The 251,361-nt window shown below is 46.0% G+C and overlaps 3 protein-coding genes and 1 long non-coding RNA gene across 34 annotated transcripts; 3 read left to right on the top strand and 1 right to left on the bottom strand.

Annotated features, from left to right (window-relative positions):
• Positions 1-25,277: 25,277 nt before the first annotated feature.
• On the top strand, positions 25,278-123,793 carry SULF2 (sulfatase 2). Of its 9 annotated transcripts, none has more exons than XM_065849654.2 (23): positions 25,305-25,422; positions 46,691-46,755; positions 68,688-68,850; positions 70,466-70,704; positions 77,225-77,464; positions 86,147-86,298; positions 87,947-88,116; positions 90,851-91,001; positions 92,489-92,664; positions 95,923-96,051; positions 97,002-97,058; positions 99,207-99,336; positions 108,576-108,783; positions 112,791-113,022; positions 114,735-114,831; positions 116,471-116,565; positions 117,537-117,596; positions 118,009-118,178; positions 119,476-119,618; positions 119,831-119,954; positions 120,633-120,663; positions 120,961-121,017; positions 122,095-123,793. In XM_065849654.2, exons 4-23 carry the CDS (start codon positions 70,530-70,532, stop codon positions 122,123-122,125), a joined length of 2,628 nt encoding a protein of 875 aa, XP_065705726.2. In that variant the 5' UTR covers positions 25,305-25,422; positions 46,691-46,755; positions 68,688-68,850; positions 70,466-70,529; the 3' UTR covers positions 122,126-123,793. The 9 variants fall into 9 exon arrangements, with proteins under 9 accessions (XP_065705727.2, XP_065705726.2, XP_071671566.1 ...); XM_071815465.1 differs by having other exon boundaries at positions 68,688-68,903; XM_065849655.2 differs by lacking the exon at positions 46,691-46,755 and having other exon boundaries at positions 25,278-25,422.
• A 383-nt stretch (positions 123,794-124,176) lies between these two features.
• NCOA3 (nuclear receptor coactivator 3) lies at positions 124,177-185,777 on the bottom strand. Of its 10 annotated transcripts, none has more exons than XM_065849642.2 (23): positions 185,632-185,777; positions 149,413-149,484; positions 145,862-145,969; positions 143,817-143,989; positions 143,029-143,129; positions 142,052-142,226; positions 141,321-141,509; positions 140,964-141,065; positions 140,023-140,163; positions 138,844-138,991; positions 137,572-137,960; positions 136,430-137,310; positions 135,909-136,044; positions 134,632-134,811; positions 133,866-134,102; positions 132,423-132,549; positions 131,778-131,949; positions 131,074-131,370; positions 129,861-129,965; positions 129,183-129,408; positions 128,795-128,969; positions 128,105-128,243; positions 124,177-127,187 (listed from the first exon to the last, which is right to left on the bottom strand). In XM_065849642.2, the coding sequence occupies exons 3-23, from the start codon at positions 145,957-145,959 to the stop codon at positions 127,173-127,175; spliced, it is 4,206 nt and encodes a 1,401-aa protein (XP_065705714.2). In that variant the 5' UTR covers positions 145,960-145,969; positions 149,413-149,484; positions 185,632-185,777; the 3' UTR covers positions 124,177-127,172. The 10 variants fall into 10 exon arrangements, with proteins under 10 accessions (XP_065705714.2, XP_065705722.2, XP_065705723.2 ...); XM_065849650.2 differs by having other exon boundaries at positions 124,177-127,184; XM_065849651.2 differs by having other exon boundaries at positions 129,183-129,405.
• Positions 161,146-188,770, top strand: LOC136108117 (uncharacterized). The gene is made up of 5 exons (XR_011741538.1): positions 161,146-161,392; positions 168,163-168,271; positions 181,331-181,425; positions 184,969-185,333; positions 186,569-188,770. It is a non-coding gene; the product is annotated as an uncharacterized lncRNA (long non-coding RNA).
• Positions 188,771-190,051: 1,281 nt separating this feature from the next.
• ZMYND8 (zinc finger MYND-type containing 8) lies at positions 190,052-248,179 on the top strand. Of its 14 annotated transcripts, none has more exons than XM_065849962.2 (22): positions 190,052-190,155; positions 190,729-190,870; positions 212,984-213,054; positions 220,508-220,656; positions 224,691-224,909; positions 225,719-225,832; positions 227,671-227,763; positions 228,910-228,997; positions 229,608-229,663; positions 229,894-229,971; positions 230,660-230,775; positions 231,857-232,338; positions 234,393-234,533; positions 235,990-236,142; positions 236,962-237,465; positions 238,581-238,955; positions 239,518-239,708; positions 240,210-240,290; positions 240,604-240,682; positions 241,696-241,935; positions 242,099-242,256; positions 243,670-248,179. In XM_065849962.2, exons 2-22 carry the CDS (start codon positions 190,866-190,868, stop codon positions 244,069-244,071), a joined length of 3,795 nt encoding a protein of 1,264 aa, XP_065706034.2. In that variant the 5' UTR covers positions 190,052-190,155; positions 190,729-190,865; the 3' UTR covers positions 244,072-248,179. The 14 variants fall into 14 exon arrangements, 13 of the variants coding, with proteins under 13 accessions (XP_065706034.2, XP_065706039.2, XP_065706041.2 ...); XR_011741618.1 differs by lacking the exons at positions 190,052-190,155; positions 190,729-190,870 and adding exons at positions 203,335-203,469; positions 242,559-242,722 and having other exon boundaries at positions 243,670-243,758; XM_065849967.2 differs by lacking the exons at positions 190,052-190,155; positions 190,729-190,870 and adding an exon at positions 203,335-203,469 and having other exon boundaries at positions 243,670-243,759; positions 246,772-248,179.
• The last annotated feature ends 3,182 nt before the right edge of the window (positions 248,180-251,361 follow it).

The raw sequence follows: 251,361 nt of genomic DNA, 5'->3' as shown, positions 1-251,361 counted from the left end.
ATCCCCACTGCCTCTAACAGCCCCAAAACCTCAGCTCTAATGAAATAACCACAGACTTGGAGTATGTGGGTATCATGAATACATTAAGCTGTTCAAATGCAATTTCTCTGTGAAAAATTCAAGAAACAGAATCCCAAATGAAAAATCTGGCTCTCCCAAAGAGGTGGTTACATTTCCAGTCCTTTTGCTGTGCTGTATTCCGAGCTGGTTTAAGTACGGCCAGGTTTGTATTAATTCCCTGCACAAAAAGACAGAATCCTCCTCACATAAAAATCAAACCAGATGCAGACAGTGAGGTGTTTGTATATCCCACAACCAGATTTACATTCAATAAATGCAGCACCACATCTGTACACATTAACTTCTGTTACACTGGAAGTTAACACATTATTTAGAAACCACAACTTTCAAAGAAATTCCAAAGGACCTTCTTTGCTTTCACATTACAGATGGAGAAAAAGTTCTACATGCTCGATTCTGTATCTGGTAATAATTCTGTACATGAAATTACTGTCGCACCTAATTACAGAGGCACTCAGAGTGTTGTGCTATGCGTAGCAATGGCAAAGTGCTGCGAGAAAATGCCACCACTTTCCAAAATGATTCCATTTCCTCATGCGATTTCCTCCTGGAACTGAGACCAGAATGGCTGCTGCTGGAAGGGCCGTTGCTGCAGGGATCCTCTCACCCGAGTGCTGGATCCTCTCGCCTAAGTGCCGGATCCTCTCACCTAAGTGCTGGATCCTCCCACCCAAGGGCCGGATCCTCTCGCCCGAGTGCCAGATCCTCTCACCCAAGTGCCGGATCCTCTCGCCTAAGTGCCGGATCCTCTCGCCTAAGTGCCGGATCCTCTCGCCTAAGTGCTGGATCCTCTCACCTAAGTGCCGGATCCTCTCGCCTAAGTGCCAGATCCTCTCGCCTAAGTGCCGGATCCTCTCGCCTAAGTGCTGGATCCTCTCGCCTAAGTGCCGGATCCTCTCGCCTAAGTGCCGGATCCTCTCGCCTAAGTGCCGGATCCTCTCGCCTAAGTGCCGGATCCTCTCGCCTAAGTGCCGGATCCTCTCGCCTAAGTGCCGGATCCTCTCGCCTAAGTGCCGGATCCTCTCGCCTAAGTGCCAGATCCTCTCGCCTAAGTGCCGGATCCTCTCGCCTAAGTGCTGGATCCTCTCACCCAAGTGCCGGATCCTCTCGCCTAAGTGCTGGATCCTCTCACCCAAGTGCCGGATCCTCTCGCCTAAGTGCCAGATCCTCTCGCCTAAGTGCTGGATCCTCTCGCCTAAGTGCTGGATCCTCTCACCTAAGTGCTGGATCCTCCCACCCGAGGGCTGCCCAGCAGCTCAAACGTTGCCCAAACGCCTCTTGAACACCCACAGCGCTGGGGCACCGACCCCCGCTCTGGGACTCTGTTCCAGTGTCTGACCGCCCTCTTGGCAAAGGAATGTTTCTTAATATTTCCCTGGAAAAAGCCTGAATTTTGCAATGGTATTGACATTTCTAGAACTGACGACATCCATTTTATTAGTGCTTAGGAGAAAATTTGCCCTGGTTTTAATTTGTTTCTCAGATCATACAGCTATGCAATTACTCCTACGCTTCTTGGTCTGACATTCAACCTTCTAAGAACAGACAACCAGACTGCTCTAAAAACAGGATGAGAAGAAATCAGTATAGGTAGCATACATTTCATTTGCACAATGTACTGCTTCAAATACGATAATCTCTCTAAAAGAAAAAGACACTCCAAAATGAAATGCAAAAGAGAGAAATATATATATAGCCTCCATTAGAACACGGCTTCCATGTGGATGCCTGCCCGCTGACAGATCAATACAGAATATGGAAACCATTGTAAAAAGGCTTAGGTTTTCATGCTCTCATTAACCATATTGCAACATTGACTATAACACACACACACACACAAAGAATAAGTAATAAATCAATCAATAAATGGGATAGATTTTCTGTGTCAATCTGTGTGACAGATCCGTCCCGGCTCCGGTCCCAGGGGGTTCTGCTGCTTCGCGCTCCAGCACAGATCACCCTGCTCCCAACCCACGTTTACTGCTGAAAAGCCATTAAGATTGCAGGTGAACTTTCTCCTGCAGACGAAGATTGAACCTCTGGTATGACTTTGATCGCAAGTCATACATTTGCTTTCTGTACCCAGTTTTTCCACCTTCAATGCCACAAAACTCTAATTAATTCTGTAGAATTAATTATCTCAGGTAACTCGTAAGCACTGGGTAAGAATTCTGGATGAGCTGCGGCTCTTCCCTGTAACACACGCCACCCACACCCTAATTTTAACTAAAAAAACCAACTTAGTAAACCTAATGAGAAAGGCACAAGAAGTCTGAAGTTCACTGAAGGTGCTCAGTGCTGGTTCTGTACAATCCACACTCCCCCACCAGGAAGGTCGCGGTTACCGCGGGAATCAGTTACTCTCGTCTTCTTCAGGACGAGAAAAGAGTGTTGAGCTGAGCGAAAGAACAATACAGAAGAGGACCAAGATGTACACAAGCAGGCTGAGAAAACCAGGAAAGCAAACTAAGAGACAACAGCATCCCTGGTGCCACTTCAGCAAAGTCAGTGGGTTGACCAGGATCAATTTGAGACTTGCGATGCGCGTACGGAGGGTCGAAAAGGTCCTACAGGAAACGAGAACGGGGTTGCCTGAACCAAACACTCCAAAGTTACGCAACAGGTTTCTGGGCAGTTGGAAGCTGCTTTCTGCTGGTTTCCTGTCTTCATTGACCCTTTCCAAGGGCCGTTCAGGGCCTGTCATTGTCAATGGAAAAAGCAATTATAAGCACAAAGCTTTTCCTATGTGAGCAGATGGTGACCTTATCCCTGAATTTTAGTTCACCAGGCCATATACAGCCGGCTTTCACATTAAAATTTCATCAAGAAGACTGTCCAGATGTAGAACAAAGTCGTTTCAAAGAGGCGCAAAACAAACAAGCAATGTGTCTAAACTGGGCAGGTTCGAATGACTGAAAACAAAGTAGCTTGTGACTTGTTCTTAATAGCGTTGCTCAGTCTTCAGAACCAACAAAAAACTTCCTCCGGCAGTTTAATACATAGAGAACTAGCAACATCATGTTCTTGGTTTATCAAAACATCAATTGTTATTCCCTCTGGCGTTCTTCAGACGATGGTCTTCAGCTGTGTAGTGATACATCCTACACATCCTGAAGACCAGGAAATGTTCACTCTTTAGCCTTTCAGAATTAACCTTTTGACAAAACAACCACAACAAATTTAAGGGAGAAAAATGGCCAGCAGGCCACAGGGTCCGCAGGCAGAGCAGGTTCCAGACGAGCGGGACGGGCGCTCCAGCGCTGGGGACACCAGACCAGCGCCAGTGCCGTCGCCCCATAGCAGCTCTTAGGTGACACAGCGCTGCGTTGCAGATGGCACCCTCTGTGGAAGCTCCATCTTCCAGGAGACAAACTCATCTCCCCCATCGTATACAGCAGAACATACACGTACATGCATGCACGTATTTCCCACCCATGAGCCCCAGCAAAGAGCAGGCGCAATGCCGGGCTCACTGCCTCCCTGCCAGTCACCAGACACAGCAAAGTGGCTATTTCAGGCAAAAGCACTGAATTGTGTACGATTAACCATCAGCAAGTGCCTTCACGTACTGACCATAGAGAGGCTCATAATGTAAAATAATCTTGGAAAACTAGAGAAATAATCAAGAGAAGCAATGAAAACGAAAAGAGACCATAGCTATACATGAGGCTTAGGACAAGTCGACTGTGCAAAGAAAATAAAGGTTAGAAGGCATCCGTTTGCAAAGGACGTGGGGTTTAAAGTGAAACGTCAGCCAATGTACTAAAAATGTCATCGTTTGTTAAGTACAGGTCAAGCAAACTTATTGCAAAGAACAATCGTTCCTGCTCTGGAACTCAGGGAACGTTCTGATGATCTCTCCATGTCCCTTCTGGCCCTACTGGTCCAGGATACAAGCTACAGAGTCACTGGGTACAGTCTGAAATCAATGAAAATCTCATGAATCCATTGCAATGTTACTGACACTGCATCTTTACATGTTTGGTGGGCTTGGTTTGGTTTGGTTTGGTTTGGTCTCTTCCCTCCCTCTTGTTTTTTTAGGCTTGGCTACCTCAGTTTTGGAGTCAGTATAAGGATGTGGTTTAAAGAGTTAGGTTTTTCACTTTAGTTTCTTTAATTTAAATGTGATACTTGCACACTCCCTACCACGAACAGCAACAAACATCCACAGAGATCCAAACCGGTGTCTGGACCTATGGGTGTAAACTGAACATTTCCACAGGCAAACATGCGGTGGCTACAGCTGAAAACTCAACGCAGAGCACTCTGAGCTACAATGTGATGGTGAACTCCTAGCCAGGGTTCGTGGTACAGGGAGATCTTAACACGTGAAGATCTTTCACGTCTGCTCCGGTAGGCAGGCGAAGCTTTTCATGAACACATTTATTTGTTAAACTGGAGTAGGTCAGGTGCAGAGAATCGATACCATTAGACTGCGGAAATACTCCTGAGGCTAGAAATTCTGAACTAAGACAGTTTTTGAAATGTCCTTTATTAACTGCTTTCTCAGAGAAGTCTAAGAAGGCATATTCATTAGCCTCATATCAAATTGACCGTGGTATAATTTGCATCATATAACAACATGACAGTAGCAAAACCCTGAAATGACACCAAAGACTAGAAAAAAAATCCATTTGAAGAATTTTCAATTAAAAGGTAGCCTATAAACCTGTGAAGTCCCATAAACAAGGAGAGGAAGGATTACAGCTGGCAGTGCTCTCAGTGACTTCATTTACATGTGAAAGAGCTCACACTCTCGTTAATTACACTGCAGACACAACCCTGAACATCCAGGGCATGGAGATTCATTTCTCACAGAAAGCTCCAGCTTCTCTCTCCGTTTTCTTTAAAGATTGTTCATCTCGCCGGTGCTCACAAACCTGCAGAAACCAGCCCGCTAAAATATGCCAGCGACAGTGTGACAAATATTGATATCAACATGGCTTTGGTGTGAGTGTTCTATGCATTCCAAGCCTGTTTAGCTAAACATTCTGCTTATCTCTTCTGCTAGATGCTCCTGTGATTCCTCCAAGCATTCTACCTTTAATTCATAATTTACATAGAAATGAATGGGAATTCAAGAAATGTAAGCACATTTTGAGAAAAAAAATCTGTGGTTGTGCACTCCTTTCTTTAAAATTCTTCCCTTCTCCCTCTTCCACCTCTGTTATCGTTCCAGCTACAAACAAACGAGTTAAGCTGCAAGTGAGCTCACACTGGTTGCCCAGAGCAGTGAGGTCCCTCCTGTCCCAGCCTGGGGGGTTGTGGTTTCCAGCAGAGTTCTCTGGAACCACCCACCCGGCTCCAGACAAACCCACAGCAAACCCAGCTGAATGTCACAGCTCTGTGAGAAAGAATGGAACCAGGCAGTACTCACTGCTCTATGTTTCCTGAAGTTATAGATGCATCTGCCACGTGTTCCTCTGGGCTTCACTGCGGCACAGAACCGATCCGTCACATTTCCACCCTGAACCCACCCGCTGACGCAGCGAGCTCGCCCCAGCAGCTCTGCCTGGACAGGGACGCACAGCCAGAGCCACCAGGCGTTTCACACACACACACGCGCGCGCGCACACACACACACATGCACACACACACGCACACACACACACACACGCACACACACGCACACACACGCACGCGCACACACACACACACACACACACGCACACACACGCACGCGCGCACACACACACACGCACACACACACACACATGCACACACGCACACACACACACGCACACACACACACACACACACACACGCACACGCACACGCACACACACACGCACACTCACACGCACACTCACACGCACACTCACAGCCCCGCACTCCTACACCGGTCGTGGGACAATCTGATGGGCTTTCTGGGTGATGCCCGTTTTCAGCAGACATTTCATATACAATTCCATATATGGATCCCACATATATCAAAACATCCAAATCTGCCTGTTCTCTCTTCCACCTTAACAACTTTTGCTATCTCAAAATGAACTTGTGACATTAATTCAAACTCATTAATACAAAGCACGGGGTTGGATGCTTTTCATTGCTCTGTTGCAATCATAGCTGCTGTGGGCTGATGGGACACGTGGATGTGTGTTTACCCTCCACCCGCATGCGAAGGGGAAGGACTCCTGGCACTGCAGGTCAGCTGAAGAGCTATTTAACCTTTCCTGGTATTGACATCGTTTCCCTCGGGAGGGGAGCAGAGCCTGTCCCAGGTTACCGCCTGTATCCAGCACAGCAGAGCCCACCCAGGCTGGCAAAGGTTCTTCTCTGGCAATTAATTCCATGTTTTATTCATCCCAGAATTCTTCAAAGCTGCAAATCAAAATGCCAGTCTGTGCATTGCTAACCACATTACGAACCACCAGTATTGCAAATAAAGGTGCTTTTTGCATAGCAATCAGTTTGCCTCTTTTCAGAGAAAATGAATTTAGCTCTGTATTTATCTCACTAATTGCATTCACAGCACTACAAAGTATCACCCGCCTCAGATTTACATTATGCAAAAGTCAATCTCTAAACCAAAAGTGAGCCATACGTTTCCTCCCGAGACCCCCAAACCAGATTGTTTGAACTGTCGATCTATATGAATTAGATTTATCACATGTAAACTAAGAGGTGAATTTTGGTGGAAGAGTCTGTTATTTTCTCTCCAGAGAAGTAAACTTGGTGTAACAAAATCACTGTGTAGGTCTACATTACAGTTTTACGATGGCAAATGATATGTATAATATAATGGGTCCAGTAGAAGTAAACAGTAGGTATTATGCTGTTATTAAAATAAGAAACTCTGAATTTCTTCAGTATTCAGCAACTACGTTTCAATTCCTTTCACTTTGGATACGAACCCTCCTGGGATAATCGCAGTGACTGGAGGACGGACACGGCACAAAGCAGCCCGAGCAACCGGGGCCTGCAGACACTGGGTTCAGAGCTCGCACGGAGCAGCGGAACCAGTCTCATGGCAATGAAGAGAGGAGAACCAGATGTGGAAGAAACATCTGGATTGCTACGACCCCCTCCCCGGGCCCGCTGCTGCTCTGTGTTCTGTCTTCCCCGTTACTTACTTAGCAACATTTGATTTTCTCCATGCCTCTCCTACCAGGTTTCCAGCTCCAGTCCCTGGTACAACACATGGCACCAGATGCTTATATCACAGCCCTCTTCTCATAGCACACCCTGAGAGCCAGGACTGGCCTCTCTGCTCTGTGAAAACGGTGTTCTGCAGACAGCTGATGGCAGTTCTGCAGCTCACATGGAAGGCATCTTTCCATACTTTTGGGTTTTCCAGACATGACCCTGCTCCTGGAGCCGCAGCCTGTGCTGCCGCCCTGGTGGTGCAGAGCGCTGGAGCCAGCCCCGCCGCCAGCACCGCCACCCTCGTGGTGTAGAGCGCTGGAGCCAGCCCCGCCGCCAGCACCGCCGCCCTCGTGGTGCAGAGCGCTGGAGCCAGCCCCGCCGCCAGCACCGCCGCCCTCGTGGTGCAGAGCGCTGGAGCCAGCCCCGCCGCCAGCACCGCCGCCCTGGTGGTGCAGAGCGCTGGAGCCAGCCCCGCCGCCAGCACCGCCGCCCTCGTGGTGCAGAGTGCTGGAGCCAGCCCCGCCGCCAGCACCGCCGCCCTGGTGGTGCAGAGCGCTGGAGCCAGCCCCGCCGCCAGCACCGCCGCCCTGGTGGTGCAGAGCGCTGGAGCCAGCCCCGCCACCAGCACCGCCGCCCTCGTGGTGCAGAGCGCTGGAGCCAGCCCCGCCGCCAGCACCGCTCATTTCGTTTCCACCGGTAGGTGTGTGCACTGACACACGGGGGTGTTCCATCTCAAATGACGCTTTTGGCTCGAGCGGCCCCTCCAGTACAAACACACGGACTCCCTGACGTTCACGCACGCCCTGGACAGCCCTCCAGCCGTGAGGATGGAATTCTGCCAGCCAAACTTTTCTGTTCCATCCTTAATGCAAACAGTGTCTTTGAAGTGCTCCAGGTTTACTGAATGAACAAATAACTTGTTTATGTAAAATATTCAGGGAAAATTTCCACAGTCCTTCAGTATATAATTCCCGTTTGCCTTCAGATTTATACAGTATATCAACAGGTCTTCTTTCATATGTACAGAGGCTCTCCTCTATGGTCCAACCTTAGAACAATGCCTATTGTGAAAGATAAAGCCGGGTGAGCAGGAAAAGCTGAGGAAAACAAAACAACTGGCTCACGCCAAAATGGTCACATAAATAATCAAACAAATCTCTGCCATTCATCAATCCGAACCGATCCGTTTGGACATGACGGAGCCATGCTGTCTGTAGATGAGGGAAGTGTTGCTTGGCTCTTCCTCCCTGCGATTTATTCCTCAAAATACTTGCTCTTAAACAGGTTAATTGTTTTCCTCTGCCCCCATTGAGTCTGTCAGGAAGGTGAATGCACAGCCAACCTTAACACACACTTTCCCAGGAAAGACAGTAATTTATCATCACAAGAACTATAGTGATCTAGGAGACATTAGGAGCTTGCGAGCCAAGTGACCTACATATGGCAGGGCAAGGCTACAATCAGCACAAGAAATCTCATATACACAAAAGAAGCATGACTCCATCTGGTTCGAGTTGCCATCTTGCTTTTATCTCCTTTTGCTGAAAGTTTTGACTGCTGCTTTGACTGAGCATCTCTTTATGTCAATCCTAACAAGAGAGCAATTGTGTGCAGCAGCCCAGCATTCTCCCGCTGTTATGATTATGTGCTGGTGGGAAGGTCTGGAAAACCACTAAGGGTGTATAAACAGCAATAAATTAGTTCCACCTTCCTCAAGCGGTAAGTGTGAAAGGAACAGCGCAAGCATATTCCAACCTATTCTTGGAAAAAATATAGGGAAGACCTCGGGGTCTTTTCGCACATCCATCAGGCCAATAACCACTGCTCCTGTCGGGTGCCAACCGTCGCACAACGATGGGCTTCCTGACCCGCTCGGGGCACTGCAGCGCTCCAGACAAGGCGCAGGGCTCTGATGGGCGGCTCCGGACCCGTTCCCACTGACAACCCTCCTCCTGGCAACCAGCAGCGCCACCGCGCAGCCTGCCCAGCACCACCGCACAGCCTGCCCAGCGCCACCGCGCAGCCTGCCCAGCGCCACCACACAGCCTGCCCAGCACCACCGCACAGCCCGCCCAGCGCCACCGCGCAGCCTGCCCAGCGCCACCACGCAGCCTGCCCAGCACCACCGCGCAGCCTGCCCAGCACCACTGCACACTGCACAGCCTGCCCAGCGCCACCGCACAGCCTGCCCAGCACCACCGCACAGCCTGCCCAGCGCCACCGCGCAGCCTGCCCAGCACCACCGCGCAGCCTGCCCAGCACCACTGCACACTGCACAGCCTGCCCAGCGCCACCGCACAGCCTGCCCAGCACCACCGCGCAGCCTGCCCAGCGCCACCGCACAGCCTGCCCAGCGCCACCGCGCAGCCTGCCCAGCACCACCTGAAACTTAGAGCTGAGATTGCCCATTGAAAGAGCAGCGCCATACGGTTCCTCTGCGTCTCCTGAACGTTCCCAACTCATAACATGTGCTTATGGAATAAATTGGAATAACTGGTATATTTAAGACAATGAATGAAGTAGTTGTAGTGAATTACCTGCTTATCATTACTTAAGATGTTAATACAAATTAGAATATTTAGAACTCTGATCAAATTCCTTGTGGAACTACAAATACCCGTCACAGCATCCAGGAAAGGATCACACAACGAATCCTTTGCTGGAGGGACAAGGGGGAAATGGTCTCCAGAGGATTCTGCCTGGTTTGCTTCAGAAATCTCCCTGCAATTCCCATCTCTGGAAGACAAAGGGGAAGGAATCTTCCCCTGATGCCAGCGTGAATTTAGCTGTGTCTCTGTGTCTCCATGGAAACAATGCAAACACATCTGTTTTCTTTTTGCACTTGCGATGGCAGCATTCTACACAGAGCTCAGCACCGCGGGGAGCAAATCCAGCCTCCTGGGGCAGGAACGGGGAATTCCTCACCACAGTGACCAAGGCAGACCGGGTTTAATTCACCCCATCAGCGACCGGTGTCACCAGAGGACCAGCGACTGTAAAGTCATGGGTTAAAGCTCAGGGCTCATGTGTCTTGATAATTGCATTTAATGTTTAGTAAAATAATAGATATTAAGCTCTTCTTGCAAGAAAAGGAAATATAAATGCAGGACATTCAAGGCCATGGGGTGAAACGCAGCATTGTACAATTCTGAAACGTCAGTGCGACATCGCAGTGTTGCCACAGCTGTTACACAATCCTGTCCCTTTGTGTAGCCAGCACAAACGAACAAGTCCCAAGACAACAAAGTTTCACTGTAGAAACTATTTCCTATACACGTTATTTATAACTTTATTTTACATTTCCACCAACATTTATTAATTGCCGGTTAATGAAAGAGGAAAACACATTGCATTGCACAAACCCGGAATTCTTCACCATTCCAGCCCAAAGCGCCAGAGCCAGCTGCTGCTGGCTGAGCCGAGAGCCGCAGCAGGCAGGCGCACACCGCGCACCTCGCTGCCCGGAGCAGGGCTCCGCGGGGCGCTCCCAGCGGACACCCCTGGCAGCCCGGGGAAGAACGGACTGGGATTATGAGCTACTTTTCTAATTGCAGTGAAAAATGATGAAACACACATGTGAAGTGTGAAATCCATCATTTCCTAACAGACGTTTGTCACAACAGCTATTCTCCCATACAGAAAGAAAGATTAGGCACACGTTTTTCATCTCCCTCCCTCAAATGCGAGCACTTCAGAACAACAGGATGAGCACATATTTGGGAAGTCAGTTTTCCCTTGACTCACCACAGAAGACGGGCAGCAGAACACAAGAAAACGTTTAGACAGAGACAAAAAGAGCCAGGTATGAACACCGGGTGCCACAGGACAGAAGGGCGAGCTCGGGGACACCAGCAGGGACCAGAGGAGCTGCCGCCGGCCTGGGAGGCGTCAGCCCGCGTCCTGCGCCCAGCGCTGGGGCGTCGGCAGCACACGGGGCTCTGCACACCGCAAACCCTGTTTCTGGTCAAACAAGGACCAACAAAATGTTTGAGCTGTTTATAAGTGTATAACTGTGGAGAAAAATGCGCTCTGTTTCATTGCCAGGATCCACAATACACTCCACCACAAAGATTCAGCATTAGAAAGGTCTTGTATCTTCCTTTTTCCGTGTGACACATCCACCTGTTTCCTTATGGTGTATTTCATCTCTGGGTTTTAATTTTCCGATGTCTTCTAGTGTATCTGTGACACTGAATGATGATACGGCAAAAATAAGATTTTCTAGCATACATAGGAGGCAAATGTTTCTGTGTTCCAAATCAGCACATCACCATCAGTAAATGGTCCTGCTGCCGTGTGTACTATGGGGGCACGGGGGTGAATTGTTAAAAACCAGTCCAAATCTCTGTTCATGACTCTTGTGCCCTTCACCCACCGACTTCTCATTCTGTCCCCTGGGGAAACAACCTGCCGAAAGCTGCAGGAAATCTCGCAGGTGACAGGGGTGACCTTCAGCCTTTCCATTTTCTCTTCAGCAACGATGAAGATATAAATTAACTTTCCTATGTACAAATGTTATTCCTGTGAGTCCCGGGGAGCAGCGCACACAACATCCCTGAAATCCGCACTCCCAACATTCAAGACTCAACTCAACCGCGGGACCGGGCTCCCGAGGCGCTCGGCATTCCCCGGGCTCCGCTGCTGAAGGATCGCTGCTCCTAGAAGAGTTCCGCTCTGTGAGATAAGTGTTAATACATTATTTCTGTAGGTCTCCAGGCGCTGAAGTTTGAATTTAATGTGAACTGAATAAAATCATTTGCTTTTTATCAGCATGGTCCACGAACCATGGTTTGAGGCCAATATGTGACTCCAAGGAAAATGAGTTTAGCTCCAACTCCCTAATCCCTGGATAAGATCGTAAAATCACCGCACATCACTCAGCACTGTTTAGCGAGAAGCGCCTGCCTCTGTAGTAATAATAAACCCCGAATGGAGTCACGGGCTGCTCGAAGACGATGGCGCTCGCAGGTTTGGGTGAAGTGTGCGGTTGTGTGTGGAGCAGAGGGAGCGCGGCCAGGCCTGCACAGGAACCTCCATTTCACGGGGATGTTGTCTCCTGGAGATCGACTCAATCTGCTTTCAAAAAGAGCCATCATCCTGCACGCTCTTCCTCTCTTAAACACGCACATACAGTTATGCATAAGGATTCCAAGTCAAACTCATGCTCTGCTGTAGGTCTAATTGCAGAATAAATGTGGGAGTAACTCCTGACGTACACTGTTGTAATAACACATTTACTTGTGATTTATCCAGTTTATTCACATGCAAACACGGAAACTCAACTGTAGATATTCAAGAGATGCGACTAAGGCTAACGGGCACAGAGGAGCGTGTTTGCAGCACGTCTCGTGCTCGGTGCTGTTTGCGGGAGGCGGTTCACATCCTGTCCCAGCTCTGGCCGCTGCTGAGCTCCGCAGCAGGGGCGCGTGGGCGCACAGCGCAGGCTCGGCAGGACCTGCAGCCGGCGCAAACGTGACATGTCAGCACAGAGCCGAAACCCAGCGGTTTCAATGCGGTTCCACAGCATGGGATACATCTACAATGCATCTCCATACGGGTCCTGTAGCAGTCACGCTATCCAGACTGGTCTGCATCTGGGGCAGATCCTGTCCTGCTCCTGCCCAGCAGGTGAGAAGTCAACTGTGTACAGAACAGAACTGATCCAAGTGCCAAACCCAAACGTATTCAGCTACAGACTGATCCAAGAGCTCCTGAGCTCAGGTCAATCTCATTTTACATCAGTAGCAACCAATGTTTTTTCAACTCCCACTGAATGGACTGAAGGACAAAATGTAGGTGACACTTATAAAATCACTTCCAGCTTGGATGGGATGAAATTAACTCGGGAACTGCAACATCCCCTGTCCACAGGTTTGACGGCTGAGAACTCCACTGCTCCAGAACTGCACGTGGAGAGCAAATTAGGAGAGGTACCACGGAGACAGACATCTGCTCAGCACAGAGGTCACGGTTTGCCAGGGAAAACAGCCCCTTAAAAAGCAGCATTCTTCATGCTGGAAGGCTGAGAACCGCAGCAGCATCGTGCTGCTTTAATCCCCAAATTAGTACACATTTTTGTCATGTCAGGGTTCTACATCTGTTTAAACGTCGCAAACATTTATGAATATTAATTACCATTTGTTCCAGAAAAGCTGCAAATCAGTTAATTAGGAACATGTCATCATGTTTATATTGTCTAAAGGGAAATCTAAACCACAACAGAATACGAAATTAGGCTAGAACGTAGCCTGCAATCACCATTTACAAATACATACATTTGTGCGCTCAGAGCCACCACATAACAGGAGGTGATCTCTTTTTCTTTTCCCCTCTGGTTGTATTTAGATCTAATAAATCAACCCGAAAGCTGAAAGACAGGTTGTGCCAACAGTCCTTTATCAGTTAGGCAGAGCACAGGCCGAATGGGGCACTTTGGGGCTCACAGGGCCAGCAGCTGAGCGCAACAACCTGGGAATCACGGGGAATGAACCCCTAAAATCAGCAATAGAAACGAATTACCCATAAATAAATGATATACCGACAAATAATAAAGGCTCAACTGGCAAATATTTAATATTGGAAATTTCATTCTTAAACACCTTCTTCCGACGCTTCTTCGGCTAATCATTTCAGTGGTGTATGAATGCAAATTGCTGTTTCTCCACACTCCGTTAACTTTGTCTTTAAACAATGAAGTCTCTTCCCTGATCCACATCACCTATATCCTGGATCACTATATACCCCAGCCAGCAACACTTACGGTTTACCTGACTCCCTCACAGTTTGGGGAGAATGTATTGCCGGCGTATAGAAACGGGCAGCACACGTGTCACAGAAAGTCCTTTGACTCTCCTGTGAACACCATGGGTTACAAAGAGGCTCTGCAGAGAGGCTCAGCTATAGCCACATGCTGTCTGTATTAATATCCTCAGTTCTCACTAAAGAAAGCACATCATTTAAGCCCGTTAATCAATGGGTCTGAAGAAAATGAGCAGCGTGCCCTCAGCGAGCAGCAGCCGGACCCTGGGACGCAGGCGCGGTGACGTTGTCCAGTGCACGGGAGACAAGGGTTTGTGCGAGGGACGAACTCGTGTCCACACTCCAAGGCAAACCGCTCCAACACGGGGGGCGGTGAAGGACACAGGCCCGCCACCAAAAGAAATGTATTGCACTGCACAAGCTTCTCGCTGGAGGTGGATTTTTGACTTCAAATGACTTTTGGTGAATACTTATTCACTCCTTTTCTACTCATTTTCAATTAAAATGCATAACCATTACATTTCCACATCATCAGAAAAGCCCGAGAACACTCCCAGCGCTGCCATGCGGCTGACAGTGAACGCTCCAATGCTTGGAATGCCACGCATTGCTTCACAAAGAGCATCTGCATGTAAATTTTACCTCATTTTCTCCTCTTTAATGAAAATGAAATAATGCAGAGCATGTAAGGTAAAAGAAAGGTTAATTCCCTCCCTCACACATTTTACCCCTTTTATTACTATTACCACTTAGGTGCACCAGAAAACAATGTATAGCGTGTTTCCTCGTGAGTTAAAGCCCAGTTGAAGTTAATTACTCCTTTCTCTGGTTTGGGGCCATCAAGTCCCAGCTCAGTGGTCATCAATCCTCAGGAAATGCCTGGCTCCTGAAATCATTATTGCTTAATTGGGAAGATAGCGACCAACACAGCGGAGAACACGCAGCCTTCTGCTGGGGACGCGTGGGGCGCGGGCTCGCACCGCGGAGCCCTTTCCTTCCCGCCCCCGCGACCAGGAGTCGAGAACAACCTGGGACGGGAAATAAATCTGAGGACACAGAGAGCTCCAGCGACGGACCAGCAGGTCATGAACAAAACCCGCGAACGCCAAGCAGTCCTGTTTTTCTTTTCTCTCTCAGTTTTTTGTAATCGTTATTCACCCTGACACGAATCCTAATTAAAATTTTACACAGTGTGTCTTTTAATTAGCCGTGGCTGGAGTGGTGAAAGCTATCAATATTTAGCAGGATAATTGCACGAAATGACTTTTCACAAACGAACAGCAGGCATGAATCCACTCTGCGGCGGGGGCTGCTCAGACACCCGCTGTGCGGGATGGGGCGCCGCAGATCGCGGGGGGGATAATAGCGCGCACGGGGAGCGACACATGCTGCCATATTTTGTGCTTCATTGCCTTTCTGCAAACAGCACTTGGCTCTTGTTGCACGCAGGACACCAGGGTTCACACGAGCTTCAAGCTGGTGATTTTCCTCTTTATGCTGCTGATTTATTTTGTCTTCGATAGAAGGATGTGTTTAATGACAACGCACAAGCAAAAGACTGAGACGCAGCTCCACGTATGGCCTGGTTGGACTGTACTTTGCTAACAGCACAAGACCAAGAGCAGAGGCTTGCTTGCTTGCTTCTTATTTTTTTATCAAAAAGGAAAGAAAAAACCAGAACCTCCTCTGAATTACTGTGTTCCTTTTGTGACAATCTAATCTGAGGCTGCGAAATCTGCGGATAGGAAGGAAAAGAATGCACTGCTTTAACTTTTACTGACTGTTCTAACAATACCTTCACTTGCAAATGTATGTTCTGTATGCAATGCACAGCTGATGGAGCATTGGGTAACACAGCAGATAAGGAACAAAAAAAGGGGTATGCTATGACTGCAGAGGTATCCAGCTGGACAAAGAAGAGAAGCAGCATAGTTGTAATCCATTTCATATATATAAAAATATTCATCCGTTTTATATTGCACAAGGGGAGGGAAATGTGGAAGCAAGAGAAACAGGCTTTCTGATGAATATGATGGATATAATGAATTTATAGAAAGCAGTTTGACATACGATTAATAATGAAAGAGTGTTGGGTGGGGTAACTGCATTGAAATGACAGCATCAACTGTTTTGGCTTTCAAACAACAGTGGAGCACAAGTTTATTTGCAGTAGCTCTCAATGTACCACACAATGGGGTGGGGGAACGGTGACAGGAACTCGCTCCTCGGTCACCACAAACGAGCAGAGGAGCGAAGGCCTGCCCGGCTCTCTCCCGCACCCCGAGGGGCACAGCCCAGCTCCAGCAGAGCTCCTGCGCTCCCGTGCCCCGGCGCTCCTGCCGAGCATCACCCCGGCTCTTCCCACTCCCACACCGACCCATCAGAGAAACAATTACACGCAATAATCTATCTGGAGCCAGCAGCATCTGGATTGGGTGAGTAACCCCAGAGATCTTGTTACACATTCACATCATTCACAATACATTAATCTTGCTGCCAGTAAAAGTAATTGCTTGAGAATTAACTTGGGTATTTTAAAAGGCACCTTACCCTTCCTAAAAACGAGAGCTCTGTCATGTAGTGAGCTTTACAAAAGATACAGGAACTGAAGAGACATTTGGATTAAATGAGAAAATAGTGCTGGACCCTAAGCAAATGAATCTGCCATAAATAAAAAAGAGATCTAAACATAAAGTACTATGGTAATTCCTAAACTGAGTCATTATCTCTCCACACTGTCAATAGGCAATGAACACGCAAATCTCTTGGATGTTTGGAGAAAAAAACCCACGTTACTCAATAACAAGGCCTAGATTTCAGACACATTAAATATGTGGTCCTGGTAATGCGTGCCTGGAACAGGAGGTTTAACAGGCAGAAATACCTCAACAGCAGAATAGCTGAGTCTGTTCTTCTAAGGAGGATAATGTGTGACTAGAGTACTGCAGTTGAAAAGTAATTCAGCTGGGTACAGCAGCTGTCTGAAACCCTGGCGAGTTTGCCATGTGTTATATAAGGCAGGGCTTTCAATTCAGCTTTGCTTCCATCCCAACTGGTGAACGGTGTTGGTGCTATGAATGAAATGCAGAGATTTATTTCTCCTTGTTTTTTTTTTAAATACCAATGTGCGTCATTATCCCTGTCACGACCACAAACATCTTGTGCTGTGGTATTTACCCTTGGTCTTTTATTAAGAAGCAAACGTGCTACAAATATTCCAAGTACAATTCACAGGCCCTCAGCCCAGGGACCAGGAGCGAGGGGGGAAGTGAGCTCGGTGTCTGCCGGTCCCCTCGGCCGCTGGCGCAGGGCTGCACCGGCACGAAAGCCGACACAAGACCGGGATGAGAAAAACACCCACTGGGAGTACACGGGACACGGAGTCACTGACGTGTAAACACCCTGGAGCACCCACTGGGAACCAGGAACCACCACGGGCAAGCTGAAAACTATAAAGAACTGAAGAAAATAGGATAATCCTAACTAAAAAGAAATACAAATTCGAAAAGCTTGGAGAGCTTGGAAAAGCAAACCAGCTGTCCCTGCAGCTTTTGTTGTATCTGAAACAAGTTCAGGAGGTTCTTTTGTTGCGAAGTGAGTGGGCAGAGGAACACTGGAACACCTCTTGTGTTCCAGTTTGAACCCACTACCCCTTGTCCTGTCACTGGTTGTCACCCAGAAGAGCCTGGCTCCATCCTCCTGACACTGCCCCTTTCCATATTGATCCCCAGGAATGAGTCCCCCCTCAGTCTCCTCTTCTCCAGCTCCAGAGCCCCAGCTCCCTCAGCCTTTCCTCACACGGGAGATGCTCCACTCCCTCCAGCATCTTGGTGGCTGCGCTGGACTCTCTCCAGCAGTTCCCTGTCCTTCTGGAGCTGAGGGGCCACAACTGGACACAATATCCCAGGTGTGGTCTCCCCAGGGCAGAGCAGAGGGGCAGGAGAACCTCTCTGACCTACTGACCACCCCCTTCTAACCCACCCCAGGTACCATTGGCTTCCTGGCCACGAGGGCCCAGTGCTGGCTCATGGTCACCCTGCTGTCCCCAGGACCCCCAGGTCCCTTTCCCCTACACTGCTCTCTAATAGGTCATTCCCCAACTTATACTGGAACCTGGGGTTGTTCCTGCCCAGATTCAAGACTCTGCACTTGCCCTGGTTATACTTCATTAAATTTTTCAGTGGCAACGTTCCAAAATGTTCCAGTTCCATTTCTGAGTACTGCACACCTCTGGGAAGATTGCTGGAACACGTTATCATGACTGGGGGATGGGAGATAAAGAGGTTAGCTCTGCGGGATTTGATTTAAAGGCTGGTGAGAAAAAGAGGAGTAAACAACAGATCAAGGATAATAATTCATATTTCTTTGCAATATGGCTTAAACTTTTTATGTTATAAACCGTAATTTTAGTCATAATATTTCTGCTCACGTTAGTAAAGTGTTAAATTATAATCTAATGTTATAAACTGGAGGAATTCAGCTGCCATAAAAGATATCTCTAAAAAATAATGCTACAGAAATTAGATCCTTTGAAATAAATTCCAAAAGTTTCAAGCTCCATAACATCATATCTGGCAATTTCTTTCTAGACATTTAAGCATCTTCCCAATATGATTCAGATCCTAACATTCCTTTTATGTTAGAAAATATGCTTACAGGCTCCTTTTCCCTGGATTAAACTGTCTTTTCTGCATTTTGAAGTTCATTTCAAACCTTAGGTTGATAAATGTCTCTGCACTAAATCAGTAGGATGGTAACAACAAAGCCTCCAATTAAACCATGGTTATTCAGCCTTGAACTGCTCGCAAAAGAGCAAAACTCAGCACAGTTTAAAAAGAAATCTGAGAAAGTCACACATATAATCAAATAAACCTGAAACCTGCTCAGCATTCATCACTTTCTCTCTGCTTTGATGTTTTCATGCGCAGGTACAAAGTCTCATCTCTCGGGCCTGTTCCAGCCCCAGGACGCACCCACCCTCCCGTGGCGCTGGGGCGGCCCGGGCTGCTGCTCAAGCTGGTTCTGAGAGAACGCGCACGCGTGCTGCACGCACAGGACGCCACTGTGCTTCCTATCAGTCCCTTACGGACTTGGTGGATAAATGACAAACAAACGTTATAAATCTAAATATTTGGAGAAACTGAAAACCCATCTTGGACTTGTCTGGGACAAACACTTACATCAAAGTCATTACAAATGTAAATACATATTTGCCCAATAAAAGCTGGTATTTGATCAGCAAATAGCTATTCCAGCACTCTTCCTTACCGAGCATACCAAATACATCTTTTCATTACAGATTTTTTAATACTGAAGTTACGATTCTGCTCAAACATCTACTTTTTTGGAAAGGGGTTCATATTCCAAATGGAAAATCCAATTGGCATATATGTTGTCTGCTCACCAACATCTTGGCCATTGTGAACACTGGAGCTCAGGAAGCTCCAGCTACATCCCTGGCACACTTGTTCTACCCTTCGAAGCAGAACACAAGAAGTGCAGAGGCAGCTCGGTTCAGCTCTTCGATAACAGTCATTTTCCCATTAGCTTGTTTCCCAAAGATCAGCGAATAGGAACAACCTCTGGACACAACCAGCTTGGGTCAGACTGGTTTGATCCTACAGACTCATGTGAACCACTCCTCATCTCATCTCCAACACCTTCACCCACAGATCAGGATTTTAAAAATCCCACACAGACGATCTGTAGCTGCATTTAATCACAAAATCCAATCTCTGCCATTCATTTTCATTTCTTCACAATCAAACAGCTCTGCAAAGGGAACAGAACAGGCTTCTGGCCATGTCATTGCAAAGAGTAATACACAGACTATAAGAACTTGACAAAGATGAAAGGCACAGTGAAGTTACCCTTCTGGGTCCATTAGACAACATTTTAAACTATTTTAATCATAAAGAGGACTATTTGGCCAGAATGTTAATGATAAATGTTTTCATGGATTTGGGCATTTAAAATCACCTTAAAACTACTAAGACACCTTTAATTCAGAAGACTGGCAGGAGATATTACAGAGTAGGTCATGTCTTTATGTGAAAGACAGGAGGCAATATAAAGAAAATCTCACCATTGCCCTCCTTGTTTCTACAGGTTTAGACTGGTTAATTAGAAGAAGTTTATGTCCACAATTAATATGTAATGATTTTTTAAATTTGGACTAGTACAAGAAAAACAATAAAGTACAAACTCTAAGAAGCCTTCCCTTCAGTAGCTGCAATGGGCCGTGTTAACAACATAGATTAAGAAAGGGTACGTTGTATAAAACGGAGCTATGTCAACATTCTGGAGCTGAGCATCTGGCCCAAACATCTCACGGTCTGACATGTCACCTTTCTACCTTTCACACCAGATACAGCTACAGAGCAAATTAGTTTATCCATGTTACAATGTAATAACATCATAAGATATTTATAGAACATAAGACACTAATATGTGAGCCTGGCCAGACTCACCATCAAGGAGCAAGAGATGTAATTAAATGGCTCAGCTGGGGATACTGAAAGATCAGTGGTAAACCACTAACCTACAAGCTAGGAGAGAGTGCAGCAATGGCACGGGCTCAACCCCGAAAGAAAAAGCTGGTAATTCCAAATTAAATTATCTGAACGGAAATTGATCTCTAGCATACCTGCACCGACCAGCTGCCAGCTCTGGTGCTGCTGCACAGCGATGCTGCACCGGCAGGGAAGCTCTGTGTGGGTCTAACAGTGATGCAGAGTCACTGCTGAACAGCTCTGGATGGTCAGTGAAATACGGAGGCTATTTAAAATGGGTATTTTTTAGGAATGTATTTCACAGAATCACATTCATTATATTTCTCCCTGCCCAGCTCTCCAGCCTGTCCAGGTCTCTGATGGCAGCACAGCTTCCAGTGTCACCACTCCTCCCAAACTTGCTGACAGTCACTCTATTCCCTCGTCCAAGTCATTGATGAATATATTGAATAATCCCAGCCCCAGCACTGACCCCCGAGGCACTGCACTGGATCCAGGCCTCAGCTGGACTCTGCCCCATTGACCACGACTCTCTGGCTTCTTCCCTTCAGCCAGTTCCCAGTCACCTCACTGCTGGACCACTGCGTGCTGCTGGTCAAGGGTGAAACTCGGAGATGACTTAAAGTCTTCGAAGGTACCTACCTTTCTGCTCTTCATCTGCAAATTACACAGCCACTGGTCACTTTACAAGTCTACATGTGGTAGCACTATATATGCGAAATACAACTTGCAGACACCGTAAGAGAAAATTCCCAGTGACAACTGTGTTCAATTCCTCAAGCATTTTTTAAAAATGCAGAAATAGTGTTTTTCTAGATTGGTATTACTCCAAAAATATACAAATAATAGGAAAGATCTGTGAACTTGCAACCAGAAAAGATGCCACATGCACATTCAACCCATACCAAATATAAGTATTAGATCTATGCATAAGTCTGTATATGCAAGAGTGAGTAATTCCACAGATTCCCCGTGCTCTCAGTCTCATTTTTAATTTGTCCTGTTCAAAATGAAATCATCAATCATGAGACCTGTAGCCTATTTTATGGAATTATTTGATCTTTCCTATTAAAAATACAATTAAAGCATGTCACTCCTCTACACACATCGCATATGTATGCACAGGCATGATCTATTGGTACAATCACAACTTCCTGACTTTGGTGAAATTGCGAAGCTTCATTAGAAAGGAAGAGACGGAGAGCCCTGGTAGTGTTCAGATCTTTAGGGGGTCATTTATTGTTGTAATAAATTTCATTTTTCCGTCTGAAGGGTAGAGTCTAAACACTGTAACAGAGTAATACTGAGGAATTCGTTTTACCTTGGTTTTTCTTGTGCTGAGATGCTAGTAGGGGAGGTTTTCAGGCTGGCAGGCAGCCATTGCTCAGTGGATAATGTGAGCCCTGTCCTGCGGTGTAAAGCTGTACATCTTCTCAAAATGTTCTGTCCCCTGCTAGATCCCAATGACTCTTTGCTTACAAAGTGTGTCTGCAGAAGCTTCTACAGCAAGGAACTTGGATGAGATTTCTGAACTATATATATATACATATATATATATAAAGTTCTTTCTCCCTCTGCCTCTTTTTGCCCATGAAATGACTTCATGTATTCCTCCTCCTTAAAATGCTGTTCCTCAACATACTGGAAACAGGAAAAAACAATCTTCTGTAGTCTAGCTAAGGTGTCTCAGGCTTTGTCTTCCACCCAAGCCTTGAAAAAATGTGCTCAGTAATGTCTAGTGCCACATTCTCCACTGTGTCAAAGCAGACATGCAAAGTATGCAATTGCTCGGTGTCATTGGCAGGGCTCCATTATAACTATGTCTACTCGAAAAGTACATGATGAGTGTACTATGCATTTCAAATTACGAAATTGGGTTTAGCTGCCAGTAGCTGATGCAGTAAACAGGCTCTATAAAGGGTAACTTTTGGATATGCATCATTTAGACCACTCAGGCCAGCAGCTGACAAGGGCAGTGTTCTTAGACAGAAACTACAGAAGGTACAAAGCCAAAGAGTCCCACTCTTACCTAAAATGCAGGCAGCCAGAGCGAGCGAATGCGTCCAGATGGGTGTATCTTGATGTATGGGACTGAAAAGAGAAAATCCACATTACAAAGGGATTGTAACTAAAATTAAATCCATTTTAGGTTAAATGTAGAAACCAATACAATAAGTTTTGCTTTAGCACCTGTGGAAAGTCAGAAAGGTAACATCTGAGCGTGCGTGGGTAGCAGAAGGAACTTGACGACTGCTGTCCGTGTGTCAGCACAGTAACCTGCTTTCAAGTGTAACTCACCAAAGAGCAAACCTAACTTGTGGAAGGAGATACCGAGGCACTTTTTCTACCTCCCTGTATCACTGGAACCTAAAGGAAGGATTCACAGCTACTGTCCAAGGTGTTCTTGCAGCCCCCGGAGCCGCACGCCTCCAGCAGCCGCCGCTCCGGCGTCCCCGCCGCACGCGCTCACCCGCCCGACCCCACCGCCCAGCTCGGGTTCGGGAGCTGTAACAAAGCCCCACTGTTCGGTGCAAGGATCCCGTGCTTCCAGCACTGAACACAGAACGGATTAATTCATCAATGTTTGCAAAGCCCTTTCAAACTGAAAACCGCTCTAGAAGCTGCAGATTGTTATTGCCGAACACTCCCCTGTTAGCACTGGAGTTATAATCCATTTCCCTTAATGTGTTCTGAATAAGAGGATAGGAAACGTGAGACTGCAGTTACCAATTACCACAGCTATCGAAGAACATGTGAAAACTCACCGTTTTGATAGCTGTCTTTACACAGAAAGACTAATCTTGGAGTCAAATAAACAACTGCCTTATCATCTGAAGTTTAGCCAGCTGTTTCTGTATGTACTTGTATGTGTTGTTGATAGAGTTATTTCCCTTTACAGCCGTTAGTCAGCAGAAGACAGGGCCCCGTGGGCAGGAACACACCATTTCACCATTCCCTGCCATTTCAGTGGTTGGCACTGCCCATTCACGCTTTCGCTTTCTCAGTAGTGTGGGCACCTGAGTGCCGTTCCAGCTGGTTTCAGTTCTGCGCCTTCTGAGACTGATGTGCTTGTTCAGGTAAATATCCTGCACAACCTAAACCTAGGCTAGGTCTTCCAACATTCCAAATAGCACTTTAATTTTCGTAGCAGCTCCTGAGTCATGACTGGCACGTAACCAAAATCAAACAACCCCAGCTTTCGACAGTTTATAGAAAGTGGCAACATTCCCACAAATCTGCTTTGTCTCTGTAACAAAGCAGCTTCTTTATGAGTGAGGCTCTAAGGCATGTTTCTGATTACTTTATTCAGTCCTGAGGTTTTTGGGTTTTCTTCCATTGGGAATTCGATGTATTTCACATGGAAAAAAAAAGGGGGGGGGGGGGGCTTAAAGTTCAGTCTTTGTATTCACACCCCAGGTTCCACTGTCTGGTTTTGGCTGGTTCACTTCAGAGAAGTAAATCAGTGTCCCAAGTTCGCGCTATTTGGATCTTAGGGTTTGTTTTGCATTCATGCTAGTGTTTAATTACTGATGCCATTATGGTAACCTGATATATCTTTATTTGGAAAACGGCAGCTGACAATCACAATCAGATGTGTTGGACTGATTAAGGCTAATGGATCTTTTAGGGCATTAGGGATTTAAAAAATTTGATTATTGCAGCTAATGCATATCAATATTTTAACTCTACTGAAAGCACCAGTCCAATAGATCATATTTTGCCCAACTTCACATATAGAAAAGATATGGGAAGAAAGTTACAGGGTGACTATATGTAACATGCACACACAATCTCTTGTTGGAAGTGACTTGAAAGCACCCAGTAAACCCCAAATTCTTAGTGCAAACACGTAGTGTGGGGTTGGCAAGAGCTGTTGTTTCTGAGCTGACTGCCGTGCTGAACACCTGCTGCACACGCAAACCACACCAAAATGCTTTTTGAATAGTTTTCTTGAGGTACCAGACCCTGGTCCCATTGAACTCTTATAATTAGGCATTGGAATATTTTTTCACGAAGAAAACATAAAGCTCTTCAGGCACACAGTGCTCTTTATCATGAACTCTGTGGAAAATCGTTCATTCTCCTTGTCCTTGGTCTCCTGAACTATAATCACTTGCAGCTTTACCTCTGCGCAGTTACCGCACTGTTTGACCTACTAGGAAAATTGGCTTGTTCTCTAAAATACTTTCACACAGGATCTGTGACGATTTTAAGATGTTTGCTGTGATATTTCACAAAAAATACTGCCTAGTTTTTAACTTCGTTTTAAGGACTATAGACTGCAAAGTCTATGCCACTTAGAATGAGGGAGGAAGAAATACTGTTATGATGGATAACGACTGGACGCCTGTATTCAGAGATGTTATTTACCAGTTTATCTCTATAGCTACATAAATTCACAAACTATTACTACTAATCAAGTGCACTTCTTTAAGCACGACCATCCCGGATCTCACAGATGAAAGAACGATACACAGCCAAGTTCACCAAATTGCCCAAGGTCACATACCAAGCGAGCAGCAAGGCGGGCGGGGGCCGCGGGGCGGGAAGGGGCCGCCAGCCCCGGGGAGGGGCGACACTCGCGAGGTGAGCGGGAGGCGGGCAGCGGCGGGGGCACGGGGCTCCCGGCAGGGGCACGGGGCTTCCTGCCGGCTCCACACCTCCCCGGCGGGCGCTCGGGCGGGAGCCCCGGGAGCCGCGGCAGCGCCGGGAGGAGGCGCCTGGCTCGCAGCAGATGGTTCAACTGCAGCCGCTGCTGCCGCATTGGCCGTCGTGAGCCGGGCGGAGCGGGGCGGGAGGGACGCGGGGGGCGCGAGCGGAGCCCGCCTCGGCTGGCCGTCCCCCCCTGGCCGTCCCCCCCTGGCCGTCCCCCCCTGGGTGTTCCCGGCCGTCCCCGCCGCTCGCCGCCCGGGCGGGGGCGCCTCAGCCGCGGATCGCCGGCGGCTCCGGGCCACCTGTGGGTCTCCGCCGGGCGGGTGCTGTGAGTATCGCCGCCTCCGTGGGGCCGCCGGGAGGGCTCTGGCTGTGGGGGCGGGAGGCGCGGAGGGCTCGGCTCCCCCGGCTGCTCCGTGTGCTTGGGGCGGGCGAGCCGGAGCTGCCGGCTTCTCCTCCGGTTTAACCCGTGCAGTAGGAAAATGGGGAAGGTGTGCGGGGACATCCCCTCCGCGGGCGGGAGGATGAATCAGTGTCGGGGAGATTCTCAGCAGCTGTGAGGAAGCCCCTGCTCCCGCCCCCGCCGCAGCCTCGCTGGCGCGGAGCGGCCTGCGGTGCCACCCAGGAGGTGAATGCCGGCTGTGCGGGGCGGGAGCTGCAGGTGGGACCGCGCCGCGGGGCGGGGAGTGCCCAAGGTCACGCGTGAGGCGGCGGCTGCGCTGCGGTGCCGTGCGCTGGGCCGGTGCTGTGCTGGTCCTGGGCCGGTCCTGTGCTGGGCCGCTCGGCAGCGCTGCGGGCTGGAGCTGTGGAGGGGTAGGTAGGTCTCTAATTAGCTTATTTATCTGTTTCCTGTAAAGCGTTACGTGTGGGTGCAAAGCTGTGCAGAGGTACAGTGCCTGTGTCATCTCTCTTGCTTTCTCCAACCTACAAACACATGAACATGTGCTCTTGCTTTTCTATGACTAACGTGAAGTCCATTAGATTAAAACCAGAAATTGCTGGTTTAAATATGATGTTTTTTCTTCACTTTTACCGTGGCAGTAAGTACTGTCTTTGCTGTTAACAGCCAGTGCCATCAGACAGTAGTTGTGAAAAGCCCCGTAATGGGTTTGGTGTCAGCTGGATTCCAAAATAAATCTGCAGTGCAATAGCTTTTATGCTCAGGGCGTGTGAGATGTGAAGCGTGGCGGGCCGTGCTCTGAGAACTGTTGCGCTAGGGTATGGTGGGATCAAGGGTTCTCCAAAGGATGCAACTGGACTAATTGTTCTAGTGCTAGCTACATGCGTAACAGCGCTCTCTCCTTCCCTCTCTCCTCTCCAAATACAATTTTAATGAGTCTACATAAAGATATTTTTTCTGTAGCTCATCCCTGCTAATGTTCAGTGTTTCTCAAGTTTCTCATTATGTGGAAGTAAACCCAATGTATGTAAGGATGGTGCTTTGATTAAACATGTTACAAGAGTCCCCAGAGTCAATACTCTCTTGAATTTGATTGATTCTTGCATTGAAACGTGAAACTTGAAAGTTTAAGTGTGCTTTTCAAAAACTAAGCTAACCATCTTATCAGCTTTCTCAATTTTACCTTAATTGCTTTGGTTGCTTTTGGGGGCTAGGGAAATGAAATATGAGAGATGTTTAGGAAAACACGCTAAATATTAGTGTAAATAGGACAGCTTTATTTTTAATCTGTTTTATGGAGTATTAGTGAAGGTAATAACTTCATGGTGATGGAGTAACAACTGTAAATATCAATACCACACAAGAAATAACATAAATATTGGATGAAGTCTCACTGCTCTGGAAGGACATGTCCCATTTAGAAATGGGCAGTGCCTTATTTCAAGTTCCTAAAAAGAAGGCAATTGAATTGCCTGCCTTGTTTGAAGGCTTTAGATGGGCAGCAGTCCTTGGGAAAGGCTGGAATTGTTGATCCCTGGGGTAGTGGGTACTCTTAACAATGGTTCAATTGGGGTGTCATTATCGTATGTCAAATTCATAATTATGTGTATGGATCTTCTCTTTCTAAATGTAATGACAAGATCATCTGAATTTAAGTTTGTGGGGAGTGAACAAGGTAGTATTAAATGTCTCTATGTGTCTTGTCCAACAATTGCAAGGAAAAGAAAGTCTGTTCTCTTCTAATAAGTCCTGTATCTGCAGCCCCAGTGACTTTGCAGCGGACCGATGTAAGGAGGATGAATGGGCAGCTTTACTTTTTCCTAGGAGTGTTTAAATGGGTTGTGTATAGTATCTTTTGTCTTCCCTTTTTAGGTAACCTGGGGAATAAATATCTTTAATCCTAAAATCACTTCTGACGAATGCCGTGACATCTAGTTTACATTACTGAACCTGATCCAGAAAATAATATTAGTGTGTTGTGGAAAAACTGCATATTGGTTGGTAAAAAAGTAAAACTTAAAAATGCGTATACTTTGAAAACTCAGGGCTTTGTTCTTGCTTCAGGTTGTTTCCTTTACCCAAATTACCTTATGGACCTGAGGAAATATCTTAAGTATTGGAGGAAGTTGGGCTTGTATATAAGTGTGAAGCAAAGTGAGGTGCAGGCTGTTTCCACGTTGTGCTGTGTCAGAACGGCTTTCTCTTGTGGCGCGGGGGTTTGATGAACTACCGGACAGAATCCAAGTGGATCTGGGATTTTTTGCTGTAGTTTTGCAGAACTAGATGGATTACCTAATGGGCTGTTTGCTTTCTTTGGCTCAGACCTCAGCTTAGGGCGTTCTGGAGGAACTGTTCACATTCTTGTGATCCTGATGTATTTGAGTTAAGTGATTTCCTTGTGGTTTGCATTATAAAAAATAAAGCTATACCAGGTCTAATTAGGTGAGCAAAATGGGCAAAACCTAGTGAGATGGTTCCTGCACTGCTGAGATAGTCAGCTTCATCAGTAAGAGTTCAAACGAGTTTGGTGGGGCAAGTTCGGAGTGCTTGTGGCTGCTCAGTAATGCTGTGGTTCCAGAGCGTTTCTCTGTGGTATTTTCTGTGTGTTTGTGGTTTTGTGTGTGTTTTGGTTTGGTGGTTTTTTCCTCCTTCCCCTAACTTCAGTACGCACTGACTCGAATTCGTCACCGATTTTCACCATCTGTGCGGTCTTGCAGCCAACATGGAGCTTGTGCTGTTGGGGAGGGAAAGAGTGAGGATACGGCTATGTCACTGACTGTAATGTTTAGAATTAGCAACTTGCTTTTTAATAAAAATACACTATATATGCATATCCTACTAATCAGGTTAAAGGAAGTACCCATTACTGATAAATGCCTGAAGATCATGCTGAAGTTACTGGCTCCTGCTGTTGCAAATGAATCACTTTGCAATTGCCTTCCATCACCCTTATTTTTGGGTAAATTCCATGCACATTGGGTTTGTGTGTTATTCTGTTTAAAATACTTTACCCTTTGGTTCTCATCGAGGTTGTTAAATGTTTTTCCTCCCGCTCACTCCCTGCCCCGTGTTGCATTTGAAGGACTTTGTAGAGGATCTGGCTCCTTTATGTCGTCCTTTCTTTGTCAGAGGGAGCATGTAGAACACTTCAAAGGCGTAGAGAAAACTTACATGATTCTGCTCTTAGGTGATACATGCAGAACAAATTACCTTACAAAAAGTGACTTCATTGTGCATGGTGAAAGGTGAAAAGGCGTAATTGCATCTGAAGACAGCACCGCGATGTGTCCTCTGCCGTCTAGTTCATTGGGCAAGTCTTGGGATCTTGCTGTGCATCTAGAAATACGGTGACGCGTTGGTCTCTGTGATCCACTTGGATTCTCTGCTGACTGCTGCCAATCCCAGCACGCTGATGAAAGCGGAGGCAGCTGTAAGAGTGTAGATAAGTGAGTTCCAATTAGCGCCTCTAAATCTTTATCAAATTATCTGTCTTTAGTCACACTTGTCTGGTACAGAATCAAAGCAATCTTTTAAAAATGTTATTGAATTTCGCTGCATGTCATATTTGCATGTGTTATCTTTTCAGTGCCGTCTGCTGGAGAACAGAGCTGCAGCCAGTGGAACTTCGCTATGATACAGACCTTGTAGGTTCTGTAGCTGTTCTCAGTGTGATATTATGGTGTCAAATTAGCAACTTCGGTGATATTAACTAATTTCCTCATTCAGACTGTGACTTCTGTTTGGTAAAAGGATCATTAAACATATGCAAACATCCTATGTGCAGTAAAAGAACTTTGGGCCCTGACAAATGATAAATGAGAAAATTACAGGTTGTAGGAAAATGTAAATATCATTCTTTAGAAATCTGTCCTCTAGCAAGACAAAAATGTTCCCCTCTAAGCAATGAAGGATTCATTATATTCTTTTCACATCCGTAAAGAATGCTGGAGACTCTTTTGCATACTTAATGCATATCTTGATGTCTCTTCGTTTCTTTCAGGCACTGCTGTTGAACTGGGATTTGTCCTGGTTTTGTTAAGCGAGTACTCCAGCAGTGCACTGTGGAAAATGTTGTAGTCTCGATTAACTCCTCCCATAATCTTCCGGATAAAGTCTATTTTATGTTTTTCTTATTAACAGCTTCAGTTTTCTTTAATCAGCTGTTATGCAACAGATTAAAGTAGAGGCTCACGTGTTAAGTCGCTTTCCATCGGATGACTACAGGTAGTAGAAACTTGCATGTTAGCCGATGGATGCATTTACTGTGGCTTTAGAGAAAGGCTTAATCTGGTTTCGGATGGTTCTTGTGACTTTCTCCCTGTCTGTAGCTGTGCAGGGATTTGTGGCGTGAGGTCAAAGTACTCGTGTCACCAGTTTCAGAAGATAAAAGCACCACCAGTATGATGCACTGGCGGTAGCTCACTCCAAGCCTTGCTCCATTTATCAGTTACCTGCGTAACCAAATTTTGTTACAAAGTTCTTATTATATTATTTTGAGTCTTTTGATACATTTTACGTATTTCTGCTCTGTGCTAACGAAACTCCTCTAGCTATGAAAGAGTTATTTTAGGTTTGTGTTTCTGACCGAATTCAGTTAGTTGTGCTTTCTCCATTTTAGGGTATCTCTGGCTGCGCCTTCCTGACGTGGGGTGGAGATAATGCGGCTGTGGGGGCACAGATGGGTGTGGCAGAACCGCCTGATTAGAGTCAACGTCTTTGCTTTATAGTGCTTGCTTATTTTCGGGCTTCTAATAATATCAAGGAAGGTCCGTTTAAGACTAGCCAAGGCCAAAATCAATGTAGTGATAGGAATAGCAGGAACGTAAAAATTAAAGTTGTGGGTAATTTGGTGAGCAGGAACATTGTGGTGTCTTAAATGTTAATTGTAAAGATGCCTTACAAAAGAGGCACTGGTACCATTTACTGGTCTACCAGAGTAGCTTAACCTTTTTTAACCAAGCCCAAACAACAAAACACACTAAAAAAGCCTGAAATAAAAGTCGAAAGCTTCATGGGTAAAGACAGTTAAAAGGCTCTCAAATGTCTGGTCTCTTTTACATACCTTCCAGAAGTCAAAGTATCCACTCTGTGCATTTGTCTTGGTGGTTCAATTCGTCTGGCAGTTGCTCACACTTCTCTTTCACTGGTGAGATCGTCTCGGAATTAGCTAATCCAGTCTGCAGATCAGGATTTATAAATGTGGAACCACAAGATGCCATTTTCTATACTCTTGATTTCTCCTATTCCTTCCTATCCCCTAGGAGAAAATGAGCTGTCTAGTTTTGATTTATTTTGCACAACACAAACTAAGCTTGTTAAGTCCAAGTCCATTATAATGAAATGTTTGAGTGTGTGTCAGCTTCCCAGAACGTTGCATTGTGTAATCCAGCACTTCACTGCTCTGACAAGCTGAGGAAATGTTTCCAGTAGAGGAATCAATCAGAAGAAATGAATCATCATCTCTGGGGAGAAAAAAAAGGGCGAGCAAGAATATTTTCCTGTATGAATTAGACTTCGTTGGCTTCCGAGTGATGTCAGGCTGCCTGCGGAACAGTTCTGACCTGGAGCAGCAGCGTTGCAGTTGTTGGTTGTGTTCGGCTGCCGCAGAAGGGAAGAGCAGCAGCGAGAAGCGATTCGTCTGAACTTTGGCCCAGGTTCGGTCGCTGCTGCTCGGTCTGGGCAGGAGTTATTTCACTTGCTCCTACAGTAACTGTCAGGCTTCTCTTGCTTAAACGTATCTCTAGTGTTGTCGTGTCCTGAAGGAAATGGTCCAAGCTTACTTGTTCCATTACATTATCTCTTGTTGAGGAAAAAACGTTGAATGTGTTCTTATATTATCCTCTTTCCTGTGTCAGAATGTGATCTGTAGAAACCACTGATAGCAAAGTTATTGTACTTGAAGTGGAAACCACTGAAGAAGTCAGCCATTCTTTGTGGTAGGAGCCTTAAATAGAGTTCCAAGGTGAAACTATTTGCTGCATATATGAACTCGTCATTTTATTTCTGAAGTAGGGTTTGATCACTACGTTACAGTAATCCTATCGTTGATGCGCAAGTTGTGGAAAATATAAGGGTGAGATAAAAATCACTTTCAGTACAGTATAGTTCACTGTGAGTTGTTGTGGTATGTCGAGGTGTAGACTTACGCTTGAGTACCTTCATTTGCCTTTTCTTTGGAGTAACTTGTCTGGTGTAACAGCGTTGACGTAGTGGGTCTATGTAAATGATGGTAAAAGAAGAGAGGTAGCTAGGAGAGCAGCTACTGTGCTATGCTGTGCTCATATTGGTGTAGTTGGGGATAGAGAGGAACATTAATCATTTCTGCCTTACTAAATAGGGCAATTATGTTGCATAACTGTTTCAAGACTTCCTATTTTGGAGTGGTTTTATCAGCAGTACTATTGTGTGTATACCGAAGGTGGTCAAACAGAATTTGAACAGAGTAGCTCACTTTGTTTCAACATGTATTAGAAGATAACTTGTCATGTATTTCATTGGTCTACTTTAAAACTTTCTGTTTGGGAATCTCAGAAGTAGAAAAAACACGGGGGACACTGAAGATAAATAACACTCTGGTCCAGTCCAGCGCTGTCATCCTCACAGCAAGGTGTCACAGAATCCCAGGGTGTCAGGGGTTGAAGGGCCCTGGAAAGCTCATCCAGTGCAATCCCCCATGGAGCAGGAACACCCAGCTGAGGTTCCACAGGAAGGGGTCCAGGCGGGTTTGAATGTCTGCACAGAAGGAGACTACAGAACCTCCCTGGGCAGCCTGGGCCAGGCTCTGACACCCTCACCGGGAAGAAGTTTCTTCTCAAATTTAGATGGAACTTCTTGTGTTCCAGTTTGCACCCATTGCCCCTTGTCCTGTCACTGGTTGTCACCGAGAAGAGCCTGGCTCCATCCTCCCGACACTGCCCCTTTGTCTATCGGTAAAGCCCGGTGCCGTATCTCTGCCTGCAGCCAGGGGCGGCCCGCACGGGTGTGAGAACACACATGCAGAGGTTGCTCTTGAGGAGCCCTCTGGCTCAGCGAGTTCTGCAAGTTGTGCTGTGCCTACGCTGTTGCAATTAACAATCCTTAATGGATTTTCTTTGCCTATAAACGTATCTTGTCACTAAATTGAACCTGTTTAGCCATTTTAACAAGTTTTCAGCCCTTGTGTTTGAATGGTGCTTTTCACAAAGGCTCCCGAAACTTTCTTGTGGGTGGTGGTTTGTAGTTGTGAGCTCCTCACTAATGTGAATCAGTAAGGTGATGTGACGAGCAGGGAACTGACTTCAAGGTAGTTGAGTAACTGTGATTAGAATAAGATCATTTACAAAAACAAAACAACAGCTGAGAAAGGGGAAATTCTTTGTTAGTCAGAAATGGCAGGTTGAAAGATAACATTTCTGATGAAGGAAAGATTTTCAGTTAAAATATTGTTAATTTGAAACTTTATTTCAAGTCCCACGTAAAATTTGCATTCAGAAGCAGCAGCAATTAAAATTGCTCATCTGGTGACTTACAAATGTGTTTGGTATATTGTGAAGATGATTTTATTCAAGTTTAAATCTGGTGAGGGTTCCTTGACTCTTAGTAGGCACAGGACTGAAGCAGTTAATAAACTCAATAAACTTAACAAAAAGCCCTTTGTAAACAGTTTCACAGGTTGATTCACTACTCTGTTGTAAAAAGGTGGCTCAGAAACACAATTTAGTTGACTATAAATTTTAGATATTATTGAGCATTCCACATCTATTGAAGGGGTGAAAACAAACCGCAAGCAATGACACTAAAGCAATGACACTAAAGCAAATGGTGTGGAAACCATATTGTGTAGGGTGGTGATTTGGTTAGTGGAACTTGTGGTGTCTAAATGCTATTACATTTCTAATCGTCTGCTCTAGATACCCTGTGCTGGAGAAATTGTATATTCATGTGGTCATGAAGGTAGAATGGATAGTACTCCAGTACTTTAGTTAGTTAAACACTAATTTTATAGTGGTTTTTTTAATTAGGATCTCACTGTGAGTTTCAGCAAGAGAGCTCGTGGGCCTCGTTTCTGTAGCTCTGCAAGAAGTGCAGAAGGGAAGTGTTGGGTGTGGAAGCTCCTGGTGCAGGTGCCACATGCCTCTGGATTCTGGGAAGGCTTCCTGCTTGTAATAAACTTAAACAAAAATACTGCAGATAATTTAGAAGTGTTGAAGTTCCGCCTTTGATTTTATCTATTTCTTCCATCTCTTGGGAGCTTGACAGCTGTTTTGTTAATATATGAGCTGCACAGACATTTTCTGGTGCAAAACATGATTTCACATCCATACGCAGGCAGGTTTTTCTCTAGCAAATCACACCTTTTGCTTTTTGCCTTCCGGTGTATACGTCTCAGTGTTCTATTCATGGCCATACAAAGCTTTAAATAGAACTCGCCGTTTGTGTGTCTCATGAATCATGCATTCGTCAGCGTCGGTGCTACATTATTAATCTTTAATCTGAGGATTCAAGTGTTGTCACTGAAAACATGCATCTTAGCCTATTTTAATATCACCAAGATAGGAAAAAAAATGCCAAAATCATTCATTACGCTTGTTTTTCTTATGAATGATTTAGATGAAAATGGAATTGCTGTGTTTATATTTATGAAAGCTCAGATACTGGGACACATGTGGAAAAATAGTATCTAAGGAGGGAGATGGGGTCCACGGTTGCTTGATTTTAGCATTGTTCTGCCTGTGAGAACCACCTGCTGTTAGATAAAGCTCGTGCGGTCGGACCATGAAGTGCCCCTTTTGTTTCTGTAGGTGTAGTGCAAGCAACGCCAACTGTAGGAGGGAAGGTGGTTCAGAGTCTGGGAAGCTTCAGTAGAATGTGTCATGTGTACTGTGTTATGTTGACACAGCTTGGTGTCACCAGCAAACTTGCTGACAGTCACTCTATTCCCTCGTCCAAGTCATTGATGAGTATATTGAATAATCCCGGCCCCAGCACTGACCCCTGAGGCCCTGCACTGGATCCAGGCCTCAACTGGACTCTGCCCATTGACCACGACTCTCTGGCTTCTTCCCTTCAGCCAGTTCGCAGTCACCTCACTGCCCGCTCATCCAGACCACACTCACCTCACTGCCCGCTCATCCAGACCACACTCGTCAGTTCAGCTGTGAGGATGCTGTGCAGACTGTGTCCAATGCCTCACTCAGGTCAAGGTAGACCACGTCCACCGCTCTGCCATCATCCATCCATCTTGTTGTGTCCTCATAAAAGTCAATGAGGTTGGTCAAGCACGACTTCCCCTTGGTGAAGCCATGTTGACTGCTGACTGGTCTGGAGTTCCCCGGGTCCTCCTTCCTGCCCTTTTTGCAGACTGCAGTGACATTTGCTTTCCTCCAGTCCTCAGGCACCTCTCCCGTTTCCCAAGACTTGGCAAAGATGGTGGAGAGTGGTCCAGCAATGACCTCAGCCAGCTCCCTCAGCACCCGCGGGTGCATCCCATCAGACCCATGGATTTATGGGTGTCCAGATTGCCCAACTGCTCCCTTACCCAGTCCTCATCAACCCAGGCGAACTCCTCCATTGTCCTGACTGCCTCTGGGGCCTCAGCGGTGCGGGATCCTCAGCACAGCCCCGGCAGAGCAGACAGAGAAGCATTTGGTAACTCTGCCTTCTCTGTATCTTCTGTCACCAGGGCACCCACCTCGTTCATCAGTGGGCCTTCGTTGCCTTTGGTGTTAGTTTTATCTGCCACGTATTGGAAAAAGCTCTTCCTGTTGTCCTTGACCCCTCTCGCCAGGTTCAGTTCTAAGGAGGCCTCAGCTTTCCTAGTTGCCGCCCTACACCCTCTGACAACAGCCTGATGTTCTTCCCAAGAGGCCAGCTCTCCTTCCATGACCTGTAAACTCTCCTCTTCGAATCATGTTGTGTGGGAACAATACTGTTTGGGAGAATGGGAGCAGGGAGAATGTCCCCAGCTCAAGCAGAAAAGGTGGCTGCTGGAGGTGGCTGTTCAGGAGTTATAGGGTGATAGGAGGGCTGGGCCACCAAACAGGTTTGTTCCGATGCCTGGCTGGGGTGTGCAGGAATCGTTCCTTTGGCTGCCGGACAGCGAGTGTTCGAAACCTGGGTATTGAAGGTAACAGAGGCTTTCCCCCTCCGCCTTTCGATTGGTTCCTGAATGAGAGATTGTCTTATCTTTATGTACAAAAACACCTTGTTTGAACAGATGGAACTGTTGCTGTTTCATTCTGTGATTCAGGTCTTGATTAATTATATGCACTTTTAAAAACACAATTTAGATGAAGCAACAATATTCAAGCAGAATTGTTGAATTCTCAGAGTCAGTTGTGGTAAAGAAGTAGTTGCCTTGTGCTTTACTGATGTACTTTAAATGATTTGCTGGGTGCTGGGGTCGCCAGATACCTGTGTCAAAATACAGCACCTGTGTTGCTGAAGTTATTCTCCAGTCTAGCATTGATTTAACTTTGAATTATTTTTCGCTTTGACTTTGAATTCTAGACTGAGCAGGAGTTTGGCACTGAATCGCTATACCTGCTTGTTACTTTTATTGGAAAGGTGGTATTTCAGATTAAGATGGTTTCTTTGAAGAAAACAATCAGTTCGTCTATACCTCAGAGTTTTAGTGTCATATGGTGCACCTAGAGGTCTGACCCATGCACTCCCACCATTCAGCTGCTTGTGTTTGTTGTCTATGTATAGCTACTAGTGCACCTCGTCTGCAGTCTTTTCTGATGTGTTTTCTCTTATACAGCAACAAAAAGGAGAAAATGTTAAGAAAGGAGACTGGTTATGAACACGGCAGCAGCCATGGCAATTAAGGCAGTTTTAGTACTCCTGACGGACCAGGGTGATGCTCTCTTAATTAAACCTGATGTAGCCGTGGCTTGCTTGGTAATTCATGCAGTCTTTCTGAACCCTTTTCATTAGCACAGACTTTCCTAAGACGATGCAAATCTATTGGATACAAACCAGTCCTGGATGTTTAATCTGTTCAGTATTGTCAATTCTCGCAATGCTTGGGCTATTAGACTCTTCCCGTTATAGCTCTTGAGGTATTTTGTTCATAAAAGTCTGTATTGAGGCAAATACTTCTGTATGTGTAGGTTAAGTCCTGATCAAACTCTCATTAAAACCCGCTATTTCAGGCTTTTTGTTAAACCATATAACATTTTTTAGACTTGGGTATCAATTACTTCCTTGAATATTTTGCAGTGTGAAACAAAGCAGCCCGTGTAGACTGTATGCAGTGTTAAATATTCTGGATTTGTGTGTGTTTGCCTGTTTGCATTCAGAACCATTTAAACTGCATGCATGTGTGTTTATACACTGTATTTTGTTTCATCAAAATAATGTGAAATTAGTTGAAGTAGTATGAATCATGGTGGCAGACTTGGTGCCTTGGTATCCAAGATACGTTAACGTGCTGATAAGTTACTTGTTTTCCTGCTGTGAGAACTGGTTGCTGTATTTGATTCTTTAGCTGAATACGAACTAAATTAAATCTGCAGTGACCTATATTGTGCTCCAGCTAATGACCCAGTTAACCTCTGGTTAATTTTCTGTCTCTTGGTGTCCTGGGAACAGGGACATGTTTACTTCAGTTGCCACAAACCTTTAGAAATGTGCCACTGGCGTTTATTATTCTGGAGCTGTGTGTTTTAATAGAAATTAGCTAATGGGCCGTGGGGGTCTGCAGAAGTTGTAGAATGCCAATGAGGGGTTTCTTTCATTTTCCTCCACCCTGATTTACATGACTAAGCTTTTAGCTTTCCCTGCTTTTGTTTTTGTTTCTCAGTATTGATCTGTCTCCTGTGGAGGAAACAAACTATTTGCTTAACGTGCAGGGACGTTATTGTTGGCAGCTGCCCAGAGGCTTCCTCTTCTGTGAGCTTTAAATGAACCTGGAACCAGTACAGACACTGGCAGGAAGTCTGCAACTGATGTGGTTTTATTATTGCATGGTTGCGTTATGCAAATAAATCTGAATATAACCGTAAAATAATAATAATGAAGATCTTGTCGAAGGGCGGATCCGAGCACCACTTTTCCCGATGCAAATAGGATCCTCTGGCAGCTGGGTGGGCTTGTCTATGAAATATACATTCTTCTTCAGGAAATGAAGCTACACTGATTCAACAACCAGCAGAGCAAGGTGGACTGATTATCCATACCCATTTGTATTAACAGTCCATAATGTCTGCGTGAAGGGTGTTTTGAGCAATGTGTAGTCCAAAACAACCCCTTTTCTGACATATGGAGCACTTGTGCTTACAGGTTGAGGCCTTGAGAAAAGGCTGTTCTGGAGCCAACTCTCTCTGCTCTGCCTGTTCCTCGGAGATCTGCTATACATTTCCTTTGGGAATGAAATGCTTTCTTATATTTTGTTTGCCCATGAACAAGCGAGCGGGTGCTGGCGGAGCAGGGCGTGCTCAGCCTGGAGCGGTGCTGCAGCCGCCTGGGGGGCAGCGGAGGCGGTTCTGCCACGCTCCGGAGTCCGCGCTGCCCGTGTGAACGCGTGCGGTGGGAGCGGGGCTGGGGAAGCCTGCGCTGTCCTGCTGAGCTGTAGGACGCTTGTTCAGACGCTTGTCAGCTTTATTTAGGGGCTTTTCAGGACCTAAGAATCACTGTGTGAAGATCATGTGTTAAAAATGTGCACCGCTGGGAGGGAGAGGAGAATTTTGTGTGAACAGATCCTTGGGGACTTGCTCTGTAAAGCACCACACGCGATGAGCAGCGTCGGTGCCTTGGGTGCATTCTGCAGTTTTGCTGGAGACAGCTCCTTCCACCAGCTGGGGAAACGGGCGATCTCGGGTTATCTGTCCTCATTTCCCTGTTCCCTGGAAAATAACTTAAACATGAAAAATCCCTTCCCGAGACAAGACTGTACGAGCTTTATCACCTGCTGTGCAACCACAGCCGCCGGAACAGGAGCGTGCACGTATTCTGCCTGCTGGTTAAACCAATTGCTTCCTCTCTTCGAGGAGCCGTGTCCGTAAAGGATCCACCGCAGCGCGTGCTGCTGGGTGTTGGAGCCCGCTCCTCTTGGGGAAGGTGGGGGGAATTGTGAAGGTGCAGTTTATGTTGTTACAGTGTGCCTTTGTGCCTGAACCTCAATGATGAAAAGTGTCCTCTCTTCCCCTGTGGTTGTGGGTTTTTCTGTTGTGCGTGGTGGTGTTTTGGTTTGGTTTGTGGTGGTGTTTTTGGGGGGTGCATGTGGCAAAGAAACAAGGAGAACGTAACCTCTGAGTTGTTTTGCTTTTTATGAAAATGAAGCCCAAACAAAATGAGTGTTGACTCTCTCCTCGTTTACTGACTGGAGCGCTTTGAAAATGCAGACTCTGTCCGCCATCCGAGAGCCCCGGGAGTTCTGCGTGCAAAGGGAGCTGCAGTGCCCCACGGCTTAGTCCCCGTCTCTTCTGCTTACGAGCTTATTCTGTCAGGCTCTGTTAGTTTTGGTATTGTTAGCGGTTTAACAGGATTTCAGACTTGCTGGTGGTCTCCATGGGTCCTTTCCCTGTTTCACCTCTGAGTATTCCTACCGCTAGAGGAAAAAGCAACTGTGACTGAGAAGATTGGAATTACACACAGTGTAATTCCCTTATTCATAAATCTATAGGGGAATTGCTTTTCTTGGTTAGTGGCTGAGAGGGACCAAATCACAAGCTTTTGTAAGAGAGTGAGCATACTTTTCAGCTGTTTCATATCCAAAGCTCAATGGTATCTCTTTATTGTCTTAAGTTTAATAAGAAATCAGTGACAGAAGTGATGCAAAAGCAATACCTTACTCAGAATATTTAGAGACAGAATAGAGCATGACTGTCAAATCTTGTTGAATCTGTTTTCATAGTTTCAGCCCTTGAATATAAATATAGAATAACTTGACTCCTTTCCCCATCCAGCTGACTCGCAGCCTGCAATTGTCACTTTTCCATAATACCTGTCAGAGTAAAACTGTGCAAGTGGAAAAGAAGATATATGGAAAAATGATTGGTTTGGAAGTTGGGGGGAGAGGTAGCGGTTAATTCCAAATTTAATCTCTCTTTTATGCCGTATTCTGTTATTGCCCTGGCGTTAATTTGGAGTCCAGTGACTTCAGTACAGTTGCACAAGGGTGCTTCAATACAAAGAGCAAATGTGCTCGCTCTTACCTCTTTAGACCCTTTCTGAAGATGTGTTGTTTACCATGCAGGAAAAGTCAGCGTTTGGACAGGTACACCTGTTGGTGGTGGTGCTTGTAGCACAAGTAAACCGCTTCAGATCTTTGTGTGCAGGCTCCTGGAGTTTGCATTGAAATGATTTGGTGTGTGCGGATGGGCTGGGCTGAGCGGGCTGGGCCGGACTGGGCGGGACAGGCTGGGCTGTGCCGGGCTGTGCTGGGCGGGCTGGGTGGGACAGGCTGTGCCGGGCCGGGCCGGGCTGTGCCGTGCCGGGTGGGCTGGGCGGGACAGGCTGTGCCGTGCCGGGCTGTGCCGTGCCGGGCTGTGCCGTGCCGGGTGGGCTGGGCGGGACAGGCTGTGCCGTGCCGGGCTGTGCCGTGCCGGGCTGTGCCGTGCCGGGTGGGCTGGGCGGGACAGGCTGTGCCGTGCCGGGCCGTGCCGTGCCGGGCTGTGCCGGGCTGGGCACTGGTCCCTGCTGCTGCGCAGCGCTGGGGCTGCTTTTGCTCTCAGATGCTGTGTTTCACGTGCAGCTGGTGAATCTCGAAGAGCAGGACGGGAGACGCTGTGGTGTGTGATGGGTGTGAGGTCTGGGAAGCCTTCGCTTTTGGCTCAGTAGCCGCTGAGCCGGCTCGCTCGGCGGAGCCGCAGCTGAGTGTGTGTGCTGGCGCTGGCTGCCAGGCTGGCTGTGCGGAGCAGCCTTGTGAGTCTCGGGGTGGCTCTACCTGTGGCCGTTTGTCCAAGGGATCCGTATCTTTCAGTGTGATGAAAGGTGTGTTATGAAAATTTGAATTCATTGCTTTGAATTTAATGTGAAGTGTTATTAAATGAGTGCACAAAACCTATAAACAATTAAAAAGCAAATGCTGACCATTCGCTTGCACACCGAACTTCAAGTTTTTAACTCTGCCTTCTTTCTGCTGCGTCTTTTCCTCATGTTGGCTGCAAATAGAACTCAGGGATTTCCAGAATTTTATTAAAACATGAGATCAGAAACGTTTTAGACTTGTGGCGTTAGGAGCTTTCCCAGTGCTTAGTTCAGACAGGACCTTGCCATGCCCAAGGTATTAGGTACACGCTGATAGAGAGAAGAGAGCTCCGTGTTCAATATAAATGTAAAAAAGCTTTAGACGCTGTTGATTATCTGTCGCTTTGCATGAGTAACTACAGCAGCTTGCAAATACATAGGATTTGGCAAAGAGACCAGAACTGCAAATCCTTTGCAATAGCACTGCACTCAGATTAAGTTCCCATGAAATCTTTCTGGCCTCAATCACTAATTTCACACTCTAGGGATGAAATCATGAAGAGTTTATACCATATAAATCTTATTTTAATAACAGCTTCCTTGAGCTTTAAAATGTTTTTAGGAGTTATTGCCTTTTGATAAGGAAATAGTATATAATGCCAGCCTAGTAAATAGTGTAGGCTGTTAGATGTTTTATTTTATATTTGTAGCATCCTTGACAATTTAGAGAATATTGGGAGAGTGAGGCCCAAAACATCATTCTAACAGTGCAAATTCTATTTACTGTGGTGTTTGTGGGCAGGAATAACTCTTAAAATAACTTATTAACAGATGCTTTAACTATATTTGAAAAATAAAACTTGATTTTGCAACATCTTTTTATATGCAGCAGAAAAAGAATAAAATGAATGAAGCAGTTTGTGAAAACTTTTACGTAATGCTATTATACATCAGATCAGTGTTTGTCATATGAGCCGTCTGCATCGCTTTGCTGGAAAGGGCGGTTCCCCGTGGCAGGACAGCGCAGCCGCCCGGAGCAGGCAGCGGCGGGGCTGGCACGGCAGGACCCGAGCGGGGAGGGGGAAACCCGTGTGTGGTGTGGGCGTTGTCCCTGGGGCAGCTCTGGCCCCGCGGGGAGCGCAGCCTGCGGGGCGGCAGCGCGGCTGTGGGGAGACCCCGCGCTTACAGCTGGGGGTCTTACAGATTATTGCGGTGCTCGTCCAGCAGAGACGGCGTCACCCAGTACAGAGTGCTAGCTGGTACAGAGCTGGGTTCTGGAAGCACTGCCCAGCTCGAAAAGGGAGAGCTAGGTGCAATACAGGATGCCAAACGGGTCCTGCGAGCTCTTTGGTTTGTTGTCCCTGGCTGGTAGCTGTTTACTGTTGAGGGGATCAGACTGAGTCATCCTGTCATCTGTAACTGGAAGGAACATGCCGAAGGTGGTTTTGGCTGTCTGAGTCAATGGTGACGGATGGAACAGGGTCACCCGCAGCCTGCAGATCATTTCATCCGCTTCGTCCTTGCTTGAACTTGAGTGCTGTTTCCTCGATAGCCCCGTTCTCCTGCTCCAGAATTGCTTGAGCGTTTGCTGGGTTCAGTGAGAGCCTCTTCTTGGTGGAACTCTGTTTTGTACTTCACTAATTAAGCCATCGAACATATTTCATCCTGGTGGCTAAAAAAGGGGTCAGAGCTGAACATTGTCAGCAAGGATAGGAGATTAAAGACCAGAGTAGTGTCCTTTCTGTTCAGTTGTTCACATCGAATGAGTGTGGTGACGGGGATGAAGGTGGGGGGGAAGTGTGTGCATTGTATTTTATAGATTATCCCTATTGGTTCTGATATGTAGACCTAGATTATACCTGTGTTCTTGTTTAAATAAACCAGTAATTTTTTGATGGTACCGATGGAAACGAAACACTGCAAACGCTCTGTTCTGCCTGGTATCAGGATCTCTGAGGCCAGAATATTTTTCTGTCATTCTGTTTTGTGTGTTCTCTATCACAGTGTTTTGCTACCACCCTTGGTTTCGAAAGTAGCTGCCTTTCACTGCCAGCTTATTGTGAAGAACGTTGTATTCCAGGTGCTCCCCAAAATACTTATAAAACTGCGATTGATAACACCATTCACTGTCTCATTTCCTTCAAATGTTATATCTTCTAGGCCATAGACCAAGATAGCTATGGTAAGAAGGTAGCATCAAGCTTTTGGGAGCTCTGCGTTGGATCTTAATATAATCACATTCTAGTTTAAATTGAAACTTCGCAATAACAAATTAACAAGAAACAGGAGATAGTGTCCTATAGAAAAATACCTCTAACTGGTCTGATATTTTGGAAGACAAATGTCTGCTTAAGTTGTAGAAAAGCCAATTGTTGTTACAACTTGTGGAAAATGTGGAGGCACCTGTTAATGTCCACAGAATAACGTGGACACTGGAGTTTTTTTCCCCAAATGATCCTTTTTTCTTAAAGGATTTTTCACAATAAAAATACCATACTCCATAATACACGTTTATATCAAAATCAATATGCAAAGCATGTGATTAAAAGACAAGCAGAGTTGGCATTTGAACATCTGTTTTAGTTGAGGTGGCTCCTCTAGTACATTCTGTGCACTGCAAGGAAATCAATGGCAGTCTTGCAGTCCTTCAGGAAAAATGAATTATCCCTGCTGATCCCCAGTTCCTGCGCTTCGTTCTTAACCCCGTGTTCCGGTAGCCCCGCTGGTCTGGAGAGCCGCTCTCTGTGCATACGTGCAGGATATTTCACCGCTTTGAGGGAGGGTGCGGGCACGTCAGAATTCACCGGCGGCTTCAGGTCGTTGCGGCTTGAGCAGCTCTTTCGTACTGAGTGATTTATTAGGTCGGCCTCTCCTTGAGTTGTCAGCGGTTGGGAGAGACTGTAACCATGTGCAGAAAAGATCCCAGTTTGTCAGCTCAGGAGAAGGGGAGGTGTTTGCAGTCAGAGGGAGAGGAGGGAGCACTGGAGGGACCGTGGTGCCAGCTGTCATTGGGTGTGAGTAGCATTTGTTGCACTGGAAACAATTTTTTAGTAGTATGGCTGAACTAAATTTCTTGAAATAGCCAAAATACGATGGATGTAAGCAGCTTTCTTCAGTGTTGCGATGACACACACAGAAACGCCCAGTCCTGTGCGGAGGTTGCCGTTAGCTTTAATGTGGATTCCAGCTCCAAGCTGACTTCAGCCGCAGTTCTATGTTCTCAGCCACTTCCAGGAGTCCCAGTTCAATGCTCCCTTTCCCTGGCCTCTGTAATTAGGAGCGCCCGGTGAGCAGCTGGGTGAATTGGCTCTGCTCGGTTCGGGATGCTGTAGCGCGCTCACCGTGCTTGGTTTCTGGAGCTGGTTTGGCTGCGCAGCGTCGCCATCTAAACACATGAACCCAATCGGACGTAGCACATTGTACCAGCCAAGCAGACATGGCACTTAGCTCCTCCTGACACAGCCTTTGCTGTTGAGAGAGGGGAAAAGGCCCCACGCTGGCTGACGGAACTACTAAGCTGTCACCTTCTGTCAGAACCAGCACTACAGGAGGGTGACGGGCGCGTGTTGCTGCCGAGGAACCGCGGGTCTCAGCAAGCACAGGCTTCTCCTTTGCTTTTCTCTTGGGACAACTCAGCAGCAGATTATCCGAATCTAATGCAGTATTGTGTGTTTGCCTTCTGTGATGATTTACTATAGTAACAGCTGCGTAAAGAATGAAATACATCCCTGCTGGACAAAAATTGTAAATAAAATTTATGGGCTAATCAGTGTATTATATGTCTTAATAGTGCAAGACAATAGCTGGGTACAGTTTACCATATTACTCATCAAAAGCTGTAAGTACACATAATACAACCAAGAGTACGAGCAGTATGAAAATAGAATTTGGCTGTAAACTGTTTACATCTTCCTTTGAAAGTTACTTAGCGCGTTATTTATAGGCTTCAGTTCTGCTGGTTCAGCTTGTGAAGTGGAAGAGAGCCCAGATTCACCAGCGTGGTGCTGAGGTCGGCACTGCAGCAGGAGCGGGTTTGGGAGACAAAGGGCATGTCAGAGGTCTCAGTTATTTAGGCTCCTCTGGTATGTGTCACCAGGATAAGACACATTGCAGCAAAGCTCAACAGAATTGAATGTAAATATGATCTTTTTTCACCCTGAACCAGAAATACTTGGTACTGCCTTCTGCAGGAGTCATCATAGACGTTAGTTTCAGTCCTTACTAAGAGGACACAACTGTAAATTCTTTAGGTTGTTTTAATATCCAAGTTCTTTGTAAATTTTGCTGAGATCTTTCTTCTTTCTGTGGACACATTATCATTAATGACATGATGAGTTAATTGTGGTTTCTCGTTTTGTTAGGGAGCAGGAGTTAGGTTTGAAGATCCGGGCTGAGCAGTTCCCGGGGTACAGGGCTGTGCTGTGGATCCTGGAGCAGCGCCGGCAATGCAGGCGCCATGTAGGGGGGCAGCGTGGCTTAACTGGGGTGAAAAAATACCTTCTATGCAGGAAGCATGCTATTTTTGGATACTTACATTGACACAAATCCCTTGTGAATTAAACCATTTAATATATGAAATGGAAAAAGTCCTTCTAATCTTCCTTTTGAATGAGCCACGAAATAGGATCCATGAACAGCCTCAAGTGTGAAGAGGTCACTATGGCTTGGGTCCAGTATTTTTTATAAGATATTAGAAGAGTTGCACTAGCTGGGAGCTCAAAGGAGAGCTCGTAGCCTTCTGCAAGATCCTGCAGTATGTGTTGGAAAAGATGGCCATTTTCACGGCAAAACCTTTCAGTTCTGTCTGGAAGGGGCGCTGACGCTCCCTGGCAAACACGTAATGCACTCCCCTGCAAAGGGTCGCTCTCGAGAGGGAAGCAGGGAAGTTCACTGTAGTCGCACCCCTTTCGCAGGAGGAGCAACGCTCGCGTTTCTTGTCGGCTGTAATAGACCCTACAGTGACTGTGATCAAGAGATTAATACATACTTAACTTTGTTTTTAAAAATATATTAGATAACTTTTGGTTAAAAGTCCCAAGTTTGACACAAGTTTCAAGACACTTTAATAGCTGGGATTTGTATAATAATAAACTATTTTTGTAAAGCATTGGTTTTTTTTTAACATGGTGCCAATTTTTAAACCTCCTTTCCCTTCAAGCAACATGCTTTGTCTGATGTTAGGCTGTTGCTTCTGCTATGCAAATTAATAACATTGACTGGATGGTAACTTTATAAAGTCTTATAAATTTCAAATCTCTCTCCTCACATGGGTAACCTTTTCTTAAGACCCGATTTAGACTTCAAAGCTAAACCACAGCGGGTGAATAATATGGATCCCAGTTGCTTATTTGAACAGGTTTTTAATGATCAGGGGTTGCTCATGCACGCAACACTACAAGTAGTAGCATCAGAAGTGACTGCCTGTGGTTTTGCTTATAACAGAGCTTGAAAATTCTACATACGTACCAGATCTGGAGGTTGTCCTGATAGGGAAGAGTCATCGGAAATGCAAACCGTCCAGAGCAGACTGGACGTGCGGCAGCGGTGCTCTCGGGCCGTGGCAGTCGCAGCCTGCGGGACCACGCGTGCCCATCGCTGACCGCAGACGGCCTGGCCGAGTCTTTGTTTCTCAGCTTGTATTGGCAATAACAAGTTAAAAAAGGTTTGAATTCTTTCTGGAATGCACAAGTACCATCATTGCTAAATACAACGCCCATTCAGCCTCGGTGACAGAGGAACTTGGAAGTGAGCAGAGTAGCATATCAGTTCTTGTTTAATGCTGGAGGGGCAACTGCACGTGGGAAGTGTGACAGCAGAATAAATGTGTTTTGAAGGAGAAAAGAATGTCTGAGACACCAAAGGTACAAGCAGAGTTTTGTAAAACTAATTCTACAAAGGAGATAAGACTGCTTGTGGCTAGTCTTGTGAAGGGGTTTGGTTCCTTCGGCGGCGATGTTATCATCTTTGTGTGATGCTTCACCCAAAGAACTTGGTCATACTGGTGGGTGTTCACTTGGTGACAGTTAATGGCGGCGTGGCAGCGCTTCCCACAGTGGGGTACACAGCGCTGTACCAGCTCAGTGGCACATTTTGCCATGTCCCGAATAAATCAGTACCTTGAAGTGGGAACACGGTGATGCTCTTCCGCTGTCTCTTTGGAGGAAACTTCAAATTAAGGGATTTGCCTTATGTTCCTGAAGTCTGATTTTAATGAGTGGACTGTTCTAGTTATATGTGCAAATAAAAGCAAAACCGTGTACACTGGTGGCTCACTCACTAATTTGTTCACGGTAATGTTTTACAGCTGCTGGTACTGGAAGCGTGATTGCTCGCCTCAGATTCCCCTATAGCGGACCGATTGCTGACCTCGTGAGTACAAAATCCTCTTGTACTCCGTTAATTGCCAAGTCTCTGTGGCACTTAAAATTCACTCCTGTATTCCGTGAGGAGATTTGTAGGCATGTTCAAGGTTTATTTACTGATAAGTAGTTTTGCCTGGGGAGCAGAGCTCAAAGTTTCCTTTTTGTATGCAAAAAGTAATTTTCTGTTCAGTTTCCAGGAAATCTCTTTTTTCAGATAATGGAAAGCGGGTATTTTCCTGGCGGTTCAAAAGTTTCAAGTATTTTTCTGATGGTTGATCTTTACAGAAAGTGCTCGTTTTCTGAGAAAACTTGAAAAAGAAAGCGTTATTGTAAATCAGTGTAGTTGTATTAAGCTTAATAGACGTATTGACTTCTGACAATTGATGGTCTGGTGTGGACAGGAGGGATTTAAAATTCTGAATGTAGTTCGTTGACACTGTGGCTTCTCAATCAAGCAGTAACAAACACACTCTGGACTCTGTGGAACTATCAGGGTGGTGGTTCCAGTGCTCTAAGTCACTAAGATCATCTGTTAAGATGCAGATTTTTGAATCATGTCACATTTGCATACCCTGAAGAGAGTCTGTCCTGTGCCCGGTATTCTGCGTGGAGTACCGAATCTTTTTCATGTGCTTTGAGACAATTACCAGTTTGAGTTGTGCTCCAGATTTGAAAGCGATGCTGTGGGCGTCTGGTAACACAGCAGCGCAGCGTAATGGAAATACGGTCTGTCCGTCTCCTCCCTGGGGTCCTCACCGTTTGCACGGGTGTTTCTGCCCGTGTGCCTCCCCCTGGTCCTGCTGTTAGACCTCCAGCTCGTGGAAGGACGTTACAGGAATGACCATTATGGGTGAGACGCTGCAGTGCGTTGGTGCTGAATGCTGGTCTTCACAAGATATTCAGGTGACATATCAGTGTGATTAGTACTGTAGGTGAGCTGTGGCCCAGGCTGGAATCTTTAAAGCGTGTCTTATTTAAAGATCAGTCCATTTACCTTTTATTGAAGCGGGGAAGCAAACATCTGTGCTGCTTTTTTGCTAATTACCTCTGTTTCTGTTTAGACAAGCTGTTCGTGTTCCCTCTCTCTTGCATTGGAGACATCTCCTTTCTGTCTGCCATTCCCTTCTCTTGCTCTCTGAGTGCTCTAGCATTCAGTTGGCTGCGTTTCATCGCTCTGCTCTTTGCAGTGACAGTTTTGGGCACGGACCTGCTGCTTTCCCGTGGTGCTGAGGCAGAGGATGGTGCAGGGGACCGCACAGGGGCGGCAGGGGAGGCACCGGTGGGTGGCGGTGCCCGTCCTGGGGATGTGTGGTTTTCAGCCCGTGCATCGGGGCACTCGCTCTCCCGTCTGCGATGGGGAGCCCTCAGCAGGGAGGAGCCCGAGCTGTCCCGTTGAGCGACCCGCGGAACTGCTCTGTGCTTCTCTGTGCCTGCGCTCCCATGGACCCAAAGAGCTGGTGTGGTTTTGTTTGTTCTTAAATATTTCGCTTCACAGTAGCATAAATCTGCCAATCATTAGTATGAAGGAATTTGGACTTTCTTGATCACGAGGTTGGTTTTTATTCCTCCATTGTTGCCTTTATATGTTTTTACCTCTTGTACAGAGGACTTGTGGCCTTGGGAATTTTGTGTTGTGCTTCTGTTTGGAGCGTGACTGAGAAACTGCTTAAATGATTGGTTAATTTGGATTTAATGTTGGTTCCAAGATTCTGTAATCTTGATTTAACTGAATGTGTGATGTTAGCAATGCATCCTTATTTCTCTGCTGTAGAGTGTCTTATGTCATTTTATCAAGAACAAATCTCTTAGCTAACGGTCAGTATCACCGCGTGTGGAGTGTGGTGGTGGTTGCGTTTGTGCTCATGTGTTTTCTTTGGTTAATATTCTTTAACTCATAAATACGCAGCAACCCTTCCGTACTGCACACAGAAAAAACACCCACAAAACCACCCGAACGAGAAGTTCTCCGCTGTGCGGAGTAAAATGGAACGGAATAAAGATGAGCAAACTTCGCCTTTCAAAACTTTCAGGTTTCTCTGTGAATATTTTGCACAGCTTGAGTTACGTTGTAGACCAAGGGGATAATTGCACAGCCTTTGAACCTGATTCTACTTGAGCCTGTGGATAATGAGAAGCACTGCAAAAGTGCTCTAATTAAAGTAAAATTCTTCACAGCGCCAGCAGCTGCCGGTTTCAGTGGCTGCAGACGTCTTCATAGCTGTTCTGCTCTCAGGACTTGGAGCTTTGCTGCGGTTCAGGCTGCTGGCAGTAGTGTGGAGGCTACGCTCAATCCTTCAGAAATCAAAGCACTAGAGCAATAGTCTAATGCTACCTCAGAGGAGTTATTCCTGGATTTCTGAGGACGTCTGCATAGCGGTGTAAGCCTCGCCCTGTTGAGGAAATGCAGAACCACTATCTTCGCTCATTTTAGGCTGTTTTTTCCCTTTCAAAGCGTCTGAGCATCTCCATGAAACACAGTCTGTGAAGCCGTAGTTAGTTGTCGGAGCCCTGCCGGTCATGTCCCTCTGTTCCAGACGCAGAAACGAGCCGTTTGTTACCTGTAATGTCATGACTTGTTTCCTTGAACGGTAATTGATGTCAATTGTAGATGATGTCTATGAACTTGGAATGGTGTTGTTTATCTGCTAGGGACCTTGAGAGTGTGATCTTCTAACTCAGCCACGGCGCTATAGATTCCCTCTGTAGTGCCAGTATTGTCTAGGGACACAAATTACAACAATTAAAATTAGCTAGACGAGAACAAATGATGCATTATTAATTGGCGCAGTCATTAAAGGGCTGCAGAGAACCTGAAAGAGAGACGATGTCGATACCCCAGCGCTGACAGTGACAGGCGGTGTGCAGAGACCAGGGATGGTGTTCAGGGCTTGAGGTCATGGAGACGCGGGAATGATGTGGAGCTCTATGACCGCGGGCCAGGATTGCTGCGGCACACTCGGTGTGTGGAAATGGGAATTCTTTGAGCCTGATAACATTCAGATGACTATTCTGAAGACTGGAATAGTGACATTAATTTCTACCTAAAGATTGTATAGCATTTTATTTTAAGGAAGTTGTAAACAACAGAGAATTTTAAGGAAATCCTGTCGGTAATCTGGTGAATTTAAGCAGAAAATGAACATTTTTCAGCATTAAATATAATAATCTGAGCTCATAAAAAGAGGGGTAAATCTTGGTACCCTGAAGAATGAGGATTTAATTTGGAGTCTGTTGACACTGCAGAAACCAAGTCCTGCCTGTGCCACGCTGGGGAACACGGCGATCTGAGTAAGAGGCTCACGGTAACGCAGCTGCGTATCAGCTGCTTAATTATTCATAAACCCTCTTGTCAGTGAGTGTCAGTGATTTACCTCTCTCAGCTAATTTGCCGTATTGGAAATACTGCTTGTTTTATAGAATTGTTCATTTATATTGCTATTAATGAGAAATGAATGCTGGAAAGGGGGTGTCTTTCATGACAGAGAGGTTTTAATAATTGATTTGCACAGCAAAATAAATACTGAAGGTGTCAGGACAGCGGCGTGTTTGTTCGGACAGCTGATAGAAGAGTGTGTGTCTGCTGGGCAGCGTTTAAACTCTAAAGCAAGTGTCTCAGGTTTTTTCTCATCTAAGGGATCCCAAATGCTGCCCGTGATCAGCCGTGCTGCAGAGCCCAGTCGTGTCAGAGCTCAGCACTGTGCTTTTAGAAGTCTGTCCCTTGCCAAAAAGAGCGTTCTGTTTCCTTTTCCCAAGCTGCACCCAGAGTCTGCACCAGGCGCGACCAAACTCCAGGGAGGTGTGTGCAGGCACTGGAAAAGCAGCACAAACCTGCGCTGCGTCTCAAGGGCAGCGCCCGCGCAGCAGCCGCCCCGTTAGTGAGCGGGCTCTCTGTTCGGCTGTGTCAGACGTGCACCTGTTCGCTCAAATAAATGCTCTTGGCTGGTTAATATTCCTGTGGGCACTGAGAATCAGATGTGCCGTGACTCTGGCTACTCGGTCTTGGAGCTGTGGTTAAAACCTCGCCTGTAGAACAGCCTTTTCCTGCTGTCTCTGCAGCTATCTCTGTGCTCAGAGTAGGAGGAGAGTTCCCTTGTTCCAAATGTAATGATTTAGCACTATCACAGTGGAATGTGTCTGCTTTATTATGTTCAATACTCATTATTTTTGCTTTAGATATTTATGTGTTACATCCTTGAGAGTCTGCCCTGGCGTGAGCCGGCGCGCTGCGCGGTCCGCGCGGGTGCAGGGTGATGCCGAGGGCTTCATCACCCGCGCTGTTCTCTCTGCCGGTTTCTGGGATTCAGTGCACGGTGCCAGCCAGGAACTGTGGAATTCAAGGTCTTTGGGGTCTGAGTAACTAACAAGCTTCCATTATTCTATTCCTGGTTTCCATTAATTTTGCTGCTGCTCTTCTCAGACTTTCAGGCTGTGTGGGGAACCCATTGCTGGGAGCTATAATCAGGGCAATCAGCAGAATTGAACCAGAATGGTGAATATTGGTTTTAAGTCATGCAGGCAAATAGGTTTTGCTCTTGTCCACACCGTGTTTGGTGTTGAATGGAAGAAGTGAAGGCGGTAAGCAGCAGGGTGACACAGAATCAAGTCGACGGCTCTGCAGGGCATCGGCACAGCACCTCCAGAGGCTCCGGGAGCACCGCGTGTGTTCAGCCCTGCGCAGGGTGACCGTACAGGACAACCATGTAACAAGTGGTCATCACAGGTCATTTGTCCTAGGGCAGCAAGCAACAGACCATAAATCTGCAGTTTTGTTTGCTTAAAGCAGCATGTTGCTGTTCCTGTGTGTGAATTTACCACCTTCCCTTTGGTAGGCAGCGGTGAGCCAACCTGGGAAAATCCAGGTGTTGTCCGGGTGTTCAGACGGATATAGGAGCTCGTAAATCTTGTTCGTGTTCAGGGATTAGCAAAACTGTAATTTCATGTTCCTGTGTTATCAAGTTACGTGTTGACGCAGCAGGTTGTGAGAAACTGGCAATGCAGAGAACTCGTAGGTGTAATTGGGCAAGGCTTTGAAAATTGACCAGTAATTTGCATATATGGTGCAGTCTTGAAATACTCGGTTTGCAGTTCCTTCCCAAGGTCCCACTCTGCTGGCCAGGCCAGGTGCCCCGCGCTGTGTGCGCGTATGCAGGCTTGTGTGCTGTGTTTAAAGATTCATCCTTATTGATTTTCCTTTCTTGAGCTTGTGCCATTTATCACATTTTAAAAGATCCACTTCACTTTCATAAACAGTTCATCTGTGATCTCCGTTCAATTAACAAAGCCTGGGAACAGGCGCTCCCCTGCAGTAGCACCATCTTTCAGAGCAGAGCTGCTTCTCGCGGATTCTTTGAGCCAGATTGGAGTCATGCTGTGGATGATACACCTGGTGTGTTCCCGGTTCACACGGCAAGGTAGGTTGTGCTGGAAGGTTTGCAGCGGCCTTTGCCAAAACAGCACTTTGATCCGCAGCTGCAGAGTGGTCACCGGCGCGTGCTCTGCCCTGCCTCCCTCTCTCTCTGTTGTTGCAGTGCTCAGTTTCAAGGCAGTGCCTTGTATAGGCCACGCAGTGCCAAGAACTCGTCTGTTCAACAGTAGTGCCCTCTCTGTTTCAGATGATAACAGAAAATCTGAAAGGCACTGGCCTGACTTTCAGAAGTGCTCAGCATTTATGGTTCCAATGACCTCTCACTGGAGCGCTCGGCACTTCTGACATTCAGTCCATTAGTGCCCCAAACCAAGAGAAGGAATTAGTTCTGAGCTGTGCTTCCAAACAAAGACATTTAACAAAGTTCCTTAATTATTAACACAACTATTCAACTTCTGAAATGTTTAAGTCACAGTATGATATGCTGAGCTTAGTGGAATTGGGGCGACGTAAGTAAGGGCAGGATGATGAGATCAAGGGCCACCAACAAAAGGAAAGATGCTGAGGATCCCAGGGAAGAGGGACAGGAACTTCAGCTCTTGGATTGGTACGTCCACGAGTCCTCTGGGTTTCGGTTCCTCCTTTCTGAAAAGAGAACATACGCGTAAGTGGATTACACAAGAAGCTGATGGCTGTCTTGTGCGTTTTTTACCTCTACAGAATATAAATGCTGTTCATTATGGAGATGATAACTGTACTTACATCTGCTGTTTTTTTGCGTAATTTGCTAGCTATTGTAGCAGAAGTTAAGGGTTTATCTGCAATTGTTTCAAGGTAGGTGTGGAGTTCTTCCAACTTTCTTAAAAAACCTCAGTTTTCTGGGAAGCAGGAAATAAGTCGGCTCTCGGAATCCTACCCACGTTGTTCCTGTTGGGCGCTTGCTGCTGGGGGATTAAGTGGCTCTGAACAAAATGGTTTATAAGCAGCCAAATTACATTATCTAACGCTTCTGTAACCAAACATGGCTTAGCAGTTTTCTTTTTTGTGGGAATTTGAAGTTGCAAACCTTCCTGCTTAATCTCAGCCTCCTCTTTCCCAGGATGGTGTTTTGCTGGGCAGAGGAGCACTTTGTGCTCTGTGGTCCCTGGTGGTGTCCACTTTAATTTCCAGTTTATTTAATTTGCTGTCTTTGAGCTTTCATTTCATTTCATTTCGCCGCACCAGCGCGTTGTTACCTTCTGTTTCCCAGGCTCTGCCGCCCCCTGTCCCGCTCGCCTTTGGCTGAGCGGCCGCAAAGCCCTTTACCCGGCTGCTAAAGGGGAAAAGTCAAAAATCAATAGTGTGCCAATCCTCCCCAAGCGCAGCAGCAGTCAGAGGTAAATGAATGATTAAACATGATGAATAACAGTGTAATGGAAGACACAAAGTAGGGAAAAGTGCTCACTTTAGCCTAAACTCAGAGATTTATTGCTGAGTACTACAAATAATGGCATCATCAATCTTCCAAGGACTAAAAAAGGCACCGCCACGGCCGGTTTAAAATGCAGTGAAGGAAACCTGAGCTCCCCATCGCTGCCTGCTGTGTCCGGGTACTGTGCTGCGGAGGAGGGCGCCGTGCAGCCTTCGCAGTGGAATGGGACGGCTCTTCACAGCTTGGAGTTGTCAAGACTGTTGGGCAGAGAAGAAAGAATCACAAATATCAGTTACTATGAATGTGTGTACGAGGATGCCAATAGTCAGACGTTGAACCAAATGACTGGCATAGATAGCTTTGTAAGGTGGGACTAAGATGGTAATTGTACTCGATAAAACAGGGAGAAAAAAGGAATATTGCTAAAGAGTGAAAAGAGAAGCTTTCCAAGGATATAAGGCAAAGAAGAAAATTTAAAAGTTAGAGCTTCTGTGGGACAATGGGAATAATTTAGTGATAGATGCTCAACAATGCCTAATGTTTCTAAGCTAATTCTTTCCTTGGCTATTGATGAAGGAGAAGACTGGCCAGAGACACCAGTTTTCCTTACCTTTGTTCACCAAAGAGGAGGAAAATATACAGAAATTGCAGTTGGTATTACATAATTAGAAAAGAATCTTCTGGCTGTGTGTAGCTGTAGCCTGTGGAGTTGAAGTGGTCCGTGTCGGAGGAGAAAGCCTTCCAGGGCAGCGGGTCCCGCAGGAAGCAGCACTGTGGGTTTTGCTTGAAATCCCCTATTTTGAGAGTTTTAAGCTGGCAGAGAGTGACGTCTGGGGTGTCTCCGGCCGTCCCTGCCCGCGGGGCCGGTCGGTGCCGCTGGCGCTGTGCGCAGGCTGGCGGTGCGGAGCCCCCTGCCCGCAGCCGGGCCGCGGTCGGTGCTGCAGCGCGGGCAGGTCCCGGTGCTGGGCTGCGGCCGCCGCGGCGCTGAACCCTCTGCTGGCCAGCTCGGGGCTTCCCAACGCTCTTTGTTCAGTAGGAAGAACAGAACAGTGGTGAAGCTGCTGTTTGCTTTCCACCTCCAAATAAACGAGGCGCTAGGCCTTGTTATGTCTGTAGTACGAGGAGTCTTGGGTAACTTCAGCTATTTTGAATTCAAGATCTCATCATTATCTTAGTTTTCAGTAACAACTTCTCGCACATTTACATTCTAGATGCTTAAATTCATCCTGTGGTTTTTAATGGGCACATCATCGCTGTTCCGGGTTGCATTATCGCCGTGACGTCTCTTGTGTATGATTCGTTGTTTCTTTCCTATTAAAAAATCCTTTAACTTAGAGATCTCTTCACTCCTCATGCTTCCCATGACCTATTGGCTCTCCAGATAAATTCCTACTGTGATTTATTACTGTTTTGTACTCTCCTCACCCTAAGCACTCATATGGAATCCGTTTATCTTATACGTATGTATATCTTCCATAAATACATGGCATCAACTGAGATCTCTTCCGGAGATGTCTTCTCTGTGGAACTTGACACGCTGTACATTTAATTTCATCTGGTGGTTCTGACTTCTTCAATGAGCTTCTACCACTCTCCTTCTGAAGCGAAGGGTGCCCAGAGCGCTCCTGCTCCTGCTCCTGCTCGTGGGCGTGTCCCGTGCCGCGCTGCCCAGCACGAGTCAGGGCGCTGAGCACGGTGAAAATACAGCTGGACGCGTGGAATTCCTTGGGTCCTGAGCGCTGCAGCGCCACGTGAAGACCCTCACAGAAAGGAGACTTCCTGAAGCAAAGATAAGTCTTGTGATGTTGGGCCCTGCAAAGACAGACCAGTTCTCCTGAGCTAGCGACCTGAAAGCTGGACAGCGGATTCTGTCTCCCTCTCATGGGAAAGCCTCTGTGGCTTTTCTTTCCCAGCAGCTCTCCCAGAGTTCTGCATGGCTCTGCCACAGAGCTCGCTCGTCACAAGTGCTGAGTGCTTGTGAAAACCGGTGCTGGGATCTGACAGAACATCTGACTGACCCTCTGCACATCCTCACTGCGAGGGTCTGGAGTCTGACCAGGCAAGAGGAATGTGTCTGTCTGTCCTCTCAATGGGCTTGCTCTATGCAAGTATTGTATAAAGACTGCTTCGGGCAATCTGTGACCAAATACAAGGCATATGAACTCCTTGTTCCCTGTGCAGCTGATTCATCGGGGGTTAGACATACAAATAGCAAATCAATTCTCCTGTTTTAAAGCGGCTCTGGCCCCTCGGGCTGGGGTGAACAGCGTGCTCCGGGTCTGGAGGGGGGAGGCCGGGCCGCTGTGCCCCCTGAGGAGCTCCTCAGTACCTACAGCCTTCTCCTTAAGCACTAGAAAAGGAAAAAAGCTTCTTATTCAAACACAATTTGAGGATCTCGCAAGAGCTGAATGAAAACTTAGAGTTTTAAAAAAGCTTTTATAAAAATGTTTTACTTTCCAAGTTTGAGAAACAGGAGAACTGTTTATTTTCTTTTCCCCGAGGTCACCCAGTGATCCTGCACAAACTCATTTCTCACACGGACCCTGACTGAGGGTCAGCAGTCGATGGCTGAGACATCGAGGAAGGGAGCAAGTCGGAGGGCTTGAAGCTTCCAGCTCTCTTCTCCTGCTCTGTGCTGCTGGTACTTCTGTGATTTCAGCCCAAGACCACAGGCTGCCTTCTCTGTTGTGAACCATGGGAGATCGGCAACTGTCTTAGAAACGTGGGCATTGCTGTCCCTTGGGCAAACACACGATTCATCTCAGCTGTTGTGAGCTGAATTGCTTAATCATAGATAAACTATATCAAACTTTGTGATTATCATTACCTGCGAAAGTTGAATTTGGTTCTTTCCGCATGCGCATGAAGTGCATCATGTCTTTTGTCTTCAGCAAAAGTTGCTTGACAGCAATGTTTTCTCTCCTCGAGGCAAGTTCTTTCTGTCTGTACTGGGGAATAGTTGCCATATCATGTTAGAACCCTTACGGCCTGTTTGGAAGAACTGGCTTCATGAAATCGCTAAACAACGTGGTAACCATGCCAGTCATATCCTGTTCATCTCTCGAAATGACTCACAGTCTCCGAATTGCTGCGGGCAGGATATCAAAATCACTCAGCAGTTTGCATGCAGGACGTCCTGGAAACTTCTTGCGAAGTATGAAACAAATTTCCTTCCTCCAAGGCCCCGACTGACGTTCTGGGAAAACGCGAGATGTGCGATAACTTCAAAAGCAAGTTGAGATTTGTGCTGGTGGTGTTTGTGTGAGGAGCTGCTGCTGGGTCCGTTCTGGCGTCATTCTGAACAGTCTGAACTCCTGTTGTATGTGAAAGGCGTTGCTGTGCACAGGAGGACGTTCTAACCGAAAATTTGTTAGATAAGAGATTTCTCAGTCTTTAAACATCGATCAGCTCACCTGGTATAAAGCTTCTGGAACTTGTGATTGACAAAGGGTTGTATTAATGTACTTCTCTGTAGAGCAGAACGAGCGTTGGATCAGTTGATGCTGTTCTGTCCTCCTAGACCACCACATTTTATTTACTCAATAATAATTTCTCTCATCTTACTAGAAGAGTCTCATTATATAATGAACTGAAGTTGACTCATAAGGAGTACACGGAATGGGGCTCTTGTAGTAAAATGTTTTACTCCATCCCAGCTGGATGCATTTGCTGCTGAATGTCGACTGCGTCTTCACGCCCGTTTGTCTCTCAGGAGCCGCTTTGGGAGCTGCTGGTGCTCGGTTGCCTTCTGAAGTGCTGAGCTCAGCTGCCCTAAGGACACCTTGGAACAGCCCCCGTTTCAGAAAGCCCCCGGTGACAGCACTCTTCACCAGCACAGCGCCCGTTCCTCGCGCCGTGGGCGCTATCGCAGCTCCCCAGGCGGGAAGAGGGTGGCCATGCATCTTAATCCTTGCTTATCTGTTAGTGTCGGTGTACAAACATCAACACTTTCTACTCAATATGCAACAGGTTGAATCTGGAGCAGCAGACTGTTCCTAGCAATCTTAGTTATTCTCACGGTTATTCACAAAGGTAGCTTGCCGGGTCTCTTATTTATTTTTTAAAAGACTGTAGATGTCCTTAGTCTTTGAGCATTATTTAGTGAATTCTCAATTCATGTTAAGGTTTTTTTTAATCTTCTGAAGCCTTAAATAATTAAGAAAAATCATTTTAACATGCACCTATTGACTTTCTAGCTACTGCCAGATAACTTCAAATAAATAAATCATGAAAACAGCCTGATAGTTCACAGCCAGGAGTGTGCGTTGATGGGGAATGGAGGAGCACATCAGAACAGACACCGGTCTGTGACCGTGTGTGCATTTGGAAATACACAACCCAAAGTCTGCTGGCGGTAGGAAATGCTCGGAATGACGTTCTTGTACAGCCAGGGTCCTTGGGTGGAATACTGCACTTCCCTAAAGATTTTTGCCTTTTGAAAAATCCATTCAGCTGGAAATTATTAAGCCTGAAGTTTGTCTTGACCTATTTCTTTGCTAGTAAACAAAATTCAACCCATTATGATACTGAGCGGTAAATACTGATCGGCACTTTGCCGTCATTCGCACTTTCTGGTTTTGTTTAGCACTTCCATTGCTCCAGGCCTGTGTGACAACTCGATGGGTGCCTCCAGGAGCTTTGTGCAGATACCGCTTGTTTCTTTTTCCAGAAAAACATATGAGCCCAATCTGCAAAAACAGGTTGTAAGTTTAAAATGTCATTTGAACAAGTTGCTCTGTCCCTGGAGTTTGCATAGCGCTCTTCAGTGCGTGGGGAGAACCTCCTCCAGCTCGGAGCATCCGGCCTCGTCCTGATGGAGTCCCTCAGTTCGGAGGAAACACGCGGGTGTTCTCATGTCAGACGCTGCCGTTTGCCGGGGAGGTGGTTGGCTTCTGTTGGATTTCGGGACTGGCATGTTTCTCGTGTTTCTCTGCCGTCATCGGCGGTGAGAGCGGCGCGGCGCACGGCGACGCAGAGCTAACCGGAGCACGGTGCAAGGCTGCTCTGCCGGGCGTCGGGAGTGCTCAGCCGCAGTGCCAGGGCCTGCGGAAAGCTCCGTCAGTTTTCCAGTCCGTTTCCTGGGGGCACCAACCACTGCTGATCAGTCCGTGCGCTCCGTTGCAGGCTGTGGATGAGTGGCCGCGGGCGGCACCTGCCCCGTACGTGCTGCTCGCCGGAGCGCCGCAGCTTCGCAGCGATAGCAATACAGACTGTGCTTCTGCCGGAGTTCATGATCAAATGCTCTCCGAATTCGGGGTCAGACATCATTTTCAAGGAACTAATGAAATCAGAAAAAAACAAGAAGTATTCTAAGCTGCTGTGATATTTTAAAATAATAATAAAAATTAAGAAATTATGTTTAGATGGATCAATCGGGCTCAGTTTGTTCCTTGCTAAATATAACTGCAGCCAGCAATGCTCCTACAGTGGCGATGAGGTAGGGTTGGTTTAATAAGCTGTAAATAGAGGGGATGCTGTTGTGAATCTAGAGAAAATGACATAGAGCTAAGTATTTTCCTCAAAAGAGAAATCGTGATTACAAATAATAACTCCAAGTGACGGTATTGAATAGCAAAGGGGCTCAGCTGGGTCTTGTGATGTGCTGTACACACAAAGAAAACACAGATACCAGTCCCCTGAAATAGACGTTTATGTGACAGAAATAAAATGAAAGGTTGAAACCAAGGTAGTGAGGTAGAAGAGCAGGGTGCCAGCCAGATGACACGACTGGGACCTTTTCTCTAATTGCCCACGACTCTGAACACAGACAGTGGCTGGGGATTGGTTTTAGTGCTTTAGGCAACTCTGTAATCAGCCTGAAGTTTTCCAAAGGTGATCAGAACTCAGATCTGTCTATAGAGATGTAGGAAACAAAGAACCAAACACAAAAGCTGAGAAGAAGAAACGGGGTTGCAGGGCACGTTCTGGGTGTCGCTGGCTCAGGCGCTGTCAGTTACACTGTGCGTTCAGCCGGTTGTCGTCCTGTTGCTCCACAGCCGGATGTTTGAACACCCAGGTGTGAGAACAGGCGGCAGCCCGAGCACCGCGCTGAAATGTGGTGGAGGCCTGCAAGGGAAAATCAGGTCAGGATGGGAAAAATCCAAATAAATTATTAAATCATTGCGTGCTTACGAGCAGCTGTTGTAAAGGTAATTTACAGATGGGGAAAAGGAGGGCTGCTTTTCTCCCTATTGATCTCTTTTCGTCTCTGCATGGGCTGTGTGACCAGCAGTGATGTGTTGAAGGTGTGTCCTCTGTAGAGATATTCAGATGCATCTGGTGCCTTATTAATAATATGGATGCTTAGAACACCGATATTAATTTTGCGTGTGAACTTCAGTATCGTTCTAAGAGTGTTTTCCTATGAATTGCTGTTTGGCTTTCCAGGGAAGGTTTGCTTTGCGCTTGCTGTCCACATAGCTAAGCTGTCCCCTTATCCGAGCGCTGGGGGGGTACTTTTGTTGCCGTTACAACTTCCCCCTCATCTTCGCCGCTTCGGTATTTGGCCGAGTAACTTGCATCCACTGTTGTGTTACGACGGAAATTCATTTGATTAATCTTAAACTGGAATTATATTGTCTTGACACATCGTACGCTTACAGTTGTAACTGAATTCATATACAGTATGCTTAATCTTTAGTCTCACGCTGAAGAGTATGGTGCGTTTCTTTGCTTGGCATTTGGATCAATTGCGCAAGGTGAATTTTTCCCTTCTCCTTTGTTTGTCTTGGCTGTGTTGCCCTTTTCCGTTTTCATAGCACCTTAAAGCATATAAACAATTTCCCCCATAATGCGATTGTGTGTTTGCAGAAAGTGCAGCTTGACTTCAAAAGATAGGAGCGGAGTGATTGCCCGCGTTGAGCTGGAGTCCGCGCTACGGAACGCGTGCGCTGGAGGGATCGAGCGGAGCACGTTGTGCTGTGTAAGTTTTCCTAGCAGGATTCCGATTCCTTGTTTGAAGCACTATTGCCACATTTTATGCAACTAAATGCAGTTGTTTTAAGAACTAAAAAATGAAATTGTATACTGCCATAAGGGCACCGACCGGGGTTTTAGTGTAACTCTGGACCAATTGCTGTAAGAAATTGCACTGAGGAAAACAAGTGAGATCAGGCTCCTGTTCTGTTCTTGGGTTTATTTCTAGGCCTTGAAAGATGTTTCAGAGCATGTGCGTATACATTAAAAAATACAAAAGCAGAGAGGAGACGTCAAACTGCCTAATGGGTTGAGAGGTTCCCATATGGTGAGTTACTGTAAAGATTAGCAAGTCTGAGGAAGAGTTGGAAGGCGTGGACTGAAGCGTAGCCTCTCCTTTCAGCGCGGTGTGACGCGAGAGCAGGGCGCTGTTGGCGCCCTGAAGCACACCGGAGCTTGCAGCAGTGGGAGGGACGTGCCTCGCTGCAGCATCCTGCCCGTCTGCTGCTTTTGGGGCAGTTTTTTAATGACTTCGCACTCTCTCTGGCTGTCTTGTTTCCCAGTTGTTTCTCTGTATTGCTGACGTGCTGCGCTACTCTCGTGCTCCATTGCGGGGACACGTCCCCACAAGCGCTTGTAAACTCGAGGTGTGTGTGAGCCCCGGAGCTTCAGCTCCCGCCTCAGGACGGGACGGGGGTCGCGGTGTGGGGTCAGACCTGCCGGGGGACCCCGCACAGCCGTCCCGTGGTTAACAGTCCCACACGCGTTGTTCGGTGTACTGTCCTGTGCCACGGTACTTGGGAGTCAGCTGGGCAGGGAAGATGCAGATCAATTGTTTTGAGGGTTTATGTGCCTCATGATGCAAAGAGATGTGCGATGACATTTAAAGAAATGCCTGCATGTCTGTTTTCTACTAATTCAATAGGTATATCCTGAGATTTGTTTAGACAAATTATTTAGATAATAGGCAGCATTTGTTATTTGAGGTACAGCACAATAACTCCGAGCTGTTAAATGGCTTGCTGTGAGAAATATGTGAGGTGTACTGGTGATACCTGCTGAGAAAGCTCTGGCGTGGGAGTGCAAGGGAATGATCTTACATCTCCATTTCCTTTTGCGCTCCTGCTCAGTTGTGACGATCCATATATACCAGTTGTATCCGTTTCCAGATGGCGAATGAAAGGAGTTCCTTCCCCATTGCACCAGCAGGCTTTCAGACCTTCTTGTTCTACTGGTAATTCCACGTGATTTTGCTGCCCTAGACTTCAAATAAACCACAGTGGTTTAGATATGTCTATATCCCTCGAAATGTTGGCAATAGGAAAACTAGCTGAAATCACTGAACTGCTTTAACTCTGGAATCTATTCACCAACTGTGCATAATAGTTGTTATCCGTCCTGTTTTGTAACAGTGCCAGAACAAGTTCTTTTGAAATGCATGAGATGGAAACTCCATTCTGTTCAAGAGGAAGCACCTTTCACTTTGCAGGGTTGTCTCAGACCAGGGGGTATATTATCCTCTTAATGCACTTGCATAACTGCCATTAACATTAATGGAAATTACATGCACTCACTGCGGGGCGAATATAGCCCTTTGTTGGAATGAGCGATCTATTGCGACAGATTTTCCAGTGATGTTACATCAAATCTGGATTGCTGCACTAATGCCGCTAATATTAGTTTTAGTATCTTTGTTGCTCGTAGTTTGTCTTAATGAAAACTTGCCATGTAGCTTTATATTAGGTCACGTGTTTCTTATAATGGAAAATCCTATTTAGTGCGCTAGAAAAATGACATTGTAAACAGGGAGCTTGTCCATTTCCTGCTGCACTGTAAAGTGTGGATCGCTGTATAGCAAACTGTGCTTTCCTTGGGTCTGGCGGTGAGGTTGCAGCCCCGTAGCGTCCGAGGTGGTGCTGAGCTGGTGCTGAGCCGCACGCCGTGGGCTGAGGCCGGGACGCAGGAGCGCTGCTCGGGCTCTGCCGGCCTCCTTGCCGCAGGTCTGCGGTGACTCAGCTGCCTTATCCCACACTAATCCACGTCTGAAATGGGAGCAATCAGACTGCAGCTCACAGGTGTGCTGTAAAAATTAATTGTCTGTAAATTGTTTTATTGTGAGATGAAAGTCACTAGCAAAAGGTCAAATGTTATCTCGGAAGGCAATATAACAATTTTATCAAAATGTTAGCAAGACGTAGCTCCTGTTCTACACATAGCTTTTGTATGAGTGTAAATCCCTGCTAGGGAGCGGTTTATTTATCCCAATACAGTTATACTGTTGCAGCCCCTAGTGTGGGCACAGTTGTACTGACATAAAATGCTTCACTTGTATTGTTTGTTCCAGTCCCTACAGGAGCACACGCGGTACCTTAGCAGTGATATACCTGTATCTGGAGGAATTGTGCCATTTGGGGGTTTTAGGGTCAAATCTACCTGTAGCCAACAGTGCAAAACCGTTCAAGGTGATTAGCCTTCTCCAGCAAAGTCCGAATGAGGTCATTGGAGGCAATGCTTGTTTTAAAGCAAAAGCCCAAATAAATCATAGATGGAACAGAAGGATTTGCATAGGTATAGAAATCTGTCTTGTACTGCTTTTCAGAATATGTACTTCTAGAACTCTGTAGCTCTTCCTGTGAGTCTCTTCTGCTCTGGCTTTTTTTACTTTAAACTACAGCCCATCATTTTCCTGTGGCATTTTGAGGAACCATCATATTTCTTTGCTAGTTCTGCAGCTGTGTAAGTGTGTGTTCGGACTTGGGAAGGGAAAGAATAGTATCTTCTTCTAATCTGTTTCTCACTCCTCCTCTTCCATTGATTGTTGTTCTTGCACAGGAAAATGTGGTTGAAAATGGACAGGATATCCATTTTCACTGTAGCATCACTTTATGATAAAAAATAGTGGCATAAAGTTATTTTTATTCTCTGATTTGTTTTCTAATGCATATTTTAAAGATACAGATTCAAAATAAAAAATAAGGGTTTTTTAAATTATTATTGATGTATCAGTATCTTTCAAAGATATATATTTAAGAGGTCCTTAAAGAATACACTGAAGATAATAGTATTTGGATAGATATCCAACTATGCAATAAGTTCCAGAAGTAGAATGTAACTTGCTCCAAGTGGTGCAGACAGCCCCTGCTCTCAATACCGTCCCCACCTCCAGGAGCTTCTTGAAGCGTTTCTTAGTTACCACTGACTATGGGGTCCTTCAGTTTCAGCTGCACAAGGGGAAGGGGGTCTCGTGTTCCCAGAGCCCTCTCCCCCCGAGGTGTGTGGGTGCAGGTCTGGCAGACCCCGGCCCCTTTGGAGCCTCCACGGTCCGCAGCGCGGGGCCGGGCTGAGCTCGGCAGCCGCCAGCCGTCGGAGACAAGAACAGAATAAAATAGGAAGGGCAATTAATTCAGTCTCCCCACCCCTCGCTGGACCGTTCCTTTGCTCATAACGGCTCTGTGGAGCCAGCGGCCGCCCAGCGCCGGTCCTTCCCCGCCGGGCTGCTGTGCCCGCGGGGCTGCCGCTGGACTTCGAACCCGCCGGGGGCTGGTGGAACAGGTTTCCCCTGTGCGCGCCGCCGGGCATTGCGTCAATCCTGGGAGGAGGATCTTCGAGGTAAATGAACTTTTTAAACGGCAAAAGGAGGAGAAGGGAGAGGAGGAAGAAGAGGGGGGGCAGCACCCGCCCGAGCTCTTCCTCTCAGCGCTCGGTGGTGAAACGGGCTTCGGCCGCTGCCCGGCGCCACGGCCGCAGGATGCGGTTCTCCGCCCCGCCGGGCTCGGCGCTCCGCGGGCGGGCAGGGGGAGCAGCGGGAGCAGCGGCCGTGGCGCGGCGCGGCTGAGCGCCGGCTCCGCGGTGAGTGTGCGGCGCTGCCCGCGCAGGGAGCGCTGGAGGGGCGCCTGGAGCCCGCCCTGCTCCCGGAGGCCGAGCCGGGCTGCACAGCGCGGAGCCCGGGCGGAGGGTCGAATGCAGCCGGCACCGAGCGGCTCTGGCCGCGCTCCTGCGGCATAGGTGACGGGCGGGGCGGGAAGTTGAGTGAGGCGTTACGAGAACGGGGGCTTGGGGCTGGGAGGGTGGGAGCCGCCGGGTACCGGAGCGGCAGAGGCCGCGGAGAGGCGCGGCGGGGCGGTGCTGCCGTCGGGATGGCTGCGGGCCCTGGCCGGCCCCGCCGGCTGCGGTGGGAGCTCCCCCGGAGCGCCGCGGCCCTTCGGCCCCCCGGCCTTGGTGCTGTGCGTGCCCCGGCACGGCGCGGCGGGCGCTGGGTGCCAGCCCGGGAGCCCTTAGCCCTGGCGGGGCCGCACCGTGTCGCGCCCCCTTGCGCGGCGAGGAGCGGGTGCGGGAGTTCCGCCCTCCGCGGGTGTTTCCCCGCGGGTGACGAGCGGCAGCGGCGCCGGCTGTGCTGTGCGGAACGGAGTTTGCACAGGCAGCTGATGCCCTGGCACTTGGCTTCTCATTCAGCAAATACCGTGCGCATCCGGGTAATATGTGCATCTGAATGTCTGTATGTGTTTGCACATGTATATACACACACATATACGTGCATGGCATGATTTTTTTTGTATGCGGCTACAGAAAATTCTGTTTACTTGCTGGAATGTGTTTGTGCAATGGTGAACTGCGCTTGCCTACTTTTTCTATTTCAAAGCACTTGCATTCATTCCCTTCTGGTGTTTTCAGAAGCAAAAGTCTGTGGGTATTACTGTACTTAATACAAATTAATATAATCATCTTAAAGACTGTGTACCTTTGTTATTTATAAATGTATGAAGATAAATATAACCATGAAATAATTCTCTTTCAGGTTATTGGGTTATCATTGCAGAGAAGTGTGTTTATTATTGTGGATTTGAGGGATCCAAATAGCAATTTAACCTATCAGAGGCGTAGGTAATTTTGTTTGTATTGCTGGGTAGCTCTAATAATAACATGCAAGCAGTGAATAGAAGGAACAGTGTGGATTCATGGAGAGTGTATTATGCTGTTTAAAACACTTTTAAAAATATTAAGTTATAGGCAAAATGGTTATTTATAATTGAATTTTATTTAAAATAAAGTTTCAGAATAGGAAGAGATTCTGTAACGCGAGTAAGCTTCCCTGTGATAAATATTTAGGTTGGTATGGAGTTCACCAGCGTAAGGAAAGCGCGCTGGAAGAATGTGTCTGAATAGTAGTGTGAATAATAGTGCTGTGCTGAGACTGCAAGCTCAGCTCCTGACCACAACCAACCAGCCAACAACAAACCACAGCCAACCAACCAACCAACACCAACAACCGGTCAAACCCGAAACAACTTCAGCCGTGTTTTGTGTAGGTAAATAGCACCACAGCGATCTTCAAGAGGCACATTTAGCACTGTAGGTCAGGTTTTGTACGTTCTTTTATATTTTTGACTGCCTGGAGAGACAAAATCAGAAAGTATAGCACTATAAGGAAACACAGCATGTTGTTAGATTGCGGTAGTAACGTTGATACCAGCCTTCCCCTGAAAACCTTGTTTGATTGTAAACAAGATTTTTCCCAGTTCACATATACAAATGTGTTTATCTCTTACAAGCAAAAGATAATGGTTTGAAATGATGGTTGGTAGCCTCACTGAAAAAGGCTTTATTGTAACCAAACCTGGATGAATAGGAGTGACCCAAGAGTTAACAGAACAGCAGCACCGCTGGATCCATTTAACAGCAAAGTGGTTTTAATTGGGTTGGTTGCTAGGGAGTGGATCCAGCACCGGGTGTCTGGGTGAATGTAAGCACTGGGCAAATGGCACACCTGAGTGCGCACAGCGCACCTGTGCTGTCTCCAGGGTGCTCCGAGCAGGTGTGCGCTGCTGCGCGCCGGCCGCTTCCCCTGCGTGCGCGGCTCCTGCACGGGGCGCGTGCTCCGCTCCGCTCCGCCGTGGCTGCGGGGCGGGTTGAACTCGCCGTACCCATTTTCTGTGTTGTGGTTTGCTGTGTGCTTATTTAGAAAAACCAACAGCTTATGTAAAATAATTAGAAACAGCTTTCTAGAAATGAGCTCAAACCAGGATTAGCTTACGTATTTGATAAAGAACCAACTTGTTACATGTTTGTACCTTTTCCATTATAGGAAGAGTCAGATACTACTCCTGGTTATATTGCGCTAACTTAACTATTTGAGTTTGGTGAATTCGCACTGGGCAGTGTGTGGGACAGCAGTGCCAGGACTGGGATCAGCGGGGCCGGGGGCGCGGTGTACAGGCCGCTGTCAGCTGCTGGGTGTGCACTCAGTGGCCGTGCATCTGTGCCAGGCAATACCGGTCAATAGCACGTTAAAAGTACCATCTGGAGCAGAACTGACGCGGGTCATCCCTGTGCATCCTGCTTGTGCTGCAGCAGAACTGACGTTAATTACTCAGGGCGATATTAAAAAGAAGTCTTTCCTTGGTGTAAATGCTACTTAGGAACAGAACTTGGCTCCATTCTGTTATAAATAGAATAAATGTACCGGAGTCTGGCTTTCTGTCTTCCACATTTGTAATGCGACTTAGTGTAATGTTCTGTGTTGCCACACGGGAGAATTGAATTTGGCTCTGTTCTCATTCCCCATGCTAGCGGGAGTTAAGAACAAAAAGCAGCAGCTGTATCTAATTTGGGCTCTGAAGGCAGTCAGAGACTTGTTAAACTCGGCCGTAAACCATAGACAATAAGGGGACCAGACTTTCTGCAAAGCGGCGTGCTAGGAGGTTTCATGGACTTCATAAAGCTCAGCTAGGTGCCCCAGCCGAAGAGCATTTCATGGATTTCTGATAGTACTTTTGTAACGTAACACAGGAGTGACCAGGCGCACCAGGCTCGTGTGTGCGGCCTGGGAGAACACCAGCGGCACACCTCGTTCTCACGGGAGCCGCCGCGGATGGAGCCTCTCTGGAGCCGGAGGCTGGGCTGCAGCGGCGCAGAGCAGCGGACCATCTGTACCCCTCCCGTCAAAGTGCATCGTTGGAGGGGCTGCCGTGTTAAAAGTGGGGGCGGACGGGCACTCCGTGGAATTCTGCTGGCTTTGTCTAGGAGTCACAGGTTAAACTTGCTGACGGAAATGGGGAGAGAACTGTTAACAGAGACTTCATGTCATGTTTCTTCCAGGAGGGTCACTGCAGACTAGGGGTTAAAAAAATCAATCTATATTTGACCACTGGCAATACATGCGAGAGACTCCTCTGCTGCTATTCTGAGAACTACTTAAAGCTGGCTTTTAGATTTTACTGTATATATGCTGTTAGTTGTGGCATATCTGTCTTTTATGAATACATACTTCAGGAAATAGGTTATTTTCTAAAATTGCTTTAATTTTCTTACCTACTTATTGGTATGAGTTTTGTACTTAATTACATACTTCGAGTTGGTTCCCAGCAGTACTTACCCTGATAATAATAGGAACATAACACATCGTAATAGTTGAAAAATCTTCATTGAGGAGGGGGTAGAGGAAGAGATAACAGGTTTGGAAGAAGACGCCTGTTGTTCTTGACATGAAATTCTCTCTTCCACCCACGGTGTCCTCGCAGAGATAACGGATTCTTTTAACCGTAAGCGTGGATAAAGTAGCTGTGGAATAGCGGTTTATATCTGTTCCCAAATGTGTTAAGTATTTTATAGATAGATAAGCAGCTCTCAGAGTTGGGGACAAGTTCTATTTTCAGATACAGTGGGGCGGGAGTGGGGCAACAGGCGGCGAGGAGCAGATGGGCTGGGGGCGGCGCCGGGGGGCACTGCCCCGCGGTTCCAGAGGGGAGAGAACCGCGAGGAGCGCTGGTACGCGCACGGTACCCTGCACGTAGTTGTGAGCAAGCCTAACAGTGCACGTAGTTGTGAGCAAGCCTAACAGTGCACGTAGTTGTGAGCAAGCCTAACAGTGCACGTAGTTGTGAGCAAGCCTAACAAGAACGGACGGCCTTCCGCAGGCTCGGGCTGCAAGAGAAGTCTTAATGATGTTGTTCTGTTACTCTGAGAACAACTGGCTAGCAGAGAGCAGGAAAAAAACCAACCCAAAACACATTAACTTTTAGACCTTCACAAAAATGTGTGTGTGCAACGCCAACGCCTGTGTTGTTGGGTGTGGTTTTTTGTGTGTGTTTTGTTGTTGTTGGGTGGGTTTTGTGAGTTTGTTTTAGCAGAAGGACACATGGAGCCGTTTTTGAAGAGCAGGACGCATTTCTGTAGCCTCTGCCCCGAAAACCTGGTGACCAGGAGTATGTGCCTGCTCAAGTAACGTTTGTTTCCTCCCTTTTTGAAACAGATCCAGATCTGCCTCTCCCGCTGCTTTGGGCTGCTCTGGCGAAGGTGCCCGACCCCCGCGGTCGCCCCGCTGCAGACGGCGCTGAGAGCAGGGGATGAGCAGCGCCAGGGCTCGCCGGCGTCCCTCCTGCCATCGCCCGGCGGATCTCTGAGCAGCAGCAGAGGTACCAGGAAGCTGCGCTTTGCTCTCTTCCTTTCGGTTGGAACAGGTGCTGGGGTATTTAAGATCACTTTTCAGTTTCTATGAGAAAAGCTGATTTTGCTGCCTGTGCAACTCGCTGGAGGGGCCAGTGAGGAAGAAGGATTTTTCATTTCCTCAAAGCGCTGTTACTGAACATTTTTGGAAAACAGCCTTAATAAATATTGCATCATGCTATAGCTACATATCTGTTGGCTTATATGAAAATTCAATATGCATTTCTTAAATAAGCGTAGAGGCTGAGTATAATTTTTCAGACCAGTGGTTTTGCTATTGCACGAGGGCTTTCTCCATCAGAGTTATCTCGAAGAGCAGGCACTGGCAGAGATGGAGTGAAACGCGCCTGCGAAATCCTCTGCTGCAGGAACAACTGTTTCCCAGGCGGCTTCAGGGACAGAACCGCCGATGGATTTCTTTGGGTAAAACTGTGCTGGCGTCCTTCTGCTCGCGCTTTTCTGCTCTTTACAAAAAGCAGATCCTCTCCCTTGTGTCATTTTTAATTGATTTTCACTGCATTACGAGCGATCGTTGGCACCAGTCCAGGAAAAGGCCGGCAGCAAGTAGGGAATTCGTCAAAAACTGACTCATTGATCACTGCATCTGATGAAATAATTAGTGTTCGGTATTTTCAATACAGCTTCATGCTGTTATATTGACTTCCGGAAGCAAGAGAAAATCCCTTTGTACCAGAAGATCACTGAGCACAACTCTGATTTCAGAATTCATCAGAACGCTTATTCCTTTATTTTTTTTGAATCTCCGTGTAGGAATTGCTAAGAATTTCGCATTGGCTCGTTAGCAGGAGCGGGGCCAGTTAGACCTGCTCTGTTCACGAGCAGGTCCATGTCGGGCCGCTCGTTCACGATGGAGAGGAGTCACAGACAGTGCAGAACGTTGGGCCGCATCCATCCCCAGCCATCTGCAGTAATGGGCCTGCAAATGAGCTTGGTGGTAATAATGATATTTAAAAAACCTTGGAAACCAGCAAATGCTGAGGGGCTGTCACACCAGCATCAGAGCTGCAGGAGACTTCAAACATCATGCACAGCGAGAGCTGGGCAGCTCTGCTCTCCAGTGACATTTGTAAGGTGATCGGCGTGTAACAGCTTTGCTGCCTGAGGATCATCTGTGAGTTTGCAAACCTGTTGTTAACTCAGTAAATTTTACCACAGTCCTTTTTAAAAATATGGATAAACATGTGGTTTTCTTTCTTCAACACCTGCGTCTTGGTGCAGCAGACAAAAGTGTAATCTCAAAGCACCCCAGCACCTGGAGGAAGATCGCTTTTAGACGTATCAAAGCAAACGTGAGAGTTCGATGCCCTGCTACATGCTGGCCTTGCTGCCCAAGGTGGGAACAGGGGGAAGCTTGGTTACCTGCCCTGGGAACAGCTTAGGAACTGAATGTTGAAGGAAAATGTTCAGATGCTCTGTTATGGGGGTTTTGCGTGCGTGTGGTTCTTTTCCTGTTTGTGTTTTCTTAGGTTATTTCAGATCATGTCGCTTTTTCCTTCCTTGGAGGGAACCTTGCTGTTCCTTGGGGTCAAGTATAAATAATACTTGTTTCCTTCTCGCTTATAGGAGAACTGCAAACAACAAAGAAATAGAAGCCATTACCTGACCTTGTTCAGAGAGAACACTAAATATGGCACAGCACAGTGTTGCCCTTGGATTATTCATGATGACGGTTTTATCGCTCTTGGATGGAAGTTCAGCTTTCCTGTTAAATCAGCGGCTGAAGGGAAGATATCAAAGAGACCGCAGAAACATCCGCCCAAACATCATCCTTGTTCTCACTGACGATCAGGATGTAGAACTTGGTAAGACATAGTGTTAGTTGATGAGCACGGCACTGCTCTTCCTGAAGTTAGATTCCTGCATTTGAAAGAATGATCTTTTCTTTCCGTGTGAAAAGCTATAGAAGGAACAAGTAGCAAAAGTTTAAGCCTGAGTTTGTGCAGACAGTACTTTCCGTCTGCAGCAGAGCTTGGTCTCAACGACGAGGTTCCCGTTTCTGTGGAAACCTGAGACTCCTGGCTTTGCGCGCACACCCAAACTGTGCTGCTGGCCGTTCCGACTGTAGCCGGGGAGCTCCGTGCCAAAGCACCGCCTTTGAAATTATGACAGGTTATTGCGCCACGTAATTACCCACTGTTTTGTTTAATTGCAGACGTTCATTACGTATAGAATTTTAATTACATAAATGTTACCTAATGCAGTCATACTGTTCTTGGTATTGTCCGTTTAGACGTGTAGTTAATTACTGACCAAAATGCAGAAGTTCTTCTGTGTTATTCAATGCCGTGTTAATTGTTGAAAAAAGGAGATGAAGATGAAACACACGCTTTGCCTAATGATTTGGAATAATGAATTAACTGACAGGGTTTGGGTTTTGTTCTGTTACCTGAAGAAGCTTATATTCACCAAATGTTGTCGGTAGTTAGGAGCAGCGATTAACACAAACCAGTTTACGTTAATAAATTTGCATTAGAAATATGCTTTTAAGTGAGTATAAAGCCCAGATCACGTGGAACACAAGAGCTTGTGTATGTGTGTGTGGTCTGGTGGGGTTTTGGCAGCCATGGCATCACATTCCTGGTATGGACGGGAGAAGTCAGACGAGCCCTCGCAGAAGGCGCAGAACACAGCGGCGCCAGCACCCTGTGCTGCCGCACGGCCTGGTCCGGCCGGCGGGGCGGGCGCTGCCCGGGTGCGCGGGGCCGCCTCTGCGGCTCGGGGCTCGCGTTGGGACGGCGGTGGGAAAACCTGCTGGGCAGGACCCCACCGGATACAAACAAATTCAGACCAGTAGGGTCAGATGTTGTTGTTGATACTTTTTAAATGGTTATTTGGATCACAAATGAAGCCGTTTCAGGAACGTACATCCGAAAGAACCTGAGTACGTTATCTTGCAGGCTCAGCAGGTGGTCCTGAAATATTTATCATCTTCTGGTTTATGCCGGCCTTCTTGTTCCTGATGCGATTGGCTAAGTCCTTTGGGCAGGATATTTCTCTTTTCTGGTAATCTTGATGCTTTCCATTTTCAGATGTAATGGGCATGTGTCCACACGAATTAGGATCCAGCCAAGGAGAATCCATTTGGCGAAGCTGAGATTTGATTTCGTCATTTGCCACTAATGGCTCTGGGAGACCCGATACTTGTTTGAATCCATTTTTATCGTTGTCTGTTGTCTGGCGAGCTGTCCAAGTCAATCAGCATTGCCAGTTGTGGGGATCGTGGTGAATGCGTTGAAGATGAAAACAATATGCAAATTACAAATAAAAGCTGAGGAAAGCTTGGAAGCTATGAAAATATTGCAGAGAAAGCTGTGCACAGCTAAGAGTTCAACTGTTTCTGAGAATGTCCTGTAACCGATGGGTGCTGTAGCTTTCACTGGGTTCTCTTGTGGCTACTTGTGAGGCAGAAGGGAGGACAAAGCAGTCTGAGGTGTTCTGAACAGGCTGTATTTGATTTAGGATCGATTTGACACTGTACCAACAGCAGGTGGGGTTTACCAGAAGAATGTAAGGTCATTGTCCTTTCAGGAAAGCAGTAGAACTCTTTTTTTTTTAATTTTTAATTTGCACCGCTCTCAATAATGAGTTTTATTGGGGAAACCAAACCTCAGCCTCATTTCGAGTAAAGGAAAAGGCTGATGAAAAGGATGCAGAATCTCCTGGTCAAAGGAGGACGAGTGTAGGTTGTAATGGATACAGATGGGAGAAGAACTACTGAAACAACCGAAACATGCGCACTCGGCTGACTGTCTTCTGATCAAAGGACTTGTACTGACAAGCAGAATGTGCAGAAGAGGAATACACTGACAAGGAGAAAGAATTAATTAGAAACGAAGGCTTTTCTTTCCCCATTAGAGCCGCGTACGTCCAAGTTAGTGTAGAGCTGATGTCCCCTGTGTGATGGGCTCAGCATCTCCAGTTTAATTAGGCTTGCCTACCATATTGCTGTGGCTTAGCGAATCAGCTTATTTCCTTCTCTTGTAGTTGGAGAAAGATCTGGTTATTTAGAATATATTCAGCCAGGTTAGCGGAATCTGAGCGAGGGGTGGTTTGTATGGTCCTGCGTCTTCCTCTGAAAAACGACAAAAGTGACAAAGAAGTTAATTTTTCTTAGTTATCACGTGCAGAGATTACGGCCTTAGAGTTCGTCAAATATGAGGAGGAGAAAAAAGGGAATGAAGATGTCAAAAGGGTGTCTAATGAGGTTCAACTAGGATAGAAATAGAAGGCATTAGGGGCCAGTTAATGAGCATTCTGGAGTTCAGTGAACGTACCTGCCTGTGGATACCGCTGCTTGAATTGGGCTTCAATGTAGGCTGAGTCCGTTAGGACTGAGTGCAGGTTCTTCAACAGCTGGAGCTCCCTGAGACCACGTAACTGGGGACTTCTGGCAGCCAAACACAGCTACTGAGACAGTGGGTGTTGTTTCATGAACAACTGGTGTATTTTCTCCATTAACATTAGTCAGAATATCAGCCTTATCCCTGACGTCAACTGTGAAGACACACTGGGCAAAATTATGGATACCTCACACATTTCAAGTGAAATTTCAACCTTGGTTTTGTCTCACTTGGAGTGAGCAGCTTGAATGCATCAAATTGATAGAACTTCCATGTTTCCACAGTAGGCCAATGGATATAGTTTTTAAAAATAGCTTAGAACTTTCACATTTTACTACAGCATTTTTATTATCAGTGGTGTTAGACAGGTAACAGAATGTTTTCTGAGTTAAGTACTGGCGCTTCACAGCGTGACTTCCCTTGGGACACCCCAGAAGGTGAGCTGGCGAGGCTCCGGCGGCCGCTGGACGCGTAGCTCGCCTTAGCGCGGTTCCTGCTGGACGCGTAGCTCGCCTTAGCGCGGTTCCTGCTGGACGCGTAGCTCGCCTTAGCTCGGTTCCTGCTGGACGCGTAGCTCGCCTTAGCGCGGTTCCTGCTGGACGCGTAGCTCGCCTTAGCGCGGTTCCTGCTGGACGCGTAGCTCGCCTTAGCGCGGTTCCTGCTGGACGCGTAGCTCGCCTTAGCGCGGTTCCTGCTGGACGCGTAGCTCGCCTTAGCGCGGTTCCTGCTGGACGCGTAGCTCGCCTTAGCGCGGTTCCTGCTGGACGCGTAGCTCGCCTTAGCTCGGTTCCTGCTGGACGCGTAGCTCGCCTTAGCTCGGTTCCTGCTGGTCGCGTAGCTCGCCTTAGCGCGGTTCCTGCTGGACGCGTAGCTCGCCTTAGCGCGGTTCCTGCTGGACGCGTAGCTCGCCTTAGCGCGGTTCCTGCTGGACGCGTAGCTCGCCTTAGCGCGGTTCCTGCTGGACGCGTAGCTCGCCTTAGCGCGGTTCCTGCTGGACGCGTAGCTCGCCTTAGCGCGGTTCCTGCTGGACGCGTAGCTCGCCTTAGCTCGGTTCCTGCTGGACGCGTAGCTCGCCTTAGCTCGGTTCCTGCTGGACGCGTAGCTCGCCTTAGCGCGGTTCCTGCTGGACGCGTAGCTCGCCTTAGCTCGGTTCCTGCTGGACGCGTAGCTCGCCTTAGCGCGGTTCCTGCTGGACGCGTAGCTCGCCTTAGCTCGGTTCCTGCTGGACGCGTAGCTCGCCTTAGCGCGGTTCCTGCTGGACGCGTAGCTCGCCTTAGCTCGGTTCCTGCTGGACGCGTAGCTCGCCTTAGCTCGGTTCCTGCTGGACGCGTAGCTCGCCTTAGCTCGGTTCCTGCTGGACGCGTAGCTCGCCTTAGCGCGGTTCCTGCTGGACGCGTAGCTCGCCTTAGCTCGGTTCCTGCTGGACGCGTAGCTCGCCTTAGCGCGGTTCCTGCTGGACGCGTAGCTCGCCTTAGCTCGGTTCCTGCTGGACGCGTAGCTCGCCTTAGCGCGGTTCCTGCTGGACGCGTAGCTCGCCTTAGCTCGGTTCCTGCTGGACGCGTAGCTCGCCTTAGCTCGGTTCCTGCTGGACGCGTAGCTCGCCTTAGCGCGGTTCCTGCTGGACGCGTAGCTCGCCTTAGCTCGGTTCCTGCTGGACGCGTAGCTCGCCTTAGCTCGGTTCCTGCTGGACGCGTAGCTCGCCTTAGCGCGGTTCCTGCGCTTCCTCACCGTTCTCTGTTTGTGAGGGACACAAGCTGAAGAAAATCACTTTTGGTTGGCTGGTTTAGTGCTGTTTAAAATATTTAAAGCTGGCCTATTTAGGGCTGTACAGAAGAGTCTGCTGGATTTTTACCTTCCACTGCTCTGTCACTCTGTATTAGTTCTCAGGCTTGGGAAGCAGATTAGATCATATGTTTTTGTATTAAAGACTGTTGATATATAGGGTCTTGTCATTACAGCAGTTTTATTAAAGGATGTTACTGTCCCCAAGGGGAGTCTTAACATGTACTGTTATTTATGCACAGATGCCTCCGTCATTTAAAGGGGTTGTTAAATGTATTTTAATATTGGGATGACAAAGCATTCTCTTCTTCTGTCTGTTTATGCTTGGGCTGGCTCATGAAGCAACACAGAGGAAGCGTTCACGGTTTTCAGGCTCACATAAAGTATAATTGACTGTTGTAATTGTTAACTGTGGTGTTAGTGCCTTCGAGCACTAGCACTGATCCCACAGCTATGGAAACAAACCATCTTGCGTTCTTCAGAAGCTTCCTTTTGATGAGTGGAGTTCAGCAAGTTCTGAGTTCTAAGCTCGCTAAGCTGCCCTGGTTCCTGTCGATGTGGCGCAGACGCGCTCTGACCCGAGAAACGCACAAACCGATGTTTTAGTTATTCATTCCAACAGAATGATCTCAAGAAAACTAATGCCGCAGGAATGTTTAGGTGAAATGACCTACAGTAGCAATTAACCTTCCTTCACGGTGCTGGAGAGTCAGGTTTTGTATGAGGCTTATGGCCGTTTTCCCTCTGGGTTTTGACTCCTGGCTATATCAATGTGCCCTGTATCAAATCAACTTACGGTTGCAATTTCATAATGAAATTCCTGCCTAAAGAGCTTAGGAGAAACCTAACCCCGTTATTGACAGAAACAACAGTTTGTGCCAGATGGTCGCGGGGTGCATTGATTAAAGCTGGCCCATTAATCCGGCTCGGCGCGGGGTGAGTTACCCCAGCCCGCCGCAGCACGACCCTTCGTGCCCGTCGCAGCAGGCAGGGAGGTGTCCGCTCTCCTTCGCAAGGTCGCGCTGGTGACAGGTCTTGGTACAAGTTCTTTGGAAAAGGGAAGTTGCTCCTAAATCACTCTGGTGCAGTTTTAATAACTTCCAGGCACCGATAGATGTGGGAACCTAGATGGCTTTTTTCCTTCTGGTCCTTGGTGTTTCTGCATGTAGGAAGAACTCTCATATGGACCCAGATTTAGCTAGGTGGATGTCTAAGGTAAAGACCCAGTCTCTGTCCCAAACCTGTCTTAACCAAGAAGCAGAAAGGCCATCAGACAGCAGTGTGGCTTTTAGGAATGGTTGACAAAAAGACTTTTAGTCTCGTTACCCCAACTAGTCCAGTTCCCCGCTAGTTAAACTTGCTTGTTTGTTTTTAGATGATGGTTATAAGCTATGTGGTGTCATCTGTCCTAGGTAGTGATCTAAAAACCAAATTCTGCAGAACCAAGCCTAAGCAAAGTTAGAGCATTTTAGGTATTATCCAAATAGATCAGGTGGTCAGACAGAGCTCAGTGCGCTGGGTATGGAAATTATTATGAGGACTTCGGTTCAGTGGAAGGTCCAGAAATCAATACCCGCTAACACCTCACATGAGGGAAAAGACGGCTCTGGCAGACCCTGCTTGAGCTTGGGCTGAAGAATCTTGAGACGTCCCTTCCAGCCTCATGGTTCTGTGCTTACAACCCCCCGCCTTTTGCAGAAGGTTGGCACAAATGCAGCACATGGGGTGTCTTCTGAAAGCAAGGATTAAATAATGCTTAAGGAGTGTGCAAATGCTGGCCAGGGAGGCTGCACAAAGTGAATTTCACCCTTGGGCCACATTGTCTCAGCCTAATTCACATTGTCTCAGCCTAATTCACATTGTTTCAGCCTAATTCGTGCCGGTTCTTGCCTTCAGCTACTGGAACAACGCTCGCGGCTCCAGAAAGGCTGCACAGATGGTGCAGATAGTTACAGTGGTAAATCGTGAGCTTAGAGAGGAATTAAAAAAGCATTATAAACTATCTCAGCAGGTTTGAGTCAAATCTTGAGTCAGGACTTCAGTATTTGCTCCTTCTTAAAACAATGGGAGAACTTTGCTCGAGGGGAGAGAATGATCTTTGGGTTCGCTATGAGATTACAGTGCCCTTGCTACCTGTACTTTTAGTTAGCTCTTGTGATTGAAACAAGACAATAACTCTGAGGTGATTTTCTTCTTCCAGGTTCTATGCAAGTGATGAATAAAACAAGGCGGATCATGGAGCACGGAGGCGCTCACTTCATCAACGCCTTCGTCACAACGCCCATGTGCTGCCCTTCCCGCTCCTCCATTCTCACGGGGAAGTACGTCCACAACCACAACACCTACACGAACAACGAGAACTGTTCTTCTCCGTCCTGGCAGGCGCAGCACGAGATCCGCACGTTCGCGGTGTACCTCAACAACACGGGATACCGGACGGGTGAGAACAAGGCTGCTCCATCCGAAAGCTGCTTTAGACCTGCTACTGCAGAGGCGAATGTGTATAATACTGTAATTCTTTCTCATAGCGGACTGTAGCTGTGGAGAATACCAGAGCTTCAGTCGTTCATGTGGGTTTCGCTTCCTTGTACTCCAGGAAATTAAAAAGATGTGCATGCTTGAACCGAAGGTACATGTAGAACTTGCTTGAACCGAAGGTGTAGCACATGTAGAGCATACCCTGCAGTACCTGCAGTGTGTAGAACAGACAAGAAGGATGCTGTGGAATCAGCGATCAGCGTTTTTCCATAAAACAGATCTATTCATCAAACACGGAATACCAGAGAGGAGGCTGCTCCTGCTGGGGGGCTCTGTGGGCAGTCCCTTCCCAGGAAGATGTTTAGAACAAGTACCAGCTGAGGTCGGGTGTGCTCCAGAGAAGCAAAGACCCTCTGCATGCAGCGCTCCCTGGGGACAAAGCTCCCGTGGGAAGGATGTCAGAAAATACGTAGCGCAGGTTTCACTCCTATTTCAGGTGTCCTGTCACATATTGTGGGAAACTGGGCAAGAGGGACAATTTAGGTAAACAAACCAAGTCAATCGATGAATTGATCTTTAGAAAAGTCAGTGTAAGCAACATCTAAATCATCACTAACTTAGAACAGTGGACGCTAGTGCTTTGACTTGGAGCAGGACGTGATTAGAATAGAGAAGAAACAAAGAGGTGATGTTCCAAACGTTGCTGAACGTCAGGGAGTTTCTCTGTCAAGGTTCCCGTGTGAACATGTGCAGGAAAGGGTTCTGCTCTCTGTGAACAGACACCTCCCATTCCGTGAGACAGCTCTGGAGCGCACAGCACCCATCGCACGCCTGGGTCCCGCAGCAGCGAGCACCGAGGTGTTTCACTGGCACACAGGTTTGGACTTCCCCTTAGACATTACTTAATGAGAAAAGATTCTTTTCCATTTGCCTGGCTGGCTGAATGGTTAGGTCTGAAATTGCTGACTGATTTCAGAACATTTTGTCAGCCTTATCTGCAGTCAGGAAATGAAAATACATGCTTATCTTATTAAATTCAACAGAATTTGGGATGGTGGGCCAGATTCGGCCTGGCAGAAGGACATTTGTGCTCCAGTGAATCTTTTGGGAGCGTTCTCTTAATTGACGCTAGGGCTGAACACGGCTCGGGAGGCGCAAACGCGTTAACTCCCCGAGCGGTTCTGCTGAGCGGTGCCCAGCGCACAGCCCTGTTACCTGTTGGCAAGGGAAGGGCCGCTCCCTGGGTGGTTCTGTGCCAGTGTCTCTGACGGTGAGCCCGTACTTGAATTATGCGAAGCATTAATAAATGGCACTTGGCACCAGCCGTGTGTTTTGAACACAGGCCGCCCGCAATGACTTTGCTCTGTCTCTGCCGTTATAAAAAATTTCTTGGGAATAAAAATAATAATCATTCTGAGCACTTTCACAGGGCTTTACAGTAATTAATCAATGAATTCATTAAAATTCAGTGACAGTCTTCCATTTCCTCCCATTAATATTAGACTAAGAAGATACAGTGGCTGACTGCATTCAAATAATTATTTTTCCATTTCACTGTCTGCGCATTTGATGTGTTAAAGTGGTTTGATATTATGTTGTAAGAAGGAGGAGAAAGGCTATTGGTAAATTTTTAGTAAAGGGGGAATGAACCTGAAAAATACAGGATCAGATTTTAGGATCTGGATACACGTCAGGAGAGAAAAGATCAGCTTCCTGCTGTAGAGTTTGCTCTCCATGATAGTTCCTGGTTGCTGGTTTTATTACATAAATACTTACAAACTTAACTGAAGTTGATAATTGCTTGGTATGGATTAGTTGGTGCCCTAAAGAGTCAAAGGTAAAGAGAAGCAGTGACAGAATCTGCAGGACGTTGTACAAGGTCTCAACTGTTGAGAAGAGATGTGGGTTTTGATTCGCACCCAGCGCCACAGCCCCTGTGCTGCTCCGTCACCACCCGTGCGTGCAGGCACCCCTTGTCAGAGCGGCACCCCGCGTGCGGGTCAGAGCAGCATCCCGTGTGCGGGTAAGAGCAGCATCCCCATCCCATGCACAGGTCAGAGCAGCATCCCCATCCCATGCACAGGTCGGAGCAGCATCCCGTGTGCGGGTAAGAGCAGCATCCCCATCCCATGCACAGGTCAGAGCAGCATCTCCATCCCATGCACAGGTCAGAGCAGCATCCCGTGTGCGGGTAAGAGCAGCATCCCCATCCCATGCACAGGTCAGAGCAGCATCCCCATCCCATGCACAGGTCGGAGCAGCATCCCCATCCCATGCACAGGTCAGAGCAGCATCCCCATCCCATGCACAGGTCGGATCAGCATCTCCATCCCATGCACAGGTCAGAGCAGCATCCCCATCCCATGCACAGGTCAGAGCAGCATCTCCATCCCATGCACAGGTCAGAGCAGCATCCCGTGTGCGGGTAAGAGCAGCATCCCCATCCCATGCACAGGTCAGAGCAGCATCCCCATCCCATGCACAGGTCAGAGCAGCATCCCGTGTCCGGGTAAGAGCAGCATCCCCATCCCATGCACAGGTCAGAGCAGCATCCCCATCCCGTGTCCGGGTCAGAGCAGCATCCCCATCCCGTGCACAGGTCAGAGCAGCATCCCCATCCCGTGTCCAGGTCGGAGCAGCATCCCCATCCTGTGTCCAGGTCAGAGCAGCATCCCCATCCTGTGTCCAGGTCAGAGCAGCATCCCCATCCCGTGCACAGGTCAGAGCAGCATCCCCATCCCATGTCCAGGTCGGAGCAGCATTCCCATCCCGTGTCCGGGTCGGAGCAGCATCCCCATCCCGTGTCCAGATCAGAGCAGCATCCCCATCCCGTGTCCAGATCAGAGCAGCATCCCCATCCCGTGCGCAGGTCAGAGCAGCATCCCCATCCCGTGTCCAGATCAGAGCAGCATCCCCATCCCGTGCGCAGGTCAGAGCAGCATCCCCATCCCGTGTCCAGATCGGAGCAGCATCCCCATCCCGTGTCCGGGTCGGAGCAGCATCCCCATCCCGTGTCCGGGTCAGAGCAGCATCCCCATCCCGTGTCCGGGTCGGAGCAGCATCCCCATCCCGTGTCCAGATCGGAGCAGCATCCCCATCCCGTGTCCGGGTTGGAGCAGCATCCCCATCCCGTGTCCAGATCGGAGCAGCATCCCCATCCCGTGTCCGGGTCAGAGCAGCATCCCCATCCCGTGTCCAGATCGGAGCAGCATCCCCATCCCGTGTCCGGGTCAGAGCAGCATCTCCATCCTGTGCGCAGACCGGAGCCTCCGCAGCTGATGGACAGCTGAAGGCCACTGAAAAATAATAACTGAGTGATTTAAGAGTCAGACCTAATTTTCAGAAGTGATTTGCATGATTAGGAACTGAAGTGTTATGATATTCACCTCCAGGACATCGAGGTGACTTTTCAAAACTGGATATCAAGTTTCTGAATTATTTATCTTGAATGTAAATTAGTTTCCTTAGATCTTTTGCTCTCTGTAAAGAAATATTATCTTAGCACAATCTGTCAAATTATATCTATTAGATGGTTTGAGCCCATTAGACTTGAAAATGGTGTGGAAGACTCAGCACCGTGGCTATATCAAGGGAAACCAAGCAGCTGTGCTGGAAAGGACGTAAGACTCCTGACATTTAGCCCAAATCCACTGCCTCTGTCCGTGTTGCTCCGTGTGGCACGCTTGGTCCATGGGGGTGAGTTACTGAGCTGGAATATCCTGCTAATACTCTGGAGAATGGCGTTTCCAGCTCTGACGTCAGTTCCATACTGCAAGCTGGTTTCAAGTAAACATGAATGTATCTTTTCCCTAGTTTCTATGAATTGAGTTCTAAGCGTCATTAATTTTGCTTCAAACATACTCCAATATCTGATAACTTAAAATGAGAACACATTAAGTAGAACTGTGGTCTCCTGAGGATTGTGCAGAGGCTGTAGAAGAGAGACTTAGACAGCTACTGTTCCCTCGTCTGTCTTTGGCGCGTAGCTTTATGTTACTTAATGCACATTTTCACTGTCCTGAGGAGAGGAATCCATACACGTCTGTGAATGACGGAGCGGAGCCCACGAGGAAGCCTGCAATGCAGTCACGTTGCCCAGGAGCCCGAGATCAAGGCACCCGCAGCTACGCAGAGGAGCCCGTGTCTGCGGCTCCTTTATGTCCAGTCACATTTTGTTTCCCTAAATCTGTCCGTTTTCAACATAAAATGTTGTAGATTGTGAAAGACACCTCATCTCTTGCTTTCCCCCCACTATAATGTACTCTTCTGATAGAGTGCCAGTTGTAGCATTTAAAGTGTCATGGCTTTGTCAGCTGATTTATTGTTTCAAGCAAGAAGTAATTCATAGCTTGATATTTCTTCAGAAATAGGATTATCATTTCATAGCATTCAAAATAGCTGAAAGCTAAATAGAATATTTGCACATTTAAAAAACAGTTAGTTTAGATCTTTCATGATACTTGGGAGAACCTCTTGACTTATTATTTCATCTTCCGATGCCATTTGTGTTCAATATTCTGTAGCTTATAAGGCGAAAATGAGAAGAGGTTTCCTCCATCTCGCTCCGATTTAAGATGATCTTTCTTTATCCAGCTCACGGTTTAAGTCCTTGTGGTATCTTGCATTCTTTTGCTTTACTTTTCTAGAATGCTGAGGGGTTTGCAGAAGTTTTTCAAATCGTAATACTTAACGTAGTGGTGTAATTACTGAATACAGGATTGCTGAGCTCTCCTTCCCCTGTGCCCGAAGGCCGGGGTGTTCCGTGGGGCGGTGGCTGTCGCTGTGCCACAGGGGTAGGGACAAGGGCTTTGGCCCTGGCTCCCTGGGAATTCACTCACCTGGGGAGGACAAGCGCGCCTTGGCTCGGCACCAGCGTCCTTCTGTTCGCTTCCTTGTTGGCCATTTCCAGATATTTGGTTTGAGCCCTTTGGTTTTATTTGGCTGCATCTGCTCCCCGTCAGCCCGTTCCCCTGACTCATGAGACAGATCTTAGCACCTCCCTTGGCCACAAGTGAGGAGTGTGCACTGCGAATTCGGGAAGGGGAACAAAGGTGTCCCAGAGGTCACAGTGCGTTGCCTTTGTCCTGCCAGGTACCAGACCAGTCCCCCGGCACAGCCGGGGCCTGGCGCTGTTTAACTGCGGTGGTTGCCGGTCACTGTGCTACACGGTTTTTACAACTATTGTGTTTCGTGAATTGTAATGGTATTTTTAATTTCAGTTAGAGAGGGCAGCTGTGCACGTAGAGGCTCTTGCCTTTACTGCTGCGCTTCTTATGTCCCTGTGATGGTGGACAGAGAATGTGATCTCGACAGCTTTGTGCTATCGGTGTACTGTAGTTAGAGAAGAACTGAGCCACCGTGGGCAACAGACTAGAATAAAGTATTTGTCTGTCCTTAGTCTAGCTGGTTAAGTGCTTCCATGAATTAATAATTTCAAGGATGGTCGTAGAAATACGAAAGAAAAGAAATATTAAAGTACTCAAGCCCAGTCTCCCTTAGGATCCTGAAACCGATGGAACTAAAGGGATCTGGGAACAAAATGGGGTCTTAAGCCCCTCTTTTCCTCCTTAAAAGTGCTGCAACATTTAGGAACTCACTGTTTGTTTTATGTGCTTGCTGGGCTATTGATACCAATGCTGCATCGTCTGATCTTGGCAGCAGTGGCACATCTGCTGTCACGAGAGGTGCCAGCTGGGTCCGTTTTGTTCCGGCGATTGCAGCACTGAGAAGTTTCTGATTTGTGGAGGGTCTCGTCAGTTATTTTGATAGCGGATGAGAACTGATGTCTCTTGAAAAATCTTTCCAAAGGAACCAAAGGCAAATACTAATTTACGGGATTTTATCTCGGAGCCCCCGTACTTCTGCTGTGAAGCCATTGATTTCAGTGGGTTCGCTCCGCTGTGCTCTGTCAGTTTAAGGGCGTACGATGTGAGGACGAAGCTGCCTTGACCTTTGGGCTGGCTGCTGGTTCCTCGGGTGCTCAGCCGTGCCGGGGGTGCTTGCCGTCCGCTTTCCTCCCATTGTCTCTCAGAGGACACAAAGTACGAAAGTCGCTTTTGCTAGAGGTACAGCAGGAACAGGATCAGAAATGCCTCCCCCAACCCCAATCCAAAACTAAGGGATCGTTCAACTTTGAGCTGGGTGCATCCCGAATTATCTGGTTTCAATTGAATGCAGAGTTTTGTGAGTATCCTTTGTAGATGCATTTTAGTTGTGTTATGTATTTTTAGGTAGGTATAAGGAAAAGAATTAGAGTTTTAAAAAAGGAACAAACCAAAACCAACAAACTTGTAGAGTTTGGTAGATGGTATGGATAGAAGATAGAACTGGCTTGGCTTGAACGGTTCCAGTGGTGGTAAATTACACCTGGATGTCTGGTTTTTTGATTGCGCTTTTGTACTACATTTGACAATATGTCAGGGCTGCTTTTCAAGCAATGAGCTGTGGCCTTGGTGTGTCTGCGGTTGGGTTACATTCAGAGCAGAGCTTTGTGTTAATTGACCGTACAGGGAAAACTCCTTTGTGGGCAACTTTTCCTTAGAGGAGGAGTTTGCGAACAAAAATGCCCCTGTACCAGAGATCTTGCGGGTGCGTCCCAGCGCAGGGCGGGACGCTCGGACAGGACCCCTGGCGTGGTGCGAGCCCCGCGGAAGCGGTGACAGTGCACACAGGACTCGGCTCTTGTGTGTCCTGGCATATGCAGGTTTGCAGATACTACATTGTGTGGTATTTAGAGCAAAGGAAAATCACATTCTTAATGCATTTATTTAAAACAGCCCCTCAGATATTTTGTAATGATAGTTTCATAGACTGGATACAGGAACATGGTTGACATATCAAGCAGCAGCCTCTGTGGATGTGCAGTAATGGAATCTTGGAGCGGTTTGGAATTGGATGTACCAGAGGCGTGTGTGCTCCAGCGAGCATCTGTCTCTGGTGGTGAACTGATCTGAGAGGAGGAATTGTGTTAGAGAGACTCTTCTTAATCCCAAATCAAAATCTTTCACCAGCATCAAGAGAGATTTATTGTAGCCCGATATTTTGTAGTGCAGATGGGTGATGTTTGAAAGTTTCGGAATAACAACCTTTCAAATGGCTGAGAAGGAGGGGGGGGAATAAAATGTGAAATGGAAGATTTGAGACAGCAGAGAAAATCATTTAAAGCCCTTTGACATGCATGAAGGTTATAAAGATATCCTGAGTGTAAACTGGGGCATGCAAAAGGTGCTGGAAGGAGCCTCCACCAGCCTTTCCTGTTACGGCTCTGCAGAACAACAATGCAGCGGTTTTCACAGAACGCCTTTTCCTGAGCTCTTCAGCTGCCTCGGCCAAAGGTCTTCGGAACAGATGGGTTCCCATGAGGAGAGATGCCAAGTGTGTTTGGCTATAACGCGGTGAGTGGGGGACAACGCTGTTGCCGCTGGGGGTGTCCGGCCCGTGTCCCTCTGCGTGGTTTGCTGACCCGTGGCCGCCGTAGCTGCCCTGGACAGACGTTCTGTGCACATTGTGCTTTCTGCCTGTAAATGTATTTCATTCTATTCCACTGTATTATTATGTTGCTAATATGTTGTCCTTATAGAAGGACACTGATAGACGGCTGGTGTGAGACGCTGCAGATAGTATGTGCCTCTGCATTAAAAGTATTTGGAATGGCAAGTGGAACAAGTGCAAAGGTCTTTGTGCTGGTTGCTGTGGCAATGCTAACTTGTATTACTAGACCATCGGAAAACTGAGATCCAGCTCTGATGGTGGAAATTCAGGTGCTGCATCGTGGTGCAGTATGCAGACCCAAGAGCAGAATTTTGCCTTTTAGCTGTAAGAAAGCCTGGCTAGATGAATGGAGTCTTCCAGTGTCGTTTATCCGGTAATTGCATAGTGATGATATAACATATAAACCAATACTGAAAAATATGTTCCTTTGAATTATTAATTTTTCTACTGGCATAGTGTGAAAGCGTCATTGGGTACATCGTGTACTTTAGAGAATTAGCGTTCTTCTCATAGAAATCCAGTGCTGTTCATTTTCCTCAGCCATCTTGTGGAAGATCACGGGTGTGTGTGCACGCGTGGTTGTGAGTGAGGCCAGCGCGCACGCTCAGCGTTCCCGGAGGCTCCGGCGCCCGCCCGGCGTCTCTGGGAGTCGTGTGGTTCTGCGCCGCTCCCCCGGGCAGGCTGCTGCCGCGGTCCTGCGCCGGCGGTTGAGTCCCATCCTGTTCGTGGTGCTCGTCGCTCATCGTTTCTCCCAACCAGCTCCTGCTGCCACTTGGCTGCTGCTGCCGGCCCGTTAGCTGGAGATGGCCCGGCTGGGTGCAACCACATGAAAAATGTGGCTAAATGGTGTGATTCAGAGTAGGATGAGATAATGTAGCAACCGACACTGTTCTAAGTGTTCTGTTTTCTCCATCTGACTGACTGTATCAGGCACTAAGGCAGATATAATGGTAATTGTGGTCCAGTTCCTCTTATACGTAGTCAGGCTGTAAATCAAAAGATCTGCATTACAGAGCTCTAAAGTAAACACAGGAAAACTTATTGTGAACGTATCTGAATGAGAACAAAACTTCTTTTGGAAGAGGTTAAATGTGGTGTCTTTGAAGTTTTCTGTTGTACCTTCTCACCGTGCCTCTGCTCTCTCTACCCCCAGCTTTCTTTGGGAAGTACCTCAATGAATACAATGGTTCCTATGTGCCTCCTGGCTGGAAGGAATGGGTCGGATTGCTTAAAAACTCTCGGTTTTACAACTACACGCTCTGTAGAAATGGAGTGAAGGAGAAGCATGGATTCGACTACTCCAGGGTAGGTCCTGTTGGTTTGTTTCTATTTCTTTAACATTGGGAGGTGGCTGCAAGAAAGCTGCAATTCATGGTCTCAGTATAAGTAGAGAGTCGCCTCCGAACTCGGAGCTGCCACGTGCAGCATTAGCCATGACCCAACAGGCGTCGCCTTTGGGCTCTTCTTTACCTTCCATTCTGGAGAGTCGTGTTGCTGAAACATTGTTAGCAGCACTGGGAACAAACAGAACATCCTGTGACTGTGTTGTGGGCTGAAATGTGGAAATCGATTTAAATGCATTGTTTCTGTGCTTCATATTTTCATTATTGTGTGCCGGGTCTGATTGCCGTGTATTCCCGGTGTAGCACTGACTCCAGGGCAGTCACACAGCGTCACTGTGATGGGAATCCAGTTCCAACTGGTCCCATCTTTTTATGTTATTTTAAGAACTTGTTTCATAGCTGGAATAGAGAATTCGTAATATTGTGGTATATCTTATGATAATTTTGAATGAGTGGAGAATCAAAGTGTTGAATTGACATCTCCATGCATTGTTACAGGCGTGTACGTTTCCTGATATCCTTGCAGAGAAGTTGTACCCGGGCCAAACTTACTAAAACGCCTGTAGTCATTGTCAACCGCGGTGCCGTTTTCTGCCTGTCTCACACGTGGCTCAGTTACCTGTTTGCGGGCAGGACTGTGTTATTGCAGCTAAATGTGTGCACTTGCCAAAGGATCCAGCGTTTGTGATTCCTAAAATGACCTGAATTTTCCCTGAAGTATGAGGATAAGTAAATTTAGCCATACGTGGCTGTTGTTTTTTCGGTCTATAATTACAACTGGATGTGTTAAACAGGGATTCAGTTGGATTTCTCTTACTGAACACAAATCCTGCCTCCATATTTGTGTTTCATTAGCCATGTGTTCACAGTCCGTTTTCCCCTTAAAAGGCTGATGTCTAGATGATTTTCCCCCTTCCCCTCCCCTGTTTGCTGTTTTTAATTAATGTGCTTTGTGTTGAAAGATAAAGTGTTACAGGCTTCTAGGGTTTCCCTTTCTGTCTCCAGCTGGTGCGGGGAAGGGGCAGCCGATGCACAGAGCGGTCCTTTATGTTTCATTTCCTTCGGAGCTGTGCAGCTCGTTCTCGCAGCCGCGCGCTGCCGTCGGGAGGGGACCGGCCCCGCGGGGGCGGCGGGCGGGCGATCCCGCTGTGTCCCGGCATCCTCAGCCCTGTTTGGCGTACACAATACGTGGAAATGTTTAGGTTTTCACTTGGTTTCATTTTTCTTACCAAGTCTGATTAGAAGATAAATGTTTTAATAATCTTTATATTTTTGCAAACCACACAGCTCTGGCAATAACAGATGACAATGTGCGGAGCAACAGCACTGGAGTTCAAATGAACCAAAAGAAGCTGAAATACAAGAGTACTTCTCTTTCTTTCCTGCCATTATTGTTGCTGTTGCTTTTCATATTTCAAGGCAGTGAAGAAAGAACCATTTTGGTTCAGTTTTGAGGTGTGAACATCTGTACCCAGCTCCCTCCTCCTGCCGTTCTGAGCGGAGCAGCCTTTTTCCAGTTTCTTGTGACACCCCAGACCTCCCCTTCCCATCCCACCCCAGCTTGACATTATTGTTCAGGTATCTCGTTCTACTTTTGCTTCTCGTTACAGGATTACCTGACGGATCTGATTACCAATGACAGCATCACCTTCTTCAGGATCTCCAAGAAGATGTACCCGCACAGGCCCGTGCTGATGGTGATCAGCCACGCTGCTCCCCACGGCCCGGAAGATTCGGCCCCTCAGTACTCGCATCTCTTTCCTAACGCCTCCCAGCACATGTAAGGACAATACAACCCTTTCACTGCCACGTTCGCTTTATAATATTCTTGGCATGTTTGTCACAAAACCTGTAAGAAGAGTTTTGATTGATTTTTTTTGGCCTCTTCAGACAAGTATAAGTGTCTTGAGCATGGCTGCTGAACTAGAACTCAGAGCTGTAGCTCACTGAGATGAACTGAACGATTGATGTTAAATTCATCAGACATTGTTGCAACCTGTTTGGGAAGTAACGCACTGTTTATTTAGAGCAGGGGCATCAAAATCTCGTTCTTGGGCTATGATCTTTTCAGGGGAAGAAACTGTCTCCACATCCTTATGCATAAACCATTTTATTTTATCGGTATTACCAAAAATCACATAGTATGCAGTACTTGTAGAACGCTTGTTAGGAACCGCCCCGAAGCCCAGAGCGGTGCTGGCTGGTTGATGTGCGTGTTGCGTGGTGTAGCATTGCCCGTAATAGCTATAAGTGAGAGTCCTGCTTTGCTTGCGAACTCTGGTATGCACTTCTATTGCTAATTTACGCTGCTGTTCTCTGTGATTACACGTCCTAGCTGGGATGACCGTTGCACCCTGCGTTGCGCTGTCTCTCCATCTCGCTCTACAGAGCTCTTTTTCACCCCTGTCTGCAGGCTTTTCTTATTTGAAAGTGATTCCCATCAACCAGAGTTCACGTGGCAAATCCCTGGGCCCCATGGCTGCTTTTCCTCTTCTGCTGCCTGTGCAGACAGCTGCAGAAAGTGCAGCAGCTGGGCGTTTAACTGCCATCAGAAACCTTATTTCCGCAGGGGGTACGTTTTACCACCCATCTTTTCCAAGGTCAGATGCAACCAGACTGGGACTTATCTGCTGAGTGCAGTTGAAGAGGTTATCTTAACCAGCTTCGAAGAATGCTTTGTGTGTGTGTTTTTCCCATAAGACAGACAAATCTGTTAAGTGTAAGAGGGTTACTTCTGTAGTAATCAAAGAAAATCATGGGCTTTGGTTGGATTAAACAGCGGGAGGTTTCAAATCAGCCAGGAAATCACAAAGTAAGCTGAAAAGGAGTTTGCCAAGCATTTTTGATTCATTCGGGGCATCACATAGCAACAGTTTCCATAACTGTCAGCATTTTCAAAGGAGCAATGTCATTATTTCAGCCACAATAACGTTCTGAAATTCAAGAGGCTATTAACAATGCAGAGAGAATAAGCACCAGCGCTTTCCCCCGATGTGAAGACGCCCGTGTGTGCCGCCTACGCGCGTTTTTCAGATAGCGTCTAACAGAGCCCGTCGGCATAGAGCATTTCACTGTCCGACTATTAATTTCAAATTTATATTAAAACCCCTAAGACTACCTGTCATATTCAGAGGTACATTAGATATACAGCATTTCAAGGAGAAATCTCACCTTACATTACCATTGTTTATCTAAATAGCTTGCTCTGCTGCTCCGGTGCGTACACAAAAACAACAGTAGATATTTGCCAAAGAGGAGCTGAATTTATCAGGAAATTGTTTGCTGGGAAGAAGAAAATAGCCAAATATCTGCTGATTTTCCTGTGTTACTGTGTCACCTTTCGGCCTGCACATTTGCGTGGGCTGCTTTTATTGCTTCGCATGAAAAAGGAGCCTCAACAGCTCCCAGAGGGGCAGGATTTTCACTGTTCAGACTGCAGGCGATGTGTTGGAGCCAGGCTGTGGAGAAACCGACAGGTGCTTCTCAGTCTTAAGTAATCATACGTTTTTAGGAATACATGTAGTAGGTAAAAGTAGTATTTCTTGCAAATGTAAGCTGTTGCTTTCTAGTGAACTGGTGATGCAGAGGGTCAACACCATGGTAATGATATATCCAAATAAATACTTTGTTTAGTCCAGCTAACCTAGAGCAATATAATTATGCACAGAAAAACAATCTCTGGAGCTGCCAACAAAACGAGATCATGGACAGTCAGTGATGTTTCTCCTCATCACTTCAGTGGTGTCCGGACCATGAGAGCCTGGAGGGGCAGTGGGACTGCAGGACCACGAGAGCTTGGAGTGGGACTCCAGGGCGACACTGAATCCAGCTCTCTGGATTTTGCAGGGACTTCGGTTGAAGTTTCTGGTGATCACGGCGGAGCTGGTGGCTGGGGGGTGTCTGCAGCGTGCGCTGCTGCTCCCCCCAGCCCTGCTCTCCATGGCAGGTCTCTGAACTCGGGCTCTGTGTCCGCCCCTGCTTGCCGTGGGCTCACATGCGGTTGGAGAGCAGCAGGCAGGGTGCCCGTGCTCCTCCGGGTGCACCAGTGTGGAAGTGCTCAAGGACCCAGTCATGCTGAATTCAAACCAGCTGTTAAACAACACGGCTGGACGTTTTCAGCAAGTTGCGTAGTTATTGTTAAACAGCTCGCACAAGCCATAATTCCTGGTGCTGGTGTGGGCACAGCGGAAGCAAAGCAGTGAGATGAATAGGAGCTCTGTGGTACACGCTTCGTCCAGATTGTGCTTGTGGAGGCAGCTTCTGAGGCCGGTCTCTTGGCCTTGAAATGCATCCGTGTTCTTCTGAAGGCGCTGCTGAAACAATGTGTATTTATGCTTTTAATAGATTTTATTCCCCACAGAGTTCTTTTTCATTCGCCCATCTTCCATATAGAACATAAAAGTATAAGACTTTTTCCAAGGTCCCGTAGTGTTGATCAAATAGAAATTATTGGTATACATTACTGTGACTTTTCTACTCTGCTAAAACATACTGGTTTTGTCTCTGTTCCTCAGCACTCCCAGTTATAACTACGCTCCAAACCCAGACAAGCACTGGATAATGCGGTATACGGGTCCCATGAAGCCCATACACATGGAGTTCACTAACATGCTGCAGAGGAAGCGCCTTCAAACGCTCATGTCCGTGGACGACTCCATGGAGATGGTAAGATCAGGAGTCACTTGGTTTGGCTGAGCCGGCGCTTGTTTCCTAGCGCAGCTCCATCCTCTGACACTGAGTTTGTGGGGAACAACAGCAGCAGCAAACACTGATTTGACGGGAGTCCTAACTGGAATAATCCCATGGTAAACCAGGCCTGGGATATTTAATGCCAGAAGTAAATAAGCGTATAGGTAGATATGGTTTTTAATTGTCTGTATTACATAACAATAAAATCTCTTCATGCCAGTTGGGCATCTTGAGCAAAACCATCTGAATTAGGTAAAGGCCACTCTGAAGAAGAGTGCGTTTCCAGTTGTAAGAGGCACATTTAAAGGTATTGCGATTTACTGCTTAGCTCTTGGCATTCTTATTCAAAACAGGTAGAACATAAAATACAAGCAGTCCTGTAAAGCAAAGATGAGATTATCTGGATGGTGTTGCATCAACTTGTTAGTAATGTCTTATCACAAGTGATTCGGGCAAGTATGATCTCTGCTTCACATTACGAACGTGTTTAGATGGGTCAGATAGCAGCATTAGGGGAGACAGCTGTTTTACCACACCAGTGTGATTTTCTGTTCAGGAAGATGATTTTACTTGGGTGGTTCACTGCAGGCAAAACCAGTCAGGTTGTTTTTCAGTTGTAATCACCAAATTAGCCCGACCTTTTCTACTGAGTTATGTGCATCCAATAGTCTTTCAAAATTAAATCCAAACCAACGTTCAAACCACCACCAAGCGTTAGTTGTGTCCTGTGCCGCCGTGTGCTGGGTCGGTGCAAGGCACCACTTTGGTGGTTCCCGGCCACCTTTGGACGTGTGCAGGTGAAAATCTCACGCACAAATTGGTGAGTGGTGCTCAGGCTGGTACATATCTCATACAGATTCTCCTGTGAACCCACAGAAGCAATCAGAGACTTGAACCTCCTCCTCATTCTCCATGTTAGTTTTTGAGCTCGTGAGAGAGCATGGCTGAGTGATATTTATCTGGAAGAGATTTTGCATATATTCTGCATAATGGGGACTTGTTTGTCGGAAGGCAAGATCATCGAGCGTTGCTTACAGAAATGTGAGATGCAAAATGCTGTCATTTTATTAAAATTGTTTGCTGCAGGAAAAAGATAAAGGTGGAGGGAAAACTTCAAAACTGGTTATCACCTCGAAACTTTTATCTTGTTACTCTGTGTGTTTAGTTCCATCTTGACAGCTCTCATGCAAAATACTGAACCCAAACACCTTTGAAAATGTGGCATGCTAATGCATTTACCTCAAAACAGAAAGCAGAGGTTTGCCTTGTAAATAGCCACAGTATTTGGTTAGTAAAATTACTCTGTGATATGGACTATTCAGAATAGGCCATTGTGATAACTTCGTGGCACCCTGAACTGTTGTTGTTTATTTGTACGTTACACACAGGCAGAAAATTTTATCCAGTATTCTGCATATAGCACTAACTGGAATGAATTTCCTCTTTGTTCTGCCTCTTTTCAGATTTACAATACGTTGGTTGAGACAGGTGAACTGGACAATACGTATATAATATACACAGCAGACCACGGGTATCACATCGGGCAGTTCGGGCTGGTGAAGGGCAAGTCCATGCCATACGAGTTTGATATCAGAGTTCCCTTCTATGTCCGAGGTCCAAATGTGGAGGCTGGATCCTTGTAAGTCCTTGGCTACTCTGTGTGTGTGTGTGTGTGTGTGTGTGTGTGTGCGCAGAAGCCAGAAGAGTCGTGTGTGTTGTCCTCTCTGGTCACAGTGACCTGGCAGACGCACGGAGGCGCAGAGCCGTGCCCGTCCCGGCTTCCCGCTCCTCCCGGCAGCAGCGGCTGCCCCGCGGCAGAGCCCCCGTGCTGGTGACGGCCGGGGCTCTGCGGCGCTGCCCTCGGCTGCTGCGGGGGGCTGCACCACCCACCGCTCTGGGGAGGGCTCTCCTGCCTCCCTGGGAGCCGTGCAAACAACACACCCAGCTATCACATTGTCAAAGTGAAAAATACGTGATGTTCACTGCCACAGAACCTAATTACTGCTCGACATCAATCACTCCGTGGAGTCACTTGTTTCAGTTTATGAAGAAGGATGTACATAGTGGTTCGTATATTATCATCCACCAAAGATTCTTTTTGGTTCATACGTTGCGGTTGCATAGTTAGTGCTGTTTGTTGGGTGCACGCAAGCATGCGGAATCCGGCTGTTAATTAAAATGGTAGCTTTGATCAGCTAAGAAATTATGTAAATACACTTTCCAAGCAATTATTTCAATAGCAAATATTTGCACTTAAGTAATGATTTTGGACAGAGTGCCGTAATTTGCTGCCTTTTATTTATATCAGCGTGCATGTTTTAGCATAATTAACACACGCCAAGTCTTCCACACAATTTTTTTCCTTACCATGGAGGAAGAGACCTAGTGTGTGATCTGGGAGCAATAGGTGTGAAAACGTCTCATTCCATGTGCTGCTTGACTGATTCACGTTATCGGTGGGCACCAAAACGTTAACTTGTGTGGATACTGCACTATGTGTCCAATTTACCAACAGCAGTTACGCGTGTGAAGCAAACAGTGGTGCTTCTCTGGGGAGCAGGGAAGGGGTGCCCCAGCTGGGCTGAACTCGGCACCTCAGCAGCTGAGGGGGTTTTGCCCACAGCAGCGCGGGATTTGGAGCGAGCCGGGGTGGCCCCGGGGAACAGGCCGGGGTGGCCCCGGGGAACAGGCCGGGGTGACCCTGAGGAACAGGCCGGGGTGGCCCCGGGGAACAGGCCGGGGTGGCCCCGGGGAACAGGCCAGGCTGACCCTGAGGAACAGGCCGGGGTGGCCCCGGGGAACAGGCCGGGGTGGCCCTGAGGAACAGGCCGGGGTGGCCCCGGGGAACAGGCCGGGCTGGCCCTGAGGAACAGGCCGGGGTGGCCCTGAGGAACAGGCTGGGGTGGCCCCAGGGAACAGGCCGGGGTGGGCCTGAGGAACAGGCCGGGGTGGCCCTGGGGAACAGGCCGGGGTGGCCCTGAGGAACAGGCTGGGGTGGCCCCAGGGAACAGGCCGGGGTGGGCCTGAGGAACAGGCCGGGGTGGCCCTGGGGAACAGGCCATCCTGCCCCGCAGGGCCTGGTCTGGCGGGGGGCAGTGCTGGGGGGGACAGTGCTGGCGGGGGGCAGTGCTGGCGGGGGGCAGCGCTGGGGGGGGCAGTGCTAGGGGGGACAGTGCTGGGGGAGCCAGTGCTGGCAGGGGGCAGTGCTGGCAGTGTTGGCGGGGGGCAGTGCTGGGGGGGGCAGTGCTGGCGGGGCCCCGCACCCAGCCGGTTTTCCTGCCCCCTGTGCTGCTGAACGCCGACCACCCCGTCTCTCTTGTCCGAGGGTGTTGCACCCAGACACACTCATAAGCTGAGAGACCTTCCCACTGGGTTTTATTTTTAAGTGGCTTCTGAATATGAACCTGTATTTCTATTAAATTCAGAGGAGTCGGCCTAGCGCAGTCTAACAAAGCAGAGCCCATCACAATACAACAAATGGGAAGAACTGGATGAAATACCTTAGGGAATATATCAAACAAAGTGATCTTCCCTTACAGCCTGATTTTCTTTAAATGGTAGGACTTCAATCATCCGTGTTTTGTATGAACCTTGTGTTTTTCCTGCAGAGTAATTGTCATGACTCCCTTTTGATACCAACGAAGATTTAATAGCACTCACTGTAGAAAGTCATTACTAAGCTCTCATTTCTATTACCAAATATGCTACACCACAATTATTAGTAATTAAAATCAAATTAGGTACGTCAATTTACTTCATCATCCACGCTCTTGTCAGTGCCTGTTTGCTTGCTCGCTCAAAAATGCAGTAATTTCTAAATGGTGTCTCATTAATTAGTGTGAATTTAGCAGCTTTTTTCTGGCCCGTATTTTGAGCTGGGATTCTGCGCTGACACGTATAGCAGCCCATCTGGCCCATCCCTCCTTTGTGCCTGCACGTCACAGCACAGGGGCTCTTTATGTTCAGTGTCTGTGGAGCAGTCTGCTCGCTTCCTTTTTTCCTGCTTCTAGGAAACTGAGTGCCTTCCATGAGGTTTTTTAAGACATGCGAAGACAGTGCACAGCTGCTAAACCATATGTGTATGTGTAATATTGTGAGCTATTAAACAACGCTGTCATAGACATATTTCAAATAAGTTGGTAAGGTCCAACATAAACTGAAAACACTTCAGACCTATAGCCAAGCCAAGTCACACGGTCAGAGTTTTGGGTGTTTGCTGCTGACCGCTGGGCTGTGCCAGCAGGTGCCCTGCTCTGCGAGCTCGTGTTTGGCCGTGGCCGCTCCAGGATCTGAGGACAGGAGCTTCCTGCGCTGGTGGGGAGTTGGTGCAGCCAGGGGGAGCTCAGGTGCGGTCCCGCTGGCTGTGGCGGCGGGGGGCACAGGCCGCACGGCTCTGAGTGTGCAGAGCGTGTGCCGCCAGCGTGCTCCTCATCCTGTTCTCTTCAGAACATGGACTAAGCGCAGACACTTATTGCTGTAACACGTTTTCAAACACATAAAGCATGTGCTACCTGCCAAAGCTACTTTTTAATAAAGTCATCGGCATATTTGGCGGACACTGATGGTCTAAGACACCTAAGGAGTTTTTCCAGTGTTTTCTCATGTTTGAAAGACTTTGGAACCCTCTTTTGCAAAGATTAACTGACTTTGCCATATGAGCTACTTGGCTTTCTCAGAAATGCTCTGTGCTGGAATTTTAGATCTTCACATTAGTTCTTGAGGTTATGCAATTTACCTGTGGTTTACATTTTAATTTCCTTCGTGTAAAGGAATTGGATCTTTTCTTCTTTGCAGGTGTCCAAAATCAGCCTTTCAGATCCCTGGTCTCTGTGGAAGGGCTGGAGTTGCTCGGTTCATTACACAGACTTAAAGCAGGTTCTCATATATGTTTTTTCAGGAATCCTCACATTGTGTTGAATATTGATCTCGCACCTACAATTCTAGATATTGCTGGGTTGGATATTCCATCTGATATGGATGGTAAATCCATTCTGAAGCTTCTGGATTCAGAGAGACCAGTGAATAGGTAAGAAATAGAAATGTGCATATAAACGTGTGTGTTTGTACAGGAGACTGTGCAAGTATTCAGCAACACACAACAGATTTAAAGGAAAATATGATAAAATTACTGTCCATACGAGTACATCATTCAGTGGAAAATCTGAAGACTCATTTGGCAATACGTGACTGACTCCAGTTATTTCTTTTTGTCAGATTCTTATACTAGCTGTATGGCATGTAGGGCATGTGGATATACTAACTGTAATCTGTGTAACAGTGAGAGGGCTACATATGAAGGTCTTTAGCTATATGGGTTATAGATTTTTAAAGTCTCTATGGCATCGTTTGTAGCAAAGCATTTCATATTGAATACACTGTAGAATGACGGAGTTGAAAGGGTCAGTTGTGTATCACTGTAACATAAGACAGACTCGGTCTCAGAATCGCACAGTTATTATTTGAGACTTTCCGTCAATACATTCATTGGAAAAAGACTGAGGAAAAGAACACGACCGGGTGCTTGCTGGAAAAGCTCAGCAGTAAGAGGAGGAGATTTGCTTTGCAAGTACTGGGGTGGCGGGAGAGGGGAAAGGAGCAGCTGCGTTAGAACAGGGCACTGTGAGGGCAGAGCGCAGGTTAAGAGCCCAAAGGGGAGTCAGAAAATCCTGATTTAATTTGCAATCCTGTGTGATGAAGGACAATCCAGTTAATCACCTGTGCCTTGAAGATGCTTATATGGAAACAGTTGTCCTGTGTGAATGTGGAGTGGATTTTGTCCCTGTGAGAACAAATCTATCCTGTGTTCGTTCATGATTTGCACTGGAGAGGCAATGTCCGCTTCGTAAAGCTGGATGTCCCCTTGTGCCGTTATATGTCATGTTTCTCATCCGAATTGGGGGTGGGAGAGAAAAACGGGGCACGACTTGGTTACTGGTTTTGTGGGAACTGCTTCTTCCTCTCCTCATTTCCTCCCAGGTTCCATTTAAAGAAAAAGATGAAGGTGTGGAGAGACTCATTCCTAGTGGAAAGAGGGTAAGGAAAGTGTTAATCGCAAAGCCCAGTCCTTTTAAATAGAAGTATACTGAATAGCCAGAGCAGCTCCACCGCAGAGCTGAAGCCATTTAGCTGTGCCAGCAGGGACGGGGCTGCAGTGATGGCAGTGATTGTGTGATGGGAGGGAGCGCGTGGCCTTTGCCTGCAGAGACGTGCTCCTGGGGAGGGGAAGGGAGCCCTCCTTGCACTGAGAGATGGAAACGCAATCCATTGTCCTTACGGCTGCTGCCCCCGAGTACCCTGGGTGTACAGCTAACCCTCCTCCCCAGGTGTACAGCTAACCCTCCTCCCTGGGTGTACAGCTAACCCTCCTCCCCGGGTGTACAGCTAACCCTCCTCCCGGGTGTACAGCTAACCCTTCTCCCCGGGTGTACAGCTAACCCTCCTCCTGGGTGTACAGCTAACCCTCCTCCCGGGTGTACAGCTAACCCTCCTCCCTGGGTGTACAGCTAACCCTCCTCCCCGGGTGTACAGCTAACCCTCCTCCCGGGTGTACAGCTAACCCTCCTCCCTGGGTGTACAGCTAACCCTCCTCCCCGGGTGTACAGCTAACCCTCCTCCCCGGGTGTACAGCTAACCCTCCTCCCGGGTGTACAGCTAACCCTCCTCCCTGGGTGTACAGCTAACCCTCCTCCCCGGGTGTACAGCTAACCCTCCTCCCGGGTGTACAGCTAACCCTCCTCCCTGGGTGTACAGCTAACCCTCCTCCCCGGGTGTACAGCTAACCCTCCTCCCCGGGTGTACAGCTAACCCTCCTCCCCGGGTGTACAGCTAACCCTCCTCCCCGGGTGTACAGCTAACCCTTCTCCCCGGGTGTACAGCTAACCCTTCTCCCCGGGTGTACAGCTAACCCTCCTCCCCGGGTGTACAGCTAACCCTTCTCCCCGGGTGTACAGCTAACCCTTCTCCCTGGGTGTACAGCTAACCCTCCTCCCCGGGTGTACAGCTAACCCTCCTCCCGGGTGTACAGCTAACCCTCCTCCCCGGGTGTACAGCTAACCCTTCTCCCCGGGTGTACAGCTAACCCTCCTCCCCGGGTGTACAGCTAACCCTCCTCCCCGGGTGTACAGCTAACCCTCCTCCCGGGTGTACAGCTAACCCTCCTCCCGGGTGTACAGCTAACCCTTCTCCCCGGGTGTACAGCTAACCCTCCTCCCCGGGTGTACAGCTAACCCTCCTCCCCGGGTGTACAGCTAACCCTTCTCCCGGGTGTACAGCTAACCCTTCTCCTGGGTGTACAGCTAACCCTCCTCCCGGGTGTACAGCTAACCCTTCTCCCCGGGTGTACAGCTAACCCTTCTCCCCGGGTGTACAGCTAACCCTCCTCCCCGGGTGTACAGCTAACCCTTCTCCCCGGGTGTACAGCTAACCCTCCTCCCCGGGTGTACAGCTAACCCTTCTCCCTGGGTGTACAGCTAACCCTCCTCCCGGGTGTACAGCTAACCCTTCTCCCCGGGTGTACAGCTAACCCTCCTCCCCGGGTGTACAGCTAACCCTTCTCCCCGGGTGTACAGCTAACCCTCCTCCCGGGTGTACAGCTAACCCTTCTCCCCGGGTGTACAGCTAACCCTCCTCCCGGGTGTACAGCTAACCCTTCTCCCTGGGTGTACAGCTAACCCTTCTCCCCGGGTGTACAGCTAACCCTCCTCCCCGGGTGTACAGCTAACCCTTCTCCCCGGGTGTACAGCTAACCCTCCTCCCTGGGTGTACAGCTAACCCTTCTCCCTGGGTGTACAGCTAACCCTTCTCCCTGGGTGTTCATCTGCTGGCCGTTCACCTGTGACCACCTCAGTACATAACACAGGGCCTGAAAGATGCGCCGAGTGCAGCCCCGTGGAGCGAGGAGGATACGATCTCCTTGTATCGATGGGTGTTACTGCCTGCCAGTCAGACACGGAACACACTGTCTTGGTTTCTTACGCTTTTGTTGGCTCCCTGAGGGCATGGTACAAATAGCTGTGTGTTATCGGAGATGATGATAAGTGCTGGTTTCTGCTGGACTGTTAAGCTTTGGCCACCAATGATGCTGTGGACTTGGCAGATAACCTGCTCCTCTGAGCCTTTTCAGCAAACTGTATGTATATGTTGGCATTAATATTAATGCAACTTTTTTTTCTTCTTTGCCAGTAAACTGCTGCATAAGAGGGAGAATGAGAAGGTAGATGCCCAGGAAGAAAACTTTCTCCCCAAGTACCAGCGTGTGAAAGACCTTTGTCAGCGAGCCGAGTATCAAACAGCTTGTGAACAGCTTGGGCAGGTAGGACGTTGTACCCCTGACTGAAAGCAAGCGGTTGTAGTTGGGCTGAGCTTAGTGCTGTAACTGTGACAATGTCCTTCACCGTGTCATCAGTGCCAGCTCGTAAATCAAACTGCTCATTCTGTGGCCTTTGCTCAAAACTGTATTACAGGATTTACGGGATGGACTGTCAGTCAGGAAATTGCTGATTCAAGTGCCTCTGTATTGATTCGACTACTGTTAAGGGAACTGCCTAGGCTGTTTTAACATTTTATACCTCAAATAGAGTATGGTTGGGATTCATTAATAATGAGAAGCTACAACAAACCTAACAGATTGGCCTCCTCCGAATACATATAGCTCCCTTTGCTTTGGAATCTAAATTTAACTCATTTTGTTGTTATTATTTGGGATTACTTACAATAATGGGTAACTAGCATTTTGTGAACTCAATATATCCCTCCTTTAACAAAATATACTGTGGAAACACATGCAATTATGACTGCAGGCAGTCTGTGTGTATATGGGCACAAAGCTCATTGATTGTGTGTAATTTTTCTTGTTGTTACATAACTGTTCTGAGCAGATATGAACATACGTTCACTTTTGATCCAAGTTATGTAGAGAAGGTGAGGAAAGGCAGCTGAGCAGTGTCACCGCGTGGTGTCGGCAGAGGAGGTGGCGTTGCAGGCTCCCTGGAGCAGGGCAGAGGCCCAGCAGAGCCGCCTCCAGCAGCCCCGCTCCTGAGGGGAGCTCTGTGCCCCTGGGGAGCTCCATCCTCTGGAAACACGGCAAACGGGCCCTGTGCCGCGCTTTCCCCACGGGCACCGGGCTGAGCTCCCCTGCCAAGGGCTGTGACACAGTGCGCCCATGGGCGGGGGACACGGGTGAGGGTAGACAGGTCCACTGCCAGCGGGTCAGGTTTTCAACTGGCGTTACCTCATATCCCACCAGCTCAGAGGCTGTTGGCATGAGTCTGTCTGTGGAATATATATAATAACTGTTATATATATATATATAACTGTTCTTGCAGGCGCAGTCTGAACGGCTTAGCGGGGCGGTGGGTCGGTGACGGGCTGCTGAGGCTCCAACCGTTCATTTCTGCTCTCGGAGGCCAGACTCGCTGCTTCTGGCTCTGCCAGGCACGGAGTTCCCCGCACCTGTGAAATGAGTCCTTTGTTCCTTAGGTGTTCGAATCCAATTTATATGTATAAGCATTTTCCAGCTGCTCTTTTCCTCCTGTGGCCTCTTTGTCAGATTTAGTATACAGAGAGATTATAACGTCCTGTTCTTGTTAAAAGTGCTGAACCTAAGGAAGCATTTTGTGCGGTAGTTTATTGTCATCAGATGTCTTAAGCTGAAATTCTAGATGGGGTGGAGCAAGCCATTGTTTTTTGAATTTGCAATGTTCTTTGAGAAACTGGGGGAAAAGTCATTGTTTCTGCTACAGCATCATCCAGTAAGTGGGTTGGGGAAATACAGCTTTTCTTTTGCCATCAGTATTTTCCCTTTGAGAAATGTTTCAGCTTCTTCCTTTTGTCTTCCTCTTTCCAATTATTTTGAACATTACGGTAAGAGCAGAGGGAAGCGAGACTTTCCAGGTCCGTGTTGTCACTGAAGCTGTCTCTCTGCATAAGCTCTTAGCTGCATTCAGGCTTTCTTACTCTAATTACCACATGTCTCAGTTGTGGACGAAGGGGGGACAGCCCTGTATTGCCTACACGCATCCACAGGCTTATGTTTTCTTCCACAGATAATAAAATATCTTTGACATCTATAAGAAGTGAGCACAAAATGCCAGCTCTGTACTCAGAATTGCCAATAGCTTGCAAAGTGAAGGTGTGCTAATACGAGATGCGTGTGCTGCATCCTCGTTGTCAGGAGGCAGAGAGGAGAAGAATTGTTTTGAGCAGTTCAGTCAGACGTAATTGGAAGTGATAGGATGAAATTGAGCAAAAAAGAAATGTAAGTTGGACATCAGGAAAAATTGCCTAACAATCAAGTCAATTAGAGTCTGGGAAGGGCTCTCGAGGGAGTCTCAATCCATCTAGCCCCTGCTTTGGAGAGCATGTCCTAGTAGTCTGTCTAGACAGCAGGAATAGGGGGAGACGCATGTGCTTATTTGAGGATAAATTGTGTCCAAATATGGGTGCACCCAAAAGTCTTTTCAGAGTGAAGCAAGACCAGCTTCTCAAATGACAGATGGGTGTTGTCTGTTGGCCGGTGCTGCTCACAGCTCCGCGTGGTAGGTGGAGTGAGCCCAAATGAAAACCACACCGCTGCCGTGGGGCGGTTATGGTGTACAGATACAGCGGGTGTTCAGGAGCCATCTCCTCATCCCGCAGGACACCTTACTGTACATGGAACAGTATCTGCAGTATTCAGTGCAGAAGGCAGATTTCCACGTCCTGATGCAAAGATGGAGAGGTGTGTGGATCAGCATTAGGTGGAAGCGTGCTGGAGTCGCCGGGACTCTTTCTTCGGACTCAAACACGTGTTCGGGACCTGCCAGTGCGTGCACAGAGCAGCGTGAGCAGAGCCAGGGAGTCTGGAGTGGGAGCACGGGGGAGAAGCACAAGTGCAGGACAAAGACGCGAAAGGGGAGTGGATGGGAAGAGACAAGGACAGAGCTCAGAGAAAGAGAGGTAAAGAAAGCTCAGAGTGTGAGACGAGGAATTGGAAATTCTGCTTTGTGAGCGTGCAAGTTGGTGAATACAGTTCTACCACCACAAAATGCTCTTCCTTTGCAAATCTGTGTCACCCTCCTTGACCTATAATTGTTTTGATAAGAGAGCGCCGGGATCATGGAGATGAGGCTATTCACGCTGTTTAAGACCTTGTTTCAGAGTCCATTATGTGAGATTTTTTTGGCAACACTAATATATGTAAATTCTTCCGAGTGCAATGGGAATCTGTGTGTTGCCGTGTTTTCTTTTTCAGTTAGTACGGTTTGGTCTGTGTTACTTATTTGCATCCAACAAAGGGCGACTGAAGGCTCAGATGAAAAAGCAGCTCAGCATTTATATTCAAGGATTTAGAAGAGATGAGCTCTCTCTTCCCACGTGAAATAGAAAGCGTTTATCCCAGTACCTAATGGCTTCCACACCATTTTTTCCTCTTCAGTGTGGTTCGTCCCTTCAGTTCAGAGCTGGCTCCTAAGTGCAAGCTGACCCACTTTCATCTGGCGGCTGCATTAATGTGCCTTTGTGGAAGCCAATTACGAGAGCAGCGTTGCTCTGTGGAGTGTTCCTGGCCGCTCCACGGCTCCGTAACAGCTGCACAAAATCTCCCTCTAAGTCACTGGCCAACCTCGTGCACATTTGTTAAACGTGCGATGCCTGCGGCACTGCTGGTTGTTCTAGGGAGTCCGTGCTGTACATGTTAAAAAACTGTCATGGTACCAAAATATTGCTAATTTGTGAAGAAAAAATGGTTGTTTGAATTCACATTGTTTCATTTTCAAATCAAGGCCTATTTATGTGCAAATCTGATAAAAGTAGAATTTGTCTTTAAAAAGCCCTAAAAAAATATGATTTTATATGATAGTTTTTTCACCAGGAGAACATTCAAAATGCGAAGAACTGCACTTCGTTTCCGTCAGACACCCTGCAAATGGAAGCCGTGAGAAGGTCTCCCCGGTCGCTTTGTGCTGCGCCGGGTCGTGCTGGGCTGTTCTCGTTAGCTGACCTGGAGGAGTCGCCAGAGTCGCCCCCGCCCCCTGCCCCGCGGTGCCGACAGTCACCGTGGTCGGGGTGCTCTGCGGCAGCAGCTCCCAGCGGTACCTCCAGACCGCGGTTCTGCCGCCAGGATCATGGTGAGCCGCTGCCGGTGCCAAGGGTGGAGCAGCAGAAAAGATTACGTACATTTTCTCCTTGTCCTGAGGGCACTAGAGCTTGAACTTAGTGTTGGCCAGACCCAGGAAACTTAAGTCAGGTTCTATAAGGAATTTCTTTAAAAGCTGAGAAGGAAAGTTTTGATCTGTATATCTCTTGTGGTTGTCTGGTTCTCTGGTGCCCAGCAGAGATATCGTGAGGTTACTGAAGAGTTCAGGCTCTGTTGATAGGTGAGGCGTATCGAGCCGCTAGAATCCAGATAATGTTAATAGCTCATTAGGCGGATCTTTCCAGTTCCTGAATTCCATTGCGAGTCGCATGTGCTCAGCAACTTTGAGAATCCGGTTCTTAATCTGTGATTGCAACAAGAAATGACTTGTTGATAACTTCGCACATTAAAAATTTTATCAGCCCTCAAACTGATAACGTTAAGAGGCAACAAACCATGATAATTAAAATAGTGATGATTTATTAAGGGCTGTTTTGTATTCCTTATCAGGAACTGCACTTAACCAAACTATTTTCCTCCTTTAGCCAGAAATAACCTATAATGATTGCCAGGGGCTATTTTACTGATGTAGTTTTTTGCTTGTTGTTGCTTCACCCAACCAAGAAATCTGCATCCCTTGTTAACTGAGAGTTTTACACTCCTTGTCCTTTTAAACACCCCGCAGTGGGTGTTGCAAGCAGCTTGCCAAGATGAGCACCAACACAAAATCAGTAAAAATGCCGGTTTCTTTCAAGTATCCCGGCACTGTAGCGGTGTAGTTTGGCTGGAAGGACGCTGGGCGGGAGGCCGGGAGGTGGCCTCGGGGTCAGCGCTGTTGCCGGCTCCGTGTGGGCTGCTCAGTTCGCCTTGTGGTGCTGCTGGTTTTTTCCTCCACTGCTGATGCACAACTACAGTTTGGGGCATTTTAAAAGGCCTCCGAATTCTCTGTCAAGAAATTGTTCATCCATGTTGTAATTGTAAGGTTCGAGTGATACGTAGTGTGTGACAACTGAAATTGAGCTGAGGGCTCAGAGCTCTGAATCTTCAAACGTTGTGAGCCAGGGCAATGAAATAATGTCCAGTCGGAATGGAGACCAGGGGTTGCTGTTCATGTACTGATGACACGAACCCGAGGAAACTGGAGTCATCTTTTGTCAATGGATAAATTGGAAGAAGGTACCAAGGGGAAAAAATGTTAAAAGATGAAGAAAATAATTCCTGTTGGGCACGTTCAGTCAGAAAAATAGCTGAGGAATGTGTCTGCGTGAACCTAAGAGACACTGCGCACAAGGCGTGAGCCGGTTGTTGTGTGCGGGACACGACGGGGGGCGCTGAGCTTGGCTTGCTGGAGCCCGTAACGTGAGCAGCACGAGCTGCCTCTTCAGAGAGGGGCTCACGGCTCTCCCGGGTTTTGCTGGCTTGTCCTCATTATTTACCCAATAAAAAAATAACACAAGGAGCAAAGCAAAGGAGAAGAGCTGACTAAACTGTAACTTCAGCTGTTTCCTTGTAACTGTACCGTAACTGTGCTGTTTCATAGAAGAAAAAGTGTGTCCTGTAAGCTGGAGTGTTTCTAGGCCTCAAGGCGGTTTGTCTCTAGCTCACCATCCACGCGGCAGCAGATGGGGTTCAGGAAGCACCCGCGCAAACTGAAGGGAGCAGGGGTTGCTGAGTGTTGCTGTCGGGCTGCTGGCAGGGGCAGCGCTTCCTTACCCGCGGAAGCTCCGGTTGCTGGAGCCTGTGTCCTGAACGCGCCGGGAGGCCTTGCTGGCGGCTGACTGATCAGAGCTTCGCTTCTCGCTTCTCTGTAAAAGGGAATGGAATCGCGTTTGCTTCACAAAAAGCGGAGCTGATGAGACACAGCGTGGTGATTGAAGGCTGAGCTCGGGAAGCTGTGTGTTTCTGTACGGCATCGTTTCTTAGCAAGGCTTGTGAGCAGCCCCTTTCCCTAAAGAAAACGGAGTCAGTTGAGAGAGATTCACTGAGAACCCGCGAACCACAGGGAGAAAATCCTGCAGGAAAGGCCATGGCTGTTTATTTCTGACTGGGGCCTCAGGTAATGACTTTGAATTAACATCCGTGATTGCTGTCACGGTAAGAAGACGTTGATGGACAATAATGCAAAAACCACTTCATGGTGATGGGGGCTGTGAAGGAAATAATGGGCTTTTGACACACGGAAAAAATACAACATCTTTTTCTGCTGAGGAGTCATTTGCATGTTGAAGGTGAATAGTGTTACTGGCGGGAAGCCGGGCATCTCTTCAGTCCGCAGCTGCTGCTGGTGACATTCAGGTTTCATTGATGCTCTCGTCCATACGTAGAGCAGGTAGTTTGGTCTGGAGGGGAGAAGGCACAGGCACAGCAGCCCCCTTGGCCTGGAGGCGGAGGGAGCTCTCCAGCTGCAATAGCTTTAATGATTAAATGAGGGCTTTGGAAAGTTTTGCACAATGTGAGCTCGATGGACTTCAGGACGTGTTGTAAATGCCGTTTATTTGATGTCTTGAGTAGCTGTTGTGCAAGGCTTTATGGGAGGAAAGACAGGTTCTTCCTTTGGAGTTTTGATATGAGTTGGGATGAAGACTGGGGGAGTCTGGGTTTTCCAGTGGCGTTTAGTTTGTGTTAAACTGCCTTTCCTTACCTCTTGTGAGATACTGCAAGCTATAGACCTTGAATTGGGAGCACATCTTTTGGTGTCATGAAGAAAAGACCTGGAAAGTTGGGGCAAGTGGTGAACTGAGGGCACTCTGTTTTCCTGACTGATCAAGTTAATCCACTGTTTCTATGCCATTCTGATTTGCTGCTGGATGGCGATTACCTCTTGTAAAATATTTTAGTTGCCTCCAGGGGCTGACGCAGGTTCCTGCACGATGGTGTGCGGTGCGTTAGAAACCAGTTGAAAATGCCAGAATTCACAATGTTTCAAGTTGGTTGCCAAGCGGGGTTTCACAGTTCCCTTCAGTTCTGCCGCTCTTCACCGAGTCTGAAAGTGTCCCGTGGCAATGGCTGCAACTGATGCAGCTGTGGTGTTGACCTAGAGCGTTTGTATTTGTACGTCCAAGCAGAGCAAGGGTAAGTTGGTGGTTCTCAGGCACATCCACACACACGCCTGTATCTGTTTTGTGGGAAAAAAGTAAAAAGCTCGGGAGTTTTTCCCGGTGTGGGGCGTTGGCGGTGAGGTGGTGTCCCGGCCCTGCAGGCGGCCGTGGCGCTGGGCCTGCGGGTGCGTACAGCGCCCCCGGCGGGCCCTGGCGGGGCTGTCACTGCCCTGGAAGGGTTTGAACTGCACCAAAATGGAAGGATTTTCTCCAGTTCACCTGGAGGGAAAACGAGCATCACTTCTTGCCAGGAGATGAAAGAAACAGAGGGAAAATATTTTTGGGCCGCACATCAGAGCGCTTATTTACAGTAGTTCTCATCGTGACGTTTAACTTGCCTTCTGTTGAATCTCCATTTTTCATGTATCAGACACCTACAGCACAGAGCTCCACTGAGCAGAAAGTGAAGTTTGTTCGTATATTTTCAAAAATAAGATTCAGGTGTTTTGAAATGGGAAACAGCAACAAACATTTTTACATCATTTTTCGTTGTGAAAGAAACCATTGCTTATTCTAGTAAAATAACTTTTACTTCAAAGCTCAGTCTGTATGTTGCCATTAAGCATTTATTAAAAAAAGACTCCGAAATATATTCTTGAAGCTATTTTTGCTCTACACCATGTCCAGGTAAATGTGTCCTGCTTAGCAGATGAAGACAGTCGTACAAAGAGATCTGATCCCCATGTCTTATTGTCAGTATCTGCTATTGATTTTGTGTCGTTCCTTGTGCTGAAAGTTAATCCAGGTTTGTCTGCACAGGGCCAGACCTGGATTGCACAGCAGACTGGACACAGTGTCAGCACCTAAGAAGTAATTATAGCTCAGGAGCCCTGTCACCCGGTTGTCTGAGGAAATAAGTGGACACATCATAAAACTCTGATCCTTCCCAATGAGAGGGTCTCCCGTGGACATAGATAAATCCGCTGTAACTGGCCAGTTCATTTGGACTCGTGTTAAATTCTGTGTTACAGAAGCACAGTGACACTGTTGTCTTGCTGTTCCGCCGTGCAAACAATGGAGTGCGTTTCAATGGGACACGTTGGCTCTGTGGTCCCAGCCCGGGCACCCCCTGTGGGAGCCGGGGTGGCTGGATGTCCCTCGAAGAGCTGCAGGCTGCTGTAAAATGTCATCTCACTTGGAAGCTGTTGCAGTTTTTCCTTCTGTTCTTTTATTTGGAAAATTCTCAATATCCCAGTGAGTCCCGGAGGCACAGACTTTGAATTTTGTAATAAGGCAAAAGAGGAACGCCTCTCGAGACTGAGCAGAAAGCTGAAGTGTTTCCCAAAGTGTCTATTTAAAGCAGCAGCCACTGCCGCTGTGAGGGGTTTGATGTGTCTCAGAGCCCAGCAGCGTGTTGGTAAATAAAGGAGTAGGTGAGATGATTTTGTGACGTATCTGGGGAGTGCGTAGAACTTCTGTGCCGGGTTGGAGGTGGCCAGACTCCTTTGCACAAAGGACCCATCAGCAAGTTATTTCCAGTTCTGAGCAGCAGAAGGAACTGGGGGTCAGAGCTGAGATTCTCTCTGGGTGGAGTGGAAGAGGGAGGCGACCCTCTCCACAGCTCAGCACCGCTTGTCCAGCCCGAGGGTGTTGAGTGGGAAAAGCTGTTAAGAGAAACACCCAAGATGGAGATAACCTCTCACTACGCCGGCCCACAGCCTTCCATGGCTGATCCAGTCATTACACCCTTTTAAAGGTCAGTGAAGAGAAACAGGCACTTCTGCAGGGCAATCCTTTTTCTAATCTCTTTTATATGACCACCTTAGGATGGAGTGAATGATGTACTGGAAGTGACAAGTCTAGATAATCAGCTCAGACCAGATCTTTACAGTAAAGGACTCCACAACTTGATTAAAACCATCCCATTGTCAGGCATTTGAACTGGGAAAGACAAAGACTCCTCCAGAATGCTTTCCTGCGCGTGGGATGTGGCTGGGATCACCTGCCGGCCCGGAGCTTGCTGCTGCTCTGTTGCAGCAGTGGCACAGGCAGACCCGCTGGTGGCCAAGGATCCTCTCCACACCTGTGGAGAAGGCTTGAACGTCTGTGGTTTATGCCGCAGTTGTGCTGCTGAAAGCACCTCCGTGGTTTTAGCTGTAGTATTGAATTTGTTAAGAATTTCCTTTTGTTCTGCCTCCAAGGAACAAACGCAAGGCTGTCCTGAGGAATTCCTGTTTGTCTGCAGTTGGAAGGTTACAGAAAACCTCTGTTCTGGTAGGGGGTGATAGATGAACCTCAGCTCAGCTTGCCACAACCAGGAACCTCTGGTAGATGGCTGGAGCTGACCAGTGGACAGAGCGCCGTTGGGACAGAGTCCTGACGATGACATTTTTGTTCCAGAAATGGCAGTGCGTGGAGGATGCCAGCGGGAAGCTCAAACTGCACAAGTGCAAGGGAATGGCGAACCTGGCAGCTGCAGGCAACAGCAAAGGCACCTCCAATATTTTGCCGAAGTATTACAACAGGAATAGCGAAGACTGCAATTGTGAAGAGAATGAATACAAGCTGAGCCATGTTGGACGGAGGAAGAAACTCTTCTCCAAGAAAAGTAAGTGAACTCACTGTATCTTCAGTTACTGCCTTAGAAAAATGTGATGAGTCTGTTCACTAACGCATAATGTCCTGATTTTCATGGGTGCTGAATTCTATCAAGGTATTTCTGTGTATCTGACTGTGAAACAATATGCCTTGTATTGGACAATGAGATTTGAAACATCTCTGTGTGTAGGAAAAGAAGTGTTTTGATCCAAAACAGGGTCGCGTATTTATGTCCTTCAGAAGTAGGAAATGCAGTGCACGCAGTGCCGTGGCAAGCAGCACATCCTGACATGGAACACGAACGGTGCTTTACAGCACATGCTCCAGTTTTCAGTAGGTACTGCAATGCTTGGAGCTGTTACTGCAGTAATTTATTTTTAATAAGGTTGCGTGCGCTTCGTTACCAAGCTGCTCGTTTGCAGCATCCTCTCCTGTGCGCAGCCAGCAGGCGCAGGGCCGACTCAAACCAGAGGTCCCGTTCGTCGGGGCTGGCTGGCCTGGGTGCCTTGGCGCAGCTCCGGTGCTTGTTCAGAAAGCCCATTCCGCTGGCTCTGTACTAAACCTCAGTCGGACTAACATCTATATTTGAAGTACGTAGTCTAATTATAGATTAAAGAGGCGAAGGGCAGCACAGAATTATTATTCATTTGTAATGTTTCTTTCGTCTCACTCCTAAGGAGCCTTAATTATTTAGTAGATTAGTCTTCCTGTATAATGACCTGGCACAAGCTTCAAACAGAGAGTTTAAATTGATTTTCTCCCATTATATTTGCCTTGCAAGCTGATTAGTACCTACTAAGCTAATTTTTAGTTGAAAAAAATTATTGGTTCCAGGATGAAATTACTGAACTATACTTGCTGTTTAAATATGTGGCACAGCAGATAATCTTTAAATAACGCTAGATCTTGCAGTCCAATTAACTTTTATTTTTTTGAAGTCACACAGAAGAAAGTTCAGTCATAGGGAGTAAAATAACAGGAGTAAATTGAAGGCACTTAAATAAAAAGAGAAAAACAATTTAAGTGAGGGCAACATAATGCTATCTGCTAATAACACTTACTTAAGTGCTTTTCATCTGCGTCGTGCTTCTGAAACATTAACTGATTTTCACAGCATCCAGAGGAGGTGGTGAAGTGTCCAATCACCTCTGGTTGGGGTGTGAAGGAGGGGGGTGAAGCGAAGTTGCTCTCTCCAGGAGAGGGGTCAGAATGGTGGGGTTTCCTCCCGTTCTGCTCAGAAGAGGCAGTTTATGCCATACCCTCCAGCTCGCTTGCCTCATTGAACCATAAGGCATAAACCTCAGCGGCAGGAGATAGGATCTTGACAATCATGTTCCCATTGCTTGTGTCTTGAGTGAAATAATTGCCTCGTTTCCCTCTGCCCGCAGTGCTGCGCGGTGGACGAGGTCAGCGCGGGCCTGTTGGCACACACTCTTTTATTTGGTGTTGGCTGTTGTTTTACGTGCACATACGCAATAAATCGCACACTCAATGGGCACAAAGCAGTACAAGCGAAGGTAACATACCAAGGTGTTTTTGAACAGACTACCAAAAAGCTGGATTACGAATGGCAAGAGGGTGACCTGAATACTGATGATACGTATTTGGGTTTTTATGCCCTGTTTCATGAGACTCGGTGTGTTCAGTTGGCCTGGGCTCTGTCACCCAGGCTGGTGTGTTCAGTTGTCCTGGGCTGTGTCACCAGACCGCTGTGTTCAGTTGTCCTGGGCTGTGTCACCAGACCGCTGTGTTCAGTTGGCCTGGGCTGTGTCACCAGACCGCTGTGTTCAGTTGTCCTGGGCTGTGTCACCCAGGCTGGTGTGTTCAGTTGGCCTGGGCTGTGTCACCAGACCGCTGTGTTCAGTTGTCCTGGGCTGTGTCACCAGACCGCTGTGTTCAGTTGGCCTGGGCTGTGTCACCAGACCGCTGTGTTCAGTTGTCCTGGCTGGTTTGGCCGCGGGGCCGGACCCCGGCTCCCGTTGTTCTTCGCTCGGCGGGCGGTGCGGCCATGGCTGCCGTGGGCCCAGCGCCGCGCTGGCCCCTCGCGCAGGGGAGAAGGTGAATTGTTAGTTGGCTGAGCTTAACAGGATGAAATGAGGGAGCAATTAAAGAAGTGGGAGTTTATGCTTTGAATGTAATTGTCAGGGTGTAGCTTTTTGGAACTTCCTCCTCCTTCTGCAAAGATGGGAGTTTCCTTCTCCTTTAGTCAAACTTTTCCTGACTGGGTGCCTGAAATGGGGCTGGTTTGGGGTTTTTTTCTCTTTCTTTTTTTCTCTTCCCCTGTTGAGCAGTGACTCACCTGGCGTAGTAACAGCAATAAACTTTGAACCACAGGAGGAAAATGTGCAAAGCCAGAGAATGCAGCTGGTGTTCTGCTTTCCGCGTGTGGCGCTGACAGGAATCTGGTGCTTGGGCCAGTTTGAGGTGGGAGGAGATGTTTATTTCTCTTCCCACCGTCTGCAAAATGGCTTTTGAGACCTTTGGGATTAGCGTAAGGCTTCTTGAAAAAAGTCATTCTGTGTTAATGCCGAAGCATGCCACTTGACATGGTATTCCTTATGTCAATTTTGGTTGTTCTACCTCCCCCCCCATTGTTCTCCTTTGACTTGTTTTGCTGGGGATATTACGGATATTACCCCATAGAGAAAGCTGTTTTTTCTGCAGAGCTCGGGGTTGCGGGACAGATGTGTCTTCTCATCGGGCACATCGGCTGGTTGCAGGAGGAGTCAGCGCCGTGGGCTGGTGAGGTGACCAGAGTGGCCAGGGACCCGACTGCTGGCAGTGATGTCTTGGGCGACTCCAGGTCTCATACACAGAGCGAGGACTGGAGGAGAGGGAGAGGGAGAGGAGAGGGGAGGGGAGAGGAGAGGGGAGGGGAGAGGGGAGGGGAGGGGAGGGGAGGGGCGGGGAGAGGAGAGGAGAGGAGAGGAGAGGAGAGGAGAGGAGAGGAGAGGAGAGGAGAGGAGAGGAGAGGAGAGGAGAGGAGAGGAGAGGAGAGGAGAGATGGAGAGGAGATGGAGAGGAGAGATGGAGAGGAGAGGAGATGGAGAGGAGAGATGGAGAGGAGATGGAGATGGAGAGGAGATGGAGATGGAGAGGCAAGGTGGCTCTGGGACTTGGTCTGTACTTTTTTCTCAAGGAATGAGATGATTGTGCTCAGTGTAATGAGTGACTCTCAGCAGTCACTGGTGGTGAGCAGGAAATATGGTCTGAGATGGCCCCCATCATACAGTAGGGAAATGTAGGTATGGATTTGGACTCTGTAACTAGGATATATTTCTGCCATTCCAGACCAAACAGTAGAGGAGCTCTGGGGATTTGGGCAGGACAGAGAACTTTGGAAGGCAGCAGCAGTGAAAGGTCAATGAGAATCTCATACTGCATAGTGACAATTTGTAGCAAACGGTTCATTTTGCCCAATCTGAGGGCGTGCGTAGCGCCGGAGGGCGCTGCTCCATGTGCAAACCCACTGGCGGGGCTGCGCATCAGGACAGTAACTGCAAAGAAAAGAATTACATTTGGATAAAGATTCAGTTATTAATCACTCTCAAAAAATCCAGCATCTTACCTTGAGGAAAGAGCATGGAATTGAGAAGAGGCTCAGGCCGAACACTGGGGACCCCTTCAGCAAGCGGTGCGCGAGTCCTGGCTCTGCGGGTTGTGGACGGTGGGGAACTGGAGAACCGTGGGGGGACCCCGCAGCTGCTGTCCCGGGTGGGTTCGATGTGTTACCGCCATCTAGTGACACCCGGGCAGAGCTGAGACTCTGGACGAGCACATTTTCTTTCCCCTCTGCCATTCCTGTGCATTTGCATTACATCTGCCCCACTTTGTCCTGCCTTAAGGTGTCCACCTGCCCCTGCAAAACCTATTGAAGCAGCAGCTCTGAGGGCAGCTGCTACAAACCCCATTTGTCATCTGGTTAATTCCGAATGGCACAGTATGGGCTGGATTTTCTCCCAGTTGTAACATGCTGTTTCTCCCCTCCTTAATTCTTTCACTTCCTTTTCCGTGCAGAATACAAACCAAGCTATGTCCGGAATCGCTCCATCCGTTCTGTGTCTGTCGAGCTGGATGGAGCCGTTTATAGCTTGGGTTTGGAGGATGGCTACCAGCCTGTCTCGCTGAGGAACGTCACCAAGCGGCACACCATGCAGAGGGAGGAGGACGAGAAGGACACGGGGGAGTACAGTGGCACTGGTGGCATTGCAGACTATACGGCCCCGAACCTGATAAAAGTGACTCACAGGTGAGTGCACCTCCTGTATTTCTAAAAGCTTTTCCTGCTGGAGTGGCTGCTCTACATAAATTGGTGTTAACTTGTGATAAGCTCATCGTGTCCTTGGATGCCCCGTCCAGCTTCACTAGGATTTTTGTTCTCGTTTGTACAACAGTTTTCAGTTTAGTTTTGGTTTTGCCATGTCCAGAGGGGCCCGAAGAGCCGCAGCGGGGGCTCTGCAGTCCGCTGCGCTCCGGGGACACAGACGGGCGGCGCAGCTGCGGCACCTGCGGGACCGCGGGGACACCCCGCTGCTGCGCACCAGCGGCTCCGGGCGCAGCGGCGCCTCCCTTGGTGTCCTGGGTTGCTCTGTATTTCAAACACCAAACCAACCCTACGGGAGGAGGCAGCCGCCCGCAGCTTTCTGTAGCCAGTGCTAGGAAAGGAAAATCTGTGTTAATTACGAATGAAGCTGCATGGCCCAGGAGCACTGGGAAATGGGACGTATTGAGAGAGCGGCGAGGGAATTGTCTGGGCACTTTAGTAACTCAGTCTGTTCCTCACATGCAAGTCTAGGGGCTCAGGATGTTTCTTCAACTGTACTTTATTAGTTTACTTGCCATTTCTGCTTTTGAATTATCAGGAAATCCACCAAACATTGATTACGCGCATTAAGTTGTTTAATGAGTAGCTCCTGTAAACATGCACGAGCCAGGCAGCTGCGCTGACATCCGTGGTTTCCGTTTGACTTCAGTCTACAGGGTGAGAGACACTAACGTGAGGAAATGTAGCTGGGTGGGCATCGGAGGATCGTGCCCTCTTATCTCAGCTCTCATGAATGTTCAGGACCCGTAGATCAGTATCTGTGCTTTTCTTCTGAACCAGTTCAATTGATTGTTGCTGTTTGCTGGGTGAATCCCAGACCCATAGGAGGAACCGTCACGTTGTGCAGTTGCTGAGGAGTCCCCAGGACACAGGGGGCGACATGCGTGGGGCGCTTTAAGGAAAGTACACGAGTACTGGACGTACTGAGCTGTAATTTAAACACGCGTTCAGAATGACTACCTGGTATTTATTGACCCTAAGAAACTTCTCAAGTACATATGTTAAGCGTGTGGTTTTTTGTTTGGTTGTATGGGTTTTTTTGAAAGAATTTTAAAATCTGGATTGCATTAGAGTTAGTGAAACATAAGCACTTAAAATTATCAGAGGGTGTTTTGCCTTTGAAGTCGGGGAGATACCTTTGAAAAAATTTATCCCTTTTGTAGAAAACAGCAAACGTGTGTATTTTTTTCTTCCTTTGGTTTATGATATAGCAATACATCTTACACAGAAGTACTTTATCCTTGCCATTAGCCCTGTACCACTTGATTATGCGTTGGGAGATTGGTTCTGAGTGATGCTTTCGGTGCTTTCTGGTTAGTAGAGATTATTTATGTAGACAGGCTAATGAATGAGCAAGAACTCTGCAGCACAATTTACATACAGAAATTAAGCAGTCACCAGGTTCTGCTCGATAGCAGCGTTCTCCTTGAAAATTCCCATGGCAGCTCCAGCCCAGACGTCTTTCCTGGCTCCCAGCACACTCTTCTTCTCCTGAATGAACATTGTTTATTTGAATTCCACGTGTCATTTCCAGTCTGGCTTCTCATCTGTCCTGAGTTACGTTATTAAAACCAGCTGTTTGCGTTACCCTGTGTGTGTATCCACTGTAATAAACCTTGTTTGCTTCTCCATGCCAGGTGCTATATCCTGGAGAACGACACGGTTCAGTGCGACACGGATCTGTACCGATCTCTGCAAGCCTGGAAGGACCATAAACTCCACATTGACCACGAGGTGGGTGACGTTCTCGGCCCCGCGCTGTGGGCGTGCGCTCCCAGCACGGGGTCGTGCTGGTGCGTTTGGGTCTGTCTGCCTCCCGTGGAACCTCCTGAACGTGCTGGCTGATTTCAGAACAGGTATTTCAGAGATAAGGAGTTAGGAGTTTGTGAAGATGAGATGCTGAGTGGAGGAGGGAACTGGAACTGGAGGGACAGCTGAGAAATATCACAAGCCTTATGAGATAAATGAGAGACTCGCAACTGTTCCCACCCTGGGAAAAGCTGCACCTGGATGTTTTCCCCATGGCGTCCGCCCTGCTCCCTGCTCCCCTTGAAATGAGGCTGTCAGCTGCCAAACACAAACCCAGGGAAAAGTGCGATTCATTACTTTTGGTGCTTCTAGATCTATTTATTTGCTTGTTTGTGTTTAACCCTTGTACTTTAGAATTGAATTCATTTTCCTTATGCTTGTGGATATGAAGAACGTGGAGATAATGAAATTTGCCTATACAATTAATCTGACATTTTTGTCACTAATATCAAAGAATATAAGCTCGAACCCTTCACACATTGCATATGAAAGACACAGTCTTCTAAAGACCAGATAATGATGGAACGAATGCCAAAGAGAAGGGAAATGGAGAGACCTGTAATCTGTCACCGAATCCGCGGGCTGACAGCACAGCCCTGCGCAGGACTCGTCGGCCTCCCGGGGCGGAGCAGACTGACGCGCAGCAAGGCAGATACTGAAAAATGACGAGCTCTGCTATGGTTAAAAAAGGGCAGTTTCAGTATTACCATGCTCCTCTAACTCTTTTTCTGGAGATGTAGGGTGAATGGAGTGCCAAAGCAGACGAGAGCCCGCGTGTGTCCTGTTGTGTTCCTGATGCAGGGTCGCAGGGCTGGTTCTGTGTGTGTGTTTTTGAAGGCTGCCCGGTCTGTGCTTCAGCAGCCATGCGCTTCCACTCGACTCACGGTCACTGGTGCCTCGTGGTGGTTTTGCAGTGACTTTGTTGTTCATGCTGGATTACTCTGTTTTTTCTGCTGTGTAATGAACTGGAGCAGGAGCCCGTAACACCCATCTGGGTGGAAATGGGCTGCGCTGTGTGTGCTGCGCTGAACAAAGCAAGAGTTTCATTTCCTGAAAAAAAAATGGGCAGTTAAAAATAAACCGTGCTGTGGCACCATGAGCTGCTGATCCACGTCCGGTGCGGCCGGGCACCGCCGAAGGCGCCGCGCAGAATGGGCAGCGTGGCCGCTTCGCAGCCTCAGCAGCTCTGAAGAGGAGGCTGCAGAGCTTCCCCGTCCCCTTCTCAGCTGCGTAACAGGGTGGAGTTTAAGGGCTTCATTTTCCTTTGAGTCGCCGTCTCCCCTTGCAGAAGTGCTGGGGAGCACAGGATGAGGTCCCGTGGCAGCAGGAGGCCCTGTGGGCTGCGTGTCCCCGTCCCCGCTGCCTCGGCACAGCGGCGACCGGAGCAGGGACCGGAGCAGGGACTGGAGCAGGGATGCGCCTCACACTGTTAATGGTGGGATTCATGGGAGGTGCTGAAAAGGAAGCATTTGGTGACAATAGAATGAGTTTGAGCAGGTCAGAAAAGGACTAAATCCTGATGTATTTTTTAACTGGTATCTTTACTTATTTAATTTTTTTTTAGATTGAAACTTTGCAAAATAAAATAAAAAACCTGAGGGAGGTGAGAGGTCATCTGAAGAAGAAACGACCTGAAGAGTGCGACTGCAACAAGATCAGGTATTTCTTGTGCACTCGGGAGCCATTGCTTTGGCGTGCAGCGGTGGCTGGTGTCCCCAGCAGAGGGCAGGAGCCCTGGTGCCGTGGTGCTGGCTGACGCTGCTCGTCCGTCGCGCTGGGGAGGAGCTGGGTGGCCTTTCCGCCAGGCAGCGGTCTGGCTGCCTCCTGCGCCCTCCCTGTCCGAGCGTGTGGCACCATTGTCCTGCACCCTCCCTGCCCGAGCGTGTGGCACCATCGTCCTGCACCCTCCCTGCCCGAGCGTGTGGCACCATCGTCCTGCACCCTCCCTGCCCGAGCGTGTGGCACCATCGTCCTGCACCCTCCCTGCCCGAGCGTGTGGCACCATCGTCCTGCACCCTCCCTGTCCGAGCGTGTGGCACCATCGTCCTGCACCCTCCCTGTCCGAGCGTGTGGCACCATCGTCCGTGCACTTATTAAAGTTTTCCTGGAACGTCCAGGTAGTGATAATGGGGAAAACAAACAAACAAAAACCCCAAACAAACACCAGCCCTGCAAAGTACAACTGTTATTTCAGTTCCTTCATTCAGAAGGAAAATGACAGGAAGATGCTTGTCATCTTATCATCTGAACAAATTAGTGAGTATTTAGTTGAAGAAATGTTGTAATTGAGGTAAAAGTCTGTTGATTTTTATCTACCCCATGTAGGGGAACAAGAACCAATGACAACTAACGCTGAAAATTGTAGCTGGACTGATCTGTGGTGCAATTCTGCGTCAGAGCACCAGAGGCCACCGTGCACAAGTGGGCTGAGGGCAGGGAGAGGCAGAACAGCGAGAGGGCCCGACCCAGCTCGCAGGGCTGCTTTGTGCTCCCCACATACCCTGAATGAATGAATTGAAGCGAGAAGTAACGCTGGATTAAATCTGCTTCGGATCCAGTGCAGAAGTGTGCTGTGAACAGGAGCAGTTGTCTCTCTGTTGTTCTTCAACAATGCTGGTTTTATTTTCCAGTTACCATTCAAAACACAGGAGCAAACTGAGGCACAAGGGATCCAGTCTTCATCCTTTCAAGTAAGTGAAAAAGGAGATACAAAGAAGTGAACACAAGGTCTATGCGCACAGGTTACAAACTAAGCAAGAGGGGCAGTATTTCATTTATCCTGTATTAAAGAGAACAAGCACACAGGACAGGGCAGGGAACGAAGTCTTTGTTGAAATGCCTGTAAACTCTGGGTATACGGTGCCAGGTTGGGAAGTGTCACATCGCAGACTTCAGGCAAGCCTCTAAGCCTCTTTGGATTCATTTTTTTTCAGTGCCACTGGATCGCAGAGTCATATCCAGAACCATTTGGAAGAGAAACCATTTAATTAAAACATACCAGTTCTTCCTTTCCCTCACAGCAGCTTATTTTATTAGCTGCTTCATTTTTTTGGGTGTGTTCAAGTCTGACAGCTGCATGACCCTGATGTTTCGTGTGTGCAGGAAAGCCCTACAGGAGAAGGACCGGCTGTGGCTGCTCAGGGAGCAACGGCGGAAGAAGAAACTGCGCAAACTGCTGAAGAGAATAAAGAACAACGACACGTGCAGCATGCCCGGCCTGACCTGCTTCACCCACGACAACCAGCACTGGCAGACCGCTCCGCTCTGGACGCGTAAGGACACAGGGTTGCGGGGAGTTACCAGTTCCGCTGCGCAGCCTCCCGCATGCTGAGGGATCTGTGTGTGTGCTGGCGTTACCCTTGCGCAAAAGGCAAGGGAGTTAAAATGAAAACCGATTGCAAATGAAAACCTGCAGGTACTGTGTACAGCACAAACGTGTGCAGTATCCCCGCGTCCCGGCGGCTCCCAGGGAGAGCAGACAGACAGGGAGCAGGCAGGGAAGCAGCAGGGAGCAGGCAGGGAAGCAGCAGGGAGCAGGTAGGGAAGCAGCAGGGAGCAGGCAGGGAGCAGACCAGGGAGCAGGCAGGGAAGCAGCAGGGAGCAGGTAGGGAAGCAGCAGGGAGCAGGTAGGGAAGCAGCAGGGAGCAGGCAGGGAGCAGGCCGGGAAGCAGCAGGGAGCAGACCAGGAAGCAGCAGGGAGCAGGCCGGGAAGCAGCGGGGTGCAGGTAGGGAAGCAGCAGGGAGCAGGTAGGGAAGCAGCGGGGAGCAGGTAGGGAAGCAGCAGGGAGCAGGCAGGGAGCAGACCAGGGAGCAGGCAGGGAGCAGGCAGGGAAGCAGCAGGGAGCAGGTAGGGAAGCAGCAGGGAGCAGGTAGGGAAGCAGCAGGGAGCAGGCAGGGAGCAGACCAGGGAGCAGGCAGGGAGCAGGCCGGGAAGCAGCAGGGAGCAGACCGGGAAGCAGCAGGGAGCAGGCAGGGAAGCAGCGGGGTGCAGGTAGGGAAGCAGCAGGGAGCAGGCCGGGAAGCAGCAGGGAGCAGGCCGGGAAGCAGCAGGGAGCAGGTAGGGAAGCAGCGGGGCGCAGGTAGGGAAGCAGCGGGGAGCAGGTAGGGAAGCAGCGGGGAGCAGGTAGGGAAGCAGCGGGGCGCAGGTAGGGAAGCAGCAGGGAGCAGGCCGGGAAGCAGCAGGGAGCAGGCAGGGAAGCAGCAGGGAGCAGGCCGGGAAGCAGCGGGGCGCAGGTAGGGAAGCAGCAGGGAGCAGGTAGGGAAGCAGCGGGGCGCAGGCAGGGAAGCAGCGGGGAGCAGGTAGGGAAGCAGCGGGGAGCAGGCCAGGAAGCAGCAGGGAGCAGGCCGGGAAGCAGCGGGGCGCAGGTAGGGAAGCAGTGGGTGGCTCGGCCAGCGCTGCCGCCTGGGCCGGGCGCGCAGAACCAGCGCTGGGACGTGTTCTCTGCTTCGGAGCCCGGAGGGAGAGAGGAGCTGTCTGTGGATACACAATGCCGTAAACAAATGTGATTCGTCACAGTGCCTGAACACGGCAGCGTGCAGCTCATGTCTTTATAACTCTTCAATTTGCAGTGGGCCCGTTCTGTGCCTGTACCAGCGCCAACAACAACACGTACTGGTGTTTGAGGACAATCAATGAGACCCACAACTTCTTGTTTTGTGAATTTGCTACTGGATTTTTGGAGTATTTTGATCTCAATACCGATCCATATCAGGTATGTGATCGTGGACCGGCTCTCCTTGTTCCTTACTGATGATAAGGTGAAGTGGTGCGGTGTTGGTGCAGGATGTGTTCTAGATAAGACCTGATCACTGAACGCAGGATGATTTACTTCTTTCCTGTTACAAGTAAACCACATGTGTTCCATATATGAAAGTTACCAAACTACGGAGCACTCGTTACTAACAGGAACCCCGTCTATCGCAGCTCATTAATGCGGTGAATACGCTCGATAGAGACGTTCTCAATCAACTGCACGTCCAGCTCATGGAACTACGAAGCTGCAAAGGGCACAAACAGTGCAACCCGAGAACGAGGAACATGGATCTGGGTAAGTGCTGCTCCCATTACACTCAAGGAAATGGGGCTCTTACTTCAGTATAAGACATGGGTCAGAAGGATCTCAGTGTTTCTTTGTACTGGAATGTGCTGCTGAGGCTGATGGCTGCACGCTCCGTGTCTTACATTTGCTCCATTTGTGCCATGTAATGTTTCTTAAGACTAATACTTCGTAGTGTAGTCAGGATTATTGCCGAGATGTATTTCTTTCTAAATTGCATTTCTTATACCCCTTAGTACAATTAAGCTGACATAAGAAATGCTGTTTTCAAGAAAATCATAACCTTTAGAGCTTGAAGACCTCCACCCAAAAATGCCGTTATCTGAGTGCGCCAAAACCCAAAATATTGTTTTGGGTCTCGTTTAATACGTGCACCATGTAGAGCTGGACATTTTGAAATCACCAGGTTCTGGCATTTAAACACACCACTGAAGGACCTTTGCAGAAAAGATTCAAAGGTATCTATCCAGTTTACAGCCAATTTTACCTAGAATAAGGGATCAAATACAAAAAATAGCAGCTCCAGTTGACACGTATGGAAGTATTTGTCACGGCAATACACATTCATCTGTTAACATGCTTAGGTTTTTAAAAAACTGCCTTTCCCGATCCTTTATTCTGCTGCAGGCAATGCTTGGTTAGTAACGTTGTTCATTTTCCCTCATCTAGGACTTAAAGATGGAAGCTACGAGCAATACAGGTACGTTCTTTTAAAGTTAAATCATGATGCTCAAGTGAAGTACCACCTTGATGCTAAAGGAGTGGAGCGTGGGTTGGGAACCTCAGGGACAGACACGGCCCCGAATGGCGTTCACAGGCCCTTGCGCCCGGTATTTGGAACGCCGGCATTACTGCTGTTCCGATTCTACAGCGTGTTCTAATCTTTGTGGTCAAAATTCAGGCTAAACTTGTCTCCTTCCTCATCTTCCGGACTGTGGCGCTGGTGGTTTGCTTGGTGATGGTTAACTTTTTTCTCCTTTTGCTGCTTGAAAATTAGGCAGTTTCAGCGTCGAAAGTGGCCAGACGTGAGGAGACCATCGTCTGCCAAGTCACTGTGAGTTGGGAGCAGTGAATGAAAAGCATTCAGCTTTTACTCCCCTGGCCTTCCCTCGCTTCTCCCTTTGCATGCAGCGCTTTCCTAACATCATCTTCTATTCTCATGGGATGCTGGAGTGGGGAATCTTGTAGATTATGCAAGAAATGCACTGCTGCCATCGTTAAGGGAACTAGCGCAGCACAGGACCTCGTGGTAGATGTTTCCTGGGGGTGCCGGAGCAGTAAGGTCAGGGCAGTTTCCATCTTGAGCGAAGGCGGGGGCTCAGCTGGAGAACCCGTTCTGGTTGACTGCCGGTAAAACCTCGGAGACCGTGGTACTGGTTTTGCCGAAATTTAAACCTGTAGCAGCTACCTCGTGGTGTCTGCCAGAAATAATGGAACTGATGGGAATTTGTCAGAGTAGAGAGAATACAATATATTTCCTCGCTTTATGTGCAACCACAGTCCCTTGTGTTGTGAGAAAAGAAAGCAAGTTAGGACAGCAAGCAGACTGCAGGACAGATCCATACATTTTGTTTTCTTCTGATTGTGTAGTAAAACCCAAGACTGCTGTTTGCTTACGTAACTGCCCTTTACATCTTGGAGATGATGTTCAGTTCTCCACTTCCCAGAGCCCAGGGGTGAGACGCAGATTTAAAGACATGAAGAAGTTCCCTTTGCCGCAGCAGTCGCTGGCTCTGTCTCCCCTTCGGCAGCGGGTCGAGACTTCAGTTCATTACAAATCATACGGTGCTTTCAAATGGAGCGATGAACAAATATGTTCAGGTGTGTTAGCTGGTGCAGCACAGCATCCTCACCTTGCCAGGGGGTTTGCTCCTGCAGTGGTGACTTTTGTCTGGCTGGAGAGATCCAGGATTGGCTTTAGAACCAATCAGAATTAATGAGAGAAAAGTTTTGTACAGGTTGAAGTTTCAGACACGCTTGGATTGTTGCCGTGGTTGATACACCTGCTCTATTTGTATAGCTGCTCTACAGTATTTCAGTTGGGTTTTCCCTGCATAGAACCATCAAAAATATATTTCTAACCACTTCCTACTGAAATGTTGTGCACTGAACTGTGTGTGTTTTATCTTAGAGGACAACTGTGGGAAGGATGGGAGGGCTAAACCCCCCCGGCCGCCGCTCCACGAGGACACAAACCGCCAGCACCGGAGTCCATGTACAGACCGAACGGAGCCGTGTTTGACCTCGGAAGGAAGGACTCTGGCAGCCCCAGGGCTGGATAAACTTTGAGGCTGAAATAGATAGAATGTTTGCACTGGTGAGTGAATTAAATAGATGCAAAGAAATCTGGGAAACGCTGTCAAAAGTACAGGTCTCTGAAATCCACTATTGTACCTGCTTTTTGCTTTGGATGATACCTCACCTGCTCCACAACGCATTTGCTCCAAGGACACCACTGACGTCCCGGGGCAGAGCAGAGCGCACGGACAGCGAGACCGAAACCGCCCCTGCGTTCAGCTGTGCCTCCCATCAGGAGGAGACGGCAGGGCCAAGTAGGGCTCAAAGGGACACCGAGCTCACGGGGACGCTTTTGCTTCTGTCTGGGTACAGGTAATGGTGGAAAAGAGCTTGTAGGAGACTGGGGGGTCACAGCGAGCAGCGTGGAGCGTTCTCGGCAGCGGGACGTTCCTCACCTTTCCCGAGGACACGCTCTGGTGCCACGTCTGCTCGTCCCTCCTCGTGCCGCCTCTAGGAGGATTAGAGAAACTCTTCACTAACGACGCCAGATTCTCGGAGGGGTTATGTAAATATTGGTCAATATACTGTTTGAAAACCAATTCCTTCAGGTTGTGAAGAATTTTGTTAATAAAAAGAGTGGAATGCCCACACACCATTTCTCAAAATGTGACTTAATGTTGCACAGTAGATTTCAGAATTTGTCCATTTTTAAAAGTACTGAAAAATTTCAGTAAATGTACATCTTAAATTTTAATGAGATCAGATTTGTATGAAGTTTTTTTACGTGGTAAAATATTCTATTGTATGTTCAGAACCAAAAGAAAGCATTTGCTTAGTATTGTAACTTTTACATTCATTTTCTAAAAAAGGCAGCTAGCTCAACACGTGTAGCAAATAAAGAAAAGAATAACCTACTTCTAGTTCAGTCTGCAAAAACATAGCATGACAGTTAGTGACTCTTTAAAGGCTTTTAAAAGGAAACACCCATCATTCTACTAAGGCAGCACAGTGTACGGAGTCACTCGGAGAACTTCCTAAGGACCTCGTTAAACGCAGCGCGGCACGGGCGCCGGGGATCCCTGTAGTGCGGCTGTGTCACGGTGACCGCTCCCTGCTGCAAGGGCGGGAGCTCCGGGCAGACGGGGCCGCGCTGGCCAGGAGCCGCAAACTTCACTCAGCCAGAAACAGGAAAATGGGGCATGGAGATCGGTTTGATTCCCGTCCTGGTTTTGCACATTAGGAAATACAAGTGCAATTACTTCAGAAGGGAAACAGCCCCCTGGTACCACACACCCCACGCAAACAACACGCCTGGATTTAGAAACGGAGGAAAAAACCCCTCTCAAGAAGCAGCAGTGGGGCCTTTTGTGGTGTGTGCTACACAGCAAAACTGCGCTCGAGCATCACACGGGAAGAGTCGAGTACACTTACCAAATGTGTTTGCAAGGTTTTTTTTCTTAATTGTGGAGGTAATATTTGAATGTCTGTCTTAATCTAGCCATAGATTTTGTTTATAACCTGTCACAGATTTCACGGATTACCAAAGACACATCTGCTCGATGCTGACGTCCTGGATCAGTGCAAATAAATAAGTAAAAAATTCCGCATTTAAGCCCACCGACAGAAACACATTTTGGTGCTTCCAGAGCAGCGCATTGGCTGTGGGCCGTTCCCCGGGCGTTCGGAGACAGGGCTGGTGATCCATGGAAGGGCGGTTGCTGAGCTCCCACCTGCAGCTCTGCTCACGCTGCTGCTGTCGCGGTGCAAGACGCCAGTTCCACAACTTCAGCTGCTACAAGGGTCTCACAGTGGAAGGCCCAAGTCACAAATCCCTTCATCCCTTCACAGCCAGTCGGGAAAAATCTTAAACCGTTTGCTGCACGTAGTTTTCCTTGGCCATGGCAGCGGCCGTCTCTGCTCTGGGATCCGCTGTCAGCCCTGAGGCCTCAGCCGGCTAATGCAGTACGGCACCAAGTTCTGATTTTTAAATAGAAACCTTTATTTACATCATTATTAACATCCAAACACAAAAATCAGAAGAGCAGTAACGCCTCACAACCAGCTCTCTTCTCAATCAGTCCCCATGATCTTTCTGTTTTGCAACATAAAGATAGAGCTATTTCAAGCAATACTTAATGTAAACTCAACTTGAATGCAGTTCTCAATACTGTGCGCCTTCTCCTGAGGATTTTTAAATATTGCTCTCAGAATTCCATTATCTCGCGCTTGCTGTAGCGTTGTCACCTGGTAGTCTGCACATAAATTCGGAAATAAAACGTGTGCTAATTGGTACAACAATCAAATAGTTTTGTCTTATGACTGAAAAATGGTCCTGATTTTCTAACTGTAAAAGCAGTATTTTAGGCCAAGATTGGAAGAAAATACTACATAGAAATTTAGATAAACATGGTTTCTGTGATGGAAGGAGTAACAGAGCCGTAGCAAACGCGAAGCTCCTCGCAGCCCCGCTCAGCGCCCCCGTGCTCGCTAACGTTCCAGCGCTGGTGGCAGAGGGCACACAGGTGGTTTTTCAAGCCATTCGGAAAAACCTGCTGCTGCAGAACGGAACCGGGCTCGGTGGACGTCACACGAGCGGCAGCCGCCGCCACGGCCGGGCTCCTTACCGCAGGAGGCCAGGCCTGCCCGCCCGGTGCAGCGTGCAGAGCCCTGCTGCCCTCCCTCTCCCCCTTCATCGGGTTTAAACTAAAACTCTTTGGATTCAGCAAAAGTAGGTACTGAAAGCTCCAACATTCTCAACACAGGCGAGAAAACGATGATCCTCTATACCATCAGTCAGGTACCAGTTAAACACAGACGTATACATAGAATCCCTCATTAAAAAGAAGAAGAAAAGGGCATGATGTATAAAATCAGTTCTAATCCAGAGCTCACCTAATGACAGCAATCAGGGCTTGTAGTTTCCATCCATGTAATGAACAACCACAGAGTATAACGATTGTTCTACTCGGACATAAACACCAAAGGACTGCTGCCTTTCAGCTTCAGTAGGCAGCACTTACATCTCTCATTTCTTAGAACGTATCTGTTTGTTGAGTAAGTTCCTCAGGCATTTACGAGTTTTGCATTAAAACCACACATGAAGCGGACTGAAGTGTCACATAAATACCATCGCCTGATCAATACACCCCCTGCTACCTGCAGAGCCAGGCTGGCAGGAGGCAGATGGAGCGACTCTGCATTCCCTTTGGAACAGAACCGGCTGTGTGCTGAGGTTGTGACAGTATTTCTTGTTATTAAAATGGAAGATCATTAACATTCTGAACAATAAACCACCTCTGGGTTACAGTACCAAGAAGATTAATGAAGAACACTGGTCATTGTTTTTCCTCACTCGGGAGAAGTCACTTTTCCATTGCACAGTGAACAACAGAACCAAAGCACCACGAATCTTGAACATTTCTGGGTCATCCCGGGTGAAGTTCAGAGGTTGCACTTGGAAAAACTGCAAAGGGATCTTCATCTTAAGGAACCCAAACAGAGGAGGAGGGAACCTACCAGCGAGTAACAGGAACAGAGTTGTAGCCAGGCTTAAATACTGCTATGAAAGAAACCTGCTCAGAGCATACATTCACGACTATCAGAACAGGCCGATGAGGTGCAGCCGTTTGCTTGAACTGTGGCTTCATGTCCTTAAAGGTTTCTGAATGTCATGTAACAACAAATATTCTGCAACAGACAAACGTTTTTGAAGAACATTTAGAGTCTGTAAAATCGACCAAGACACAAACCAGAGTCATCAACGGAAAAGGCAACGTATTCTGGAAAGTCAGGACAAGCCATCGCGTCTCACCGCGCCGAGCTGTCCTCAGACTGCCCCATGGAAAAAGCAAAGTGCTCTCGGGGGAGAAAGCATTTAACAACTGCTCTGTTATAAAAAGCTGTATGTTAAAGATGTAAAAATAATGAAGAGCTGAAGACCAAAGAGGAGAAGGACGTGGGCCCGAGTCACCCAGCTTCAACGGCATTGAACTGCATTTAAAAACAAAAGAGAAAGAGAATCTATTTGGACCTCAACTACACTGAGTTTACAGAAATCCATTTTGTTAAATATTTAGCTTCACAAACTCTGCAAAAATGAGTTAGTGACCTACAAAAGTCATATATATAATACATTATCTTAAAGATCATATTTACAAAGTTTATTCACAAAAAGACTGCAAAATTGCGATTCAGCCCGCAGTGCCTTGAGTCGGCCGAAGTTATTTTCAAAAAGATGAAAGATTATTGCTCTAATTTCCACACACAGAAAACGTTACATGATGCAGCCTTTTCAAATCATCCTTAAGAGACTGTGTTTGAGCAGGGACACGAGTACAGCCACCTTCATACTGTCCTCACCAGAGATATTGCATGAATCCGTGATACAGTCTTTTATAAAGTGCGCTCAGCTGCACATCAGTATGTCAATATTCGTCCCAATTGTGTTTAAATAATTTAAATTTATTAGCCTCTCTTTTTACCCCTTGGCTTCAATGGACAGGACTTTGGACCAGTTCGTGCCAATGCACTGCACTGCCGCTCTGCTGGGGAGATCCTGGCTGGGGGTAAGAGATCCAAAGCAGCATTTCTATTCAGGAATTGATATAAAAGAGCCGAGGCCAGGAACTACATTCTTTGTCATGTTGTTCTAGAGAAATCCGAGCACAGCGGCCCTGCCCGGCCGGCCCTCAACGCCGTTGCCGAAGTCGCAGCGCCAGACAGACTTCTGACCTCTTTGTGCACCACGACATCAGGCACACACACACTGCTCCGGCTACGTGTACTTGTGTTGGGGTTTTTCCGTTCTTTTTCCCTCTGAATGAAGTAACTTAGGACATCATGGTGATTAACAGGAAAAGTCACATATTTCCGTAAGGCCAGCACGAGTTGCTGTGAAGAACGCGCAGCTTTCCTTTACCACCCCGTGCAGCGTTAGCACGGCGCGTTCCTGTGCGAGGAGGCGGTCTGGGGTCAGCAGTACTTCTGCTAAAGAAGAGACCGAACAAGCAACAGAGGAAATTAAAAACCACCTTTGCTGAGAAAGCGGTCAACAGACTGCATTCTGAAAAGAAACGCGGTCCCAGAGTTTCCTAAACGTGCTGAGTATCTGCACTGTACGACAGGCTGGGTTGGAGAATGGGCTATTTCACTTCCATTTCCATTCTCCCCTCTTTATACAGGTACTTGTTACATCAGCATCCTCCAACACCTTACTTATCCCCCCAAACTCTCCATTACTTTGGCTGCTTCCTTAGGTACCTTAGACAACATTTCATGAGGTACTTTCTACTTAATAAATTTAGCTTATCTCAACATTACATTGCTCATCCCTTGGTATTTAGTAAAAGACTACAGCAAAACCAGTATTTCAGCCTTCTTTGCAGTGCCTTATTGGCTCGTTTTTCCCTTAAATTAAGGGCCTACATTTTCCGTAGGTTCTTGCTGTGCACACGCCAGCTGTTCTGAGGTGTTACAGGGGTAAGCAGCAGCAGCGGTTTTGCCAGGAGGAGGATCCTGTGCTACCAGGATTGCTGGGCTGACTCCCGAGGGCCACCATATACAACCTTTCACATCTGCTGAAGAGGCTCTTCATAGTCTTTGTGTTTTGCTTCCTGGGGTTTCTCCAGGCTCGGAAGTATTTAAGCATCCTTTCTGCAGTTTAAGCCTTGATCCTACCTATAACGCTTCAAAGTCAGCAGCTACTCACAGCCTACAGCTTGGGTTCATCATAGATTCGATTTAAATATCATCAAAAATAAGGTATCTCTTGGGCCGTACAAATGGTAGGTCCACAGATGGAAACACAAACAGGGTAACTGAGAACAAGATGAAGCCAGAGGAATGGCTCGAAGCGAGTTGTGTTCAATGGGAAAAGAGTCAACAGATCCTTCTGCACAACTGACCTGGTCTGGACCCAGAGGCATCCCTGACATAGGCATGGCACTGATGTTCATCTGCCCCATGTGGCCACCGCTGCCGTTCACGTGCATCATGCTGTAGGCGGCTGGGCTGCCCTGGTGGCTGAACTGCTGCTGTGGGAAGCTGAAGCACAAAAGGGCAGATCAAATTACCTTCCAAGAACTTTACATATTATGTATTGCTTTCCCTGCACCGGCTGTCAATGTGCAAGAGAAAACTATTTTTACAATAACTTGTTTCTACCTAATACCTGTTTAACACAGAAACAGGAATTTCCCTCCCGAAGGAATTCGGAATTGCTCCATACACACAGAAGCATGCATACGTATTTTCCATTTAACCTTTTGGAGGCTTCTGTTAAGGCTGTGCCCTTTGTAATACTATTCCGAACCGCCATAGTTCACCTCCCAAGTTATTTTTGTCAATACTCAAAGACTGAATGTTGCTTTCAGTTACAAAGATTGCAGAGGTCCAATGTGAATAAATGGAGATAAGCATAAGTGACATTTCATCGGTCTGATTCCTAAACCAGAGCAGGATCAAGGGCCATACAGAGACTAGAGATAGAATTCTTTTTCCCTCTTCTGTTCCTCCTACAAGCTATTTTACACGGCTTCTGCTGTCGACAGAACAAGAGACACTTTCAGAGCTCCAGAGGGTGAGTGTGCACTCACCTGCTCCTGGCCATGCTGCCTGAGGGCCAGCCCTTCATCTCCGGGGACTGGTACATGGGTGCTGCCTGGGGGTGCTGCATCATGGGGCTCTGGGAGGGCCCCATTCTTGACGCCATCATTGGGTTGGGAGGGCTCGGTACTCTGCTGTACGCAGGGTCAGGTTGTTGGCTTATTCCTTAAAAGACGAAGGACAGACAACACAGTTACCATCACCTAGCACTTGCAGGTTTATCTTCTTGCAATGACAGTAAGGGAAAAATTAGCCTTTGTTGTAGAAGTATTTTTGGTTTTCCAGAATTATTGGTATTTAGGTAGTTTGGATTAATAATGAATGAAGAAAGTGAGAAGAGCAACAGACAGACAAAATAAGCCATGTTAGCACCCGTACCGTAATTGGGTGGGTAGGGGAACTGCTGCGGAGGAATCTGAGCCATCGGGGGGGCGGCCAGAGCACTGTCCATGCTTCCTGAGGCTGTCACGTTTGGCGGGGGGCTGAAGGCCTGAGGTTGCTGTTGCTGCTGCATCATCATTGCCATCCTCTGTTGTCTAAAATGATGACTTATTAGCTCCCTGTTACGCTGAGCCACCATTTGAGCATTAAGAAAACCTTGCTGCTACCCCCAGAGAAAAGAAAAATCATATTAGAAAACACTTTTACAAATGAAATCATGTCAAGAGTCAATCAAATCCCCTACACTCTTTCTAAGGCCCAGCATCTCCATTATCAGAACACAGAGTTAAGAAAACCCACAGCCAGTACAAAAATCGCCAAAATATCAAAGGTTTTATTAAGTGGTCATTAGCGCTAAACAGTGATAAAGTAGATTAGCTACCATATCCTACATGGAGGAGACTGCGGGCACGCTGTACTGACAGCACGCCCTAAGGAACAAATCCCTCTGAAGCCTCACGAATAAGAGAGGTAAGAAAAGCACCTTCTAAAATGGTACAAGGGAAAGAGGAATGTTGTGGGACCATGAAAAGGGATCCATATTCCAAGCAGATATGTAAAAGATGTGTCTATTTAAAAACTGCTGTTTCAGCTGGTAGTGTCATAATTACTTACCTGCGATCCCACCTGTGGCTGCATAACTGCTCTCATCACGGAGGAATTGCCACCCACCGGATTTTCCATTTTCATTTCAAGCGCTTGACGGGTCTGATTCATAAACTTGGAAAAAGACATTTTAACACTATTAGCTTGAAACACTGGTATCTGAACAAAGCAACGGCAGCTCCTCCAAAACCCATTCTTTACAGACCTCCCGAATCCATAAAGTGCAATGGTTACTTCTGGCCTCGGCTGATGTACCTGAACATTGAACTATTTGGTTAAGCAGCTCAAACACACACACAAGGAAAACCCTCCACGCAGTGCAGCACTCATTTGCTTTATTTTTTTTCTTCGCCTGAAATTAGCACTTTTTAAGAATAAATACAGAGCAGACTGTTCCAAATCATGGTTTGGACAGAAGAGGGTAACCACCAGCTTTCCTTAAAATAATACAACTCTGTCTGCCTTCCTCTCCATCGCAAACTCCAAAGCCACGCGGACTGAACTGGTGCCACAGAACCGCCACGAGAGAACACCGTGCTCCCTGAGGACTAAACACTGCCATTCCACGTCACACAGCACCACCTCACCTTCTTCCAAGGTTTATTTCCACACTCTGTTTGGTATCAGGACTGCATTTCCACATGGGGAATTCAATGCTGAAATCATGCAGCAATTTCTAAGTAGTGCTTTCAACCCACTCTTAAGGCCTACGTGGCTGTACCTACTCTCGCCCTAATAAAATACCTAAAATGACATCAAATCAATAAATGGAAAGCAAACCAGTATTTCCATGAGCCCAAATGATCAGTTAGAAAACACAGTGAAAAAGAAGTAACTTTAGATTTACAGGAGAAATGCAGCTGCCTATTTAATGATACCAGTGAGCTTCAGAAATAGACACCAAACCTATACAGGGATAAAGAGATCGCCCGGAGCTGCTCAGCACCGGAGTCCTGCTCTCAGTAGCAACAGCGCTGCGGGAACCGATGCAATCGGTACCCACGGAGGCTGATGGAGGAGAAACGCTTGTTCTAATAGAGGTTCTCTCACTCTTGCAGCCATTAGGCGCTCAGCGTGAAAAGCACTGTCAAAATGAAACATCTGTCCTTTCGATCATCTGCTGTAATGCCAATTTTCATATTCATGAGGCAACACAATTCAGTGTGCACTTTATTCCACTCTGAAACAAGAAGAAAGTGTAAATACAAGAACAAAAGATCACCTGCTGCCCCTGAAGCCGCTGCTGGAGCTGCATGCGGAGCTGCTTTGGTGCGTTGGTTCGAGGCCTCATCACGTTTGCCCTGGGATGCATGCTCTGAATTGGGAAATTGCTCTGCTGGCTCATCTGGTTCATCACCGAATTAAAGGACGGCTGCTGTCCCTGAATGTTACTGAAACCTCCGGGCAGTGCTGCCCCTTGCCCTTGATAGGGCTGACCATATAACGAAGGCTTCTGCTCAATCAGAACTGAAGATTCCTGACCTTGAAATGAATCTTGTTTGGGTTCCAAAGCTTGTCCCTTCAACAGATAAAAAGATGTTTTCAGTGTATTTTCTTTGAGTAGGAATTCTTAAAAACCCAATAAATCTAACACAGCATACAACAACCAAGAGTTTCTTGGGTAGAAATGGCATGAACAGGTTACTATTAGTCTCCAGACAAACGAAATAGCAACGTTTTAAAATAATAATACATTTTTAAAATCAGTTCTGCTGCACACTGCTTACACAGGCAGATTGGTATCATTATTCAAGCTCTTCCGCGCTTTTAAACTGCTACGTGTACAAACGGCAGTGTGATTTTGTGGTTTTAGCAAGTTCCAAATGATCCTCAGAACTGCTCGTGCTCTTTGCGGGCCGTGCAAACTGAAGCTGGAACCGGGGGAGGTTTTTGGAAAATAAATGGCCAAGATCTCTGTTTGCTTACTTGGTTTACGAGCTCAGGAATCCCTAACGCTCTGTCGATTTCTTCCAGACTCGTGACATCCGTATTGCTCAGCAACGTGTGCAGCTGATCCAAAAGCGCCCTTTCATCATTCTGGCCTTCCATACTGGGTGCCGGACACAAGAGGTCATCCAAAGAGTTTCTGACTAATTGTCTATAAATGCAAGAACATTACAGCCATTACGGACTATAAAGGCATATATCATATATTGATCTGGAGATTTTTAAGCACTATAATCACTCAGAAGACTGAAGTAAGATTTAAGAACTTTAGTCCCAAATTTAGGTCCTGGAGTGTCCACTCAACTGCCATTCGCCCTTCAACACACGTAAATTCTCTTTCTTCCTGGCTTCTGCACGTGCTGCAGAGACAGGACCCTCAGACTTCCCCACCTCTTCTCTGTGACTCCACTCAAGGACTGATTCTGTTAGCAATGCGTTTTGTGGAGCGGGGTTAACAGATACCCAGTTTCACACCATGAGAAGACAGCAGCAGAACTGGAAACACATTCCTACTCAAACCTGTTAGCCCCACACTACGTGCTACAGTAACTTTCTCCAGGTCTTAAATTCTTCCGACACTGAGCAGTTTATTTAAACTTCTCTTAAAAGCTTCCCCAGCTGTACCTGTTTTGCGAGCCCCGCGACGCTTGCTCCATGGGCAGCACGCTGTCCGGCCACGAGCCGGGCTGGTGGGATGGGCCTGGCTGTCCGTACGGATTCCCCCCCATGCCGATGTTCATCTCACTCGGTCCTGCAAGGTAAAACATGCATGCGATGTTTAAAAACAAGAAGTATCGCCTTGCTGTGCCAAGGGCCACGTGAAGCATTGTGGACCGCACAAACTGTCGAGCAGCTTCACAAGCTTTGCATTAGCATGTTCTAAAGCGTATACATACATAAGTCACACAAGATAACTTCAGATATAGACCGCGGGTTTAGACATGACAGTAATCTAAAGCGGCTACCCTGCTAAAGCACAATTGCTATTTCTAATCTTTGAGCCCCTAAAACAGGAACTTGACAGATCCAGCAACTTTACATCCCAAAAAAAGAGAGTTTTCTGGCCAGTGAAATCTGGGTACCAGCAAATACACATTTTCACAGTGACATCAGCAACGTTTGGCATTTTAATTCCAAACAAGGTGAAAACCAAAAGAAACGAGGTACGGAACAGTGTTTGCTCTCTGTGAGAGCAGCTTCCTCCCGCCTGCCCAGAGACGAGCGGCGCTGCACGGCAGAGAGGGCCACCCCTCTGCTTCCCGCTGCTGCAGGGATCGCCCAGCAATAACCGCGTCTAGGGAGCTCTGTCAGGATTGCAGAAGTTTCTTCCCGATTTAGCCTTCTACCCGCGTCACACTGACACAGCCCGTCCGTCCCAGAGCGCTGCTGACAGCCCTGCTGGCCCCCAGGAGGAGAAAGGGAAAAGGAATGCCACAGCCCCTTCTGAGCAAGCCACATTTGCACACTGGACAGGACCATTTTGTTAGAGATATAAACCAGAAAAAACTATGGGCTTTAATACTCTCTTCGTATTTTAGACATTCAGCTTATTTTCTCCAAAGCAAACATGAATGCTTACAAGAGAACCTGTATTTGCTGTGTGGTTTTATATGGCATTTCAGTGCTCCATGTGAGAATTTTGAAGTATTCAAGAAAAAGCTTTAAAAAATGCTGATTACCAAGAAGTTAAGAGCACACAAACAAACAAAAAAGAAGCACAATGAATCAATCAGAATACCAGCACACTCTCATATAACCACAGGTGGCACTTAGTTCCTGGAAGTCAGCAGAGCAGCACTTCACTAAAGAAATACACAGAAATTACCCCTAAAATCTGGAGACTCAGCATGAATTACCTGTGCATGAACACACAGATAGCACCAGAAGAAAACGAAAATGCCAAAACCTCATCAGGTGTCCCAGCCAGGGAACAACAGTCCCTACCCCAGAAAGCCTTGGGCTGGAGAGCTGGTATTCCACCCAGAGCAAGAAGACTCTGACACCGAACGCTCAATAAGGAACCAGTGAACTTGTGCTGAGTGGAACAATAAAACATGCAGAACTTACTCATGTGAATCATCTGCTGCTGCAGCACGGGCCGCGGCCCGGGGACGCTGCTGGAGCGAGCGGGCAGCCCGGGCACGGAGCCGCCGGCCGCGGGCCTGGGCAGCGAGGCGCTGAACTCGGGTCCCGCTCTGCCCACGGCCGCAGCCGCAGGTTCCGCTCTGCTCCCCTTGGAGCTCGGCAAGCCCCAGTCTCCCGCCGGGTGCTGAGCCATCGCGACACTTCTGCTGGGAGCACCTCCTGCCATGGACGCCAGAACACACAATAATCCTTCACACAGGACACATTACACGTTTCGGTAATAAAATTACATCTATGGGGTTTTGTTTTACCAACAGAGACCCCTGCCAATGGCAGAGCAATTCGCTGAACTCCTACAACAGTACCCAAAGCTTACCGTGCCAAGTTCTAAATCAAACAACTATACTCATCTAAATATATTTTAAAGTATTAATAACTGACTGCCATCGTGACCTGTTCTTGCTTCTATCTACTGAAAACATATGTTAAATTCAAAACTCAAAATACTACAAAATAATTTAACTACTAAACACAGTACTGGAAATAAATACACAGATGGTACACAGTTGTGTTCTTATAATTTTTGCTAGGGATAATAATTAAAAAGCATTTATATGCTGATGATAAAATTAATACTCTTTAACGTTAAGGTTTCATCTAACCAAAACTCATATTATAATCTCGCAACATGTTTTACATAAAGCTTTTTCCTTTACAATGAGGTCTATTTGTACAAAAATCAACAAACCCATATTTGCTCCAAAATTCTCCTGGTTTTCAATCATTCTTGGGCTCCCACCCATGAGGTTTTGCTTTTGTAAGATGGAGAAGGCGCTGACGCTCCTGCCCGGGCCGCCCGGGCTGTCCAGCGACGCGGCCCTGGCGAAGGGCGCGCGGGCAGCCTGCGCCGACTGCGGGCTCCGCGTGCCTGTCCAACAACGAGAAGATGCATGCAGCGGGGTGTTTTAAATAGGAGGTACCATCAATGACTTAAATAAGTCTGATCTGATTATGGGCACACACATTTGACCTTCAACAAGCCAGAACAGTTGTTTTGTTTATGTTCTCACTACACAAATCACATTTTGAGTACACAGTCAGGACCTTTTACAGGAAAAGTCAGATGCAGCTCCCTTTGGCCCTAGACATAAAAGTGTTCATTTCAATTTCAGTTCTATAATGAACCACGTTTTTAACATTTTGAAACACACTATTATGACAGATCCCTTGATATATGCGAGTGGACTGCCCAGTCTTTAGGTAACTCTCACATGGCGACAGAACCAAGCCAAATGACGGTTTGGAACAGGCTGGATCCAGAAGGACCGTGTTCCTGAGCACAGCACTCAACCCAGAAATCGCTCTGCTCCACCGCCAATGGCGGCAGCGGCCTTACGTGTTCTTGTACCTGGTTTTACATTTCTCATTATCCATGTTTCATCTCCTTAGGTCACTGCAGCAAGTCTACTGCCCTATATAATCAGGCGCTGGCCCACGTTACAAAAGGAAGCGACAAGGACAATGACGCTGGTCTAGCAGCAAGGCCACCCTCCCCTCCTGCTCGGCCCCCTGGGAAGGGCGCTCCTCGGTGACCAGGAGGACTGGTTACACTCCCGAGGCCACAAGGTGGTTTTGCACACAGTAAGTGGGCAACCAAAGCTTGCCACCAATCCCATATTATTTCCCTAGTCATCTGTAAGGAACACAAATTTTAATTTGCAGCTCACAAAACATTTTTCCTGATGTCTCTGAGAAATCTACATTAGACAAACACAGAAGAAAACATAAAATCAGGAAACGATGTTAACTTTATTCGTTGTGTATATAGCAGATGAGTGCTGTCGAGACAGCGAATGCTGTACCTAATTGCCTATGAAAGCACAATTAGCCATTCTGCATTACATTTGTCCTTGAAGATACAGGAGATCAAGAAAGTATTCTCTGAGGGTTTGAGAACACATTATGTTTACATCAGGCAAGAAAAGAACCCTAATTTTAAAACCAAGGTGACACTAAATTCCTTACCCATCAGTGCATTCCCTTGAAATAATGCTTGCTTTGTTCCAAGGTTATTTCCATTTGCAGACATCGCACTATTGTAAAACTCTGAACTAGTCAGATCACCTAGAATTGCATCCAAATTATCCAAGTCGCCACTCATCTGCAAAGACACAGGGAAACACCAAGGTTATTCACTAGCACATGGCTTTCCTTCGGCTTTTATTTAGCTCCTCACTAATCTGAAAAGATGGAACTATGTGAAATTGCAGATATTAAAGACTGTATGTGAAGGAAGAGTTTGTAAATATAGGCTACCTTAATCAAACCATAACTCATTGATAACATTAGCCCACAACTTCAGTACGGCACATTAGGTTATACAGCAGTTCTACAGCAAAACCTGATAATACAGTGTCACGCCATTCACACAGAACTTTCTAGACAAATTTACACCCACGTGCAAACAAGGGCGTTCTATATTTAGCCATTCACTGGAATAAGAAAACATCGGTTTGACGCTGCCATCATTTTACTTTATACTGTACCTCCTCTGGGGGTTCCGGCTTTATCTTTGTCTCTTTTTCTTGACTGGAAGTAGGAATTGTAGAACTACTGCATTGTCCCATTTTATTATCCACATTTTCTACTTTAGGCTTCAGTTCTTTGGAAAGTGGATCCTTCACATCATCTTTATCTAACAAATACCTCAGTAAAGCATTGTTTTCCTTCTTCTTTGGGCTCAGTTGCTCCTGTTTGACGGTGCCTTCTCCGCAAGGGGCAGCGTTACTAACATCATGATACGTGTCTTTACCAGTGGCTTCGGCTGTGATCTTGGCCACCTCTGCTGGAGAGTTACCGTTCTGTAACAATTTATGCAAAATGCGATGCTTCTCTTGCAGGAGCGACCCGTGCACGTTGGAGGAGGAGGATACCCCCCCAGACGTGGACGAGGAAACCCCCGAAGGGCTGGTAACGCTGGTGGAGGATTCTTTACAGCTGGAGTCCAGAGGGGAGTTTGACGCTGTAGAGTGGCCTCTGTCATCTGAGGAGCACGTGAGTAGCTGAAGCAGTTTTTTATGCCCTTTGCTTTCAGACGGCGCTCTCTGACTTTCAGATGCCTCCACGTTGCCCTCTTTGCTGTCTTTCTCACTGAGGAGATCCCTGCTGTTTGACTGGCAGATGGAACTTTCCACTTGGTTTTGTTCACAGTACAAACCAGAAGGGCTTTTGGAGTCCTGGGTACTTGTTTTACTTTGCTGAGATACACTCATGTTTGGGGAATTATCCAATTTTGGGCCCGGTGAAGAAAGCGTTGATAAAAGGGAAGTTCCAACACCCTCACTAATGGCCTGAAGAGCACTAAGAGAACTGCTAGAAAACGTGTTGTTGCCGGTGTTGCTGGCAGATCCCATGGGAGAGTGCATACCTGGATCACACAACAGAGATCCAACTTATTAGACCACAGTACTGCCTGTATCTACTTTTCCTTCAGTTTACGTATGACTGCCAGATTCAGTTAATTATTTTAAAGTAATTTTTAAATAAATAATTTTAGGTATACTACACTTAAGTAACATGCACAAGGTCACACAGAACTGTTACAAAGGACGACAGATGGAATTCAGATAAACATGAGAAAAGATAGTTTAAGATAATAAAAAAAGAGATCCCAGCAAAAACAAAGTACCTGTAACTGGAGAAAACTGGTGCGAACTCATTTTTGGACTCCCTCGATTCCTAGGAGATATCATTAGATTCTGCTGGTTGGAAGTCAAACCAGGACTACCATGCGGTGGGCTGCCCATACTCAACCCGTAACTGCTGTTCTGATAGGCAGAGGGCTGCATTCCGGGCCCGGAGTTCGCTGGCCCCACGCTCCCGGGGCCGCCGTAGCGGGTGCTGCTGAGCTGCCCCACGGCGCCGGGCTCCGCCAGCCCGTAGCTCCTGCTCTGCGCTGCCAGCCCGTGGCCGGGGGACGCGGCCATCACACCGCCCGCAGAACTCGCGTTCCCGGCCACGGCTGCTCTCATGTTCTGCCCAACCGAATTAGGATTTGGCCGATATCCATTTTGTTCTCTGTAAGTTCAACAACATCCCCAGAAACAAATTAAAACCTTATTTGGAATCAAGTGCTACAAAGACAGAATAACATTGTTAAATAATTGTGCAAGTTTTGTTTTCCACAAGAGCAGCGAGAATTCAAGCTTCCGCAACAGCAGAACTAAGCCACGCCACTCACTTATTCGTTACAGAAGTGCTTGGTCCTTCAGGTGCTTTGAGCCGTGCGGACAGACAGCATCGCCCCTCAAACCGCCTTCTTCCATCAACAGTCATGAGCCAGACTTCTCAGTTTAAACACCCCCCTCCTGCGAGTCCCCTCCCCGGTCAGTGTGTGACACTGCTCCCCCGCGCACACCAACGACGCCCTGAGCCACCTCCGCTCCTCCTTTTCCAGCATCTGCGGGCACTTCAATGCCAGCAGCAGACAGATTCCTTCCAGAGCGGCATTTCAATTATTCTTGCAACCAACGAGAACTGCTCCCAGGAACTGCTATTCAAGGTACATATAACTCTGAGGCATCAATGATGCACCTGAGGGGGTTTTGTTGTGTTTTTAACCGGTCTGCAGTTACGAAGAGTCGGATAAAGCATGTGCCTGAGCATTTCTACTTTCAGCATTTCGTCATAATGACCGTTAACGCAAATGAATAACGAAGATCCAACACAGGCTCCATGCAGGCACTGAGGAAAGCCTCTTTTGGCTGGTACTGCCCTCCTGCCACACGGGGCCGTCCGGAGCGTCAGCGTTAGGCTGACACGCTCACGTGCGCCCAGTGCAACCCTGCTTCCCAAACTACGTTTGAGTTTCAATCCCATAAAATACTTGGTACGCTATTTCTTCAGATGTATTTTTAAAAGCTATGACACTTAAACGACAAACAGATACCACTGGTTTCACCTTTGAAGAAAGTGGGTAGAGACAAATCCATGGCGGTCGTTGGTCACAGGGTTTCGAAACAGTTTACTTTTTGTTTGTGCCGTCACTATGGTGCCATCCGCTAACGAGAACCGATACAATGGTGTTTCAGCGTGACCCTGCGTGTAAGCTGCAAAGGAAATACACACATATAGGTCATAGTTAAAAGCCCAAGAATTATTAATATGCACTCTATAGATATTTAACATGATACCCCTCATTTGCTGAAGATTATAAAAAGAAGATAAAAAACAGATATTCAGAAAAAGGGAAAAAGGCAATATTCCCCATTTTCTCCTAAATTAGTAGGGGAAGATAAAAGGCAACAGATGATTTTGTGCTCACCATGCACAGATGGCAAGGCCCTACATGTATTAGGATTTCCAGGGCTAGGTTGGTAGGTTTCCACGGCTTCTCCCTGGGGAGCAGGTCTGACCAACCAAGTGGGAATTGCTCTAAAATACACAGGTAATTGATACAGAACAGAAAGGACACTTGGAAACCTTCAGATGGACTGTTTTGAAGTTTAAACGTTTAAAAGTTTATTTCCAGTTAAAAAAATGTGGAAACCATTGCTTTCAATTTGAGCTCCAAATTTCTTGTAAATTTAGGATTTATTTAATGAGTTACGTCAAAGAACTTCCAATGGAATGGAAACTCCATTTTCCGCCAGTCTGAGTTTCTCTTGATTTAATATCCCCACTACTTGAAGTACTTTGTGAACCCTTGAAAACGACCAGAGTTTAGAAAACTCAGAAAACGTCACCATTCTTCCTGAACACGGTGGCTTCCCGGCCCCTCACCGAGTCATGGAGCTTGCACTACACAACACGTAACACCGGGACACTGAGCGCACCCTGAACCTCTGTGTCTCGACTAAGAAAAAGGCACCACCACCGTTACCACTCCTAGCGAGCTGCCCGTGGCCAGAGGAAAGGAGGAACTCAGATAAAAACTATCAGAACACACTGGAAAACCAAAACAACTTCCATCACAATTCCTACTTCTCAGGAACTCATCCTCCTCCTTCAGCTTTGCAATATGAGCCACAGCAATTCATACTAACAAAAGATACGAAAAAACATGGACACAGGCAGAATTCAGCATTTTTGCAGACACGAGGAGAAGCAGGATGACCAACCACTGCAAACAGATTTTTACCTTCATGATAGTGGCGTTTGTTTGACCACGACTGTCCATCATTATGGCATAAGAACCTCTGAATGCATCGGCGAATGATATCCTCAAAGCCGGGCCGCATCGAAGACCGCAACGAGTTCGTGTCGATGTTGACAAGTTTGCCTGGAACAGGAAGGAATGTGCACAAGTTCAACTCTCTATGACTATGCCAATACTTCCATATAGATACATTTCAGAAGGCTCCAATATCACCAATTGTTTGTCAGTCTAACACTAAATTTGGAGTATGAAGAAGTCACATTTATGAATAATCTGCCATGTGAGAATGTGATGCCACTTGTTAAACCATCAATATTCAAAGGGATTCAGATAACTGAAAAGGGGGAAGTGAAGCACCCACAGGTTAATGTCAGAACTCTAGAAAACAGAAACTTCAGCCTCTGGCACCCAAAGGATGCACACACAGTAAAATTTTCAAATATACCGACCAACGACATCCCCAAATGAACATTAGAAACACTATTTGGCATCTGAAAAAGACATATCTAGATTATATAAGTATTTCAATTTAAACAGCATAAACCACTTTGAACATTAGCTCATGTTCTGTGGAAAAATACACACAGTCTAACGAACTCTCATTAGGTTCAGTTATAATTTAAACTATTTCTTACGTGTAAAGGAAAGCACGATGACAACCGTTCGAAATGCTGCCAGGTTCAAACACAAGTAATGCTTTAACAGCAACTTGCGAACAAGAGCGTACCAGCATGGAGACAGAAAACAGGTCCCACGGCTGCTGTTCCGCGGCCAACCACGGTTCAGCGCAAAAGAACGCTGGAGCTGCCCGTGTGGAGCCCGCCAGTCACCACGGAGACGCTCTTTGCGTACTTGCTTCACTTCAAACAAGAGCGCGCGGGCACAGAAGATACCCCATACCTGCTTCCGGGGACGCTGCTCACCTGAAAGATCGTGTCTTGTAATAAAGCTCTCTGGGTTAGCTGGAAATGCCCTTTCTGCAGTCGTGATACGCCGTGCCACACAAATCATACAGGACTGCAAATCTGTATTGGAAAAAAGAACGCTTTTGCTTTAATTTCTCTTCTGATTTATTGCATTAAAGCATCTAATAAAACAGCTGAAGTGCCTTTCACTGTTAAAACGGAACTATAAACAGTAAGTATGGAAGGTTCTGCATTCTGTTCCTACGTACATAACAACGGATTGCAGAAGCCACCAATTTCATACCATATACCGAACACCAGAAAGCTTTACTCGGAGTTTTCTTCTGTGCACCACAATTCCCCAGGATCTCCTACCTTCCCCCTCCTCCATCATGGCTCTCGGCTGAGATAAAGCAAAGCACTGCATTGTTTCGTATCTTTGACGCGTATCCGGGAGGCCGCCTACGTCTTCCAAAAGATCATGGGAGGTTTTCACCATCATCCGGCAGTTGAACGTGTGACTCTTCTGTCGGGGGGTTTCATTGGTCCAAGCAACTCCATTAACTTCAAATAATACAGTAAAAATATATCAAGATTTTAAGATAAAATCAATTAATAACTGTTTTTTCTGACTTTAGATACCTTGTTTTTAGACTACAGAAATTAAAGAGTGTTTTAAGATTCTTTCTCAATATACCATCAGTTTTATACCTTGGGAGCAGTAGTACTGATAACCAAGGAATCTCTTCCCCTACATGACACTTGCAGCCACCGAAGAGGAGCTGAAAAGTCTTTCAGCTGTTTGAAACTCGAGCAGTTCCCTGCACCTCGTGTCACTGGGAAACGGTTACTGCAGTACCCGTGGTTTAAGTTACATGTAAACACATTGCAAAGGCTGAAGTACAGTGTGAACTTCCAGCACATTTATTTCTGGTGGTGGTGCTTTAGTAAGGACACAGTAAAATTTTCCAAGATTAACATAGTTTTGTAGTCAAATATTCTTTGTATAAGTGATTTCTTTTGAAAGGTTGTCCATTACAAGTTGGGTTATCTCCTCCTCTGTTTTCGCGCGGGCTGGTAACAGTGTAGTAAGTCAATTGTATTACCTGAAGATTTGGGTAGGTTTTTAAGGAAGTCCTTCCGGTCCTCTTCGTGCAAGATGCCATAGACACTTGTGTTAACCAAATCTTCCTGTTTGTATTGCAGATACTGTGTGACATTTTCTGACACAAATACGATGTTGCCATCTCGATTTACAACAAACAGGAAACCATCCAATGCCTGGGTATTAATATGACAAGGTGTAAGACACACTGCCGAATTCTGAACATCACCCACTTTAAAAACTATGTGGGTGATAAACGTCCCGTTACAATACTGGCGTTTCTCATTAGTAGTGCTAAAGTTTTAAATTCGTCTCAGAAAAACTGTGTCTGGTAAGCAAGGATTTAAATATTAAAAACTAATCCATTCAATTGTTATTCCAATGAGCTCTTTCACTGTGATAACCACTTTCTTGTTTCATTCTTGCTTTATTTCAACACAAGATAAGGACCGTGTAACATTATTTCAATAGCTGGTAAATAGAGACCAGAAGAAATTCAATAGACACAAGCAGTCAGAGATGAGCAGGCAGGTATTTCCACCAGCGAGTGACAAGGGAGAGGGCCTACCCATATCCTAAAACACTGCGTTTTCTTCACTGAAAGAAAACCTCAGCATCTACGTGAAACAATTCAGTTCCAAAAGTGCTCTTTAATGTACTTGCAAATACGGGATTGGTTTTCTGGGCATACAGAATCCCAGCATGTCAGCAAAACAGCATCCATTTATTTTAATGACTATCTCCTAACGTAACAGTAACATATTCCATGGCCAAATGCTATTCTTCTTCTTCCTTCAACAGAGAATTTCAGCAAAAATAAGAAAACATGAGATTTTATTCCTGACCCTTTCACATACAGTTCTGGATAGTTCTTGTGTGCTATTTATTACTATAGGATTGCAGGCTTTATTGCAATATTTTCACCTGCCTGAAGGATTTGATTCCATAGAGATTTATTAAAGCCTAATTTATACTCGCCTGTAATAAAAGAGGTCCCAATGAATCCTTATCAATAACTCCTTGACCTGTAGAAGATACATCAGCTTTCTGAACATCATCATCATTAGAAACCGCTTTTCCTGAAACCCAAAAGATATATTTTGGTAAAGAAACATTTCAAATGAAGATCAGATTTAAATATCTACAAGCCAGATTCCAGGAAGCGTGTGAAGAAAGGCAAGAAACCCCACAAACGAGAGAGGAGGGAGGTCTCATATATTGATAATTTGCTTAAGACTAGAAAAAAATGTCACAGCTACATAATGCAGAACTCTGCTCCCACAAACTGACTTGACAGAGCCAAGAGAACCAAGCAAAGTCCATAAAACCCAGCAGTAAAATCAATACGTCTGATTGGAAGTTTGCACCACATTTTTCTAAGGAATCAATTTCGAAGCATTAAACTCACTTGAAGCATGAAGCCCCGTCAAGTGAAAGACAAAGGTTTGCATCCTACACACCAGTGGGTATTCGGTGTACGGTGCCCGCAGACGGCACAGGACCATCTGCTTCCAGCTCCTCTGCAGCCCAGCTCGAGCTTTCCTGGCACTTTCAGGGAACTGATAGGGAAAGGCCCTGACTTCCATTAAAAACTTACGGTAAGCACTTCCTTACTTCTAAACAGAAAATGAGCCAAAGCCTGCGGACCTTCTCAGCCGCAACTGCTCTTGTGAAAAACACTACTCCATTGCTCCAGTAACTGCTGCTTTGGAAAAGGAATCACAAGAAAATGAAATTATCCATTTTGGTTTAGCAGAGAACTGTACCTTGCTCTTTTATCTGTCGAATCTGTTTCACGGTTTCTTTTAAAATAGCGCATTTGTCTGGTTTGACGTTAAAGTTGTCAATGTCGCTCAGATTAGCAGATATCAGTTCCGCCAGCTCTTCAATGTATTTGCTTTCCTGCTCGCGCCGACGCTTCTCGCCACTGCAGCTCAGACTAGGAATCACAAACATCGTTTCATATACATACCATCGTATATAAAAGCTGTGCTCGCTCTGTGAACCTCAATGTACTTCATGTAACACCTGCCTATTAAACCTCGGTAGCAGTTACTCTTCCAGCAAACATAAATCTGAAGGGCACGTGCTTGTGTTTTGTTACGTTGCTGTTTGGTTTGGGTTTTCGTGGGGTTTTTAATAATATTAAGTACAAATTTATCTTAAGAGGATATGAGAAATCTATTCATCAAAATAATCCTCCTGTGACTACCCTACTGTCAAATGTAATGACAACAGCAATTGCCTGGTATAAAACTGTAACACTCATAGAGCAAGTATATTTTAACCTTGAAAGTTACTTTAGATTTGTTTATAATTTATTAGACAAATTAAACAGAATTTTAACACTTTCTGAAATCCCTTTGGTTTGCTTGTAACAGGATGACTACAGGAGGAGACACCTCCGAGACATTTCCAGACACCAGGACAGAGACGCCACCTGAACATCCAAGCGAATCAGAATCCCAGACAACCCAATGCTGGAATTCCTTTTCCTGCATCGACTGACGCGCCAAGCAAAGACCCGTCTGCAGCCTAAACGGACAGAGAACAGTGTCACACGGAGTACGCCAAAAGCAGGAAAAGAAGCGGTCAGGAGGAGGGAAGGGGCGAGAACGGGCAGACTGACGGAATCAGAAGGAATGTTCTTCGAGAGGAAACCAGGCGAAAGGAAGAGGAAGCTTTGCATGGGCCAGTCCTGGGGAACACACGGACAAAGCAGGGGTTTGAAAGAGAAAGAAAGCTAATGAAGGGGACAAACTGAAAAATCAAATTCCTGAATGGACAGATACTGGAGAAGGGGAAGGAGAGACCGGAATGGAGGACACTCCCGAGGAGACACCGGGACACAGCGCGAGAGGCTGAGGATCCCACGCACAATCTGTTGCACGACGGTGGTAACGGCATGGGACTGTGGGGACGTACATAAAACAGAGAAATATGAGCACACACGATGCCGGGTATTTTGGGGAAACTGAAGACAAATTTAATAAAGTTTAATACTCTGTGGGAACACGAACATGAAAGATGGGCAGGAGGACCCATGGAATGCCAGAATTCGAGATCAGCTTGCAAAGTCTGGAGAAACATAACCCACAGGGCTGACGTCAAGTGCTGCCTTTGGAATATCTGTGAAGCAATAAGTTTTTCTTGTTTTGCTTTGTAATCACAGCTTCAAACAGCGATTCCGTATATGTTCACTCTGTTCAGATTTCTGTGAGAGTCTCATTATAAACCATAGTCCATCAGCTTTGGTATATCTACATGTAACAGCAAAGTGTATCTCCACAGCAGAAGCTGGCCTGGGGAAGTTTTCAATCAAACAAAATCATCAGTTAGAACTTCCCACAGAATCCCAGAATGTCAGGTTGAAGGGCCCTGGAAAGCTCATCCAGTGCAATCCCCCCATGGAGCAGGAACACCCAGCTGAGGTTCCACAGGAAGGGGTCCAGGCGGGTTTGAATGTCTGCAGAGAAGGAGACTCCACAGCCTCCCTGGGCAGCCTGGGCCAGGCTCTGACACCCTCACCAGGAACAAGTTTCTTCTCAAATTTAAATGGAACCTCCTGTGTTCCAGTTTGCACCCATTGCCCCTTGTCCTGTCACTGGTTGTCACCGAGAAGAGCCTGGCTCCATCCTCCTGACACTGCCCCTTTCTAGATCTGTAAACATGAATGAGTCACCCCTCAGCCTCCTCTTCTCCAGCTCCAGAGCCCCAGCTCCCTCAGCCTTACTCTAAATTGCAATGAGAACTTGAAAAATGTTTTCAAAACCTCGCAATACACAAAAGAGAGTGGTCGGTATAAACCTACCTTGCACCCGGTGTATCACAGGGCAATGGCTTGCGTTTCCTTGACTCACTGCTCAGGCTATCCAAGGAGTTTTCTCCTAATCCACTCATCTTGACCATGCATCAGCAACTAAAAGCAAAAAAATCAGAATTGTGAATGAAGCTCTCAGAAGGAGGAGCAGACACGGGATTACTCGGCACGTGTACAAAGCCCAGAATCACACTGGCATCTCTTTAAAGCACAAGTTCTTCTGCAGCTCAGCAAATGCTACAATGCTTAACAAAATGATATTCATAACCAATCCCCATGTCAACTGACAGGCATTAGTAGAGGAAGGAAAATACACTTTGTACATCACAATAAAATGAAAAACTACAGTAAAACATAATCTTGCATTTGAAATAATTACAAAAGATGCCTTAGTCTGCAGCTATGCCCATGGACTGCACAGACAAGTTGGTTTTACACCTAAGTATTTGATACAAACCCCGGATGAATAAGACAAAAGCCAACATACAGAGAGATGGAAGAGCAAGCCTGGAGACTTCAATCATCTGTTCCTCCAGGGCAAAAACCCCTCAAACACTTTTGAAGTGGCCCACCTCACAGGCCATTCAAGAAAAATACACCACTACGCCACTAGATGACAGCAGAGCACCGAAGGACTGCAGGGATAACGTTTTCTTCAGTCAAGCAGCTGAATGACCAGCTACTCATCCGAACAAGCAAGGGGTTTCAACACCAGCGGGTACAAACGGGCTCTGAGCGGGTAACAGCAGCTGATGCGCTGCAGCCGATTCTGAAGAGAACGTCTGGCTCTCAAGCTCCTGTGCCCGCGGAGCCCGGATCCCGGCGGGGCCGCAGCCGAGTCGGTCCCCCAGAGCACGGGAAGGGCGCACACAGCCCTGGGGACGGCGCGGGAGCACGGGAAGGGACACACAGCACGGGAACGGGCACACAGAGCACGGGAGCGGGCACACAGCACGGGAACGGGGACACACAGCACGGGAACGGGCACACAGCACGGGAACGGGCACACACAGCACGGGAGCGGGCACACAGCACGGGAACGGACACACACAGCACGGGAAGGGACACACAGCACGGGAACGGGCACACAGAGCACGGGAGCGGGCACACAGCACGGGAACGGACACACACAGCACGGGAAGGGACACACAGCACGGGAACGGGCACACAGAGCACGGGAGCGGGCACACAGCACGGGAACGGGGACACACAGCACGGGAGCGGGCACACAGCACGGGAACGGGGACACACAGCACGGGAAGGGGGCACACACAGCACGGGAAGGGGCACACACAGCACGGGAAGGGGGCACACAGCACGGGAAGGGGGCACGCAGCACGGGAAGGGGGCACACAGCACGGGAAGGGGGCACGCAGCACGGGAAGGGGGCACACAGCACGGGAACGGGCACACACAGCACGGGAACGGACACACACAGCACGGGAAGGGGGCACACACAGCACGGGAAGGGGGCACACACAGCACGAGAAGGGGGCACACACAGCACGGGAGCGGGCACACACAGCACGGGAACGGGGACACACAGCACGGGAACTGGGGCACACACAGCACGGGAGCGGGGGCACACACAGCATGGGAGCGGGCACACACAGCACGGAAAGGGGGCACACACAGCACGGGAACGGGCACACACAGCACGGGAACGGGCACACACAGCACGGAAAGGGGGCACACACAGCACGGGAGCGGGCACAGGAAGGGCGCAGGCACTGCAAGCGTGTCAGTGGCCACGAGTTAGTTCTATTTAGGAGGAGGAAGGAATTTAAGTACATTAAATAGTTGAAAATTCGGGCTACGACAGACATCTCACCAGGATGTAATTTCACAGGTAGCAGGGTCGCATTAAGAGATTCTGAATGAAAATGTCACTCCTGGTTTAACACCTACCTGTACGACAGATAACTCACGGTAGGATTAAACAGAAAACCAAAATTATCACATTGTGTCTCAAACATGATACATACAGAGGATACAGTTCCATTTCAGAAAACGTTTCAGTGCCTAAATGCAGAAGCTTGGCAAAGGAAGGAAAAATTAGGTAAGTGGTGCAGGCCGTTTCGCTGCTGTGGAGGTGCAGAGCTCCCCTCCCGCACGGGCTTCCGTCCCCAGGCCGGGAGGGGCCGCAACGCCCCCGGCAGCCCGCAGCTCTTCTCTGGGGACACCACAGAAGCTGCTCCCCAGCACTGAGGGGTTTACAGTACAAGCTGGTAACAGTCAAACTGATTTTCCTGCTACAGCAAGCATTAGCATAAGAAGCTGTTATTCAGTGAGTTAATAATGGAAGAAATAACCAGGTGTTATATTTATTTATTGAATATGAACCTATAACTTCTACCAGGCTAAAATGTTTTTTCCAAAAATAAATCTATTTGCGGGTTTGGGGAGTTTTCCTCAAATTGTGCTAAATTTTAGATAAGTAGAAATTACCCAAAACTCAGGAATGTGTTCAAGTCCAATGGACATCGACCGGTACTGAGCACAGTAAGCACAGAGTGTCCAGCTTGGGACGAGAGATTCTCCCCTGGTCTCACTCACCTCACCCTCACACAGACGGGAGAGCCACTTAATTGACAACATCCATTAAATCGCTTTCTGCTAGTTCATCTTCCAGTGCCCTGGTTTCTTCCTCCAGCTCAAGCACTATTCCCTCTGTTCTCAGCACTGGGAGGTGAAACATTATTCACCAAACAGGACATGGCAACTGGGAAGCTTCAGTCCCAACCAGGGCCCCAAAACCATAAACCGTTGGATGCTCCAGACTGAGTTTTTGTGTTTGTTTGGCTGAAACAGTTGACCACACGTGCATAAAACCAAAACCCACAAAGCATGACCATACAATATAAATCTAAAACACATCCAAACTATTTAATAACCATATTATATGTATACAAACATTTTTAACACTCTTTGGTCCCACAAAACCATCAACTTTTTCCTATGCTAAATACATGTACTCACGGCACCCTGGAAGCTTTTCGGCTCGAGCTGATTTCTTGTTTAAATATTCAGTAGGGAAAAAGCGTAAATTGGCTCTTGGCATTCCCCAGAATAAGCCAATTATGGAGAATTAAATCAAACCAGATTCAATTAATCGTGAAGACTGTCTAATTTTGGTTTTAATTCTATATAGTGTTAAAATCTTAACTATAATCCTCCTTTCTAAAAAAAACCAAAACCTAAGTCACACGGTTTTTTAAGATGCAGATTGTGACAAACCAACTGGTTTATGCTGAGAAGTCCCAAATATTTAAATTTGATTTTATATAAATAAAACTAGAGGACATTCCACTCAGCAAGTCCATAGTCCTAGTGAAAAATCGTTATTACAAACTTGTATTTCCCTCAAGTACACATATATAAGAAGAATGTCAGCTTGCCTGCCTTCCCTCCTTCCTCTCTCGCCCCTCTCTATAGAACATGCTTCTGACACGTGTGTGTGCAACCCGACAGCTGTAGCGTCCGAAACGGTCAGGGAGCGAGGACCCAGGTACACTCGGCTAAACCCGGCATGGGTCACTCACCTGTCCTTAGCAAACACGCACAGGCGCTCTCCCACAGGACCTTCGGAATCAGAAGTCATTTTAAGTCACATCCTGAAAAAACAAAATAAAGCTTTACTTTAAAAAGAAAGCACTTGCTTTTTAATTCTTTCATCTAATATTGATGATCTTACCAAAATTAAACACTCAGTATTGCGATATTTTAAGGTTAAATGAGTGTAAAACTCACTTATTATAAGTGCAACTGACTATAATCTGTATGCTAAACAGCTTAAAAGTCCAGATCATCACAAATGCCACCCGCTCAGCTGGGTTCCCTTCCACAGAAGAACGAACATATTTTAAATGTGGTGCGTGTTTGCTTTGGTTTGGTTCTTTTTTTTTGTTTGCACTTGAAGAAATGAAGGCACTGTTGCAGATGTCTGATCTCAGCAGCTTTTAAATCCTCATACAAAAAGCTGCAGCCCCAAATGAATTATTTTGCAACGTTATGCCTGGCAAGTGAAAAGGAAGCGTGCGGCCACTCAGCCCGTTCCGCTCGCGGGCCGCAGCCACTGGAGAACAGCAAACGGCCCTCGGGGCGGGGAGCCCCGCTTTCCGCTGCTCTGCTCTTCTACGAAATCCTAGGAATGATTAATCCATATTGTCATGCATTTTATACAAGGTATGATTAAGTCTACTAATTAGTGGGATTCTGGATCTCTACAGAGAATTACAGGAACTTAGGAAAAGTTTCAAACAGCAGCTGTGTGATTGAACTGATTTACTGCAAACCGCTCAAAGCGCTACGTAAAGCAGAGGCTGTTCAAGCTAATTAGAAAAATAAAGAGCTCTTGGGAAATATTGGCGAGACATTCAAAGGTAAGTGCACACCATGGTCCTGTCCTAAATCAGGAGTGCCAAAATTGGTACCTCTACCCAGACTACTCACTAGGTAATCACCAGCACGCAGGTAAAGGACTTTTATTCAAGTAGCTAATTTCTGAGGAAACTAAACCGAAGCTTTCCGTATGGACTGGTTGCATATGCATTCGTCTGCTGTTTTAACCACCCCTCTGACAATACTGATTGTAGCGTTATTTATATGAACTGGAATTACCAATTAGAAGGTTGATTGACAACGTGGTCACGTAAGAGTAAGCATCAAGGGTAAATTGTCTCCTAATTAAAGACTTCTATCACACCATTTTATGCTAAATCAACCTCTGCTCATCGTGGAAAGCAGAACAAAAGCACACACACACACACAAAGTAAAATAAGAATAGTCTTTTTTAAATCTAAGAAATCCTAAGATGCAGTATCAGGAATGTGTGGATATCACGGAAAATTAAATCCTTCAGCTGTTCATGTCTGTAAAAACGCTAAATGGGACGAGCAGGACGCTCGGTGCCGCCTGCTGCCCGGCCTCCCTGCGCCGCCTCACACCCCGCGACGCTGCCTCCCGATGTCACCTCTGGGCACAAAAGGGCAGCATCACTCACATTCACCGGTCAGCTGGATGTGCGGGTTCTCTTCCCCTCGGCTTTCTACAACCGCTTGATACCCTGGTGAACATACATACATATATATATATATACCTGTGTGAGAACAGAGGCAGTTCAACAGAATCACAAACAAGAGTCTCACTGAGAGCGTGACCTATGTGGGAGAAAAGAACAGCCCAAAAATCACTTAGAAGTGGAAGATTCAAGACCCAAAAGTATCAAAAAGATTCTTTCTGGAAATGCAAGGGGAAAGAGAAGAACCCTAAGGTGAAGACCAAATAAAAATCTTAACACAGTTTTAGAGTATTATATTCCTCTCAACTAAATACTCATCCACGGATGCCAATATCTGAGCTGTATAAACAGAAGATGCGATCCAGCTTCTCAAAGAATTACTGCAGTGAAGTAACTAAAGAAAAACCCGAAGGCTCCTGAAGGGTTGGAAGAAACTCCAGAGGAGCGTTTGCCCTCACCCGGCCTGGACGAGCACCGCGTTGAGCCGCCCGCGCAGCCGCCGGCCCAGCAGGTGTGAGACCCCAGTGAACCAACAGGTTAACAACGAACACGCTACAGAATCATTCTGCCATGTATCAAAAGTAAAGGAGACCTCGAGTTACTACCACTGTAAATAGGATATGAAAAATCCATAAATTAGTAAGTCGTTACATTGTTATCATCTGTGACAAACAACACCAAAAAAACCATCCCTCTTTTTCAATAATACATGTTTTCTCCTTGCAAAGGAAAACCCAAGCTCTTAAATATCGAAAGTTGACCATTCAACCCTGCTATCCCTGCTCTAAGCCTACATTCCTCCCCTTCTCAGTGCCGAGGTAACAGCCAACTTCTTAACTTGAACAAGACTCATTTCAGCGTTGTTTCCTGCTCCGCTCCACCTGCAGGAGCTGCGCCCCGAGCGCCGGCTGGCAGCACAGCTCCGGGCCTGGGGCTGCGCGCTCGGCCCCGGCGCCCGCGCTCCTGCCCTCCTGCCCTCCTGCCCCGCTCCTCCTCGCCCCCGGCCGCCCGGCGTGCTCAAAACCAGCGCTCGGTACACGCGCATCGCTGCGAGCTCCACGTAGAGACCTCCAGCTGGTCTCCCACTTCAGGATGAGCTGCAGAGCAGCTCGGTTTACACCGTATAGAAACCAGGCATCCAGCACAGCCTGGCTACCGAATGTTAGTGTACATACAATCCAGTTTTCAATCCCATTTTAAACCACCTAAACGGAAGAACATTACATTAGTGTGGATAGGATGGCTGAGTGACAAGCCATAGCGTTGCCTGTGGCACAGACAACAACACTGCGACAGAGAGCTAAAGCTACACTGGTTTTAAGGTTAAAATATACATATATAGTCACAGTGAAATATGCCAGACACGGTAGAATCAACGGCTACTTTTTGCAAGAAGATGTAAAAAGGATAGTATCTGTAATCCTCCTTAAATGTTTGAGAGATAATTACTGTGCCCGTTTTAAAGAGACATCAAACACAATATACTACACTCCAAACTACAGCACATAAAACCAACTTATTTGTAAACCTCTGGTGGAGGAAAAACGCAGCAGACAAAACCAATGCTGCTGCACCTTCGCTCCAGCTTTGTGAATCCGAACGTACATGTAACAAACCACTGAAACAGACTGAGCACACCCGCCTAACGCAGAGCTTCTGGAGTACCGTGACCCTTCTGTACTCAAAACTCTACACTTATCTTTCAAGATTAAAGCAGCTCTACTTGCATTATGAAGGAAACAGTGAATTATATTGTTAATTGTACTGATACATCATTATCCTAATCTAGCACTAATAAAATAACTATTCCATAACACACTCATTTGATCATTCTCCACTCTTCTTCCCCTGCCCCCTCAGCCAAAAAGGTCATTTCCTAGGTAATAAACAACTGACCCACAGACTCCACCGAACCGGGGCTGCTGCTCTGGTCAGAAAAAGAGACAGAAAAGAGCGCCCTCTACAGCCCGGCGGCCAGCACAGCGCACCTTGTGAGACAGAAAAGAGCGCCCTCTACAGCCCGGCGGCCAGCACAGCGCACCCTGGCACCTCGCTGCAACGCGATCTTAACCCAGCACACATCCTTTCCACATCACACATTCTGTCCTGGCGAGACTGTAATTCTTCAGGCTCGTCAGGTTTCATTTACCAGTTCCCCGCAGTGTTTAGTAAGCACTATGCACTGCTCAGCTATTTTTCAGACATGACAATTAACTCGAGCCTCGCTCACTTTGCATATATTAAAATGACAGGACACTCTCAGTTAAAGGATGGGCAGAGGTGGAACACACTTGGAGCGCATCTCCTGTTCCGCTGATAAATAATGCATGGGCTCTATTTTTGGAATGTCATTACTTGTTAATTTGTTTCCTATACGTCCCTGTTTGCCACTCACAGGAATAGCTATAGGACCCTGTTATAACAAAATGTATGAAAGAGAACAGGGGGACTCCAGTGAGCTCCATATCAGAAAAAAGACAAGTCTTGCCGCTTACGCTGTCACCATCCACTGCACAACACCCGTAGACATCTCTCACCTGTCACTTCTGCACAGTGCCCCGTGGCAAAGCGGGTACCGCGTCTCAGCGCTGCTCCAGAGACACAGGGGCCACCTGCTAGGCTGGGAAAAACGCTTCCCCACGCCCCAGCTGTGAAAAGGCACCGAACTCCTCCGGCCAGATGTGTTTGTCAGGACACTGCTCCTGTAAGTACGGGGCAGCGACCGCGGTCCTTAATCCTGACCCATCCCCAGGCCACGGCACTGAGGAGAACCTGGGCTTGCAGTGCAGCTGATGGCACCAGCTGAGTGCTTCTGGAATACCTTTAGAACGTTTTTATCACGGGTAAGCCCTTACAGACTTGGATCTGGAAGAGTCAGTTAACAGTTATTACAATAAAAAGAAAGCTACATTCATGCTACAACCTTAGATTCACTGTTCTGACAGGTCGGGAATCTCGTATTGATTGACCTCAAAATAGAACAAACATATCTGCATCCATTTTGAAATGAAATTACATAAAAATGAAAGTATTTAAAATTAGTTATTCCTAATGCTCTTGGTTGTTTTAACAGCTTTAACATCTGCTCCTAATCTCTAGGAAAAAAACCCATAAATATAGATTTAGAACTCTTTAGATCGCACCCGATCTCGCACTACAACCGCACTCTCCTTTGGTGATATTCTGAAGCAAACGACCTCTGAGATGACAAAATAGTATTTGTTGCACAAAACTCATTTTGCCACAGTTTGCCATAACTTTCCGGTATCTACAAGTCCACAGTCAGCTACATCTTCCTCTCACTCACGGAGAATAATCTGAAGACTATTTGTGACCTAAACTCCTTCCTGTATAGCCCATGCCAGCTTGCTGAGGAGGAACCGCAGGAGGAGCGGCCGCTGGAGCCGCAGGGAGCCAGGAGCCCCAAGAGGGGCCACATCTGCACCACCTCCCAGCAGACAACAGGCGCCTCATCCGCGGGACAGGGGCACGGGGGAGGGAGCGCGGCTTTTGGCTGGAACATGAAGATGTGAATAATTCTGCAAGATGCAGCTAGGAAGCACTATGGGCCATAACGAAGTTAGTCTTGTTTCTTGTTGGATGTCATAGCCAAATTCAGTTTCTAGAAGAATCAGGCACGAAATGGACTCAAACACAGAGAAACAGGAAAAGGAAACACGAGTCTTTGCAGAAGGAGAAGGGTAACAGGCCAGGTATGATGGACACATTTTACAAAAGCGACCACACAGAAGGGAAATCCATGGAACAAACAAAGCCTGGCACCTCCATGGACCTCGGAACCATCACTGCCCGGCTGCCAGAAACTGGACAAGACCCCTGGAGAAACACCGAGGCAAAGACAGCAGGAAACTAGAGACCAAATTCCCACTAGAACTCAGATCTTCAGAGATTAAAACCTAGAGGACTTACCCAACTTACTTCCAAATTTGAATAGTATTTATATTCTGTTTTCAATATGACCTTTTTACCAGGCGCATGGGACACTGCAGCGACTGAGCATTATTGCACCATCACCACAAATGCCCCGCTATTTAGAACCTCAAAGTCTTGAGTTTCACTATATGAATCGAGTGAAGATTTAATTTTCAAAACTACTTAGAATTCTGCCAAAACACTTATCCACGTTAAACAAAGACATACGGACTGCATGACACATATATTCAAAAATTTCTAGCACATCACAATGCCTATTTATTTCTTCACAGCATTTGTAGCTCCAGTTCAAAGTATTAAACCCAAAGATCTGAAATAGTCTTAATGAGGAAAAAAGAAAGAAGTCAGCACAGCAATCAGTTAATGCTCGTGTACGCAACTTAAGGAAGTTCTCAAACACACTATCCTATAAAGTCAGTCGTATTTAAAAACCATAGGCAGCTCAGAAGGCGGTGGAGCACGGATCTGCACACGGGCGGCGCCACGTGAGGAAGCAGCACGCAGCCAGCCCTGCGCACGCTGCACCGCGACGGCAGCCGGGGACGGGCACGGGACAAAAAGACGCGGGTTCTCAAGTGAGCTCTGAATAACGGCTGCTCCACCTACACAGCCCTTGGAGCAGAGAACACTAAAAGATACCTATACAGCTCTTATAAGAAAGGTTAGCGTTCAAAAACTTGAGAGCTTGTCTACATGGGAAGAACTGAAACACCCAAAGAACACGGTTAATCGAATGTAAACAGGAAATACAGGACTAAAAAAAGAATGAGAGCGCTGCCTTGCACCCTGCTCCAGCTGATAATAACAAGATATTTGAACAACACGTCAGAAGCAGGAAGCCAGCAAGGGAGACAGGGACCTCCTCATGGCAAAGGCATGAAACGGGCACTCAGGATAAAGCCGCAGCTCTGAAAACCAGTTCATGTTGGCCTTCACCACTGAACACGTTCCCACTTCCAGTATTTCTTTGTAGCAAACTGGCTGGAGAAGCAAAATGAATGTTAAGGAATGAGAGGAAGAAGTAAAAGCAGCGACACAAGGTGTTAACTGGCCACCAGGACACGTTCCATCACCAGAGTACCGCAAGTGACTCCCAGAACCGCTGCTCGGAGCGCCCGTGTGTCCCCAGGGGCGGGGGCGCCTGGCTGGGGCAGCCCCTGCTGCCACAAAGGAATCTGGAGGGACACTTGGGACCTACGGCCCAGTGAACCCGACCCCCACGCCCTGGTTTCCATCTGCAGTAAGATGGCAAAGCCACCCTACAGAATAGTATCAGCGAGCCCACGAACAAACCACGCCTGCAGAAAAGCAGCCAGCATGGTATGGTTTCTGAATAGGGAATGAAGGAAGCTGCACAGAATTACTATGTGACCTCTATGATCTTCAGACTGATCTGGTATTTCTTGTCATTTTGCATTTGTTAAAACTTGTACAAATACTTTTTAAAATACTGGAATTGCTTTAGCGCAGTAGTGCACGCAGCACAGCAGCAGCATGGCACAACACTGGACTTCATTCCCGCGTGCTAACGTCACCGTGCTCCCTGCTATCGTTCGCTGTTCAGTACCAGTGACCAGCACCAACAAAAATGAAGCCACCTTGTGGTCTACCTTGACCTGAGTGAGGCATTGGACACAGTGTGCACAGCATCCTCCCAGCTGAACTGAGGAGTGCGGTCTGGATGAGCGGGCAGTGAGGTGACTGCCAACTGGCTGAAGGGAAGAAGCCAGAGAGTTGTGGTCAATGGGCAGAGCCCAGCTGAGGCCTGGATCCAGTGCAGTGCCTCGGGGGTCAGTGCTGGGGCCGGTATCATTCACAGAGAGTGAACAACGGGCATGGTGCAGTGACATATCATGCGTGATTTTTTTAGCACAAGCTGTAAAGTTGATCCCTTTTGTTGTTTCAGCCTTCCAGGTCTGGACTTGAGCAGATTACTGTAAGGACGCCTACACACACCAAAGGAGTGGATGCAACAGTATGGAGGACTTCAGCCAATCTTCTGTGTTCCTTCCTCCATCTGTTCATGGATGTGGTCTCTCTACTGTTTAAAATTCATGTACTGCTTTGAGACATAGCCAGATAGGTCACACTGATTACCATCCTAAAGGACAAGTACTATATGCTCAGTAAACATCAGAAGGTAAGTTTAGAGAAATCAGAGATAAAGACAAAATAGGAGAGATAAGAAGAGCTCTCCAGAGCACACACAAAAGCTGAATGTGAATTGCAGAGGGGGTTCTACATCAGCATGCGGAATTTCTTGGAGCAATCCTGTCCTGCTCTAGCCCCACTCCAACAAACAACCTAAGACCAGTTCTAAACGGTGCTGGAAATCAAGCAGACTCTGCTGGAAAGACCGCAGCGCGAACGTCCCGGTGTGCAGACACCAGCAAGGCGCGTTGTCCGCCGTGCCCGTGGCCCGAGCGCACTGCGGCCACCGCGAACCAAAACCAGCCCGGCTACTACGAGCAAGAGCCGTACGGATAATGCGGCCTGCAGAGACTACAACTGCATAAAGTCCTTCACCTACAGCAGCCAATGCCAGTATTTACCGCATTTTTCAAAAAAAATGTTAGGGGTGAAACAAAACAGAAGGTCTGATTCACTGAGATCACATCGCTCCACCCATCTGAAAAACACGGTGTTCTACCTACTGTTCTGTATGCTAACAGGAAACAAGAAAAATCAGACTGACTCCTGACCCCCAGTGCCAGAGAAACAAGACTGTGTGTATGTACACCTATGCTTACAGGATTCACAGGTCTGCAGCTTAAAAATGTTTGCGTCCATTCATCTCACTGCATCCTGGTGGCATACGAGAGAACTTACCCAAATTACCAAGCCCGCAGAGATGGGGAGAGAACGAATACGCTGATTTTTTTTGAAGTGCCTTGTAAGAAGTTTGTTGCTATAATCCTGCTCCAGCGCTAGAGCAACGCCAGACCTGAAAGCTGGCTGACAGCGTTTTGAGCACCTCTAGATCTGATCAACCTCTTTCTTAGAAAAGATAAGTCTCTATCTAACACAGCCCTTCAAAGAGGGATTTAAATTCCAGAAACCCAACCCACTATTGTTGCAGAGGACCAAGAGTTCACTGGAGATCTGCAACAGGGATGCTGGCAGGACAGCTTTGAGACGAACCTACTGAAGAAGCCACTTACTGTATCCCATACTGAAACACTTGAACTGCAAATAGCAAGTTTCACCACCAACTACAACAGAAATAAAAGCAGAGAAGACACAGACGCAATGGTAATGTTTTAAAAACAAACCAAAAATCTAAGTTACAGCCACTCCAGGTCTGCTCTTTCTCAGCATCACTTGTGCCAGGGTGACCGTCAGGAGCTTCAACGCCAGCTGCCAGGGCCGGCCCGCACGACTCCGTGACCAAAGCCAGGAGACTAAAGGGAATCAGCCAGCAGAAATCTGAAGCACACAACAGCAGTGCTGATACGTTTAGGAATATAAAACACTTCCCAAACGGAGAGGTTGTGCTCTAGAATTTCCTCTAAATCGTCTTTTCACTCTTCAGTAAAACATGACAACAGGAACTTCTTCTCAGTGAGGGTAACAGAGCCTGGCCCAGGCTGCCCAGGGAGGTTGTGGAGTCTCCTTCCCTGGAGACATTCAAAGCCGCCTGGACACCTTCCTGTGCGACCTCACCTAGGCGTTCCTGCTCCAGCAGGGGGATTGGACTAGATGATCTTTTGAGGTCCCTTCCAATCCCAAACATACTGTGATACTGTGATACTGTGTGAACTGCTTACTCCAGATAACAGAAAGAACAGATGAAAACACCTTGGTGCAAACCTCTTTTTAAATTTCTCATTCACAGCTCCGAAATCTTGGTGGGAGGGCAGGGAAGAAAATGCTAGAAGGGCAGCTCCAAAGCAGCCAGCACCTCCCCACCGAGAGAACTGGGGAGATGTAACCAACCCACAATCTGCTCATAAACACTGAAAATATCAGTACACAACTCTGCAGTTTATTTCAGTTTGTGACTGCTCATTTAACACTTTTTGGTTACAAAATGCACTGACAGTATCCCAGATCTCCCTCTTCCTGGTCAGTTTCTTTAAAAAGAAAGGCTACACTAGTGGTTTTCTCATGATCAGCAGGCAGCTCTCAGTAACAGCCTTAAATGAGACTCCTGCTAGAGCAGGAGGCTTTGAAGCTGTAAGATTTACAAATCCAGCGAAGTTTGTGTTTGCCTCGCTGAAGAGTTGCTCTTCATTTTTTGCCAGTTTCCCAGCCCACAAGTGGCACATGCAACAATATTTTAGAGATCACCCGTTTCGAACACTAAAAGGCATTTGCACCCAACATCACCATGATGCAACCATGCAACTGTTCGAGAGAGGCCTTTCAGACAAAGACATTCAAATGACACTTCAGAAATAGAGTCCACAAGCGATTCTGCGTTCCTAGCAGTAGTTACTCCTCTTTCCTTTAGAAGAGCATTTATTTATTCCGTATCGCTGTGAAAGGCAGTATGATCTGCAGCTTCAGTGCAGCTCCACTGAGAAGGCAGAACTGCCACGCAACGGACAATGAGGAGACAGGAGGCACCCAGGCGCGGGGAGGACAGAACAAAGAATCACAGGGAGTGCGCAAAAATAAACTGTATAATAGCTGCTGCTTGGGAACACGGGCTGGAACAAACAAGGAGGCCACCAACTACCATTACAAGCGCATGTTTCTTTTGCAGTTGCAAGGAAAACTGCACAAAAGAGGGGGCGGGGGATCTGCTATTAATCATATGATATTCATTGTTCCCTCGGTGTTGCTGGCACCGCTGCAGGAGACTCCCTCCGTTCCCAGATCAACGGCAGTGAGAACGGCAGCACTCCGAGAGCAGCCCACACCGAACCTTCACAGTCTTGTCCCAGTATGCTAACGCTGCCACAAACCGAGCACTTCTGAACCGCTGAACTGCTTACTGGACTGAGCAAAAACCAAACCCAAATCACGGCAGCCGAAGGTTCCTCCCCACACTAATCTCTCATTAGAAAAATGAACACCCTATATAAATACGATGAAACTATTTGCAAGAACAAGCCACTGGCGAGGTGAAAACATCATCCTGAAGCAGTCGGGCATCCAGTTTCTTTGTTGAGGAGGAGGTTTGAATGTTACCTCTGGAGAAGGTGCTGAGCGAGGCCGTGCGGCGGCCCCTTCCTTCCCGCACGGCAGCGCCGGCAGCGCCGCACGCCGGTACCTGCGCGGGCAGCGAGCGAACGGCCGCGGGCGCAGGAAAGGAACCGCGTCAGCAGTTCTGTTGTCAGTGAAAAGACAGACGTGTTTAAGGGGAAAGAAACGTGGATTAGTGAAGTCTCCTATTCATACTTCATTGAAAACGTAATGCTGTTTTAATTTTGCTGCTTTGGCCAGGCTACAGAGGGAAGGTGAATTTTCTTGACCACAGATTTTTATTTTTTTGTGACAAACTCTGCATAGCTTGAAAGTGACACACACTTTAATTAAGTCCAGGATTCATCAGAGCGCCCTGCCCAAGTGAAAAATCCTAACATTAGCTACAAGGGCCTCTGCCACTTCGCAAGTTGGCAACGAAGTTCAGCTGGCGCTGTCTCCCAGACTGAACAAAACACATTCTTTCCCTTAAGGAAGATACAGAAGAATATGAACAGTTACAGTTAGGTAAATACGTATTTGACAGACCGCCTTGCGACCTAAGTAGTAATAATGAGACACTTCTACCTTGGCTTTCAATCTGCAGAAAAACAAGCCGTTTCTGAAGCAGCGGCGCTCAGCAGCCAGCGCGCCGGGTGACTCACCCGCCCCTCCCCACTTTCTAATTAGCCCTGCTCGTCAGCATCAACCCCGTGGTTGGGTTTGGGTGCGTTTGTTTTTTTTAACCACACAAAAACCATCTTGGAAGTTGAAAAATGGGCTCCTACTTGTTTACCGCTCGGAGTTTCGGGAGATGGCTGGCACCAGCGTCCCCGTTAGCTGGACACGCAAGCTACTTGCTTGTGCTTGTCCTCCCCCCGCCCGCAGCGGCCGCATGCGGCGCGGCACGGCCCGGCCCAGCACAGAATAAATACAGGAAAAGGGGAGCCGGCTGCTCTTGGCAGGGGGAAGGCGTTCCGGCTGCTCTTGGCAAGGAGAAGGCGTTCCAGCAGAGCGGCCGCAGGGTCAAAAGTTTACCGTGGTTTCAATTTCACCTTTCCGCAGCCAATGGGAGCGCGGCGGCTCCAGACAGAACCGCGGGCGGCAGCGCGGCCCTTAACTCCTTGCGGCCCGGCCGGGGGCGCAGGCGGCGCAGAACGGGCCCGGTGCCGGCACCGGCCGGGGGCGCAGGCGGCGCAGAACGGGCCCGGTGCCGGCACCGGCCGGGGGCGCAGGCGGCGCAGAACGGGCCCTGCCCGCCCCCGCTCTTCGGGCAGCGCCCAGCAGCAAGTTGGGCGTTTCTTTCAGCACGGAAGTCCCCGGGGAAGAGAAGCGGTGCAGAGGCAGCTCGCCAGCGAGTCAGAAGATAACAGCCGCAGAAGAGGGTCCCCTTACCCCCATCTTACTTGAAAACCGGGTCAGTAATCTAAGGGGTAGGACTGATACTAGGCAGTATCAAAGCAGTGCTCAACTACGGAGCTGTGACAGCAGTGAGATTGTGCTGGCAAACAGGAAAGCCTGACCTTGCAGAAGGGGAGGGAGGGAGAAAAGCAGCACGGAATGGTCAGAAAGGACTCGAAAGGCACAGGCTGGAGCTGCGGTGATTCGCTTTGCTTCTTGTCGAACAAGGAACTGGCAGTGCCCTGGCCTCAGGCTGGGTAGCCCAAGGAGCGCTGCTGCACAGTGGCCAGGCCCACAGCACCATTAATAATACTGTGCTGTGAGATGGTGATGTCAAAACAAGTGATCCTGCATCTCCTCCAAGGGCAGGCAGTGAAGTTGTGGCTCTTGGTACAAAAATAATCACTGATTCAACCCCTCACAGTGTTGCACAGGAAAACAAGTAATACCTAGCCCCAGAAATAGAAAATCTGGACATGAGATATTTGTAACAGATTTTCTATGCCAAAGCAAGACAAAGACAAGACACATCTTGGTCTCCACTTACTTTAAGGTTACAGAACTGAGGAAGCACAGAGTTGCTCCAGTGTGTGCCTCCACGTGTATTCATGGTTCCAGGTTCTGTCATCTCCTACTCGGTAGTTCTGGTTTAAAACTCCAGTGCAGAGAGTTGCAGCACAAGCTTTCCAGAGTCAAAATGCCATCACTAGCACCGCAGTTTCACCTCAGGGACTACGACTCAGTGAATGGGTCCATTGTGGAGTGTCCCAAAGTCTGTGCTGGGACCAGTGTTATTCTGTGGGATACTGATGGAAATGCTGATGACAGCAAACAGTGAATGACACAATCTCGGACTGTGTTTCAGCATCCACTTGATCTTGGAAAGTCAGTGTCAACTACACTTAAGGGCAGAGAGCAGCACATTTGTCACCTCTCTTCACTGGCCTTGCAGACTACAGGGAAAGAGGACTAACGCACTTTACGTGGAGATGTGGATGAAGAGTTCTGTTTGGTGTGATAACAGACAATATGATACGAGGCGGCATGAAGAGAAGGGTATAAAGCATGTAGTTAAGGCAAATTCAGTAGCAAAAGAACATGAGGGTATGTTCGAGGCAGCAGAAAGGGGCAGGGTTACGCAGAGATATTTAAATGCATGATGAGCAGCTCTGACTTGGTACCAAGTAGAATAGCGAGTCATTGCATACATTTGCAAGGTAAACACAATGGAATTAAACCATGACAAGAATCTGAATACAGTTGTAAAGAGGTAAAATGAGTAAATACGCTATCAACATAGAAACAGGTTTATGCCAAAGATGCCAGTTAAAGCAGAATTCAGTTTTCCAAAGCCCCAAGCCAACCAGATGGCAGATTGTTCAAGATAACACACATGGCAACCTAAGGGAAAAAAACATTAGTCAGGTGGCAGCTATTACTGATTCTCCAGAAATATGCCATTTAAAAATTGGTAAGTTATCTACCTCAGAACCTTAAAGGCTTTCTCAGCACTTTGTAATGATGAAAGATGTTCTGGTCTCAGCCCTCTGTATTGGTCCCAAGAAAGGATAAAGACAGATATTCTTACAAACAGCTATGCCAGCCAAAAATACCGCCAACAATCTTTGTTTTGTAACTCGATTCACAAAATAGGTTTGGGCAAGAAGATAATCACGCAAAACTCTTAAAACCTGTTTCGGGAATAGTCAACCACTTAATTTAAGAGTAGCCAAAGCAAAACCATCTCCAGCTGGTGGGCAAAGCCAAACAGTGATTTCTCGAACAGGCACAGGTAGATTCCTTTCTCCATCTATGCAAACAGGCATAGCAGCTTAATAGCACTCCTATGAGGGTGACTTTAATGCCTTGAGAGCTGCTAACAAAAGGTGCAGTAAGTGATTAAAATACATCAAGTCAAAGTTAAAGACAATGTGAGAGTCTCAACTGATTGAGATCATGCCCTGCTACCAAGCTTTCCTACTGCAGTTCAAAAATGGTAACATATCACTGAAAATCCTATCAAATAACACTGTGTTTTCATAGTTTAGCTAGGCTACAATACAGTTTTGCCAATAGTAATTTAAGACTTAATTACATATATAAAAAGCTATTTCCTTCTCAGTAAAAAGAGCAGTTTGCTTTTGTTGTTTTACCTTTTCTAAATACCATGTCATTTTAGAAAAATTCTGTTAAATGGAGATATCATAAATAAATTCCCGTTTTATAAGATGGCCTCATTTTAAAAGAAAATGGATGCTATAAAATTTTACACCAAGTCAGCATGTTCCCAAGAAGCTCTTCTGTGTGTTCTGAATTTGATTACTACACGCCAAGGTCACTTCCTGCGTGATGCCGACGCTGCAGCCGCCAGCACCGCGCGCTGAGCACCACACGCCGAGCACCGCGGCCGGGGGATGGGAGGAGGCACGAGCCACTTCTGTCTCCAAAAATACACCAACCGCGGAACCAGCACCACGGAACCAGCCTATTAAATAAAGTTCAGTCTGTATCATTACATTTTCAAGCAAAAGAGTCACAACGATGCGCCAGCACAGCTGCAAAAAATGAATAATTCTGAGGACCCTCTGCTAAACTTTACACAATTCCCTTTAAAATGTACCTTTTTTTTTAACTATGTTTTATTATTCAGCTCATGAAGCTAATAGGAGACTGCCCTTGGATAACAGCATGTCTCGGTCCTACTGAGACTGGAAGGCTCCACCCGAATCCACACCGTGTCCTGTTCTGCAGCCGTTTAGGAAAACCAGATTTCAGGAAAGCATGCAGGCTCCTTCCAGCAGGCTACAGCATGCATTTCTTCCCGTTTCTGAAGACTATACCTACTGTTTACAAAACCAACTGGAAATCAGCTGTGCTCACCTGTAATTTTAAAGGTATTTTTTAAGTTATTTCAGAAACATGCCACATTTGCATTATGCATGAAGCCAAACAGATGTAGTTTTTCCATTCCCGGACACAGTTAAAGCTTACAGGCCGTGGAAATAAGACTCATACCAAACAAAAGGTAGTATTATTTTTCTGCATTTTATGTGTACAAATAGAGATTCTACAATGTGGAGTACTGAATGAGGGAGGAGGAAGAGATTGCTGAAACATTTAAAAACCACAAAGCAACAGACATTTCCACAAGGGCATGTGTTGGTCTCGGAAAGGGGCCCCAGTGACTTTATTTCTGAACACAGAGGCACACACTCACTCAATTTCATATACTTCCTCTTTGAAACAGCCTTGATACACCCAACATTGCAACTAATGTTTCAAACTAGGCTAAAATCAGGAGAATCTACTGAATGAAACTTAGTTTTGACAAACCCATGCACTAAAACCAAGAGAACATTGCTGGTTTGGGGCAGGCGTCTTTGTCTGGAATAGAAAATACGCTAAGGCACGTCATTACCTATGCAGGCACCGCCACATCTGGGGTTAAGGATGCCTAAGATTTTCCATCCCAGAGGCCTGTTCTAATTCCTGAACTGCTGTCTCTCACACACCCCTCAGAACTACTCTTTGTGGAACACTTGCGTGAAGTCGCTCCAGACACTGTAACACAGACTGGAGAATTCAGTTGAACAAAACACAACCTTTTATTCAGTCCAAGAAGTTCAAGCTTTAGAAGAGAAATTCATGAAATGTCTGAAGATGCTAAACTCGACCTTGCTGCTCCACTGAAGGTATCTGTCCAGACAGTAAGTGCCTTTCAAGGCTTTGGACATGCTCAGTTTTGTTTTAAACCACTTGCCTCAAGTGTTCTGTGTAAGCAAGCGAGCTCTGTCGCTGCACGGCTGCTCCGCGCTGACAGGACGGAACACGCCTTACCGCCGTGCTATGGAGACCGAGAGCAGCTTCCCTGCAAACCTGCCCGCCACAGAGCAGCCAAGCGCCCGCAGCGTCGCCATCAGGGACACGTGTCCCGGTCACGCCGCCCCACCACGCACAGCAGCAGCAGCAGGGCAGGGGCTTTGCAGGGGTCCCCCCGGCGCCTGCCCCCATTCCAGATCCGTTTCTGGAGCAGTAGTGCGGGAAGGCAGAGCGCACACTCAGCCCAGCGACCAGGCTGTGGGGCTGCAGATGACAACCTTGCTGGCAAACACACCACGAATTTCCTTATGGCAAGTTATACTACTTTTCCATATGCTTTTTAAAGGCATACCAAAAGTTACACTGAGAATACTAAGGTTTTGACGTCATTCCAAAAACCTAATAGTGTTGTTAACTCTGACTCAACACTTCTTCCATTAACCCTTGTTGTGCATACTTAATTAAGCACGTTGCTGTGTAATTGCTTATTAGACTCTATGTGGGAGTGGCACCCACCAGCTCACAGAGAAGACCACCAGGTCCTTACGTCTGTGGTATCTTCTCCAAAGTGCTTTACTATTTCACTCCCTATGCAGTGAGATCATGGGCTCATAACGGGAAAGCTGGGTCCATCAAGGACCCGCATCCTGACCCGGCCTTTGCCCGGCACGAGTACGTTGGAGTTTCAGTGACATTGGACTTAGGAGACGGGGGTTACCTGTGAAAAGTGAACACCACTGGTGTTTCATTTCAACAGATCTCACACCAAGCTCCCCAAGATTCCTGCAGCAGGCAGAAAAGCGGTTTTGCTCACGGAAGTTTTTAAACAACTGCACTTCTCAAACACTGATGTTTTCTGCACAACCCTTCAAAGTGACACTACCATCATTAGCACAGAAATTCCAAGTAATTTTCAGAAGATTTTCAGCCATTCTGGTAGTACAAGAGGTCAGTGACTGCCAAAACCAGAAGGAGGGATCACATCCTTCCCCTTCAACTGCCAAAAACATTTGTCATGTTTAATTTCAGATCCAGTTGCTTCCTTGTTTGTAGATAAATGGCTAAGTATTTGTGTAGTCTCACAACATTAGGAGGCCATTCTATGTATTTTTATATAGTGCATGGGAGGAATCGCCACAGTAGAGCTGTTGAGGTGGTTTTTATTACCTTTTCTTACGTGCACCGTATCTTTAGTTCCCGTACAAGCAGACCAAGTTCCATTCAAGAACACGTGGAGCTGGGGAGCCGTGGTTTGGGCATTTGTCAGCCAGTGAGACCACCAAGATGCATCCACCACAGTTTAAACGACTCACGTTCTCGTCTACCAGACGTCCAGGTCATTTTGCAGTTTAATTCAAAGTTTAACTTGATGACAAGCTGTACAGTTAGTGTTCAGCCACACCTCTGCCCTGGGAGGATTTTGTATTAGCATCTGGTAAGCATATCAAACACGGTAACTAAGTGATTAGCACCAGTCCTGCACTGATGTTGTGAGCTGGAGTGTATCAGCTATAGTGCGTAGCTGATCCAACGTGCTTTCCTGCCAGGAGCAGCACGCCGCGCTTGGCCGGCTCAGTGACCTGTTACAGCACCTCACACCTAACGGCACTCCTAGAAGAAAGGGAACTCCTGCTTGGGCACACTGCAGTCACAACGTTATATTCTTGGGCCCTGTCAAAATTTTTAGGAGAAAAGTTACTAATATTGTCTCTAGGCATGGCATAACTTTGATATTTTCTTTTTAAAGCCCACTAAGCATTTTAGTGTGCCTAACAGTCCATTAAAAGTGAAGCAAGCTACAAAACCTTACTTACACTTGAGCTTTCGTCACTCAGAAGTTGACTTTGTTAGATTCTCATACAGATGAAGCCTATAAATAACGGCATATACACAATAATAGGATAAACACAGCACACCATTGAGGGAACACCAGAAAAGAGCACACAAAACTTAAGTCTGATGTCATTAATTGTGTCTTACAGAACAAAAATGCTGTGATTTAGTTTTGTTCACTTGCAAGTAGGTTTATGACAGACAATATGCTTAAACAAGTGTCTCCATCCAGTCAAAAGTCATTTATCCCTTCTCTCCACTACATATTACTTAACTCAGTGTGTCATCTGCATGCAAATCATTGCTGAGGAGCAGTAACACTTTAACAAGCACAGCTATCTGAAACAGAGCACAGTCTTCACTGCGCTTAGAAGACATCGGTCGCCAAAGGTTTTCCTTCCACTGCCTCCATTTCTCTGTAGCCTTCCCTCACTGTAACCAAGCCAGCTCACCTGAATTTTGTTCCAGGGCACCTGCTGAACTGCAGAGCAAAGAGGCTGATTTTATCACAAGAGATTATTCTGAAGGAGGTGCTTCCTTACCAGAGATCAAAATCCCACTGAGTGGAACGTCCAGACAAGTTATCGGTTTCACCGCTCCCCAGCAGGAACGGAGCTTGACACGTTCACCTGTTGAGTTCTGAAGGCTACATCGGTCAGCCCAGAAGCCAAAAACACCCAACCGAACAAAAAGAAAACGCAGCAGTGATTAGCGCAGATCTGCTCTGTGCCCAAAGCAGCCTCACGCAAGAAATCCCATTTCATCACCAATGTTTCAAAGAACAATTCTGAGCAAAACATTAACATAATCGGTTACTTCAGAAAGAAGAAAACTCTGGTAGAGAATTAAAACTGAAGGCAGATACGTGCACAAAAGGATGCTGCCACTCCATCTCACAACTTCTAAGAGCAACGTGCTTTAACAGACCAAGTATACCCTAACAGTTTATTGGAATTAGATACTATCACGCATACGGAGGCCGGGTCATACCAGGCATTCCCTCAAGTTTAAGGCAAGTGGAGGAGAGCAAACCGCATACAACATGGAACATAAGAAGATACCTTTATTTTTCTAAAGGAATTGAAATGCTTTTCTGCTTTTTCCTAACCCTCTAAATATCGATGTTTTCTCTAGATCAATTCTCCTAAATCCAAGCAGTCCTGGACAGCTGAGTCGAAGGGAAGACTCACCCAGCACGGTGTTCTGTCCGCGGGAGGAGCCGTGGGTCCCCTAGGATGGAGAGGTAAGCGCATCCACGTCCCGCAGCAAGCTCAGGCTTCCCGGCCCACAGCGTGGAACTTCCTGGTTCTAACGGACCAAGCCCCGCAGCAGCTGGGTTTCTCTGCTATGTAAGTCTCTTTTTGAACCCATGAAAATTACCACAGCTCCAATATTCTGTGGCAGTCAGTTCTGCAGTTAAGCTCTACACTATGTGAATATATCACGTTTTTATTTTTAACTCTGCCATCTGATAACAAGGAGGAAGAGAATAAATGAAATGACTGAAGAGGAAAACACTTTCTTCCTGTTGATTTTCCACGACACTGGTGGTTATTTTGTATAGATCTGCCTTGTACGCTCCAAAGGCTGAGAAGTGCTGGCAAATTCTGTTTTTCATAGAAAATGTTAGCTTTGATCTTTAAAAAAATACAGAGCAAGATAAACTCTTTTTGATATGGCATAGACCAGAATTAGTGAAAGGAAGGCACAACACGACTGTATGCTGGTACAGTACTTTCAGTTTTGTATTCTTTTTCTTCACTGACAACTCTCGACACTCTGCTTTTTGAACACGACTTAGGCTGGTCTGTCATTCTGACAGAGTAATTCATTCAGTTGTGGTTTGTTTTGGGTTTGTTTGTTTGTTTGTTTAACTGAGTGAAAGAAAATTGGGCAAAAATCCACTGGTTACAGCAGGTCTGCTTCTCCCTTCACTACATCACCAGGCATCAGGACAAAAGCATCACACGAATAAAGATGTCTCCCAAATCAAGTGCTAGGGATGCACACAGCGACTCGCCCACTTAAATCACATCACCACCATTGCTTCTTCAATGACCAGCCTGACCCTGACTGTAATTATTGGCAGTAGTTACCAATTCTTATTCTTGTCCTCTAAGAATGTAAAGATCAAAGGTAAGCAAGTCACTATCAAGAACTACTGCCAGAACAAGAACTATTAGAGAGGGGTGTTTCCTTTAAGAGTTTAACAAATCTTCATACAATAAGCTTAGCATAATAGTTTTAGTCAAGATAGTCTTATGTCTACAAAGAAATCAGCAAACATAACAGATAAGTTAATAAATGAATTTACAATAAGCAAAATAAAGATCTATGTAAAACCAAGTTCAAAGAACACTAGAAACTTCCATATGGCTGTAGAAATGAACTCCGTTTAGTAAAGTATCTGATCTGTATTATTCAATATATTCATCAATGATTTGGACGAGGGAACAGAGTGCACTATCAGCAAGTTTGCTGACACCGGAAGCTGTGCTGCCATCAGAGACCTGGGCAGGCTGGAGAGTTGGGCGGGGAGAAATTGAATGAAATAGAACAAGGGCAAGTGTAGAGTCTTGAATTTGGGCAGGAACAACCCCAGGTTCCAGTGTAAGTTGGGGAATGACCTATTAGAGAGCAATGGAGGGGAAAGGGACCTGGGGGTCCTGGGGACAGCAGGGTGAGCATGAGCCAGCACTGGCCCTTGTGGCCAGGAAGGCCAATGGTACCTGGGGTGGGTTAGAAGGGGGTGGTCAGTAGGTCAGAGAGGTTCTCCTGCCCCTCTGCTCTGCCCTGGGGAGACCACACCTGGAATATTGTGTCCAGTTGTGGCCCCTCAGTCCCAGAAGGACAGGGAACTGCTGGAGAGAGTCCAGCGCAGCCACCAAGATGCTGAAGGGAGTGGAGCATCTCCCGTGTGAGGAAAGGCTGAGGGAGCTGGGGCTCTGGAGCTGGAGAAGAGGAGACTGAGGGGGGACTCATTCATGGGGATCAATATGGAAAGGGGCAGTGTCAGGAGGATGGAGCCAGGCTCTTCTGGGTGACAACCAGTGACAGGACAAGGGGCAATGGGTACAAACTAGAACACAGGAGGTTCTACTCAAATACGAGAAGAAACTTCTTCCTGGTGAGGGTGTCAGAGCCTGGCCCAGGCTGCCCAGGGCGGGTTGTGGAGTCTCCTTCTGTGCAGACATTCAAACCCGCCTGGACACCTTCCTGTGGAACCTCAGCTGGGTGTTCCTGCTCCATGGGGGATTGCACTGGATGAGCTTTCCAGGTCCCTTCAACCCCTGACACTCTGGGTTCTGTGATCTGCCACACTGGCTTTATCCAAAGCCCAAGCAAACAAAAGTTTGGTTTAGGCTTTGACAGGAAACACATTTTAGTTGCCTTATTTTTTCAGCAATGTATTTTGCATTTAGGAAATAAAACAAAACACTAAGAAGTCTCAGTAAGACTTAAAATCCCATCTCCAAGCTTGAACTTTCTATCAAATTTGTAAAGTAACATTCAGATTAGATATCCAAAATGTAAACAAAGCAATGACAGCAGCTTTATTTCACAATACACAGTTTATTTCAATACTTTTAATCAGTGAGAAACAAACTAAACAATACACAATTCACAATACAATCCCTATAAAAGCTGGAAAAGATATTAAGGTTCATGTCAAGTTCAACGTGCTCTATTTTTAACTTTAGCCAAGTCCCTTCTCATTAGCAGTAACTTAATATTGAAGAAAGGATTAAGAGCAGCTAGGTTAGTCTGATACAGAAATTTATTCATGGATGTAAAACCTGAATTTTTAGCCCAGTATAATTCAGTTAAAGTTACTTAGACCTAGCCAACTAATGGAATCTCCCATTGTCACAATATACCAAATCAAGGTGTACAAATTGCTTTAGAAAGTAGTAATTAATTGCTTGCAATAATTTTTTCATACTCATTTTGTGCTTCATAAGCAAAATTTAATCCCAAAATTTAAAAAAAAAAAAAATCCAATTCTGGACTCCCCCTTTGCCATATATCACAGGAAAATGCGGTCCTCACATCCACGTGTTCAACACTAACAGAACAATTCCTTTCGAAAACCTTTCCACTAGTGAAATGTAGAAGATTGCTTTAAGACCTGCTGAGGATACTTTTTAAAGCATTTCACAAGATCAAACCAACGCAACAATCTCATGATTGACTTACTAGGAAAAAGCAGAGTTTACATAACAGTGTGCTGAAAGACAGACAACGCCTTTGAAACAAGGCCAGTACTTCTGCATTTCAGGGGTGCTAACAAATGGAAGAGGTAGGAGCACCTGCGTGTTTTTCAGAGATAACAGACTGGTTTGGAGCACTCCGAACGTGTGACCACCCCGTCCCATGACGGATGGCCTTCTTTGGAGGCCAGACCTCCTTCAAGAAGTCTGGGCATTAAAACTGCCTGTTTATCCTGGAGACAGCGCAGGCAGGGACCATGAGACACTGATATGCCTGCAGCACTGAAATCTTTCAGGGGACTGCCAGCAAAACAGTGACGAGTGGCCATCTCCAAGTTATTTTACTGCATGTATGCATTAGCCTTCTCTGAGAGGATTAAACTAACTTCTACCAATTCCGACATCAGTAACAACTGCTCTGTCATGGTACATTGTAACTAATATGGAACTTAACATTTCCAAGATGACAGTAAGATCTCTGTAGCTAGAGCAATAGAAAACCGTTGTGGAAAACTTTTGCCTGGAAGCGGTTTAGTCACATCTGGATATATGGCAGCAAAACCAAGATAAACAAATTACCCCAAGTGGAAAGCAACCCAAATGTCTTAATTCTAGAAGCTGTATTTACTGCTTATCTAAAATTATTAAAGTACTTAAGTATCCTTTGTTTTATCTGACTCCCGATCTGCGCTTTGTCCCGTTTCTCTAGGTTTTTGACAGAGAGATAGGATCTCGGACTGTGAGTGCTGAGTGCACGGACTGTAGCAGATTCAAGATAATGCCACATTCTAGCAGACTTCGGCAAGAAATTATTCTTGCACTTAGAATGAGGAAAGAGCTGCTAAGATAGCTGCCAATGAAGAAAATTAAGTTGATTATAAGGCGGGTAAAGAGCTTCACGATGTAGGCTTGTTCCAGACCTGCTTCAAAAACAGTGCCAGTGGTACGATTTTTTGGGAAAACCAGCTGTCTGGACCAACCGAGTCCACCTGGTGCATCCTCTCGTAAGAGTTCATAAAGTTTTAATATCAAAGCTGCTTCATCTGTTCTGCAAAACATGTTTACGATATTGTTTTACGTAACAAATCTTAATGCAAATTCCTCCCGCTATGAAATGCCAGCTATAAACTAACTGCTGGTGGCCCATCTTGTATGAAGAACTTAAGCAATTGCTTAATTGTGCTTCATGCCCCCTCAGGTTCTTGAAAGTAATCTTGAAATGCATGAGCACCTCCTACGCAAGTGTACAGAGCAAAGTCAGAGCCGCTTCTGAAATCCCCAGTTTGAAGGCGAGGCCTTTAATTTAGCACGAATATGCTAAAAATGCTACCTTAATATAGTAGGCAAGTTAAAGCAAGCCGCTTTCAGCTGGGTTCTCCCGTGGTGCCTTGTGGGCGGGGGTTTGTTTCGCTGCAGACTCACCCATAGCCCTGGCCGGATCCTCGTTCAGCCGATGGAGCTGAAGTCTCTCCAGGGCTGTTACTTATCTCTTTCCACTGCTGGTACTATGGAGCCAGGGTGGCACTGGAAGAGAAACGTTCCCTTTCATGCACAGGTTTTCTTGTTGGCAGAGTGGGGGGTTTTGTTCTTGTTTCTAACAATAACAGTATATTAAAATATTTTCTAATTGAATCAATCTGTGGTGAAGTGCCTCACTAACTTTATTTGGGGAGGAAGAAAAGCCTGGAAGATTTCAAGTTTTTTATTATTCCAGAAAAAAAAAAAAAAAACAAACACAAAAAAACCCCAAGTCTAGACTGGATTGGAATTACTAAACAGCAAGGCTTCGTAATAGAAAAGTGTTCAGGGGAGTATGACTATAGGAAAGTATCCAACCTTTTGTGCAAAGTATTACATTAGAAAGTTGAAACAGCCTTGCTACTGCACAGGAAAACAATTCTGAAGTGGCTGAGGCAACTGGGGTACTTAAACTTGAGTCTGTTTTGGCTATAGCCAGTAGGGATACTGGGGACAAAACATCACCACTGTCTAGGATCTTAGCTCACCTGCTCTTGACAGAAGCTATCAGCTAGCTGCATCCTCAAATCTGTAACAGCTGTGGAAGATCAGACTGCTTCTCTCATGAACTACTGGACAGTTCTTAAACTGAATAATGTATCCTAAAATACCATGAAAAACACAGGTGCGAGGCTGACACACTCAGCTGGTTCACTTTTGGAAAGTCCTCTTAAATGCACATAAAGCAAAATACAAATCTGATTTTTCTCTTAAGCATATAATGATATCTGCTCTACAATGGTTTGTTTTAATGAAATGTGCATGAGTATGCCTTAGGTAGCTTTGAAGTTACCTTCTACTGTAGCCAAGATGTTGCACTCAGCAAGAATTTAGTTTCCAATCTGGATCCACTTAGCCCAGAGCTCAGCACAGGCGCCCAGCCCCGTGCCTCTGCAAGACAGTTTATTTTGTAGACAGGGAAGTGCCTGTATACACCACTACTTCCTATCATCTGCAAGTGACTTGTGTATCATGCCCTGGAAACCTCTGTTTTGTGGCAGAGGCGAAAGTTCTTCTCTTGCTATGGCCTCACACTACAGCACTAGTATTTTCATGCTATTGTGTGTGTTAAAACTTGAACAGACTTCTTACTTTGGAGAAAAACATACAGATACTTAATATGCATGCCTCTTAAAGACCAACCTTAATAAGGCAGAGGTTTTTCTTAACTCCCTTTACCAATAGTTTGAATGTACGAGTTTTTTTTCACCTCTTACTATGGCCTAGGCTTGTTTTACGGAGGGTGGAAGTAGACTGGATTACTAACTGGATATCCTTAGCTCTTACGTTTTCATTCACTCCTTAAATATATGTATATCCTGTTAATCTAGAAGTACCAGCAGCACTCCAAGGATGGAGCTCCTCGAGTTCTGTGGACAGCTACTATTGAACCTATTTGTATAAAAACTCCACCAATCCCAACTCCCGAAGACAAAACTTAAGTCATATTCAAAGACAGACATCTCCAAATCCAGTTGTAGAGAATGGCACAAAATAGATCACGCTGTAGGAAGTTACTCCTGGCCCACGGCTCCAGAGATGTTAACAGAATGTTCTGGGGGCCGCTCTGTAAAGTACCTCTTAGCAGGAGATATATGAATCATGCACTTGGGAAGTAACAATATTCCCCAAACATATAAACTAATCAGAATTTAAAAAACAACAGGTGTGGGGCAAGACCAGATAATACATGTTTTTGAGAGGCAGCTGGAAGAATCCAATCTGTTCAGCCTAGAAAGCAAAAGGAGGGATTAAATTGCCTTCTGAATACATTTGGTTCTCAAAACAAAAGCTTACACTTTGTAAAGGAGGTTTGAGATATAGCCAGCCATAATATCAACTGCTGTATCTAATGGCTGCTTTTGTTGCTATCATACTACTAGTTTAGTCTGTGAGGTGATGCGAGAGGAAAAGCAAGTTTAAATCCCAAAAGGAAAACCAACCAACAAGCCACATAAAACATGGTAGCTTTTTACTAAGTCAGGTAACTATCCAAACCAAGGAAACAGCACTTTGTCATTCGAATGATGTTTCAGTCCAGTGGATTCAATTTTATGCATGTAGTGCAGTAGAGCCTCTTGTAACGTTAGACATAAGATCAGCTTCAGGAACAACCTCTTTTCCAGCCCTCCCTCTGAATCACTGTGCATTAGACTGAAAATGCTGCTAAGTGCCTTTGACGTTGTCCAACTATACCCACAAGGATTTAGATGCGAGAATGAACCTGGATGTCTCATAAAACAAGCCCTTAAGTATAAGCAGCTCTGAATTCTCAACTCGGCCTAAGTCTTCACCATTTTGTTTACATTTTCACCAGCGTAGGTGGTAGTTTCTGCACCATAAACTTTAGGCTTGATCATCATGTTCTATTCAAGTTCTTCAGCTTCTACAAGTTCTATTTTGGGGTGGGTTTGTTTTGCTTTTAAGATCATTTTCACATCATTTAAACTGGATTGCTTAGGATTTACTTTTCAACTAAGATCCACCCCACAACAATTCTAAGAGTCTTCAAATATCTGACGGATGGATATACACAGTAATTAAAGAGAACGTCCTCTCCCCCAACCCAGAAATAAAATACTGCTTTGCATCCCTATTGTTGCTCTCTCAAAGCAGAATGATCATTTCCTGAATTGTTCGGTGCATTTTGCTTAAGCAGCAAGCACTCCAGGCTACAACTGATGAGTGACCTTGAGACAGCTCTTAGAAGGCGGTTGCCATAGTAACACCACCACAAATGTGGTACATCCTCAGCTGACACCACCAATCTGGTGTAACAGATCCATAATAAGACCATCCACCCTGTATGAGCGTCTCAATGTTTAAGGAGAAGATTACTAGGTTTGGGTTTTTTTAATATTGCAAAAGCCTCTTGTGCTGTGGTAGACAGTGGGTACTCTGTACGAATACAAATCCACACAGTGCAAGAATTCAATAAAGCACCCTAAAATGGTGCACTACTGAAACTTAAAGCTACTCCGTGTGCTACTCCTGAGAGCAGTCCTTGGTCCAGGAAGAGTCTACTGAAGAAACCCTGCAATAGCACATAACTTAGAAAGTTTGTTGTCTTTTCTGCTGTGGCCAACTTAATGCAAATGGAAAATGCAAGCACAATAGATTATTTTTGCATGCCAGAATATTCTCAGGCTCACCTATGCAACCTCATCACCTTGAATAAGCTTTCCAACCAACCTGGCGCTACAGAAGTGTCGCCCCAGAGGATTTTTCTCTACATAGCATGCTACTAGTTCTTTTGAGCTCTGAAAGAGGAAGAAAAGGGTGAATCATTACTGAAATGTCAATTAAAATAAAACACCTAGAACGGAAGAATGTTAGTTAACAGAAATGTTCAGTAGAATCATTTCTGTTTAAAGACAAAGGATTAATGAACAGATTAAGATAGTTAATTGTAACACCTTAGCAGTCAGACATTAAAGTTCACTTTAAAATGCAGTTTCAAGACCCGTATTTTTCTTAAACTCAAACCATCAGAAAAGGCCAATCAAGTTGCATAATTTGTTGATGTTCAAGAGATCCTATGACAGGTAAAACACTTGTGTATTCTTATTAGAAATAAAAGTTAGGACTGTTCTGCCTCTGATAAAATCACTTCACGGGTTTGCCCTTATCATAAAGGAAAACATTTGCTGAACTTCCATAGCGATGGAATCAGTGTGTCAGCCAGGAGTTAACTCCAGTTACAAGTGAAGTCATACACTTTAAAACAGGCTTTTCTACACTCCAATCTAAAGAGTTTGGTCCATAGTTAATTCAGTCAATCAAATTTCTGCCCTGAAACCTGGTCAAAGGGCTCCTGCATCCATAACTATAACCTAATCCATAACTATAACCTAAAGGCAGACGGAAAACAGGAAAAAGCTTCCCAGGCAATACTAAGCAGACATTTAGCAGGGCCCTACCTCCCCTCCCCCAACTATTAATATTTTGGCAACTGTGTGTTATAGTGCAATTATGAATCAAAAGGGTTCAGTTGTGCTGCTTTCAGAGGCCTCGAAACACTGCCACCTTGGCTCAATAAAGTAGTGTTTGAGATGGATGATCCTGTCAGTTACTGTCACTTGCCACTCTTCCCTCTTCTGTCCCTTTTGTGAAGTTGCAGGCAGCTATATTCTCAACTGGCCCCTGTTCTATCAGCCTGTGTACAGGTACTGACAGATTCTTTTTGAACAAGTGTTCATATAAACACTGAATATATTTCTATTTAGCAATAGTTTCCTACAGTAATCATACTTTTATCAGAGTAAAATCATTTGTCTTCAGCTTTGCAGGTACTTGTTTATTTTGGCCTAGGTGTACAGGTTAACTCTGGAAACTATCTAGACCTAGACGTGAAAGGCACTCTTGGTATAAAATAAGACACAGCTGTACACAACACTTGTTCTGTAATGCTCTCCCCTTTTGCTTTTGTCTACATACCAAAAAAATGTTCAGATGAACAAAAATTAACCTTGATTTTGTAGAAGTGAAAGCTAGAACTGAAGTGACACTACAGATTATTAAGACCAATTCTATAGATGCTGCCAAGTATGTCAATCTACTCCACGAGTTCATTTAGAAATGTATCACCAGCTGTTAAAGATCTTCGCTGTCCTCAGCCTAGAAACGGTGAAGTCTCTTACAACCCATGAAGGACCACTAATTACAACAGCACAGGAGAAAAACGAGAAAATCAACAGTTTTTATAACAAAACCTAATATATTCTAATCCTACAGTCCTGTAAAAAAATCCTTCAGCCCTAGACCTGATCTTCTGAGTCTCTACAGAAGGTAACTATTTGATAGATTAATTCTACCCCAAAATAGAATTACTGCAGCATTCACCCCTTTCAGTAGGTTATTCTGCTCAGAAATATATATATGTGCTACACTAGCAACAAATACACATTAAATGTTTGCATGTTTCTCAACATCAGTTTTCAGAACAGCACTCAATATACCTACATAATCCCTATTGCCTCAAGTGAAATTAGTTTTCCAATGCAGATATAACAGGTAAGGAAGTACCAGTAATAATATGTAATGAGTAACTCCACCAACTCCAACTTCAGGGCAGACAAGGGGTGATGGATCTCTCCTACGCCCAGGTACCACTTGAGTCTCTTCTATAACGCGGTTGTTTCAGGAACAGAGTCTTACAAGAACTCCAGCCAGTCAGTATCTTTATACAACCGTGACTGCTCCAGTCCCAGCCCACCCGTTCCCCTGCGCTACTACTGGTGTTCGTGCAACTACGAGTAAGCTGACGGCCACAAGTTGTCTGAGTGGTTTGGGGTTCAGGTTTTTTGTTGGTGTGAAAGAGGGAATGGACAATTTTGAACTACATCTGCTTGCTGATTGCAATGGCCTCAGCTGCAGAGCAGGGGAAGAGAGATAACAGAAAGGAAGCACAACAGCCCTAACTTGGCTTGAGAGCTTCGGGAGCATGACCACACTGCCCTGGAAAGAGCATTCCAGGGAATGCCTTTAAAGGGCTCTGGGTTTATATTTTCAATTAATACTGGAAAGAAGTCAGTTTGTTGTGACATTGCTTGCTTCTTGCACAATATACCACCTTAGCTCCCACCTCAGCATTTAAGCAAAAAACACATCTCAACCTATTACATAAAGGATTCTTTAGGCCCTAACCCAAAAGAGCATAAGTCAACAATAAATACCAGTAGTGACAGAAAGACAAGGCACATCCAAACTAGAGAGTCTTCCAGATCTTAGAGAAAGGTCAGGGAGTCTTTTGGTAAACAAGAAGAACTTAAACAGAAAAGACCTTCAAGGTAGACAAAGGGGGTTGAACCTGTAGATCCCTTCAGTTTGATTTTCAGCAATGTATCTGAAGCTACAGTAATTTTATAAATAGGTTTTAAAATTAACTGTTCTATAAAAGAATATGATTAGAATAGGGTATGTTTCCTAATGTCTTTCTTCCTTCAGTATTTCAAAGATACGACAATTAAGATTTCTAGTTTAGCAATCAGCTACGAGGTCACATAGAAAGAGGCAGATGACCCCACGCCTCAAGACTGCCTCAGATAAGAAAGAAAGAAGCGTAACTGTAGTAGGCAATTCCCTTCTGAGAGGGACGGACGGCCCGACCTGCAGAGCTGACCCTCATCGTAGGGAAGGGTGCAGTCTATCTGGAGCCCAGATCAGGGACATCACCAGGCTGCCCAGGGGAGTTGTGGAGTCTCCTTCTCTGCAGACATTCAAACCCGCCTGGACACCTTCCTGTGGAACCTCAGCTGGGTGTTCCTGCTCCATGGGGGATTGCACTGGGTGAGCTTTCCAGGTCCCTTCAACCCCTGACATCCTGGGATTCTGTAACATACAGTCCTTATTGGAAATGTTAGTCTAGAATTAGTATCGGAAGCAATAAAAGATGGATTGCCACCCAGCAGTGATCACCTAGTAACAGTAATGGTTAACACAAACTGTAAAACAAGAAATTGAAGCCCAGATGAATAGAATCAATAGCTGATATCTAGCATGGAAGTGGTTTGTGCACGTTCTTACAAGTGGGAACTTTTTTTCTTGACATTTCATTTTCAGGAAGCATTTGCTCACCAAGTTGCTTGAAGTTTCAGTCAGAACGAGACTTCTAACTGAAATTCCAGCAATATAAGCATGCCTGCATGTTATTAAAGGAAATAGTGGAAAATTTTGAAGGCTGACATCCAGAACGTCTGCGGTTCCTTTTCATATTTCTCTCTTCTTGCAAAGCAGTTATTAAACCAGAACTTCAATTTTTTATTTTTCTGTGAAGCCTGGAACTTTCCACTGCTTTAAAAGGCTTTTAAAAAGCCTGGTCACATGTGCAGCTCAAACCACCTTACACTTCTGCATAGATGGAATCTTTAGTTTAAGCAAAAGTTTCATAGATATAAAGCTGTGGTAAGACATGGGAGGAAGGAAAAAACTTTGCTCATATACCAAAACCATTGCTGGGCCAATCTGGAATATTATCATACTATATATTAATCTCTTGATAGACATTGTTTGAGGTCCAGCTACAGACAGATAGGTAAGAGAAGGTGAAACAGTTCAGAATAAAGCTGCCCTGTAGCTGTATGTTTGAACAGAAAATTTTAGGAAAAGTTTATCCAAGTAGCCTACATTAGCTGCTACCTACATACACGCATGCAGTAGCAAAAAGCAGGCAGCGCAGAAGCGTGCCTGTTCCTGAGACTCACCAGCCTCCACAGACTGTGATGAACACAGCTTGGGTATTTGGCAAAACCAGCAGCATTAAGATGTTAACGACTCCATACAGCGATCAGTGAGGTGTTAGAATTACAATTTGAGTGCACTAGGCAAAATCAGGACTCTAGAAAAACAAGAGTTTAAAATCTCCATGTTGCTTTTAAAAGAATTGGGGAGGGTTGGTTTGTTTTTTAAATTTCCACAAACTCCTCCTCAGGGACTTGATTTTTCATAACTTAATATTATGAAAGCCTAAAAGGGACAGCACAGTTCATATTTAATGCATTACCTGAAAGCACTGAGTTAAAGTTATGATATAGCCAACATATTTAACATAAAGCTTTCATCGTGAAGAAAAGCCACTAATAATCACATCAAAAAGTTTCACTTAAGCATTATGACAGATCCTTTGCCTTAAAGCTCTTACATTCCCTCTTCATTAGGTAAAGACAACAAGCATTTGATACTACTTAAATTGTTTGTAAAAGCATACTGTATGATTGGAAGAAAGAAATATTTTTCCTTTAAAGTTCAAAATTGCCTGTTAATGAGCATAGAGAAGGAAGGACATTCAGCACATCTATGATCATAACAAGGTGATCTCTTACTTCCAAGAAAACATTACTTTAATACAGCATCGCATGATCTCATCACAGCTATACCTGCCACTTGGTTCAGTAACAGGAAGAGAGATGCTTCCCTAGACACAGCACGGTGACACTGAAGTCCTGCCTAGCTGGTGAGCAACTACAAAGATAAATGAGTGTTCTAAGATACTTGGAAGGAGTTCAATAAATGAATTAACAGTTTTGGTACAGTTGCTTTAGGAAAAATAATGTACTGCATTACAGTTCGGTTGCACGCACGACTCAGACAAACACTGGCACTGAAACATTAACATTAAATGAACTGGGTAAGCTTTCAAGAAAGTCTTTGACTATTGTTTTGAACACACAAGCTGATCTGCTTTAGCCTACACTGGTAGACTGAAAGCAACAGGCAAACACCTAATCTGCCAGTTGTTTCTTCAAAGACAACTGGCACATAGTCTTTAGACAACAGATTTTGGCTTGCTTTTTTCTAGTCCAGGTGGTTCCCTTAGCATAATTTTTTTCTTCCCTTTCCCACATTCACTAATTGCTCTTCTGCATGTATTTCTAACTGTAGTTAAACCCACTCTGAAGACGGCATTAGAAAGGATTTCTATTAGAAACAATTTAAGAAGTAACTGTATTTGCTGAAAGGAACACAGTCCATTCTTAATTCTTCAATAGTTGTAGTGTAATTCAAAAACATGTTTGCATGGCCTAATGATAAAATACTCCAGAAAAACAAAATACTTCTACCATTTGTATTTACAGAGAGAAAGCTACTGGAATCACAAAACACAGTGTATCTGCTTCTATGCCACCTCACCTAAAGTTCACAAGAAAAATCATACAGCCCTGTGGACATTGTAAGTAAACAAAGCAAATCCCAAATAGCAAGTTTCATCCATACATTAAATAGCCTCTAAGATCAGGGAGATGAAAGGTACTTCTGCTCTATCGAGTCCCTCTCCTACCACTGCCAAGGGGGTTAAAAAGGAAAATAAAAGGTTATAGGCTACAGCTACCCAAGAGAAATGCATTACATCAACAACATCTTTAGCCATGCAACCCGTTTCAGTGTTGTCTTTGATAAGGTAGACAACTGATTTTCTCACTTCCATGCAGCAGAGAACAGGAGGAAAGAAAAAAATCTTCATAACTCAGAAGTCACATACAGAATATTCCATGCAACTGTATATACAAACCTACCTTGAAAATGTGCCTCTAAAAGGTCTTCTGGGTACACCTGTGATACTAGATTAGCTCATTCCATGGCTCTGACACATCTTGACATGCACAGAAGTGTGGAAACAGTAAAGCGCCCAGGCTTTGTGACACAATCTCACGCTCAGCCCAGGCTAACGCAGGTGCTAGTCGTTACAGCCAGCAGTAAAGCAGTTAGATTGTTCTGGAGCCTCTCTCTTCTCCCACTTTCAGGTGCACCTGATAAATCAGGGCAAAACTGCCATGTAGTTTAGCCACATGTGTAACAACTTTGATGAAAAATTGATTGCCCTGACCTAACAATCACAACATTTTCTGGAGAACTTTTACAGCATTTTCAGATTTCTAGAACAATATTGTCCATAAGATGCAGCTGGTTTTAGACTTCAAGTCATGCTACTACCCATGTTTGCAATCTTCACTTGATAGTAAGAAACCCTTTAAAATAAAATTTCTAATAGGGCAATGATTCATAACCTAACAAAGAACGTTTGACCAACAGTTTAACTACACCTGACCTGAACAGGCTCACATTTGACAATGAAGGTGACAAAGTGTGGGGGGCGGGGACAACCAAATAAAAAAAAAGGGGGGGGGGGGGGGAAGGAAAAAGAAAACCAAACCAAAACACAACCACCTACTCCCCCCAACCCCCAAAGCACACTAAATCAGGGAACACTTCAATGTAGGTAGATACCTGCAGAGCTGACCTTATGACCTCCGTTCTTCCAGCACACTGCAAAAGCAGCCCCAGCCTCAGCAGTAGGCAACTCACCCCGCACCCTGAGCTCACCATCAGCTGGAACAAGCCTGACCTTCCCGGTTCTAAGCAAAATGAGCAGTAAAACCAATGGTGGCCCCTTGCTCCCTTGTCCCTTTCATTTAAATAGCATGCTATCTTAAGCAATTACCTTTTTCTGACTTTTGTATGATGTCAGAAATAGGGCTGGCCCTAGACAGCATGAAAGAAAAATCTATATCTATACCCAAAAGCATAAAAACCTCACCAACAATAATTCCACACACTGCACACAAAAGACTAAAAATCCCACATGATACTGAGTTTGGAGTCAAGTTTATTTCGTTCCACTTCAAAGCCAATCAGCTTACTGATAACCTATTGTCAACTAAAAAGTCACCAGTTAAAAGTATTATTAAAGTAATAGGGTCCATCTGAAGCATATGTCCCATTGACATGGGGTAAAAAAGGATTTGATGCACTTTCTCTTAACTAAATGCAGCATCTAAACTCAGAGTGGAAATATATTCCACTGCAGATTTAAATCAGTAGCAGTTGGATTCTTTCACAACTGCCTCTTCTGTAACATGCTGCATTTAGATACCTCGATAGACCATGACAGAGAAAAGGCGCACAGGCATGCTGCCCCAGCATTCAGGTTTAGGTATTCTTCACCACCCTCTCACATCCTTGGCATAGAGAATGCTTTTCCTCTCCTCCCCTTCACCTCCATTTTTCAGTATTAAACAAGTTGGAAGAATATTTAAGACATTTCTAAATACTCATAATCAAAAAGGTTCCACGAACATAACGCCGAATATCCTGTATCATACAGTCATTCAAGACCACCTCTTCGAGGGAGGCTCATTTAAATGCAGGAGTTGAAGCAACCTCCAGTGTCAGATTGTAGTGTCCAATATCATTTTACATGCTACCAATGGCTTGATTTTGCAGACATATATAATCGAGACACCCTTTCCTTCTCAGGGTTCTTAGCAAACAAGCAAACCCAAAAACACACACACCACCCTTTTCTATACAACTGTAGCATAGAAATTAATCTTGAAGGTTTTCCCCATGATTTCTTATCCATTATTAATGAAAAAAAGCCCACGATCAAAAGATAATGTTCTATTGTAAAATAGATTTCCTTCTCCTTCCTACTCTGCATTTTGTCTCAACTATACATTAGTCTCAGTGATACTATGCAAAAAATTGATAAGCAGACAATGCAAACTTCCAAGTCAATAAATCAAAGGCAGGATGAACAGGGGTTTCAAATAAAGAATAAGAAACCACTACCAAAAAACACACTAATCCAAAACGCACACAACTCACATGCTAAAAAGCAGACTGGAAACAGCACACTGTCATCATGGAAGGTGCTTAAAGCCAGGCTGAATATTTGGTTTATTCTGTCTGCTAGCACTTCCCTATCCCCCAACTTCCAGCTTAATATCACAGCAGCAAATGCATTAATATTAATAAAAAATAGTAGTAGCAGTTCAGTGAAATTCTGAAAAATATTCAGTTAAACAGCCCATTAAAAAACTGCTATCAGTAAATACAATTACCATGTGTTACCATGCCCAGTCTAGGTGAAAAAAAAAAAAAAGGGAAGAAAAAAACACGCACACACACAAAAAAATAACACACACACACACCCAACCCACAATTTTGTCTGCTTCCGCTAAAGCCAAGCTGTTGTGCTGGGGCTTTCACTCAGGTTCTACTTGTCACTATCAAGCTATCTTGTATTTATATTTAGAACACACACACACACCTTTGTCTCACGTGTAGCAGCTCATCATAAGTCGGAAATATTTCACAGGAAAATATTTGTTTTTACAATAGTGATCATAGATTTTAAGCTTATTTTAAGTGTCTGGTTTAACTGTGTTGTAGATATTATATAGCTAGACATTATTGCCTCTTGCACTTCTAGATTTGCTTCAATTGTGTCCTGCTTTTCCAGATAGAATTTGACACAATTTCTGTTAACTTTTAAATAAACGACTTAGAGGCAGAATCAGATTTTTTTTTTCTTAACAGGTTAAAGAGGAAGGAGATGTTGCCTCAGTAAAAGAGACCGATTTAAAACTGTGTCCACTGGATGAGCTGACAAAGTGGGAAAGCTGCTCTTGTGAAAGAAAACCTGTGTTTAAGAGTAGGAGCAGAAACCACAAACAGAACCAACTTTAAAACAAAACAAAGAGGACTCTGGGAAATATGTCAACCTCAGACAACATTCCCATCCATATTCACCCCATTTATACCCCAGAATCGTTAACACCTACAGTGGTTTGTGACCTCAGGAAAAAAAAAATAATCTCATCTCCATCCCTTGACAGCACAGTTACATTGCAGTTACAATGCTGAAATGGATAAGAGGGATGGAAATCAACCTTTTATTTGCAGTATTTCTCATCCTTTTCCTTATTACCAGAGAGAAGTCACCTCTGAAACTTACCGAGACTACAGAAGGATCAGAGGGAGAACGCAGATAACGCGGTTTTTGGAACCAACTCACTGTCAGGCAGACCCAGATGAATAGCAGACGGGGCCATTCCAGCCCACGGATTTCACCCCACGCCCCAGGCTGAGAACCAGCGGGTCAGGCGGTTCCGCACAGACCCAGAGCGACCCCCGGCCCCGCTGCTGCGGGAGGAACCTCCACCCAACTCACCCCGCTCGATGTGCACCACACAGCCACACGGGAAGGCTCCAGCTGCACACGCCGGTGCCCGCCACCGCCTCAGGAATGCCCCTTCTAACTGCGCTCAGCGCTGAAGTTACGGCGGCCAGGACGAGGTAAAGGCGTTTACACACTGCCCTGGGAACCCCTCAACCCAGCCCCAGGATTCCTCCTCACACACAGCCCTCTGCGCTCCCCTTCCTCCCCGCCTCAGGGACACACATCCATATTGGGGAGGGGGGCGAGAGGGAGAGAAGAGCCGCCCCTCAGGGCCAGCCCCGAGCTGCTCCCTCACCGGCGAGGGGCTGCCCGCCCTCTTCGCAGCCCAGTCCCACCCCGGCGCCAGGAGCAGGGCAACAAGACGAGAACTCTCCTCCCTCCATTCCTTACTCCCTCCCTCCAAACCCCACTCACCTGGGAAAGGAGCCAAAGCTCAGCTCCGTCTCCCCGCACTCAGCCTCTCGCCGCCATCTTCCTCCCTGCCCAGATTTAAATAGGAACAGCCTCCCCGAGCGGAGCCGCCGGGCGGCGCGGGGCACTGTGGGACCTGTAGTGCGGCCCCGCGCGGGCGCTCACGGGACCCGCCCCTCCCGCGCGGAGCATCACGGTACTCGTGGTACCGCCTGGGCCCCGCGGGTCTCAGACCACCGCTCCCAGCGGCCCCTGCGGCCTCTGCCCAACCGGAGCGGCGAGCGGTCCCGCCCGGGCCGGCCCCGCGGGTCGCAGTCCGCACGGGGCCCGAAGGAGGCCGGGCGGGCGGCCCGCGGGTCGCAGTCCGCACCGCGCCCGAAGGAGGCCGGGCAGCCGCCCCGTGGGTCGCAGTCCGCGCGGGGCCCGAAGGAGGCCGGGCGGCCGCCCCGCGGGTCGCAGTCCGCACCGGGCCCGAAGGAGGCCGGGCGGGCGGCCCGCGGGTCGCAGTCCGCACCGCGCCCGAAGGAGGCCGGGCAGCCGCCCCGCGGGAGCCCCTGTGCCGGGAGCCCCTGTGCCGGGCGCCCGCAGCGCCCCGGCCACGCCGCTCCTGCAGGCCCGGCGGTTGGAGGCCAGGCTGTACCGAGCACTGCGGCTGTGACCGGTGCCCGGGCCCACGACAAGACCGTATTGAATAAAGAGCGTTTTGTAGGCACAAAGGTTTAAAATAGAAGGTATTAGCCCTGCACACAGCACTCAACCACCGCACAGAGGTGAAACTTCCAGCTAAATAACGGTTGTGGGATATTCACTGCACCAAACTCCTTTTTTTCCATTTCAATACATAAAAAAACCCCAGAACACTGAAGTGTGTGTTTAATACAACACAGACAGGTTGGGACAGAAGTTGAACATAAATGGCTTCACTTACTCTCTACTTCAGGTATGTACCAAAGATGGTTTTCACACAAACTCGGAGCAGCAGTTCGCCTGCCAGCTGCACAAAGCCCAGCAGCCTGTGAAGGACGGGGAATCACGGACATAACCTTCCTGCACCACGGTTCCATCGCATAAATGCTATCTTTCTAAACTTTTTTAGAACAAGTATTTAAAACTTCGCAGACTAAAACAGTATGTGGGGAACAATGCTATATATCAGTCCTAGGTACTCATAAAGCATCCATATAAAAATGTTATTTTTATTTTGAAAATTTATGAAGTATGAAATAATGAAAATGCATGGACTTAAGTCCTGCCGAGCTATTCATACAGACCTCATTACAGGATCATGGCCATAATGAGTATTCAAGATGGACAGATCAGTGAAGTGAGTACACCTTCCAATAAATCCCAAACAAAAAAAATACATCAAAGTAGTGCTGGGCGCCTATGAGCAAGTTATTGGTACAATATGAGCCTCCAGCTACCTCTGAAATGAGCACTGCAAACCAAAAGAATCCAGAGATGAAGGAAATTCAAATACATCACATTCTGGAAAAAAGCGCTGCACCTTAGATTTTTCCTAACAGTTATGCTATACAAGAACTTATCAGTTATAAGTGTCTGTCTGTACTTATGAACTCAAATTTAACCAACGGGCAGAGACAGATTCCCTATCATATTATCACAGCAAAGAAAGAGTTCATGTTGTTGGGGTACCTGAAGAAGAATGCGGTCCTGTTGCATTTCCTGAAATTGTGAGGTCTGCTGTTTCACAATTCCACTTCCATTACAGGTAATCTTTTTCTATAAGTTATCCTCTTCTTCTACTACAAATTACAACAGAGCATTTATCAGGGCAAAACCAAAGGAGGTCTGCAGGGAGGAACAGGTTAATGAGAGGCAGCAGAAACACTGGACTTCAGTTATGCTGCATTTTGGGGTTTGTTTGTTTATTTGGGCGAACACTATGTTATTAATTTCTTCCATTTAGACTGTAATAGAATATTAATCTTCAAATTGTACTTACATTGCTTATACACAGGACTGCTACAGAACTGCCAGTGCCAATAGAGTAAAAATACTGTGCATCTTTTCTTTCCCCTTTTAACCTTTGGATTCTGTTATAGCACTTATAAACAGATCACTTCAAAGGCAGTTCTGACTTCACGTAACAAAGGATACAATTCTAAAGTGTTTTCATTTTTCATTGATAGGTGATGGTCTACAAAAATTATTAAGACCTTCCCAAATTTTTGTAGTTGTCTTAAAACTAATAATAGTAAATGTAGCTGTAGAACTGTAACATTTAACGTTTTTATCTATTTGCTCCACCTGCTGGTGCATTTTCCTTTCAAAACTGTCCTTAGAAGCCTAAATGTATTAAAAATTTGTCCAAATATGTATACAAGATACCTACTTGACTCGAAGCTGAACTTACTTAACATACTAATTAACTCCAATCTGATGCTAACGTTTTCTCAGTTCAAAAAAGGCCAATGGAAGTACAGACAGGGAAACACAACTCACAGCTCACCTTTTGGACACTACCATTCATTTTTATTGTGACAATAACCCACTCAGTCATCATTTTCCATTTTCATGAAACTTATCCAACATTGAGATAACAGCCTCAGATCTGAAAGTTACTTACAAAAATTCTATTAAATCTTTTTATAATATAATATAAATATAATTATTAAATCATATCCAGATAAAGTGTTCACATAAGGAGCAAAATAATACCTTCATAGACATAAAACCCTTGAGTCAGACTAAAATAAATTACTATGTACAGGTTAAGAAGGAAAGAACAAAGCCTTGAGGTTATACTTGGTGAAAACATTCACTGCAATATTGTTCGAGCACCTCTCTTGAACAACTGAGTAGACTCAGAAGTTCAAGACACCTCAGTTATAAACCACAGGAAAAAAACAGCTGAGGAAAAAAAATCTGCCACATGTGACTGTGAGTATGAAATACTAGCTCTTTAAAAATATTTGGAAGTCTTGTCTTATTTCAAAAGGCCTAAGGTTATAGTACAGATTAATTAGCTACTCTTCTGCCCCCGGCTCTGCCTCATACAAGGCCGTACAATCCACTGCAAAAATCCAACAGGCAGCCCAGCGTTTTTGCCAAGGCACACAATTTGCACTTTACTAAAAATTACTCTCACCTTTCTAGTGAAAGAAGGTCAGTCACGTCCTGTCAGAATTTGCCGTCTTTCTAAATCTGTAATTTTAAAAAAGAAATCAGGTATAGAACGTCCTTGCTTTTTACCAGGCTGCTTCAGACATACCTCTTACTCCATGTAACATGAACAAAGGAAAAATAATTGGGGGGGGGAACTGACAGACATGGTAAAATTTTCTTAGTATGGAATTTTGGTTTTGTAAAAACAAATGAATACACAGATAACTCAGATTTAGGCGGCCTTCTGAAGAGTCTGTACTGCAAATAATACAGAAATGTAGTAACTTCTGATTACAGAAACAGAAGTTCAAACCAATTCATCTGTTTTCATTGTTAAAGCTAAAAGAAGTGAAGTGAAATTTGGCAATGATTACTGGGTTAAGGTAGATCAAAAACGATCTTGTCATAAATATAGGTTTATTAACAAAAAATTATATAAAAAAATAACCTGGTAGTGACCATTGAAATGGAATGAAACATGCAGAAATGATGGGAAACGCGTCAAGAAAAGAGCAGCAATCTGACAGAAGAGGGTAAGAGGGGGGTTGCACGGTGGAAGCGGAGCTGGCAAAGAGCTCAGCAGAAAAGGCACAGGGACTATGGGAACTGAGGCAGGACAGAGGAAATGAAACTTGCTGCACTCGAAGCACAGGGACGGGAGCGCGTCCGGGCAGGGTGTCACGGAGTTAGGCCTCGGGGTAGAAAAAAAACAGGGACAAAACCCTAGAGGGAAAAAGGCAAAAAGCAGATGAAGGCGAGGCGGAGCTGCTCGGCAGGGAGGTCGAGGCGAACGGGACGGGTGCACCGGGGAAGCTCCGGAGCCAAGGGCGCCGGCTGCCCCACGGCAGGACCAGGTGCCGCGCGACTCGGCCACCCCCGGCCCCTCACCAACCCAGTACCGCAAACACGAGCCCCAGCAGAAGGCCCATCACCAGGTAGGGCGCCGTGGCCGCACGGCTCTGAACGACCAACTCCTCGCTTAACACCTGCGGGCTCTCGTTTCGCCTTCACCTCACGCACCGTAAACAGCGCGGGCTAGATAGGCCCACCCCTTTCGAGTTTCGGCCAGTCCAGCTTAAGAGTGCTTATGACTGACAGTCCTGGCAACTAATGGCGAGGCGGGCTGGAAGAGCGGTTTGTGAGAAGGCGGTGTTTTGTGGCAGTTGGGTACTTGCTCAGGGAGAGAGGGTCCGATTTGAGTGACACCGTCTTCTATCCAATCCCATGTGCGAGTGGGCGGGGCTTGGCTCGTGGCGGGGGCGGGCGGGGCGCTGAGGCGGTTCCAGGCGCTGAGGCGGCTCCAGCCGCAGCGTCTTCGCGGAGGGAGGTTGTTGAGTTCGATTCGATTCGATTCGGCCTCTGTGAGGTCGTGCTCGCCGCGGTTCCAGTGGCGGCCAGGTAGCTCTGTTTTCTTAATGCTTACGCGGCAGGTTGGTCGGTCTGCTCTCCTCATGAGTCCCAGGGCTGCGGCCCGTCTATGTGGTGAGAAGTGGCTCCTCACCCTCCTCTATAGCCTGAGCCGAGCTCCCTCACCTGCAGCTAGACAATAGCACAAAAGCTGTTGAGAAACTCCTTCCCCGCCCCCCCCCCCCCCGTTAAAATGCAGAGAAAGGGGATTCAGAGTGTTTTGAAGTCCTAGAAATGCAGACATTTGCCTGTCTGCTGGGTCTGGCTGGAATTCAGGGGGAAAACCATACCAATTAGTAGAAATAAAAAGTCAATGAATGAAAGATTGGAGGCTAGGGGGTAGCATGGAATCCCAAAGAACAGGATTGGAAAAGAAAATTAAAATTGGGTTCCATCTGGCAGCCAGGTGTCCCCCCTGCTCTCCTGAGCGGCCTCGGCTGCCCCAGTGAACAGAGGATCCCTCTGGATCCCATTGCCAATGGGATTTAATACTTAGCCTGCTACTAAGTGTTGTTCATTTGTCGATCTACTATCTAGAAAACAAAATGAAATTGTCTTTTACAGAGTTCTAGAAATCAACCAGAGATCTGCTTGACCGCACAGAAGTACCCAAGAATGGCTCCTTTATTTTGTGCTTCAGTTGAACAAGATTAGCTAATTCAGATTTTGAGTAAATTCAGAGAAAAGATCCAGCCATTGTCATGAGGTAAGTAAACCCAGTTTAAAAATCACAAGGCAAACACATTCAAATTGGCTTTGTGATTTCCTTTTGTGTGTTAAAAGACCATCCATGACTGGGATTTTTAATTTATTATTTTATTGGGCTTTGTATAAACTATTTCTCGACACCACTACCTCTGAAAAACAAAACAAAACAAAACCCTGTGTTAAGAACATACAGAGTAGTTTGTTTAATTGGGACAGGGAAAGTGAAACAAGTATGGATTTGTGCCTCTGCCCTGTAATTAAAATGCTCGATCAGAACAATACATCAAAAAACCTTTTACAATTAAACAGCAGTTGAAGTAATTTTACTGCAATATGTAATTGAATCATAATTGTAGATCTTCAACAAAGGCAGAAAAGGAACAGGTACTAGATTTTAGGTAGCATATCAGAGTGAAAAGCTATCTTGCTGTTTTGTGAAAAACAAAAGTAGAAATCCAGTTCAATGTCTGCATCTGGTAATCAAGGACTGGCTGTTATGTAATGATGTGTAATTTCTGTGGTGACTGATTGCAGTTTTTATTTAGAAACTATTGAGCAAATAAATATTCTGCTTGCAAAGCAGGTAGAACAACTTCTGCATACATTATAGGAGTAGCGCATTCTTAAGAGATCGTACGCTGAATACAATCTTCTACATCTCTATGGTTTCATGAAACCTTTTGTTTCATTCTGAGACTGATTCCTCCTTTCAGGCTTAGAATCTGATTGCAGCCAAATGCAGCTGATTTTTTTTGTCATGGCATGAAATGTTTTCTCGAAGGGAGGGAGGGGTAGTAAATCAGAAGTAGAATGATTGTTTTGGGGAATGGTTATTTAGAAGAGTCATGTTATAGTGTTAATATAAAACAATTTTCTGGTTTATTTTCTACTACCGCATTGACTGTACAGTTAAAAAGAGGTTGTGTTGGAATGAGCCTTAAAATCACAAGAAAACTGTGTGTTTCAGTAAAAGCTTTGAGTTAAAAATTGCTTGGCCCTGTGTAAGCACTGCTCAGCAATAACTAGAACCTCCCTAAACTATCAACACTGTTTCCAGCACAAATCCAAAACATAGCCCCATACTAGCTGCTATAAAGAAAATTAACGGCTGCAGCCAAAACTAGCATGTTCTTTACCTCTTATTCCATAGTGTTTACATCATGCTCAGGTCCCACAGAACCTAATACATCCTCATTACCCACAAACCCCCTTCCCATCCTTTCATACAGTACACAGATATCACCCCCTTAGTCTATGGACCACCCCGTGAAACATCTGTAAATGTCCATAGATGTCCACAAATGTCTACTGAGCTCTTTTAATCTGTGAATTTGGGCTTCGTCTGTTCTGGTGGTCACTCAGGAGAGGAGAGGCAATGTGTTTGATGAAGTTATTGCGCTCCCAAGCCCATTCAGGTTGGGTGACCCCTGTGCTTGTACTGCTTCTTGTTGTCCATTGGTTCAGGTGGTTCTGCTGTAGCAATTCCTATAACATGCAACTTAAAGCATGGGGCTGGTCCTGCTGTGTGCCGCAGGCACCCGTGTCCTTGAGCAGTAAAAGACTGACTCTTAATAGCTGAGGCCTGGAGTGCATGAGGAAGACCTACCCTTCTCATCCTCCTTGAACGTTTTTTGGGTCAGTCTGTCCACAGCTGAGACCCAAGCACGCATGGAGGGATGGAGACTATCTTCGTATTCTTGGAGTTGTCTGGCCAATTAATCTATCGTTGGTGCCTCCACGCCTGTCCGGCTCAGTATTGCCAGGGTGTGGGTGTATGATGTTGGTGCATTTTGTACAAAGTATGGCAATCCGTAGTCTTGATGTTGACACTAACCGATATATGGGTTTAAACACGCGCTTTGATTGCTTCTCTTCATGCTGCTACAGTAGAGAAGTATCTGTGTTCCTTGAGGAAAACGTTACCCTCAGATTTTTTATCATTATCGAGCAGGTCAGTTAAGTCTCTCTGCCAAAATCTCGACGTGAAAATAAATTTTGAATCCCATGGGAAAAACTGTTCTGAATAGTATTTTCTAGATAGGAGAGATTATTTGCCCACATATTTTTCCCAGTGTAATAACATACAAATGAACGCTAGGGGATGCTACATTTCTACCAAAGCTGGCGAACTATGTACAGGAAAAAACGCCCAATCTGTGAAATTATTGCCATTCCTTTGCACACAAAAAAGGAAATCAGCTTTTTGTCATTTGATGTAATAGGCATATTTTATTGGAATGTGTCTGAGTGAGTAGAAATAGATAATTTTAAAAATTTTTCTAAGCGTCTGTTGAAAATGTCATTATTCTGCATGTATAATTTAAAAAAAATATCATCTATCCTGTAAAAACATCAAGATCAAGAGCCTATTTCAATAGAATACATGCAAAAGTAGGTGAAGAACTGTTCAGATACACTATATACAAAGCTACAGAGTTGCTTAGTTTAGGGCTCCAATCTTAGAAACTGTTCTTTGACAACAAATACAGAACAGCTTGCAGGTTTGAAATTTGTGACAGGACAAGCCTGGTTGTTCTGCACTAGAACTTGTTTTTCCTGTAAATAGTTTACATTGTTTCCACGTGCTTATAAAATGTATACAAAATAGAAGTATTTAAATGTTGTACAGTTACGTACATGTAAACTGTTTCAATTTGAATGCACCATTTGTTCCATAATTTGCCTCTAAATTTTGAAGCTTATACTTCCTGTTTACCTCAGGCCAGCGAAAAATATTGTGCTTGCTGTTTGTTCATAGATCGTTAATTACCGCGGGGCAGAGTCCAGCTGAGGCCTGGATCCAGTGCAGTGCCTCAGGGATCAGTGCTGGGGCCGGTATCATTCAATATATCCATCAATGATTTGGACGAGGGAACAGAGTGACTGTCAGCAAGTTTGTTGGTGACACCAAGCTGGGAGGAGTGGTGACACTGGAAGCTGTGCTGCCATCAGAGACCTGGACAGGCTGGAGAGTTGGGCAGGGAACAATTTAATGAAACAGAACAAGGGCAAGTGCAGAGTCTTTAATCTGGGCAGGAACAACCCCAGGTTCCAGTGTAAGTTGGGGAATGACCTATTAGAGAGCAGTGGAGGGGAAAGGGACCTGGGGGTCCTGGGGACAGCAGGGTGACCATGAGCCAGCACTGGGCCCTTGTGACCAGGAAGCCAATGGTACCTGGGGTGGGTTAGAAGGGGGTGGTCAGTAGGTCAGAGAGGTTCTCCTGCCCCTCTGCTCTGCCCTGGGGAGACCACACCTGGAATATTGTGTCCAGTTGTGGCCCCTCAGTCCCAGAAGGACAGGGAACTGCTGGAGAGAGTCCAGCGCAGCCACCAAGATGCTGAAGGGAGTGGAGCATCTCCCGTGTGAGGAAAGGCTGAGGGAGCTGGGGCTCTGGAGCTGGAGAAGAGGAGACTGAGGGGGGACTCATTCATGGGGATCAATATGGAAAGGGGGAGTGTCAGGAGGATGGAGCCAGGCTCTTCTGGGTGACAGCCAGTGACAGGACAAGGGGCAATGGGTGCAAACTGGAACACGGGAGGTTCTACTCAAATATGAGAAGAAACTTCTTCATGGTGAGGGTGGCAGAGCCTGGCCCAGGCTGCCCAGGGAGGTTGTGGAGTCTTCTTCTCTGCAGCCATTCAAACCCGCCTGGACCCCTTCCTGTGGAACCTCAGCTGGGTGTTCCTGCTCCATGGGGGGATTGCACTGGATGAGCTTTCCAGGTCCCTTCCATTCCCTAACATTCTGTTCTTCTCTGTTTCGGTTTGAATATTGACTGTCACAGAGTAAAAAAGCAAACAAACCAAGTGCTAAAAGGTTCGTTTTGCTCACAGGAATGCAAAGAACTAATCCTACCCAAAGCACTGTAAATGAGTGAGAAGCACGGAGAAATCAAAACACAGAAAATCCAGGGAACTGGCCAATATTTTTATGTCATTTTCTTTCTGTCGCAGTGACTCTGGGAAAAAGTGAGATGTACAGTCTATTTGAACTGACCTGTCTGCCCCCACGTGTTGAAAGGGATGTTCTCCCCCCTCCATCTTTTGTGGCTGCAGGATCCAACTCCACCATTGATCTAGTTTTGTGATGATTGAGGTGACTGAACTGGCTCACTGAAGGTTTCTACAAATCACAAATCCAGTGCAATGGAAGAAGTGGGAATATGTGGCTGGATTGGTAATAAAGGTACCCCTTTCAGTGGCAGCAAAAGCTTATATAAAACTCAACCATCAATTAAATTCTAAGGCCTTATTTGGGAGCTGGACCTGAAGTATATGTGCAGACAGTGTCTCTGGCTTAATAAATTTGCAGTTTAGAAAGTATATTCTTTATTTTTGTTCATCTCTGTATCAGGTTTACAAGCATGGGACTAAAATAGTGGCCAAGGAGTTGATATTCCATATCCATTTTAGATTATTTTTGTGCAGTAAGTTGCAAGCATGTCTCTTGTCAGGTTTTATTTAGATCATAAAAAGTATTTTGATTTGCATCCTAAAGTTAGGATTGTTGGTATAGTTATTCCTTTTGTATTTCAAGTATTTTTCTGTCATCATACCAAGATGAAGAAAACTGCACTGCAAATCAGAATTATAACACCTAGCAATTTTTTGTTCCTCGAATCATGTTTTTCTTCTCTGTTGAAATGTCTGCACAGGGCCAATGTCCAGCACTGCTTGTTTTCCCAAAACATTCTCACATCCCTTGAATGAACAAGCAGTTATCTGAATCCACAGAAGAGATTAAAAATGTGCAAATTGCAGGACTGGAATCCGAGCTATTTTAAGAGAAATACAGCTGGGAGATTGAGAGAAAGAGGGTAAAACAAGGTTTGCAGTACTAGTTTTATCTTCTGTCTGTGAATGGAGGTTGCCTGGAGTTGCTTAAGAAATATTTGCAGAGTTCTTTTTCTTCCTCTGCAAAATACCTTGGTATTTCCTGAATTACTGATGATGCTCTGAAATGCAGAGTATCATCACAACTTGCTTTCAGTATGTATTGTAGAACCTGGGATGTTTTACTTGAACATGTCTTTAAAAGCCAGGATCAGGCAAGATTATTACACAAGAAGTCAGAATAATGCTTTATAGAAGGGTAAATTGACATTGGTGCTTGAGTTCTTTTTGGACCTACAGTAGCTTCAACACAGAAATATATTTATTTTGCCTACATTTTTGTTCTGTTGCTCCTCATGTGGTTGAAATGTTGCATACAACTTCACTTCTGAAACGCCTAAACTCTGACATCTGTCCACTGCACTGTCATATGAGGATATTGTGACTTTAAAAAAAAGTATTGAAGTTCATTTAATAAAAAAGCTTGCAGACTAGTCACATAGTTAAGACTTATTTGTGTAGTTAATGAACACACAATTGGATTTTATTATGTTATTGGCAAGTAGAACAAATACAGCATGAGTTCCGCTCATTCAGAATTGTGGTTTTTGATGCGGGTATAGATTTCTTTACAGTAAGCCTCCCTTTTGGAAACAACTTTACAGTAGCATTAGCTCAGGACGGTCCCCATATCTGTCAGCTGGTGAGGCAGGCTTAGTACACATGGTCTGTTAAATCCAGCAGTGCATGCAAAAGAATAATCTGTAAAGGTGATAAAATGAATTCAACAGTTTCCGCACATGTTAGGTGATGTGCATGAAATGTGTGCTAATTATGGACAAGCCTTTCACCTGGCTTCAGAAGACCAAGCCACAGCTGGAAAACATGTTGCTTCTTTTCAGAGACATTGTTATATTTCAAAGACTTGCTTTTTTCCTGCCCTTTCATAACGTTGAAGACACAAGGAGAGACCTACAGGATCATTTGGGCACGAACAAAACGTAGTTAATAACGCAGATCTAGTGGAATTATGGATGCAGTGCTTGATCATGTGGTTTCACAAACATTTCTTTTAGTGGTAGTGCTTGTTTAAATCATGGTGAGCTGCTCCCTCCTGCTGTCTCAGTCATGCCACCGCAATTGTTATTGCAGCAGTGTTGTCAACTGTTGTGCATTGGTGCCTTTCCTGGGTTACAGTTTTACAGTTAACACAGTAAATATTTGATTCTCTGATTCTGTACGGCTAGAAGTGTGACTGAGCTGTCTGCTGTGGCTGGAAGGAATAAGGAGATGCTTAAGCAAGTATATCTGATAAAGCAAAACAAAACAACCCCACACAACAAAAAAGCCAACAAAAAAAACCCCAAACTTGATGAAACTATGGGTTAAGCCTTTGTGAAAGTGATTGTACTGCACATTTGTGGTGGAAAAAGGAAGAAGGACTTCTACTGGTGAGAGGCAAACCACAAAAGTCACATGAATAGAGCAATTGGAATAGCAGATATGGAGGAGAAAGTTGTGAATATGCAGAGCTTTAAAGCGGAAGCCACGCTGCAGATTTAGTGTGTGGAGGGGCTAGAAAGAGGTTAAGTGAGAATGATGTCTAAATCTGCACTGGGTTGTGATAAGATATAAACCTAGGAGAGAGGAAAAATCACCATAATAACAGTGCGTTTGTAATTCCATCCTTTTACATTTGTTATGAGCGTTAGCTGGTAGAGTCTTCTGTGAAATAATCAGCTTTAATTAAAGCAAAATAAACCAAAAAACCCGCACAAACCAACCAACCAAAAACCACACAACAAAAATGCCATGTGCTTCATTACTGTTAACCAAGTGATTCCTGAATGTGAAAAATCAGAGAAGAAAATTAAACTATAGTAATAGGGCTAGAGTTTAGCATTACTCAGACCTAATTCTAAATAATTCTTCCCTAACAGTGACTTTCTTCTGTGTTCTTGGGAAGAACCTTGATGTCAGAATAAGTGTTCTTTGCAGGATGTCTCACACTCATCAATCCTTTGATGAAACAATACTTTTCCCAGGATTTCATACCCAGGTCTCATGCAGGGTATCTACATTCCCACAGCCACAGACCCTGCACGTGCAGCGAGATGGACTTAACTACCGTGTTATCACCAAGCAGACGTGATAAACCCACCTGGTACACAGGTGCATTTCAGCTGCATGGTGGGTGTGCTTTAGGTCTGATATGCAGTGTATCTGCATATGTCTCACAGCTGCTTTCCAGGTAACTGAAAAAGCTGTTCTAAGCTGTACATTACCAAAAAATTATTTATTTAAGAAGAATTTCTGGAATCCATGCCTGAGTCTCTCTGTTGGGAAACCTATGGAAAAAAAAAAACAGGCTGCATATTCTAGTGCAGTGCCTCAAGAGTCAGTGCTGGGGCCGGTATTATTCAATATATTCATCAATGATTTGGACGAGGGAACAGAGTGACTGTCAGCAAGTTTGCTGGTGACACCAGGCTGGGAGGAGTGGTGACACTGGAAGCTGTGCTGCCATCAGAGACCTGGACAGGCTGGAGAGCTGGGCAGGGAGAAATTGAATGAAATAGAACAAGGGCAAGTGTAGAGTCTTGAATTTGGGCAGGAACAACCCCAGGTTCCAGTGTAAGTTGGGGAATGACCTATTAGAGAGCAATGGAGGGGAAAGGGACCTGGGGGTCCAGGGGACAACAGGGTGACCATGAGCCAGCACTGGGCCCTTGTGACCAGGAAGGCCAATGGTACCTGGGGTGGGTTAGAAGGGGGTGGTCAGTAGGTCAGAGAGGTTCTCCTGCCCCTCTGCTCTGCCCTGGGGAGACCACACCTGGAATATTGTGTCCAGTTGTGGCCCCTCAGTCCCAGAAGGACAGGGAACTGCTGGAGAGAGTCCAGTGCAGGGCAACAAAGATGCTGGAGGGAGTGGAGCATCTCCCGTGTGAGGAAAGGCTGAGGGAGCTGGGGCTCTGGAGCTGGAGAAGAGGAGACTGAGGGGGGACTCATTCATGGGGATCAATATGGAAAGGGGGAGTGTCAGGAGGATGGAGCCAGGCTCTTCTGGGTGACAACCAGTGACAGGACAAGGGGCAATGGGTGCAAACTGGAACACAAGAAGTTCCACTTAAATATGAGAAGAAACTTCTTCCTGGTGAGGGTGTCAGAGCCTGGCCCAGGCTGCCCAGGGAGGTTGTGGAGTCTCCTTCTCTGCAGACATTCAAACCCGCCTGGACCCCTTCCTGTGGAACCTCAGCTGGGTGTTCCTGCTCCATGGGGGATTGCACTGGGTGAGCTTTCCAGGGCCCTTCAACCCCTGATATTCCTGTTCTGTGATTTGAAATATGAAAAAAAAAGTATCTGTTAGGCTTTTAATATCAAACATATAGTTTAGATATATAATAATGAAAAATCATGCTTTATACATGATATCCAACAGCCCAACTCCCCGCTGTTAAATCTTGGAGAGACGGGTTCAAACCGGGGGTGAGAGGGATTAAATATATGGGTTAATTCCTTAAGAAAATGTAGACTGTAGCACTTCTTTTAAAAAGCTACAGCTTCTAAGGGAAAGGCCTCAACGGTGCTTTTTTTTTCAGGTATTTTTGGCAGATGCATGAACATGAATGGAGGTTTCCTTTAGAAAGAAATGCACAAGGCAGTTGCACAGCATGCTGAAAATGGCTGTCAAGAAAAAGTTTCATAATGCAGCAGATATTTAGTGTATATTACAAAATCAGCTCTTTAATCTGCAGACAATGAGTGACCATTGTGATCCAGAACAAGTAATGTAAACCAAAGGTATTGAGAGACATTGCTCAGAAGGGCAAATGCATGTGGCCACTGAGCCTTTTAAGCTTATGGGCAAATCAGCAGCCTACTGGGCATCAACACATTCTCCCGTAATTTCTGATGATTTACAAAATTACCAGCATTCTTAGACAGGTCACTAATTTTAGCATCCACCCTACTTTTAAAAATTTGGTAACTCCCTTTATAGACCATTATTGTTGGATTCTGTATCAGATGGCAGTCTTACCTTGTGGTCTTCAAGCAGTTACTGACACTTCCGCAGATTCAGGGTACCAGGGGAAAGGGGAAAAAAACCCTCTTGCGTGGAAAGACACTGAATTACAATGTTTCATGTTCTTATTCCAGAAATTAGGGTTGTCAGTCAAAGACTTGGAAATCCGGGGCTAAGCCACAAGCCCTTAATGCAACTTCCTGCCCTAACCCCCCTTTTAAAAAAAATATTATTGTCCTTTGAAAACATGACATTCACGCTTTTCCTTCGTGTATCTGTTCAAAATGTTACTTTTAAAGCTCATCCTTTGTCCACCTACTGTTCTGTCAGTGGTGATTCACTCCCTGTAGGGGTACATCTCATCCCCCTCTTTCTGTCATACGGACAAATCTCTTCCTTACTGGGATTTTGTTTTGTTTCGAGGCTTGCAGTGTGTGTATTGAATAGCATGGTGCCGTACACTGTGGTGCTTGAGGTGCGCGCTGTCTGGAGACTCGGCACAGCACGCGGGGTCTTTGCAAAGAGCTCTAAATATAGTAGGCTGCACTTCTAACGTGTTGTCTTTTAATTTCCTTCTGACTGAATTCGTGGTCTCCACCTTTCCTTTGGTTTCTCTCTTTGGTGATTTTTTTTCCTAGCTCACAGCCCTGTTTTCCCTTATCGTGTCCCCAGCATTGAAAAGGACAAACACTAGCTAATCTAATCTCTCCGCCCTCTCTTCTGCTTTAACAAAGCTTTTAGCTTCCCCTATCTCTCTTCTTTGTTTTCTTCACCTTCCTTTCCCTTCCCCCTCCAAATAAATTCCCCGCTCCTGTGTGTAAGAATCGGTCAAGCAGCAGCACAGACATGCAGTCCTTGTGACATAGCGGGCACAATCTTCCGAATTTGCCAGATGTACCTGTGTGTCGTTATACCAGACTTGTGCCTCCTGTTGCAAAATATGTTTATGGACAATAAAATGAAGAGAAAGATACTTCAGTCTTTCCCCTTCTGATTCCTGACCGGATTCTTTTGTCTATTGTAGCAGAGTAGCCTAGTGGCTGGATACAAATGTTATATTCTGTCTGATATGCTTTCTAGGTTTTTGTTCTTGCTAAGGACTGAAGGTTTGTAAATTTTTCTGTTGCATTTGGGCCACCATTTCCTCGAATCAGGAGGGTGGGACCTTCGGCCCTGTCGAAGGCTGCTGCTGTCTGTGCTGGGTGCTGCTTGTCCCCCAGAGGTCCAGTGAGCGGGCCTGGCAGTGCTCCCGGTCACCACCAGCACTGCTGCTCCCAGGGCCGGCTCTCGGCTGGCACAAAGCACTGACGAATTCAGGGTACTTGGTTTTGTTCCCTTGCTGTACTTCATAGGGATTAGGATTATATATATATATATATTTAATAGAATAATGTTAGAGTAAAGCAGCCAAACAATGAGCATAAATGTTAATGACTGGCAATCCTCACATTTGGTGCATGGATGTTTGTGTGTTGGGGGGTGGTACCTCTTGAGTTGCATAGGCCTTTAGGTATGCAATTCAAAAGAACCCTGTCTCAATGCTTTAGACTGTTAAAACTGATGCAAGTATGCACTTTAATGTCATGCATTTCCAGTGTGTTCTTGCTGCTCTAGGGGGCTGTGCGACTCCCTTTATAGCAGCGCTCTCTCTGGTTTCTGTTGCATTCCTAAACAGAACAAACTGCCAGTGTAATCCATGCGCCTTCCTGCTCCCTGCCCTGAAAAACGTTGCCAAAGCTAAAAAGGGAAAATGCTTCCAGCAGGGACTCGAGAATTACTTATGAGAATTTATACTCTGGGCTGTTAATCTGCTGTTGCAGCCTAAAACACAAGAATACAAAAAATGTAAGCGCAGTGATAGAATGGTTTGGCAGTTTTCCTGTAACAATGATATCTCCTGAAACAATCTGAATGCAGTGTGGTACAATGCAGAGTGGGATGATTCATTTTACTGAGTTACCAGTTATGAGTCACGTCGGCTCTCAAGCAGAGGGGTTTGTGTGGTGAAGTGGTTATACCAGGAGCTCAGGGAGGGCATTCATTTTATTTGTGATTGTTTGTGGGATCATTAGCACTCAAGGAAAGGTAGAGTGAAGTGCGTTTTCTGTTTGCAACTGGCCTTGATTTATGGGAGAGGGTTTCTATAGTCAGTTTTGGACAATCCTAGATCTTGCATGCTGGGCTGGAAGAATGTTTATTTTGCTTTAGTTAGTTATTGCATAAGCTATTTTAGCTTACTATTTAATAATTACTGGTTTAATATTAAACCTCTCCCTCTACAACTCTTTTTTAAAAGTAATCCTTTGATAATATGCTTCAGAATCACCTTTTAATCTACGGTTTCCATGGTAATTTGTTGGTGGCTATAGAATGACAAGGCTAAGCTACCTAATACAGGTGCAAAATTTTGAGCAAAAATGTAAAGCCTTGTTGGGGCCTTTCTAAGGGTTTGACCTTTAAAATCTTCATCTGGAGTTAAGCCTTTCTTCCTTCCTGGCGCACCGATAAATCCACCCACTTTCGCTGCGCTAGGGAAGAGAACTGAATCACATTTTTGAATCAAATGCTTGGGAATTGGCCCCAAATCAAACCGGTTGCTTACATGCCGTTTTCTCCTTTTGTTTCATTTACAGCGTTTCAGTAAAAGATAAAAGGTAAAGAAGAAACATCTGAAAAGCCGTATTAATGTTTGTGTGCAAGCAGACGAATAACTTGCCACGCAGAGAAATCTACGTCTTTTTAAGGCCTGTGTTGTACCTTAAAAAGCACCAAGCCCTACAGGGTTAACAGGCAGGAAACCGCGGCTGCAGCGCTCATACGGAAGTCAGATTTGTGTAACAGCCCGAGCAGGCCGAAAGGTGGGGGCCGGGGGTGTTGGAGAGCGCAGGAGCTGGTGTGATACCGATATTTTTGGTTATGCTCTGCAGCATTTTTATAAACAGGGAGGGCGTGCGCTGAAGGGCAGCAACCCCCTGTGACAATGCCATTTCAGTGGGACAAGAGTTTCTGTGGAAATGAGACATGAAGTGTTTCCTGTTTAAGGCTCAGCTTATCATAGTATCTAAAGAAATCCCACTGTCCGTATATGGTTGCTACGGTAGGTGTTAATATGTTTAATTTCTGGAATAGGAGAATTCTCTCTGAATTTTCAGTTATTAATTTCAGTCCCACCTGTGCACGTTCACGTTTGCTGTGTTTTGCTCTCTCTCCGTGGCCCTGCTTTCTGCGTGCAACACATCGCAGAACACCAGCAAAGTGGATTTAGCTTTTTGTTTATGAAGAACAGCTTTTGCAACCTGCGTGAACTCTTCCTCCTTCAGGCTTAAAACATCCAGATGCCTTCAGTAACGGCATGTGGAGATGCATTTGCTCAGGCAGGCAGTCTGCAAACACTTCCCTCTGCTTGAAAATCTGTGTGTTTTATCAGGGGAGCGTACATTTGGGGTTCCTTTTCAAGTTTCTTGTGCTGAAACGGGCCTAGCTTAGCCTGTCTTCTCCCTGCACAGGATGGCTCCTGCTTGCCAGAGCTGCACAAAGATAATCGCTCAGGAAGTGTTTCAGCCAATCCCCTGAAGCTTTACATTCAGATTTACCAAAGTAGCCAATCCGGGATTAGCTTTTATTAGGAAGACAGATCATCAAGCTGAAGTGCCAAGCCCTTTCTGCCTGAGTACTGAGAGCCTGTCCTCCATGTTTTATAAGTATTGACATAACACTGTGTTAACAATGCATCCACAGAGGTAAGCCTTACTTTTTACATATTTTTTTTCTCTAAGACCTATGAGTTGTGGGTTGAGAGTGTGATTCTCTGTGATTTGTTGTGCAAAACTCACACCACAGCACTTTATTAAGTTGGAACTGTTTAAATTTGCTTTCTTGGGTCACATGGTTAGTAGCCATTAGCCACAGCTTTATTTTGCAGACTGGCAAAACCTTGGCATACCTACTTCTTCACAGGAGGATGGTGTTTTTAGAGTTGATCAAGATCCTGGTATTCCAGAGGAGCTTTCTGTGTCTGAGCAGAGTGCCAGCACTATTGTCTGTTGTGTCACATGCCTGCTGAAGAGAAAATGGAAGCTAGGGAGCAGATGCATTTAACTGCCCTACAGGGAGTCAAGCAGGGATAATGGCAGACAGCAGAACAGGCAAGTTTACCTTTCTAAACAGTGACTGGAGTAGCTGAGATAAGTTATCTCTGAGAAAATATGGGATTTTTAAAAACCTAGACATCAGCAAAAAGTGCTAATGGCAGATTGTAGATATTGGGCCTAGGTGGTGGTGTGCTGTTGCATCATGTATTTTGTGCAGCTTATCTTAACTTAAAATGATTATTGAACTTTTTTTTCCTGCAGGAGTAATTAATACAACGTGTTTCTCGTTCTGAGGGACAATCTATGGTTAACATTTTGTTCCTTTGAAGGAGAGTTTTTATGCTGCAGATTTTGGAAATGGGCTGCTGCTCAATAAAATGCAGCAGTACATCTGTTTACAAATCTGATTCTTTATGGAAAATGGTTTTGAACTGTTAGCTTGCTTCTTTTGCATAGTTCAAATAAACTAATGTACCTTTTATCTGTGCTTTTTGTTTTACACTGTATCAGCCACAGTTCTGTGTTGTGGAGTCCAGAGGATATAAAATCATGTGTGGTTCATGACAGTGGTACATGTTGTTCGTTCTTGGTTTTGTCCTTTTTTTTTTTTTTTTTTTAACTTTTGGTTTAATGCTACGTAATTATTTCAAGAAATTCCGTTTTGATCAATTCCCAAATCTGCCAGCCTGTTGTATCTGCCTAACTGGAAAAATGAGATGGGTGCTTGCACAGTTGGTAAGTAAGCAGCATGCTACTCTCTGAACGTTTTTAATACTTTTCCAAACGTTTTGATTTTCCTGGGTCAGTTAGTCCAGTCGATGAAGTGAAGTTAGTGGTTAGTTATAGAAAAAGATCAATTTGCTTAGCGTCCATTTTAAGGGACTTGTACTTGTAAACTGTTTCAGTTTGAATGCACTGTTTTTTGATAATTTGCCTCTAAATTTTGAAGCTTATACTTCCTGTTTACCTCAGGCCAGTGAAAAATATTGTGCTTGCTGTTTGTTCATAGATCGTTAATTACCGTGCTGGTGGGATAAAGCGCGTTTTCATTGTTCCTTGGGCTTTTGAGGTGTGATGAAAGCGCTGGTACTCAGCAATGGAGTGACCTTATGAAGTAAAGTAAATAATGCTTCATGAGCATATGTTTCTCATACTGTACAAAGTATAACCTCAGACAAACTTGCTTGAATTATAACTAATTTAGAACATTTTGTGCCCATTACTAAGATTTTAATTGTAGTGCTTGCATACTTGTTTTAACAAGCTGTTTTTCAGTGATCACCAGTATTGTTAACAAAAGCAGGGGAAGGATGCTCTTTTGTGCTCTTAATGTAATTTTTGCTCTTGTTTGCACAGTCCACACGTTTCCATGACTTTAGGAAGGCACTTAGAGCTAAGGCAGCTTTGCAAATGACTGCACCGAGGCACAGTTACATGCTAACTTCTACAGACAACTGCCATGCATTTGATGGCATGCTGTAATGTAGCAATTTACCTGTGGTTACTTGTTTGCCAGTATGAGTGTCTTACTTTGAATATCTCACTTTGCTTAACAGCCCCCCCCCCCCCCCCCCCCCCCCCCCGGTTAGAATATAGGGTATCGAGTTCAGTTTGCAACCCGAAACACTGCTGAAACACCACTGCGTTCCATGTGATAGCATTTTTGTATGCAGTTTTAATGCATTTCTCAACATACATGAAAGTGCTAACACAGCTAAGAAGTTATTCTGGTTTTTGTTCTTCAGTTGCTAAAAACAGAAATTACATTTGGATGTAATTTTCCTAGCAGTAGTTTATACACATTAGCAGTTTACTTTCAGTCTTAAATAGTGCACAACATAATATTTGTTTAATATGAGGAAGCAGGAGCAAGTGATCTGCAATCAGAAAGCTTGTGTTAAAATGGCTCCCACAGGTTTTGTTAAACCAGGATCTGTTTCAAATCTGCACCTCCAGACACACTGCTGACAGTGGAGCATGTTTGTATAGGCTGCCCTTGTGCGTGTAATGAAACATCGCATCGCGAGTCTGTTGGAGTTCACTATTTTAATCGCTGGAATATAATTCTTTCATAGCTCACAAAAAGCAATGCCTGCATTGCAGCAAGATGTCCGAGGCCGGGCAGCGGCAGCAGCGGGGCTCGCAGGCAGCCCAATGGCGCTGCTCCGCGGGGCCGCGGGCCAATGGGAGCCGGGGCAGGGTGCAGACTGACAGCTGCAGCAGCAGGGCTGGGAAGGGCCTTCTGGAAATTTCTGCCATCCCTGTTCCGTCCAAGTAAAGCAAATTCAGCCAAGCTGGAGAATTACATATATTTTTGGTGCTTTGTCAAGGTATGGTGCTATCACTCACTTTCATAGCCGGCGTAATAAGCAGCACTCTGTGCTGTTTTTTCTGCTGTTCAGGACGGATGGAATGTGGGGTTTTGTTCGAGTGATAGACGCAGGGAAAAAGCATGTATTTTTTCTACCCGAGATCTTACAGGACTGGATCTTGTTAATGTCACAATTAGGACATCTATGAGGCAATTTAGGCGAGGTTTATTCAGCTTGTAGCAAATGGCCCTTATTCTAATGTAACTAGCAGTTAATCTTATAATTGCACTTTAAATTTTCTGGCTACTAAAGAGTAATGTGAATTGCCCAGGATGAATATGATTAGCCATTATTATTTAGTGCCAACATGCAGTTACTTTTGTAATTATCTGGACAAAGAATGCAGTGGGGGAAAAACAAAGGAGAGATCCGGATTATAAATTATGGTGGAAACAGTAGCTTTTGAGACGCTACGTGCCTCTTTCATTCTTCACAGGCAGACTGTTTTAGTTGGAAGCTAAATAGTGCTAGGGAAATCTGAGTGATTTCTTTAAACAAATGACAGCACTTAACATACTGAGGATGAAGAAAATGCAGTGTATAAACCACTCCAAATGTAACTTTGCCCCCCCACATCAGGCAGGAATATTGCAATGTAGGGAAAAACCTACATTGCTACTAAGGAAGCACGCAATAAAAGGAAATTCATGCTCAAAAATCAGAAGTAGGTAGATGAGATTACAAATTCAGCCTGTTGCATCAGTGTCTACAAACTTCAGTTTGTTCATTTTCCTGAACTGTCTTCTATTTTGTGATATCACTTTTGCCTTTATTAAAAAAACTTACCCTCTTTACTTTGTTTTCAAGTGTATTTGGCATATGGATCCAGTAGCTGAGAAGCGGTAGGTCATGGCCAGTTTTCTGTGGTAATGGTGCCACTCCAGCGTAGTTGGCTGAAGGTTGATAAACCTCAGTAGAAGTTCTCCTGTATCGATCTCGGTAGCTTGGAAGTTGAACATAACCTTGCCCGTGCAGAATGTAGTGGACAGCGGTTCTCAAATTTTGTTAGTTGTGCATCACTAGTGTTTCTCCCGTGGGCACGTGGATCACATTATAGTGGATGTAAGCCTGTTAGAAGAGGTTGGATTTACTCAGTGCCCGCCAGCCCCTTAGCAGCAGTGCGCTGTCTGAGCGGCCTGCGAACGAGGTGCTGAAAACCTTCATGGCAGGCCATTACACTTGGCCCTTTACATTGTACGTTTATTTTAATAAACGTCTCTATTCATGGGTTAAAGTCTAATTTAGAAATAACTGTAGAAGAACTGAGTTTTATTTGTTTGGTAAAAGTTTTCTGTCATTCTTGTGTTAACCCTTTGTTGCCAGCTGTCATGAGTTTCCTACTGTGAGAGTAAAACCGTGCTGTAGCAGGATGTTGCATCCTTAATTTCAAACATGATTGTTCTCAACCCATGTTTTTAGCATCTGGAATCTATAACTCTTCTGGGTGCCTTGCTCGGGCCTGAGATCTGTGGTTTGTAGTCTTAAAGACAACGGTGTGACACCAAGGACCTCCCTCCCTGCCCTGATCTTCTCTTTTGTGGAGATATTTTGAATGCACATTGAATAAGTACAAGGTTTTGAAAAGAACCTAAATGTTCTTTAAGTTAAATATATATGTGTATATTTACTTTACTTGTTATCAGAGGTAACTACCTTAGACATTGCTATGTGTAAATATTTGAACAAGCGTTTTGTGTATGCTAATTGCTTAATACAAATAGAGCATTTTGCAGGGAATTCTGGAGGAGACGTAAGATCTGAGGCGCTCGAACTGGAGAGCGAGTCTAAAATTGAGTGATTTCCTTAGTAACCTGTGACCACAAAACGCCCTGTCTTGTGCCCTTTTAGTGAAACACTTGGATGTCAGGTGTCTTTTTGTCATACTTTACCATTTCTGATGTTTAATGCTTGCTTCGAATACAGCAGTGCTGTTTGAGCAGGAGGTTCTGTTGCTGGATAAACCGCTACCATTTTAGCTCCAGTGCAGGAATGAGGCAGTGCAGTGCTGTCAGACGCCATTTTAAGAATCCTGCATAAATAGCATAGCTACCGATGAGTAAGAGACTGTTATAGGTGAGTGCTTATACAAAGCTGCTATTTATTCAGCAATGGCATGCAAATAATTGTTTCAAATTTTCATTGAATGCAGTTCTTTGAAATAATTGTTTAGGATTGCTGCTCACAAATGTGATATGGGAGAGGCAGGCATTCTCTTAAGGGAGAAATTCAGTTTTAGTGCTTATGGTCTTAAATCAGGGCTTTTTTGTTTTTGCTTTCTCTTAATTAAAAGGAAAAATGAATTCCATAAATATCTAGGTCTTGGTTTTAAGTTAGTGTGTTTTTCTCTGATGCAGATCTAGGTTGTGTATGTGGGCATTAGCTGTTCCGAGTGGTTTTCCAGGGCTGTCAGTTTTTCTTGGTTAAATGTCAAGGTGCAGTAGTTCATCTGTAACTTTTTAATTGCTGTGTGTAGTGAATAGGGGTCAGAGCAGCTTTCGCTATTGTGGTGCAGGTGCGTTTTCCAGGTGAGTACTGCTAGAACAGCAATGTTTTTCCTAAGCAGAAAAGTCAGGATTTCTTTTACTGCTCTGAAATGTTAGAAACTGAATCTCGTATAAAAACCCCACACTGTCTTCAGTTTAATAGAAAACATATTGAAAAGTGAGGCAGCTGATCTCTTTGCATTTTTACATAAGTATAAATGAATCTTGTATGTCTGCAGTCCTTGTTTTTTTCCCTCCTGTTCCCAGCTGTCCCCAAGGGATAACGTCCACCCCTTCTCCCCTCATGCAGACCTGCTCAAATAATTTGTACGGAACAAAATAGTTTAACATTTTGGAAAACAATTTTTTTGGTAAGTTTTGTCAATATGATTAGGGAAGTTTTAAATAATTAATTGGTGTTCTAGTCAATTGACAGTGAAACTGGCAAAGCTTGAATTTCAGTTGTGTTCTTAAAATATGTTCCTCTGTTCGTTCATGTTAATGAGGAAATAGGAGTAGCTTTCAGAATGGCACAAGGTCTTTATTGTGTTCATCTGGGTACCTAACTGAGTGTGTGCCAGTGTGGGATTGGGTCTGCAGCTCAGCCATCACACCCGCAGTACCTGCGCGTGGTGGCGATGCACGCTGTCTGCAGTAACGGCTCTGAGCCCTGCAGAAGTGAATTAGCAGAAGAATACTCTCTAGAACACTCTGCTTGATCACACAGTTATTGCTTCCGTAGAACTAAATGCTTGCTTATAATTATTTTGATGCTGCTTTTGGATTTTTGTTATTGTTGTTGTGGTAACATTAAGGTACCTGTCATTAACGACGTGTTTTTCTTGAATTATTTAATTTGAAAACTTTTGCTAATGAAATGTCTGGGTTTGGAAGTTTGTGCTTTGTAAAACATTTTCAGAATATTGCTTATATGGATGGAAGGTGCAAAGGCGGAAGGATCTGTCAGCTTTAGGAAAGTTGCTGTGAACTTTCTGTGAATTGCTAGCATGTATTTACAAACTTGAGTCTCAAAGATGAGCACCGCGATCCTCACCGCCACATCCAGACAACGGCCTGTTGTGCAAGTCATAAAACCTGAGAGCAACAGAGCGACGGGAGCTGGTCTGGAGGCTGTGGGTGTCTTCCCCGAGCACACTTGGTAACTCTTCCGCTTCCCCCACGATGTTTTGGGTTTTTTAGAACAATCTCAGTGATTTTCTTACAGACTTAAGTGTTTGTGCCCTTAAATGGTTGAGCAAGATTAATTATAGTAGAGAATATGGAGATGCAATCTGTTCCTCTAAGGCTCAGTTCTCACAGTGCAGTAGATAATGGCTGAGTTCTGTTTTGGTAGTGGATGACACAGTGTGCATGTGTGTGTGTCGATAAAGGCACCTGCGTTGCTGAGGAAGGTGAAGAGCCTCTGTGGCACTGGTGAACGCGGTTTGGATTGTTCGTTTATATTCAAATCCATGGGAACGCTGTCTTCAGGCATCTCCTCTGATTACCCAGAGATGTGTCAAGACAAGATACTTTGTTCATCTTGGAACAGCTTATGAGGAATGTTCTTCTTGTCTCAGTAGATCTATTGAAAGAACACTCAAAAGGGCGATGGAGGAAACTGGCTGCGTTTCATAAACTAAACTCGTTAGATGGGGAGAGAAGGGGGTGGGCTGAGGAAGCCCCAGTGCTGTGCCCAGCAGGGGGACGGGAGCCCTGCCCCGTCCCTGCCCTCCTGCTGCCGTGGGGCTGCTGGGGCTGGCACGGGCGCTTCCCAGCCAGGGCTCCTGCACAGCTCTGGCTTTTCATACTGACTTGTAGCAACTCCTGTGTCTTTCTTGTTGTATCATGTTCCCCTGAGGTGGTGATTTGACGAAAATGCCACCTGATGGATTTGAATGAGTCTGGCGTGTTGTGACTGCTTTAATGTAACTTAGATGTAAGCTGCTGCTGGAAGGTGGTTACTCCCTCCCCCTGCCCACATGCGCAGTCTCCCGCTGCCTTCTCTCCTGGGCGCCCAGCTGCACGGTGAGCTGGAGCACAGACCTGACTCCGTTAAAATGAACGTGATTGCTGGAACATGAAGTTAGGGATTGGCAAAACCATTCCTTTTAGTAGCAGCCTGTGTAAAATGATCTTACGACTTCAACCCGAGTCTCGTAAAAACGTGTATGTCCCAGTCTGTGGCTGAAACTGGATTTATATTTTAAAACCAGGTAATGTGTACTGTCAAATTACTTCACTTTTGACAGAACTAGTGTGTTATTACATGGTTACCTCTGTGCGTTATCAATCATGTATACAAGATGTTTTAAAAATATGGATTTTGTTACAGTTTGGTGATACTGCAATTGGATTTTGTAATGGGGGAGGGGAAGGAAAAAAACCAATGCAACATGGGAAGAGAACAAGGAACCCATCCTGTGAGCCCATCCCGTTCCATTGCCTAAGAAAGAGAATGGACAGAGGCAAGTGGTGCATGAAATGTTTTGGTGTCTGCAACACAGCGCCAGCTCCTGTTTGCTGGAGGCCCCTGGAAAAGGGTGTCACAAATGTGCAGTATAATTGATCTGCCCATGCATAGTAAATCGGTGAGCACTGTAATATGGTCAGCTATGTTATGCATTTAATCTGCCCGTGCAAAGTAAATCTGAGCAGCATTGTGCTGCAGTCAGCTGTGCTGCACGTTTATCATAATTCTGATCACATGGGTGCATTTCCTTGCTGATGAAATTCAGAGCGTAGTCCATGAGCTGGGAGGTTGGATGCTGACAGAATAGAACTCTTCTTCACTGTTTTACGACTTTAAAGAGCTTAATTTGTAAATTATTGCTATATACAGATGACAAGTAAAGAATAATGATTTCTGGAATTCACAGATCTTCTCAGCTTTGGCTCTTCCATACATTGAGCTTGGTTAATTTGTATTTAAAATTTTTGCTGACATAACTGTCCTGTTTAGAAGTGTGAAGGGAATTGCAACTCAGCTCCCCAGTAGCTGATAGTTGGTTAAAAGTAGCTTTGACAAATATCAGGCTGAAAAGTCCTTCTGGTAAGTTTTACTTTGTTTAGGAAGCTGTTTTAACTTATACCAGTAACAAAACTCCTGCTAACGTAAACTGTTTGTCAGGCCGAAGAGTTCCTCTGAAATAAATGTAACCGAGTCCTCAGAGTAGTTTCCGAGCTCTGATGAGCCGGCTTGGGCAGATTTAACTGCAGCGACTACCGCAGAGGTCTCCAGCTGTCCTCTGGGTTCCGCTGTAGAGACAGCGGTCCCTGGAGCGGGTGGCGGGATGGACCTGGGTCCCCTCCGCAGCAGCTGTAGCTCAGTCTGCAGTATCGGTGTGAACCGCAGCAGCCGCTTACGTTAACAGGCCAGACAGTGCGTTGTCTGCATCCTGCTCGGCTCTTGTGCTCTGGTGGTGTTAAAGGCCAACTCTGATACCTGCTTCAGGCACATAACCTCATTTGCCTGTCATTTTGAATTGGGGCTTGCTTCAGCATCATGTTTTCTTTTATCTCGTATTTTGATAGTCAGAGCTCCAAAAATGGTGTGTAACTCAAGATTAATTCTAGTTCTTTTTCCTCTCACTTCCTACCCCAGACTGACTTAACTGGCCAAATTAATTGAGTTATGGCATCACTGTAAGAAAGTGGAATGTCAGCAAGTCGCGTATAGTTTGTCATCTACTTAATCATTTAATCCTACCTGGAATTAATTAAAAGTGTCTGTGTAAAATTGGTTGAATGGTAGTAACAACTCTGTTCTGATTAGCCATTATTATAGTTAATAATTGGTGGAGTTGTATTGCAAATAAATTATAAATATTTGGTTTGCTGTTATATAGTCTAGTTTCAAAAGAACTGAAATTATTTATCTAATGGTTTTAAAAACTGCATGTTACCTTCTAATTTGCAAGCTATTGTGTGTTGCTAAATCTGTTATTCAGCTGATCTCTTCATTGATGCTGGCGAGTGTTTAGATGTTAGAAGGCATGTGTACACACGGTTTATAGAGGCCTTGGATTAGGAGCTGCAGGGAGCAGAGCTCCCGTTCACCTGTCCCATACAGTTTATACATGTAGAGACATCATCTTCAGTACATATTACAAGACTGTCAGTAAGAGTCGGTACCATGCAGAATACACGTGTGCCTGGATTGTTTCTCTACACAGCAAACCTTTCATTTCATCAGAAATGTTAATATCATTGTATTTGACAGTGTTATGTTGAACTTCTATACGTGAAGGTAGACATGGGAATAATAAAATCTGTAACTATTCTCATTCACCTTTTTGAATCCTGCAGCTTGGCTGAAGAGGAAATAAAGGCAGAGCAGGAGGTGGTGGAGGGGATGGATATCTCCACTCGATCCAAAGGTGAGTAAGAAGGAATATTTCATTTATGTTTTGCAACACACAAGTATTTGTAAACCAGGATATTGAAACTATGTAATCTACATGTAGGAAGTCAAGGAAGGGAGCCAGGAGTGCTGGGTGTGCTCCAGTGGAAGAGGAGAGTTTACAGGTCATGGAAGGAGGGCTGGCCTCTTGGGGAGAACATCAGGCTGTTGTCAGAGGGTGTAGGGCAGCAACTAGGAAAGCTGAGGCCTCCTTAGAACTGATCCTGGTGAGAGGGGTCAAGGACAACAGGAAGAGCTTTTTCCAATGTGTCCCTTCCAACCCCCCTGACGTTCTGTGGTTTGGAGTGGGGGGACAGCAATGCCCTTCAGTCAGAACACTTGCACGTGGTGTTTACTCCAGTTCTTCGCAATCGACTGCCAGCTGTCTGTCCATCTCCTTTTGTACTTGCAGCTGACTTTGCTGCTCAGTTTGCTGGAAAACTGTTTCTGTAAAACAGCAGCAATGGTTACTACCATCCTTTAAAAATTCTGGCACATACCTACCTATTAATCACATTTCTGCTACAGGGGTCATAAGTCTGGTTAACTCTGAGTGTGCAGATGCAGTTGTCTTGAGAGCATGGCACAGATCATCTGCATTCCCTTGTTTTAATGAGCTAACTTGGAAAGAAAACATGGTTATAAAACCCTTACAGGTGTATACTTTTTTCAGTGAAGCAAAGTGGTTTGAGACTTGCCCGTAAACCATCTTGCGTTGTTGTATTCCCAACCTAAGCTATGAATTAGCGGTAGAACTTTATACTAGTTGAATATGTAGTTTTGCAGAGAAAGTAAAAGGATCATAGATGTCATCTCTCAGTACAAGAGCTGTCCATATTATAGGGCTGCTCCAAATATTCTTTCTGGCCTTCAGTTATTTGGGTCGAGGTGAGTTAGTTAGTGAGTTTCTCTGTTAGTTCAGTGCAGCGTTTCTACAGCAGCAAGGTCACAAAGCGGGATTTTAAAACTCCTGTTGCACTCTGCCTAAGGTTAGGAAGTGCAGCAGGCCTCTAAACTGGTGGGATAGTGGTAACAGTGTTTCCTCTTGTAACATTAGTCTGGTTCAGAACCTTCCTTCGTGTGTTTTAGAAAGGATGTAGATGTGGAAATTGGCCCTATATAGGCAAACCCTGAAGGGAAGCCCAGAGCATTGCTTGGTTTGTTTGGGTTTCTGCTGGTCTGAGAAGCCTGTGCAGATCAGCCCGTGTTCTGTGTGACCTCACGCTTGCGCTGGAGAAGCCGATGTGCTGCAAGTTCCCAACTGAACTCGGTCTGCTACAGTTTGTGCAGCTCATGTGAGACCGTCTCTAAAGAAAGCTGTAGGAAAATAAATTTAGTTGCTTTAAAACCAATTAGCCTGATGTTCTTCATGAACATTCTTGTTTTGTTGTAAGCGGTTTAATTTTAATGGCTATAAATCAATTCCAGTTCAGTTTAAGCTAAGCCGAAACATGCATTGTTCAATCTGTAACAAGGGTGTTAACAGAGCCTTTGAATCAGTTTAAGTAAGACGGTGGTTTCAGAGCAGCCTAAGCTGGTCAGACTGCTCGATGCAGCGGTTTTGTCCACTCCGTTCCACGCCCAGGCTGGCAGGGAGCTGCCTGGACCGCGAGACGTGGGCAGCCCTGTCCCAGCCTGCGGGCTGAAACGGCGGGGTGGCTGCCGGAGCTGGCGCGGGGGAGCGGGCAGGGACGCGCCGGTGCGTGCGGCGCTGTTAGAGCCTCGTTAGCCAGCATGTGGAGAGGGTTAGGCGGTGATGAAGCTGCAGCTTAAAACCACAGCTAACACGTCTTATTTATGCTTTATTATGTGATACGTAAGAGCGAATCTGTAGCCGTGGTCAGAGCTGTGCAGCCCTGTGTGCTCAGCTTCAGCTGCATTTTTCTACCTTTCTCGTTAGGCTGACACTGATGATTATGCTGTTGCATAGTAAGCTGTATCAGGTGACTGATCTAACTGGAAATTGATCCTTTTTGTAGTATCAGGTTTTTTCTGAATCATGAACTGATTGACCCTGCTATTACACACAAGTGCCAGCCTGTGCAGAGCTGTGGGGACAGGTCCGGTGAGGTGGGCACTGGAGGAGGAGAGGTTGCTGTGGCAGTTGTAATTTAGATCTACTTATCGGCTGTGCATGTACAGCTTTGCTAAATAGGAGTTTTTAAAATATACTGCTCTCCTGATCAGAACAAGAAGGCATCTGAGACCTGGAAATGGGAAATGACAGCTGAAAGAGAATGAAAGGAGTCCAAAAACACAAAATGGAGTCAGCAGAGAGTTGCTGTTTAGCGAACAAGAAAGGCAATGGATTAGATTATTATAATATTTTGTCTTCTGCATATGATACATTAACATGTCTGACAGAAACATCTTGTTATATTTCTGTTCCAGCCCTATGACCTACTTTTTAACCATGTTTATTAAATATTTCAAGATGGGACTTGTAAGGCTTTCTGGAGAATTTTCTGATTATTTCCAGGTTGTGATTCCAGAGCAGCAAAACCAGCTTAAGTGTTCAGTGCGATTCTGTTTCCACTTACTCTTGTTCTCTCTGGACAGCAGTGAACTCTCCACTGGGCTTTTTCATCCTGTTAACCTGGATATTTTTTATTTTTAATTTTTTAAAATTTCAGGTTAGTTTTCTGCCAGTTTTTTGTCCCTACCTGCCACGAGGCGTTAGCTGTGGCAGCAGATGGACTTCCATGTAGGTTTCCTGTGTTTTGGCTGGCACCGTAACCGCTGCCTGCCTGGTGACCAGGCAGAAGGAGCGCTTTGACTGCCTGCCCATCATCAGTCGTGCATCCCTTATATTGCCCTGACATCTGCGCTGGCTCTTAGCCAGACCTTTTGTGAGGCGGTTAAGGACTTGGGTGTAGAAGTAGTTTTCTTCTTGCTTATCTCCCTGAACCAGATTACCAGGGAGCTGGACAGATGTCATTGCTGGGAGCGGACTTGCCCCTATCAGTGACAGTCATTAGATGGTCTTAACTTGTCATGAAATCATGTACTGAGACACCGCTGCTGAATGGTGAGAATTCTGACTTCAGCAGCTTTTGCATTATTGCAGGTTTGTGTTGAAGGCCTTGGTCGTAGGGGCTTCTCTCAGTGACAGAATGTTTGGATATTACAAATGTAAATGCAAAATGACTAACAAAATGGGATCTCCAGAATACATTATATATTTTGTAACAGTGTCGTAATAGTACGTTGTGTATCAACTTTCTGTGCAGTGGTACCAAGTATTTAATCACATGGTGATGAGTTTCTCTCTCCAATGTGAAAGGTAATTTGAGATTCCTTCAGTGAATGGTAGTACAGCCGGAGGTTTTTACCTCTGGTGCAGAGCCCTTGGTACTCGGTGTGCTACAGGGGTTCCTCAGGGCCTGGGGTGTCCTGCAGGGGTTCCTCAGGGCCTGGGCTGTCCTACAGGGTTTCCTCAGGGCCTGGAGTGTCCTACAGGGGTTCCTCAGGGCCTGGGGTGTCCTGCAGGGGTTCCTCAGGGCCTGGGGTGTCCTACAGGGGTTCCTCAGGGCCTGGGGTGTCCTACAGGGGTTCCTCAGGGCCTGGGGTGTCCTACAGGGGTTCCTCAGGGCCTGGGGTGTCCTGCAGGGGTTCCTCAGGGCCTGGGGTGTCCTGCAGGGGTTCCTCAGGGCCTGGGCTGTCCTACAGGGGTTCCTCAGGGCCTGGGGTGTCCTACAGGGGTTCCTCAGGGCCTGGGGTGTCCTGCAGGGGTTCCTCAGGGCCTGGGGTGTCCTACAGGGGTTCCTCAGGGCCTGGGGTGTCCTGCAGGGGTTCCTCAGGGCCTGGGCTGTCCTGCAGGGGTTCCTCAGGGCCTGGGGTGTCCTGCAGGGGTTCCTCAGGGCCTGGGGTGTCCTGCAGGGGTTCCTCAGGGCCTGGGCTGTCCTACAGGGGTTCCTCAGGGCCTGGGGTGTCCTACAGGGGTTCCTCAGGGCCTGGGGTGTCCTGCAGGGGTTCCTCAGGGCCTGGGCTGTCCTACAGGGGTTCCTCAGGGCCTGGGGTGTCCTGCAGGGGTTCCTCAGGGCCTGGGCTGTCCTACAGGGGTTCCTCAGGGCCTGGGCTGTCCTACAGGGGTTCCTCAGGGCCTGGGGTGTCCTGCAGGGGTTCCTCAGGGCCTGGGGTGTCCTGCAGGGGTTCCTCAGGGCCTGGAGCGTCCTACAGGGGTTCCTCAGGGCCTGGAGTGTCCTACAGGGGTTCCTCAGGGCCTGGAGTGTCCTACAGGGGTTCCTCAGGGCCTGGGGTGTCCTACAGGGGTTCCTCAGGGCCTGGGGTGTCCTACAGGGGTTCCTCAGGGCCTGGGGTGTCCTACAGGGGTTCCTCAGGGCCTGGGGTGTCCTACAGGGGTTCCTCAGGGCCTGGGGTGTCCTACAGGGGTTTCCCAGGGGCTGGGGTGCTCAGAAACACCTTACATCTCCTGTACTGCAAGTTGTTGGGAAGCGTTTCTTTATCTTCCAAAGTCCTACAACAAGGAAACATGTAACAGTGTCTTTTTGTACTTGTGTAAAATTGTAATGGAGTAGGAGTTCATCGGGACTTACACAACCGTGGCTAACCTCTGTTATTTATTACATTAAGCAACTGGATTGAGTTAATTGCATCAGCTGAAGTTTCTGGAATGTAAACAGGGCTTTAGTGGTTGATTGCAACTGCATCATCGTATTGCAGAATCTGGCATAAGATTAAAATGCCTCAGAGTTTAGTATAAGTTCTAAGAGATTTATCCACGATTTTGTTAAACATTTTGAAGATAATTAAGCTTGCTATAGTAGTATAGGTAATGGATTTGACAAATCATAAACCTACTAGCAACCATGCAGTATAATAAATGTAACTGTGAGACCTCACGGTTCTGGAATCCATATAAATAATTAATTGAGGCCTGTTCTATCAAATCAGCCTGTAATAATGCTGACAATGGAGTTAGTGTTCCTTTTTCAGAATTCTTCACTGATGTCCCTCAACACCATGTAAAGTACATGCATTCGGAGCTTTGGAGGAGGAGGAAAGAAGGGAGAAGTGACCGTCAAGGCAGTCGTCAGTTCTCTGTTTTTCATAGAATCGTATAACACTTAAAGGTCACGTAGTCCAGCCCCCTGCAGTGAGCAGGGACATCTTCACACCCCCTGCAGTGAGCAGGGACATCTTCAACGGGATCGGGTTGCTCAGGGCCCATCTTGTTCCTGAAGGTCCCACATTTCTGTGGGGTAACGACAGCTCAAGCAGTCTTCAGTCACTTTTGTGTTCTTGTGCCTTCTCTCACGCTGCCTTGTTTTGCAAGCCAGCCTGGCTGTTTCTTACAGCCATCAAATTAATTCTTCATGAAATTTTTGTTCTTTTGTTGCATTACATTTCATCTAGTTTAATTCCTTGATCTGGTTCGCCAAATGCTGGCAGAACTATTTGTTCATAATAGAAAGGTTAGCATGGGACTGGGAACTAATGTCAGCAGAAGTAGCCTTGGGCTGGCTCTGCTCAGGTGGCACTTCTGCGGAGTGTCTGACTTACACACAATCATCGACTAGGTTTCTGATTGGAAATGTTCAGAATTTGGCATATTTGACCCACTTACATTGAGATATCGACCGTGTACTTACATCCCAGGAAAGTTCTATTGGTGTAACTAAGGCTCAGTTCACTGATACCTAACGCTGTTCCTGGAAGACTAAACGAATGCTTTTGTTGAAAGAATACATTGCTGATTCTGGCTCCTGGAAAACAGAACGACTGCTCATTTTACTGTGCAACAGCTCATGTTGAAAAGCTGCCCTTTTTCTTTTCTACTGTTTAGACAAACATGCTCCTGAGTTTCCTGCTTTTCACTTTCTGAAAATCTCCAGGAGAGTTCATTTCTACAGCAGTAGCTATTGCCGCTTCGTGGCAGCTCATGCAAGTCTGGTAAACTTGATGGAGTTAAGATAAAGATCATTTTTTTTGTTTTCTGTGCTTTATTTTGAAAAGCAAACTTTTTCTTCCCTTCCACAGCAGCTCAAAAAAGGGTAATTCTTTCCCAACAGTGAAAAACTTTCATACTGCAATTTCCACGCTATTTGGGAAGGCTTTTGTTTTGTTTCCCTGACCTTTGTGTGAGGTCGAATTTGCAAATCATGGTGTACAGTCAGGCTGATTTGCTTGGGCTTTTCTTACTTGGCTCGCCATCGCCGCACTGGGGATGCAGCACCAAGGACTCGTGTCGGCCGCGTTTCCAGCTGCTTCCTTCACATTGGCACGGTTAACTTGGAGACTTGTTGCTGTGGCGATTCAGCTGAAAGGAATTTTTGAGGTTTTTGCTCGTTTTGGCCATATCAGTTATCTACACCATCTCGCTCCCTGGGTGATCCAATAACAACGCTGCAGAAAGGGAAGGGGAGGAACGTGTGTGATGTGCTGTGGATTTCAGCTCTCGTTAAGGCCTTAGTGGTAGAGAAACTAATGCAAGTGTGATGAGATACTTAGAAATACATATCTGGACCCCACTTCACTATGATGTTTGTCTGGAATTACTTTGCACTTAGCTTAAGCAAGTTTTTAAATTTCTTTTTAGAAAGGTATATGGAAAAGAGGACATAAGGAGCTCTAAGAAGCCTCTGGTACTGAGCAGTTTATGCTGTGTTCTTACAGCAAGGCATGTTGGTGTTAGTTGTTTTCAGGAAGACTTACATTTGATTATCATGAGAAACACAGGGGAAACAACATTTTACTTTTGTATGTTTTCCGAGTTGGCAGCTGCTTCCATTGAGAAAAATGAGACTTCTCCGTTAGTTGTCAGGGATTGTTGCTGTTGAATGCTTACAGGATAGCACTCAGCAATGTATAGAATATAGATAATATGGTTGTGGTCTGTGCTCCATATGCTGCAGCAAGATAAGATCCCTGATGTACAATAACAACATACTCTTTTGTGTTTTAATAGCTTTTTCTAAGCTGAATTGTAGTAAGTCACTATCATAGTTTATCTGTGTAAAAACTGTGTTACCGTCACGTGAAGCTGAACTTCTGAAATAGTCCTGAAGTGTGAAATGAAGCTGCTTTAGGCTCTGCGTAGCTCTGGTCTGTCTCCTGGGAGCAGCAGCCACTGAAACAAAGGTGTTAAACTGTAGGTGAAGCTCCCGTTAGCTCGTGTTCTCCTGAGCACCCAGAGGTGCTTGTGTCAACCTTGGCAGTGTCGCAGAGCAACTAGTGACAACAACCTGGTGATGTAAGACCGGGTAGCTCTGAATGAGAATCTGAGGTTATTTTAGGTGTCTATTTCTTCACTTGCACTGGAAACGCAATTTCGAAATAATGCTAAGAAAGCAAAATCGCAGACTCAAAAATCGAGAGAGAGGTCCAGGAGTATGAGTGACAAACCGTGAACTTGTTGGCGTGTTTTTCGTCCGTGCACCCTTCAGCCGTGTTGTTTGTGTCTGTTCTAGATCCTGGCTCCGCGGAACGCGCAGCACAAAAAAGGAAGTTTCCCAGCCCTCCCCATTCCTCTAATGGCCACTCACCACAGGAGGCATCGACGAGTCCTATCAAAAAGAAAAAGAAACCTGGTCTATTGAACAGTAATAACAAAGAGCAGGTAAGAGGAGTCATGGTCTTGTTGTGCTAAAATATGAAACCATGATGGGTATAGAGGCGGCTGTTCGCGAGCTCTCTCCCCCTCAGGAAGCTCCGTTGTTGTGCTCGAGGAGGTGGGTGCTGGTTTCTGAATGCAGTGTGTGTAGGAGTTTGCATTGTAAGTGGGATTCGGTGCTCTTTTGTTTTACATCTGTATTAGAAGGACCACCTGTGTCCTGGGTTTTGATTTCATAAAGCTGATGAGATGCAATTTTGAACAAAAGGATTATGAAGGAATAGAATAATAAAAATAACCATGACAATCATACCTGTTATTAATTAAAACCATTAAAAGAAAACATTCAGCAGCACGATATCCTAAATTACGGAAGATCTGATAATGTCAGTGGAGGTCCCTCATCCTACTGCCAGCTGTTAACAGCAGTCCAGCTCCTTCCTTGGTACTCTGCAGGTTCCCTCTCCTCCTCTGAACCGCAGGGCAGCGTGCGCTGCTACCAAACTCGATCAATCAAAGGGTCGCCCTGAGAGTACTTGTCTGTCTTCATTCTTCAGAGTTTATTTTCAGTGTCTTCTGAATACTGAATTCAAAGCATTTGTTGTAGTTCTTGGAAGAACTTGACTCCAGAAGACTTTGACAATTTGTGATTCATTGTATGATGCAAGTGAAAAAATTACATGAAGCGTATTGAACAGCAAATGCTGGAAAGCACCTGTGTCATCTCGGAGGAGATCGCATGAAAGCAGTCCTTAGCCTTGCTGAAATCACTTCTTACCTAATTTAATAGTGACAGCTGTGTATCTTTCAAAGTGCCTTTGTGTACCAGTGGTTTTTGCCGGAGTCATATAAACACAGGATTAAGTTCTGAGGATTTGAAGCACTTTTTTCATGGTGTAACAGTATCCACGTTAAATATTATCCTGATACAATTGCATGGGTTGAGAAAGAAAATGAAATTCCTAATCCCTGCGGTTGTCCTGGAACAAGGAATGTGAACACGTCAGGCCTCGCTAGAGAACAGTCTTACAGTGCCCAGCGTATTTTATTTAGGGATGATTGGGCGGTCTGGTAATAGCACGTGTAGGCACACTCGCTTTGGCTACTGTGGCCAGTGTGGCTTCTAGAGAGCTTCAGGCTGTGGAATTGCTCTGCGTCCCGGACGTTCGCTGGGGAGGTGTCGCCCCGCTGAAGGCTGAGCTCGTACCTGTGCAGTGTAGAGACAACCTGATAAACAGTGGAACTGAGTCTTAGGGTGCTCATTTCCACTTTTTATTCATGCATTTAAAAATATATGTGAAAACACAATTGCAGCTGTTGAACTTGATAAATTCCCCTTAGTAAAATCTTTTCTGTTTTCCAGGTATTTCAGACCTGAAATATTACAGGATAGAATAAAGTTGTATATCTAACAGCGAAAAGCAATCAGATTGCTGATTTTGCTGTATTTGTTACACGTTAGCAAGAAAATATCACCTATTCAGTTTTATTTAGCTTTCACAAGTTGTTTTCGATCTAATTTTGTCTTGCATGTCAAATTTGCAATGGGCGTGCTTGGAGGTGGTTGTTCCCGGAGCAGGGGCAAGGCTGCAGGAGCTGTTAAAGATCCTCTCAGTGCTCAGCAGGGGTGGGCTGAGCGTGCAGGTGCTTGTTTGGCCCTCCGGTTGAGTTTCAGGTGTAATGTAGCTGATGGCTGGGGAGATCCACCCTGAGGTGTGACAGCACCACTGCAAACCTCCAGCTTCAAAGTCTACGTTACAAAGGCTTTTGTAATATTCGAGGATTTTGAGATACCGTCATTAAAGTTAGAGTTACATGAAGCTTCATATTACATGTTGTGGATGCAGTAGCAGATCTTCAGAATGGTACCAACAGGTATTTAAAGTGCTGAGGTACAAGCACAGTATTATGGAATTGTAGGGTGTAGCTAAGACAGGTTAAGAATCAGGAACTTCTGACCCTTAGTTGGTCAGTTCTAATCTGATCGAAACTGACAGCTTGTTTTACTACTAGCTTCAATATGAATTTAAACTGAGTATAAATAGTGATCTTTTTCACCATCAAACAGTACCAAAATACTTTTGTCTCTTCTTCCATTTTCTATGTCATTCTACAGGTCTTAATAAAATTAATAAAGACTTTAAAACAAGCTATGACCTATTTGAGCCTGAATTTACTAGTTACTTCAGAGTAAGAATATATTAAATTCCTCTGGCAATTTGCTGTATCTGCAGTTGAGGAAATGCCCGCAGACGCGTGTCTGCGTGCGCTGTTGAGGTTTTGGTCTCGCGGGGCGGTGCACGCAGCTGCACACGGAACCTGCGACTCGCCCCCCTTTTGCTCGGGGCTTCCATCTGCCTCTGCATCTTATTGAATGATTGTTGTAGTAATATAGGTAAAGCCTTATGCTGTCCCTCTCATTCCCCAGCATCTCACAGAACCTTCCTTTGACAGTCTTGTCATATTATATGGTTAAATATGTGTATATAGAAAGTACAGAAGAACACAGTATCTTTTCAGTAGTTGTATCATCTGTAGAATAGAAAATGAAAACCACCAAAACTTAGAGGAATTTGAGTGAAATTATAGGTAGCAGAATGCTTTGGGAATGTTTGTAGGTAACATCCTTTCTTTGCCTAAAATATGGTAGAGTGTTGGATAACTGCGGATTATATCTCTCTGGTGTGTCTTTTGAGATGTAATATCTTCAGCTGGTTGTCCCTTCTGCGTCATCTAGTGTGACCTTGAAGGTCCTGTATCCATGCAAGTGGTTAGACCTTGGCCTTTGTAACTTTAGAAATCGAGAGATACCATGGTCCAAGCTGGCGTGCTGGTGGTTTCTGGTGACATTAATTGATGACCTAATTTTGTACTGTATGCTGCGAAGATATAAGGAACGTGCAGATGGTTGCACTGTTCTGTGAGTCACACCCGCATGTGACAGGTCAAGGTCTAAGAACTCGCAGATGTGTAAATGGTGTAGGATGTATGCAGAATTACCTGAGAACCAAACAAATAGGTTCTGCAAACTACAAGCATTTGAATAGTTAAAGTAATGTCATGTGCAAATGGGTTTACTTCAAACAAAAAAATCACGGTAAATAAAGTGCCTCAAAGTCAAGACTGTTTCTCTCCATGCTCCCTTAGCAAACCACCCCTATAATAATTCCAAACAGAGCACTTGAGTTCCATGTCATTAGTGAATAGAATGTGCTTTTCCAGTAAATGTTAGCAGCTCTTCAAAGCAGATCTAATAAACTTGAGGCATCTGGGGACCCCTGACTCTTTGCTTCTTGTGTTTTGACATCAGCTGTGTCACCATTGAGCTGCCTGGGGCTCAAGTGAAGGACCAGTTCATGCAGTTTACAAAGTTAATGCTGTTTCCTAGTGCAGGCAAACCAGTGGAGATTGAGTCTTAAATTCTGATATGCATTCACGTGGTGGACCAGATCTCTCCCAGTGTTCTGCTCCTGTAGCACAGGTGGCTGTCCGGGACGTGAACGTGCTCCTTTGTCACCCCACTGTACCGTTTGCCGTATTAATGAAATCAGCACTGGCTTGCATCAGTGTAAAGTTGTGAACTGCTGCCACTAAGGACAGATTTGCATGGTGTTCAGCTTCTTGTTTGAGGACTAACTTCTTCAGTTGTCGCAGGTTTAGCCACCACTAAATTCTCGGTATTTAGCTCGCTCAGCCTCATGGAATTCCAGGTTTAGAGGACCTAACAGCTTCTATAGCAACACTTCTTTCTTGAAGTTGAAAGTGTTCCCTGACTGTTGTTGGCTCGCATGCCTCGCACTTGGTGCCCTCACTTCCCACAAAAGTTCATTTTCAGTCTTGAGTGTAACTGGCATTTGACATCTGAATAAGAAGTAAACCTCTTTGTGAATGATTTTGTGCGATGAATAAGATACTGTGCTTGCATAAATATTAATCAAACTCTGTAAAGTGCTGTTTGCTTATATATTATGAATATTGTAATTTGAAAAAAATGCAAATTTGTTTTGAAACCAAACCTGTTTTTCTTGCCTACATTTCAGTCAGAACTAAGACATGGTCCGTTTTACTATATGAAGCAGCCACTCACCACAGACCCTGTTGATGTTGTACCACAGGATGGACGGAATGATTTCTATTGCTGGGTTTGTCATCGGGAAGGCCAAGTCCTCTGCTGCGAGCTCTGTCCTCGGGTTTATCATGCTAAGTGTCTGAAACTGACAGCCGAACCAGAGGGGGATTGGTTTTGCCCAGAATGTGAGGTTAGTTTGATATAAGGAATGGATTTCTTTCTTTCTTTGTGAAATATAAGCAGCATTTTTGCATTCTGAAATGTTTCTGGTTTGTTCCTATGTTGCCTCTTGGTAAAGGTACCAGAACAATTTGTACAGAAGAGGAGGCATCCACTGCTGCTTCACCACTGTGGGTTGTTTGCCTCCTTACCACGAGGCTTCAAATTCCTTGGGTCTCCACCTGTAGGGAAGGCACCATTTCAAAAAGCAATCCCCTACAGGCCCCTCTAGTTCTGGAAACGTTCTGCAGCGTTCAGTGGTTCAGCTTGTGCTGCCTGCAGTGGGCTGGGCAGCTCCGCAGCAGCGCAGAAAGCACGGCACTGCGGGGCCTGCGGAAACCAGTGGGTGTTCTGTTACTGCTCTTTGCTGCAAGGCCGAGGAAGAATGTAATTATTCCTCTCTAGTGGTTCCTGGGGAGAGAATACTTAGCATCAAAGTATCTTTAATAAAAGTAAATTGGTTTATCGCATGTTTTTTTTGACCACTTACTGTATTAGAGTCCAGGTGACCTCCTCACTTGTTCTCATTGCTGTAACCTGCATTGTATTTGGGAATTTTTGGTACTCACACGTTCACTTGCATGATCTCGAAGATCATGGATAATTTTCTGGTCTTTTCCCAAGTAGAACAGCCACCTGCAGTACCTGTGCGACCTCGTCAGAAATGTTTGTTCTCGTATAGGATACTCACTGTCTTCCAGTTGAATGCTGGAATGTTTCTGTGGAAGAATTCACCTAGAAATGTTTACTGATGAAATATTTTTTAATCTTGACTTTTAGAAAATCACGGTCGCGGAATGCATAGAAACACAGAGTAAAGCTATGACAATGCTCACCATCGAACAGCTATCGTATTTACTGAAGTTTGCACTACAGAAAATGAAACAGCCAGGGGTAAGGAGGACTTGATTTTTTTTCATGCTTGGATCATACGTTTGTCATAATCCTGGGGTTTGCTTTCTTTTGTGGATTACGAGCCTAGTTTATTTTATCCGATTGTGTATGTCAGCTTCTGGGCTATCTGCCACCTCTAGTACAGACAGGTTAGCTTAGGCTGTACAGACTATCTTGGAGTGCATTAAAAATGTAGTTTCTTGGTGTAACTTCTGGATGGAGTTTCAGTAGGTACAGTGAAAATATGATGTAGTTTTCCTGTGGGACGTGGTTTCTCCTGCTGGAAGTGGACTGGTGCTACTGGCTTTGGGTTCTTTGATAACGACCGGTTTTACAAGACGCCAGTCCAGACAGCGATAGGTGGGAAAGGTTTATCTCGCAGGGGCAAAAGGATGCTGGGACAGGAATCAGCAGGGCTCATTTGCAGAGCTTTAAACTCGACTCGAAGGGGGATGAGGATGTAGCTGGGCTTGCATCAGTGGGGCAGCACTCTAGAGGTGATGAAGGCTGGGAGGCCTCCCACACCCCTGGGGTGAAATGGGTGTGCTCAGCTCGCTCTCTGAAATGCCTGCACACCAATGCACAGCATGGGGAATAAGCAGGAGGAGTTAGAAATCTGTGCTAGGGCAGGAGATTATGACCTGGTGGCAATTCCGAAGACACGGTGGGACAGCACACATGGCTGGAATGTGGGCATGGGTGGCTGTGTCCTTGTCAGGACAGACAGGCCACCCAGGCGTGGTGGTGCAGTTGCTCTTTACGTGAGAGAGCAACTACAATGCATTGAGCATTGTCCAGGCCCGGATGAGGAGCGAGTTGAGAGTCGGTGGGTGAAAGTTAAGGGGCGGGCTGGCAAGACATTTCTGGTCACTTGTTCTTTACCATGCAAGCTTTGCCCAGTTTTCACGTATGTGAAGATAACAGTAAATCGAAATATGATGTGATGGGTTACCAAGGGTTGTCATAATTCCTGCTGCCTTCCTGTTCCTGTATATAAGAGGAGCAGAGAGGGTGTCTGCGCGTGCAGTGTTATAGTAAAATATGTTGGGAAAACCAGATATGCAGAACCTGGGGCTTTCTGCAACCCTGACCTCTCTGTAAGTATTTTAGCAGAACAGTAGTGGCATGTTTTGGGAAGGTTACTCTGGAGCACTGATGGATTTTGGCTCTTGGAATCTTTCTGCTGTGGAGGGGTAAATAGTATCAGAGTAGACGGAGCCATTAGAAGCTTTAAATGCTCCTTTTCAGTAGCAGAGTGTCAGTGTTTGTTTATATTGAAATCAAAGTGTTTTGAGAATGTGGTTAGAAAGCTAAAGTCTGACGGATGCTCATGAGATATTTTGCCCTTCAGACATTGTACTAATGACCTGTTGTTTTGGTACCCGAGTACTTTATTTGGCTGGTTTTGAAGAATCCAAATCAGCAGATACAATGTAGCGTCCCACTGATAAAAGTCTGAGTGTGTGTGCATTACCGAGCCACCATTGTTCTGGAAGTTCTGAATCTAACGGGAGTCTGAAAAAGAAGGAACTGCGAGTGGAGCGAATTGGAAGTTCTGATGCTCCACAAATAAACCCGGCTGTAAATAACAACAGTACATTCTATGAAACGTGTGACTTCTGCAATTCATTACTTCCAGCATATGAAAAATCAGTTAAATGAGTCCTTTTAGTTCATCTTGTTCTGCCAGTACTTTATTCCTTCACAAAATTTTATAATTACCTTCAAGAATTTTCTCTGACATCACATTTGGAAGTGGTATTAGAAGAAGAGTGGGCATTGTGTTATTGATGAAACTGTTCAGTATCAATAAACAGTGTGATTTTTTCCTCTGACAGACAGAACCATTTCAAAAGCCAGTTTCACTGGATCAGCACCCAGATTATGCAGAATATATCTTTCATCCAATGGACCTTTGTACATTAGAGAAGGTTTGTACGAAGCTAAGGGAGGAAGGTTCCTTAGTTTGATTGCTCTCATTAAGATTTCCGGAGTGCATGATGTGAGTGGGATAGAGGTTTCTTGAAATTATTTTGATGCTTTTTTTTTTCTTGTGATTATAAATGCGAGTTCAGTTACAGCTTAAAAACAATCACACACCAACTGACTCGGTCCAGTATTTTGTCTGATCGAGTAAGAAATGCTCAGGAAAAACAGTATGAAAAAGACAAGCTCACACTGGTGACCTCCTGTATAGATTGGTCTGATTCCAGGAATGATGCCGTGGGCAGACTTCATTAACCAGAGTTCGCGTTTGACCCTCGTGTTTGTGGGCTGTTAATGGCCCACTGGTCCGTTAATTTGGGACCGTTTGAGTGTATATCCAGGGATCATTCCAGGCTTGTTTTACTGACCATTCACAGTCTCCACTGCACATGAGGTGTGGAAGAAAAAAGACACAGTCAAGAGGTGGATAATGGGCCTTTCATTCTGGGTTCGATAAGAGTTCAGAATTCCTGATCATGAAGAAGCTCTCGTTCAGCGCTGCCTCCTGAAGAGCGAGGCTTTGCAGAGCTTCCTGCTGCGAGCACCTGGGGAAGAGACAGCAAGGGTTTTCTGCATGTCCTTCCGGGGGGGTTGCTATCTTAGTGGTATACAGGTACAACAAATCCGTGTGACCGATTCTATCAGATCGAATGACTTTAGCCTGTGAGTAGACTGAAATGTCAAACATACTGTCTCATGTGCTGTGATGAGTAATTTGTTCTGGGTCTTGTGAAAACTAGAAAACAGGAATGCTGTGGAGCGATAGTACGTCAGTAGAAGAAACCAAGGACTCGGTTTTCTGAAGAGATGTTGAATGGAACACTGAGGAAGTGAATGCCTTTTTTGAGAAGTGTTAAAGACGCTGGTCTAAATAATTCATACTTAGAGTTAATTTAGACAGTTCATACATTCTCAGGATGGTCAAAAAGACACCCTGAATTGGACAGATTCTTACGTATTTAGAATCATAAGGCTTACAGTAAATAAGCAGTCAGCTTTATTAATTGTAGGACTGACAGGGAACAGTGTTCGGGAAGAAGCCATCGCTTTACTCATTTCTGTTCCCTGATTCACTCTTTTTTTCTTTACAGAATGTTAAAAAGAAAATGTACGGTTGCACTGAAGCATTTTTGGCTGATGCCAAATGGATTTTGCACAACTGCATTATTTACAATGGCGGTAAGTATTAAAATGTTCTTAATGTCCTCAAATATGAAACTTTGAAATAGTTAAAGACAGAGAGCAATTTGCAGACTCCTAGTTGGCAAATGCTGAAAGTGCCTGGCTGTTAATGACTGTAGTGCTTAAACACAACAGATTTTTCTTTAGCAACTGGCATACATAAAACTCTAAGACCAGATACAGTCCATGCTGTCACTTGCTCATTAAATTAAAGAATGGTTTGGGTTGAAAAGGACCTTAAAGTTCATCTGGTTCCAGCCCCCGAGTTACTTTAGTGCTCTGCATTGTGCGGCACTTTTGGGAGGCAGAAGTGAGCGGATGATGCAGCGCGTACCTCACTGAAAGAGGGTACCGGTGGGCGTCTGCCCCGGGCCGCCCAAAGGAGCACGTGAGGATCGTACGGTGTTATTTTGAGAAGAGCACTTACCTTCTACTTTTGCAAGCAAGTAGTTTAAATGTTTATGTTTTATATGTACATATTGTAAATAATCTTTTTAGATGTTCTCTTTTGTCTTTAATGTTAACTTTTAAATCTTCAAACTGTTGATTTTATCATAATTCTAGCATAATGATTTTCTTGGTTAAAGCAATTTATTGTTTCCTCCAGGAAATCACAAACTAACACAAACAGCAAAAGTCATCATCAAAATCTGTGAGCATGAGGTATGTGTGCCCCAATTAGCTTAATTGTTCTGTGTTTGTAAAGTGTTTAATTTCATGAAAAGATGGGTGTCTGTCCCTCAGTGTTGATTTCACAGCAAGGAAATGTCGACCTGTGACCACAAATTTGTGGAAAAATGCTGCTAGCAAACAAGACAGGCTAACATAATAATACTCACAACACTTTGGACTCTGATTAAGCTGTTTGATAACTGTTTGTGTTTTCTTTTCAGATGAATGAAATTGAAGTATGTCCGGAATGTTATTTAGCTGCTTGCCAAAAACGAGAAAATTGGTTTTGTGAGCCTTGTGTAAGTTAAGAATTATAGTAGTCTGGCTAATACACGAAACTTGCCCTTCTCATCTCAGCCGTTCTCGGTGACAACCAGTGACAGGACAAGGGGCAATGGGTTCAAACTGGAACACAAGAGGTTCCACTTAAATTTGAGAAGAAACTTCTTCCCGGTGAGGGTGTCAGAGCCTGGCCCAGGCTGCCCAGGGAGGTTGTGGAGTCTCCTTCTCTGCAGACATTCAAACCCGCCTGGACCCCTTCCTGTGGAACCTCAGCTGGGTGTTCCTGCTCCATGGGGGATTGCACTGGATGAGCTTTCCAGGTCCCTTCAACCCCTGACACTCTGGGATTCTGGGACTGTGTGCAGTCCCTCCAGTTCTCTCCTGGGCTGTGTTATGCTGCAGACTTGGAGGGGGGTAATCAAAAATAAATGAATAAAAAAGTGCAACTACGATGTATCTAATTGAGATACTTAAGGCTTTATGTATTTATTTTACATTTTATTTTATTACTTTGTCCTCTCAGGATTTATTACATATATATCAACTGTGTAGTGAAATATAATCTTGTATTGGGCAAGTGCCTTGTCCATATTCGACCTTTATTGAATCTAAGTAATACATACAATTTAAAAATCATGTTGTGCGTCAGATAAGACGGTAATACTGCTTTTATTTTCTGACTGTGTGCTTTATCTCTTCCTCTAGAGCAATCCCCACCCTTTGGTCTGGGCTAAACTCAAAGGCTTTCCATTCTGGCCTGCTAAAGCACTGAGGGATAAAGACGGGCAGGTTGACGCCCGTTTCTTCGGCCAACACGACAGGTGGGAATTTAACCCAAGGATGTCTGTACTTTCAAAATTCTTGTAATTCTGGGCTCTTAGAGTTGTTGAATCTTGACCCTAATAAACTGTATGGTACTGTAACGTATACAGTTTTAGTTTCTTATATGATTTCTGTAGGGTGTAAGTCATGTTTGTAAGATTAATGCATGCTCGCTGAGATTATATATCTAAGTTAATTTGTGTGTCTGGTTTTGTGCTGCAGAGAACTGTAGTTCTTAAAGGTTGAAGAGGCCAATAAAGTTCTTTATGTCGTCTAAACACTATGGGAAGAAATACACAAATGTAGATTTAAAATATCTAGCAAATATAATCTATGTTGAAAATGCCAGTTTTGCTCCAAAAGGAGTGACGTTCTCTGTGCTCGTGAACCACCTGCTTAGGTGGAGACAGCCATGATGAGCATGAGCTGATTTGTCATGAACTGAAAATAGAGGTACATACAGGTACAAAAACATGTGCTGTAAAAAACCGACCACCAAACAAAACCCCACCTGTATAGGACCGTGAAAGAATTAAGTCAAAGTTCCTGATATCTCAGTATCTTGGAAGACATGGTTTTAGAGTCTGCCATATTTAATGACAAACACAATCTGTTCAGTACTTGTCGACAGAACTTTACCTGGCATTGGGAAGTTCGATCCCCCTTGCAGTGCTTTTGAGAATGGGCATCTGAAGTCTTCTTTTCCTGACCTGCTTTGTGTGATTTTCTGTAACTGTGGCAGGCAGGAGGACTCCTTAGCCACGGTAATCTTACAGTTACAGACCATTTCAATTAGGAATATTCTGTCATATTTGACCAGGTTTTATCGATGTTTTAGGTGTTAGTGGGTAAAGGAAAATAAGCTACTGATAATCTTAACCCTGCAATTTACTTATTTGCCAAAACTAAGCACTGAACTATTAAAAGCAGAAAGTAGAAGTGGTCCTTTCAAATGCTCTGTGGTGTGCGTATCTTCATGATTAGACTGAAATAAATAGGTGTGTGCACAAGAGTTGCCCTTGTCGGTCCGCAGTGTGAAACGTGGCTATATTACCTTCTGTTTTTCTGTTTTGTATATAGGGCCTGGGTTCCAATAAATAATTGCTACCTCATGTCTAAAGAAATTCCTTTTTCTGTGAAAAAGACTAAAAGCATCTTCAATAGTGCAATGCAAGAAATGGAGGTTTATGTTGATAACATTCGTAGAAAATTTGGAGTATTTAATTACGCACCTTTCCGGACACCATACACTCCCAACAATCAATACCAAATGTTATTAGACCCTGCAAACCCAACTGCTGGAACCGCAAAGACAGACAAACAGGAGAAAATCAAACTGAACTTTGACATGACGGCGTCGCCCAAGATCCTCATGAGCAAGTCCATGCTGAGCAGCGGCACCGGTCGCAGGATTTCGCTGACGGACATGCCGCGCTCACCCATGAGCACCAACTCCTCCGTTCACACGGGATCTGACGTCGAACAGGACGCAGAGAAAAAGGCAACTTCCAGTCATTTTAGTGCCAGTGAAGAATCCATGGACTTTATTGAGAAAAATACAGGTAAAAAAAAAGAGGTGGGGTAAAGGACTTTGCATTTGGTTGATGCTCTAGTCTTATTCCACGGACTTTTTACAGACAGACTGTTTGTGACTCATTGTGCGAAGAAATGTTAGAAAAGAAATAGATGTGTTTAACTTTCAGTATGACGAGTAAGAAATAACAGTCCTCTCTGTCACTTTGAGAAGGAAGGAATAAATAATCTTGAAAAGTCACTAAAACCCTTCAGTTTAAATAGGAGAAAATAGTTGTAACCATCAAAATGAATGGAGAGTGGAAGTAAATACAAAAAGAGTTAGAATTGTCATGATTAGGAGATGTTCTGTTTAAAATTTGATAGCTCTTTTTCAAGGCAATGAGCTTAATTTATAGTGTTCCCAATTGAGTAGCTAAAATATGAGAAAACTACCGTTCCACGGGCAGAGTGGCTGAAAAGGAGTGTAGAACACAGAATGGGGCCTTCTCAGACTCATAATGGAGTCAGACACCAAGTCGTAGCTGATTCCCTGGCACTCGAGTGGACTGCTTTATCTCCGGGTTTTAACCCATGAAGTTCCTCACTATCTGAAAGGAACGATGCAGTATATTAATAACGTGAGTGTTTTAAAACTTGGGTTTTGGTGAAAGGAAGTCTTTGTGCGGAAACTAAATCAATATGCTGTGTTACAATTTGTAGATAAAATGCTGTTATTTATTTACTATCGTTCTATTATTTCTAGCTGTGAAACTACCTGTAGGTACCAGAGTGTCTCGTGATGTGATCCTGTCCGTCTTAAGAAAGTGATAAAAAAGTAACCGCATGAGTTTAAATATATGAAAATACTTGAAACATGTCAAAAGGAATAATTCATTTTATATGTAAATTTTCATTATATACGTGTGTACAGCTCTTATACATAAGATGTAGCTAACAGGTACTGGTTTGTGTCTTAAAACATAAAGCTTTCTTAGACCACATTATTTCTGTATAGTAGCAGAGATAGCAATGGAAAGTCAGGTAAAGATAAAAGAAGGTGGCAGATGGTATCGCGGTGCTCTGGGTTCTTGACTGCTCCTCCAGCCTTGCTGCCCTCTGTCCTCGTGCACAGCGCTGCTGGATTGGACCCAGCAGCAGTTACACCGGGGCCACCAGTCCCCCGGCATCTCCAGCTGGAGATCGGTGCGACGCTGCCTGCTGCGCTGTTCATGTGCAACTTAGCTGGGAAAATGGGAACCCGTTTGTTTCTGTGCAAATGTGAACTACGTTCCCTGCTTGCTGAGAAAGTGGTTCAGGCAGGATGACTACCCTGTCCTGAGACAAGAGCAGCTTTATCTGGATGCCCCTGTTGTATATTTTGAGTGATGTGCAGAAAATAACTTGGAAACAATATTGTGACCATTTAGGAATGTGAAATATGCAGACAATCCTGGATGCTCTGGGGAAGAAGAAGGGCCCAGTAGTGAGTTCAGGATGACATTAAGCAGAGCTTTAACAGACAGAAACGAGTCCTTCACCTTCTAGACAATTTTGAAACATCATTTCATGGACATTTTAAAGGCTGAGCATACAATTTCGCTTCAACTCTGTATAAATTAGAATATCCAAGACATTAGGTTGCTGATCTCCAGCTGTACTGATTAAACTTACTATGATTTGTACTTCTAATTATCTGTTAATGTAGCTAAAAATGGGGTAGGTGGAGTTTTCTGTGTTTATATATTTACATGGATTAAAATACATAGCAATTTAGCATGTCAGAATTTGGTGACCTCTAAAATAACTGAATTTTGAAAGCCAGATACTTTCTGTCGCTGCAAACTGAGAGGCTTGGACGGTGAGCCTGCATTTGGCCCAACTATATCCCTGCAATAATGTTATTTTCCTTACAATTTCTTTTTTAATTAAACTAAAATTAAAGGGTTAGTTGTGGGTTACAGTGGAAGTGTAACACAGTGTTGAAGTTATTAAACAAAATCCTTTCCCTGCACGTGTAGGTTTAAAGCTGTCTCGTCCCAGCCCGTATGGCTTTATTGTGATGATGTGTAAATCTGTCCCTATTCATTTTGTACCTTTCCAGCTTCTCCGGCACCAACCAGAACGGGCCAAGCGGGGAGCTTGTCTGGCAGCCCCAAACCTTTCTCTCCTCAAGCATCAACGCCAATTTCTTCCAAGCAAGACAGAACCTCCACGCCAGGAAGCATTCTGAACCTCAACCTTGGTCAGTCTGAACCTTTGAAGGTCCAGTATTTTATAGCTGAATAGGTTACAGTGCTGTCAGTGCAACAGTGAACAAACTTGCTGGTGTGTGTCTTTAAATGAGGCACACGTGTGATTATTGTTTCAGCAAATATGCTGTTGTTTTTTTGTTTTATGAAGTTCCTGTTATTGTTTCCTCTTGTCGGTGAAAGGAAATAGTTAAAGGATGATTTGTTTTAGCTGAACTGTAGCAATGGATGTTTCTACACAGTAGGTAGGTGTGTAAACGTTGTATTACGTTTTAGCAGGAAACAAAAACTGTGTGAATACTTGAAGGATTTGGTCTGTGCCGCTCTGTCTGCGATACAGATTCTGTTTGCAAGCTCACAATGCATGAGTGGCCAAGCCCGATGGAGACGACCGTGCTGCTGGAGTTGTTACGTACTGTGGCTCTTAACTCTGCTGTGTGGAATGTACCTTGATATCCAGTTAAAACTTGTAAAGAATGTCTGGTCAGAGACATCATTGGCTCAGCCCTTACTGGTTATTTCACTTTTCTCTGAGTTGTACATCAACTAAACCTAGCTTGTAAATATGTGTGGGTTGGTGGGGGCCTTGGGGAGCTTTTTTTTTAAAGTAAAATAAGGCGATACTGTGACATCTATAAGCACTGTGGAATGAAACTCTAAATGGAGCACAAATACACATTGGACCAGTGTTGCCTTTTGGCTTCCGCAGGGCTCCTCTCCTTCTCCACCACACGGCCTTGGCTCTATTGATGCTGCCCTGAGCGGTCTGAGGAGCCAGACTGGCCACACTAATCCTTGTGTCCGTTCCTTCCCTTCTCCACGTCCCGTCCTCCTCCCTCCTGGGCACCAGTGGAGTGTCAGCAGGGGTGGCAAAGAGGAGAGAACGGGGCTGTGAACAGAAATAGAACCCTTGGAATGGAGAAACTGAAGCAAAAAAGTGAAACTCAGTTGCTAAGATAGTTGTAGCTGTAGTTGTAGTCTCAGAACTCAAGTTTTTGCTGATATACATGGGAAAAAAATATTAACCTACATTTATTTATCTAGTGTAACAATGCACATTTACATTCTTACTACTTATTCTTTTAAATATTACATGGTGACTATAAGGATTTTTATTGCTGCTTAATTATCGCTGTAGAAGTATTACTACTAGTAGTAAATAGCACTTCTAGTGAGCTACTGCTGTTGTTGGACAGGGTACACACCTGAATGATCACGATTTGATAATTAACATTGACAAACGTCCACATAATCGATACAGGCATTTTGCATGGGAAATGTGTGGTATCAGAGAATCCATTGTTTGTTCTAAAGTCATTTTAGAATTATTATTTAACCCACAATTATAAAAGAGGTGCAATATGTTTGGGATTGTCTGCGTCGTTTGTCTAAACTGGATATTGATCTGTTTCTGTAAAATATTTTCCTCAGTTCCTCTTTGTTTTCCAGATCGCAGCAAAGCCGAGATGGATCTGAAGGAGCTGAGCGAGTCGGTGCAGCAGCAGAGCACCCCCGTGCAGCTCATCTCGCCCAAACGGCAGATACGGAGCAGGTTCCAGCTTAACCTCGACAAGACCATCGAGAGCTGTAAAGCACAGCTCGGTAAGTGGGTCTCAGGAATCCAGGGGGCATCTGAAGGATACGCTTGAGGAAAGTTTGAACTGGCATTTAAAAGGAGTTTTCAAATACTATAACCTTAAATATTTTGTGCATTAAAACAAGAGGAGAGGATATTTGAGCTCTTTGAGGCAAGTTTAATTTAAAACATGGCTGATGTTTCAAATTTTTGTCAAAAAGCTTTCATCTTTTAATGTGTTTTTTACCATTCTGATACAGATAGTATGACAGAATTACAGTATTAATATTTGCTTTATAAATTGAAAAGTTGAGGACTTGTGCCTAACTTCCATCACTTGCACAGATTAGCATATCCGGTCACATAGGGGCGGAATGCTGGTCAGTGTTGTCTAGAAAGTATCTGAAGACTTTCTAGGCACTAAAGAAATTAGAGATTCTCCTTGCAAACCTTGGCCTAAAACTGATTCTGCAAACATGCGTGTAAGTAACTTTAATCGGGTGAATAGTGTTACTGATTTTAAAGTGGGTTTTGTGCATAAAAATAATTCCTCTTTGTATTTGCCAGCATTGGGCTTCAGTTGAACAAAACAGCTTGCAGGTAGTGGAAGAAAATGAGTGAAAGGAGGCCCATTGAGTGAAATAAAGATTTGAATTGGAATATGGGGAAGGTAATCCTTGTACGTTCTGGTATTGAAACAGGGCACTAAGGGAAGTGTTTCTAGTTCAAGGACTCCCAGTTAAGATAATGGTTCATATACGCTTTGTTCCAGTATACAGAGTATTCCTTTGGTAATGTTGGTCAGTCTGATGCCAGCATGGAATGTACTTTCCTCCCCACAATAGGAATAAATGAAATATCTGAAGCTGTTTATACGGCAGTAGAACACAGCGACTCTGAAGATTCTGAAAAATCCGACACCAGTGACAGTGAATATAGTGATGAGGATCAGAAATCAAAGAATGATCAGGAAGATGGAGAGGACAAGGAAGGTGCACGAAGTGACAGAGAGTCATTGAACTTGAAGAAAAAACCCAAGCCCCAAGCACAGAATGAAGACAAGGAGGAACTTAAAAGCACAAGTCCGGATCTGGAGAAAACAGACGACCCAGTCAAAGAAAAGGCAATTCCAGACAGCGAGAAGGAGTTTTCTGAGAAGGGAAAAGGCTTACAGCATCCTGCGAAAGAGAAACTGAAAGGGAAAGATGAAACAGACTCTCCAACTGTGCACCTGGGCCTGGACTCCGACTCGGAGAGCGAACTCGTCATCGATCTCGGGGATGATCATTGTGGCCGCGACGGAAGGAAGACCAAGAAAGAATCGAAGGAAACTCCTCCTAAACAAGATGGTAGGATGAGACTACTTTCCCTTTTCCCTCTGTGCTGCAGAGCTGGTTTTGAAGCCAGATGCGTTACCTTTCTTTTTTGCATTAACGTAAAAATACCTGTAGTAAAACAATTTTTAGGAGTGATTTTTCATTCTTTGTGACTATGAAAAACATTTTCGTTCCCCATTATAGTTTCTGGTTTAAATAGATCACATTTCATTGAGTTTCCTTTCAGCAGTGTAGAACTATGAATATTTGTAATATTTCTTCTTTGACAAATGTAGAATTTATTTTGCAGTTGTTATGACTTTCAGTCGGATCTTTACATTTCCGTAGCTGTCCCAAAACGGCAAGTGTAGAAATCATCAAACACACAAATTGCATAAGGTCCCGTGGAAATCAATACAAGTGCCCTCAGTAATAACCAAAAGAACAACTGAACACTTGTATTGTCTCTGGGATCTTGTCCCTTGTTTCTGTGTGGCTAAAAGAGGAAAGCAATCTCAGTTAATGAGGAAGGGACTTTTGCTAAGCTTGTTCTGCACGTTAGCCTTTGGACAAAACAAAGCAGAAAACCAAATTTAAATGCTTAGATTGAACAATATTTTATCCTTCATATGTAACTTTCTCTTCTAGTCTATATTTTATAGCAGCTATAAACTCCGCATGGTTTGCAAGTAGATGTCAGTATCTTAAATACACTGTATATCTGGTTGTCAGTGGCAGTTCACCTTGGTTTAGAAAACGTATAGCATGCTGTTTCTTCAGCCGTTGTTCAGTCCTTGTTCCTTTTGAATGTATTTTTCTCCTGAAAGAAACTGAGGTGACCGGTGTAAGTAACCCAGAAACAGCCTGACACACGCTGACCTCTGCCACATCTTCCAGAGGGGACCAGGCTGGTTCTCTGCGTTTTCTGCTTTTTGTTTTGCTTCTAAACTGCCACCAACCTCAGCTGAACTGAAATGAGCTTACTTGTAGAATAAAAAATGAGTTTACTTGTAGAGTATCAATTGCCTTCTGAGGAGAATAATTCAAAGCAGACTGGAAGGTGCGTATGGCTCTTCCAAAAATTAGATGGAAAATTATGACTCGGACGTGTTGGTGAAAAGCTGGCGTTCCATGTTGTGTGTGTTCAGTCGTAGGTAAAACTGCGCCCCCCTCCAGCGCGAGCGCGCAGCCGCTGCCGGAAACGCCCGTGCTCACCCGCTCAGCCTCCCAGACCCCCCCGGCGGGGGTGGCAGCAGCTACCGGTGCCACTTCCGCGGTCAGCGCCCCGGCCACGGCCACCGGCAGCCCCGTCAAAAAGCAGAGGCCTCTGCTGCCCAAGGAAACTGCGCCCGCTGTGCAGCGCGTGGTGTGGAATTCGTCGGCTAAATTTCAGACTTCTTCTCAGAAATGGCACATGCAGAAGGTGCAGAGACAGCAGCAGCAGCAGCAGAGCCAGCAGTCTCAGTCCCAGCAGCCTCAGTCCTCTCAAGGGACAAGATACCAGACCAGACAAGCAGTTAAAGGTACACCCTTTCTAACTCCATGTGCCCGTGATGCCGTAATGCGCCAGCAGTGATCCCAGTGCTCCAGGGCTGCCCCACCAGGAGTTTTTCCATATCAACAAAATCTCAGTGTGGTTCTGCTCTGATAAGTGACTTTAAAATACAACTTACCATACCTGCTCTTTCTGGTGTGTATTTACAGTCATGTCTCCTTATGTCAAAGTCTAACTTACACTCATACGTGTGGTTTTAGTTGGAAATTCTCCGAACTGAGAGGTTAGGAAGTGAATTCCTAGGGAGAGGGATGGAGAAGTCCCAAAATGGAAGGAATACAGATCTGAGGGAGACGTTTGCATTGCCCAGTCTAAAATGATAAGTTTCAAATAAATGTTTGCTTCCTTACTTTTAAGCCTTATAATTATGCACAAGTTCAGTGGCTGGGCACTGTATAATTAATTGATTAAATGGCACCATTGTGTAAATAATGTACATCTTGGAAATGTCCAGGTGCACCCATGAAAGTTAGAAGTCTGCCTGTTCATAATTGTTTATGTGATTGATCTGCTGTATGTTTTTTTCTCAGCTGTGCAGCAAAAGGAGATCACCCAGAGCACGTCCACGTCCACCATAACTTTGGTTACGAGTACTCAGCCTATCTCAATGGTCACCAGCTCTGGATCTGCAGGCACGCTTTCTTCCTCAGTTAATACAGACCTGCCAATTGCAACAGCTTCAGCCGATGTGGCTGCAGATATTGCTAAATACACCAGCAAAGTAAGTTCTTGAGCAAGGTTTTATTGAGATTTTATTTTGAAGTGACCTTTCAAGTTATTGACATTTCAGATTCTGAAATTATTTTCAGGTTGTCGTGTGTTGCGTATTCATTCTCCTAGGTAGGAGCAGCTCTGTTTTGGTGAGAGTGCTGAAACACCAGTTTAGAGCTGGCCGAACGCTGCCTTGCTGAGCCAGAGTGTGTTTCACCAGCTTGAGCTGCTCAGACACTTGGACCCTTCTCATGTTCCCCCATTGCTTCCACAAGTGGGAGGTCAAGCAGGTCACCAGTTCAGGACACTCAAAAATCCGAGTCCTGATCAAAAGTATCGTGTTCTAACTTACAAATGGGCCTCTAGAGGTAGACCCAGATCAATATATAGAGAGATCTGGGGCATTGTAGGTAGTAATATAAGTCCACATAGGAGTGGTTGAAAGGAAGTGAAAGTGGATGTCTATCAAAAATATATACCAATATTTCTCTTTTTTCATTTTGTATTTCAGATGATGGACGCCATCAAAGGAACAATGACTGAAATATATAACGATCTTTCAAAAAACACTACTGGAAGTACAATAGCTGAGGTTGGTGTAAGATTAAAAAATGAGATAATACTGCTTGGATTTTAAATTTGAAAGTTGCAAAATAGTATTTTTATATATAAAAGTACCATATACTATACCTACAATGTAGTATAAAGCGGGACTGTCTGGGGATCCTAATTTTTGTCTTGTTTTAGAAGTAATAACTAGGGTGGTAGAGAGAAGCACTGAAAAAATATCAGATGGGCTCTGTAAGATAAGCTCTTTGCTTTGGGCATGTTTTTTCTGTATAATAATTACGTATTATACACTGCATCCTGTTTATTATTACTAACTATTACATTTTAATATTTAGATTCGACGTTTGAGGATTGAGATAGAAAAACTTCAGTGGTTACATCAACAGGAGCTCTCGGAAATGAAGCATAATCTAGGTACGCAAACGGCCGTCAGAACAGCCCTCTGCCGGCTGCTCGCAGTGTGTGTTGCCTTCAGCAAATGGTACTACGAGCTGTGCCGGTGAAGGACAGAAAATCTTATGTAACGTGCTGTGCTCATGTTAGCAGACACCTTTTGAGCGTGTACACCAAGGTATTTCCATGTGCGTAGTAAACAACAGGCGTTCAAGCCCTCTTTAGCCTAAACTTGGCTCAGAGGGCTCTTTACTTATTTATTTAAAGTGAATACTCAACTTTCACTCAATCTTGATGCCAGGCTTCCAGTGAAATAAAGTCAAAATACTGCCTTAAACAGATTGAAGAATATTCCTCCTGGGGCCGAGTTTTCATCTCTACGTTCATTCAACTGTATGGGCAGGAAATGAAACCACGATTATAATGTGATTTCTCTTAAATTATCTTCATGTAATGCACTGACTGTGGGAAGAATCTGCAGTTGGGTGATCAGGTTTGCTTTGAGCTACATGCAGTCTCACCAGCCTTAGGACTGCAGTACAGTGTCCTCATGCACTTTTTGACCCTCTTCTTGCAGAGTGCATCTGGAATGGAAGGGAGTTAAGGGAGGAATAACTCTATATTGAGATTCGTGTCTTTGGTTCGTTAGTACCGTTTTGCTCTTTCGAAGTGGAGCAGACCAGTGTTTCCACTGCTGCAGTCCAGGTGAAGTGTTTTAGCAGCAGCTACGTGCATCCTCTTTGTGTTTATTCTGCACCTGGTACACCTGGATTCTGGTGTTTCGTGGGACATCCAGTGTTAAACAAATGGAAGGTAACGGTTAAGGCTAAAGGTCCTGGTGCTAGAACGAGCCAAGAAGATGTAAGACTTTCATTTGTTGAGTAGGTATGACGAAGAGATGCCCAAACTCAGGGAATATTTTGATTGTGAGTTTTATTTACGTGTTGTCTTTAAGCTCATGAAAATTATTGTTTTGCATGTTGCTGTTTAGGGGCAGAAAATACAAAACTCACCTTTCTTTGCATTTTGAGTAGAACTGACAATGGCTGAAATGCGTCAGAGTCTAGAACAAGAACGAGATCGTTTGATTGCCGAGGTGAAGAAGCAGCTGGAATTGGAGAAGCAGCAAGCGGTGGATGAAACGAAGAAGAAGCAGTGGTGTGCCAACTGCAAGAAAGAGGCCATTTTTTATTGCTGCTGGAATACGAGCTACTGTGACTACCCCTGCCAACAAGCTCACTGGCCTGAGCACATGAAATCCTGCACACAGTCAGGTAATGGTGCTCCGGTTGCCTGTTTCTCGGCTGAGCGGGGTCAGGGTGGGTGGGACACGCGGTGACTCCGTTCTCTTTGCTTGCCTGGGTGCAGATGTGCCCGTGAAGAGCGACTGGGGACTGGTACACCAGCGGCTACTTTCTCTTTTTTCCTTTATTTTAGCTACTGCAACACAGCAAGAAACAGATACTGAAATTAGCACAGAAACATTAAATAAATCATCTCAACCCAGTTCAAGTGTGCAGCCCACGCCCACAGAAACAGCCAGCACCCCTAAGGAAAAGGAAGGTTCAGCTGACAAGAGCAAAGAGAGTGTTACAGTGAGTATCATTGTGGTTACTTCCAACAAATATAGTACGTAAGATTTCTCTGAAACCTCCTCCTAAGGCTTCCCTGGATCAGCCAGGAGTTTGTGACCATTTGTGTATTTCAGAGTGTGATTTGGGGAGCGAGACAGGGAGTCGTGGTTTGTTTTGATTCTTCATCTTGGCAAAAAATAAAAACCTCCTCCTGTCCTCTGGGAACACCCTTTTCCCTTCACTCATCCCCAGAACACCTTGTGTTGGCTTGGCTCATCCTTCCAGCCAGAGGGGACTGGACCTCTTTCTCTCTCTCTCTCCAGGACCCAGCAGTGTAGCTTCTGGTCTGGATCTTTCGATACAAGTTGCCTTCTGATAAGCAATACTGACTGCAGCACTTCCAAGCCCTTCTTGCCTGGGTTTCAGAGGCCAAGCTCAAGACCTGCATTCAGATCAACTTACTTTCTCACAACAGACTGCCACTAGGGTACCACAGCCTTCCATAACACTGATACAACAGTTCACCTGGATCTACACTTAATGGAGCAGTGTGCAGTTTTGAAATCCTCCATAGCATCTACTCTGATAGCATTCAGTAGGCAAGGATGAGCAAATGCTCTAATAAAAGGGACTTAACATTGCATATCTAGATAATGTTTATAGAGAAGATTCTGCTTTATAGGTAGGGCTCGACTATTAGCAATTTCAGCATCGTTTTTCTTCTGCCCTTGCAAGATTTATTAAGCGAAAAATCTGGGGGGTGGCTCATCCTTCAAACCTTCACACATGGTCCCCACATCAGTAGGAGCCTTGTTGTATTTTAAAAAATGAAAAGCAAACTAATTTTGTAGTATTGTGATTCCAGCATGATGTCTCATTGAGATAGTCCTGTAGAGTTGGGAAGCGTAGTAAACTAGAGAGCTGTGTTCATTTCTTGACGCTTTTGCTACTGTCTGGTGTTAGACCTCTGGGCTTGACGTGTCGGCGAAGGGAGGAGCTTGGGAAGCAGATGTGAGGAGGGGAAGAGGGGTGTGCTGGTCCGCCTGAATCCCCTTTGGTGAAGTCAGTTAACCTCTGGCTCACCCAATGCTCATAGGCATTGTTAGTGGCAGCACAACCTTTGTATTACGAGGGAAGTAGGGGATGGGAGAAAATCAATGACCTAAAACTTTTGCCAGGGAATATTCCAGTTATACAAATCTGGAATTGCTTTCACATAGATGTTCAACCTGAAGCATCATGCTGTATACTCTGATCACGTTCATAATTTGAATTTTGTTTATTAACAAAGAAGTAACTTGTGAATTATTAGGATGCAAATTTTTAACACAAACAAAACACCCAACATAAATTTCATATAATAATAATAACGACTAGGTGGAATTTCTGTAAAAGCTGAGACTTCTACTGAGGCTGCCTGTGCTGTCTCTGCAGATAGCAACAGGTGTGACCAGCAGCCAGCCTATAACACTGGTCCAGGTACCGCAGACCACCACCTATATTGCAACCTCTCAACCCACAAGTGTAAGTACAACATCGTCATTTAAATCTGCAGTAGTGCTGTTCCTGGCATTGCAGTGGCTCAGTATTTCTGGGGGGTTGTCTCCGTCTGCTGTTCTGTCAAGAAATGGATTCACTGGTATAGTCTCAACTTGCGGTGCAAAATGTCTTATTTTGCCGTGCAACATTCCACCGTTTCATTTCATAATTTGTGATCATGAGGTCTTAGAAATTGTTATGAAGTATAGCAAAGGCACCGAGGACAGTCAGACGTCCAGTTTATGTTATTATGTTAGTTATTTGCCCCTTTCATGTATATACTTGACCACAACATGAATGTAAATATATAGAATTCATTTAAAATATCTTTTAAATATCTTTTTGTCTATGGTATCCTGAAGAGATTAATTATTTCTGAGCTATGCTTGATATTCCTGTGACATCTCAGTACCTATCAAAGAAAACATGCATTCATCAGTGCTGTATCTCCCACGCAGTCTTGCACATTAGCGCTATGAAATTGTGAGAAGTAGCACTGAATCAGACCTGGGGCTTTTCAGTCACAGAGTTAACCAAGGACAGTCGGGCTCCCCGGTGACAGTCACGGGAGGATGGAACAGAGCTGAGTGTGCTGTGCACCGCGCCGCCCCATCCTCTCGACCGGCCGCGGTCTGCAGCGCTCGCTCCGGGTCCGCGCGGCGCCCGGGCCGGCGTTCTCCTTACCAGAGGAGGCCTGGTGCTCCGGGGCAGTAACGGCGCGGGGGTGGCACAGAGCAGATGTGTGCGGACAGCTTCAGTTCGTTTGCTGGCTGAAGGTAGATAACAGTAACTGCGTACTGATTTAACGGCGTATCTTAGCCACACCGTGGTCGTGAGGCCTGATTTGCTCTGGGTTTCCTGTGTCGTTCTCCCTGCGCCCACACGTGTCCTGCAGCCCGGCCGCACGCTCCCCAGCCATCGGTCCCCACAGCCGCTGCTGCCCTGCGTGGGGATCGGCACTTTTCACATTCCTCGCAGCATTTTAGCTCATTTTGTCTCAACTGAGAGCACCGTGCAACTTTGCGGCATTGGCCCGTAGTTGCTTGGACTGAATTACCGTAACAACAAGGTTTTATATGTGTTTTAAAATCAAGTAGCAAACGTCAAAGATGTTAGGCTGTTTTGTGAATAGCTGAGAGGTTGTGAGATCGTAAGGTGGGTTTGTGTCACATTCAGAAAAATGGCAGTTACCTCGGTCAGTTTTCTGTAATACAAAGTGTTGAGTTGTGTAAAGCATAATTGGAACGTCTGAGAGGTTCCAGTCTTTATTTGTGCATGTTTGAACGTTTGTACACATTGCGTTAGTCCTGCACAGCTACAGACACCTCTGTACTCTAACGGCTGCACGTGCAATTTAAACCATTTTAAACCTTACTGCATGTTTAATATGTATGCAAAATGTACGTATGTGTAAAACTGGCAGAGGTGGAGATTTTACCTCTCAGGGAATGATCTAAACACATTGAAGGAGTCTCACACATTCCATATCCCGATAAGAACTGACAGTTGATTTTTTCATGTGTGTGTGTGTGAATGTGTAAAAGGCGCCTGCGGCAGCCGCGTTTCCCTGCCTGTAGCACTAACAGTGACTTTCACAGCGGCTTGTGTAGGGTTCGGCTTGCACTTTGTTTCTAACTAGGAATTTCTTCCTCTGAACAACTTCCAGTGTATCTTCTGGGTACCATTTCCATGGAACCCTCCATACGCAGCTGAAATCATTACAAAATGGCGCCAATCTTGAATTAATTTAGCAAATTGGTTCCATATTTGGTTTTTATTCTTTCTGCAGTTAACATAATGTAAAGTATGAACTCCTCGTCTTGGCGTTGCCGGGAATGGAAGGAGTAGGCTTCTGGAAGGCACAGACCTTGTCTGGAGGAGCTGCTAATCCGGCGCAGCAGGAAGCTCACGGTCCTTGCTGAATGATGTTAAGACACTAATGTGGTTTCTTAAATCAGTGTGGGCAACACTGGGCTTCAGAGAACTTTACCTCTTCTCCGTGTTCTCTTTGGAGTGCCCCACGGCCATCGGGGAAGGTCTCTGCGTCCCCTTCAGACCCCTCAAGATCTCACTCCTGTTCTTCCACAAAACACTGCGAACTGAAGTGGACGCGTTGGTTTGCTCGCCAGTCGGGCATCACGGGAGTTGTGTCCAAACGTGCTCTCAGTCTGTATGGTAAAGGCGCTTCTAGACTCTCTCACACTTTTGGAGGCAGTTTAAGATACAGATGAGATCAATAAATCCTTTTCCAGATCTTCCAGAGTGATGTGACCTTGACCAGATTGTTTAACGTTCTTGTGCCTTTGTCTCTGCATCTGTAGAATCAATAACCACCTATGGAGATGTCCTGACACTTCATTTGTTGAGATCTATAGATCATGATGGAAGTGAAAAGTTTATTCTATATGAATATTTTTACAGGGTGCGTTAGACAGTTCCCAGGAATGCTGATGGTTTTGTCATTGATTTGTGCAAGATTTAACTTAAGTACTTTTTGTTCAAATGGATGTTCTTTGCTTTCTTCTCTGAATGCACGGGGGAGTTTCTTTTGGGGAAAGAAAAGATTGTGTGTAACGAGGATATACTTCTAAACAAGGGTATTTTTGTACTCCACTTTGATTTCTCAAAGCTTTTTCAAACGACAAAGTATTTTCTAAGCCCCTTTCCTCTTCCCATGTATTAGTCTGGAGAAAATACAGAACTGGATGTAGTAACTATGAAAACCTAATTCTCCAAGCACAGACGGTGTACACAGTACCTATAGGACCACCTGTCCCTGTAATTATATAGTAATAATAATACAGAAAAACTCTTGGCCATAGGACAGTAATACACTACTTTCTACCCTGGCATGAGGTCACATTGTGGTAATAAAGGTATTAATTCTTGCACAAAATTGGGCCTCATTCTGGATTTTCCCTGGAAATCTCTGTTTCTGCGGTCATGTCTATGTGACCTGTAACATAACGATGTGTTTCTCTTGGTTTTAATCCGCAGACCATTCCTGTAGTGGTAAGTCCTTCTGCGGGGACAGTGGCAATGAGAGCCGGAGCTCAGTATGTTCAGACCACAGTGCCAGTCCAAGCGCGAAGAGTCTAACTGCTAACCAGAAGCCCACACAATTGGTGGAGTAAATAAATCTAATAGAAATGTGAAAAATAAACACAGTTCTTTGGATTAACCTCAAAGGTTCAGACTTTGGCTTTGTATATGTGTACAAAGCATTAACTACACTACATTAATGTAAAGCATTAGCGCTGGCTTAGAAAAACTGAGGACAGGTAAGATCCATATTAAATCTATGCTTCTTTTGTAAATAATGTACAATTTGTGGATGTCATTAGAGCGCCATCTCCTTTTTATATTTGTATTGACTTTAACTTATAAAGAGCGTTTGAGCTGGAAAAGGAAGGTTTAAAAGAGCCTTACCACAAGCTGACACTGAGCACTGGTCTTGGGAGATGGTTATGCGGCAGATGATGCGATCATGAGAACCCGAACAAGTCCATTTGCATTTGGAGTTTAAAAAATTCTGCGCTTTGCAGCTGTTGTAGAATTTTTTTGAGCAAGCAAATGATGAAGGGTAACTTAAAATTGTATTAGGCCAATTGCGACATTTCCAGTCGCGGACTGGCCCACAGAAAGATTGACATTGTGTTTTACAATGACCAGACCGTTGAAATTGTTTACAGGTCACAATTATGTTAAAACTTCTTCAGTCTAATATCAGGAAGGTTGGGGAGCAGCTCCGGGTGCTTGTAGCGTGATCTTTGGTCATTGGTATCCACGGCTGAGGAAAGCAAAGATCTTCCTGTGCTTCACGTTCAGTTTGCTTGTTTGAATCCTCCAAAAAGGACTTGGAAAGCTTTTTGAATGGACAGGAAGTAGTGTGGAGGAAAACGTGGATGGGCAGCGCTGGGCAAAGGACTTTGGTGCTGGGCCAGAGCATGTGTTATTTATATGATGGAATTTATGTTTCTCTGTAAGCATGAAGCAGTACAGTATGAGAGAAAGTAACCCTGGAAATGCTGTCTGTTACACTTATACTGTAGTACCATTTGTATGTTGTGTAAAACAAAGCATTGAACAAAGCAAAGGTGATGTATGTATATGAGAAAATTAATTGTATGATATCATTCCAGTACATTCTGTTGTACATTTTAGTCATGTTGATTTCTCCCATTGTTTATAAAAGAATGCGGTTGTACAGTCTCCAGCTAGAACCCGTATTAGAGGGAAAAGTATTAGGAGAAAAGCGAGAACAGACTATTCGTGAATTGCAGTTGTGTCAGAAATAGCCTAGCTGGCCTTATTTGTGAAGCATAATTGCTTTTAGCATATGGAAGTATTTTTTCACATTTTCTTTGTATAAAATTTGTATTAAACTTAAATATCTTTTTGACAATTGTGTTTCTTCGTGACTGAGACAGGCGACACACACGATTTGCTTTGGGTTTCTCCAGCGTTCCAAGAAGCGTCACCATTTTTTTATTAAATTGTTTTAGAAAAGCGGTCTGTGTTGCTGGGTTCCCGGTTTTGTTCAGTCTGGATGGACGCTCATTTCCGCAGGCTCCGGGTCACAGATAACTTCACTCGTTGGGCATCTTCTGTCTCACGAGTGTGGGACCTTTGCATCCGCTGTCAGACTGAGGAACAGCGCAGCAGCCTGCAGCCGAGAGGCCGCTCACGTCCTCGGGGCTCAGCAGTGCCCGCTGCTCCCCGCTCCAGCAGCAGCAAAGCTCCGTGGCTTGGTGCGTGACGTTCCCGGGTTGGGTCGGACCGATGTGCGTGGGGTGCTGAGGTGTGTTCGGGGTCAGAGGTGGGAATGGGTGCGGAGGTGTGTTCAGGGTCAGAGGTGGGAATGGGTGCTGTGTTCAGGGTCAGAGGTGGGAATGGGTGCTGTGTTCAGGGTCAGAGGTGGGAATGGGTGCTGTGTTCAGGGTCAGAGGTGGGAATGGGTGCTGTGTTCGGGGTCGGAGGTGGGAATGGGTGCTGTGTTCGGGGTCGGAGGTGGGAATGGGTGCTGTGTTCGGGGTCGGAGGTGGGAATGGGTGCTGTGTTCGGGGTCGGAGGTGGGAATGGGTGCTGTGTTCGGGGTCGGAGGTGGGAATGGGTGCTGTGTTCGGGGTCGGAGGTGGGAATGGGTGCTGTGTTCGGGGTCGGAGGTGGGAATGGGTGCTGTGTTCGGGGTCGGAGGTGGGAATGGGTGCTGTGTTCGGGGTCGGAGGTGGGAATGGGTGCTGTGTTCGGGGTCGGAGGTGGGAATGGGTGCTGTGTTCGGGGTCGGAGGTGGGAATGGGTGCTGTGTTCGGGGTCGGAGGTGGGAATGGGTGCTGTGTTCGGGGTCAGAGGTGGGAATGGGTGCTGTGTTCGGGGTCAGAGGTGGGAATGGGTGCTGTGTTCGGGGTCAGAGGTGGGAATGGGTGCGGAGGTGTGTTTGGGGTCAGAGGTGGGAATGGGTGCTGAGGGTGCTGAGGTCATAGTTAAGAGGGACTGAGGAGGGTTGGGGCCGTCCCGGAGAGCGGGAACCGGGCAGGACCGTCTGAGTCTGACTTGTCTGGGAGGAGCAGCCGGGAGCTGATGAAACAGCCACTGCCCATTCTTACTGCAAATAGTGGATAAAGTCCTACTCCTGTGGTTACTTGGGTACATGGATTTGTAGAACAACTAAAGTTAAGTTCCCGGTGCTACTGTTTAAAGAAAAGCGCAAATCCTGCCATTTTGGCAATTCCTCGTGCGGTTTGAGCGCTGCTGCCGCTGCAGCCAGCTCCGGTGTTAGGAGGCAGAAGAAGAGATGAACGAGCCAAAGATGGCTACCGGAAACCACACTGCACTCTGAAACTTGTTCCAACCTGTAGGTGCTGGTTTGGGTTTTGGTGGTGGTGGTGTTTTTGTACAACTGCACCTTAACTGAAGGCGTTTGAGAAACAATGAGATACTTATTTTTCTTCCCTTTTAAAAACTCATTTTTATAACAAAATAGCACTCGAGTGCTTGCCCGGTGTCAGCCCTGCTGTGCCTGCCCTGTCCAGGTGTGCTCAATGGCTGAATGCGGAGGATTCCAGACGCTCATCAGGTAAGAGCTGTGACACCAGAACCGGGGACCTCGCAGCCCGAGGCTCTGTACCCAGCGCTGGGGACTTCCCTGCTCCGCGGGGCAGGCGCTGGAGCCGGCTGCCCTCGGGTGGCCACACGGAAACGCTGCAGGAAGGAGTCAGTACAGGACGGGCAAAACCGCGCCATTCCGTGTCCTCCCATCCCAGTGATGCCAGGTGGGTTTGCAACTCTTTATTGGCAGTTTCGTGTGCCTGGCAGGTGAGACTCCACTTCCTCTACAGAGCATTCAAAACCTGATCATGAAATGATGGGCACATTAGCAGTCTGTAATTGGTAGTTTTAAAAAGCTGACTTCTTTTACTCTGCAGCGTTGTATTCATATTAGTTATCTATCGCTAAGGAAATGACAAAGGATACTCTTGGAATCGTAAGGGATGTCATGCTGCTGTACACCTGTTGGTGGGTTTTCCCTGTCTGGGAAAGTATTTTGGCCCTTGGAGTGTTAGAAAGGAGCCTGAGAGCAGCTGCTGCGCCCCCGTGCTCACAGCCCCGTTCCACACTTCAGCCCCCTGAGCTCACCATGTGGATCTTCCGTGTCCCCTTTTCTACTTCAGATGCAAAATGTCCATATTAGAGGTTCAGATGTACTAACATACTAAACATTTAATGACAGAACAGATTCTGGTATCAGCTGTACATTTTAATAATGGTGTTAACCTGACTTGCTGGGTTTGCTCACCTCTGATCCAGCTATACTGCAACCGGCTGGGAACTTTGTCACATCACAGTTGTGCTCCAGTCTGGTTAGTGACATGACTAAGCAAGGATTTTATGCCGTAACAATGTACAAACACGTAAAAACACAGGTGAAAGGGCTGAGCAAGTCCTGTACATGTGTGTATGTCTGTTCCCGGGCCTTTTGTATGTTTGTGAGTTAAAAGTTATTGTAGCTCCTCTCTCGTAGCCATCGTGGGTTCCTTGAACAGTCAGTCCTGCTGTTCTGGCTGCAGGGAGACGAGCACAGGCCTCAGCGGCAGAGCAGCGGAACGCGCGGCTGGTACCCGTGTGCAGCGCTGGACACCGCCCCGGCGCCGGGTGTAAGTACAGCTCACTGACTGGGAGGAACATGGAGCCATCACGGCAATGGTGCCTGGAGCACGTGCAGACACCAACCACGAACAGGCCCAGAGCTCCGCAGAGACCTTGAGAATCTTTAAATACATTCAAAAAGCAAAGTCTTGTAAGAAGCTTTAGGGTGGAAAAAACAAACTCAGTACTCAGATGATCCACTGAGATAAGGCAGGTGTTAAATTTGGGGTTTCAAAGAAGTGCAATTAGCTGATTGACAGGGTGTTAAAAGCGGAAGCTGCGCTCTCCTTGGAGTCTGCTGCCCCTGGCATTTGTTCCTCTCTCAAAAGTTTTATTTACGGGTGTGCTTATCTTGCAAGCATCCGTCAGCTCTCCATTCAGTTTGATTTCCTTGACTTGAGATAAAACTTCCTATTTGTGACGTTCCTACAGCTGGAAAAG

The sequence above is a fragment of the Patagioenas fasciata genome, chromosome 16, assembly GCF_037038585.1.
Source record: "Patagioenas fasciata isolate bPatFas1 chromosome 16, bPatFas1.hap1, whole genome shotgun sequence".
NCBI classification, from domain to species: Eukaryota; Metazoa; Chordata; class Aves; order Columbiformes; family Columbidae; genus Patagioenas; species Patagioenas fasciata.
The sequence above is the reverse complement of the archived record's forward strand: the minus strand, read 5'-3'. Positions and strand labels throughout refer to the sequence as shown.

What these genes read in the sequence shown, in the direction of transcription:
- SULF2 (XM_065849655.2), top strand. Translation starts at nt 70,530, where the DNA reads ATGGCACAGCACAGTGTTGCCCTTGGATTATTCATGATGACGGTTTTA. An exon ending in AATGTGGAGGCTGGATCCTT is followed by an intron (nt 92,665 to 95,922) that starts GTAAGTCCTTGG and finishes ATGTTTTTTCAG; the next exon opens with GAATCCTCACATTGTGTTGA. An exon ending in CTTGTGAACAGCTTGGGCAG is followed by an intron (nt 99,337 to 108,575) that starts GTAGGACGTTGT and finishes TTTTTGTTCCAG; the next exon opens with AAATGGCAGTGCGTGGAGGA.
- NCOA3 (XM_065849642.2), bottom strand. Translation starts at nt 145,959, where the DNA reads ATGGTCAAGATGAGTGGATTAGGAGAAAACTCCTTGGATAGCCTGAGC. An exon ending in TTCCTGAGCTCGTAAACCAA is followed by an intron (nt 131,371 to 131,777) that starts GTAAGCAAACAG and finishes TATCTGTTGAAG; the next exon opens with GGACAAGCTTTGGAACCCAA. An exon ending in AGCCACAGGTGGGATCGCAG is followed by an intron (nt 129,409 to 129,860) that starts GTAAGTAATTAT and finishes CTCTGGGGGTAG; the next exon opens with CAGCAAGGTTTTCTTAATGC.
- ZMYND8 (XM_065849962.2), top strand. An exon ending in TTCTTCGGCCAACACGACAG is followed by an intron (nt 230,776 to 231,856) that starts GTGGGAATTTAA and finishes TTTTGTATATAG; the next exon opens with GGCCTGGGTTCCAATAAATA. An exon ending in AACTCCTCCTAAACAAGATG is followed by an intron (nt 237,466 to 238,580) that starts GTAGGATGAGAC and finishes GTGTGTGTTCAG; the next exon opens with TCGTAGGTAAAACTGCGCCC.